The sequence below is a fragment of the Balaenoptera acutorostrata genome, chromosome 15 (genome assembly GCF_949987535.1).
Source record: "Balaenoptera acutorostrata chromosome 15, mBalAcu1.1, whole genome shotgun sequence".
Lineage (NCBI taxonomy): Eukaryota > Metazoa > Chordata > Mammalia > Artiodactyla > Balaenopteridae > Balaenoptera > Balaenoptera acutorostrata.
The window spans coordinates 64,835,060-65,096,727 of NC_080078.1; the positions used below are offsets into that span (position 1 = coordinate 64,835,060).

A 261,668-nucleotide genomic window follows, 5' to 3' on the forward strand; every position below is an offset into this window, starting at 1 on the left:
CTCGGTTTTTCTTTCTCAAGATTGCTTTGGCTATTCAGGGTCTTTTATGTTACCATACAGATTGTGCAATTTTTTGTTCTACTTCTGTGAAAAATGCCATTGATAGCTTGATAGGGATTGCATTGAATCTGTAGATTGCTTTGGGTAGTATAGTCATTTTCACAATGTTGATTCTTCCAGTCCAAGAACATGGTATATTTCTCCATTGTCTTTAATTTCTTTCATCAGAGTCTTTTAGTTTTCTGCATACAGGTCTTTTGTTTCCTTAGGTAGGTTTATTCCTAGGTATTTTATTCTTTTTGTTGCAATGGTAAATGGGAGTGTTAACTTAATTTCTCTCTCAGATTTTTCATCATTAGTTTATAGGAATGCAAGAGATTTCTGTGCATTAATTTTGTATCCTGCTACTTTACCACATTCATTGATTAGCTCTAGTAGCTTTCTGGTAGCATCTTTAGGATTCTCTATGTATAGTATCATGTCCTCTGCAAAGAGTGACAGCTTTACTTCTTCTTTTCCGATTTGGATTCCTTTATTTCTTTTTCTTCTCTGATTGCCGTAGCTAAAACTTCCAAAACTATGTTGAATAATAGTGGTGAGAGTGGGCAACCTTGTCTTGTTCCTGATCTTAGAGGAAATGGTTTCAGTTTTTCACTATTGAGAACGATGTTGGCTGTGGGTTTGTCATATATGGCCTTTTTTATGTTAAGGTAGGTTCCCTCTATGCCTACTTTCTGGAGAGTTTTTATCATAAATGGGTGTTGAATTTTGTTGAAAACTTTTTCTGCATCTATTGAGATTGTCATATGGTTTTTATCCTTCAATTTATTAATATGGTGTATCAGATTGATTGATTTGCGTATATTGAAGAATCCTTGCATTCCTGGGGTAAACCCCACTTCATCATGGTGTATGATCCTTTTAATGTGCTGTTGGATTCTGTTTGCTAGTATTTGGTTGAGGATTTTTGCATCTATGTTCATCAGTGGTGTTGGCTTGTAGTTTTCTTTTTCTGTGACATCTTTATCTGGTTTTGGTATCAGGGTGATGGTGGCCTCGTAGAATGAGTTGGGGAGTGTTCCTCCCTCTGCTATATTTTGGAAGAGTTTGAGAAGGATAGGTGTTAGCTCTTCTCTAAATGTCTGATAGAATTCGCCTGTGAAGGCATCTGGTCCTGGGCTTTTGTTTGTTGGAAGATTTTTTTTTAATTTTATTTATTTATTTATTTATTTATTTATTTATTTATGGCTGTGTTGGGTCTTCGTTTCTGTGTGAGGGCTTTCTCCAGTTGCGGCAAGCGGGGGCCGCTCTTCATTGCGGTGCGCAGGCCTCTCACTATCGTGGCCTCTCTTGTTGCGGAGCACAGGCTCCAAACGTGCAGGCTCAGTAATTGTGGCTCACGGGCCCAGCTGCTCCGCGGCATGTGGGATCTTCCCAGACCAGGGCTTGAACCCGTGTCCCCTGCATTGGTAGGCAGATTCTCAACCACTGCGCCACCAGGGAAGCCCTTGTTGGAAGATTTTAATCACAGTTTCAATTTCAGTGCTTGTGATTGGTCTGTTTATATTTTCTATTTCTTCCTTGTTCAGTCTTGGCAGGTTGTGCTTTTCTAAGAATTTGTCCATTTCTTCCAGGTTGTCCATTTTATTGGCATATAGTTGCTTGCAGTAATCTCTCATGATCCTTTCTATTTCTGCAGTGTCAGTTGTTACTTCTCCTTTTTCATTTCTAATTCTGTTGATCTGAGTCTTCTCCCTTTTTTTCTTGATGAGTCTGGCTAATGGTTTATCAATTTTGTTTATCTTCTCAAAACACCACCTTTTAGTTTTATTGATCTTTGCTATTGTTTTCTTCATTTCTTTTTCATTTTTTCTGATCTGATCTTTATGATTTCTTTCCTTCTGCTAACTTTGGGGTTTTTTGGTTCTTCTTTCTCTAATTGTTTTAGGTGTAAGGTTAGGTTGTTTATGTCAGATTTTTCCTGTTTCTTGAGGTAGGATTCTATTGCTATAAAATTCCCTCTTAGAACTGCTTTTGCTGCATCCCATAGGTCTTGGGTCATCGTGTTTTCATTGTCATTTGTTTCTAGGTATTTGTTCATTTCCTTTTTGATTTCTTCAGTGATCTCTTGGTTATTTAGTAGTGTATTGTTTAGCCTCCATGTGTTTGTATTTTTTACAGTTTTTTTCTCCTGTAATTGATATCTAGTCTCATAGCGCTGTGGTTGGAAAAGATACTTGCTACGATTTCAGTTTTCTTAAATTTACCAAGGCTTGATTTGTGACCCATGAAATGATCTATCCTGGAGAATGTTCTATGAGCACTTGAGAAGAAAGTGTATTCTGTTGTTTTTGGATGGAATGTCCTATAAATATCAATGAAGTCCATCTTGTCTAATGTGTCATTTAAGGTTTGTGTTTCCTTATTTATTTTCATTTTGGATGATCTGTCCATTGGTGAAAGTGGGGTGTTAAAGTCCTTTACTATTATTGTGTTACTGTCGATTTCCCTTTTATGGCTGTTAGCATTTCCCTTATGTATTGAGGTGCTCCTATGTTGGGTGCATAAATATTTACAATTGTTATATCTTCTTCTTGGATTGATCTCTTGATCATTATGTAGTGTCCTTCTTTGTCTCTTGTAATAGTCTTTATTTTAAAGTCTATTTTGTCTGATATAAGAATTGCTACTCCAGCTTTCTTTTGATTTCCATTTGCATGGAATATCTTTTTCCATCCCCTCACTTTCAGTCTGTATGTGTCCCTAGGTCTGAAGTGGGTCTCTTGTAGACAGCATACATACGGGTCTTGTTTTGGTATCCATTCAACCAGTCTATGTCTTTTGGTTGGAGCATTGAATCCATTTACATTTAAGGTAATTATCTATATGTATGTTCCTATTACCATTTTTTTAAATTGTTTTGGGTTTGTTTTTGTAGGTCTTTCCTTCTCTTGTGTATCCTGCCTAGAGATGTTCCTTTAGCATTTGTTGTAGAGCTGGTTTGGTGATGCTGAATTCTCTTAACTTTTGCTTATCTGTAAAGGTTTTAATTTCTCCATCGAATCTGAATGAGGTCCTTGCTGGGTAGAGTAATCTTGGTTGTAGGTTTTTCCCTTTCATCACTTTAAATATGTCTGGCCACTCCCTTCTGGCTTGCAGAGTTTCTGCTGAAAGATCAGCTGTTAACCTTATGGGGATTCCCTTGTGTGTTATTTCTTGCTTTTCCCTTGCTGCTTTTAATATTTTTTCTTTGTATTTAATTTTTGATAGTTTGAATAATATGTGTCTTGGCGTGTTTCTCCTTAGATTTATCCCGTATGGGATTCTCTGTGCTCCTTGGACTTGACTGACAATTTCCTTTCCCATGTTAGGGAAGTTTTCAACTAAAATCTCCTCAAATATTTTCTCAGACCCTTTCTTTTTCTCTTCTTCTTCTGGGACCCCTCTAATTCGAATGTTGGTGCATTTAATGCTGTCCCAGAGGTCTCTGAGACTGTCCTCAATTCTTTTCATTCTTTTTTCTTTATTCTGCTCTGCAGCAGTTATTTCCACTATTTTATCTTCCAGGTCATTTATCTGTTCTTCTGCCTCAGTTATTCTGCTATTGATTCTCCTCTAGAGAATTTTTAATTTCATTTATTGTATTGTTCATCATTGTTTGTTTGCTCTTTAGTTTTTCTAGGTCCTTGTTAAACGTTTCTTGTATTTTCTCCATTCTATTTCCAAGATTTTGGATCATCTTTACTATCATTTCTCTGAATTCTTTTTCAGGTAGAATGCCTATTTCCTCTTCATTTGTTTGGTCTGGTGGGTTTTTATCTTGCTCCTTCATCTGCTGCATATTTCTCTGTCTTCTCATTTTGTTTAACTTACTGTGTTTGGGGGTCTCCTTTTCGCAGGCTGCACGTTCATTGTTCCTGTTGTTTTTGGTGTCTGCCCCCAGTGGGTGAGTTTGGTTCAGTGGCTTGTGTAGACTTACTGGTGGAGGGAGCTGGTGCCTGTGTTCTGGTGGGTGGGACTGGATATTATCTTTCTGGTGGGCAGGGCCACATCCTGTGGTGTGTTTTGGGGTGTCTGTGAACTTGTTATGATTTTAGGCAGCCTTTCTGCTAATGGGTGGGGTTGTGTTCTTGTCTTGCTAGTTGTTTGGCATGGGGCATCCAGCAATGGAGCTTGCTGGCCATTGGGTGCAGCTGGGTCTTAGTGTTGAGATGGAGATCCTGGGAGAGCTTTCACTGATTGATATTATGTGGGGCTGAGACGTCTCTGGTGGTCCAATGTCGTGGAGTTGGCTCCTTCACCTCGGAGGCCAAGGCCTGACACCTGGCTGGAGCACCAAGAACCTCTGACATGTTGACCTCCAAATGGAAAAATCCTTTCTTTGTGTGAATATAGGTGGCCTTCGAGTTCCAGGTTTCAGGGAACTGGCCCATGGTCCCAAGGATGGTCGCGGCTTTAGCCGGTGGGGTCCCTCCAGAGCCAGCAGCCTCAGTGAGGCCACCCTCCCATTGGGCTCCAGGGCAGCTCAGTGACAGTGGAGGGAAGAGACCCCAAGCCTGGAGTTCCAGCTCTGTGGAAACCTGGCTTCAACTTTTTCTTACTACTCTGATATTCATTTCTAGCACCTGGGGATGTCTTGTTCTTGTTTTAGAAATCAACCATGTGTTTTAAATGTATTTTTGTATTTTATCCATTAATTCTTTGTGCTTAGAAATGTCAAGGAGACTTCCTGCCTCAGTCTAGACTGCCAAAATGGCCAAAATTTACATATACGCTAAGTCCCTGTGTATTCCTCCAATCTCATCTTTTACTACTCCTTTACTCTCTCAGTACGTTTTAGTCACACTGACCTCTCTCCTGCGTTAGGGCCTTTCAAATAGCTCTTTTCTCTGCCCCTAAATCTTCACTTGGCAGTCAACTTCTTATCATCAAGTCAAATATCATTTAGCCCTCTCCAGATACTCAATCTAATTTGTTCCTCCTCACCCCCAAAGTCTATCTCACTACCTTATTCTTTTTTCTTCATAAGAGAGTCATTAGGCAGGTGACTTTGTCTCTGCCCAAGCTCTGAGTGGGTACTTTTCTTTTGGGATTCTGTTCATGAGTGAGCAGTGCTAACTGGGCCTCCAGCTTTCATCACTGCGTGTTCTGCTTTTGCTCCTATCTGCCCATGGCTTGTGTTCAGTCCTGGTTCCTATGGGTTCTGAGGCTTTGGCTTCTACTTGTTACTGTGGATTCTTGGGTATTTGTTTTTATTGTTTGAGGGAAATCTCCCCATTTTTGCTTCTTGAATATTTTCCATCTTCTTGTTTTTGAGTACAGCCCAAAATTTTAAAAATATATACATTACATATATAAAATTACATAAAAATTAGCACGATACATAGAAATATATATATATATTTAAAATTTTATCTACTATTTAATGGGTTTGTAGCAGAAGAGAGGAGATTGCAATATGTAAAAATTTTTAACAACTTGACACAGAAGTCACAGATAGCCATTCTTTAAAAACAATGCCATTGCTGCCATTGATCTTTTTCAACAAGTAACATGATTCCCTTGATGAAATACAGGACTCAGTCCTGTCTGGAACAACAGTGGGGTTTCTCTCTCTTCTAGTAAGCTCATTGGGCCTCACTAAAATAGATAGTCTAAAATAGATACTAAAATAGACAGTCTGTTTTACGGCCTCCTACCCTGTTTTCCCCTTTGCTACTTACTGAAGTGTTACAGACTGATTGATTGATAGCTGCTCCTAGCTGTACTCTACCACTGTTTGACCAATCTCCATTCCTCTAATTGTGAACATTCACCGTCTTTTCTTTGTCTCCACTCCCCACCTCACCACCCTCCAACACACACACACACACACACCATAACACTAGATTCCCTGCTTCGATTGCCTTCCTCTTGAGCCTGGAGTTGATAAGCAAAGTTTGATGCATTGTGCCCAAGTGAAGTAAGCAGTCCATTTTAATGCGGCCACCTATGCAAACTACTGCTCTAATTTGCTTTATATACGTTCTCCAAAAGTAAATTGCTTTCCCTGCACAAAATGCAGTTATAAGCGCATATACTTTTATTATATAAATATAGCCTATCACTTTTTAGTCTATAAAATGCAAATATAGCATGAATACTTTGGCTAGATGAGGAGCAGAGTGGTTCTGAATAGTGGGTCTGCATTGATCTGTTTCTTAGTTAATGGTCACACTTAGTTCAATAAATATTTTTGAGCACTTACTGTGACCAGCTTATAGTGGAAGGTCTAAGCTGCTAATACAGAAGGACTCCAGAAACAGTTATTTAAACAAGATATATGTGTATTTCTCCCTCATGCAACAACCTAGGAGGCAAACATTCCAGCAAGGAAAATGGAGATTGAGAGACAAAGCAACCTTTGTTGTACCAACCTTGTGCCAGGCTTTGTAGTAAGCCCAGGGACAGATCCAGGTTTTGTAGATCCTGAAGCTTATACAAAATTGGAGGCCCTCTTTAAGTAAGAGAATATAAAATAATGAATACAAAATTAAGTACAGGAACCTGAGCAAACGAAGGTCCCTAAAGGGAAAGCTTAATTAGCTTTTCAGTAAATCCAGCCATGAGTAGGCTCCTGCTGTCCAGAGCAAGATTTAGATTGTCTAAACAAGTCAATTAGAGACCTATATAAGTTGTAGTATAGTATTGTAATTGACTAAATGGTCTGAAATAATTTCAGAATATTTTGCCTTACTAAGTGCTATGGATAGTCATGAAGGATTGAGTAAAGGGAAAGAGGAATGTTTGTTGGAGTTATCCATAAAGGCTTCTTAAAGAAGGTGTAGCTAGACCCTAAAGGATGGGGCAGACTTGGAAAGGCATAATAAAGGGCAGAAGCTATTCCTGGTAGGGATCCACATATGCAAAGTTCTGAAGGCAGAATGAGCAGAGCATTTGGGAAATGTGGGGACACTTGGACTTATCAACTGAAAAAAAAATGCACAACATAAAAACTGTGAGTTAAGTCTTATTCTGAGGACTATAGCCCAGGATATCTCTCAGCCACTCAGATAGCTCTGAGGAAATTCTCCAAAGAGATAAGGGAGGAGCCAGGATATACGTGAACTTTTTTTGCTGGGAAAAGCATGTAGTCGAGCATAAAAAGATTCCTGCCAATCACAAAGAACAGACATCCCAAATTAATAATTTTAGTGCTTTTCTATATACAGGAAGATGCAAGAATCTGGGGGTCACTGAAATTTCTCCTTAGAGAATTATCTTAATTATCTAGGGGTCAGTATATCCAAAGCACAGAATGCTTCCTGTTTTTCTCCATCCTGAATTCCCCTCAGGGTACACTGTGGGTGACTGCAGTGGCTAATGACTTGATCCTAGAACTGGAATGGCAGGCAACATTTTTTTCTTTATAGACTGGAACTAGACTTAATATTGAGGAACAATAGGAAGATTAGGCAAAGACAAATGATGAAGTGTCCTGCTGAGATGCCAGAGTGAGGCTTCTGGATTTGATTAGACTAAGAGTGGGCAAACTGTGGTCAGCAAAAGGCCAAATCTGTCTTACCTCCTGTTTTTGTAAATAAAGTTTTATTGTAACACAGCCATGCCCACTTCTTTACATATTTCTGTGGCTGTTTTCCAGTAAAGGCAGAGTTGAGTGATTGCCACAGAAACCTTATAGCCCACAAGACCTTTATAGAAAGTTTGCTGGTCCCTGAGATAAAGCACTTGATGCAAGTGGGATTTTAGGGAAAGACTTTGATTATTAGTTTAATCTAAGACTGTATGCTAAGACCGATCTAAGACTTAAGGCATTTTCAGAAGCTTTCAACCATAAATGATGAGAATCTTAGGTCAAAGAACAGGGAAATACAAAATCCTCTAATAAAGAAGAGAATTAAGGTTTTACTGGAGACCATTTTTAAAAATCTGATATATTTACAGCTTCTTAACTAAATCTCCAAGGCAGGTTTAGAAAACGTTAATTGAAATTTAATTTCCTACTTTGCAGAAAATGTGCCTTAAGGGGTAATTTAGGTTGAAATGAAATCTCATTGTCTTGCTTTAAAACAGTTCTTGAACCATTATTTGTTTTTTCTTGCTGTTCTTTTGTTTCTGAATCTTTCACAAAACAATTGGGGCCAATTATCTTCCATGCAATTAAAATCAAGTAGTTTGTGCCAAGCAGCTCTTTAATGCAGCTGCTTCCCCTTAATCTTGGGCATTTTTTATGACACTGTTTTCCCTCCTGAAGCTCTCTCATTCTATGGTGGGGGTATTTGCAAATTAACATTCCCAGCAAACGTTTTATAGGCTTCACATTTTTCTGAACAATATCTTCTTCCCTATGGTGACGCCCAGGAGCACACACAGGTTCAATGAAGTGTTTTTATATTCACAAACATGCAGCAGAAAACAGTTTAAGGTTACCATAGCTTGGGAATTACACCTAGGAAATAAAAATGTAACATTTAATATGATGACAAAATGTTCTCCCTAAAAAATTACTTTCACTTATTGACATCTGTGCCCCAAATTTCCACTCTTTCAAAATCAATTAACATTTATTGAAATCTTAAAATGTGCATGGCAATGGATACACCAAGAGATATGACACCTGCTTCCTGATCTCTTATAATCTAGAGCAGCAACTCCTAAACTTTTGGTTTCAGGACCTCTTTCCACTTTGTAAAATTTGAGCATCCCAAAGCTTTTGTTTATGTGAGTTTTATCTATTAATACTTACCATATTAGAAATAAAGAATGAGAAAATATTTAAATATTTCTTTATTCATTTTAAAATAACAATATTATGCCTATTACAACTTAACAAAAATACCATATTTTTATGGAAACTATATTGTCTAAGACAAAAAAGTAAAAGGCCTAAATCAGCCAAGAAAACCATATTTCTCAGGTTTTTAAAAACCAATGTCTCTTTCAATATACTGAATATCTTTCTTAAACTACACATGATCTCTTTTTAAATTCCCCTATCTTGAGAAACCCTACAGCAGAAGAACAAACTGCACCAGGGATGCATTCACACTCAGCATAGGCTGTGGAGATGGTCTTAAGGAAGCATTTTCATCACGTATATAAACAGGGAAACATCAACGTGATGATTTTACATTCTACACACTTGACTATATTGTAAAACTTGGAATGTGAATTTTAGGATCAATTTAGAAGGCAGAATTTGTAAATATACTTAGTTTACCGATAAGAAGATTTCTCTTCCAGTAATATATATTACGGTTGTATAGCTTAATGAGAAGACCAAGTTTATCAGTGCCATTCAATGCAAATATTGCAGTTTCATTCATAATTGCAAAATCTTGGAAGCAACCCAGATGTCCAAAAAAAGTAATGAAAAGATTGGAATTATTTTACATTTATGTGAATCTCTTTAATGTCTGACCTAATAAAAGACAACTGGATTCTCATATCTACTTTTGCATTTAGTCTGTCAGGATATCATATGTCATATAGCATCAAGAAAATTCCACTTGTGAGAGAATCAGAGTTAAAAAGGCAAATAATGTCTTAATATTATTTTGAAAATAGTTTTGACCTCATGTACCGACTGAAAGGTTCTCAGGGTCCCCAAAGGGTCCTTGGAGCTCACTTTGAAAATCCATGTTCTACAGTGAGAAAGGGGATCTATATATGAAAAAGAAAAATGACAAAATAGGCAGCATATTTCAAGTGACAAAGAAAAGGGATTTCAGATTTTCAAGGGAGCTGTAATAACACTGGTAAAGGGAAAGGTAGAGATAAGGAAGGAGGAAAATGTTCTAGAAAATAAGTAGGATTAGACCTTGGCCTTAAAGGAATCATAGGGCTAATAAGTGGAGCTCTTAGAAGAGGGACTTCCAAAGGAGTAATTGAATAAAAGTACCAGCAGAAATAGCAGCCATATGCAGGAGGCAGTAAGGAAGGAAGCCAATCAGTTGAAAAGGAGGATTTTCATGTATCAATGGGTGAGCATTCTAGCTCTTTTAAGCAAAAGGGAGAATGTTTTCATGCAGAAAAATTAGATCAAGAAGAGCTATCAAGAAGAGCAGGATCCCACCTCTCAACAAGTCACCACAGCCTGACAGGAAATCTGTTAGGAAGGGTGCTGGGTAGATGGAACTAAAAACCACTACCATATGGTTGGAGGAGCAATAGATGATAGTGATGGAAAAAAAGTTAGGGTCAGCCTATAAAAGGCCTTGAATATCATACCAAAGAGTTTGGACTTTATCCTATGAGCAACAGGGAGCCACTGAAAATTTTGACCAGAGAAAGAATATGATCCTTGAACTTATATAACCCTTGTCACTTTGTTCAGGTCGGACCTCGTCTTCTTCATCCCTGTGTCTTTCAGTGCATCACAAATGTAGCCTTGCTAACAGCAGGCTGTCAATAACAGTTGAATTGTTGAGTGATCAGAGTCATATAAATAGACTTTGGGGAGGTGGTACACAGGACAAAGATAAGAGACTATTGTGGTATTTATTATATTATTATTCACTTATTCAATAAATATTTGTTGAATATGAAATATGTACCAAGCACTCTGCTGGGAATTTGCTGGGAAATAAAGTTATCGTTTCTGCTCTTGAGGAGTTTATAGTGTAGTGGAAAGGAGGCAGTCAACAAATCAAACACTATCTTCTATTTGGTAAATGCCCTGAGGGAACACAGAAGCAGACTGCCTAATACAATCATGGAAGGTTGTGGAAGATTCCCTGTTGTGAAAAAAACCCTCTCTCGTATATGCATAAATGCTTTACCTGGCCAAAACATTGCTAGCAATTTTAGAAATGAGAGAAATAAAGAACTGTGTCATTTCAGTTGTGAGGGATAGAAGCAAGAAGTATGATTTAACTCAGAGCTTAATACGAATAAAACAGTGAGTCCCGAAAAGAAGTAAACTGATTCCAGTTATGTGTCACTCTTCTCCACTGCCCATCCATCCCACTGAAAGTACTGAGGGCAATTATAATCACACTTTTATTCATGTTCACAAAATGAAAGAACAAAAAAACAGGTGAGTACTAACTGTGTGCAAGGCAGCGTGGTAAACACTCTACATATATTATTTCCTCTAACTCTTATTGCAGCATTGAGATCATCACTATTATTATAGCTCCCTAAGAACTTTACTTAAAGTCCCAAGACCAGTCCAGAAGGCCAGGCAAGACTGAAGCCCAGATCTGATGACTGTGTCATGCTGCAGTATTTATGATCAGAAAAGATTTTGATTCTCCATATGTGAAAGAAAGAAAAAACGGCCTCAGCAAAGGGATGGGAGGGTAGGAAGAAAATGAACAGAAGTGAAATCCATCGACTCCACAATTTTGCCTACAGCATGCCTTGGTTTTTGATCACATGGGGGAATAATATAAAACAATAATCAAAAGAATGTTAATCATTGAGTTACAAGAGGACAATGAGAAATAGGAGGGAAAACTTAGGGTATGAAATTGTAAGTCTGTTATAATGGACTTTTAAACATTTTAATAATTAAAATAATCTCTCATCTGTAGAGCTGTGGTTACTATAGAAGCATTATGCTTTGGGGGACAGGATCCATTTTCCCAGGAACTACTATAAGTCATTTGAAGAAAGGCCCATCAAGATAAAATAAGTTTAGTTCTTTCAAGGACAGTAATGAGCCCAATTTTAGGTATGAAGGGTACATTCAGTTTCAACACAAAGACTTCCTGAAGGGAGACTTTCTTCTCCATAAGTAGAAGCTTCTAAAGACTTTAAAGACTCCTATGTCATCTGGCGTGACAGTTCCAGTCAGTTTGAAAGCAGCACTTATGGAGCTTTTAGTAGTCTGGGGGCCTGGGATCTAGTACTGTTTCCTTGGAACATGGGGTGAGTGATTCCACCATTCAAGTATTAGTTTATTCATCTGAAAAGTGAAATAATTCTCTCTCTCTCTCCCATACTAGGAGTGTATAAGGGCAAACAGAAGAAAAGAACACTAGTAAAAGTAGAAAGCAAAATAAGAGGTTATTTTCATTTCAAATAAATTATTTAAAACATTTGTTTAAACCTATTGAACTTCTAATAAGTATTAGCTCATTCATTCACTTACCTATATTTCCAAAATAGTCCAAAGCCACCATCATCTCTTTCCTGGACCCTGGAATAGACTCCCAACAGGTCTATCTGCTTGTATTCTTACACCTCACCCAATCCATTCTCCAGCAGCCAAACTTGTCTTTTCAAAACATAAAAGAGCATTTCCACAATGACCATAATGGAGTAATAGTATTCAATTAGCCCTTCCACAATTAAAAAAAATTCTGAAACTGGACAAAATGTATGAAATAAATGTCTTCATATGTTGGACATATATAGCACAGGACTGTGATCCTCAAGAGAAGGGAAACAAACAAGGTGAACCACATGATTGTTCTTGCCTTTTTCTTGGAAGTAATTTTCAGCTACAGCACAGGTAGGGGGACCAAACAGAGTTCAATGATTTCAACAAGCTAAGGAAACAGAGATTGGAATTCAAAGTTATAAGGCAGCTGGGTTTTGTGGGACAGTGTACCATAGAAAAGAGATTTGTTCATAGAAGGAACACTAGAAGTCTATACAGGGATCCCCTTGAATCTTTGCTACTTTTACTACTAGTGCTAAACTACTTAGCTGCACACTAATTGGATGAGATTCCGTGAGACTGAATAAAGAATAACTACTAAGGAAATAACAATTACCAGAGATCACACTGGGCTGGGAAATGTTCAAGCTCCCATAAGCCAGAGTGAAGAGACATTGCCAAACATTCAGTAGAGACTCCAGAAAGATCCTGGAGACTGGGCATTCAGTAGAGACTCCAGAAAGATCCTGCTTTAGGAATTACAATAACCTAGTAATAGCAAAAAAGTTATTTTAGAATCTCTTTAACAAAACTTGAAAACATGCCTCAAAAGTATCAAGATGATCCTAAGTAAATTAACAACTGCTTAAAAAAGAAGAGAAAAAGAAAAACGAAAGAAACTACTTGCTTGAACAAAACTCAACACTATTAAAGAAGACAACAAAATCGACTCAACAACATAGCTTCATAGTCTTCATAATATCCAGTGTACAATAAAAAATGACTAGATAGGGGGCTTCCCTGGTGGCGCAGTGGTTGAGAATCTGCCTGCCAATGCAGGGGACACGGGTTTGAGCCCTGGTCTGGGAAGATCCCACATGCCATGGAGCAAATGGGCCCGTGAGCCACAATTACTGAGCCTGCGCGTCTGGAGCCTGTGCTCCGCAACAAGAGAGGCCACGGTAGTGAGAGGCCTGCGCACCGCGATGAAGAGTGGCCCCCGCTTGCCACAACTAGAGAAAGTCCTCGCACAGAAATGAAGATCCAACACAGCCATAAATAAATAAATAAAATTAAAAAAATAAATAAAATAAAATGCGCTTTATAAAAAAAAAATTACTAGATAGGCAAAGAAGCAGGAAAATGTAACCCATAACTAGGAGAAAACAAATCAATAGAAACAGACCCAAAACTGACAAGATGATGAAAACAGTAGACAAGGATTTTAAACAAGCTTTTATAAATATGTTCAAGGACATAAAGGAAGATGTGAATAAAATAAAAGAGACAGAAATTCAAGAACTGAAAAATAAAGTATCTGAGGATTTCCACTTTCTGGAAGATGGAGTAGATGTACTTTTTTCTATTCCTCTCACTAAGTACAACTAAAAACACTGGGTGTTATGTATAAAACAAACATAAGAAGACTCTGAAAGATGGAGAGAAAAAAGCAAACTGACTGGGGACCTTGGGACCTGGGGACCTGAGGAAGGACACAGTGATGAATCCCCTTGGTTTTATTTTTACCTCACATATCCCAAACAATGCCTATGAATGGGGGGGGGGGCGGGGGAATGGATGTAAAGGGAGGTAAGTTATTATAGCTCACCAGAACTGGTAAAATGAAGGTACGATAGATTGTGATGTTATGTATACATAATAAAATACCTAGAGTGACCACTAAAACTTACCCTCCAAGATAAGGAACAACGCAAGGATGTTCTCTCTCACCACTCCTGTTCAACATAGTGCTAGAAGTTCTAATCAGTGCAATAAGGCAAGAAAAGGAAATAAAAGACATACAGATCAGAAAGGAAGAAATAAAACTGTTCTTATTTGCATATGATGAAATTGTCTATGTATAAAATACCAAGGAATCCACAAAAAATTTCATAAAACTATTAAACTATAGTTAATAGTTAAACTATAGTTAAACTATAGTTAATAGTTAAACTATTAACTATTTTAACTATTAAAATTTCATAAAACTATTAAATGAATTCAGCAACATTACAAGATACAAGACATAAATCGATTGTATTTCCATATACTGACTTTAGACATATGGACACCAAAATCAAAACTACAGTACCATTTATAAATTCTCAAACAACAACAACAAAAAGGAACTAGTTAGATGTAAATCTGTAACAAACCATGTGCAGAATTTGTATGCTGAAAACTACAAAACCGTTAAAAGAAATCAAAGATCTAAAAAAAAAACAACGAATGTATGGGGAGAGAGAGGATCATAATATCTGGAAGGTACTTTCAAATGGTTAAAAAAAGAGAGAGTGAGAGCAAATAATAAAGCAAATGGAGCAAAATATTAACAATTGGTGAATCTGGATAAAGGGAATACAGATGTTTCTTAGACTATTCTTTTGACTTTTGTGAAAGTTTGAAATTGTATTAAATAAAAACATTTAAATATCATATTAAAAATAAATGTATGGAGAGACATACTATATTCAAGGATTAGAAAACAGCCTAGTAAAGAGGTCAATTCTCCTCAAATTAATATACAGTTTAATTCAATTCCTATCAAAATATCATAAGTTTTGATATTGACAGACAAGATTATTCTAAAATTTATATAGAAAGGCAAAGGAACTAGAATAGCTAAAACAATTTTGAAAAAAGAATAAAGTAGGAGAATCAGTCTACCTAATTTCTACACTTACTGTATAGCTAAAGTAGTCAAGACTGTGATAATCAAATTTCTGAAAACTAAAAATAACAAGAAAATCTGAGGATACATTATATACAGGGAAATAATAAGATTTACTGACTTTTCATCACAAACAATACAAGCCATAAAACAATGGAATGACATTTTTAAAGTGCAGAAAGAACAAAATGTTAACTCAGAATTCTATATCCAATAAAAATATTCTTCAAAATTAAGGTGAAATAAAGACATTTAAAGACAAAAGCTGAGAGAACTTGTTGCCAATAGACCCATACTATAAAAAAATTTTAAAGGAGCTTCTTTGGGCAGAAGAACTTTGTTCTATAATATGAATGAAGAGCATCAGAAATGATAACTGTGGGGAATGGTTTTCCCTATCTTAATTTCTTAAAAAATAATTGACTACTTAAAGAAAAAATAATAACAGTGTTTTGTGGGATTTATAACACATTTAGAAGTAAAAGTATGACAAAACTACCAAAAGGCAGGAGGAAGGAAGTAGATACTTTCTATTGTAAGGCTCTTAAGTTATACATAAAATGGTAAAAAAGAAAAAAAAATTGAAAGTCTAGAAATAAACCCATACATCTATGGTCAAAATCAGTTGATTTTTGATGAGAGTGCCAAAACCATTCAACAAATGGTACTGGGACAACTGGATATCCACATGTAAAAGAATGAAATTGGGCCCATAATTCACACCATATATAAAAATGAACTCAAAGGCCCAAAGGTAAGAGCTAAAACTATAAAACTCTTGGAATGATACAGATGAAAATCTGTATGACCTTGCATTAGATAATAGTTTCTTAGATATGACATCCAAAGCACAAGCAATCAAAGAAAAAATAGGTAAATTAGACTTCATCAAAAATAAAAATTTTTTATGCCTCAAAGGACACATAAAGTAAAATGACAACAGAATGGGAGAAGAATTTTCCAAATTATATATCTGGTAAGGATCTAGTATCCAGAATATATAAAGAACAATTCAACAGTAAAAAGGAAAATATCTCAATTTTAAAATGGGTGAAGGATTTGAATAGACATTCCGCCAAAGAAGATATATAAAGGGGCAATAAGCACATGAAAAGATGCTCAACATCATTCATCATTAGGGAAATACAAATCAAAATTACAACGAAATACAACTTCACACCCACAAAAAATGGTTACAATTTTTTAAAAGGATGGCCATTGGCAAGGATATGGAGAAATTGGAACCCTCATACATTGCTGGTGGGAATGTAAAATTATGCAGCTACTGTACAAAATAGTTTGGCAGTTCCTCAAAAAGTTAAGCATAGAATTACCATATGACTCAGCAATTCCACTCATAGGTATACACCCAAGAAAATTGAAAACATGTCTACACAAAAACATGTACATGAATGTTCATAGCAGTATTATGCGTAATAGCTTAAAAATGGAGACAACTATCCATCAACTGATGAACTGATAAACAAAATGTGGTATATTTCATACTATTTAGCCATAAAAAAGAATGTGAAGTGCTGATACATGCTACAACATGGATGAACCTTGAAAGCATTATGTTAGGTGGAAGAATCCAGACACAAGAGACCACAGGTTTTAAGATTCCATTTATATGAAATGTCCAGAATTGTTCAACCCATAGAGACAGAAAGTAAATTAGTGGTTGCCAGGGATGGAATGAGGAGGAAATGGGGGCTAACTGCTAATAGGTAGTGTACTTCTTTTGGGGTGATGGAAACGTTCTGGAATTAGTGGTGATAGTTGTACAACATAGTGGATATACTAAAAACTACTGAAGTGTACACTTAAAAACAGTGAAATTTATGTTATATGAATTATATGTCAATCAAAAATGAAAAACAAATAACAAGTGTTATACTTTAATCATATCAATAATTACATAAAATATAAATGGTCTGAGATAGCTGAAGATAGTGATGGCCACTTGGCTACCTGTCTCACACTATTTCTTCCAAAAACAATACAAAAACAAAAAATAAATAAATCTATGCCTTCAGGAAATTAAAGACAGAGAATTCTGAAATTTCAAAATAACTGTAAGAGGAGAAAAATCTCCAAATTCCAGCATGTAGTTTCTCTTGCTCCTGCCACACTCCTGCCCTACTGTCAGGCTTCATGGTGAGCAGACACATGGAGAAAAACTGGGGAAGAGAGAAGAGATGGCTTAATGATGGGGCCAAAGTCTGGTCTACAACCACTCACTAAGTCTGAAAATTCCAAGAAATATCCAGATAGATTGGAATAGGGGAGGAAATTAAAAGTATAGGTAATTTAAAGAGGAAGTCTTCAAAATACATAGTTTTGGGGGTGGGGGGAAGGCAAAGAATGAGTCAAGGATGACTGAGTCAAGGATGACTGCGTCAAGGATGGACTTTTTAATACATGGTATTGGGACAGCTGGATAGGCATTTGGAAAAACATAAAATTAGATCCATACCTAATGTCATACATAAGAATAAACTCCAAGTGGATTAGAGATCTAAATGTAAAGAATGAAATCATGTACTAGCAGAAAACATGGTAAGTTCCTCTTTAACCTCAAAATAGCAAAAAGTTTCCTATGACAAAAGCCAAAGCAATAAACAAAAAGATTGATAAATTTTACTACATAAAATTTTTAAAGTTTTGCATAGCCAGAAAAAAATATTCCATAAAGTCATAATGAAACTTATATACAGGGTAAAAATATTTGCAACATATACCACAAAGGACTAATATCCCTAGTATATAAAGAATTATTAAAAATTGAGTGGCAGGGACTTCCCTGGTGGTCCAGTGGGTAAGACTCCACGCTTCCAATGCAGGGGGCCTGGGTTCATGCCACAACTAAGAGTCCGCATGCCGCAACTAAGAGTCTGCATGCCGCAACTAAGAAGACTGCAAGCCACAACAAAGATCCCGCATGCCGCAACTGAGACCCGGCACAGCCAAAAATAATAAATAAATAAGTGGCAAAGGAAAAAAACCTGAAAATAAGAAAAAGAAAAATGGGAAACAACTTAACAGACTTTACACACACACACAAAAGATGTAAAAATGGCCTTCAAACATATGAAAAAATGCTAGCGGGTCTAAATTATTTCAGAATAGAAAAGATTTTAAATATATGAATGTTGTGGTAGGTAGGATTCAAAGATGGCCCCCGTGACCTTTTTCCCTTAGGGATTTTGCAGATGCAATTAAGATTACTAATCAATGACCTTAAAATGTTGATATTATCCAGGGGCTTCCCTGGTGACGCAGTGGTTGAGAGTCTGCCTGCTAATGCAGGGGACACGGGTTTGAGCCCTGGTCTGGGAGGATCCCACATGCCGCAGAGCAACTGGGCCCGTGAGCCACAACTACTGAGCCTGCGTATCTGGAGCCCATGCTCCACAACAAGAGAGGCCGCGATAGTGAGAGGCCCACGCACTGCGATGAAGAGTGACCCCCGCTTGCCGCAACTAGGGGAAGCCCTTGCACAGAAACGAAGACCCAACACAGCCATAAATAAATAAATAAATAAATAAATAAATAATTTTTTAAAAAAATGTTGATATTATCCAGGTGAGCCTAACGTAATCACGGGAGCTCTTTAAAAGAACAGAATTTTGGGGACTTCCCTGGCGGTCCAGTGGTAAAGAATCTGCCTTCCAATGCAGGGAATGCCCGCTTGATCCCTGGTCAGGGAACTAAGATCCCACATGCCGTGGGGCAACTAAGCCAGCGTGCTGCAGCTACTAAGCTTATGCGCCTCAACTAGAGAGCCTGCATGCCACAAACTACAGAGCCCACACCCTCTGGAGCCCTTACCCCACAACTAGAGAGAGAAAACTCGCCACAACTAGAGAGAAGCCCGCGCACCACAGTGGAAGATCCCATGTGCCACAACAAAGACCTGCAGCCAAAAATAATAAATTAATTAATAAATTTTAAAAAGGACACCTTTAAAAGAACAGAATTTTCTCCCTCTGGTGACAGAAGGAATCAGTGAGATTTGAAATGTGAGGGGGATTCTGCAGCTGGACTTGAAGGATTCTGTTGCTTACCACAGTGTGAGAGGTCCACAAGAGACATAATACATGCGATCTCCAGGAGGTGAGAGGACCCACCAGCTAAGAGCCAGCAAGGAAGTGGGAAACTCACTCCTATATTTGTAAGAAACTAAATTCTGCTAATAACCTGAATGAGCTTGGAAGCAAACTTCCTTCATCAAGCCTCCAGATGAGAATGCAAGCAGCCAAAACCTTAATTTCAATCCTGTGAAACCTTTACAGTGAATCCAGTTATGTTGTGCCAGACTTCTAACGTAAGAACTGTGAGCTGCTAAATTTGTGGTAATTTATTATATAGCAGTAGAAAACTAGTACAAGTGGACTAAACATTCCAATGTCAGATTGGATGAAAAAGCAAAACCAAACTATATGTTGTTTACAAGAGATACACATATGTAAGAACGCAGAGTAAAAAAGAGGCACAGTACTAACAGTAACCACAAAAAAAGCTGAAGTGGCTATATTAATATCTGATAAAGTAGACTTCAGGATTAAGGAGCATTACCAGAGGTGAAGAAGAACATTTCTTAATGATAAAATGGTCTATTCCTCAAAAAGACATACAGTTCTAAATATGTATTCATATAATAAGAAAGTTTCCAAATATATGAAATAAAAACTGGTGAATGGAAGGAAAAAGTAAACAAATATACAATTATAGTTGGAGTTCTCAACACCCTTCTCTTAGTTGATAAAGCAAGTAGTCATAAAATAAGTAAGGAAAACATGAATAACACAATGTAAACCAACTGGACCCAATTGCCATTTATTGAACTCTCCATCCAAAACTGAAGAATACACATTCTTTTCAAGTACATCTGGAATATTCATTAATATAGACCATATGTTAAGCAATAAATAAGTATTAATACATTTTAAAATTCAAAATAATAACAGAATAGGCTGTCTTATCTATTATATAGCCACAACAGAATTACATTAAAAATCAATAATGAAAAGTTATCTGGGAAAATCTCCAAATATTTTGATATTAAGCAAACATGCCACTTCCTAATCTATGGGGCAAAGAGAAAATCTAATGAAATCAAAACATTTTGAAGGGAATGATAGTTAAAAGCACATATCAAAAGTTATGGGACACAGTTATGCAGTCTTCAGAGAGAAATTTATACCTCTAAGTGCTTATATTAAAAACAAAGGGGCTTCCCTGGTGGCGCAGTGGTTGAGAATCTGCCTGCTAATGCAGGGGACACGGGTTCGAGCCCTGGTCTGGGAAGATCCCACATGCCGCGGAGCAGCTGGGCCCGTGAGCCACAATTGCTGAGCCTGCGCGTCTGGAGCCTGTGCCCCGCGACGGGGGGGGCCGCGATGGAGAAAGGCCCGCGCACCGCGATGAAGGGCGGTCCCCGCACCGCGATGAAGAGTGGCCCCCGCTTGCCGCAACTGGAGAAAGCCCTCGCACGAACCGAAGACCCAACACAGCCAAAAATAAATAAATAAATAAAAACAAAGAAAGATTTAAAAGCAAATGACCTAAACTTCCACATTTAGAAGCTAGGAAAAAGGAGAGCAAATTAAACCCAGAATAAGCAAAAGGAAGGACATTATGAATGTAAGACTGGAAATCAGTGCAATAGAATATAGACAAAAATTTGAGAAACTTAGTGATATAAGACATTGGTTCTTTGAAAAGATTAACAAAATTGATAACCTCTAGCAAAACTGATTAAGAAAAAAAGAAGATACTTAAATTACTAATATTATGAATGAAAGAGAGGATATTCAGACCCCACTGAAAAATATAATAACCAAAATAAAAAATTCATTTTGGGGCTCAATAGTAGAATAAAGATAACAGAGAAGGGAGCCTGCTGAGCTCCCAGGCCGATCCACTGCCCTCCAAATCCCCCTCCAGGCCACATGGGTCCTTGGGGGCATAGGAGGGAGGCCGGGGAGATCAGGAGAGGCAGATGGGAGGGGCCCACCCAGACCCCAGACTGGAGGAGCAGGAGAGGAGAGGAGGGTGGTTGCCCCACTCACTTAAGCCCAGGAAGCCTGCTGGGCTCCCAGGTGAGCTCCCCTGCCCTCTGAGACCAGGGGTTGGAGGCAGCCTTGGCCCCTTCTGTTCCTTGAGCCTAAGTCCCACCCCCCACAGCCCCCAGGGCCTTTTCCAGCCCTGTGGGTCCTGAGAATTGGCCCTGCCCACTGTCCAAACCTCACCCTTGCTTAGGCCCTACTCTCCACAGCCAAGGCCTCCCCCCTCCTTTTTTTTCCTATTGTGGTACTGAAGTACCTTCCAGGTGTTGATTCATCTATATTTTTATTTTTATATTCTTTCTAACATATCTGTTTACTAGTCTAATTTTATTTTTTCCTCTGTTATTGTTCTCTCTCTCTTTTTTTTTTTTTTTTTTTTGCCACCCCACATGGCTTGCGGGATCTTGGTTTGCAAGTCTGGGGTCAGGCGGAGGCTCCTGTGGTGGGAACTCTGAGTCTGCACCACTAAACTAACAGAGAACCTTAGACTCCAGGGAATATTCATCGGAGTGAGGTCTCACAGAGGTCCTCATCTCAGCACCAAGACCCAGCTCTACCCAATAGCCTACAAACTCCAGTGTTGGAAGCCTCAGGCCAAACAACCAGTAAAACAGAAACACAATCCCACTCATAAGAAAAAAAAATGAGACAGCAAAAAAATATGTCACAGATGAAGGAGCAAGGTAAAAACCTACAAGACCAAATAAATGAAGAGGAAATAGGCAATCTACCTGAGAAAGAATTCAGAGTAATGATAGGAAAGATGATCCAAAATCTCAGAAATAGGATGGAAGCACAGATTGAGAAAATACAAGAAATATTTAACAAAGATCTAGAAGAACTAAAGAAAAAACAAACAGAGATGAACAACACAATAACTGAAATGAAAAACACACTAGAAGGAATCAATAACAGAAAAACTGAGGCAGAAGAACGAATAAGTGAGCTGGAAGACAAAATGGTGGAAATAACTGCCAAGGAGCAGAATAAAGAAAAAAGAATTGAAGACAATTTCAGAGACCTCTGGGACAACACTAAACTCGCCAACATTCGAATTATAGGGGTCCCAGAAGAAGAAGAGAAAAAGAAAGGGTCTGAGAAAATATTTGAAGAGATTATAGTTGAAAACTTCCCTAACATGGAAAAGGAAATAGTCACCCAAGTCCAGGAAGCACAGAGAATCCCATACAGGATAAACCCTAGGAAAGACACACCAAGACACATATTAATCAAACTAACAAAAATTAAATTAAAAAAAATTAAAAGCAACAAGGGAAAAACAAAAAATAACATACAAAGGAATCCCCATAAGGTTATCAGCTGATTTTTCGGTGGAAACTCTGCAGGCCAGAGGGAGTGGCAGGGTATACTTAAAGTGATGAAAGAGAAAAACCTACAAGCAAGATTACTGTACCCAGCAAGTATCTCATTCAGATTCGATGGAGAAGTCAAAAGCTTTTCAGACAAGCAAAAGTTAAGAGAATTCAGCACCACCAAACCAGCTTTACAACAAATGTTAAAGAAAATTCTCTAAGCAGGAAACACAAGAGAAGAAAAAGACCTACAAAAACAAACCCAAAACAATTAAGAAAATAGTAATAGGAACATATGTATTGATAATAACCTTGAATGTAAATGGATTCCCAACCAAAAGACACAGACTGGCTGAATGGATACAAAAACAAGACCCATATATATGCTGTCTACAAGAGACCCATTTCAGACCTAGGGACACATACAGACTGAAAGTGAAGGGATGGAAAAAAATATTCCATGCAAATGGAAATCAAAAGAAAGCTGGAGTAGCAATACTTGTATAAGATAAAATAGACTTTAAAATAAAGACTGTTAAAAGAGATAAGGAGGAACACTACATAATGATCAAAGGATCAATCCAAGAAGAAGATATAACAATTATAAATGTTTATGCACCCAACATAGGAGCACCTCAATACATAAAGCAAATGCTAACAACCACGAAAGGAGAAATTGACAGTAACACAATAATAGTAGGGGACTTTAACACCCCACTTACACCAATGGACAGATCATCCAACAGAAAATAAATAAGGAAACACAAGCTTTAAATGACACAATAGCCCAGATAGGTTTAATTGATATTTATAGAACATTCCACCCAAAAGTGGCAGAATACACTTTCTTCTCAAGGGCACATGGAACACTCTCCAGGTTAGATCTCATCCTGGGTCACAAATCAAGCCTCGGAAAATTTAAGAAAATTGAAATCGTATCAAGCATCTTTTCTGACCACAACGCTATGATATTGGAAATCAATTACAGGAAAAAAACTGTAAAAAACACAAATACATGGAGGCTAAACAGTGCGCTACTAAATAACCAAGAGATCACTGAAGAAATCAAAGAAGAAATTAAAAAATACATGGAAACAAATGACAACATAAACACGATGACCCAAAACCTATGGGATACAGCAAAAACAGTTCTAAGAGGAAAGTTTATAGCAATTCAATCTCACCTCAAGAAACAAGAAAAATCTCAAATAAACAATCTAACCCTACACTTAAAACAACTAGAGAAAGAAGAACAAAGAAAACCCAAAGTCAGTAGAAGGAAAGAAATCATAAAGATCAGAGCAGAAATAAATGAAATAGAAATAAACAAAACAATAGCAAAGATCAATAAAACTAAAAGCTTGTTCTTTGAGAAGATAAACAAAATTGATAAACCCTTAACGAGACTCATCAAAAAAAAAAAGGGAGAGGACGCAAATCAATAAAATTAGAAATGCAAAAGGAGAAATCACAACTGACACTGCAGAAATACAAAGGATTATAAGAGACTACTACAAACAACTATATGCCAACAATATGTCCACAAAGAAATGGACAAATTCTTGGAAAGGTACAATTTTCCAAGACTGAACCAGGAAGAATTAGAAAATATAAACAGACCTATCACAAGAAATGAAATTGAAACCATAATTAAAAATCTTCCAAAAAGCAAAAGTCCAGGACCAGATGGTTTCATAGGCAAATTCTATCAAATATTTAGAGAAGAGCTAACACCGATCCTTCTCAAACTCTTCCAAAAATTGCAGAGGGAGAAACACTCCCAAATTCATTCTACAAAGCCACCATCACCCTGATACCAAAACCAGAAAAATATATCACAAAAAAAGAAAATTTAGACCAATATCACTGATGAACATAGATGCAAAACCCTGAACAAAATACTAGCAAACAGAATCCAACAGCACATTAAAAGGATCATACACCAATGTCAAGTGGGATTTATCCCAGGGATGCAAGGATTCTTCAATATACGTACACCAATCAATATGATACACCACATTAACAAATTAAGGAATAAAAACCATATGATCATCTCAATAGATGCAGAAAAAGCTTTTGACAAAATTCAACACCTATTTATAATAAAAACTCTCCAGAAAATGGGCATAGAGGGAACCTACCTCAACATAATAAAGGCCATATATGACAAACCCACAGCCAACATCATTCTCAATAGTGAAAAACTGAAACCATTTCCTCTAAGATCAGGAACAAGACAAGGTTGCCCACTCTCACCACTATTATTCAACATAGTTTTGGAAGTTTTAGCCACAGCAATCAGAGGAGAAAAAGAAATAAAGGAATCCAAATCAGAAAGAAGAAGTAAATCTGTCACTCTTTGCAGATGACATGATACTATACATAGAGAATCCTAAAGATGCTACCAGAAAACTGCTAGAGCTAATCAACGAATTTGGTAAAGTAGCAGGATATAAAATTAATGCACAGAAATCTCTTGCATTCCTTTACACTAATGATGAAAAATCTGAGAGAGAAATTAAGGAAACACTCCCATTTACCACTGCAACAAAAAGAATAAAATACCTAGGAATAAACCTACCTAAGGAAGTAAAAAACCTGTACTGAGAAAACTATCTGACACTGATGAAAGAAATCAAAGATGACACAAACGGATGGAGAGATATACCATGTTCTTGGATTGGAAGAATCAATATTTGAAAATGACTATACTACCCAAAGCAGTCTACAGCTTCAATGCAAACCCTATCAAATTACCAGTGGCATTTTGTACAGATCTAGAACAAAAATTCTTAAAATTTGTATGGAGACACAAAAGACCCCGAATAGCCAAAGCAATCTTGAGGGAAAAAAACAGAGCTGGAGGAATCAGACTCCCTGACTTCAGACTATACTATAAAGCTACAGTAATCAAGACAATATGGTACTGGCACAAAAACAGAAATAGAGATCAATAAAACAGGATAGAAAGCCCAGAGATAAACCCACACACCTATGGTCAACTGATCTATGACAAAGGAGGCAAGGATATACGATGGAGAAAAGACAGTCTCTTCAATAAGTGGTGCTGGGAAAACTGGACAGCTACATGTAAAAGAATGAAATTAGAACACTCCCTAACACCATACACAAAAATAAACTCAAAATGGATTAAAGACTTAAATGTAAGACCAGACACTATAAAACTTTTAGAGGAAAACATAGGCAGAACAATACTCTTTGACATAAACCACAGCAAAATGTTTTTTGACTCACCTCCTAGAGTAACGGAAATAAAAACCAAAATAAACAAATGGGACTTAATTAAACTTGAAACTTTTGCACAGCAAAGGAAGCCATAAACAAGACACAAAGACAACCCTCAGAATGGGAGGAGATATTTGCAAATGAAACAACAAACAAAGGATTAGTCTCCAAAATATACAAACAGCTCATGGAGCTCAATATCAAACAAAGAAACAATCCAGTTAAAAAATGGGTGGAAGACCTAAATAGACATTTCACCAAGGAAGACATACAGATGGCCAAGTGGCACAAGAAAAGATGCTCAACATCACTATTAGAGAAATGCAAATCAAAACTACAATGAGGTATCACCTCACGCTGGTCAGAATGGCCTTTATCAAAAAAGCTACAAACAATAAATGCTGGAAAGGGTGTGGTGAAAAGGGAACTCTCCTACACTGTTGGTGGGAATGTAAATTGATACAACCACTATGGAGAACAGTATGGAGTTTCCTTCAAAAACTAAAAATAGAACTACCATATGACCCAGCAATCCCACTACTGGGCATATACCCTGAGAAAACAGTAATTCAAAAAGAGACATGCATCGTAATGTTCATTGCAGCACTATTTACAATAGCCAGGACATGGAACCAACCTAAGTGTCCATCGACAAAAGAATGGATAAAGAAGATGTGGCACATATATACAATGGAATATTACTCAGCCATAAAAAGAAACAAAATTGAGTTATTTGTAGTGAGGTGGATGGACATAGAGACTGTCATGCAGAGTGAAGTAAGTCAGAAAGAGAAAAACAAATACAGTATGCTAACACATATATATGGAATCTTAAAAAAAAAATGGCTCTGAAGAACCTAGGGGCCAGACACAGGGAGGGGGAAGGGTAAGCTGGGATGAAGTGAGAGAGTGGCACTGACATATATACACTACCAAATGTAAAATAGATAGCTAGTGGGAAGCAGCCGCATAGCACAGGGAGATCAGCTCGGTGCTTTGTGACCACCTAGAGGGGTGGGATAGGGAGGGTGGGAGGGAGATGCAAGAGGGAGGAGATATGGGGATGTCAGTATATGTATAGCTGATTCACTTTGTTGTAAAGTAGAAATTAACACACCATTGTAAAGCTATTATACTCCAATAAAGATGTTAAAATATAAAAATAAAAATAAAATAAAATACATCTGGAATAAAAAAACAACAACCAACATAAGCCAACTCTTAGAAAAAGAGATGAGATTTGCCGTTATCAGAGGTGGGGGGAAAGAATGAGAATTGGATGAAGGCAGTCAAAAGGTACAACTTCCAGTTATAAGATAAATAAGTACTAGGGATGTAATGTACAACGTGATTAAATATAATCAACACTGCTGTATATTATATATGAAAGTTTGTTAAGAGAGTAAATCCTAAGAGTTCTCATCACAAGAAAAAAAAATTAAACAGACAGCAAGTAAGAATAAAAATAAATGAAATGACTAAGTACTGACTTAAATAAGCTTTTTGGCATAAACTCATCTTTGTTATATTTTTAAAATTGACTAGGGTAATATTTTGTTCAAACACTACCATTGTTTTCATGGGCCAAGGACAGATAATTTGTAATGTCTATTATTGATAATTTTTGGGTTCTTGGCATGATGCAAATAAAATGCACTTGGATAAAAGATTTTTGATGTTGGTAAACAGTGCTAGAATATTACCTCCTAATGTGTACACACCTAGGTAAATCTATAATGGTTTCTCCTCAAATTGAGTTCAACATAATGTAATATAAAACCAGTTGTGATAAATTCTTCAGTCACAATGAAATAAAGAATAAAGCTTAACCATGTGCCCCAAACCTTGAAAAGCAACACCAAAGTAAAGAAAGAAATGATATGTGGAATTTTCGTGTAGCACAGCTTCTGACCCCCACCCAAAGAGAGAATACTGAGAAAAAAATATAAATTATTTGCTTTTAAATCCTGAGTATTCCTACTAATAGCCTTCAATGCTGAGATATGCTAGCTGATACTTTGAGTGAGCAGACCTGGAAATTACAAATGTAAAGCCACTGTGAGTAGAAGTTCTTGGGGTTCAACTTGAGACCTCAGCTTAGATAGAAAGATCATACACAGCTCTTCATCTTTCAGGGCATGAAGCTGAGTGGATGATGAAATTTTGCTATCATAAGAATAGAAAAGATCTCTAACTGTGATAGCTCAGACTGGTGAAATTTGGGGATGATATGTATTTCATTATTTATACTTTTCTTTCAATGTTTATATTTTTGAATAATGAGTTTGTATTATTTTTATTATAACAATACTTATTTTTTAAGAAGCCAGAAATATAAAAAGTATAATGGGATAATCAAAGATATTCACAAAATACATGCAGAAGAAGGTTTATCATAATATTAGCGGTTATCAACTCATGTGGTCATTACTATCTTGGCATGTTCTTTTTTTTATTTTTATTTTATATTGGAGTGTGGTTGATTAACAATGATGTGTTAGTTACAGGTGTACAGCAAAGTGATTCAGTTATACCCATACAAGTATCCATTCTTTTTCCAATTCTTTTCTAATTTAGGTTATTACAGAATATTGAGCCAAGTTCCCTGTGCTATACAGTAGGTCCTTGTTGGTTATCTATTTTAAATATAGTTCTCGGCATGTTCTTACAGGCTGTCAAAATCATAAAGCACTTCATCTCTTTAATGTTTACCCTTGCTTCATTATGAAAATAATCCTTTGAAAGTGCTTGGCTGGTCATTCTCTCAAAATGACCCCTTCATTCTCAAAGGTCTTATTTGGACTAATTTTTAGCTGTGAAGCACTTCTTAGTTAATTGAAAAGGTAATTGAAAGTAAAAACCAAGTTTGAAGCCTACTTGTGAGGATATCTCATAATTACAACATTAAATCAACACGATTTTGAAAATTACCATCACAAAGACAATTCCTATGTCCATATATTACATTTTCTCAGAAGAAAAAGAATTATTACTTGAAAATGAAAACCATAAGAAATCTCAAAAAAAGATTTTAAACATGAAGGCAATGCTATTAGATATTGTAAATTGTATCTTAAAAAGGAGAAACAGGTATTCCTTCTTCTAAATTGATAGCAAATAACTTTATGACTTGAAATAAAATGTGATACTTGAAGTATATTTAAAAATATTTGAAATATAAAGATATTTACCAACTCTACAGGGAAATCAAACATAGCACCATAAGATATTCTACATCAATATTACCCAAGTCAGAAAAATTTTATAAATAATTTTATATGCAAATACTATCATTGAGCCTGAATCATTAGTATTAGTATCTTGTAACACAATGGGGAATAAAGCTCAACTTTTGGGCAGTAAAAAAAAAAAAAAAAGATGCAGACATAGAGAATGGACTTGAGGACACAGGGAGGGGGAAGGGTAAGCTGGGATGAAGTGAAAGAGTGGCACTGACATATATACACTACCAAATGTAAAATAGATAGCTAGTGGGAAGCAGCCGCATAGCACAGGGAGATCAGCTTGGTGCTTTGTAACCACCTAGAGGGGTGGGATAGGGTGAGTGGGAGGGAGATGCAAAAGGGAGGGGATATGGGGATATATGTATATGTATAGCTGATTCACTTTGTTATACAGCAGAAACTAACACAACAATGTAAAGCAATTATACTCCAATAAAGATGTTTAAAAAAATGTTTGATGGTTGAAAGCAAAAATTATGATATTGTCTGATAGGGTTTTTTTCTGTATGTATATGTAATATAGAAAACAAACACATCATAAAGGGGAGAGAGTAAAGGGACTAATATAGTGGTGAGGTTTCTATGCTGAACTGGTAAAACTCCAGTTGTAAATGCACTGTGAAAGTTAAGTACTTATACTGTAATCCCTATAGCAACCATACACATACACAAAAACTATAAAGAAAAAAAATAAGCCCACAATAGATAAAATGGATACTAGAAAAAAATTCAAATTACCCAAAAGAAGGCAGGGAAGGGGAAAGAGAGGGACAAAAAGAGAGGAAACATGTAGTAAACAAATATTAAATGGTAGACCTAAGTCCAAACATATTAATTATTACATTAAGTGTAGAAAGTTCAAATGTATCGATTAAAACAGAGCTTCTCAGAATGGAATTTTTTAAATGGCCCAACTATATGCTGTCTACAAAAAAAGCTCATTTCAAATATAATGATGTAGCTAAATTTAAAGTAAAAGGATAAAAAAAAGATATAAAGGCAAACAGTACTCAAAAGAAAGCCCAGTGGCTATATAAATATCAGACAAATTATTTTTTTTGAATTTTATTTAATTTATTTTTTTATACAGCAGGTTCTTATTAGTTATCCATTTTATACATATTAGTGTATATATGTCAATCCCAATCTCCCAATTCATTCCACCACCACCACCACCCCCCACTGACTTTCCCCCTTGGTGTCCATACGTTTGTTCTCTACATCTGTGTCTCTATTTCTGCCTTGCAAACCGGTTCATCTGTACCATTTTCCTAGATTCTACATACATGCGTTAATATACGATAATTGTTTTTCTCCTTCTGACTTACTTCACTCTGTATGACAGTCTCTAGATCCATCCACATCTCTACAAATGACCCAATTTCATTCCTTTTTATGGCTGAGTAATATTCCATTATGTATATGTACCACATCTTCTTTATCCATTCATCTGTCGATGGGCATTTAGGTTGTTTCCATGTCCTAGCTATTGTAAATAGTGCTGCAATGAACATTGGGGTGCATGTGTCTTTTTGAATTATGGTTTTCTCAGGGTATATGCCCAGTAGTGGGATTGCTGGGTAATATGGTAATTCTATTTTTAGTTTTTTAAGGGAACCTCCATACTGTTCTCCATAGTGGCTGTATCAAGTTACATTCCCACCAACAGAGCAAGAGCGTTCCCATTTCTCCACACCCTCTCCAGCATTTGTTGTTTGTAGATTTTCTGATGATGCCATTCTAACCAGTGTGAGGAAATACCTCATTGTACTTTTGATTTGCATTTCTCTAATAAGTAGTGATGTTGACAAGCTTTTCATGTGCCTCTTGGCCATCTGTATGTCTTCTTTGGAGAAATGTCTATTTAGGGCTTCTGCCCATTTTTTGATTGGGTTGTTTGGTTTTTTGATATTGAGCTGCATGAGCTGTTTATATATTTTGGAGATTAATCCTTTGTCAGTTGCTTCATATGCAAATATTTTCTCCCATTCTGAGGGTTGTCTTCTCATCTTGTTTATAGTTTCCTTTGCTGTGAAAAAGCTTTTAAGTTTCATTAGGTCCCATTTGTTTATTTTTGTTTTTATTTCCATTACTCTAGGAGGTGGGTCAAAAGGATCTTGCTGTGATTTATGTCAAAGAGTGTCCTGCCAATGTTTTCCTCTAAGAGTTTTATAATAAAAGTGTCTGGTCTTACATTTAGGTCTTTAATCCATTTTGAGTTTATTTTTGTGTATGGTGTTAGGGAGTGTTCTAATTTCATTCTTTTACATGTAGCTGTCCAGTTTTCCCAGCACCACTTATTGAAGAGACTGTCTTTTCTCCATCGTATATCCTTGCCTCCTTTGTCATAGATCAGTTGACCATAGGTGTGTGGGTTTATCTCTGGGCTTTCTATCCTGTTTCATTGATCTCTATTTCTGTTTTTGTGCCAGTACCATATTGTCTTGATTACTGTAGCTTTATAGTATAGTCTGAAGTCAGGGAGTCTGATTCCTCCAGCTCTGTTTTTTTCCCTCAAGATTGCTTTGGCTATTCGGGGTCTTTTGTGTCTCCATACAAATTTTAAGAATTTTTGTTCTAGATCTGTACAAAATGCCACTGGTAATTTGATAGGGTTTGCATTGAAGCTGTAGACTGCTTTGGGTAGTATAGTCATTTTCAAATATTGATTCTTCCAATCCAAGAACATGGTATATCTCTCCATCCGTTTGTGTCATCTTTGATTTCTTTCATCAGTGTCAGATAGTTTTCTCAGTACAGGTTTTTTACTTCCTTAGGTAGGTTTATTCCTAGGTATTTTATTCTTTTTGTTGCAGTGGTAAATGGGAGTGTTTCCTTAATTTCTCTTTTCAGATCATTAGTGTATAGGAATGCAAGGGATTTCTGTGCGTTAATTTTGTATCCTGCAACTTTACCAGATTCATTGATTAGCTCTAGTAGTTTTCTGGTAGCATCTTTAGGATTGTCTATGTATGGCATCATGTCATCTGCAAACAGTGACGGTTTTACTTCTTCTTTTCCAATTTGTATTCCTTTTATTTATTTTTCTCCTCTGACTGCCATGGCTAGGACTTCCAAAACTATGTTGAATAATAGTGGTGAGAGTGGACATCCTTGTCTTGTTCCTGATCTTAGAGGAAATGCTTTCAGTGTTTCACCATTGAGAATGATGTTTGCAGTGGGTTTGTCATATATGGCCTTTATTATGTTGAGGTAGGTTCCCTCTATGCCCACTTTCTGGAGAGTTTTTATCATAAATGGATGTTGAATTTTGTCAAAAGCTTTTTTTCTGCATCTATTGAGTTAAACATATGGTTTTTATTCTTCAGTTTGTTAATATGATGTATCACATTGATTGATTTGCATATATTGAAGATCTTGCATCCCTGGGATAAATCCCACTTGATCATGGTGTATGATCCTTTTAATGTATTGTTGGATTCTGTTTGCTAGTATTTTGTTGAGGATTTTTGCATCTATATTTATCAGTGATATTGGCCTATAATTTTCTTTTTTTGTAGTATCTTTGTCTGGTTTTGGTATCAGGGTGATGGTGGCCTCATAGAATGAGTTTGGGAGTGTTCCTCCCTCTGCTATATTTTGGAAGAGTTTGAGAAGGATAGGTGTTAGCTCTTCTCTAAATGTTTGATAGAATTCGCCTGTGAAGCCATCTGGTCCTGGGCTTTTGTTTGTTGGAAGATTTTAATCACAGTTTCAATTTCAGTGCTTGTGATTTGTCTGTTCATATTTTCTATTTCTTCCTGGTTCAGTCTTGGAAGGTTACACCTTCCTATGAATTTGTCCATTTCTTCCAGGTTGTCCGTTTTATTGGCATAGAGTTGTTTGTAGTAGTCTCTTAGGATGCTTTGTATTTCTGCAGTGTCCATTGGAACTTCTCGTTTTTCATTTCTAATTTTATTGATTTGAGTCTTCTCCCTCTTTTTCTTGATGAATCTCACTAAAGGTTTATCCGTTTTATTTTTCTTCTCAAAGAACCAGCTTTTAGTTTTATTGATCTTTGCTATTGTTTTCTTTGTTTCTATTTCATTTATTACTGCTCTGATCTTTATGATTTCTTTTCTTCTACTAACTTTGGGTTTTGTTTGTTCTTCTTTCTCTAGTTCCTTTAGGTGTGAGGTTAGATTGTTTATTTGAGATTTGTCTTGTTTCTTGAGGTGAGATTGAATTGCTGTAAACTTCCCTCTTAGAACTGCTTTTGCTGCATCCCATAGGTTTTGGATCGTCATGTTTTCATTGTCATTTGTGTCTAAGTATGTTTTGATTTCCTCTTTGATTTCTTCAGTGATCTCCTGGTTATTTAGTAACGTATTGTTTAGCCTCCATGTGTTTGTGTTTTTCACGTTTTTTTCCCCTGTAATTGATTTCTAATCTCATAGTGTTGTGGTCTGAAAAGGTGCTTGATATGATTTCAATTTTCTTAAATTTTCCAAGGTTTGATTTGTGACCCAAGATGTGATCTATCCTGGAGAATGTTCCATGTGCACTTGAGAAGAAAGTGTAATCTACTGTTTTCGGATGGAATGTCCTATAAATATCAATTAAATCTATCTGGTCTATTGTGTCATTTAAAGCTTGTGTTTCCTTATTAATTTTCTGTCTGGATGTTCTGTCCATTGGTATAAGTGAGGTGTTAAAGTCCCCCACTATTATTGTGTTGCTGTCGATTTCCTCTCTTATAGCTGTTAGCATATGCCTTATGTTTTGAGGTGCTCCTATGTTGGGTGCATATATATTTATAATTGTTACATCTTTTTCTTGGATTAATCCTTTGATCATTTTGTAGTGCCCTTCCTTGTCTCTTGTAACTTTCTTTATTTTAAAGTCTATTTTATCTGCTACTCCACCTTTCTTTTGATTTCCATTTGCATGGAATATCTTTTTCCATCCCCACACTTTCAGTCTGTATGTGTCCCTAGGTCTGAAGTGGGTCTCTTGTAGACAGCATATATATCGGTCTTGTTTTTGTATCCATTCAGTGAGCCTGTGTCTTTGTTTTTTTTTTTTTCACACACACACACACACACACTGTATTTTATTTTTACAAGAGATAAATAGACTGACACCAAGCATTGTACATGGATGACCACAACAAAAGCAACAATGATTGCAATTACCAAACATGAAACACACTCATACTATGTCATAATATTGACATTCAGTCCAGTAATCCTCCACTGTAACAGCTCCTTTACTTTGCAGTGAAAATTGATTTGTATATTCTTTGCCTCTGAGTCCTTGTGGGATTTTTTTTTTAATTCAGACAGAAAGTCACAAAAATTATACTCATCCTAATCAGTTCACTCAGTCCCATGTAATTAATTTTTTTTTTCATCTTGATCTTTTGTTAGCACTTTTATGAGTTCATCAGTTTTTCATTAGAGTTCTGAAAATGCTTATTCATTCAGTTCAGCAGTACAGTCACTTACCAGAAACCTGTACTTGTCAGAGTCTTTTCCATGAATTTCTTGAAGATGAAACCCTTTTATAGGAACATATTTGGAAAATCATCAGAGTACACCCAGAACTGTCTGTAAATGACAAAAGACTTAAAAATGACCACGGTTAAAGATTTGATGAAAGTTCATAATAATGCAGTTGACAAGAAAATTAGTTATTTCTGAGATATACATTTTAAAGTAATAACTAGGATTATTACTTATAACATTATACCAGAACATATAAGATTTTTAGAAATTTCATGTAATGTCTGAAACATTTATATTAACATATTTCATACATATTTCCATACAAATACAAATACAAGATTTTTAGAAATTTCATGTAATGTCTGAAACATTTATATTAACATATTTCCATACAAATAACCCAATGAAAGTTTAGTATTAATTGTTTTGTTTGTTTTTTTATACTGCAGGTTCTTATTAGGCATCAATTTTATACACATCAGTGTATACATGTCAATCCCAATCGCCCAATTCAGCACACCACCATCCCCACCCCACCGCAGTTTTCCCCGCTTGGTGTCCATATTTCCATTCTCTACATCTGTGTCTCAACTTCTGCCCTGGAAACTGGCTCATCTGTACCATTTTTCTAGGTTCCACATACATGCATTAATATACGATATTTGTTTTTCTCTTTCTGACTTACTTCACTCTGTATGACAGTCTCTAGATCCATCCACGTCTCAACAAATGACTCAATTTCGTTCCTTTTTATGGCTGAGTAATATTCCATTGTATATATGTACCACAACTTCTTTATCCATTCGTCTGTTGATGGGCATTTAGGTTGCTTCCATGACCTGGCTATTGTAAATAGTGCTGCAATGAACATTCGGGTGCATGTGTCTTTTTGAATTACGGTTTTCTCTGGGTATATGCCCAGTAGTTGGATTGCTGGGTCATATGGTAATTCTATTTTTAGTTTTTTAAGGAACCTCCATATTGTTCTCCATAGTGGCTGTATCAGTTTACATTCCCACCAACAGTGCAAGAGGTTTCCCTTTTCTCCACACCCTCTCCAGCATTTGTTGTTTGTAGATTTTCTGATGATGCCCATTCTAACAGGAGTGAGGTGATACCTCATTGTAGTTTTGATTTGCATTTCTCTAATAATTAGTGATATTGAGCATCTTTTCATGTGCTTCATGGGCATCTGTATGTCTTCTTTGGAGAAATGTCTATTTAGGTCTTCTGCCCATTTTTGGATTGGGGTGTTTGTTTCTTTAATATTGAGCTGAATGAGCTGTTTATATATTTTGGAGATTAATCCTTTGTCCGTTGATTCATTTGCAAATATTTCCCCCCATTCTGAGGGTTGTCTTTTCGTCTTGTTTATGGTTTCCTTTGCTGTGCAAAAGCTTTGAAGTTTCATTAGGTCCCACTTGTTTATTTTTGTTTTTATTTCCATTACTCTAGGAGGTGGATCAAAAAAGATCTTGCTGTGATTTATGTCAAAGAGTGTTCTTCCTAGGTTTTCCTCTAAGAGTTTTATAGTGTCCAGTCTTATATTTAGGTCTCTAATCCATTTTGAGTTTATTTTTGTGTATGGTGTTAGGGAGTATTCTAATTTCATTCTTTTACATGTAGCTGTCCAGTTTTCCCAGCACCACTTATTGAAGAGACTGTCTTTTCTCCATTGTATATCTTTGCCTCCTTTGTCATAGATTAGTTGACCATAGGTGCGTGGGTTTATCTCTGGGCTTTCTATCCTGTTCCATTGATCTATGTTTCTGTTTTTGTGCCAGTACCATATTGTCTTGATTACTGTAGCTTTGTAGTATAGTCTGAAGTCAGGGAGTCTGATTCTTCCAGCTCCATTTTTTTCCCTCAAGACTGCTTTGGCTATTCGGTGTCTTTTGTGTCTCCATACAAATTTTAAGATGATTTGTTCTAGCTCCGTAAAAAATGCCATTGGTAATTTGATAGGGATTGCATTGAATCTGTAGATTGCTTTGGGTAGTATACTCATTTTCACAATGTTGATTCTTCCAATCCAAGAACATGGTATATCTCTCCATCTGTTGGTATCATCTTTAATTTCTTTCATCAGTGTCTTATAGTTTTCTGCACAGGTCTTTTGTCTCCCTAGGTGGGTTTATTCCTAGGTATTTTATTCTTTTTGTTGCAATGGTAAATGGGAGTGTTTCCATAATTTCTCTTTCAGATTTTTCATCACTAGTGTATAGGAATGCAAGAGATTTCTGTGCATTAATTTTGTATCCTGCAACTTTACCATATTCATTGATTAGCTCTAGCAGTTTTCTGGTGGCAGTTTTAGGATTCTCTATGTATAGTATCATGTCATCCGCAAACAGTGACAGTTTTACTTCTTCTTTTCCAATTTGTATTCCTTTTATTTCTTTTTCTTCTCTGATTGCTGTGGCTAGGACTTCCAGAACTATGTTGAATAATAGTGGTGAGAGTGGACATCCTTGTCTCGTTCCTGATCTTAGAGGAAATGCTTTCAGTTTTTCACCATTGAGAATGATGTTTGCTGTGGGTTTGTCATATATGGCCTTTATTATGTGGAGGTAGGTTCCCTCTATGCCCACTTTCTGGAGAGTTTTTATCAGAAATGGGTGTTGAATTTTGTCAAAAGCTTTTTCTGCATCTATTGAGGTGATCATATGGTTTTTCTTCTTCAATTTGTTAATATGGTGTATCACATTGATTGATTTGCGTATATTGAAGAATCCTTGCATCCCTGGGATAAATCCCACTTGATCGTGGTGTATGATCCTTTTAATGTGTTGTTGGATTCTGTTTGCTAGTATTTTGTTGAGGATTTTTGCATCTATATTCATCAGTGATATTGGTCTGTAATTTTCTTTTTTTGTAGTGTCTTTGTCTGGTTTTGGTATCAGGGTGATGGTGGCCTCATAGAATGAGTTTGGGAGTGTTCCTTCCTCTGCAATTTTTTGGAAGAGTTTGAGAAGGATGGGTGTTAGCTCTTCTCTAAATGTTTGATAGAATTCACCTGTGAAGCCATCTGGTCCTGGACTTTTGTTTGTTGGAAGATTTTTAATCACAGTTTCAATTTCATTACTTGTGATTGGTCTGTTCATATTTTCTGTTTCTTCCTGGTTCAGTCTTGGAAGGTTATACCTTTCTAAGAATTTGTCCATTTCTTCCAGGTTGTCCATTTTATTGGCATAAAGTTGCTTGTAGTAGTCTCTTAGGATGCTTTGTATTTCTGCGGTGTCTGTTGTAACTTCTCCTTTTTCATTTCTGATTTTATTGATTTGAGTCCTCTCCCTCTTTTTCTTGATGAGTCTGGCTAATGGCTTATCAATTTTGTTTATCTTCTCAAAGAACCAACTTTTAGTTTTATTGATCTTTGCTATTGTTTTCTTTGTTTCTATTTCATTTATTTCTGCTCTGATCTTTATGATTTCTTTCCTTCTGCTAACTTTGGATTTTGTTTGTTCTTCTTTCTCTAGTTTCTTTAGGTGTAAGGTAAGATTGTTTACTTGAGATTTTTCTTGTTTCTTTAGGTAGGCTTGTATAGCTATAAACTTCCCTCTTAGAACTGCTTTTGCTGCATCCCATAGGTTTTGGGTCGTCGTGTTTTCATTGTCATTTGTCTCTAGGTATTTTTTGATTTCCTCTTTGATTTCTTCAGTGATCTCTTGGTTATTTAGTAACGTATTGTTTAGCCTCCATGTACTTGTCTTTTTTACGTTTTTTTCCCTGTAATTCATTTCTAATCTCATAGCGTTGTGGTCAGAAAAGATGCTTGATAAGATTTCAATTTTCTTAAATTTACTGAGGCTTGATTTGTGACCCAAGATGTGATCTATCCTGGAGAATGTTCCGTGTGCACTTGAGAAGAACGTGTAATCTGCTGTTTTTGGATGGAATGTCCTATATATATCAATTAAATCTATCTGGTCTATTGTGTCATTTAAAGCTTCTGTTTCCTTATTTATTTTCATTTTGGATGATCTGTCCATTGGTGTAAGTGAGGTGTTAAAGTCCCCCACTATTATTGTGTTACTGTCGATTTCCTCTTTTATAGCTGTTAGCAGTTGCCTTATGTATTGAGGTGCTCCTATGTTGGGTGCATATATATTTATAATTGTTATATCTTCTTCTTGGATTGATCCCTGGATCATTATGTAGTGTCCTTCCTTGTCTCTTGTAACATTCTTTATTTTAAAGTCTATGTTATCTGATATGAGTATAGCTACTCCAGCTTTCTTTTGATTTCCATTTGCATGGAATATCTTTTTCCATCCCCTCACTTTCAGTCTGTATGTGTCCCTAGGTCTAAAGTGGGTCTCTTGTAGACAGCATATATATGGGTCTTGTTTTTGTATCCATTCAGCCAGTCTATGTCTTTTGGTTGGGGCATTTAATCCATTCACGTTTAAGGTAATTATCGATATGTATGTTCCTATGACCATTTTCTTAATTGTTTTGGGTTTGTTTTTGTAGGTCCTTTTCTTCTCTTGTGTTTCCCACTTAGAGAAGTTCCTTTAGCATTGTTGTAGAGCTGGTTTGGTGGTGCTGAATTCTCTTAGCTTTTGCTTGTCTGTAAAGCTTTTGATTTCTCCATCGAATCTGAATGAGATCCTTGCCGGGTAGAGTAATCTTGGTTGTAGGTTCTTCCCTTTCATCACTTTAAATATATCATGCCACTCCCTTCTGGCTTGTAGCATTTCTGCTGAGAAATCAGCTGTTAACCTTATGGGAGTTCCCTTGTATGTTATTTGTCGTTTTTCCCTTGTTGCTTTCAATAATTTTTCTTTGTCTTTAATTTTTGTCAATTTGATTACTATGTGTTTCGGCATGTTTCTCCTTGGGTTTATCCTGCCAGGGACTCTCTGCGCTTCCTGGACTTGGGTGCCCATCTCCTTTCCCATGTTAGGGAAGTTTTTGTCTATAATCTCTTCAAATATTTTATTGGGTTCTTTCTCTCTCTCTTCTCCTTCGGGGACCCCTATAATGCGAATGTTGGTGCATTTAATGTTATCCCAGAGGTCTCTTAGGCTGTCTTCATTTCTTTTGATTCTTTTTTCTTTAGTCTGTTCCACAGCAGTGAATTCCACCATTCTGTCTTCCAGGTCACTTATCCGTTCTTCTGCCTCAGTTATTCTGCTATTGATTCCTTCTAGTGTAGTTTTCATTTCAGTTATTGTATTGGTCATCTCTGTTTGTTTGTTCTTTAATTCTTCTAGGTCTTTGTTAATCATTTCTTGCATCTTCTCAATCTTTGCCTCCATTCTTATTCCGAGGTCCTGGATCATCTTCACTATCATTATTCTGAATTCTTTTTCTGGAAGGTTGCCTATCTCCACTTCATTTAGTTGTTTTTCTGGGTTTTTTTCTTGTTCCTTCATCTGGTACATAGCCCTCTGCCTTTTCATCTTCTCTATCTTTCTGTAACTGTGGTTTTTGGTCCACAGGCTGCAGGATTGTAGTTTTTCTTGCTTCTGCTGTCTGCCCTCTGGTGGTTGAGGCTATCTAAGAGGCTTGATGGGAGGCTCTGGTGGTGGGTAGAGCTGACTGTTGCTGTGGTGGTCAGAGCTCAGTAAAACCTTAATCCGCTTGACTGTTGATGGGTGGGGCTGGGTTCCCTCCCTGTTGCTGTGGCAGTCAGAGCTCAGTAAAACCTTAATCCACTTGACTGTTGATGGGTGGAGCTGTGTTCCCTCCCTGTTGGTTGTTTTGCCTGAGGCAACCCAACACTGGAGCCTACCCGTGCTCTTTGGTGGGGTTAGTGGCAGACTCTGGGAGGGCTCATGCCAAGGAGAACTTCCCAGAACCTGTGCTGCCAGTGTCCTTATCCCCACGGTGAAACAGAGCCACCACCCGCCTCTGCAGGAGACCCCCCAACACCAGCAGGTAGGTCTGGTTCAGTCTCCCCCAGGGTCACTGCTCCTTCCCCTGGGTCCGGATGCACACATTACTTTGTGTGTGCCCTCCAAGAGTGGGGTCTCTGTTTCCCCCAGTCCTGTCAAAGTCCTGCAATCAATTCCCACTAGGCTTCAAAGTCTGATTCTCTAGGAATTCCTCCTCCTGTTGCCGGACCCCCAGGTTGGGAAGCCTGACGTGGGGCTCAGAACCTTCACTCCAGTGGGTGGGCTTCTGTGGTATAAGTGTTCGCCAGTCTGTGAGTCACCCACCCAGCAGTTATGGGATTTGATTTTACTCTGATTGTGCCCCTCCTACCGTCTCACTGTGGCTTCTCCTCTGTCCTTGGACGTGGGGTATCCTCCTTGGTGAAGTCCAGGGTCTTCCTGGCAATGATTGTCCAGCAGCCAGTTGTGATTCTGGTGCTCTCGCAAGAGGGAGTGAGAGCATGTCCTTCTACTCCGCCATCTTGGTTAATCAACCGAGCCTGTGTCTTTTGGTTGGAGCATTTAATCCATTCACATTTAAGGTGATTAATGATACATATGTTCCTATTACCATTTTATTAATTGTTTGGGGTTTGTTTTTGTAGGTCCTTTTCTTCTCTTGTGTTTCCCACTTAGAGAACTTCCTTTAGCATTTGTCATAGAGCTGGTTTGGTGATGCTGAATTCTTTTATCTTTTGCTTGTCTTTAAAGCTTTTGATTTCTTCTTTGAATCTGAATGAGATCCTTGCCAGGTAGAGTAATCTTGGCTGTAGGTTCTTCCCTTTCATCACTTTCAGTATATGGTGCCACTCCCTTCTGGCTTGTAGAGTTTCTGCTGAGAAATCAGCTGTTAACCTTATGGGAGTTCCCTTGTATGTTATTTGTCATTTTTCCCTTGTTGCTTTTAATAATTTTTGTCAATTTGATTACTATGTGTCTCGGTGTGTTTCTCCTTGGGTTTATCCTGCCTGGGACTCTCTGAGCTTCCTGGACTTCGGTGGGTATTTCCTTTCCCATGTTAGGGAATTTTTCACCTATAGTCTCTTCAAATATTCTCTCGGGTCCTTTCTCTCTCTCTTCTCCTTCTGAGACCCCTATAACGCAAATGTTGGTGTGTTTAATGTTGTCTCAGAGGTCTCATTGGTTGTCTTCATTTCTTTTCATTCTTTTTTCTTTATTCTGTTCCACAGCAGTGAATTCCACCTTTCTGTCTTCCAGGTCACTTATCCGTTCTTCTGCCTCAGTTATTCTGCTATTGATTCCTTCTAGTGCATTTTTCATTTCAGTTATTGTATTGTTCATCTCTGTTTATTTGTTCTTTAATTCTTCTAGGTCTTTGTTAAACATTTCTTGCATCTTCTTGATCTTTGCCTCCATTCTTTTTCCAATGGCCTAGATCATCTTCACTATCATTATTCTGAACTCTTTTTCTGGAAGGCTGCCTATCTCCACTTCATTTCATTGTTTTTCTGGGGTTTTATCTTGTTCCTTCATCTGGTACATAGTTCTCTGCCTTTTCATTTTGTCTATCTTTCTGTGAATGTGGTTTTTGTTCCACAGGCTGCAGAATTGTAATTCTTCTTGCTTCTGCTGTCTGCCCTCTGGTGGGTGAGGCTATCTAAGAGGCTTGTGCAAGCTTCATGATGGGAGGGACTGGTGGTGGGTAGAGCTGGGTGTTGCTCTGGTGGGCAGAGCTCAGTAAAACTTTAATCCACTTCTCTGCTGATGGGTGGGGCTGGGTTCCCTCCCTGTTGGTTGTTTGGCCTGAGGTGACCCAGCACAGGAGCCTACTTGGCTCTTTGGTGGGGCTAATGGTGGACTCCGGGAGGATTCACGCCAAAGAGTACTTCCCAGAACTTCTGCTGCCAGTGTCCTTGTCCCCACAGTGGACCATAGCCACCCCCTGCCTCTACAGGAGACCCTCCAACACTAGCAGGTAGGTCTGGTTCTGTCTCCTATGGGGTCACTGCTCCTTGCCCTGGGTCCTGATGCACATGCTACTTTGTGTGTTCCCTCCAAGAGTGGAGTCCATGTTTTCCCCAGTCCTGTCGAAGTCCTGCAATCAAATCCCGCTAGCCTTCAAAGTCTGATTCTCTGGGAATTCCTCCTCCCATTGCCGGACCCCCAGGTTGGGAAGCCTGACGTGGGGCTCAGAACCTTCACTCCAGTAGGTGGACTTCTGTGGTATAATTGTTCTCCAGTTTGTGAGTCACCCACCCAGTGGTTATGGGATTTGATTTTATTGTGATTGTGCCCCTCCTACCATCTCATTGCAGCTTCTCCTTTGTCTTTGGATGTGGGGTATCTTTTTTGGTGAGTTCCAGTGCCTTACTGTCAATGATTGCCCACCAGTTAGTTGTGATTCAGTGCTCTCGCAAGAGAGAGTGAGACAAATTATTATGTGAAGAAATAATAACTAAGAACTACAAAGTCTCAGAACAAAGAAGATTACCAGGGATTAAGAAGGTCATTACATAATGATAAAAGGGTAAATTCACCAAGAATATATAATAATCCTAAATGTGTATATATCTAACAGAAGTGTTTCAAAATACATGAAGCAAAACTGATAGAATTGAAAGGAAAAATGGGGGACTCCACAATTATAGTTGGAGTATCAACACTCCTTTCTTAGTAATTGATAGAACTACTAGACAAAAATTAGTAAGCATATAGAAGAACTCAACCAAATGGATCTAACTGACATTTATAGACTACTCCATCTAACAACAGCAAAATAAATATTTTTTTCAAGTGTACATGGAAAAACTAATCAGGTGTACATGGAAAGTATAATCAAGATAGGCCATATGCTGGGCTATAAAATTAACCTTAACAAATTTAAAAGAGTTTAAATCATGCAAAGTATGTTTTCGGACCATAATGGAATTAGACTAGAAATCAAAACCAGAAAGATAACAGGAAAATCTCCAAATATGTGGATAGTAAACAACATGTTTCTAAGTAATCAAAAAGTCAAAGTATAAAAATTAATAAAAACAAACAAACAACAATAGCAAAAAAATCAAAGAGTCTCAGGTGAAATTATAAAAAATTTTTACTGAACAAAAATAATACAACAAATCAAAAATTTTAGAATGCAATGCTTAGAGGGAAATTTATAGCATCAAATGCTTGTATTAGAAAAGAAGAAAAGTCTCAAATGAATAAACTAAGCTTTCACTTTAAGAAATCAGAGATGAACAAACTAAATCCAAGGCAAGTAGAAGGAAGGAAATAATAAACATAAGAGCAGGAATCAATGAAACTGAAAACAGAAAAAACAACAACAAAAAAAAGGAAAAAAAGCAGTTCTTTGAAAAGATCAGTAAAATTGATATACTTCTAGCAAGACCGACAAAGAAAAAAGATACAAATTACCATTAGCAGTAATGAAAGTGATTATATACTCTTAAAAGATAATAAGAGGGACTTCCCTGGTGGCACAGTGGTTAAGAATCCGCCTGCCAATGTAAGGGACACAGGTTCGATCCCTGGTCCAGGAAGATCCCACATGCCACGGAGCAACTAATCCCATGAGCCACAACTACTGAAGCCCATGCATCTAGAGCCCATGCTCTGCAACAAGAGAAACCACCACAATGAGAAGCCCGCACACCGCAATGAAGAGTAGCCCCCACTTGCCACAACTAGAGAAAGCCTGTGCATAGCAATGAAGACCCAACACAGCCAAAATAAAAATAAAATTTAAAAAAAAGATAATAAGGGAAGACTGTGAACAACTATGCACATACATTCAGCAACTTAGATGAAACGGACTAATTCCTTGAAAATGACAAAAATCACTCAAGATGAAATAGATAACCTCAATATTTCTATAACTATTAAAGACATTGCATTCATAGTCAAAAACCAGAAAGGAATCTCCTGTCCCAGATGTTTCAGCTTACATACTGTACTATTCCATTTTTATCACATTTTCAAAAAGACAAAAAACTATAGTGATAGAGAAAAAAAGAGTGGTTGCCAGGGGTTAGTTAGTGATGAGGGCAGGGTGGGGAGTAGGACTACAAAGGAACAGCATGAGGGAACTTTCTGGGGTTATGGAACTGTTCTGTATTCTGTTCGTGAATCTATACATGTGTTAAAATGAACTGTACACACAAAAAAGTCAATTTTACTGTATGTTCACTTAAAAAATTTTTTTTGTATAACCAGGACTCCTTGGGCAAATGGTTGATTCCAGACCTGGGGCACAGGAGGTACAAGATGAGCCTGGAACATCTTGTTATGCTATAAAGTAAGGAATTACTCAAAATAAGAATGGGCACATGTCTTGAGGGCAAAAGGGACAGCTTGAAGGAATTCATAATGACAATATCTTGAAATTTTAGCACCAAAATAATTAAGGACAGTAATAAATTATACACAATTAAAAATAGAAATCTATGAATCCCAACTTATAGCAAATAGATACATACATACATTTATACATACATACACACTGTTGCTTACAATAGAATGTCTAGTGCTTACTGCTAAATACAGAGGCAATACTGAGGTTGTGAAGTCATATTTTGCAGCCATCATAACAAAGATTAGCTCAGGCAAGAATATCAATGAATATTAAATCTAGTAGCAAATTTTTATGAGGTGCAGGATATTTGCATGATCTTAAAGTGTGTCCCCATAGATGGTTTATTGGTTATCAGGGAAAAATTAGTAACTCTACAGTAGAGAAATCAAACAACTTGACCAGGTGATCACAACATCACAAATAAGGGGTAGATGGATATTGTATGCCTTAATGGATATTAAACCCTGAGGAGAACAGAGCTTTTATGTAGTATTCTGATCAGAAATGCATAACCTGAATCTAATTATAAGGAAACATCAGACAAACCAAAACTGTTTCTATTTTTTGGAATGTTCTATTTTTTAAAATGTCAATGTCATAAAAGACAACAAAAGGCTGTGAAAATGTTCAAGATTAAAGGAGACTAAAGAGACTTGACAACAAAATGCAGTGCCTGACTTTAGACTGGATCTTGTGTGAGAGGAGGGGAAAATTCCATAACTGACATAATTGGGTCAGTTAACAAAATTAGAGTATGGGGACTTCCCTGGTGGCACAGTGGTTAAGAATCCACCTGCCAATGCAGGGGACACGGGTTCGATTCCTGGTCCTGGAAGATCCCACATGCTGCAAAGCAACTAAGCCCATGTGCCACAACTACTGAGCCTGCACTCTAGAGCCCGCAAGCCAGAACTACTGAGCCTGCATGCCTCAACTACTGAAGTCTGCGTGCCTAGAGCCCCTGCTCTGCAACAAGAGACGCCCCTGCAATGAGAAGCCTGCGCACTGCAGCGAAGAGTAGCCCCCGCTCGCTGTAACTAGAGAAAGCCCATGCGCAGCAACAAAGACCCAACACAGCCAAAAATAAATCAAAAAAAAAAAATTGGAGTATGGACAATCGACTAAAGTTTCATATCAATGCTAAATTTGCTGAAGTTGATCAACATTGGGTGGTTAAGTCATAGGATATCCTTATTCTTAGGAAACATACTCTGAAGTATTTGGAGGTAAAGGACCATGATGCTTCCAACTTATTCTCAGACTGTTCAGAAAAAAACTGAGTGTATGTGTGTGTGTGTGTGGCAAGATGTGTGTGTGAGTGTGTAGAGAGACACAGACAGTGAAAATGATAAAGCAAATGGATAAAAATGTTAACAGGTAAACATAGGTAAAGGAAATACAGGCAATTTCTGTACTATTTTTATTTTTCCCAATTTTTTCATAAATTTAAAATTATTCCTCCCTCAAATTTTTAAAATTTTGTTCTTCAAAAGACACTGATAAGAAAACAAATAGGCAAACCTTAGCCTAGGAAATATTCACAATACACATACAGGACAAAGGATTTGTATATAAATAACTCCTACTCAATAATAAAAAGGCAAACAAGCCCAATTGAAAAAGGGGTAAAAACTGAGACAAGCAGTTCATAAAGGAAAATGTACAGGTGGACAATTAACATATGAAAAAATCCTTAACAACATTATGTATCAAGAAAACACAGGGCTTCCCTGGTGGCGCAGTGGTTGAGAATCTGCCTGCCAATGCAGAGGACACGGGTTCGAGCCCTGGTCTGGGAAGATCCCACATGCCGCGGAGCAACTGGGCCCGTGAGCCACAATTACTGAGCCTGCGTGTCTGGAGCCTGTGCCCCGCAACAAGAGAGGCCGCGATAGTGAGAGGCCCGTGCACCGCGATGAAGAGTGGCCCCCGCTTGCCACAACTAGAGAAAGCCCTCGCACAGAGATGAAGACCCAACACAGCCATAAATAAATTAATTAATTAATTTAAAAAAAAAAAAAGAAAACACAAATTAGGGACTTCCCTGGTGTCACAGTGGTTAAGACTCCACGCTCCCAATGCAGGGGGCCTGGGTTCAATCCCTGGTCAGGGAACTAGATCCCACATTCATGTCACAACAAAAGAGCTCTCGAGCGCAACTAAGGAGCCCACCTTCCGCAACCAAGGCCCGGTGCAAGCAAAATAAATAAATTGAAAAAAAAAAAGAATCCACTATGATAGGAAAAATTTCATTAAAACACACACACACACACACACACACACACACACACAAATTAAACCACAATGAGATACCATTTTACACCCACTAGAATAACAACAACAAAAAAAGAAAAACTGTCACTGCCAAATGTTGGTAAGGATGGATGTGCAGCAAACAGAACTCTCACACATTGCTGATGGGAGTGTAAAAATGATTTAACCACTTTGGTAATGTCTGTCAGTTTCTCATTAAATTAAACACACACCTAACCCTACACACATGCAATTCTACTTCCAGTTATTTACCCAAGAGAAATGAAGCCATATGTATACAAAAAGACTTGTACAAGGACATTCATAGCTGCTTTATTTATAGTGGACAACTCAAATGTTCATCAACAAGTGAATGGAGAAACAAATTGTGGTATATCCATTAAATGGAATTCTACTCAGAATTAAAAAGGAAGAAGTTTCTGATACAAACTGTGGATGAACCTCAAAAACATTATGCTAAATGACAGAAGCCAGACACAGAAGAGTACATATTGTATGATTCCAATTATATAAAGTTCTAGAATAGGTGAAGCTAATCTGTGTGAAAGAAATCTAACAGTTGTTATGAAGGAGGGTGGGGAATGATTGGGGAGGGGCTTAAGGAATCATTCTAGGCTGATAGAAATGTTCTGTATCTGATAAGGTGTGAGCTATACTGGCATATGCAGTTTTCAAAACCACACTTTACACATGCAGATTGCATGTGTATATTGTGTATGGTATGGTTATTGTGTATTTCATTGTATGTTAATCATATCTCCACTTTTTTAAAAAGGAAAAAAATAGATTATGTCACTACCCTGTTTAAAACTTTGCTTCCTGTTGCTAAGATCCAAACTCTTTACTGTGGCTGACAAGGCCCTGCATGATCTGGTCTCTACCTGTCTTTGCAGCCTCATCTCCCATTCTCTCCTGCTTGTTCACTATGCTCTAGCCAGATTGGTCTCCCTCCTGCTCTTCAAACATGTCAAGCCCTTTCCTGCCTCAAGATCTTAGTACTTGCAGTTTCCTCTGTTTAGAACACTCTTTTCCCAGCTCTTTGCATAACTGGTTCATTCTCATTCTTCAAGTCTTTATCTCAACATCACCCCCTTAGAGAACCCTTTCCTGACCACCCTGTCTAATGTAAGCCCCTTCCAGTTACTCTTTGGTATTATCCTAATCATTTTCTTTTTAGCACTCTCATTATTTGCTATGATTTTGTTTTTCATTTTTCAGTTGTTCATTCTTTGTTCTTCATCTCCCTCCACTTTCATTGTTTTCATTGTTCAATACTGTATTCCCATTGCCTAGCAAGGAGTCTGGCACATAGCAGGTACTTAATAAATATTTGTTGAATGAATGAGTAAATTGTCCTCTAAGGGTAGAAAAAAGGAGAAGATAATTCTTCAGTAAATACAGAAAACAAAATTGAGGAACATGTGTTTCCATCCAATTTGCCTAAAGAAGTATTCAAGAATTTCTTGGAATAATCTGGTACATCCACTGGGAAAAATTATTAAGGGAAATAAACATGGTTTTAAACGGTTAAAGTTTAATTAATTTTATAACACACTGATAAACTAAATTCAGATAAAATGTAATTGAAATTTGGAATATAAAATTAGAAGATGTTAACAATGTGTTCAAACTTGAAAAAAGTGAATATCTTGGGAAATAACAAAATGTCATCTTGCAGGACCAAGAAGTCATCTAGAATAACCAATACTGCAGAAGTCAGGAATCATGAATTTATCAGGAATATCTTATCTTTGTATTAATCACTTGATCCTCCTAGTCTTTTGATAGACAAGCCAGAGCTCACATATAGGATGTCTCTGAAACCCCTCGCCCCAAAAAAAACAAGTTGCCAGCGTTGATGAAAATGTGAAATAGCCTGATATGTTGTAAAGATCACTGGGTAAGAAGTCAAAAGCCCCCAAGTATAGTTCACAATTCTTCCACTAACTAGCTGAGTAAATCACTTAATTGCTCTGGGCTGAGGGGTTTTTAATATGTAAAATAAAAGAGATGTACTAAACTATCTCCAAGAGCTCTTCCCATAATAAAGTTCTTTGAGGTGGAAATGGAAATAAAATTGGAGATGCATTGCCTAGTAAAGGTGTCCCATGTCCAACATGGTCATATGAGCTCAAGGTTTGAAAATAGAAAGTATTTAGCATGCTTATTTATCTCATTTTTTCTTAGAGAAGGAACAAAGCCTCTCTGAAGTATCTTCCACCAGGAGAATATCTCTACTGATGTCTAGAAAGCTGTTTGGTTGGTGAAGGAAATGACACCATGGACTCCAGAATACTGTCAGGACAGCTTTCAAATCCAATGGGATGACTATACAGGCTAGTAAAAGAAAGGTAACTTACAAAGGGAAGAAAATTCTTTTGTGTGCATCACACTCTGTACTAATTACTTTATAGAGCTATCTCATTTACTCTTTACTTATGTTATGTACTATTCCTATTTTTTAAATATAAATGTTTAGATAGAGGAGAAATTGGGGTTCACAGAGTGTAAGTGATTTGGAAGCCCATATCCCTTCCACATTCTATCCCATCTCTGTCCAGAGAGTTAAATTCTTCCATGGAACCTTCTTATTCCTTCTGCAGAAGTTTCCTTGACCATCCTGGCCCAAGGTGATTTCTTCTTCTTCAGAGATCCTCTGGTGCATATTACCTATACTACCAATTTCACACCTATAACTTTATGCAATGTTGGTTATATTTGACTCATTTATTAATCAGTAAGTATTTATTAAACAGCCACCATGGAACTTCACTAGGCAGGGGGATACACAAATGAATAAGATACAGTCCCTGCCCTCAGGAGTTAAACTTTAGTGGCGGAGACAACCTCATCTGCAGTCTATTAACACCCCGATCCATTCTAAGATTAAACCACTTTCTCTACTCCTCTCTCCTCCAGTTCAGAACACTTCCATTTCAGCTCTCAGGCAAAAACAAAACAAAACAAACAAACAAACATACCAATGATGAGCTGGAAAGTAGCAAAACTATGCCTTAAGGGAAAGGGGAATTTTAATTAATGAATTAACAGTAGCAAATACTCTATAAACATCGAGGACAAAACAAAGAGGAGGTAATAATTGACTGAGAAAGTTAAATTCTAAGCAATAGCACTCTTCCCAGGCAGCACAGAATGACTGGTAACACACGGCTGTCTTCCTAACACATCCCGGGGGGTGGTGGGGGTGGGGGGGGTGGTTATCTCTTGCTGGTAGCTAGGCATGGCTTCAGGAACAAGACTATCTATTCCAGTCACTGTTCTAGCCAGTTACACTACTAACAACATATTTCTAAGATAGTCTTCTTGAGTGCAATGACTGTTTTGTAACAGATGGTGAAAGTCCACAGACGAAAGTTATGTGGTACATAGAGCAAAGTCTGGTACATAGAAAAGGTTCTGCTCAGCTTTGGTTTCTTCTTGGTTCTTTTAGTCAGTCTAGATCTTGTGCTCTAGCAGTGTTAAGTTACTTTTTTTTCCTTCAGTGTCATACTCCGGGATACTGAGTTAATTTAATCCAATTTAATGAGCACTTTCAATATGCAATATGGTTGGTACTTAAGAGAAATAAACATGAATAAGAGGATTCCTGCTGCAAAGAGTTGGGAGTTGTGCAAATAATTATCTAGACTATGGACCTGGTAATGTCATGTTCTGTGACAAGTACTTCTGTTCTTGAGAGCCATATATAAAATCCAGATATATGGCCTAGCACATTCTACCCCATAGTGTAAGATTAAATTACTGTCATCTCCAAGGTTCTGGGCTGTGGTATGTTAATGAGGAGTCCTGGTCATGCTTACTAATAGGCTTTTCCCAGAAATGAACTTGCAAGCATTCTCTGAAGTGGAGCTGAATTCAGACAGAGGATCTATTGGTCTTACCAGTGTAACCTAGGATCTGAGAAAGAGAGACCAATCCCTGTGACTTCCTATTACCCAACATCTTTCCTAGAGGTACCCTTGAGGTACCAACCCAAGCCTCACCCCGCCTACTAAGCAAGAGGTGAGGCAGGTGAATAGATTCCCTTTAAAATGTAAAGGGTAGGGTTAAGGGGCTGAAATTCATTGAGCATCTACCATGTGTTACACAAAAATCTCATTTAAAGTTTACATTAACACTCTGGAGTATCATTGCCCCCATTTTACATCTGAGGAAACTGAGGCCCAAAGAGGTTAAATAACTTGCCCAAGGTCACATAGCTTGTAAGTGGTGTTGATTCAACTTCGAGAATGGCACTGGATGGAGACCTAGTTCAGAAATCTGCTGGATCCTGCCTCTACCAGGGACCTATCATGGCTAAGTGATATTTCAAATTATCAAACTGCTCCAAAGCCATGGACAGGAGGCCCCCACACAGCACAATCAACTCCAGGAAGACCTAGACAATACCTGAAATTCAATTTCACCAAATCCCTTTGGTCTCCAAAATTCAGTTTTTGCACCTTAATTTCAGGGTGCTTCCAGATTAGAAACGTGAGAGCTCAGTTGCCATAAAACAAAAGAACTCACACCAGGGAAACTCCTGCTGAGTTGGCAACACTCTGGGAGGTGGAGATCCTTGAGGCAGAGGAAGCCAGGGAGCAGGAGAATATAGAAGCCCCGTAGCCCTGAAAGAACTGAAGATCCGGGAGGCCAGGCAAAGCGATCAGAAGGGTGGCCCCACAGCTGGTGGTCATTAACAGCTCAGGGCTGCATAAAAAGCAATGGGAAGGCAGGGGATGGTTTTGGTCAGGCTGCCAAAGTCACTGAACCAAATCCTGGAGCCCCAGTTCACTGACCCTTCCCACTCAGCAATTTCCACAGGTAAGTCCAAAGGGGAAGTGCTTCAGGAATCTGACAATTTAATTCTGCTTTGCTGATATAAGGATATCATCACCAAAACTAGAAAGAAAATGGGCCAGTGATTATGACATGATTTTTTAATGAGGTCAACTCTCATTTTTCTGTAGGGAGCTTGCCAGGAATTCTCTAAAACAATAGACAACCCCCAAATCATTTATATTTAACTTTGGGATTTGAGGTGGCACTTGGCAGCAGGTTCCTGAGTATGTTTAACCTGGGTTGAAAATAAAAATTAGTAGTCTTTGGGAATGCACAGATTGATGAATGAGGCACAAAGGGGAACCAACTGTTCATTTAGACGTTGTCATTGATAATCCACAAATGGGGAGGGGAGTTATAAATGAATAATTCTAGCCACCATCAGAAGCTGGTTCTTTGTTAGAATTTGGGCACAGGCCTCAGCATGAAACTAGGCTGGGGAGAAATATTTATTAGCCGGAAGACTTCTGAAATCTTTTCCACAGCAAGTTTATAGCCTTTCAGAGAGGAATTTATTTTCAATCTTTGTTTTCCTTTGGCCGCTAAAGTTCCTTCTCAGAGAAAAAGTCAATTCCCTGCTCTGGGCTAGGGCAAAGTACTTGAGGTTTGTCCGTTTCATCCCTGTCCACAGGCCTAGTAACTTTAAGATGGACTTCCTCAGGGTTGCAGGTCTACTGATGGTGTTTTCATTTATCTCTTAGGAGGGCCCTGAATTTTCCAAACTGCCTTTGAGAGACTCAGATATTTTATTTTATAAATAGTAGTTAGTACAGACTTTATGTATCCATCACTCATATCATCTGTGCAAAATCAAGAAAATATACTCTAGTGGGTACAAACTTAGAGTACCAGGCTCTTAGATATGAGAGGTAATGGAAGTCCCTTGATGGTTTGTTTTCAGTGCAAGACGTACCTGGAGCACATCACTTACTGTAAATGACCTTTACAAGGGGAAGTTACTTTGGAGTGGTTTCACCACGTGAAAATGAGACAGGACCATCACAAGAATAAATAAAATCGTTTATCAAAAGCCAGATCTCAAGTCTAAAAGAGGAGAAAGAACTATTCTCTGCAAGGTTCAAACCTCAGAACAGATTCTTCTCTGCTGGTGTGTGGCATTTCCGCATCCTGCTTAGACTATCCATCTGCCTCTGCTATACAGACCTCCTTATAGGCCCAGGCCAGCCTTAATGCCTCCTGCTGACCACAGGCATTCAGGGAGAAGAAAATTCTGTTGCTGCCTTATTTCTGTCTCTGGAAAGGATGCCTCTCCTCCTAGCCTGCGGCCCTTGGTCAGGCGGGACTGATGGACTGTTGCCTTCAGGACCCACAGAGGCAGGCAGGCAGGCTCCCGTCAGCTCTGCCACTGCTCCTCCACAGCCCTTCCAACACAGGCCACAGGCCGGCCATGCTCTTAAGCAGAAGTCTAGGCAAGGATTTCAAGTCCTTTTAAGGATTCACACTGGGTAACGCTAACCTAGGGCTCTGAGTCAACAGCTGGGAATATCCTCTGTGAAGGATATAATGGGGGAAACTGCTGGCTCCCACCTCCTGCTCATCCAGTGGATTGGATCTGTTGCAGTCTTGGCATCAGCGCAATCACACCTGACTTTACCAGTTAGTTTACAGAACACCTCAGATGAGAACTGAGTAAGATAAGAGATATAAAAGCAATTGGTAAACTCCAAAGTCCCAGAAGGATGTACAAGACAATATGACCAAAGATTTCCTAACCCATTCCAGAGTTTAGTCCTTGGATTTCTGTCCTTTTCTCTCTTCCCATTCTCCCTGGGTGATCTCATCTGTTCCCCTGGTTTTAATTATAACCTATACGCCTGTAACACCCAAGTCTGCATGTCTGGCTTAAATCTCTCCACAGAACTTTAGTTTTTATTTCTAATAGATTCCTAGATAACTCTATTTCAGTGTATCCCACAGATATGGTAGAGTAAACAGAACTCACCCGTTTCTTCACTCAGCCCTTCTCTTCCTTCGGAATTTAGCATTTAATTGGTGATACCATCAGCCACATAGTCACCTGAGCTAGACACTAGAGAGCCTTCCTTGATTTTTGCTTTGCCCTCATCCCCTTGCATCCAAGGCCCTTAGGTCTGTTGCTTCTATCCCAAACTTACTAATTCAGGTGCTCATTTGTCTTTCCCCTGTATTATTCTGCTTTAACCTTGATTATTTTCTCTGGTCTTGTCTCCAGATATGTCACATCAATCTACTCTCCACACCTCTGCTAGCACAATATTTGCAAATTAGGTCTGACCATATGTCTCTCCTGCTTAAAATGTTTCAGCAGCATCACAGGATATGGTCCAGGCTCCTTAATCTGATATATATAAGGCTCTCCCTGTCTGTTTCTCCTCACCTTTGGGCCCTTCCTGCCCCCATCTTTATTTCCCTCCACATATTTGCTATCACTGACTGGTCTTTCTGTCTGAAATGTGGTCTCCTTCTGTTGTCAACACCCCGACCCCACATAGCTAAATCCTATTCATCATTTAAGGTTCAGCTCAGATATCACTTCTTCTGAGAAGTCTTCCCTGACTAGCCCCATCCCCTGGTCCATAAGGTGCTGGCATATCTTATATAAACCTCTAACAATGCACAAGGCTCATTTATTATTATTATTTATTTTTATAATTATATTATACTTATCTCTTCTTCTGGACCGTAAGCTCTTTGTAGGCAGAGACAATGTCTTTATATCCACCATTTCTAGTAGAGTGCATGGCATAAACTAAGCCCCAATAATTGTTTGAATGACTGAATGTCAGAAAATTAATCTTAGCTTTTTAAAAAAGTCTTCAATGGTAAAAACTGAAAAATTATTTAGCTAACCTCAGTTACCTAGCATCCTCTTGCCCTAAGTCCCTGAACATTTTAGGTAGTGAACTGAATTGATTTCTCTGAATATATTTTAAGTTTATGCCAAAAATTACATAGTGATATTGAAGAAGGGCATTCCTTAAACATTCCAGTACCCAATTTGATGATCGAATGTCTTGGTTTCTCCCCTTGTCTCCCCACTACTGGGTCTCCATAGAGTTCTGCTGAGACACACACACACACCGCTCAGATATTCTTCTTCCCAAACCAGAGCTCTGATGTGACCACCTGGGGGCAGTGCAGACTTGTGGATGGACTTCACAGTAAGGCTTAGGGAGTCCCAGCCCTGAGCAGTCCCAGTCTGTGTGCCACTCCGCCCAGTTCCCTTTCCTCCCACTTTGACTCAGGCTCCTATTGAGTTGACATGAGGCTGACAGGAATAGGTGCTCAGGTGTGAGGCACACTCACAGAGCAGCATGCATACCCATACCCATATCCTGGAACACTTCTAGCCTCCAACTCCTGAGAGGCAGGGTTAAACAAATCAAGCTGGGGGTTTCTTTGAGCCAGGTTGTGAATATGTCATATTTCTGTAGTTCTCTAAATTAAATATCCTTGGCTCCCATCCACCAGTGGGTGGAAATCCAATCTTGGTCCTTTTTTCAGGATCTCACGGGTATTTCAGAAATGTCTCTCAGTCAGTGCCTGACGCCTTTGGAGCTCTTTGCCCGTGACAGTTGTCTGTTCTAGGACCCTTTCTCTAGACCTAACTGGGGCATAGAGACCTCTGTTGAGGCTCCAAAATAGCAGTGCCTTTGGTCACCTCTTTGAGCACAAAGTCATCCCCATTCAAGGTCCTACTGTGCCAGGGGTCTGTAGGAGAGTGGGAGCAGGACCTGGCTGCTCAAGGAGACTGCAGTGCTCCTTAGCACCATCCCTTTCAGAGCCAGGCTCAGGAAATTCTCTCTCCTCTGCCCTCCTCTACTCCTAAGAGCCCTTCTTTGTCTCAGACAAAACAGCTGTATCCCCTCTGAGACCTGGGCTGATTTCAAAAACAAAAGCCTGTTGATTTCTTTTATTTTTCTTTTCTGAGGCAAATGAAGCCCTGATCTCCAGAACAAAAGGCCCTCAGTTACTCTTTTGGGATGGCGAGTGTAGAAGATAGGAATAGTTCATTCTTTCACAAAGAACAGAAATGGCTGACACCACAGAAGATAAGACAGTTAATTCCTCAAGCAGGTTAGCCTGTTAAACACTAAAGCACTGCTTATCTCATACTTTGTTCCCAGAGTATGGTGCCTGTCCAGGAAGAGGCAGTAGGCCATACTGCAGGTAGAGATCCACACTGATAATGTTCCAGCCTCAGACTGGGGAGTGCTTCAGGTTGAAAGTAAGCAGCAAACTTAGGCTCCCCCATCGTCTGTGTAGGTCCCAGGTTGACTAGGGAGGATGGAGCTGGTACTCCCACATTCCAATTCCCTGGGGCTGGCCTCATTTAGGCCTGATCTCTGGAAGAAGTTTGAAGAACCTATGGGAGAATTACCCCAAGACCACATCTAACCCTTGAATAATGAACTGGATAATGAAATAACAGAAGAGAGCAATCTTGATTACTGATTTTTTTTGTATAAATTTTTATTTTTTAATATTTAATTAAAATATCCTTATTTTGATTACTGAGATTTTTGACACCCCCTTAAATTTTGCACCTTAGACGCATACCTTGCTTGTCTCACCCTAGCCTGTCCATTGGCATCTGCCCCTTGCAGAGCTACCTAGAGTCCTTGTAGTTCATTCACAGGATATAGCCTGAGCCTAGCTATATGAGACCCTTGGTGGGGCACCAGCATCTCAGCCTGACCTTGGGTCAGAGTCAGGGGGCCCAGCATCCTGGGCTAGCACTTCTCCCACACCCTCAGCTAGACTGTATTGAGGTCACACCTGTAAGGTATTGTACAATGAGACATCTGGGCATCAATCCAAGAGTCCTTTGATTGATTTTTTTAATAGATGGAGAGAATTTGCTAACATACCACTATTCATCAGGGGTCATATGAGGATCCAAGAATTTCACAAATTCTAGGTTGTTCTGATTTGATTAAGACCACATTCTCTTTTTTTTTTAATTTATTTATTTTATTTATTGTTTTTTTGGGCTGCGTTGGGTCTTTGGCTACACACGGGCTTTCTCTAGTTGCAGTGAGTGAGGGCTACTCTTCATTGCAGTGCACAGGCTTCTCATTGTGGTGGCTTCTCTTGTTGCAGAGCATGGGCTCTAGGCACACAGGCTTCAGTAGTTGTGGCACATGGGCTCAGTAGTTGTGGCTCACGGGCTCTAGAGCTCAGGCTCACTAGTTGTGGTGCACGGGCTTAGTTGCTCCCCGGCACGTGGGATCTTCCTGGACCAGGGCTCGAACCCGTGTCCCCTGCATTGGCAGGCGGATTCTTAACCACTGCACCACCAGGGAAGTCCCAAGACCACATTCTTTAGTGTGGCCCATAATAAGGCCAGCCCTTCACCACTTCATTTCATCTGTTTCTAGCCTCATGTCTAGCCATTCCCCCATGTACACTATACTCTTGTCACGGGGAACAATTTGGTCTGCTTGCTGCTTTTCGAAGCATAAGAAGTACTTTCACGCCTCCGTGCCTTTGCTCATGTTGTTTCCTTGCCTGGAATACCTTTTTTCTTCCTCTCTGACTGATGAACTCTTTACTTATCTTCAGGCCCAAATAAAATATCATCTCCTCTGTAGTTTCCACTAATATGTTCCCCTTATTGAAGTTCACTAACACTCCTGATAGTCTCTGTCCCGTTTTCATGTAGCTGTTTTTTACTTGTCTCTTTATCGGTGAACTCAGTGAATGGCTTGAAAGAGCAACTCCTGAGGTTACTTCCTCTCTCCCTCCTCTTCATTCATTCTCCCCATCCTATGACTTCATTCATCTTTGTATCCGCAGCTCTTAGCATAATGCTTGCCACGGAGGAGTAGGAGTACTTAACAAACATTTGCTGCATTTGATGAAAACTGCAAGGCATCAGGCAAAATGTGGTTCTTTTATTTTCACTTTCTATTTCCACTTCTCAGGAGATTTTGATTACTGGTCTCAATTTCCTCTCCTGATCATTTCTGTTCTTTCTGACCATATGCATCTCATCCCAGTTTTACCTAGCTTTTCTTGGCTAGCTCTCCCAACCCACTCCACTCATTCAGCACATATTTATTGAATACCTGTGGTTCCGCATGCACTATTCTAGGCATTGAGGATACAGCAGTGAACAAGATAGATGGGATACTTTCATTGAGCTTACATTATGGTTGAATAACTGGACCAAAACAAGTAAATGAACAAGATAATTTCAAATAATGATGAGTTATAGAAAGGAAATAAAGTGATGTGATAGGGAGTGAAGAGACATTAGTCAGGTAAGCCCTCTCTGACAAGGAAACATTGAAATCTGGAGGATAAGAAGGAGAAAGCCATATGGGGATCTGCAGAAAAAAATTTCAAGTGGAAAGGTCAGCAAGAGCACAGGCCTAGAGACAAGATCAAATGACTGAAAATTATAAAGCATTATATAAATAAACAAAATGATTGCTTCAAGACTTTCATTAGCCTGTCAGTATACCGTCAGCCCTTACACAATAGAGTAGCTTCAATCCCTTCTGAGAAGTGACTGATTTCCCTTAACCTCCAATGTCCCTACCACTCAAATCACAGAATTTTCTTCCAGTAAATCCCATTGAAACTCACCAGAAGTTCATCTGACTGAAGCACCAATCCATGGGATTAGATGCGTTGTGTGGTCCCTTTTAAGGGACTTCCCTCCCTCCCCTATCACTTCCAGAAGGACTAGGCGCTGCTCTCCCTTCTCCAGGAACACTCAAATGGAAATCCAGGGGCAGCGTTAAGGGGAAAAAGTCAATTCTCTGGACAGATACACACAAGTGGGAGAGCCTGGAGTCTACTTCTGTGAATCCCAGGAGTGTCTCCTCACCCCTACAGCCATTCTTGTTATCCTTTCTCCACACTGTGTGTTGCCCTCCACTGGGCTGCCATGCCCGGCTGGTGAGGGAGTCCAAAAGAGCTGGCCTCCTCTCTTAGATACCAGAGCAGCTGCTTGAAGAGGCTGGAGGGCTTCCTGCCGCTGGAGACATGAAACACTCTCAGTAAGCCAGGAGCCAGAATCAAAACCATATGGTTTGCTTTGCAGTAAAGATCACAGGGCCTGAAAAACTAGAGGAAGGAGGGCCAGCCAGGGAACACGTTTTGGGAGTAAGAGAGTTGTGCCTATCCCAATCCTGGCAGCCCTGTACTCACAAGTATAGTCCCCCTACCTAAGGGCCCTCCTTTTCTTGGACTCATAGCCCATTTCGACTCTCTTCAGACCCAGATTGGTAGAAATTCAAACAATAAAGCCCAGAGAATGAGATTATCCACTCCCTGGAACATCCTGGTCCCCTAAAGGCCTCCTGACCAGATGCCCCCCAAAAGAAAACTGTCCCTATTTATTCTTATCTCTAATGAACTGACATACCCCACACCTTAAAAATATTAAACGAGCAGCCCTTTATCTAGTTGTTTACTGTGAATCTAACTAGATACAGGTTCTCTAAGATTTTTCTTAGATTTTTAGATTTATCTTAGATTTTTCCAAGGTGCTCCTGAGGTAGATAGAATCCATAAGCATTAAAACGAAATTCATGCTAATGACTCCTTCTAAAAGGATAAACTGCATGATTCTAATGTGGACGCCTGGATTTGGATCTGCTTTAGGACTTTAAACGCCAGGGCTTCTCTTAGTTCCAGTGGGTTCCTGTTCTTACTGCTACGTGAGCGGGGATTGTTTAAGGACACTAAACAAGTTTTGGGGAGGAGGTGCTGCATGCCTGGAACTGGGATAGCTCCCAGTGTCTTCTGCTTTGCAGACCAAGGCCAAGGCACTCAAGGAAAAATTGAATCCTAATTCTCACTGTCCACCTGCTGCCTCCCTGCTCCCCAATCCCAGCCCATCACTTCAGTGGCTTCCTCTAAAAGGCAGCATTAGTGGGGAAAGCTCTATGTCCACAAGTCTCCATGTCCATGCAGAAGAGTTTGGGGCAGCTGGCTTTGTTTCAGGGCCCAGGCTGACCCATAAATGGGAGGAACATTCCAGGTAACCTTTTACTATAAGAAAGGGGTAGAGCCTCAGTACCTCAGAGTTGAGAGCCTGCTCCATAAACCTCTCCCATAATCTGTTCACCCAGGGCAGATCTGCAATATGCTGGGTCGTGGAAGAAAAAGCAAAAGCAAAAAATAAAACAAAAACAAATAAACATAAGTTTTCCTAACTTTCTTCTGCAGGTATTTTCTTGGATGGGAAGGGAAATGAAAGATCTGATAGAGAGAATGGTTCTCCTTCTTGGCTACTGTGGAAAGTAAGTGTTTACAAGGTTGCGTGATCAGGGATTTAAGGGTGGGAATTTGTCTTAAGCTTCAAAAAGTTGCAAAGATGATACTGTGCCTGCCTCCCAGACCCCCTGACCTGCTCCACTATATGTTTAAGTCAAAACAGGGAGCAATCACCTGAAGCCCTTTGGCTCCAAACAGGACCCTCAATTCTAGCCATCAAAGACATGGCCCTCGTTCTAGAAGCTCCAACCATGCATTCGCAGGAAATTTAGAAAAGCTGGAGTTGAGCCTTTGCTCCTCTCCTGATGTTATTTCTCATTGCCCCTCAAGGGCTATACACAGAATGCAAGGGACTGGCTATTTGGGTGAATTCAGTGAGGACATTGCCAGTTATAATTCATTCTTATCAGCCACAGAAACAGGATTAAGTATCAGACACATGTGCCAGAATGTGTTAAGCACTGATAGGTTGACAGGATTGTTTTGAAGCTTTTGACCAAAATTAATTATATTTTAACATGTTCTATATATTTTTGTATAGACTCTATCTTATTTAAGCATCACAATAATGCTAAACTTTGGAAAGGGAAAGTATGACTCTCACTATTATATATACAAACACAAAGAGATTAAATGACTTGCCCAAACTCATCTAGCTTTGTTGTTACTAGAGTCAAGACTAGAACACTGATTGCCTAACTTCCAGTTCAGTGCCTTTTCCGCCATTTCAACTTAAGAACAAATATCCTCCAAAAAGTTGCAGTAAATCAAGGTATTAGCAGTCACTGAAGCCCTTCCCTGGGCTCCCATTATAATTATGGAGTCTTCCTCTTTCAAGGCTGAGTCGTCGTTTGCCACAATGTGCTCCCCCAGATTCACTCACAGTTCACGTGCACGGAACACCATCAGGCACTTTGCATATCATTATTTCAGTTCATTCCCCAGTACCTCCATTGAGGATATTATTTACCCATGGTACTGATAAACTGAAGCTCAGAGAAAGCAGATACATTAGTTTAAAATCCTAGAGCTTGTAAGCTGCAGTCGGAGCAGAAACCAGGTCTTCTGATACTCTGATCCTCTTTCTTGATACCCAAGGACCCCAGAAACATTAGCCATAATAGGAATCAAACATAGATCTCCTCAAGACATGAGTAAGTTTGTGGACTTTACCTGCATGAGGCAGATTTTCGGGCTGGAATATCATGTAATACAGGAGAGAACCTTCAGTTTCTCCAGAAGTGGCAACTATCCTTCCCACTGGGTGTCCACACAGAAACACGGGAGCATGCTTACGTGGCACGTGCTGCCCCGCCTCCCCCTGCCAGGGGTTTGGTCACAGCTACAGCATCTTGACAGCATATTTAAACCAACTTGCAGTAACTGGCAACAAAGTATCACTCCCGGACAGGCTGCGGGTCCTTGAGCTTCTGCAGACTTTGGAAGAGGGAATCCTTAGCTGAAAAATTCAAGAACCAGGGGGTCCCAGAGAGGTAAGTAATAAATTCCATTCAGATGTTGGGACTGGTTTTTTCCTCTTTCTTTCTTTCTTTCTTTTTTTTTTCAATCACATTCGAAGAGCAAACAAGTTCTTTTCACCTTATCAAGCAAGGTGAGAAGAACATTGCTTCCTTTATTCTTGAGTGGGTCTGCACCAAAGGATTGAGAGGGCTAACAGCATCTGAGTAATTAAGGGTGACATCTGAGTTATCTGAGAGCACTTTGTACATGTGACAGAATTATCCGAATAGGTAAATGGTGTTGCAAATACTTCAGCAAAATCCAATTACAGGCCTCTGAGTCCATTCTAATTTACGGCTCCCACACTGTTTACCTGCAGTATAGGCAGCGCATCCGTTCTGAAATTCTTCTAAGAAACCATCACTGTGCAAATTGGTCCAACAAATAGCTGAATGTACACATTGCTCCGTTAGAGAGGGAAAGGCAGACGTAGACATAAGTACTAAATTTTATCTCATGGCATCTGGGCAGCCTAGATGGCCTGACAGCTTTGTTGTGCTACAATATATGGGTAACAATTGGGTCATTAGGTAGCTCACAAAACTCCCCTCCAGCAGCCCAGGCTCTCCTGGGGTTAACTCTTGCTGTGGGGCTGGGATGAGGAAAAACAGACATTCCCAAGCTGCAGCTGCAATTGACATCTCCTTCACCCCACACCTGAGCTCCTGCTCCCTGGAAGAGAAACCTGAGTAAAGACAGCCATGGCAGCAGAGAAGGGTTCTTCTTGGCAGTGGCTGCTTCTGACTTCAGAGCTGTGGGCACTGAGCTAGAAAGCAGTACAGAGAGAGAGGACCAGGAACTAAATGACACCGGAAAATGGGAAACTCAGGGGAGAAAGGACCTGACTTTCTTCCCCTCAAAGACGTGTGCTTTGCAAGGTTCGTCTTTTCATCTGGACTGGTGAGTCTCAAAATTTTTAGTCCTTAGACTATTTGAGCAAAACAAGAGTGTCTCACCTATTTACTAGACTAAATAAACAAACCAGCAAACAAACAAACAAACAAAAAACCACTTTTGAGCTGTTTTTGCTGAATCCCTGTGATTATTTGTAGCTCCCTTTAAACATGTTTGTTTTGATGCATTTAAGTTTTGATCGAAATCCACAGTGGAAAATATTGTTTCAAAGGGAAAAAAAACAAACCACCCAACATACTTCTGTGCTTTGCATACTGACCCAGCCCACAGAACGATTGGAAGAATCTTTGCCGACCCACCAGAGATCCCTGGATTCCACTTTGAGAACCATCGATCTAAAAAACGACATCTTGATTTCAGAACCCTTCTTTTGATCTGGAATTATCTATTATTGACCACAGAAAGCTGCTACTGACGATTACCGGAACAGTGCCCTGTACAGCGAGAGGTGAGCTCAGTGTGGGAAGAAGAAATCTCTTTCTCTTTCTCAGCGGGTGTTTCGGTACAGTGCGTTATCTATGCTTAGTATGATATCTATGAGCTCAATTTCTTCTTCTTCTCTTTTTCTTCCTCTTCTTTTTCCTTTCTCTCCCCTCCTTCCTCTTCCTCATTTTCTTCTACTTTGTTTGTTTCTTCTATAGTAAAAATTTCCCCAAGCCCTGGGTGCCTAAATGATTTTTGCCTGGTACATTCCACTAATTGAAGTTTCGTAATCACAGTTTCTTATTCGGGTGTGAATTTTCCTATATCTGAGCACCCAAATTATTGTAAACGCAGCTGGCCCCTGCCCATGCCTTGTGTACAGTTACCTGAGATAGTACCAGAGAAGAGAAGGCTGCAGGTTTGTGCCTTTCACTGTACCAAAATGCAGAGCTCTATTGAGATAAGTGTAGGAAAGGAGAACCTTCGTGGAGTGAGCAGCCATGTTGCAATGAACCGACAACACAGATAATATGAAGAACAAATCCAGGGAGAAATGGAACCATACGCTGGAAGCATGAAGTTACAATAGTTCCTTTGGTCAAACTGCTCTGAAAATGCAGGAAAAGACTCTCACTCGTGTTGAAGGTAGGGCATGTGTCTGCATCTGCTCTGCTTAAACCACAGGGATCTCATTAAGGATCGGGGCACTGACACTGATGGTTTCATTCTGGGCACAACCCTCAGCAGGATGGCCCCATGCAAAGGTAATTGCCAGGAATGGAGGGCTCATTATAGCCTTTTGATTTGGTCACCCAAACATCCTGTCAGACAGATGTAGAAAGGAGACCAATCTTTACCTCAAAAGAAGTAAATTGTGGGTTGAAGTGTTTGGTTTCAGTCTCTGTCAGGTTGAGGCTTTGAAAAACAGACCTGTGGGTCTAGGAAACCACATACCGGATTCAATTGCTTTGGAGTCCTGAGAATATTCAAGGATATAAGGAAATATATAACCCAATTCAAGACAATTATTTTAATTGGCGGTTTTACTGTCTAGTGCAGTAACCCTCATTTTGTGTAAGTGGCTCGGGGTTGGAATGCAATCTGGGAAAGGGCTGTTTCTGGTTCTTCAAGTCAGTCTGAAGGAATATCAAAAGTTAAAATAACATAAAACTTGCCATCTTTTGGTTACACCATGAATCTTTCTCTCTTCCGAGCACTTCTACATATGGGTAAGCGTTCTAGCAAAGATGCAGTTACAATCCAGCATGGGGAAGCAAAGGAGCCCAAGTGTTCAAAGTTGGACATAAGAGCCAGGACACTAGTCAAAAAGAGAGAAGAGCTATTATAGAAAAGAAATAGAAAATAGAAACCAAAAAGATCAGATGTCGGTGTGTGTGTTGGGGTTGGGGGGATGGTGGGTGGTAGCAGAGGGTCATCTTTGATTGACATAAGAAAGAATATATAGTTCAGGGAGAATGCGCACAAAGAAATAGATCGTGGCTTGAGAAAAAACTGACTTCAGTTGGGTAGGGAACATTTATTCAGATTTTGGGGAGAAAATTGGAAAGAACTGTAAAGCTAAAGTCTGTATCCAATTTGAATACCTATGCAGCTGGGTCTGGGGGCCAAAGTAGTCCCTAGAGCCCCTAGAGGTCTGCATTTTGCTCAAAAGGCAGCTCTCTTGAGGAAAAAGAAGAAGAATGGGGGCATTGCAGCGGGGGAGAGGTCCATAAGCCCTTCTGATGGCCCCCACACAGGTAGGACACAGCCATGAATTGCCTGCTAGACAGCCACCAGTTCTGTCTCCATCCGTTCCCGAAACCCGTGCTTACAGATTCTTTCTTTATATTCAGGTGTTTTTAAGAAGAATCAGCTTGGAGCAAAAGTACTAAATTCAAAACATTCTAAACCACAATTTAAATCTTATTTAAAAGATGAAAAGATGAGAAGTGTGACTCTTTTCATTTGTTTAGAAATAGTCACTGCACACAGTATCCCATCCGGTATGTGTTTCACTCTTTCCTTGGTTTGTTCTGCTCTCAAGTGCCATCAGGCCTCATTCAATACAGTCAGTAATTGGACTTTTAGAAGGGGGAAAAGTGGTTATTTAAAATTGCCTCCTTATGTCCTGTAGTTGCACCCTTTGACATTTGCTTCCAGAGAAGTGTATACAGTGATGACTGACTAGGTATCTGCTTTAAGTTAGTTCAACTGTGAAATAAATTAGGAGGCCATCCCCATCCTTAGCATCACTGTAAGTTAGGGACACAGAGAAAAATTCACTGGACCCTAGTGAAGGCATACACGGATTGGAGCTTCGGTGTGGTCAGGTGACCTGATTCACAGGAGCAGCAGGCCTTGGTGCACAAAGCTCAGGAATAGGAATTAGGAGACCAGTTTCTAGTACTGCATCTACTTCTAACAGCCTGTGAGGCCTTAATCTAGTCATTGACCCGCTCAGGGCAGCCATCTTCCCGTGCATCAAATGGGAAGACAAAGACTAGCTTCCCCTACTTGTGGATAAGATGACAGCTGAAAGTATCTGCCTTAGCTAGGGGAGAGGGAGTGGGGTCAGAGAGAGACAGTTGTGACAGCTGACTTTGTCACTTGATTGCTTAATTTTTAAAATCTTGATCTCCCTCTTCACTGGGATCCTGAACAGTCTGGACACACTTTTATTTTCTTTTAAGTAAAGTTGTTATTGAAAGTTTTTCTGTTTCTATTAGACAAAAAAGCCTTCAGCTTGATGAATTTTCACCACATAAACACACCCAGGAAACCTAAACCTAGATTTAGAAATAGGACATTACCAGTACCCAGAACCCCCTCATGCCCTCTTTAAGTCCCTTTCTTCCCAAGGGCAACCACTAACCTGACTTCTAACAACATAATTAAGTTTTGCCTGTTTGAGGGTTTATGTATGTGTGTATATACTTTGATGTGTGACTTCTTTTGCTTAATATTACGTTTGTAAGATTCAGTTATGTTATTGCATGTAGTAATATTTTGGGGTTTTTTGGGGGTTTTTTGGTTTTATTTTGTTTGTTTGTTTGTTTCGTTGTTGTTTTTTGGCCACACCACGCGGCTTGTGGGATCTTAGCTCCCCGACCAGTGATTGAACTCTTTGCCCCCTGCAGTGGAAGGGTGGAGTGCTAACCACTGGACTGCCAGGGAATTCCTACATATAGTAATATTTTATTTTCATTGCTCTATAATATTTCATGAATTTATATACCACAATTTATTTATCCATTACCTTATTGATGGACATTTGGGTTGTTTCCAGTTGGAGACTATTATGAACAGTTCTATTAGGAACATTTATGAACAGTTTTTTGCTGAACATATGAATGCATTTCTATTGGGTATATCTAGAAATGGAATTGCTGAATTATAGGACGTGTGAGTTCTGCTTTAAGAGATACTGCCAGTTTTCCAAATTAGTTGCATCATTTTACACTCCCACCAGCCATGTCTGAGATTTCTGTTTTTTTCTACATCCTCATCAACACTTGGTGTTGTCTGTCTTTTACATTTAGCCATTTTGGTGGGAGAGTAGTGGAATGCTTTTTTATTTTAATTTATATTTCCTTGATGACTAATGAAGTTGAGCACCTTTTAATATATTTATTGGCCATTTGGATACACTGTTTTGTGAAATAACTTTCAGGTCTTGAACCTATTCTTCTGTCGGGTTGTCTGACATTTTTATTGGTCTATAAGTGTTCTTTAAATATTATGGACATTGTTGTGTACATGTTGCAAATATCATTTCCCACAATGCTGTCAAATCATATTGGAGCCTGAGGCAAAGGAAAATTCAGAAATACTGATACCTATCTTTATTTAAAATTATGGCATTTTGCTCATCATGGATTTTTAAAAATTAACTCTGCTTTTTAAAAATATTGCATAACGTCTTATTTGTTTTGATTACTGAGGGGTTTTTTTGGTGCCCCTTTAAAAATTGTGTCCAAGCTTAACACCTCACTTGCCTCACCCTAAATCTGTCTCTTATTCCATTCTGTGGCTTCCATTATAGTCTTTAGAGTGTTATTTGTTGAAAAGGAGTTCCTAATTTAAATTAATTAAATTGAATTTTTCAAGCTTTTCTTTTACGGTTAGCATCTTTTTAAAAAATTCTGTTTAAGAAATTTTTTCCTACTTAAGTCATAAAGATATTCTCCTATAATTTCTTTTAGAATAGTGCTATCCAATAGAACTTTCTGCAATGATAGAACTATTCTCTATCTGTGCTGTCCAATATGACAGCCAATATGATGCAGCTGTTGAGCACTTGAAATGTAGCCAGTATGTCTGTTGCACTGAATTTTAAATTTTATTTCCTTTAATTAATTTAATTAAATATAGCTAGTGGCAATGTAGTCTGACAACGTTGTCCACCTGGAATTGATTTTAGGATATGCTATAAGGTCATGTCTCCTTTTTTTCTTCCATATGGATATCCAGTTGACCCAGGATCATGTACTGAAAAGACCATTAATTCCTTTTATAATTTACCAATGTTCTATATGTGAATCTGGTTCTGGGATGTCCATTTTTTTCTATTTATCTATTAGTTCGTCTTTGTGCCAATTCCATGCTGTGTCAAATACTGTAGCTACTATAATGAGACTTAATACATAATAGAATAAGTTTTTCATGTTTCTGGTCTTCCCCAGGAGGTCTTGGCTATTCTTGAACTTCTGCATTTCCACATAAATTTTATTTATTTATTTATTGAAGTATAGTTGACATACAATATTATGTTAGTTTCAGGTGTACAACATAGTGATTTGACATTTAAATACATTACGAAATGATCACCATGATAGGTCTAATAACCATCTGTCACCGTACAAAGATATTACAGTATTACTGACTATATTTCTTATGCTGTATATTACATCTTGTGACTTATTTATTTTATAACTGGAAGTTTGTCCCTCTTAATCTCCTTCACCTATTTCACCCAACCCCCTACAGCTGTCCCCTCTGGCAATCAGTTTGTTCTCTGTTCTCTGATACAGTTTGTTCTCTGTATCTATGTCTATTTCTGTTTTGTTTTGTTTGTTTTGTTTTTTTAGATTCCACACATAAGTGAAAACATATGGTATTTGTCTGTCCAACTTATTTCACTTAGCATAAGTTGTGGCATGTTGTGGCAAATGGCAAGATTTCATTCTTGTTTATAGTTGATGATATTCCATTGTGTATATATACCACATATTCTTTATCCATTCATATATCAGTGGATATTTAGATTGCTTCCATAGCTTGGCTGTCGTAAATAATGCTGCAATGAACATTATTGTTCACTGAACATATATTGTTCATATATGTTTTAAATTAGTGGGTTCATTTCCTTTTGTTTTCCACCCAGAAATGGAATTGCTAGATCATATGGTAGTTCTATTTTTAATTTTTTGAGGAACCTCCATACTATTTCCCATGGTGGCTGTACCAATTTATATTCACACTAACAGTCCACAAAGGTTCAGTTTTCTCCACATCCTCACCAATCATTGTTATCTGTTGTCTTCTTTTGTTTTATTTTTTTTTTAACATCTTTATTGGAGTATAATTGCTTTACAATGTTGTGTTAGTTTCTTCTGTATAACAAAGTGAATCAGCTAAATGCATACATATATCCCCATATCCCCTTCCTCTTGCATCTCCCTCCCACCCTCCCTATCCCACCCCTCTAGGTGGTCACAGAGCACCGAGCTGATCTCCTGGTGCTATGCAGCTGCTTACCACTAGCTATTTTACATTTGGTAGTGTATATATATCAATGCTACTCTCTCACTTTGTCCCAGTTTACTCTTCCCCCTCCCCACGTCCTCAAGTCCATTCTCTAGGTCTGCGTCTTTATTCCTGTCCTACCACTAGGTTCATCAGAAACATTTGTTTTTTAGATTCCATATATATGTGTTAGCATACGGTATTTGTTTTTCTCCTTCTGATTTACTTCACTCTGTATGACAGACTCTAGGTCCATCCACCTCACTACAAATAGTTCAATTTCGTTTCTTTTTATGGCTGAGTAATATTCCATTGTATATATGTGACACATCTTCTTTATCCATTCATCTGTCAATGGACACTTAGGTTGCTTCCATGTCCTGACTCTTGTAAACAGTGCTGCACTAACCACTGTGGTACATGTCTCTTTTTGAATTATGGTTTTCTCAGAGTATATGTCCATATGGTAGTTCTATTTTTAGTTTTTTAAGGAACCTCCATACTGTTCTCCATAGTGGCTGTATCAATTTACATTCCCACCAACAGTGCAAGAGGGTTCCCTTTTCTTCACAACCTCTCCAGCATTTATTGTTTGTAGATTTTTTGATGATGGCCATTCTGACCGGTGTGAGGTGATACCTCATTGCAGTTTTGATTTGCATTTCTCTAATGATTAGTGATGTTGAGCATCCTTTCAGGTCTTTGTTGGCAATCTGTATATCTTCTTTGGAGAAATGTGTATTTAGGTCTTCCACCCATTTTTTGATTGGGTTGTTTGTTTTTTTGATATTGAGCTGCATGAGCTGCTTGTATATTTTGGAGATTAATCCTTTGTCAGTTGCTTTGTTTGCAAATATTTTCTCCCATTCTGAGGGTTGTCTTTTCCTCTTGTTTATGGTTTCCTTTGATCTGCAAAAGGTTTTAAGTTTCATTAGATCCCATTTGTTTATTTTTGTTTTTATTTCCATTTCTCTAGGAGGTGGGTCAGAAAGGATCTTGCTGTGATTTATGTCAGAGAGTGTTCTGCCTATGTTTTCCTCTAAGAGTTTGATAGTGTCTGACCTTACATTTAGGTCTCTAATCCATTTTGAGTTTATTTTTGTATACAGTGTTAGGAAGTGTTCTAATTTCATTCTTTTACATGTAGCTGTCCAATTTTCCCAGCACCACTTATTGAAGAGGCTGTCTTTTCTCCACTGTATATTCTTGCCTCCTTTATCAAAGATAAGGTGACCATATGTGCATGGGTTTATCTCTGGGCTTTCTATCCTGTTCCATTGATCTATATTTCTATTTTTGTGCCAGTACCATACTGTCTTGATTACTGTAGCTTTGTAGTAGAGTCTAAAGTCAGGGAGCCTGATTCCTCCAGCTCCGTTTTTCTTTGTCAAGATTGCTTTGCCTTTTCGGGGTCTTTTGTGTTTCCATACAAATTGTGAAATTTTTTGTTCTAATTCTGTGAAAAATGCCATTGATAGTTTGATAGGGATTGCATTGAATCTGTAGATTGCTTTGGGTGTATAGTCATTTTCACAATGTTGATTCTTCCAATCCAAGAACATGGTATATCTCTCCATCTGTGTGTATCATCTTTAATTTCTTTCATCAGTGTCTTATAGTTTTCTGTATACAGGTCTTTTGTTTCCTTAGGTAGGTTTATTCCTAGGTATTTCATTCTTTTTGTTGCAGTGGTAAATGGGAGTGTTTCCTTAATTTCTCTCTCAGATTTTTCATCATTAGTGTATAGGAATGCAAGAGATTTCTGTGCATTAATTTTGTATCCTGCTACTTTACCACATTCATTGATTAGCTCTAGTAGTTTTCTGGTAGCATCTTTAGGATTCTCTATGTATAGTATCATGTCATCTGCAAAGAGTGACAGCTTTACTTCTTCTTTTCCAATTTGGATTCCTTTTATTTCTTTTCCTTCTCTGATTGCCGTGGCTAAAACTTCCAAAACTATGTTGAATAATAGTGGTGAGAGTGGGCAACCTTGTCTTGTTCCTGATCTTAGAGGAAATGGTTTCAGTTTTTCACTATTGAGAACGATGTTGGCTGTGGGTTTGTCATATATGGCCTTTATTGTGTTGAGGTAGGTTCCCTCTTTGCCTACTTTCTGGAGAGTGTTTATCATAAATGGGTGTTGAATTTTGTTGAAAGCTTTTTCTGCATCTATTGAGATTGTCATATGGCTTTTATCCTTCAGTTTGTTAATATGGTGTATCACATTGATTGATTTGTGTATATTGAAGAATCCTTGCATTCCTGGGATAAACCCCACTTGATCATGGTGTATGATCCTTTTAATGTGCTGTTGGATTCTGTTTGCTAGTATTTTATTGAGGATTTTTGCATCTATGTCCATCAGTGATATTGGCTTGTAATTTTCTTTTTTTGTGACATCTTTGTCTGGTTTTGGTATCAGGGTGATGGTGGCCTCGTAGAATGAGTTGGGGAGTGTTCCTCCCTCTGCTATATTTTGGAAGAGTTTGAGAAGGATAGATGTTAGCTGTTCTCTAAATGTTTGATAGAATTCGCCTGTGAAGCCATCTGGTCCTGGGCTTTTGTTTGTTGGAAGATTTTAATCACAGTTTCAATTTCAGTGCTTGTGATTGGTCTCTTTATATTTTCTATTTCTTCCTTGTTCAGTCTTGGCAGGTTGTGCTTTTCTAAGAATTTGTCCATTTCTTCCAGGTTGTCCATTTTATTGGCATGTAGTTGCTTGCAGTAATCTCTCATGATCCTTTTATTTCTGCAGTGTCAGTTGTTACTTCCTTTTCTTTTCTAATTCTGTTGATTTGAGTCTTCTCCCTTTTTTTCTTGAGGAGTCTGGCTAATGGTTTATCAATTTGTTTATCTTCTCAAAGCACCACCTTTTAGTTTTATTGATCTTTGCTATTGCTTCCTTCATTTCTTTTTCACTTCTTTCTGATCTGATTTTTATAATTTCTTTCCTTCTGCTAACTTTGGGGTTTTTTGGTTCTTCTTTCTCTAATTGTTTTAGCTGTAAGGTTAGGCTGTTTATTTGAGATTTTTCCTGTTTCTTGAGGTAGGCTTGTATAGCTATAAACTTCCCTCTTAGAACTGCTTTTGCTGCATTCCATAGGTTTTGAGTCGTCGTTTTTTCTTTGTCCTTTGTTTCTAGGTATTTTTTGATTTCCTTTTTAATTTCTTCAGTGATCTCTTTGTTATTTAGTAGTGTATTGTTTAGCCTCCATGTGTTTGTATTTTTTACAGTTTTTTCTCCAGTAATTGATATCTAGTCTCATAGCGTTGTGGTTGGAAAAGATACTTCATACAATTTCAGTTTTCTTAAATTTACCAAGGCTTGATTTGTGACCCATGATATGATCTATCCTGGAGAATGTTCCATGAGCACTTGAGAAAAATGTGTATTCTGTTGTTTTTGGATGGAATGTCCTATAAATATCAATGAAGTCCATCTTGTCTAATGTGTCATTTAAGGTTTGTGTTTCCTTATTTATTTTCATTTTGGATGATCTGTCCATTGGTGAAAGTGTGGTGTTAAAGTCCCCTACTATTATTGTGTTACTGTCGATTTCCCCTTTTATGGCTGTTAGCATTTGCCTTATGTATTGAGGTGCTCCTATGTTGGGTGCCTAAATATTTACAATTGTTATATCTTCTTCTTGGATTGATCCCTTGATCATTATGTAGTGTCCTTCTTTGTCTCTTATAATAGCCTTTATTTTAAAGTCTATTTTGTCTGATATAAGAATTGCTACTCCAGGTTTCTTTTGATTTCCATTTGCATGGAATATCTTTTTCCATCCCTTCACTTTCAGTCTCTATGTGTCCCTAGGTCTGAAGTGGGTCTCTTGTAGGCAACATATATACAGGTCTTACTTTTGTATCCATTCAGCCAGTCTATGTCTTTTGGTTGGAGCATTTAATCCATTTACATTTAGGTAATTATTGATATGTGTGTTGTTATTACCATTTTGGGTTTGTTTTTGTAGGTCTTTTCTTTCTCTTGTGTTTCTGCCTAGAGAAGTTCCTTTAGTATTTGTTGTAAAGCTGGTTTGATGGTGCTGAATTCTCTTAACTTTTTCTTGTCTGTAAAGGTTTTAATTTCTCTGTCAAATCTGAATGAGATCCTTGCTGAGTAGAGTAATCTTGGTTGTAAGTTCTTCCCTTTCATCACTTTAAATATGTCCTGCCACTCCCTTCTGGCTTGCAGAGTTTCTGCTGAAAAATCAGCTGTTATCCTTATGGGGATTCCCTTGTATGTTATTTGTTGCTTTTCCCTTGCTGCTTTTAATACTTTTTCTTTGTATTTAATTTTTGATAGTTTGATTAATGTGTGTCTTGGCATGCTTCTCCTTGGATTTATCCTGTATGGTACTCTCTGTGCTTCCTGGACTTGATTGACTATTTCCTTTCCCGTGTTAGGAAAGTTTTCAACTATAATCTCCTCAAATATTTTCTCAGACCCTTTCTTTTTCTCTTCTTCTTCTGGGACCCCTATAATCGAGTGTTGGTGCATTTAATGTTGTCCCAGAGGTCTCCGAGACTATCCTCAATTCTTTTCATTCTTTTTTCTTTATTCTGCTCTGCAGCAGTTATTTCCACTATTTTATCTTCCAGGTCACTTATCCGTTCTTCTGCCTCAGTTATTCTGCTATTGATTCCTTCTAGAGAATTTTTAATTTCATTTATTGTTTTGTTCATCATTGTTTGTTTGCTCTTTAGTTCTTCTAGGTCCTTGTTAAACGTTTCTTGTGTTTTCTCCATTCTATTTCCAAGATTTTGGATCATCTTTACTATTATTACTCCGAATTCTTTTTCAGGTAGGCTGCCTATTTCCTCTTCATTTGTTTGGTCTGGTGGGTTTTTACCTTGCTCCTTCATCTGCTGAATATTTCTCTGTTGTCTCATTTTGTTTAACTTACTGTGTTTGGGGTCTCCTTTTTGCAGGCTGCAGGTTTGCCATTCCCGTTGTTTTTGGTGTCTGCCCTCAGTGGGTGAGGTTGGTCCAGTGAGTTGTGTAGGCTTCTTGGTGGAGGGGACTGGTGCCTGTGTTCTAGTGGGTGGGGCTGGATTTTGTCTTTTTGGTGGGCAGGGACACGTCTGGTGATGTGTTTTGGGGTGTCTGTGAACTTAGTATGATTTTAGACAGCCTCTCTGCTAATTGGTGGGGTCGTGCTCCTGTCTTGCTAGTTGAGTGGCATTGGGCGTCCAGCACTGGAGATTGCTGGACGTTGGGTGGAGCTGGGTCTTAGCTTTGGGATAGAGATCTCTGGGAGAGCTCTCACAGAGTGATATTATGTGGGGCCGGGAAGTCTCTGGTGGTCCAATGTCCTGAACTCAGCTCTCCCACCTCAGGCCTAACACTAGCTGGAGCACCAAGACCCTGTCAGCCACACGGCTCAGAAGGAAAGGGAGAAAAAAAAGAAAGAAAAGAAATTATTAAAATAAAAAATAGGGGCTTCCCTGGTGGCGCAGTTGTTGAGAATCTGCCTGCTAATGCAGGGGACACGGGTTCGAGCCCTGGTCTGGGAGGATCCCACATGCCGCGGAGCAACTAGGCCCGTGAGCCACAACTACTGAGCCTGCGCTTCTGGAGCCTGTGCTCCCCAACAAGAGAGGCCGCGATAGTGAGAGGCCCGCGCACCGCGATGAAGAGTGGCCCCCGCTCGCCACAACTAGAGAAAGCCCTCGCACAGAAACGAAGACCCAACACAGCCAAAAATAAATAAATAAATAAATAAATAATAAAAAAAAATAAAGGAATTCCTTTAAAAAAAATAATAATAATAATAATAAAAGAAGAGAGCAACCAAAGCAATAAACAAATCCACCAATGATAACAAGTGCTAAAAACTATATTAAGATAAACATAAAAGTCAGAAACAAATCAGTCATAGACAGCAGACCCCAAGACTACAGTTGCTCCCAAAGTCCACCGCCTCAATTTTGCAGTGATTCATTGTCTATTCAGGTATTCCACAAATGCAGGGTACATCAAGTTGATTGTGGGGATTTAATCTGCTGCTCCTGAGGCTGCATGGAGAAATTTCCCTTTCTCTTCTTTGTTCGCACAGCTCCTGGGGTTCAGCTTTGGTTTTGGCCCCACCTCTTTGTGTAGGTCACCTTCAGGCATCTGTTCCCACCCAGACAGGACAGGGTTAAAGGAGCAGCTGACTAGGGGGCTCTGGCTCACTCAGGCCAGGGAGAGGGAGGGGTACAGTAGTTATAATTGGAATGCAGGGCAAGCCTGCAGTGGCAGAGGCCAGCGTGATGTTGCAACAACCTAAGGTGCACCGTGTGTTCTCCCGGGGAACTTGTCCCTGGATCACGGGACCCTGGCAGTGGTGTGCTGCACAGGCTCCTGGTGGGGTGTGGATAGTGACCTGTGCTTGCACGCAGGATTCTTGGTGGCTGCAGCAGCAGCATTAGCATTTCATGCCCATCTCTGGGGTCCAAGCTGATAACCATGGCTTGCGCCCATCTCTGGAGCTCGTTTAGGCGGTGCTCTGCCTTCTGTGGGCAGATAGGGAAGGAATCCCCTCTCCTCGTGCACCCCAAAACAATGGTCGTTTGCCTCTTAGGCAGGTCCAGACGTTTTCCCGGACTCCCTCCCAGCTAGCTGTGGCGCACTAGCCCCCTTCAGGCTGTGTTCACACGACCAATCCCAGTCCTCTCCCTGAGATATGACCTCTGAAGCCCGAGCCTCAGCTCCTAGCCCCCAGCCGCCCTGGCAGGTGAGCAGATAAGCCTCTCAGGCTGGTGAGTGCTGGTCCACACCAATCCTCTGTGGGGGAATCTCTTCGCTTTGCCCTCTGCACCTCTGTTGCTGTGCTCTCGTCTGTGGCTCCGAAGCTTCCCCTCCCGCCCACGCCCTGTCTCCGCCAGTGAAGGGTCTTCCTAGTGTGTGAAAACTTTTCCTTCTTCACAGCTCCCTCCCAGAGGTGCAGGTCCCACCCCTATTCTTTTGTCTCTGTTTTTTCTTTTTTCTTTTGCCCTACCCAAGTACATGGGGATTTTCTTGCCTTTTGTGAAGTCTGATGTCTTCTGCCAGCGTTCAGTAGGTGTTCTGTAGGAGTTGTTCCACATGTAGATGTATTTTTGATGTATTTGTGGGGAGGAAAGTGATCTCCACGTCTTACTCCTCTGTCATCTTGAAGGTCCCCCCTGTTGTCTTTTTGATGATAGTGATTCTGACATGTGGGAGGTATTTCATCACGGTTTTGATTTCCATTTCCTTGATGATTAGTGACGTTGAGCATCTTTTCATGTATCTGCTGGCCATCTGTATGTCTTCTTTGGAAAAATGTCTATTCAGGTCCTCTGACCATATTTTAATTGGGTTTTTTTTTTCCAGTGGTATGAGTCTTCTGTATATTTTGAATATTAACCCCTTATCAGATATACTGTTTGCAAATATCTTCTCCCATTCAGTTGGCTGCCTTTTTGCTTTGTTGATAGTTTCCTTTGCAGTGCAAAAGCTTATTAGTTTGATGTAGTCTCATTTGTTTATTTTTGCTTTTGTTCTCCTTGCCTGAGGAAACAGATCCAAGAAAAGTATTGCTAAGACCAGTGTCAAAGAGTTCACTACCTGTGTTTTCTTCTAGGAGTTTTATGATTTCAGGTAAGTCTTTAATCCGTTTTCAATTTATTTTTGTATATGGTGTAAGAAAATGGTCCAGTTTGATTCTTTTGCATGTAGCTGTCCAGTTTTCCAACACCATTTATTGTAGAAGCTGTCTTTTCCCCATTATATATTCTTGCCTCCTTTGTCATAGATTAATTGACCATATAAGTGTGGATTTATTTCTGGGCTCTCTATTCTGTACCATTGATATATGTGTCTGTTTTTGTGCCAGTACCATAGTGTTTTGATTGCTATAGCTTTGTAGTATAGTCTGAAATCAGGGCCCTTGATACCTCCAGATTTGTTCTTTTTTCTCAGATTGCTTTGGCTATTCAGGATTTTTCGTGGTTCATACAAATTTTAGAATTATTTGTTCTAGTTCTATGAAAAATGCCATTGGTAGTTTGATAGGGATTGCATTGAATCTGTAGATCACTTTGGGTAGTATGGATATTTTAACAATTAATTCTTCAAATTCATGAGCATGGTGTATCTTTCCATTAATTTGTGTTGTCTTCAATTTCCTCTCTCAATGTCTTATAGATTTCAGAATACAGGTCTTTCACCTGCTTGGTTAAATTTATTCCTAAGTATTTTATTCTTTTTGATGACACTATAAATGGGATTGTTTTCTTAATTTCTCTTTCTGTTAGATAGTTATTAGTGTGTAGAAACTCAAGAGATCTCTGTGTATTAATTTTGTATCCTGCAACTTTACTGAATTTATTTATTAGTTCTAGTAATTTTTGGTGGAGTCTTTAGGGTTTCCTATATATAGTATCGTGTCATCTGCAAACAGTGACAGTTTTACTTCTTCCTTTCAAATTTGGATGTCCTTTATTCCTTATTCTTGTCTGATTGCTGTGGCTAGAACTTCCATTAGTATGGCTGAATAAAAGTGACAAGAGTGGGCATCTTTGTCTTGTTCCTCATCTTAGAGGAAACGATTTCTGCTTTTCACCATTGAGTATCATGGTAGCTATGGGTTTGTCATATATGGCCTTTATTATGTTGAGGTATGTTCCCTTTATATCCACTTTGTTGAGAATTTTTATAATATATGGATGTTGAATTTTGTCAGAAGTTTTTCTCCATTTTTAAGAAGATCATATGATTTTTATCTTTTGTTTTGTTAATGTGGTATCACATTGATTGATTTGCAGATATCAAACCATCCTTGCTCTTCTGGGATAAATTCCACTAGATAATGATGTATGATCCTTTTAATGTATTGTTGAATTCAGTTTTCCTGCATTTTGTTGAGTTTTTTTGCACCTATATTCATCAGGGATATGGCCTGTAATTTCCTTTTTTGTGATGTTTTGTCTGGTTTTGGTATCAGGGTAATGCTGGCCTCATAGGATGAGTTTAGCAGCATTCCTTCCTCATCAATTTTGGAATAGTTTGAGAAAGATAGGTATTAACTCTTCTTTAAATGCTTGGTAGAATTCACCTGTGAAGCTGTGTGTTAGTTTGTTGGAAGTTTTTTGATTACTGAATCAATTTAATTGCTAGTAATGTTTGTTCAGATTTTCTGTTTCTTCTGATTCAATATTGGAAAGATATGTTTCTAGGAATTTATCCATTACTTCTAGGTTGTCCAATTTGTTGTCATATAATTGTTCGTAGTAATCTCTTATGATCCTTTGTATTTCTGTGATGTCAGTTGTAAATTATCCTTTCATTTCTGATTTATTTATTTATTTGAGCCCATTCTCTTTTTTTTTTCTTGATGATTCTGGCGAAAGATTTATCAATTTTGTTTAACTTTTCAAAGAACTAGCTCTTAGTCTCATTAATCTTTTCTAGTTTTTGCCTCTATTTCATTTATTTCCACTATGATCTTTACTGTTTCCTTCCTTCTACTAACTTTGGTGGGGGGGTTGTTCTTTTTATTGTTCTTTTAGGTGTAAGGTTAGATTGTTTATTTGAGATTTTTCTTGTTTCCTGACATGGGCATGTATCACTATAAACTTCCCACTTAGAACTGCCTTTGCTGTGTTCCATAGATTTTGCAGTATTGTGTTTCCATTATTATTTGTCTCCAGCATTTTTGTTCTCTTTGATTTCTTCAGTGATCCATTGGTTGTTTAGTACCATGTTGTTTAGACTCCATGTGTTTGTGTTTCTTCTAGTTTTTTTCTTGTAGTTGATTTCTAGTCACATACTGTTGTGGTCAGAAATGAGGGTTGATAGGATTTCAGTCTTCCTTAATTTATTGAGACTTGTTTTGTGCCCTAACATGTGATCTATCCTGGAGTATGTTTCATGTGCATTTGAAAAGAATGTGTGTTCTGCAGTTTTTGGATGGAATATTCTTTATATATCTACTAAATTCATTGGTCTAAAGTGTAGTTTAAGGCCAATGTTTCCTTACTGTTTTTCTTTCTGGATGATCTATCCACTGATGTAAGTGGGGTGTTAAAGTCCCCTACCATGGGCTTCCCTGGTGGCGCAGTGGTTGAGAATCTGCCTGCTAATGCAGGGGACACGGGTACGAGCCCTTGTCTGGGAAGATCCCACATGCCGCGGAGCAACTAGGCCCGTGAGCCACAACTACTGAGCCTGCGCGTCTGGAGCCTGTGCTCCGCAACAAGAGAGGCTGCGATAGTGAAAGGCCCCCGCACACCGCGATGAAGAGTGGCCCCCACTTGCCGCAACTAGAGAAAGCCCTCACGCAGAAACGAAGACCCAACACAGCCAAAAATTAATTAATTAATTAAAATAAAAAAAAAAGTCCCCTACCATTTTTGAATTCCTGTCAATTCCTTCCTTTATGTCTGCTAATATTTGCTTTATGTATTTAGATGCTCCTATGTTGGTGCATATATATTTATAAGTATTATATCTTCTTTTTGGAGTGATCCCATTATCATTATGTAACACCCTTCTTTATCTCTTGTTACAGTCTTTGTTTTAAAGTCTATTTTGCCTCTTATAAATATTGCTACCCAAGCTTTCTTTTTTGTTCCCATTTGCATGGAATATATTTTTCTGTCCCCTCACTTTTAGTGTGTGTGTCTTTAGGTCTGAAGTGAGTCTCTTCTAGGCAGCATATATGTTGGGGGTTGTTTTTTAATCCATTCAGCCACCCTGTGTCTTTTGATTGGAATGTATAGTCCATTTACATTTAAAGTAATTATTGATAGGTATATACTTATTGCCATTTTGTTAATTGTTTTCTGGTAATTTTTATTGATCTCTATTCCTTTCTTTTTCTCTTGCTCTCTCCCCTTGTGATTTGATTCCTTTCTTTAGTGTTACATTTATATTTCTTTCTCTTTATATTGTGTGTGTCTTTTATTGGTTTTTGGCTCATGGTTACCATGAGGTTCTTATATAACAACCTATGTATTTAGCAGTCTATTTTAGGTTGATGGTCACTTAAATTTGAGTGCATTCTAAAAACACTATATTTTAACATCTCCCCCTGACATTTTATGTTTTTAACTTCATATTTTACATCTTTTTGTGTGTATACCTTTACTAATTATCGTAGATATATATGATTTTACTAGTTTTGTCTTTTAGCCTTCATACTAGCTATGCAGGTTGTTGATCCATGACATTTACTATATGTTTGCCTTTCTTGGTGAGATTTTTTTTCTTCATAATTTTCGTATTTCTAGTTATAACCTTTCTTTTCTGTTTAAAGAAGTCCCTTTAATATTTCTTATAAGTTCAGTTTAGTGGTGATGAACTCCTTTAGCTTTTGCTTGTCTGGGAAGCTCTTTGTCTCTCCATCAATTCTGAATGATAACCTTGCCAAGTAGAGTATTCTTGGTTATAAGTTTTTCCTTTCAGCACTTTGAATATGTTTGCTACTCCCTCTGGCCTGTAAAGTTTCTGCTGAAAAGTCACCTTTTAGTCTTATGGGGGCACCCATGTATTTAACTAGTTGTTTTTCTCTTGCTGCTTTTAATTCTCTCTTTATCTTTTACTTTTGACATTTTAGTTATAATGTGTCTTGGTGTGTTTCTCTTTGGGGGTCATTGTTTGGGACTCTCTGTGATTCCTGGAGTTGGGTGTTTGTTTTCTTTGCAATGTCAGGAAGTTTTCAGCCATTATCTCTTCAAATAGGTTTCCTGTCCCTTTCTCTCTTGCTTTTCCTCCTGTGACCCCTATAATGTGAATATTACTATGCTCGATGTTGTCCTAGAGGTCCCTTAAACCATCCTCATTTTTTGTTGTTGCTGTTTCTTTTTTCTTTCTGCTGGTTTGATTGGGTGATTTCCACTACCCTGTCATCCAGATCATTGATCCATTCTTCTGCATAATCTAATCTGCTGTTGGTTCCCTGTAGTGTGATTTTCATTTCAGTTATTGTATTCTTCAGCTCTGATTGGTTCTTCTTTATATTTTCTCTTTCTGTTGAAGCTCTCATTGTGTTCCTCCATTCTTTTTCCTGAGTTCAATGAGCATCTTTATATCGTTACTTTGAATTATTTATCTGGAAGGTCACTTTATCTCCATTTTACTCCATTTTTTTCTGAGGTTTGTCTTGTTCTTTTGTTTGGAAAATATTCTTTTGTCTTCTCATTTTGCCTAATTCTCTGTGTTTGTTTCTACGTATTAGGTAAATCAGCTACATCTTGTGGTCTTAATGGAGTGTCTTTATGTAGGAAGTGTCCTGTGGGGCCCAGTAGTATGGACCACCACCCCACCCTGGCAGGTTTTTATTCTTTTTTTAAATGGGTACCCTACAGATTACACATCATGAATCAAATAGGAACTTTTCTATTTCCCAGACAATGTAAGGACCTAAAAACACTTTAAGTTCAATTATCCAACACACACACACGCGCACACACACACACACACACACACACACACACACACACCTTTTGTGTTCTCAGTGCCATATATTTTAATTATATATTTTAAAATTTATATTTTAAATATAGTTTTATATAAATTTTATTTGTATTGTTGTTATTGTCATTGCCATTGTTTTATACAATCAGTATTTATTAAATTTACCCATTGTCTTTAACTTTATGTTGCTCCGTATTTTTCCTTTCAGTTTTGTGCTTTTCCTTTTTCCTTCCACCTGAAAAAATACCTTTTTAGCATTTCTTTTAGTGTGAGTCTACTGGTGACAAATTTTGCAATTTTTCTTTTCCTGAAACTGTATTTCCACCTTCATTTCTCAAAACTCATTTTGCTGAGTGTAGAATTCTAACTTGGCAGTCATTTTATTTCATTTTGAAGATATCTTTGCATTGTTTTCTGGCTTCTGTTTCCTTGAGAAGTCAGCTGTCAGTCTTATTTTTGGTCTTTTGCAAGTAAATTGAGTTTTTTCTCATTCTAATTTTAAGATTTTTCTCTTGGTCTTTGCTTTTTAACAGATTTACTATAATTAGCCTTGGTGTAAATTTATTCTGCTTAGGCCTTGGGATATTTCTTGAATCTGTGACTGGATAAAGATATCAAAAATATAAAGATAAAAACTTTAGAAAATACTCAATATTCTCAAATAGTGCTTTTGCCCCATTATCTCACTTCTAACCTACTAGGATTACAACTTTTTACCATGTCCCATATGTCTCTTACACTCTTTTCTATATATTTCATCATCTTGTATCTCCACTTAATTCTTTTTTTAAATTGAGATATAATTTACATACTATAGAATTCACCAATTATAAGTGATTCAATGATTTTCACCAAATTTAAATAATTGTGCAACCATTAGAACTTTTCTATCACCAAAAAGTTTCCTCATGTCCATTTGCAGTTATTCCTACTTCTGCTACTTCCAGCCCTAGGCAACCACTAATTTGCTTTTATCCCCCTAATTTTTTTTTTTTTTTTTTTTTTGGCTGCATTGGGTCTTCATTGCTGTACACAGGCTTTCTCTAGTTGTGGCAAGTGGGGGCTACTCTTTGTTACCGTGCACGGGCTTCTCATTGCAGTGGCTTCTCTTGTTGCAGAGCACGGGCTCTAGGTGAGCAGGCTTCAGTAGTTGTGGCGCATGGGCTTAGTTGCTCCATGGCCTGTGGGATCTTCCAGGAACAGGGATTGAACCCGTGTCCCCTGCATTGGCAGGAGGATTCTTAACCACTGAGCCACCAGGGAAGTCCCTCCCCCTAATTTTTTTGTGGTAAAGTACATGTAACACAAGATTTACCAGCTTGGGACTTCCCCGGTGATCCAGTGGTAAAGAATCTGCCTTCCAATGCACGGGGCGCAGGTTTGATCCTTGGTCGGGGAACTAAGATCCCACATGCTGCGGGACAACTAAGCCCACACGCCACAACTAATGAGCTCACATGTCTTGAGAGAGCCTGCATGCTACAAACTACAGAGCCCATACGCCCTGGAGCCCACACACCACAACTACAGAACCCACGTGCCCTGGAGTCTGCGTGCCACAACTAAAGAGAGAAAAACCTGCATGCCACAACTAGAGAGAAGCCCGTGTGCCGCAACAAAGAGCCCACATGCCACACTGAAAGGATCCCACATGCCTCAACAAAGATCCCACGTGCTGCAACTAAGACCCAACACAGCCAAAAAAATAAAGAAAATAAATAAATAAAATTAATAAATATTTTTTTAAAAAAGATTTACCAGCTTATCCATTTTTAAGTATACAGTTCAATGATGTTAAATACATTCATAATGCTGTGAAACCATTTCCAATATCCATCTCCATAAATCTTTTCGTCTTGTAAACACTGAAACTCTATACCCATTAAATGATAACTCCACATTCCACCTCATCGAAGCCCCTGGCAACCATCATTCTACTTCTCTCTCTGTGGTTTTGAATACTCTCAGTACCTCATATACGTGGAATTATACAATATTTCCTTTTTGTGACTGGCTTATTTCACTGAACATAATGTCCTCAAGGTTCATCCATGTTGTAGCTTAGGTCAGAATTTCCTTCCTTTTAAAGGTCAAATAATTCATTTTTATGTATATATCACCTTTAACTTATCCATTAATCTGTTGACGAACACTTGGGTTGCCTCCATAATTTAGCTGTTGTGAATAATGCTGCTATGGGGTACAAATACCTGTTTGAGACTCTACCTTCAATTCTTTTGGGTACATGTTCACAAGTGAAATTGTTGAATCCTATGGAAATTCTATTTTTAATTTTTTGAGGAACCACCATACTGTTTTACACAGTGGCTGTACCATTTTACATTCCCACCAATAGTGCACAAGTGTTCCAATTTACCCACATTCTTTCCAGCACTTGTTATTTTCTGTTTTTAATAGTAGCCATCCTAATGGGTGTGAACTATCTCACTATAGTTTTGATTTTTATTTCCCTAATGATTAGTGGTGAGCATCTTTTCATGTGCTTATTGCCCATTTATATATCTTCTTTGAGGAAATGACTATTCAAATCCGTTGCCCATTTTTTCATTTGTTGTTGTTGAGTTTTAGGAGTTCTCCCTATATTCTAGATATTAATCTTTTATCAGATGTATGATTTGCAAATATTTTCTCCCATTCTGCAGGTTGCCTTATTACTCTGTTGATATTGGCTTTTGATGCACAAAATTTTTTAATTTTATGAAGCCCAGTTTGTCTAATTTTTCTCTTCTTGCCTATATTTTTCATGTCATATCCAAGAAATCATTACCAAATGCAATACCATGAAGCTTTTTTCCCTGTTTTCTTCTAAGAGTTTTATAGTTTTAGGTCTTCACAGTTAGTCTTTGATTCAGTTTAAGTTAATTTTTGTATATGGTGTTCGGAAAGGTCCAACCTCATTCTTGTGCATGTGGATATCCAGTTTTCCCAGCACCATTTGTTGAAAAGACTATTTCCCTATGGAATGGTCTTGACACCATTGTCAAAACTCAGATATCATATATGTGAAGGTATATTTCTGAGCTCTCTATTCTATCAATCATTGTTTTATATGTCCATCTTTGTGCCAGTACCACACTGTTTTGATTACTGTATCTCTGTCGTAAGTTTTGAAGTTAGCAAGTATGGGTCCTCCAGCTTTGTTCTTCTTTTTCAAGATTTTTTTGGCTATTTGAGTCTCTTGATAATCCATATGAATTTTAGGATGCTTTTTTCTATTTCTGCAAAAAATGTTTTTGGGATTTTGATAGGGACTGCATTGAATCAGTAGATTGCTTTGGGTAGTATTGACATCTTAGCAATATAAAGTCTTCCAATCCATGAACATGGGATGTGTTGCCATTTATTTAATTTCTTTCAGCAATGTTTTGTAGTTTTTGTTGCACAAGTGTGTATTCTTTTTGATGCTATTTATTCTTTTTGATGCTATTGTAAATGGAATTATTTTTGTAATTTCTTTTTCAGATTATTCATTTTTAGTGTCTAGAAATGCAACTTAGTTTTGTGTGTTGATTTTTTATCTTTCTACTTTGCTGAATTCATGTATTAGTACTAACAGTTCTTTTTTTTAATATTTATTTTCCCTTTTTTTTTTTGGCTGCGTCAGGTCTTTAGTTATGGCACACGGGAATCCTCTTCATTGAGGTATGTGGGATCTTTTCTCGTTACAGTGCGCAGTCTCTTCATTGTGGCACTCAGGCTTCTCTCTAGTTGCAGCGCATGGGCTTCTCTCGAGTTGTGGCGTGTGGGTTTTCTCTCTCTAGTTGTGGCGTGAGGGCTCCAGCACATGTGGGTTCTGTAGTTTGCAACACCTGGGTTCTCTCATTGAGGCATGTGAGCTCAATAGTTGTGGCACATGGGCTTAGTTGCCCCGCGGCATGTGGGATCTTAGTTCCCCGACCAAGGATTGAACCCACATCCCCTGCCTGGAAGGTGGATTCTTTACCACTGGACCACCAGGGAAGTCCCCCTAACAGTTCTTTTGTGTAGAATCCTTAGGATGTTCTACATATAAGATTATTTCTTCTGCAGGTAGAGATAATTTAACTTCGTCCTTTCCACTTTGGATAATTATTTCTTTTTCTTGCCTTATGGTTCTAGCTAGAATTTCCAGTACTACATTCAATAGAAGTGGTGAAAGTGGGCATCCTTATCTTGTTCCTGATCTTAGAGGAATAGCTTTCATTGTTTCACCATTGAGTATGATGTTTGCTGTGGGTTTTCATACATGGCTGTTATTGTGTTGAGGTAGTCTCCTTCTAGTCCTAGCTTTTTGAGTATTTTTATCATAAAAATGTGTTGAGTTTTATCAAATGCTTTTTCTGTATCAATTGAGGTGATCATGTGTTTTGGTTTTTTCCCCTTCATTCTGTTAATATGGTGTAAAACATTGATTTTTGTATATTGAACCATCCTTGCATTCCAGAAATAACTCCCACTTTGTCATGGCATATAATCCTTTTAATATACTGCTGAATTCAGTTGCTAGTATTTTGGTGAGGATTTTTGCATCAGTGTTCATAAGATATATTGGTCTGTAATTTTCTTTTCTTGTAGGGTCTTTGTCTGGCACTATGAGTTAGGACGTATTTCCTCCTCTTCGATGTTTTGGAAAGGTTTGAGAAGGATTGGTATTTTTAAATGTTTAGTAGATTTCACCAGTGAAGCTGTCAGGTCCAGGGCTTTTGTTTCTGGGAGACTTCTTATTACTGATTCAATCTACTTACTAGTTATAGGTCTATTCAGATTTACTATTTCTTTGTGATTTTCTCTTTGTAGATTTTATGTTTCTAGGAGTTTGTCCATTTCATCTAGGTTATTCAATTTGTTGGTGTAAAATTGTTCATAGTACTCTCTTAAAATCTTTTTATTTCTGTAGGATTGATAGTAATAGCCCCACTTTCATTTCTGATTTTAATAAGTTGAGTCTTTTCTTCTATTTTCTTAGTCTCTCTAGCTAAAGGTTTGTCAATTTTGTTGATATTTTGGAAGAACTAACTTTTGTTTTCACTGATTATCTCTATCTTGTCTATTTTCTATTTCATTTATCTCTGCTATACTCTTTACTATCTATTTCCTCCTGCTAGCTTTGAGTTTACTTTGTTCTTCTTTTTCTAGTTTTTTAACATGTAAAGTTAAATTGTGATTTGAGATCTTTTTTGGTTTTTGATGTAAGTGTTTATAGCTATAAATTTCCCCATCATCCCTGCTTTCATTGCATCCCATAAGTTTTTGTATGTTGCGTTTTTGTTTTCATTCATCTCTAAATAGTTTATAATTTCCCTGGTGATTTCTTCTTTGATCCATTGATTGTTTAAGTGTGTTGTTTAATTTCCAAAAATTTGTTAATTTTCCAGTTTTACTTGTGTTATTATTTCTAACTTTATACTGTTGTGGTTGAGAAGATACTTTGTAAGATATCTATCTTTTTAAATCTCTTGAGACTTAATTTGTGACCTAACATATGGACTCTCCTGGAAAATGTCCCATGTGCACTTGAGAAGAATATCTATGCTCTTGTTTTTGGATAGAGTATTCTGTATATGTCTGTTAGATCTAATTGGCTTATTGCATTGTCTTCTATTTCCTTATTTATCTCCTGTCTGGTTGTTTTGTCCATTATTGAGTGTGGTAATTAAAGTCTTCAGCTATTATTATTATTTTTTTTTCTTCAGCTATTATTTTTATGTCCATTTCTCCCTTCAATTCTGTCAGGTTTTGCTTCATATATTTTGATGATCTGTTATTAGGTGAGTAAATGCTTATAATTGTTGTATCTTCTTGCTGTACTAAAGCTTTTATTAATATATAATGTCCTCCTTGTCTCTTGTAACTTTTTTGCTTTAAAGCCTATTTTGTCTAATATTAGTATAGCCACTCCTGCTCTTTTTTGGTTACTGTTTGCATGGAATACCTTTTTTTTTTTTGGCCACACCGTGTGGCATGTGGGATCTTAGTTCCCTGACCAGGGATCAAACCCACTCCCCCTGCAATGGAAGCACAGAGTCTTAACCACTGGATGACCAGGGAAGTCCCTGTGCATGGAATACCTTTTCTCATCTTTTCACCTTCAATCTTTTTGTCTATTTGGATCTAACATGAGTCTCTTGTACATAGCATATAGTTGGATCATATGATTTTATCCATTCTACCAGTCTCTGTATTTTTATTGGAGAGTTTAATTCATTTACATTTCAAGTACTTACTGATAAGGAAGGACTTAATGCTGTCATTTTGCTATTTTTTTTCTGTATGGCTTGTTGCTTTTTTGTCCCTCATTTCCTGTCTCTATTACTGTCTCCTTTTGTATTTAGTTGATATTTTTATAGTGAAATATTTACATTCCTTTCTCATTATTTTTGGGTATATTCTATAGCTGGTTTTTTGTAGCTATCATGGAGATTACATTTAACATCCTAAAGTTATAACTCTCTAATTTAAATTTGTACCAGCTTAATTTCAATAACATACAAACACTCTGCCCCTTTACACCTCCATCCCACCCCTCTTGGTTGTTGATGTCACAAAATTATGTCTTTATACATTGTGTACCCAAAAGCATAAACTAGTAATTCTTTTAAATTAATCAGTATCTGAAATTATGTAGAAAACAAAAAATGAAGTTACAGTGCAAAGTTACAATAATACTATCTTTAGACTAACAATTATTTTTTAAATGTCTCAAATAATCTAGAAAACAAAAACTAGAATTACAAACTGTTTTCCATTATTGTACTTTTCAGCTCCAGAATTTCTTTTTGATTTTATCTTAGGTTTTCTGTCTCTGTATGGACATTTCTATTTTGCTCATACATCATTTTTTTCACTTTACCCACATTTTCCTTTAGTTCTTCAAGCATCTTTAAGATGGTTGTTTTAAAGTCTTTGCCTAGTATATCTGCCATCAGGTCATTTTCAGGAACAGTTTCTGTTGAAATTTTTTCTTTTGAATAGTCATATTTTCGTATTTCTTTGTGTGCCTTGTGATTTTTCTTAAACCAGACATTTGCATTTAATAATGTGGTATCTCTGGAAATCTGATTCTTCCCCTACCGCAGGGTTTGCTGTTTTTGTTATCGTTACTATTTTGTTTTGTTTTTAATTGTTGTAGGCTGTCTCTTTGCCCAGGATCAGCCTGAGATGTAAACTTAAGATCTTCTCAGTCCTTTTCTAAGCCTTTCTGTGGGCATGCATGGTCAATTTCTAATTTTTCCTTATGCAGTTGTTTTTGAATGTCCTACTCTTTAATGTCCGGCTCCCAAAAAGGGAAAAAGAAAAATTAAGGGAGAAAAGGATGCTAACTCCTTAAATTGCATGGAAGTTGCTTTAACTGGAGAGAGAGGGGCTTGCAACAATGTGGGGAGGTGCAACAACATTGGCCACCTGCCTCTTTGTCTGCACCTCTGTGACCAGAAGCAACAATCAGCAATCAGAGCACACATCCCAATATTTGGAGGATGGGATACTTTTTGCCCAGCCTCATTCCTGAAAGCTGTGTGCAAGCTCCCTCCACAAACACGCACACAGCTGCCTGCCACAGGTAGCTATACTATGCTAAAAGCCAGATTAACCACAATTTACTGTCTAAGCCTTCCCCTAGAAGTTGGAAGCCTTCAATGGACTCTAAAGTTCCTAAATAGTTGCATTAGACAGATTCTGTCAGCACAATTGTTGTCTAGGTGGGGAGGTAGATTCCTTATGCTCCTTCACCATCTTCCCAGAATTCTTCTGTAGGAGTTCTTCATGTGTTATAGACACAAGTCTTTGCCACATATGTATATTGGAACATTTTTTCTCAGTCTGTTGCTTGCTTATTAATTTTCAAAATGCTTCCTTTTGATGGGCAAATATTTTAATTTTCTTGAAGTCCAGTATTTCAATTTTTACTTTTATGGTTAGTATATTTAATGTTATGCCTAAAAAAGCTTTGCCTATTCCATGGTTGCAAAGATTTTCTTCTAGAAGCTTTATGATTCTAGCTTTTACATTTAGGTCTGTGATCCATCTTGAATTAATTTTTGTGTATGGAGTGCAGTAGGGATCAGAATTATTATTCTACAGAGATATCCAGTTTCAGCATAATTTGTTAAATAGACTTTCCTTTCCCCATTGATCTTATTTGGTGTCTTAGTTGATAATCAATTGACTGTATAAGCCTGGGTCTATTTCTGGACTCGATTCTGGTTATTAATCTACTTCTATGTATGTCTATTGTAAGTTTGATGTAGCTTTATGGTAAATCTGGAACTCAGGAATGTAAGTACTCTAACATTGTTATTCTGTTTTCAAAATTGTTTTGGTTATTCTAGGTCCTGGATCCTTTGAATTTCCATACAAATCTTACAACCACCTTGTCAATTTCTTCAAAAAAGCCTGCCTAACTCTAGAGATAATTTGAGGTTCCATATATTTTCTCCCTCCAGAGAAGACTTACTTTTTGTTTTTGTCAAGCAGATGGCCTATGGGATGAATACCTTTATCTAATAAATGTCTGAGAAATTCAAAGCTGGGCTGCAATCTTTCTGAGGACTGGTCTATTTCCAGTTCATCCTTATTCCAAGGGTGAAGTGCTTCTTGGTCCCAGTCTGAAGCCTGGGTGTTTACCAGGGCCCTTCCTCCTTTTCAGGCTCTTTACTACAATTTTTTTCTTGCCATTCCTGACTGGGAAATTGCTGAAAGCTCTTTTCAGCTTTTCCGTGCTGTTTTTGTTTTCAGAGTCAGCAATTATCTTCAGGGTAAAGTTTCCCCAAACACCAGGCTCACCTCTTTTGGCTTTTCTTTTCTTTCAGATCTTGGATCAGCAAATTCTCACTGCTTTGGTAACTCTTCTATGCCTTCAAATTGGTGTTTTAAAAATAATAATTTGTCCAACTTTTCTAATTGTTCTCAGCAAGAGGTGTGTCTGTAAAGCTTAATTAGTCAGCCTTTGCCAGAACAGAAACTCTGATGTATTTTTTAAAAATACAAGTTAATTAAAGTTAACTTGGTTTTGGAAAATATTTTCAGACTTTCCTAACGATTATGGAGATAATTGGCAATTACCTAGAGTGGTGGAAATTGTTAGCATGGGGGTTTGCTTCAGCATTTTAGGCAGGAAAATACCATAGGCCCTCAGACCAGAATGAGAGAGGCCACAAACAGAATGTGATGTTTGGAGCTGCTCACCAAGGCTACTTGGTGTGTCTTATAAATTTTCCACTCCCCTATTTCCACCCATAATTGGGAGGTTAGAGATAATATACCTTTGCTTATTACCTTCATCCAGCCCCACTGAAGCAAAGTGGTATTACATTTTTCCATTACTGAGCTATAGCAACATGTGAGTTTTACAGCTGTATAATACTAGTGAGCATTCCTCCTATTTGCTTTTAGATGCTGATAGTGGAATCTGCTCACTCTAGCTTAATCCCAGGTACTTCTCACTATGCTGTCACTTAACAGGGGAAATCAGGTTGGTAGAGGTGAAAGCAGCAAAAGGAAAGGAGAATGTGCCCTATTCAAAAATTTTAATTTAAGCCTCTGAAGTTTCCCAAATCAAATGTGAGGATAGCTAGAAGCCTATGGCTCTTGTACACAGATGTACACACATTGGCAGCTATATAGACTTCTATACACATGCTCCCAAGTACATGCATTTTACACACTCAAAGGTATATAGACATAGACTGATAGCTCCTGTAGAACAGGTATTGTGAGAACAGGAAGCTTAACCTCAGGCTAAACTAGATAATACCATATAATCCACTGGATACTATGTGGAAAGAGGTGACTCAGGTGACCCTCTTGCCCTCTTTTTTTTTATAGTTATTAGAAAATATTGGCTATATTCCATATGTTGTACAATATATCCTTGTAGCTTATTTATTTTATACATAGTAGTTTGTACCTCTTAGCCCCCTACCCCTATAGTGCCCCTACCCCCCTTCCTTCCACTTACATCACTAATTTGTTCTCTATCAACAAGTCTGTTTCTTTTTTGTTATATTCACTAGTTTATTTTTTAGATTCCACATATAAGTGATATCATACAGTATTTATTTGTCTTTCTTTGTCTGACTTATTTCACTTAGCATAATACCCTCCAAATCCATCCATGTTGTTGCAAATGACGAAATTTAATTCTTTTTTATGGCTGGGTAGTATTCCATTGTATACATATACCACGTCTTACTTATCCATTCTTCTGCTGATGGACTCTTAGGTTGCTTCCATATCTTGGCAATTGTAAACAATGCTGTTATGAACACTGGGGGGGCAAATTAGTGTTTTGGGGGTTTTTTCAGATATATACCCAGAAGTAGAATTGATAAGTCATATGGTAGTTCTATTTTCAGTTTTTTGAGAAATCTCCATACTGTTTTCCACAGTGGCTGCACCAAGTTACATTCCCACCAACAGTTTACAAGGGTTCCCTTTTCTCCACATCCTCTCCAACATTTGTTATTTGTGGGTTTTTTTCTTTTCCATTATGTTTTATTACAAGATATTGAATATAGTTCCCTGTGCTATACAGTACCTCTTGCCCTCTTGAGGAAGGACAGGATCAAGAAGCAAGAGCTGACTTTAGCTGATGCCTATTATGTGCCAAGTTTTGTGCTAGGACATCTTACATATATTATCACATTCAATCCTCATATGATCCTACAGAATAGGTATGTTACCCCCATTTTTAATTTAAGGCCCCAAAAGTCCCTAATAAATGTCAAATAGTCAGTGTACTTGCAGAGCCAAGATTCAAATCTAATTTTGCCTGGCTCCAAAGCCTATTCTCTGAAAGTATAAAAAAGAGGCAGAATTTCTTATTTAAACAATTAGAGTCTGCAATAGAGTTTCTAAATAGAAGCATAATTTATGACTTTGTTTATTATTTCTCTCACAGTGACCATCAGCATCAGTTTCAGTGAATAAGAGTCTATTGAGCACTTACTAAATGCTCAGTTACTAGGATTTTATGGACAAGGGTAAGGTTATGTGTGAACAGTGAGAGGAACAGAGCACAGAACTATTAGCATTAACAAGCCTTTTCTGAACACCTAAGCACTGAACTGGTTATTCAGAACATAAAGGCAGGAAGTATAACACATGGTCCTCACTCTCCAAAGCTTACAGCCTAGTTACTTCAGATGTCATTTATGCTGCATTTACATGTACAGAATCTACACATACCTATAAAAGGCACAGAGAATACAAAGACAAGTAAGCCTGGACCTTCTCTCATGTAACTCACAGTCTAAGGGTGAGTCAGACTCACAAACAGGCATTTTCAATATAAGATATTGAGTTAAAAGTAAGCACAGGATGTCACAGGAGCATGGAAAGGGGACATTTAGCTCAATATAGTGGTTCAGGGAAGCAGGAAGAAATGACTCTTGAACTAACATGGGGGAGGCAGAATTAATGCATCTGAAACACTTAGCATGCAACACTGACAGTATATGTGTTCTGAACAGAATGATACTGATGATATGGCACTACAGAAAGTCAATGAATATTCCATGACTGAGCTATTCCCTGAATAACTTCAGAGTGGGAACTATCAGACTACAAACTTTTCCTTCTCTTCCCTTTGCTTTTGCAACTCCTATAGCCCACTCTTGTTATGGGGAGTTTTTCTTCCTCCCTCCCTTCCTCCCTCTTTCCTTTCCTTCCTTCCTACCTTCCTTCCCATCTTTTCTTTGATTTTTTTTCCCAAAAAATAAGGAGGTCATAAGAGCTGGAGAAACTGGGGAAGTCTTCAAGCAGAGTGTGAGACTTGAAGGATTTATGGGATTTAAATATAAAAAGGGAGGACACTGAAAGGGAAACAAATGCCAACTATTGAGTCCATCGACTCACATTTTGTGAATCCCTACCCTGCCTTCTATACCACGTTCTGGGAACACTGAGATGAATGTGCCACGAGTTGAAATGAGCAGTACATGTTCGTGGGCAGTAAGTGGAAAGCATGTCTAGAATAGTGGGAAATAAAGTCTAATAAGCAAAATGGGATAGGTTGTAAAGGGCCTAGAAAACAAACAGAGGAGTTTAGACTTGATACGTTTTGATATCAAGAGTCCTTTTAGGCTTTTGAGCAGGTGAGGGGGGAAAAAGTGGGTGGGAGAGATTTGAGAGAGGGAAGACTGGTATTATACAGACTAACAAGAGGCTGTGTGTGAGCCTAATTCTGGTAATAAGGGTCTCTAGGGTATGGCAGAAAGAATGGGAGGAAAGGAGCAGGGCACATTTTAAAGAAAGAATGGACAGAGCTTGAGGATATAGAGAATCCATACCTCCAGAATATGAGTTTTTAAACCTTAGGAAATGCCTAGTTACAGGCTACAAATCCTAAAAGAAGTTGGGTTGGGAATGGTAGGCTACAGAGAAGAAAAGAAATGAACAAAAAGGCTGCAGACTGGCGATGAGGTTATAACTGCTATGATCTGTGGCTAGTAAGTAGCCCAGGCCTTAGGTGTCTTCCAGTGAGGTTTAGGACTCCGGGTTTGTGAAGTACCTCTTTTTGAGGGAGAGGCTACCACACCTCTCGGCTTGTGGGATCTTAGTTCCCCACCCAGGGACTGAACCTGAACCCACGCACTCGGCAGTGAAAGCCCACTGGACCGCCAGGGAATTCCCTGAAGTACCTTTTTAAAAACAGGTGAAGTCTCTGAGAACCATTGTTTTGAGGGCACTATTTATCAGATTGAGCAACTCCAAAGCTAGAGACAGAGCAGGGGTCATTTTAGAAGGCTTCGCACACAGAGAAGCTTGTGAAAAACAAGTTTTAAGGAACTAGATCATGAGGTCCTGACTTGTGGGTCTGAAGTGGGGCTCAGGAATCTTTACCAAGCTTCTTAAGGTGATGCTAATAAAAAAGGTGCTCAGGAGACCCTTTGAGAAACATTTAGAGAAAGATAAGCTAACTGCTCAGGGAGGACTGGGCTGGTATCTGCAGGTATGCCTTCTCCAGATCCATGTGACTTCACCACACAGAGCCTCAGGAGTGCTAGACCATTCTATCCCATCAAAGTTATTCTGCTCCACTGGCTGTGAAGGAGAAGGAGATATTCATGTTCCAGGACACTGGCTCAGACAGGCTTATTGAGTGAGTCTAAAGACTTGTAGACGTCAAAAGGTTTTTAAGAATAATCATCATAACGTAGTAATGAATCAAAAACATGCAGACATTTGCTTAAATGACCCTGTAGAGACTGGAGTTTTAAAAAAGGAAGGGGCTGCCCAGATTCAGGGATCTAGCAGAATGGACTTGCTTGAGAAAAATCAAGCAAGACAACCAAAGAGGACTCTTGGGATTGCCCCACCAGGACTTCTGAGGCCACTCTAATGAAATGACTTACAAATGTGGTAGAATAGCCTCTATGGCACCCACATGGGCCTAATTCTGGTTGAAATTGCACAACCAGGGTGGGCTGACAATCTTTGGGACACAAAGCAAGGTCCAACATTCAAGACTTGGCAGACCTGACCAAGACTTTTCTCCTGCCTTTGAATTTATATAGTTCCTTAATTATATGTCCCTCATGCCCCCTTAACACTTTTTCTTTTGTATTAAAAGTTGTGCTCTTGTCTCAACCTTCCTTTTAGATTGGAAACTGCATCTTTTCCATCTTTATACCCCCCACAGCACTTCCACTAGGCTTCGTGAAATACAGTCATCTTTGTTACATAGAAAATTCTTATATGAGTTTATTTTCTCAGACTTTATTTGGTCCTACTGGCCTTTCTGGTTCTAGCACCCCACAATTAAAATTAATATAGCTTTATAATACTTTTTAATATCTCATAGGATGTGTTCCCCTTATTATTCTTCTTTTTCAATATTTTCTTATTTTTTGGCCATGCCACGTGGCTTGCGGGATCTTAGTTCCCCAACCAGGGATCGAACCCAGGCGCCTGGCAGTGAGAGGGCCGAGTCCTAACCACTGGACCTCCAGAGAATTCCGTTTCAATATTTTCTTGGTTATTCTCGCGGTTTTTCTCAAATGAACTTCAGAGGCAATTTACAAAAAAATAAAACAAAATTGCATTGGGATTCAGATGGAGATTATGTTCAACTTATACATTAATCTGGGGGAAATTTTTTTAACCATAATAATTCTTACCTCAAGGAAAATAGCTTGTTTTTCCACTTATTCAAGTTTTTTCTCATATCTCTCAGTAGAGTTTATAGCTTTTTTCATATACATCCTTATAATTGCTTAAATGCCTAATTGCATAATTGCCTAATTATTTTTGTAATTCTTTCTGCCGTGAATTAGATATTTTTATTTTGCCATTATAATAGTTTTTAAGTCATTATTGTTGGCATATACAAACACCACTGGTTTTTTGTTTTTTTAATTTATTTATTTTATTTATTTATTTTTGGCCACGTTGGGTCTTCATTGCTGTGCGTGGGCTTTCTCTAGTTGCAGCAAGCAGGGGCTACTCTTCGTTGCGGTGTGCAGGCTTCTCATTGCGGTGGCTTCTCTTGTTGCAGAGCATGGGCTCTAGGTGCAGGCTCAGTAGTTGTGGTGCACGGGCTTAGTTGCTCCGCAGCATGTGGGATCTTCCCAGACCAGGGATCGAAGCTGTGTCCCCTGCATTGGCAGGCGGATTCTTAAACACTACGCTACCAGGGAAGCCCACCACTGGTTTTTAAATCTTTATTTAGTAACTAGATCTACAACTATTTTAGAACATGTGTCTCATAAGTCAGCTGATCATATTGGCAAAAACACTTTACCTGTCTGTTATGTACGTAATTTACATTAATTAGCTAGTGCATTTTCTTGGGCCATTATGAATGTAAATTAGGTTTAATCAGGAAGTGCTATTAAAAACTTAATCATACATTGTCTGCAAGACATCCATCCAAGAAACCCACAAAATTTAATTTTAAAAAAATTTTTATTGGAGTATAGTTGATTTATAATGTTGTATTAATTTCTGCTGTGCAGTAAAGTGAATCAGTTGTACATATATATATATCCACTCTTTTTTAGATTCTTTTCCCATATAGGTCATTGCAGAGTATTGCGTAGAGTTCCCTGTGCTATACAGTAGCACAAAATTTAATTCTAAAACAAGTGACAGCTTTGCAATAAAAGAGCAATGTCCTCACTTGGCTTATAGTTTACTAAATTTGAATACCCATGCGGAAACTAATGGTACTAGTAAGTAAGTTTGGTAATAACAGCTACCATTTATTGAGATTTTACTATGTACCAGCCATTAGGATAGACATTTTGTATTAGTTATTTCAATTAATGCTTACAACAACTCTAGTATATAGGTATTAATATTCTCATTTTACAGATAAGAAAACTGAAGCTCAAAGAGCTAAAATTGCCTATCTATGGTTACATAGCTAGTTAATGATAAAGATAGAATTTAGACCCAAGTTGTCTGACTTTAACTCCAAAGGCATGCTTTTGACACTTGATTACTTACCCTGAGGTATAATACTGTAAATTTACTACAGTAAATACTGTAAGTTTACTATAGTATATACTTGACTCTCACAGATGGTTAAGACCACAGCGTAATTCTGCTCAGTGCCTTAATTTTGTTACCTCAAATAGAATGAACACAACCAACCAAGATGGGATAACTGGGACTGAATTTACACTTAAAACAACTTAAAAAAGGAATAAAATATTTGAAAAAAATGGTTTCAATGGATACCAGGTTATGAAAGTCAGTGATCCCTGAAAGATGGAAAACAGATGATCCTTACAATTTTCTTAGCTAAACGACTGGAAATTTTCCAGGCCATGCTGCAATGAGGGGGAAACCAGGCAAACTGGCAATCTCCTTGAGTTGAGGAGAGACAATGCTGGGAATCTTTAGAGGTCAAAGCATATACAGCTTTTGGAGCAGAGTTTCAGAGAGGAAATTGCTGCACAGAGAAAGAACTCCAGAAATCTTCAGAAGATCCCTCCTAGAGTATATAGCAGAATATGAAGAAACTACCCAAGGCTGGGGAGAGAACCACTGAAAAAGATTAGTGGGGAAAAAAACCAAGATCACACAGGGCTGGAATGAGTACCTATTCCTACCATTCACCATGGAAAAAACTCATAATTCACATGGCATCAGGACGAGTACTCAGAAGGGTTTTGCATTAATACTGGGAAAAAATTAGTCCCAGACTAAAGATTGCTGTGGTCCAGCCTAACAAAGCTTAATATCAAGACCAGAAAGAATAAAAATGTTTCCAAGTACCCAAAACAAAGCTCAAGAATATTTACAGGAATACAAAAATATACATCACCCAACAAGGTAAAATTTGCAATGTCTGGCCATCCAAACAAAATTTAGCACACATTCAAAGAAGCAGGAAAATATGAACCTATAATTTGGACAAAAATCAATCAATAGAAACCAACCCAGAAATGATACATATGATAGAATTAGTAGCAAGGACATTAAAATAGTTGTTGTTACCATATGCCTTATGTACAAGAAGCTAAAGAAAGGATTGACCATGTTAAGTGGAGACATGGAAGATATAAAAAAAGACCCAACTCAAATTTATAGAGATGAAAAAGATACTGGATGAGATTAATGGCATATTAGTTGTTGCAGAAGAGATCAGTGAACTTGAAGACACAGAAATAAAAAATGAAACAGAGAAAAATGACTGAAAAAATATACATACAGGCATACTTCATTTTACTGCACTTGCTGTTTTTTACAAATTGCATTTTTTACAAATTGAAGGTTTGTGGCAACCCTGCATTGAGCAAGTCAATTGGCGCCATTTTTCCAACAGCATTATTTTTAAATTAAGGTGTGTACATTTTTTTAGACATAATACTATTGCATACTTTATAGACTACAGCATAGTGTAAACATATATGCACTGAGAAACCAAAAAATTTGTGTGAATCACTTTATAGCGATATTCACTTTATTTCAGTGGTCTGGAACTGAACCTTCAGTATCTCCAAGTTATGCCTGTATACAGATTATCAGTGAACTCTGGGACAATTTTAAGCAACCTTATATATGTGTAATTGGAATTCCTGAAAATGGAAGGAAGGGAGAATCAGAAAAAAATATTTGAAAAAATAATGGATGAATCTTTTCTAATTGTGATGAAAACTATAAACACATAGAGCCAAGAAATTCAACAAACCTAAACACAAGAAACATGAAGAAAACTATACCAAGGCACATCATAACCAAATTTCTTAAAACCCATGATAAAAAGAAAATCTTAACAGTATTTATAGGAAAAAGGCACATTATATACAGAAGAACAAAGATAAGAACAATACCAGATTTCTTGTTGGATATAATGAAAATCAGAAGACAGTGGAGAAGACATGTTTAAAGTGCTGAAAGAAAAAAAGGCCCCTGACAACCTAGAATTCTATACCCAACAAAAATATCTTTCAAAAATGAAGGTGGGGCTTCCCTGGTGGCGCAGTGGTTGAGAGTCTGCCTGCCAATGCAGGGGACGCGGGTTCGGGCCCTGGTCTGGGAGGATCCCACATGCCGCGGAGCGGCTGGGCCCGTGAACCGCAACTGCTGAGCCTGCGCGTCTGGAGCCTGTGCTCCGCAACAAGAGGTCCTGACGGTGAGGGGCCTGCGCACCGCGATGAAGAGTGGCCCCCACTTGCCACAACTGGAGAGAGCCCTCGCACAGAAACGAAGACCCAACACAGCCATAAAATGAATAAATAAATAAATTTTAAAAAAAAATGAAGGTGAAAGAAAGATTTTTTTCAGATTAAAAAGTTGAGAGAATCACCAACAGAACTATACCACAAGAACTCTTAAAGAAATTCTTTAGGCAGAAGAAAAATAACACCAAATGGAAACTTTGTACATTCTATACACAAAGAAAGGAGAGTATCAGAAATGGCAACTACATGGGTAGATAGAAAAAAATTATTTTTTATTATTTAAATCCTTTAAAAACAGTTCAACTTTTTTCCCATTTTTTTGTTGTAGTAAAATACACATAACAGTTCAACATTTTAAAGCAAATATAATAACAATGTTTTGTGTGCTTTAGAACATTTGTAGAAGTAAAATGTATGACTCAATAGCACAAAGTCCAGAAAGGAGAAATGGAAGTATACAGATTTAAGGTCCTTTTTTTAAAAAAATAAATTTATTATTTTTTTAAATCTTTTTTTTTTAATTTTAATTTTAATTTTTTTTGGCTGTGTTGGGTCTTTGTTGCTGCGCGTGGGCTTTCTCTAGTTGCAGCGAGTGGGGGCTACTCTTCATTGCAGTGCACAGGCTTCTCATTGCAGTGGCTTCTCTTGTTGCAGAGCATGGGTTTTAGGCTCACAGGCTTCAGTAGTTGTGGCACATGGGCTCAGTAGTTGTGGCTCACGGACTCTAGAGCGCAGGCTCAGTAGTTGTGGTGCACAGGCTTAGTTGCTCCACAGCATGTGGGATCTTCCCGGACCAGGGCTAGAACCCATGTCCCTGCATTGGCAGGTGGATTCTTAACCACTGTGCCACCAGGGAAGTCCTTAAGTTTCTTATACGATATGTGAAGTGGTATAATATCACTTCAAGGTAGATTGTGATAATTAAAGATGTATATACTCTTAACTCTAAAGCAACTACTAAAATAACATAATAAAGTTATAACTAATAAGCCAATAAAGGAGATAAAATAAAAAATACTCAATCCAAAAGAAAACAGAAAAGGGAAACAAAGAACACATGAGATAAATAGAAAACAAAAAACAAGATGGTAGATTTAAACTCAGTCATATCAGTAATCACATTAAATGATTATTAAATGGTCTAAATATCAGTATTAAGGTAGACATTGTCAGACTGGATAGAAAAGCAAGACCCAAGTGCAAACTGCCTCCAGGAAGCTCACTATAAATACAAAACCACAAATAAGTTAAAAGTAAAGGAATGGGAAAACGTTATACTAGCACTAATCAAAAGAAAGCTGAAATGGCTCTATTAATGTCAAATAAAGTAGATTACAAGGCAAAGAATATTACTAAGGATAATGATAAAGAGATCAATTCACCAAGAGGATATAACAATCCTAAACGTTTATACACCTAACAACAGAGTTCCCAAATACATGAAATAAAAAACTGATAGACTTGCAAGGAGAAAGAGGCAAATCCACAATTATAGTAAGAGATTTCAACATCCCTATATTAATAATCCATAAAACAAACAGAAAAACATCAGTAAGAATATAGAAGACTTGAATAATGCTAACAACTGGTATTTGACCTAACTGGTAATTATAGACGAATCCATCCAAAAATAGCAGAATACACATTCTTTTTAAGAAGAGAATGTTTGTCATGATTGACAATATTCCAGAACATAAAATAAGTCTCAATAAATTTTAAGTAACTTAAGTTACACAAGATATGCCCTTTGACCACAGTGTAATTAAATCAGAAATAAATAGCAGAAAGATCTCTGAAAAATGCCCAAGTATTTGGAAACTAAATAACACACTTATAGATAATCCATAAGTCAAAGAAGAAATCAAAAGAAATGTTGTAAAATATTTGAATTGAATAAAATTTATGAGATGCCAATAGAGCAGTACTTGGAAACTTATACTGCTAAATTCCTGTATTAGAAAAGGAGAAAATTCTTAAATCACCTTAAAGAACTAGAAAAAAAAAAAAAAAGCAAATGAAACCCAAAGAAAGGAAATAATAAAATTGAGGTAAAGAGGAAATAATAAAGATTTAAAACATAAACTAATGGAACAGAAAAGAGAAAAAACAGTAGAGAAAATAAATGAAAATAAAAGTTGGTTATTTGAAAAGTTCAGTAAAATTGATAAACCTGTAGCCAGACTGATCAGGAAAAAAAGAAGGAAGACCTAAATTACCAAGTTAGAAATTAGAGAGAGAGATCACTAGAGAGTCTACAGATATTGAAAGGATGAGGGAATACCAATAAATCAACAATTTATTTTTTTAATAAATCAGCAATTTAGATGAAATAGACAAATTCCTTGGAAGACAAAAACTATGAAAGTTCACTCAAGAAAAAAATCATATAACAATATTCCTAAATCTATTAAAGACACTGAATTTATAGTTAAAACTCTTCCCACAAAGAAAATTTCAGGCCCAAATGACTTCACTGATAAATTCTACTAAAGATATAAGGAAGAAATAATACCAATTCCACACTAACTCTTCCAGAAAATTGAAAAAGAAGAGAATGTATGCCAACTCATTCTATGAAGCTAGAATTACTCTCAAACCAAAATCAAAGACATTACAAAGAAAGAAAACTGAAGACCAATATACCTAATGAATATAGCTGTAAAATTCTTTACAAAAATTTTAGCCATTCAAATCCAACAATGCATTAAAAAGGATAATACATTATGACCCAAGTGAGATTTATCTCAGGAATGCAAGGTTTGCTTAAACATTCAAAACTCAATGTAATTTACCATTTTTACAGACTAAAAAAAAAGAACCTATATGATTGTTTCAATAAATGCATAAAAAGCATCTGAAAAAATCCAAAATCCATTTCTGATTTTTTTTAAATCTTAGCAATCTAGAATAGAAAAGAACTTCATCAATCTGATAAAGGGCATATACAAAAACCTACAGCTCATGTTATATTTAATGATTAAAGACTGAATGTCTCTTTCTATGATAAGGAACAAGGCAAGGGAATCTGTTCTTACATCTTTTATTCAACATTGTATTGGTGGTTTTAGCCAATGCAGTAAGGCGAGGAAAAGAAATAAAATTCACCCAGTTTGGAAATGAAATATTAAAACTGTATTTATTTGAAGAAGACATGATTGTTTATGTAGAAAGTCCAATGAAATCCTCCAAAAGTCTGCTAGAACTACTAAGTAAGTTTAGCAAGGTTGAAGCATTCAAGATCAATATACAAAAATCAATTGAATTTTTATATAATAGCAGAGACAATAGAAATTGAAATGTAAAAAAAATCATTTATAATAGCATCAAAAATATTAAATTCTTTGTGATAAATCTATACAAGACCTATATGCTGAAACTATAAGACATTACTGAGAGAAATTAAAGAAATTCTAAATAAGTAGAGATATACCATGTTCATGGATTGGAAGACTCAGTACTGTTAAATATCAATTATCTTCATATTGATCCAACACAACCTCAATCAGAATCCCAGGAGGTTTTTTAGAAGTTGACAAGCTTATTTTAAAATTCATGTGGAAATACAAAGAACATAGAATAGAATAGCCAACACACTTTGAAAAAGAGGAACAAAGTTTGAGGACTTACTCTCCCTGACTTCAAGACTTGGAAAGTAATTAACAAAGTGTAGTATTAGAATAAGACAAATAAGTCAATAGTTCAAAATAGAGAGTCCAGGAATAGATTCACACATATATGGTCAATTGATTTCCAACAGTTACAAAGTATAGTCTTTTCAGTAAATGGTGCTAGTGCTGGAACAATTAGATAACCATAAGCAAATGGTTATGAACCATTTGGAGTTCATTTTATGAACTCCAACCCATAACTTCACACCATATACAAAAATTAATTTGAAATGGATTGTAGACATAAGTGTAAAATCTTGCTGTATGGTGAGATAACAATAGAACGTTTAAAATAAAACATAGGAGAAAGTTTTGTGACCTGAAGTTAAGCAAAGATTTCTTAAATATAACATGAAAAGCACAACATATAAAAGAAAAAATTAGTAAATTGGACTTTATCAAAATTAAGAACTTCTACTCTTCAAAAGACACTGTTAGAGACAATGAAACTCCAAACCTCTGACTGGAAGAAATTATTTACAAATAACTTACCTGTCAAAGGACTGGTTTCCAGAATATAATAGGATACATAAGAAAACAAACAGCTCAACTTTTAAATAGGCAAAATAGTTTAACAGACACTTTATCAAAGGAAATAAATAGATGGAAATAAGCTAATTAGAGAAACACAAATTAAAACCAAAGTGAGATACCACTATACACACCTATTAGGATTTCTAAAATTGAAAAGACTGATCATATCAAGTGTTGGTGAGGACATGGAGCAAATGGAACTCTCATGCATGTCAGATCTAGGATTTGACTTTAACCTACTTATAAGTTGATAAGTTAGCTTATTGTTGTTTTGTGGGTGCCAATAGAGACATGAGACTCTTGGGTCAAAGTACTCTATTACTCACCAAACAGCAAGCAGCATAAGCATCAGCCTTTTGCATCAGTTCCCCTTGCCCTCAGATTCAACAGGGGCAACACAGAGGACCCAGATGCCTGTCTGCAAACATGGTGAAATGTTTTACATGAGAGGAATGCTGAGCTTGGGGAGCCCACTGTTTTTTGTTTGTTTGTGTTGTGTTGTTTTATTGTAACGCCTATAGTTCATTTTATTTACATATCGTAATATTTTTATAGAGGTATAATTGACATACATTATACTAGTTTCAGGTGTACAATATAATTACTCAATATTTGTATGTATTGCAAAATGATCACCATAATAAATCTAGTTAATTGTCACCATCCATATTTAGAGAATTTTTTTTCTTGTGAGGAGAATTTTTAAGATTTACTATTAGTAACTTCAAATATGCAATACAGTATAGTATCCATGCTGTACAATACATCCTCATGGCTTATTTATTTTATAACTAGAAGTTTGTACCTTTTGATCCCCTTCACCCATTTTACCCACTGACACCTACCCCCTGCCTCTGGCAACCACCAGTCTGTTTTCTGTATCTATGAGCTTTGGAAACCCATTGTTTTATAGCAAGCAGTAAGCAAGCCTGATTTTTTGTCCTAGGGAGATATTACCGCATAGTTTAATGTTGCTTGCTACACAGACAATTCTGAGAAATGACCTGGGTAAAGAGCTGTCAATGCCTTGCATTCTTGGAATACTCTGTAATATGAAAGGGAGCATAAGAGATCCATGGCAGAGTGTCTCTCAACAACATACCCCCTCAGTTTACATCATCTTGGCTTATGATGAATTTTCACATGAGTAAGTCATTCTGTTGGCCACTCTGATTAATCTGTCTGGAACATAGGGACTGGAACCAAATCCATTCAATTTATCTCATACAGTATAGGCCACTGTCAACAGGTCTCCAAGCAGCGGGATGAGGCCAACTTGCAGTATTGACCTCAACCATGTTCCCCAGAGCTCCAGACTCAGTCAACTGTGAGGGAGATTTATAGGGCAGTAAGATCAACAGGTCTTATTTCAGAGAGCCAGGATGTAGTCTAAGACAAGTCTCAATCACCATATAGTACAACCAAGGCTACTCAGGCATTAGGAGATGCATACGATTTTGTACCAGTAAGATTGAAACATGGTTATGCCACTCTGTGTGTTTGCATATATATAGGGGGAGGGGTCCACCTTTGGGAGCTGACATTGATAGCATCAGGCACAGAAGGTACAGTATCTTGACCATATGAGTTCTTCTGTTTTCATAGCACATGGGCAGGGATGACAAACCCAGCAGCAGGTGAGATTTTCAGCCTGAAAGCAGTCTGCCTCAAACAAATCATACAATTGTTTTGCCAGGTTGTAGTGCTAAATCTAAAGGACAAAGAGAACATTAATTGTTCCCTACCTCTCCACAGTTCTTAGGGCATAGGATGTTCCTTTCCCAGGTGCTGGGGTTGTTGCTCTCCTTCCATAGCCACAAAATCAGTGTGTCCTATCCCAGTAGCTATAACTTCACCTTTTCTCCAATTCTTCCCTACCCACACCAGACTTTTTATCTGAAAGTGTCAAATGCGAGTGACACAAGGATATTTTTTTAAGAATCGATGGAGACACATCATATCCCCCACCTTAGCCTGCTTGGGCAACTGTAGGAAGACTTAGTGAGTAGTATACTCAACCAAGTAGTCATTGTTCTCATGATTTAGGACCATGTCAATCTAACAAAAGAATCCAGGTGGCTGAACCAGAATTAAGTTTGAATACCTGAGACGTCCTTTTGGCTAAGCAGTCCATTAGAGGGTGCAACAACCAGGCTGACCTGGAGTTGCTGTTAGGGTAAAGAAAGGCACGTTATGCCCAGGAATGGTCAGGCAGAATCCTGAATTTCCAAAATAGGTCTATGTAACTCTTCACCCCATTCACCCTGATCATTAGCCAGTAAGCAATTAAGAGGAGATGATTCCTTTCTAGAGACAGCCACATTCCATAACCAAACTTCCTTTCTAAGATACGTGGACCAGAAGAGCTGAGAGAGATGTCAGAAATTATTTTGAGTTGATTTTTTAAAAGACAATTCCATGACTACTACTATTCAACATTGTACTGGAGGTTCTAGCCAGGGAAATTAGGCGAGAAAAAGAATAAAATGCATCCAGATTTGAGAGAAAGAAGTAAAACTATCTCTATTGACATTATCTATCTCTACATGATATGATTTTGTACATAATAAATCTTAAGGAATTCACACACACACAAAAACTTTAGAACTAATAAGCAAGTTCAGCAAGGTTGCAGGATACAAGATCAAAATACAACATCAATTACTTTTCTATACACCAACAGTTAGCAATATAAAAATGAAATTAATAAAACAATTCCATTTACAATAGCCTCAAAAAGAGTAAAATGTTTAAGAATAAAGTTTAAAAACTGCAAGATTTGTACACTGAAGACCAGAAAAGCACTGTTGAAAGAAATTAAAGAAGATCTAAACAAATGGAAAGACATCCTGAGTTCATGGATTGGAAGACTTAATATTGTTAAAGTGGCAGTAATCCCCAAATTGAGCTATAGATTCAACTCAACCCCTTTTAAAATACCAGCTGCCTTTTCTTTGTAGAAATTGTCAAACTGATCCAAAGATTCGTGTAGAAATGCAAGGGACCTAGAATGGCCAGAACAGTCCTAAAAAAGAAGCACAAAGTTGCAGGATTCACACTTCCAATTTCAGAATTTACTACAAAGCTATAGTAATCAAAACAGCATGATACTTATATTAGTCATGGCTCCCCAGAGAAACAGAACCAACAGGAGATACACACACACACAGGGTGGAGTAGTAGTATAATATTATGGTGGAGTAGTAGCCCAATTTCCTCCTGGTAGTCAGGATCAATCGCACCAGCCAGTACAGTAACTCCCTTCTTTACTTGTTGATTCAGAGATATGAAGAACCCAAGGTGGCTTGGTAGTAGTCTTAACTTGCAGTTCAGTGTAATCATTGTTGTGTTTCCCGGTGGAAGCATTTCTCCCTCTGGAACTAAGACATTTAGACCAGAAGAACATAAAGTTGTGGGAACATGAAGCAAAAATTTTGCTAGTGGGTAAAAGTAAGTGTTGCCACTCCCATTTTCACCACTCCATCCCTGGATCTATGAATCCTGGCTATCAGAGAAACAGCACCATATACAGGCATAGCTTGGAGATATTGCAGGATCAGTTCCAGACCACTGCAACAAAGCAAATATTGCAATAAAGCAAGTCACACAGATTTTTTTGGTTTCCCAGTGCATATAAAAGTTATGTTTACACTACACTGTAGTCTGTTAAGTGTGCAATAGCATAATGTCTAAAAACACAATGTACATAACTTAACTAAAAATTATGCTGTTGGGAAAATGGTGCCAGTAGACTTGCTCCATGCAGTGTTGCCACAAACCTTCAATTTGTAGAAAAAATGCAGTGTCTTACAGAGCAGTAAAATGAGACACAATAAATCGAGGTATAGCCTGTACTGGATGCTGATTCAGAACCTATACAGTTGACCCTTGAACAACATGGATTTGAACTGTGCAGGTCCACTTATACGCAGATTTTTTTCAATAAACAGGCACTACAATACTACACAATCCGTGGAACTGTGGATTTGGAGGGCCAACTGTAAAGTTACATGAAGATTTTCAACTGCTCAGAGGGTAGGCACCCCTAACCCCCAAGTTGTTCAAGGGTCAACTGTACAGTCGTCTTTCGGTATCTGCAGAGGATTGGTTCCAGGACACCCCTCCCCCTCGTGGATACCAAAATCTACAGATGCTCAAGTCCCTTACATAAAATGGTGTGTTTGCATATAATGTACTCACATCCTCCTGTATACTTTAAATCATCTCTAGATTACTTATAATACCTAATACAATGTAAATGCTATGTAAATAGTTGTAAATACAGTGTGAATGCTATGTAAATAGTTGCCAGTGCATGGCAAATTCAAGTTTTGCTTTTTGGAAATTTCTGCAATTTTTAAAAAATATTTTTGATCCCCAGTGGTGGAATCCACGGATGCAGAACCTGTGGATAAGGGGGCTGACTACAGCCTTCTGGAGAACCTTGCCCCACCCCTGCAAGATATTGCCACCTAGCTGGCCCTGTAATTGAGTCTTCAAAAGCCCATTCTGGGACTTCCTTGGTGGTCCAGTGGCTAAGGCTCTGTGCTCCCAGTGCAGGGGGCCCGGGTTCAATCCCTGGTCAGGGAACTAGATCCCACATGCTGCAACAAAGAGTTAGCATGCTGCAACTAAAGATCCCATGTGCTGCAACTAAAAGATCCCACGTGCCGCAACTAAGACCCAGTGCAGACAAATAAATAAATATTAAAAAAAAAAAAAAGCCCATTCCACCATTCTATCAATCCAGCTGCTTCAGGATGGTGGGGAACATGATAAGACCAATGAATTCCATGAGTGTGGGCTCTTTTCTGTGCTTTTTTTTCCTGTGAAACAAGTTCCCTGATCAGAAGTAATGCTGTGTGGAATACTGCATTGGAAATGGCATTCTGTAAGTCCATGGATGGTAGTTTTGTCAGAAGCATTGTGTGCAGGGAAGGCAAATCCATATCCAGATTAAGTGCCTATTCCGGTAAGAACAAAATGCTGCCCCTTCCATGGTGGCCCAAAGCAGTCAACCTGCCACCAGGTAGCTGGTTGATCACCCCAGGCTATGGTGCTATATTGGGAACTCAATATTGGTCTCTGCTGTTGGCAGATCAGGGACCCAGTGGTGGCCATAGCCATGTTGGCCTCAGTGAGTGGAAGTCCATGTTCCTGAGCCCATGCATAACCTAAAACACTCACAGACACACCCAGAAATAATGTTTAGCCAAATTTCTGGGCACCTGTGGTCCAGTCAAGTTGACAAATAAAATTAACAATTATAACATTGGCATGCAGATAGACATATAGATCAATGGAATAGAATTAAGTGTTTGTAAATAAACCCATCCATCTATGGTCAACTGGTTCTTGACATGCATACCAAGATCATTCAATGGGGGAAAGAACAGTCTTTTCAACAAATAGTGCTGGGATAACTGAACAGCCACAGGCAAAAGACTGAAGTCAGACCCTTACCTCACCCCACACACAAAAGTTAATTCATAGTGGATCACAGACCTAAATGTAAGACCTAAAATTGTAAAACTCTTTAAAAAATATATACAGGAATAAATCTTTGTGACATTAGTTTAGGCAATGTTTTGTAAATATGACACTAAAACAACAAATGAAGAGAAAAATAGATAAATTAGGCTTCATCAAAATTTTAAATGCTTGTGCTTCAAAGGACACCATCAAGAAAGTGAAAAGCTAACCCACAGAATGGGAGAAAATATTTGCAAATCATGTATCTGGTAAGGATTTTGTCTCCAGAATATATAAATAACTCTTACAACTCAACAACAAAGACACAAATGACCCTATTTAAAAATGAGCAAAGGATTTGAATAGACATTTCTCCAAAGAAGATGTACTAACGGACAGTAAGCATATGAAAATATGCTCAGCGCCACTGGTCATTACAGAAATGCAAATCAAAACCACAAGGTAGCATTTCACACCCATTAGGATGGCTATAATCAAAAAGAAAGATAATAGCAAATGTTGGCAAGGATGTGGAGAAGTTGGAACCCTTGTGCATTGCTGATGTGATTGTAAAATGGTACAGCCACTTTGGAAAACAATTTTGACAGTGCCTGAAAATGTTAACAGAGTTATTATATGACCCAACAATTCCACTCCTAGGTGTATACCCAAAATAAATGAACATGTATCTACACAAAACTTTTACATAAATGTTCATAGCAGCATTATTCAAACTAGCCCAAAAATGGAAACAACCCAAATTCCTGTCAACAAATGAATATGTAAGTGAAAATATAGTATATCCATAAAATGGAATATTATTCAGCCTTGAAAAAGAATGTACTGATGCATGCTACAACATGGATTAACTTTGAAAACATTATGCTAAATGAAAGAAGCCAGTCACAAAAAAATACATATTGTATGATGGTTGCACAATTCTGTGAATATGCTAAAACTGCTGAAATTGTACATTTCAAAAGGGTGAATTTTATATGTGAATTATATCTCTATAAAGCTGTTACTTTTTTAAATGTTTATTCCATCCCTCAGTGATTCCAGCAGTTTGAGTATGATAAGGGGACTGAAAGGTCTATCAAATACTTTGACTATCAGTCCATTGTTGAATGAGCTTTTGCAATAAAAGGTACATTATTATCATCATCCAGAAAGCCAAAATCATGTTAGTTTTAAGGGCACAGTGGTGTGGCCAGAATTGGCTGATCAGACTAGAACAGCAAAACCATAATTTAAGAATGAATCGACAGCAATGAGAAGCCCTCAGAAGGGCTCAAAGTTCTGATTCATCAATTCCCCAGGAGCCAGTAGGATCAATACCCAGTGCAATATGGCCTCTTTTCACCATGAGACAAATAAGGCAACTTTTGACAGAAGTCACAAGTCTGGCATGAGTGGTAGCTTCTGCATCAGAAACATAGAGTTCCTTTGTTGTGTGCCCAGTCCATGATGTGCTACCATGTCCAATGTGATGATGGATCTAGGTAGCAGGTGTGGCAGTCTGGATGGTGCAAGCTTGATCAGCAGCTTGATTCCAGGTGGTCTTATCAGAAAGTGAGCCCTGGACTTCCCTGGTGGCGCAGTGATTAAGAATCCGCCTGCCAATGCAGGGAACACGGTTCGATCTCTGATCCAGGAAGATCCCACATGCCACGGAGCAACTAAACCCGTGTGCCACAACTACTGAGCCTGTGCTCTACAGCCTGCGAGCCACAGCTACTGAGCCCGCGCACCTAGAGCCCGTGCTCCACAAGAGGAACCACCACAATGAGAAGCCCGTGCACCGCAACGAAGAGTAGCCCCCGCTCACTGCAACTAGAGAAAGCCAGTGCGCAGCAATGAAGACCCAACACAGCCAAAAATAAATAATTTATTAAAAAAAAAAAAAAAAGAAAGTGAGCCCTTATTTTGTATATCACATGAGTGATCCAGACTGTTTGATTGGCATCTGCAGTTTGTTTCCACAGTTCATGACCCAAAGAGAGGTGCCTTTAATCTGCCAGTCTGTAGTCTTCTAAGCAGCAAACCAGACAGCTAGGCCATTGGCAACAGCCCAAGAGTCAGTTAAAATATATAGCATGCCTAGTCCTAAGGTAAAGGTGATGGCTTTCATTTCAGCCCATTGTGCTAATTGGCCCTTACTGCAATTGGTCTTCCAGAATTGTCATTGGAGCCAGCCAGACAGTGGACACCATCAGCTTTCATTTTAACAAAACCATCAGTGAACCAGGCTTAGGCATTTAGGATAACCTCTGTGAATCAAGAGCCCAAGTGAGTCAGTGAGGGGAGAAAGTTTTCACATAAAGTGGACTTGTCACTAGGGCCAGCCCAGCTATGCACTTGAATATACCATTTCCATTTGACTAGTGAGGCCTTTTGAACCTTTCCCTGGTTAGGTGTAGAGTTCTTGTTCACCCACCCAAAATGGGACTATCAGGCTGGAGAGTCACACAGCCTCATGGGTCAGCATTTGACTTCAACATGGGCTTAGTAGCAGGTTAACAGTTGCCTTTTTTTTTTAAGGGTTGTACTTGGTGGCTGCATCAGGCAGGTGGTGCTGCTATCCTAGGAAATGGCCTCTAACCTCTAACTCATGCTCTGATTTCCCTTTTTCCTCCTAGGAATCCGTATTGTTTCTGCTGGACCACTTGTTCCCTGTTCAACCAAACAAACATCTAATGTTTTTACTCCCCACAAAACTCAAGGTCCTTATTGTTGATATCATTTATTTCAGCTTTGGGAACTCCTGACTCATTGCCACATGGCCTTTTTACTGGGTCCCTGGGCTTGCTGTCCATTGTCATCCCTTCCTCCTCCCACCCTGAGGAGAATGAGTAACAACAATTCAGGCACCATTTTTAGATGGTTGGTTTCAATCCTTCCTCTCAAACCGCTCAGCTTCATTAATAGGTAGGGTACTGGGAGACCTTTTCTCCCCATCTCCCACCCACCACTTGTGCAAGCATATTCACTACCAGATCCCAAAGAGTGTCTTCATAATCCCAGTCCTTGCCTGAGGGGCCCAGATCCTTTGTCTTTCAAAGAGTCATGTCTCTGTCAGCAACCCATCCTCAGAATTCTCAAGTCTGGGATTTGATTTTATCCTACTTACAAGCTGTGTAAGACAAACCTACTAGTCTTCCTGAGTAGAGAAAAACTGAGTTCTTTGCTCCTGCCTTTCTCTCCTATGTGCCTCCTTTACTCTCACACTTCTACCACATTCACAACGCTTCTGACACCATATATGTGGCGGTCTTTCCCCACACCAAGCAGTTCTCGGCACCACCAGCTCATTGTTCTGCAATTCAACTCAATTCTGACATTATCTACCCAAAAATAGCAACATATTCCACAAGTTAAGGAGTCAGTTCCACAAAGTACACCCCAGCCCCACTTCAGACGCCAGTCACAAGCTCAGGTTATCACCTGTGCTTCTGACCAACGAGGTATAGAATGGAAGTTCCAACAACACCCTCCTTGGGTTCAACTGATTTGCTAGGGCGACTCACAAAACTCAGGGAAAACTTACTTAAGTTTACCAGTTTATAAAATCATATGATAAAGGATACAGATGAACAGCCAAATGAAGAGCTACACAGGGGCAAGGCTGGATCTGAGCACAGGAGCTCCAGTCCCTGTGGAGTTGGGATGCTTCACCCTCCTGGTATGTGGATGTGTTCACCACCCAGAAGCTTCCAAAAACCCATGCTATGGGGATTTTTATGGAGGCTTCTTTATGTAAGCGTGATCAATTAACTACCTTTCTAGCCCCTCTCCCCTCTCTGGAGAAGTGGGGGATGGGGGAAGCTGAACATTCCAAGCTTCTAATCATGACCTGGTCTTTCTGGTGACTAGCCTCCATCCAGGGGCTAACCAGGAGCCTGCCCAGAGTCACCTCATTAGAAAATAGATGTTTCTAAAGGTCTTATCACTTAGGAATTTACAAGGGTTTTAGGAGCCCTGTGTCAGGGACAGGGTCAAAGACCATATATTAGAAGAAGAGAGGCTACTAGTATTCTTATCACTTAGGAAATTACAAGGGTTTTAAGAACTCTGTGCCAGGAAGTGGAGAGGGGGCGGTGCAGAGACCAATATAGATATTTTCTTTTATCTTACACAAACTAATAAGTTAGCATGTTACTGTTTTGTAAATGCTGGCAGGACACACAAGAGTCCTGAGTCATAAACGAAGTACTTTGTTGCTCACTGCATAGCGAACAACATGAAGCATGTTTACATTGATTCCCACAGTACTATGGGGGTAACAAGGGGGGCCCAGAGGGATGCCTAATGCTTCCAGTGGCTTGCATTACGGGAGAGGAATCCTGAGCTTGGGGAAACTGCTGTTTTATAGCAAGTAGTAAATAAGCCTGGTTTTTGTCACAGAGGGTGACATTATATCATCCCTCAAGATTGCTCACTGTAAGTGCAATCCTGAGAAATAGCCTAGGTAAGGGACTGTCAGGGCCTTGCACTCTTGGCGTACCCAGCAAGATATATAGGATTGCCAGGGACACATGGAGGGGTGTCTCTCAATTAATACACTGCTGGCAGGAATGTAAAATGGTGCAACCACTTTGAAAAATAGTTTGGCTGTTTCCTAAAACGATAAACATACATGTAGTATATGACCCAGACATTCCACTTCTATGTATTTAACCAAGAGAAATGAAAGCATGTATCCATACAAAGACTTATACATGAATGTTCATGCAGCTTAATTTGTAATAGCCCAAAGTTGGAAACAACTGAAATTTCTATCAACAGGTGAATGGATGAGCAACTTGTAGTATAATCATACAAGGGATTACTACTCGGCAATAAAAAAAGAAATGAACTATTGATACAGGCAACAACATGGATGTATCTCAAAATAATTTTGATTTGTGAAAGTGGCCATAAAATAAAAGAGTACCTTATAGTTCCATTTATATAAAATTCTAGGAAATGAAAACAAATCTATAGTGACAGAAATCAAATCAGTAGTCACCTGGGGACTGGGTTGAGTATAGGGGAAGGTGGGGCGTGAGCAAATAGAGGGATTAAAAGAGGCAGGAGAAAATTTTTCATGGTTATGGATATGTTTATTATCTTGATTGTAGCTATGGTTTCACCAGTATTTACAGATATCAAAATGTATCACATTACGAACTTTAAATATGTGCAGTTTATTGGCTATCAATTATATTTTAATAAGGCTGTTAAAAACAGAATGAACAATGTTGTTAATCACAGTATATTTTGTAATAACAAAAAACTAGAAACAAAATTTTTATTAATAGGGAATATTACATAGCAACTGAAATTGCAGTTGTATATGTACATTCACTGAAATGAAAAAATGTCCACAACATGTTAAGTGAAAAAGCAGGCTACACAGCTTGCGTATTGTCATTATAGCTACCCTCTATTGAGCATTAACTCTGTGCCAGGCACTGTATTAAGAACTTGCGTTATCTTGTTCATGCCCATAACTACCCTGTGAGGTAGGTGCTACTATTATCTGCATTTGACAGATGAGGAATCTGAGGCACAGAAACTTGGTTCAAGATTCGAAGCTCATAAACTGAAATTGTAACAGAATATTGCTGATTCCACAGCCTAAATTCTGAACCTCTCACTATATTACACTATTTTTTCTATCCGGGATTAGGATGATCCTCCCTCCCTTTTTTTTTTTTTTTTTTTAAGGGTGTGTGTGGTATATACACATAGAAAGAGAATTGGAAGTAAATTCAAATGAATATATGTCTAGTTATGGGGACTAGATTTCTAGTGATTCTTACTTTTCCCTAGACTTTTATGTATTGTCTGATTTTTGTAATGAGCACATATAAACATATCAACTTTTCTAAACAAAAAAAAAAAAAGCAAATTTCAGTTGAGGTAATAGAAATGATAGCATGGAGCTTCTCTTCTTGTGGTACACTGTTTAAGGGAAAAGTCTCTGGAATAAGATTACCTAATCCATCAATTTTATAGCTGTATAACTCTGAATGTGTTTCTTAATCTTGCTAAACTCCAGTTTCCTCATCTATAAAATAATAGAACCTGGAATTGTTGTGAGGATTAAATGAGATAAAGCATATGAAGTGCCTAGTACAAAACCTGGCACAGAGTAAGCTGTCAATCTATTTTTAGTTAATAAGTTGTTATTATCTTGAGTTCAACAAGCAAGTTGCCTGACATTTTAGGCATTCAATCTAGATGTCAATAGATGTCAAGAGATGTCAATCTATTTTTTAGTTAATAAGTTGTTATTATCTTGAGTTCAACAAGCAAGTTGCCTGACATTTATGCCTTCAGTCTAAAACTTTTAACTACCCATAAGTACAATAAGGTAGAGAAAGGGCAATTAAGAGGCCCAGTTTTAGTCTTGACTCTGCCGTGCAACAATATGTAACAATGGGCAAATCTCTTTATTTCTCTGGAACTCAGTTTTCTATTCCATAAACTGAGGGGGTTGGACTAAACAACTCCTAAAGTCCCACTCTGTTCTTAAATTCTGTGATTCTCAGATCATGAATTCATTCACTTCTCACTGGATATTAATTGAGCATCTCTGGGGCCAGGCCCTGCAGGAGGACCAAGGGATACAGTGGCAAACAATGTATTTAAATGCCTTCCCTCTGGAGCTTACATGATAGAAGAGAAATACAGGCACTGAACACATCACACAAATATTTATAATTTTATTCACTCTAAGAAAGAAAAGTACAGGTTGCTGTGAGAATGTATACTGGGGAGTCCTAACACAGTTTAGGGGGTCAGAAGGTGTGTTAAATAGGTAACAAAAAAGGTAACAACCAGGCAAAACTACTTGAGGCTAATTCCATCTCATTGTGCAACAACTACTATAGGAATTCAAATAGTAAACAGTAGATTTAAACCACAGTGCCTTTTGGCATCTCCAATAAGTTCATAATACCCATGCAGTGGTAGTATTTGTTCCTATTATTCGTTATACAGCATTGAATCTTTCAACAGTTCATGAGCCAGTTAGTTCTGTAAAAACAAGGAAATGTCTGTGGTGGAAGTCTGTCAAATGGGCTGTGCCTCATATAGATGGCCCCTCATTCCAGTTGTCCCTGAGATGTCATAAAACATTTCCCTAAAGATTTTCTTTCATAACTGGAAATGGAATTTTTCTCTTGTTCCCACTTTCAACCCAAACTCTCCTAAACCTAAGATTACAGAGGCTCCAAGGCAAGTTCCATAAACTCTGTCCCATTGTTTCCTGGAGAAAATCAGACTGGGGTCTCTGTGGTGCCTCTGGAGTTCATAGAATGGCTATGGGGGCATTGGGTAGAAATGAAGAGATGGGAAATTGGGGCAGAATTGGGGTCCTCTGAGAGGGAGAGAAGAGTGACTGCCACTTCAGCACTGGGAGGCTTGAGTCTCAGACCTGACTCTGGCCCTGACTTGCAGTCTGACCCCAGGGTGACACTGAACCCCTCTATTCCTATTTCTTTTTTTTTTTTTTTTTTTTTTAATTTTATTTATTTATTTATTTATTTATTTTTGGCTGTGCTGGGTCTTCGGTTCGTGCGAGGGCTTTCTCCAGCTGCGGCAAGTGGGGGCCACTCTTCATCGCGGTGCGCGGGCCCCCCACCATCGCGGCCCCCCCCCCGCTGCGGGGCACAGGCTCCAGACGCGCAGGCTCAGCAGCTGTGGCTCACGGGCCCAGCTGCTCCGTGGCATGTGGGACCCTCCCAGACCAGGGCTCGAACCCGTGTCTCCTGCATTAGCAGGCAGACTCTCAACCACTGCGCCACCAGGGAAGCCCTATTCCTATTTCTTCATTGAAATATTTCCTTGACTCATCTTAGGAGGATGGGAGATGAGCTCCCTGAAATCAGGAAAAAATCTTCTAAAATCTGTAATGTTCTATATTCTTATTTTATCCTCTATAACTTATTTTGCCTATTTTTCCCTGGGCTGCACACCTATAATGCATTTAACAACTATCTTTTCCTCTGTGTGGTATAAGGGAAATTTGAGAGGCAGTATATTGAAATAGTTCAAAACAAGTCACTTAACTGCTCTGTGCCTCTGTCTTCTCAACTATTAAATGAGAATAATTCCTAGTTTATAAGGTCATTGTGAGAGTTAATTGAGATAAGATATATAAAGTACTTAGCACAGTGGCTGGCACATGGTAAGAAATCACTATTTGGTAGCTGTTATTATTATTACTGCTGGGCTAGGCCATATCCAGATCTTTCTAGAGGGTAAAAAAGCTAATAATTAAGGATTATAAGATGGTAACCTGAGTCTTGGACTGCTATTTATATCACTTACACTGCCATTAACTCATTTTCCCTTCACTTTGAGCAATGTAAGAAAGGAGGGGTTTACAGAGTAGTAAAGGATTAAGCAGAAATTGCCGAAAGGATTGAACAATCACCTCAGTGGTCAATTGTCTGAATTGTTTACTATAGTATCTTGAGTGCCCATGAGGCTTGACACAAAATAGATGCTCAAAAAATATTTTAATTTGTTGAAATTGAATGAACTAATATACTGAAACTCACTGAGAACCTAGATGTTTGCTTTGTGTGATTTTAGACCTTCAGGAAAGTCAACCCAGTCCAAAAATTGCTTAGTTCATTACCTGCACTAGTGTCAGACATGCCGTCACTCAAGATCCATTCTTTTGAGTTAAGACTTTGTATCATAAAAAGGCTGTTAAAGATGCCTGAAGATGCCTCTTTACAGAGAACCTAAAAACTCCTTCATACTGCAAGCAAAAAGGAAGGAAAGCAGGAAGAGAGGGAGGGACTTAAATAGTGCTGGGGATTTCTCCATTGTTCCACTCAATACTGTTATTATGAGTGTTAAATGGGAAGGAGGAATTTGCTCTCTCCTCATTTTGCTGAAATATTGGCTTCCCTGTGCACCGATGCCGAACAAAAGTATGGAGACAGAGATTTTGGAGGAAGAGAGATGGCTTTATTTTTCTGCCAGGCAGAAGGGAAGACACAGCAGGCTAGCGCCTCAAGAACTGTGTTCCCCCCCCTCCTTTGGGAATCGGAGAAGATTTTATATGCGGGGCTCGCAGTCCGGGGTATATGATAAGGATCAAAGTAGTGAAGGTCTTGCATTCTTCTTCTTCCTGCATTATTTCAAAACAGTCACAGCTGGCGTCAGGCAGCCGGGTAATTGGGTCCGTTTGTCTCTGGTTATTAGCCTGCGACCTTTTTTCTTAAATGCAAATGCTACAAGGGGTGATTTGCTGCAAGGGAGCGCAGGATGTAATTCACATAGTGTTAAAGAGCAATAGGTTATTCCTGTCCTGCCCCTAGACGCAGACTTAAGAGAATGGACTTGAGGACACGGGGAGGGGGAAGGGTAAACTGGGACGAAGTGAGAGAGTAGCATTGACATATATACACTACCAAATGTAAAATAGCTAGTGGGAAGCAACTGCATAGCACAGGGAGATCAGCTCGGTGCTTTGTGACCATCTAGAGGGTGGGATAGGGAGGGTGGGAGTGAGGTGCAAGAGGGAGGGGATAGGGAGATATATGCATACATATAGCTGATTCACTTTGTTATACAGCAGAAACGAGCACAACATTGTAAAGCAATTATACTCCAATAAAGACGTTTAAAAAAAAAAGAGTACTAGGTCAGCTTCGTGAAGTACAAATCTAGTTACAGACACTATAGATTAGTAACAGTTAAAAAAAAAACAAAAACTAGGAGTGATTAACTCTTTCAGGCCAGGTTATGTTTCTTCTCTAGCCTGTTTACTGTTCCCTTTATTTTCCTTGTTCTCAGGAGAGGGAAAACTTCATTTCTATTTTTGCTGCAACAAATTCCCCACTGCTAGTTCATCCCCTCCATATCAACGGAGGAAGGGAAACAGGCGTCATTCGTATCTGGCTGAGGACAAAACTTCAGTTTTGCTCCACTTGACAAACACCAGCTGTCCGGCCCAGGGGCCCATCTATCTCATATTTCAAATCCCCCCTGAGAGACATGAACCCCAAGAAATCTTTATTGGGAGGATGAGGGACGACAGTCTGTCTTCTGTAGCTTCTTTAAGCTGGCAAGGGACTCGGAGACCGTACCTAGTTGGGGTCACGGAGCTTTCACCCTGTCTGATAAAGGGCCCCAGGGTGCCTTCTGTTGTTGTTTTGGCAGGATCTGTTCGGAGAAACGGCTGGAATCTTTGCATCATCATTACCTTGATGTGAACCTATTGTAATCTGGAAGAGACAGAATTTAACAAATAGTTTAAAAAAACAGAAGCCAAAGATTAGTAAAAGAATTACTGTAGCCCGGGTCCCAAGCAGGATTAAAAGCCATGTTCCCTTTGGTAGTAATTTTGATCCTGATCTAGATAGAGTCAGCGCTTGGGTTACCCTGTCTAAAGGAATTAAAGCCATTTGGTATGTTCGTATATATAATTTTATGTCCTCTTCTATTAGCCCAGTGTGATTGATGTAGGTTTAACAGATCCTGTTGGAAGTATTTGGGGGAGTGACAACCTAAATGTTAACAGACAAAATAGATCTCATTTCTTTTTAGGAGAATAAGCCTGAAACCCAGTCTAGGCCTGGCACTTTGGGGAGAATTGTAGCCAGGTAGCTGGTTATCTAGTTTCATCAAAGTAGGTTTTAACCTTTGATGTGGTATTAACATATAAGTAATGGGAGCTATTGGTCACTACATATGTGTTTTCTCTTTTTGTTAATATAAGATCTAAAGCAATTTTATCATCTAAAAGTGTAATAGTTACAAGAGGAGACCTTTAAGAAGTAAGGTTGCTGTTACCAGCTGCCAGCAGACATTGTTTTGAGAATGGCTGGTGGCATCCCAAATCTAACACAGTTCAGAAAACTCAAGTTCTTAGCAATAAAAGAACTTGCCTAAAATCACACCACAGTGTCACCATTAATGATGTCAGTGTTTCTCTAGGTATAAGATGCAAGAACTGGGGCTCGTAAAATCTTCTCCTGAAAGTATTTAACTATCTGAAGGCCTGTCCTGTCAATTTTTCCCAGAGCATAGAGTGCCTCATTTCAGATCTCCACCCTGAACTCCTTGTAGCAGGTGTTGAAGGTCACCAGCTACAGCAGTTCATGATTTAATCCTTGTAGAAGTAGATGGCAAGTGTCAGTTTTCAGTCAGCAGGACCCCTTTTTGGTCATAATTTCAACCATGGTTTGGGGCATTTCATGACCATTTTGTCCCATGGTGCTAGGAATGCTCATTCCCAGGTCTGGCAAAGATTTTGCTGATAGGCCACTCCATGTGCTGTTACTGGACTAGGCCTTTACTAGTATCCAAAAGTCTCTGGACACCTGTCTTCCTAGTCTCTTATGGTCCAGGACAATATTCCCCCTTGTTGCTTCTTCTCATATCTAGAGTTAAGACTATTGCAATCATTGATCTCATATGGAACTATATATCATCATTTTATCAGAGGCTCAGTCACACTTTTGGTAACGTAAGAAACAATAATTTTTTTTGAAATAGGCAAAATACAAATAGCATAGCTGGCAGTATTAATAAAATCATAAGTAAGAATTAAGCCAAGAAGTTCCATTAGGTGCCGCCCAGTATATCCCAGGTCGTGTTAGTCTGTTCTGTACCAATCCCTATTCTTCAGGGAAATTATATATTGGCATTGTCCGTAAGGTACTCAGCCCAGTTTCCTAGTGTTACTAGACTGATTATCCTTAGTATGATTTAATTGTTCCCAGCACAGAGGAGCCTTTAACCTTAAGTTACCATAGCATGGTGTTAATTACATAAATCCATCCCATAATTGTGGGAGGTTTTATTCCTTGGCTGAAATGTTGCTTGTTGCTCTGATTGAACTTTGAGTAATAGAGGAAAATTCATACTTATGGTAAGGGTCAGAGCAGGTGTTATTAATTGGTCAGGTGAGGGGATCTCATCCAGTAATATCAATAGTGGCCTGAACATGAGTATAATTTTCCTTTTAAGATAAATTTCCTAAGAGTCAACCAATTAGAGCCTTGGAGTGGATAAATCCACTCAGGTAACCCAGAAGTACTAGACATAGGTAATTGGCCACAAACCCAACAATTGGATTGATTTTTAAAACTAGCATAGGATCATGCCTATGATAGAAAAACATTTGATACATATGCAAAGGTCCAAGAAGTCAAGAAAACATTATAAATGGGCAGATGAGTCAGGTCCAGGATCTTGGGTAAGCTGTTTACTTCTGATGTTGTCTTTTTCTCATCCTGGTGTGAGTGTAGTTTCTCCTGTGTTTGAGCGTTGTTTTAAGGTGATTTTGAGGTCAGCAGTCCTCCCTACAGGCCAGTCCAGTGCAGGGGCCCTTTGTGAGTGGAAATTAATCCAAGAGTTAATTCCCTTTAGTTTTACTGTGTATGAGCTAGTTAAGAGTACCTGATAAGGGTCCTTCCATCCAGTTTGGAGATAGTCCTTTAAATTACGTCTTTTCCAGTATGTATAATCCCCTGGTTGTAGGTCAGGGGGCATCTGATCTTCATCCAAAAATAGATTACTGAGATAAGCTTTAGAAACAAACTTAGAGTGTCCTTTAATAATTCAATTAAACTTTTTAGCAATATAACATAACAGCAAGGAACTATCTGGGAAGTGAGTCTTAGTAAACACCTTAATTAACAAAACTAGAATTTAATATTCAGTAAAACATAATTTTTTTTCTTCATTGTGAGGGCATTAACCCTGCAAGACCCGGAAGGCTTTATCCCATCAAATAAAAAATGAGGTTTGTCAGGGAGCACAAAAAGCCAAGCAGCTATCTTGTATTTTCCATAGCCCTGACTGTTTGATTTACAGCTATTGTTTACCCATTTTAAATTCCCTGATTTAGGAGTAGACTGTTATCATGTTTTAAGGACATCAGGATGGGAAAAATCTGACAATGAGGGGTTAATTTTTGTAAGACATAATGAACTTTATCTACATGTGCCATAATCTTCACAGATCACTGTGAAATCATACTTATTTACTTTACCAAAGTAACAAAAGATGTTAAAAGTAAGTGTAAATCACTTAAAGGCAAATAAATTTACATAGTCTGTTATTAAAGCAGCATTCCAAGAAAACTTTGTTCTCTTAACAGAGGGAGAGAACCAAATTTCAGTCTGGTCTCAATAAACTTGGCCTGATGATTTATATAACTGTAATTAATCATATAGGCTTTTTGCTTGCTGAAACTGTAAGGAGTTTCAGACTGAAATTTTAAAAGACCTCTCAGGAAAGTCACACCAACGGCTTGTCACAGATTTCGCTTACCAAATCTAGGTGAATTCCTCCTTTTTCATGGTCCCAAAAATACCTTGAGATTTCTGTACCTGTTAGTGAGGTAGCCTTCCTAATTTATCTGATAAAGGTGCTGGGGACCTAAGAGTTTCCAGTCTCTGGAGGGAGCAGATAGAGAGAAAAGATAAATGTTTTAATTTTACCCATAGGTGTAAATTACCAAATTGGTGTAAACCATAAGTAGCTTGAGGAGAAGAGCTTCTTTTTATCCAGTTTAGCATTATGGTCTGAAAGTCAGAAACTGGTATTTATCCAAAAGTCCTTTTTATAAATCTTTTTGAAGAGGAAGCATTTTTGCAAAGGCATCAGAGTGAAGCCCTTAAGTGTCTATAATGACAAAAGACTTAAGGCGAGTTTAAAATCTGATTACAATGTAATTAACAAGGTAACTTGGTTACTGTGGTGACATGACACAAGATAATAACTAGAATTATAACTGATAACATTTTACCAGGACATATCAGAATTTTTTTGAAACTCCATATAAGTTCTGGACTATCTATATAAGTAACAATTACCATACAATATAACCTAAGAAGATTTATTACACACTTGACAATACTTCCCATGTACTTTTAACATACCACATGAACCTAATTAGTGTAATATCTCTCTTTGGGATGTTTCAGGGGCCCTTTGAAGCACCCCAAAGTTAGCTAGAGGTCAAAGAAACTTCATTACAATTTGATTTGGGATGTTTTATCAAAAAAATCAAAAGAGTTTAGAACACTCAGTCAGATAAGATCATATGTCACTGTGAAACAATAGTTATTCACTTAGCCAAAGTAAAGATATAAAAGATTTTAAAGGCAAATATCGAACTGATCACTTAAGAGGTAAAGAAGATTAAAATCTGTCATCCAAGGCAGTTCAACATCTTAAGAAAACTTGTACCATGCATAAAACTCTTTTCTCAGGGTCCACTTTCCACAAACCTTTTTTATCACTTTCTGTATCCATCACTTTATTTTCCCATTCAGAAACAGCCACCTGTAAGTCAGATCTACTTCCTTTTCCCTTAATAAAATGCGATTCCATTCCTCATACCTTCTTTACTAAAAACACACATCCTACTTTCCTTAAGCAACCATGAACTGTCCTTTATATCAGCACTCTGTAGACTGGTAAACATACATCCAAATAATAATTTTTGAAGAATGTGCTTTCTTATAGAAAATATCTCAGTGTGGCACTAAACACATTTTTTTTTTTTTAATTTGAGGCTTCTGTCTTCCTCCAGAGAGGATTTACCTTTGCTTTTTTTTTTAAAGTTAAAGATTTTATTTATTTATTTATTTATTTATTTATTTATGGCTGTGTTGGGTCTTCGCTTCTGCGTGGGGGCTTTCTCCAGCTGCGGCAAGCGGGGGCCAATCTTCATCGCGGTGCGCGGCCTCTCACCATCGCGGCCTCTCCTGTTGCGGAGCACAGGCTCCAGACGCGCAGGCTCAGTAGTTGTGGCTCACGGGCCCAGTTGCTCCGCGGCATGCGGGATCCTCCCAGACCAGGGCTCGAACCCGCGTCCCCTGCATTGGCAGGCAGACTCTCAACCACTGCGCCACCAGGGAAGCCCTAAACACATTTTTAATAGTTCTAAACCTTTTGTTTCTCTGTAAAAGGAAGCCAATGTTCAGTAATTAATGTTTTAGTATCTTATTTTATTTGGAAATGGCCTGGTTATTTAATAAACTTCCATCCTTTAACTTAATTTAGCACAACTCTAAATTTTCAAGTTTTCAAACATCTGGAAAGATCATTCTTAAGTAAATATTCCTAAAACAGAATTATTCCTAAGAATTTCACCCAAAACTCTTATCTCATTTGCAATTTTTTTCCTTAAAAGTTTCTTCACATCGAGTTATTTTCATTGCTGACAAATTTGTAACAGATATAATAAGATCTTATTTATTTTATATTAAACCTAGGCACAATAAAAGTAATATACTTAAGGTTGATGGCTCTAAAGACATGTCTATATTAATTAGATCAACAAACATTAATACCACGTATTAATTTAATATTGACTATTTCCCAGTTCACATGAATGTGAAATTTATTTAATTTTTCTTGTATTTAGAATTGTTTGATTTGTAAGCGCTGACTTTTAAGCCAGTTAAATAGAGCTCATCTACAAATTAACCTCAGCAATATTATCCAAAGACAAAAGCACATACTGAAACATACACATATATCCAGACAGAGAGAGATCTCAGAGTTTCCACTTGAGATTTAAAATATCTCTTTGTCTCTCTTTTTTTTTTTTTTTTTCTCTTGGCTTGAAGTTCTACTAATTAACCCAAGGCTGAAGTCTCAGGCAGAGTGGCCTATGTTTGTAGCTCAAGGACATGATAAGAGTTAACTTCAAAGTTTGTCCTAGGCATATTTTTGTTCTCTCAGGGTCAGAATTTTGAAGAAAAGTATTTTAACCAGCTAGCTTTTTCTAACTGCACATGCAAAAAGAACTGGTTTTGCAATTTTAAGAAAAGTTTTATTTTAACCAGTTTTCTCCAGTCTAAAGAATATTGTGGCCATACTGTCAAAAATCATCTTTCGCTTTCTGTGGTCATGATTTCATAGCTAAAATTTAAACCAGATAGTGCTCAAATTGGCTCTGATAACAGGGGTAGAGTGGCTGATAAAATGTTGTCCCATCAGGGATTGTCCCTCTGGGGAGGTGGGGTCTTAGTTTGATCAGAAGAATCTGAAGGAGTCAGGGAACTTGCAAGAGTGGGGGAAGCTTGGTTTCCCCCCTCCCCGAGAGTTGGGAGAAGTTAGAAGAGGATCATTTAGAATGTCAGGAGAGGTAGTTTTTTTTGCTGATTTTTTTTGTTTGTTTGTTTTCTGATTGCTCAGGCTTTTGATTATGGAGCCACCTAGAACAGGATTATAATAAAAGAGACATAAATTCCTGAACATAAGGGAACCTCAGTTCATTTTTCCCATCCTGTGGCAATAAAGATGTAATTGTAGGAGACCCATTTTCAGTCCATTTTTCTTTGTCACTGGATCATAGCTATAGGTCGACCAGTCGTTTAAAATTTTGCCTGCGGGTTCCCGGGTGGGGGTGGAACCTTAGAGGAATCGCTTCCCATTTAGGCTCGAGCATTGGTAACAGACGTTAGAGGTTAGCGCGCTCAAATCAAAACATAAACCTTCGGGCTTCCCTGGTGGTGCAGTGGTTGAGAGTCTGCCTGCTAATGCAGGGGACACGGGTTCGAGCCCTGGTCTGGGAAGATCCCACATGCCGCGGAGCGGCTGGGCCCGTGAGCCACAACTACTGAGCCTGCGCGTCTGGAGCCTGTGCTCCGCAACGGGAGGGGCCGCGACAGTGAGAGGCCCGCGCAGGGCGATGAAGAGTGGCCCCCACTTGCCGCAACTAGAGAAAGCCCTCGCACAGAAACGAAGACCCAACACAGCCAAAAAAAAAAAAAAAAAAAAAAAAAAAAAAAAAACACATAAACCTTCACCTTGTCAGCTGGAAGTCACACATAAAACATAAACCGTAAAAGGAAACAGCAAAGGGATGTTCAAAAAGAAAAAGGAGAAACATATGGCGGAGACCCGCTCAAACGTGACTTCCAAATCTCACTCGACCTGGACCGTTGCCCCAAAGCAGCGCCTTACATCAGAATCTCTCTTTGCAGGGAGAATTCCACATCAGGATTTTCCCTTTGCAGGGAAATCCCAAAATTGGAACCGAAGTTCCGTAAGGGGACGGTCAAAAGTCACGAAGTGCGCTCGGGGAGACTCACGTAGGTGCTGACGGGTGTGTCGCGACTTCCCTACGCCCTCTTTCTGATCCTCCAATATTTAGTGTTTCCTCAGAGTGGAAGTCCAGGCCGGCGCGGGCAAGAGAAGAGAAGTTGTCCTCAAGGCAAAAGAAGCCTGGCAGCTGCTAGGTCAGCCTCTCCCCGGTTCTCCGCCGCAGCCTCCGAGTTCCGCAGCCCAGTCTGGTGGGCCGGGTGAGATCAGGGCACAGCTCTGCAGCAAGGAGTCCCTGGCGATCTGGCCTCAGAGATATCCTCCAACCCTCCGCTCTCCCAAAGGAGGCTGGCGTGGAGAGAGATCCCCGAGTTTCCGATCAAGCCGAGGGGCCCTGCGGGCCGCCTGCCCCAGAGCAGATCCCTGACGACCCCCCATTTTCTTGCGGAAATATTGGCTTCCCTGTGCACCGATGCCGAACAGAAATACGGAGACAGAGATTTTGGAGGAAGAGAGAGATGGCTTTAATTTTCTTCCAGACAGAAGGGAAGACACAGCAGGCTAGCGCCTCAAGAACTGTATCCCCCCCCCCCCTCCTTTGGGAATCGGAGAAGATTTTATATGCGGGGCTCGCAGTCCGGGGTATATGATAAGGATCAAAGTAGTGAAGGTCTTGCATTCTTCTTCTTCCTGCATTATTTCAAAACAGTCACAGCTGGCGTCAGGCAGCCGGGTAATTGGGTCCGTTTGTCTCTGGTTATTAGCCTGCGACCTTTTTTCTTAAATGCAAATGCTACAAGGGGTGATTTGCTGCAAGGGAGTGCAGGATGTAATTCACATAGTGTTGAAGAGTAATAGGTTAGCTTTGTGAAGTACAAATCTAGTTACAGACACTGCAGATTAGTAACAGTTGAAAAAGAAAAAAAACTAGGAGTGATTAACTCTTTCAGGGCAGGTTATGTTTCTTCTCTAGCCTGTTCACTGTTCCCTTTATTTTCCTTGTTCTCAGGAGAGGGAAAACCTCATTTCTATTTTTGCTGCACTCAGGCTGTCTCCATTCTTTCTGATGAGCTTCTTACCAAGCTAACTATGAGTTTAATGATTAAAGGATCATGGCCCCTAAATGCAAACCAACTCTTCAATCTGGTGCTTAACTGAAGTAACAGCAATCTGTTCGAACATTGGAGGAAAAACTGGCTGTATAAAATATGTGAAGACAACATGGCATCCTCTTAAGGGGTTTCAAGGGCATTTTGACTATACGCAATTTTCACTATATATACTGACTTTATTTATTTATTTTAAAATATTTATTTATTTAGCTGTGCCGGGTCTTAGTTGCAGCACGCAGGATCTTTGTTGTGGCGTGCGGGATCTTTTAGTTGCAGTGTGCGGGATCTAGTTCCCTGACCAGGGATCGAACCTGGGCCCCCTGCATTGGGAGCACAGAGTCTTAACCACTGGACCACCAGGGAAGTCCCTATACTGACTTTAGAATCTAACCCCAGGTCACGATATGCCTTCACTATATTCATTTTAATCTGCCGTCACTCATTAGTCCTGTGTCTGTGTGTCACACATGTGTGCATTCTATGACTAAAGATGGAATGATAGCTAGTCTATATTCTCAGTGGAAAAAGAATAATTAACCAATTTGTGAATTATGTTCTAAATTTGTATTAATTTATATTCTAATTATTAAGCATTTAAATGAGATCTTCTGCCTTGATTACAATTTTTAGTAAACGAGATTCAGTTTTGACATTGTATTGTAGTTTTAGTTTTTCCATTCAACAAATATTATTGTGCACCTACTAATACTAGGCACAGTGCCAGTTATCACATGTTGTTTCCTTGAAAAACAATAACCACAAAAGTTTTTGTGAAAATCTGCTTCCTCCAAAGCCACTGAGGAGTGATGAAAGGACTAGACTATGATTGAGGCAAGGTAGAGTCTGAAATCTGTAACATAGAAAGGAAAATGGTGTAAATATGTGCTAAGGCAGAAAATGTGAGGTCTGAATGAGACTTTATTGACTCTGTAACATGTCTGGTAAAAGGGTGCTTGTTGCCATCTTTGGGAAATATTCTGTCTAGAGTTAAGTGCCAAAGAGTGCCTGGCATCAGGAAAAACAGCCTCTCCATTGTTGTGATTTAAATGATCCCTAAGCTGCTGGAGATCAAGGGGACACTCTTTGGAACTGAGAAAAAAAGAACATGGCACCTAACGACTACAGAAAACATTTTTAAAGTACCCTTGGAATATTTATGAAAACTGAACAAATGCTAGGCCATAAGGTGAGCCTAGACACATTTTTAAAGGATTAGTATCAAACAGACCATATTCTGAAGCCACAGTGCAATTAGGTTAGAAACCAATAATAGGAGTTCCCTGGTGGCACAGTGGTTAAGAATCCACCTGCCAATGCAGGGGACATGGGTTCAAGCCCTGGTCCAGGGAGATCCCACATGCCACAGAGCAACTAAGCCCGTGCACCACAACTACTGAGCCTTTAATCTAGATCCCGCGAGCCACAACTACTGAGCCCCCACACCACAACTACTGAAGCCCGCGTGCCCTAGAGCCTGTGCACCCCAACTACTGAAGCCTGTGTGCCGCAACTACTGAGCCCGCATGCTGCAACTACTGAAGCCCACACACCTAGACCCCGTGCTCCACAACAAGAGAAGCCACCACAATGAGAAGCCCACACACAGCAACAAAGAGTAGCCCCACTCCCCACAACAAGAGAAAGCCCACACACAGCAACAAAGACCCAAAGCAATGCAATCCCTATCAAACTACCAATGGCATTTTTCACAGAACCAGAACAAAAAGTTTCACAATTTGTATGGAAACACAAAAGACCCCAAAAAGTCAAAGCAATCTTGAGAAAGAAAAATGGAGCTGGAGGAATCAGGCTCCCTGACTTTAGACTATACTACAAAGCTACAGTAATCAAGACAGTATGGTACTGGCGCAAAAACAGAAATGTAGATCAATGGAACAGGATAGAAAGCCCAGGGTTAAACCCACACACATATGGTCAGTTTATCTTTGATAAAGGAGGCAAGAATATACAATAGAGAAAAGACAGCCTCTTCAATAAGTGGTGCTGGGAAAACTGGACAGCTACATGTAGAAGAATGAAATTAGAACACTTCCTAACACCACACACAAAAATAAACTCAAAATGGATTAAAAACCTAAATGTAAGACCAGACACTGTAAAACTCCTAGCGGAAAACATAGACAGAACACTCTCTGACATAAATCACAGCAAGATCCTTTCTGACCCACCTCCTAGAGAAATGGAAATAAAAACAAAAATAAACAAAAGGAACCTAATGAAACTTAAAAGCTTTTGCACAGCAAAGGAAACCATAAACAAGACGAAAAGACAACCCTCAGAATAGGAGAAAATATTTGCAAATGAAGCACCTGAGAAAGGATTAACCTCCAAAATTTACAAGCAGCTCATGCAGCTCAATATCAAAAAAACAAACAACCCACTCCAAAAATGGGCAGAAGACCTAAATAGACATTTCTCCAAAGAAGATAAACAGATTGCCAACAAACACATGAAAGGATGCTCAACATCACTAATCATTAGAGAAATACAAATCAAAACCACAATGAGGTATCACCTCACACCTGTCAGAATGGCCATCATCAAAAAAATCTAGAAACAATAAATGCTGGAGAGGTTGTGAAGAAAAGGGAACCCTCTTGCACTGTTGGTGGGAATGTAAATTGATACAGCCACTGTGGAGAACAATATGGAGGTTCCTTAAAAAACTAAAAATAGAACTACCATACGACCCAGCAATCCCACTACTGGGCATATACCCTGAGAAAACCATAATTCAAAAAGAGTCATGTACCACAGTGTTCATTGCAGCACTATTTACAATAGCCAGGACATGGAAGCAACCTAAGTGTCCATTGACAGATGAATGGATAAAGAAGATGTGGCACATATATACAATGGAATATTACTCAGCCATAAAAAGAAACGAAATTGAGTTATTTGTAGTGAGGTGGATGGACCTAGAGTGTGTCATTCAGAGTGAAGTAAGTCAGAAAGAAAAAACAAATACCATATACTAACACATATATATGGAATCTAAAAAAAAAAAAGGTTCTGATGAACCTAGTGGCAGGACAGGAATAAAGATGCAGACATAGAGAATGGACTTGAGGACACGGGGAGGGGGAAGGATAAGCTGGGACAAAGTGAGGGAGTAGCACTGACATATATACATTACCAAATGTAAAATAGATAGCTAGTGGGAAGCAGCTGCATAGCACAGGGAGATCAGCTCAGTGCTTTGTGACCACCTAAAGGGGTGGGATAGGGAGGGTGGGTGGGAGGCGCAAGAGGGAGGGGTTAGGGGGATACATGTATACATATAGCTTATTCACTTTGTTATACAGCAGAAACTAACACAACATTGTAAAACATTTATACTCCAATAAAGATATTTAAAAAAAGAAGACCCAATGCAGCCAAAAAATAAATAAATAAATTTTAAAAAAGAAACCAATAATAAAAAGAAAAACTGAAAAACCTCACATATTTATGAACTTTAAAACTTAATTTCTTAATTCACAGTCTAAAAGAAAAATTATAATGGAAATGAGAAAATACTTATAACTGAACAGTAGTAAAACTACTATGTATCTAAATGGTTGAGATGTAACCAAGCACTGTTTAGAGGGAAATTCATAGCCTTAAAGGAAAAAAAGGAAGAAAGTGTTAAAATTAAAGAATTAAGCATCCAGTGTATGACGTTAAAGGAAAAATAGCAGAATAAACTCAAAGAAAGCAAAAGAAAATAAAAAGCAGAAATTGGGCTTCCCTGGTGGCGCAGTGGTTGAGAATCTGCCTGCTAATGCAGGGGACACGGGTTCGAGCCCTGGTCTGGGAAGATCCCACATGCCACGGAGCGGCTGGGCCCGTGAGCCACAATTGCTGAGCCTGCGCGTCTGGAGCCTGTGCCCCGCGACGGGAGGGGCCGCGATAGAGAAAGGCCCGCGCACCGCGATGAAGAGCAGTCCCCGCACCGCGATGAAGAGTGGCCCCCGCTTGCCGCAACTGGAGAAAGCCCTCGCACGAACCGAAGACCCAACACAGCCAAAAATAAATAAATAAATAAATAAATAAATAAGAAAATCCTTTAAAAAAAAAAAAAAAAAAGCAGAAATTAATGAAAAAGAAAGCAAACATCCACCGAAGAAGATCAACAAAGCCAAAATTTGGTGGTTTGGAAATACCACTGGTAAAATTAATTAAGTAAACAAGAGAAAATGTAAAAATAAACAACATTATAAATGATAAAAGGTGATATGACAGGTGGTGAAGAGATTAAATAGATACAAACAATAGTATAAACAATTTTAGGCAACAAATTTGAAAACATATGAAATAGATAAATTCCAACTGATTGATGAAGAAATAGAAAATCTGAATTGTCCCATGACCATTAAAGAAATTGGACCATAATTTTAAAATCTTACCATAATCTGTATGATGCACTCTGATAAGCCTGGAAAGTAAGTTCTACCAAAATTTCAAAGAATAGACAATCTTACACAAAGTTTCCAATTTTTTTTTTAATTTTTAAGGAGGGACACTTCCCATTTCATCTTATGAAGGTAGAATAACTTTGATACCAAAACCAAACAAGCATAGTGAAAGAAAACAAGACAGGAAAAAACAGTACTGTATGACCAAGTTGGGTTTATACTAGGAATGCAAAGTTGATTTAATAATGAAAAATAAATTAATTTAATTCACCACATTAACAGATTAAAGGAGAAAAACAATATGATTGTACCAATTGATGAGGAAAATCCAAGATCTGTTCATGATTCAAAAATAAAAAAGGCATGGGAATTCCTTGGTGGTCCAGTGGTAAAGAATCTGCCTTACAATGCAGGGGATACAGGTTTGATCCCTGGACAGGGAACTAAGAACCCACATGCCACAGGGCAACTAAGCCCGCGTGCCACAACTGCTAAGCTTGCGTGCCTCGAGAGAGCCCATGTGCCCAAACTACAGAGCCCACGTGCTCTGGAACCTGCGCACCACAACTACAGAGCCCACGCGCCCTGGAGCCCACACGCCACAACTACAGAAGAGAAAACCTCCACGCCACAGCTAGAGAGAAGCCTGCGTCCCACAACAAAAGATCCCGCATGCCTCAACGAAGATCCCCCATGCCACAACTAAGACCCGACACAGCCAAAAATAAATAAATATAAATGAATAATAAATTATTTAAATTAAAATAAAATAAAATTAAAAAGGCATGGGACTTCCCTGGCCGTCCAGTGGTTAAGACCCTGTGCTTCCACTGCACGGGGCATGGGTTTGGTCCCTGGTCCCAGAACTAAGATCCTGCGTGCCGAACTGCACAGCCAAAAAAATAAAATAAAAGGCAACAGAAAGGAAACTCTTAATCTAATGAAGGGCATCTCTATTACCACAAGTAATTGTGAAATGTTAAAGTATCCCCTTTGTTGAAAGATTAGCAAGAATGCTTCATGTTATTCAACATTATACTGAAGACCCTAGCCAATACAATAATATAAGAATAAGAAATAAAAAGTATACAGATTGGAAAGACACAGATGTAGAGAATGGACCTGAGGACATGGGGAGGGGGAAGGGTAAGCTGAGACGAAGTGAGAGAGTGGCATTGACATATATACACTACCAAATGTAAAATTGATAGCTAGTGGGAAACACTTGCATAGCACAGGGAGATCAGCTCGTGCTTTGTGACCACCTAGAGGGGTGGGTAGGGAGGGTGGGAGGGAGATGCAAGAGGGAGGTGATACGGGGATATATGTATATGTATAGCTGATTCACTGTTATACAGCAGCAACTAACACAACAATGTAAAGCAATTATACTCCAATAAAGATGTTTAAAAAAAAAAGTATAAGGATTGGAAAGGGAGAAAGCAAATGGTGTTTATTTGTGGGTATATGTTCAACTCTGCAGAAAATCCAGAAGAATCTCTAGGTGAATTATTAGAATTAAAAGAATTTAGCAAGAGTTATGGGTAAAAATCATGTTATAAAAGTCAATTGCAACAATTAGTAAATAAATTTATATAAAGAGACCATTTACAATCATAACAAAAATTTAAAATACCTAGGAATAAATCTAACAAAAGTTGTGGAAGCCCTATGGAGAAAATTTTAAAACTGTATTGAAATACAGTGAAGAGTACCTAAATATATGGAGAGATAGGTTCACATAAAAAGATACTGTAAAGGTGACATCTCCTCATATTGACTTATACATTTAATGCAATTTTGATAAAAATCCTAACAGTTTTTCTGTGTGTAAAATTTGACAAGATGTTTCTATAATTTTTATATGGAAGAGCAAAGGACCAGGAATAGCCAAGACATTCCTGATAAAGAAAAAGTCAAAGAACTTCCCCTACCAAATATCAAGATTTATAATGCTATAATAATTAAGACAGTATCTTAAAACAAATACACCAATGAAACAGAAAAGAAATCCCAGAAACAAACTCAAGCATATGTGGAAACTTTATTTATGACAGAGGTAGCATTACAGAAAGGAAGGAAAAAGATAAACTTTTTAATAAATTGTGCTGGGACAGTTGTTATGTATAGGAAAAAATTATATTGGATTCCTACTTTATGTCATATACAAAAATGAATTCTAGGTTTACTAAAGATTTAAATATGAGGAACTCAATAGATATTTGATGATATTAAGAAATTTTTAATATTTTAGGTATGATATTAGTATCATAGTTACGTTTTAAAGTAATTCTTATAGTTTAGAAATATATTCTACAATATTAATAGGTGAAATATTATGTTCTAGAGGCTGTAGTGGATGGGAGTATAGATAAAACAAGATTGGCCCTGATATGAACTTTTTAATTTAATATTTATTTATTTATTTATTTATTTGGCTGTACTGGGTCTTAGTTGCGGCATGCGGGATCTTTTTTTTAGTTGCAGTATGTGGGATCTTTAGTTGCGGCATGTGGAATCTTTTGTTGCAGCATGCGGTATCTTTTGTTATGGCATGCGGGAATCTTAGTTGCAGCATGCAGGCTCTTAGTTGCGGTATGCAGGATATAATTCCCTGACTAGGGATCGAGCCTGGGCCCCCTGCATTGGGAGCATGGAGTCTTAGCCACTGGACCACCAGGGAACTCCCTGATTTGAACATTTTTGATGCTGGGTAAAGGGAATAAAGGGGTTTAATATACTATTTTCTCTATTTTATATATATTTGAAATTATACACTATAAAAAGTTAAAGAGATTTTAATGTGAAAGGTAAACCTATAAAACTTTTAGAAAACAATATAGAAATATATCTTTATGACCATGGGATAGGAAAAGATTTCTTAAACATACAGAAAGAAAAATAAATTTGACTACATTAAAATTAAGAATTTTGATTCATCCAAAATACCATAAAAAGAGTACAAGGGCAAGCCACAAACTGGGAGAAAATATTTGCAATACATATAACCAACAAAGGATTAGTACACAAGATATTTATGAATCAATAAGAAAAAAGACAATCAATGGGAAAATGGGGAGGAGACATGAACTGGAATTTCACAAAAAAGAAAATTCAAATGCCCATAAAAATATGAAGGGAATGCTCCATCTCTTGGTAATCAAGAAAATGCAAGTTAACACCATAATGAAATACTGTTTTATACACGATGGGCAAAATTTTTTAAAGTCAAAAAGTAAACAAATATTGGTGACATAATGGGGCAAGAACAATTCATATCTACTCCTGACAGAAGTGTTAAATTGGTAAAATGAAGGTGGAAAACAGTTTGGCACTACCTAATTAAGTTGAACATGCATATAACTTTAATGCCATCAATTCCATTCCTAAGTAAGCATATGGAGTAACCACTGTATGTATGCCCAGGAGAATATTCAGAGCAAAAAAGAAAAAAAAAAAAAGAATATACAGAGCAGCACTGTTATTAATCGCCCACACTGGGAGCAACTCACCTGATCATCCTACTAAAATATGGATAAATAAATTGTGGGATATTCACACAATTGAATACCATACAGCAGTAAAAGTAACTAAACCACAAATTCACATATCAACAGGTAAAACAAAAGAAACAAGTCCCATAAGATAAAGTTATGGGACTCCATTTAGATAAAGTTCAAAAACAGGCTAAATTAAACTGTTTATTGTTTAGAGATTCATACTGATGTGGTAAACCATGAAAGCAAGCAAGGGCATTATTCAGCTGAAATTCAAGGTAATAATTTTACAGTCTCTGGAAGACCCTTAAAGAGTGGTGCTAATTCCAGATAGAAGTAAAATTTCATTAAGGAAGATATTTTGGGATAGAAGTGTTTGGGGCCTCTTAAATAGCACCAGAGGGAGCTAGGCTCTTGTCTCTGAAAGGATGGTTCAGGCCTCACCTCTCAAAGCCACTTTCTTCCAATCAGCAGAGATGAGTACGGCCCTTAGAGGCAGTTCTGCCCCAGAAAAACTATTCCAATAAGTTCCAGATATGGTGCAGAAAGGGCGCCATCACCACTGCAGGCAGGCCACATGGCCCATGCCTAGCTCACCCCACACAGGGAACTGCAACCTGAATGAGGCAGCCCAGTGGCCTATTCAGATTCTTTCCTGGAAATACCATGTACTAGGTCAGCATTTCAGAGTTTTTAGAAAGAGTTCACAAGCACCTTCTCACCAGATCATGTCAACCCTGTGACATGCCCCTTGACCTTGGAGAACTTCCCAAATCCCACACTTATTAGAAGTCATCTGGTCACCTATATTATAGCCCTTCTGTGAAAACCAGCCAATGGGCTCTTGAGAGATGCCCAACTCAACTCTACTCAATGTGGGAAAACCATGAGGGTCTTCAAAACTAACAGAAATGTCAATTTTCTTGGAAAGAGAGCTTAATTATCTACACTTGGAATGCATTAGAAGATATTTATAAGACCTTGACAATTCAAACGCAAACAGAACAGTACTAAGGAAATTAGCTATTTATTCTTCTCTTGGTTTTCAGCTAAAATAAGTAAATGATGGATAATTAGTTGATAAATGACCATATCCAGGAGGTCTAGAAAGATAGAAATGAGTCTGATCCTATTAGATCATAACAGGGTCTCATTTGATCATAACATTTTAGAGCTGGATCAGACCTAAATGAGATCATCTAAGTCCCCTTGAGAAATGCTCACACCTGTGCACAAGGAGATTATAATCCAGGATAGCCCCTGACCTACCTGCCCCCTCTAGGAAATACTATTTTAGAGTTAAAACTGTAGTATAGTAGTTAATTATCTATACTTATAAAGATTTAATTATTTACATAGATAAATCTCAAACTAAATCTTTAAGTATCCACATAGATAAATCTCAAATAATAGTAGCAAGCATATAGTGGTTACTATGTGCAGGCATTATTCTAAGGGCTTTACATGTTTTAACTTATTTAATTCTCACAGAAGCTCTATGTTACTATCCCTATTTAACATATGGGGAAACTGAGGTTCAGAGAGGTTAAGCAATTTACCCAAGATCATGCAGTTAGTAATGGTAGAGATAGGATATGAGCCCAGGCTATCTGCCCTGGAATCTTAGAGCTTGACTACCAGGCTATACTACTTCTCCATAGTATGATATTGCTGAAAAACAAGATGTAGCAGGAAACATATAGTATGTAACCATTTACATAAATGTTTAAAACTCTCAAAACATTTCTATGTTGTTTTTACAAAATCATATACCTAGAAGCATAAAAATATTCATGGGAGTGGTACTTGCCAACTCAGGATAGTGTTTACCTCTGGGAGAAGGAGGAGAAATGAGTGGGGAGCTATATTTATAGCATTCTATTTCTTTGTTTAAAACTTTGAAGCAAATATGGGGACAACATTAACATCTGTGGTGAGCACATGGGTGAATATCACAGTTTATGTGACTTGTCCAAAGTCACATAAAAGTAACAAAGATGGAATTTTTTTAATAGATCACTTAGTCTAATTCTCTCATTTAGGATTTGAGGTCAGTCTGTATAGATTAGGGAACCAGCCAGATAGTAATTTGTTCAAGGGCCTACTGTGAGTCAGTGGCAGGAACCAAGTCCCCAGACTTCAGAGCACTTTTCACCCACACCACCATCCTTTCCCACATCCTGCCATTCTCAAACAATCTGTTTTACCTCCTGATTTACCCCCAAAGGCTCATGATTTTGCCTGCTGGACAACTTGTATTTGTCCTTTTGGCTAATTACTTTTAAGGAAATAATAATGTTCATTACTCATTTATATTCCATTGCTCCATACTTGAATAGGATTATATTTTAGAGTCATAAGGCCCAATCAGCATCAGAGCCAAGCCTTTCTCAGGAATTTTATGTCTTTTCTACTTTCTTTCCCTCCTTTTTCTTCTTTTTTTTCCCACTTAGCTCTATCTTTCATAGCCTTCTATTCCCATCACCTAAAATCCATCAGATTCAGGATGTTGCCTCCTCCCAATTCCATATTCGAACTCTTGATTTATCTGAAGAGCTTACTTGGTGGGTCATACGATGAATTAAAATTTAGAAAACATTCACATTTGTGGAGTGCTTCACAGTTTTCAAGGTGCCTACATGATTTCATTTGATCTTCTTTTCAGCCCAGGATGGTAGGTAGGTGAGATAGTGGGTTTAGACAGTTTATGTGACTTGCCAAGATCACAGAAAGAAAGAAACAAAACCTGAACAGGAATCCAGATCTTCTGACTTCTTATTCACTTCTCTTTCCAATTGCCCCGTCTCCATAAACCACCAGAAATAAGTTTGTCCCTAGAAATAAGGATAAATCAATGTAGGACCATGCCACTACCTATCACATTCTTCCACCACCATCCCCACTAAAACAAACAATGCTTGCTGCATAGCCCTGTATTAAGTTGCTCCGCTCTAAAGAGTCTCAAAGCTTCACATCACCCAGGGGTCATAAATTGTGATCTTGTAAATTCTACTTTATTCAAATAAAACCCAAGTGAGTGAGAAGAGGAGCGCCACAGCCTAATAACTTACTGTGTCAGCAGAAGGGCAGCCCTTCAACTGTTGAAAATTTACGTAGAAATTTGAAAATCATGAGACCAATATTGAAAGTTCCCAGAGAGATTTTACTAATAAGGCAGGCTGGGCCTCAGCAATCTGCCCACCTAGAGTTTAGCTTCTCCACCGAGTACTCCTTAGTCCACCCAGAACTTCTGAAAGAAGCTGAATTAAACCCTTCTTTGGCAGGATTTGTTTTTCCAGGTTAACTCATTAGGGCAAAGTTTCATTCTCTCTCCTGGGATCCATTCTGAACTAAAGTCTCATTAAATCCTGTTCATGAGTATCCTCAGTGCACCCACTTCCTTTCCAACCCCTTGCAACCTCAGTGTCAACACCAATTCTAATTCCAAAGACTGGGGAGAAGAATAGGGAGACTAGACCACAAGGCTTGTGGCCACCAGAATGAGTATGAAGGCAGTCTTTGCTTGGCTGAAAGCAAAGAGATGAGATGGGGAAGCCAGCTACTGGGAGTTCCCGGGGTCTTTTAAAAATCTCACAGCAACACATCTTGCCTCTGCTGTGTAAGGACAGGGAAGACGCTCAGCTCTGGCTTCCCTTAGAGAGGCTGATAAAGGGCACTGTAAGTAGGAGAAAATTTTTTTCTTTTCTTCTGCTGCCTACAGAAATCCTATCTCCTCCTCTGGGTTCTTCAAATAACCTGGGTTGCTAGACATCCCCTACGTAAAATAAATGCTACCCTTTACTTTCACTTCTTTTGTAAAACCTGCTCTGTTTACTACTACTTTTCTGATGATGAAACACTTCTTCTTTTCATTGTGGATCAGTGAGAATCTTCCTGCCAATGAGATGGAGTGAAGTTTAAAATTATTTTTGTAGTATGGTTGTCTGTTTTCTTATTCTTGTCCTTGAAATTACAGACAAGCAAGCCCCAAGCCTCCTCTGTTGCAAGGTGAGAAAGTTCCTTTGGCCTTCATTTTTTGAGGGGAAGCATGTGAGTCTAGTTGGCAGCTTAAATATGCTTTCAGAGTGAGCGAAGCCACTGCGACTTTGGAAAGTATAAAGAACTTGTTGGTCATCCCTCATTTCTTCATTTTCAGGAAAGCTAAACAGATTTATTTGTTTCACTTTTGTGGGTCAGAGTAGTTAGGAGTTTAGCATAAAGAAAGCAATCTACCTTTCGCTAACTAGTAGCTTCTTATTTCTCTTTACCCTGCTTTTTCTATTTTCTAGCAGTAAAAGAAAAAAATTCCATAGAAAGAGATACTTTAAAATCTCAGCACTGACTCTGGAATCATATTTTAGCACTTCTTTAAATGTCTTCAGAAAGTCACTTGTAGGGACTTCCCTAGTGGTGCAGTGGTTAAGAATCCGCCAGCCAATGCAGGGGACACGGATCCAAGCCCTGGTCTGGGAAGATCCCACATGCCGTGGACCAACTAAGCCCATGTGCCACAACTACTGAGCCTGCACTCTAGAGCCCACGCACCACAACTACTGAAGCCTGCGCGCCTAGAGCCCGTGCTCCGCAACATAAGAAGCCACCGCAATGAGAAGCCTGCGCACCGCAATGAAGAGTAGCCCCTGCTCACCTCAACTAGAGAAAGCCCTTGCGCAGCAACAAAGACCCAATGCATAAATAAACAAATAAAAGTCACTTGTAGTATCAGATTTCTAATGACTCTCATAGAGTAGAATTTGGGATTTAGGATCAGCCTGCATGTGAAGAATTGGTTCATTTCATATTTATTAGAGCAAAAAACAGACAACCAAACTTCCATTTATTGCAAATTTCCTTTTCCTTTCTAAGTGTTTGGTTTTTCAGAGTGGATGCCCATTTCAGCACATTTTAATGCCCCTTAGAGGAAAGCTTGGGTTAATATTTTCAATTGTGGATTCGTTTGTTCTGCTTCAGCAACACTGGACATTTGTTCTGCCATTTCCATTGGAGAGGCTCTAGGAGGCTTAAGAGATGCAACATTGGAGTCACTTTGGGTTTTCTTTGGCTATTTTGGGAGCCTTTGTGGGATCAAGAGATCTTGACCCATGGACTTCCCTTGTGGTCCAGTGGTTAAGAATCTGCCTTCTAAAAAAAAAAAAGAATCCGCCTTCCAATGCAGAGGATGCAGGTTCGATTCCTGGTTGGGGAACTAAGATCCCATGTGCCACAGGGCAACTAAGCCCATGCGTGCTGCAGCTAGAGAGCCTGCGCACCACAACTACTGAGTCCGCGCACTCTGGAACCTGCATGCCACAACTAGAGAAGCCTACATGCCACAACAAAGACCCAGCGCAGCCAAAAAAAAAAGAGATCATCACCCATTCCATAAAACACTTTCACATGTGTCTGTCTCAAAACCTTTTCTACTTTGTCTAAACACAAAGTTTGTCTAATTCATACATCGTTTTAAGGTTTGCTCAGCTGTATTTCCTTTGGTCTGCCTTGATCCTTTTCTGCAGAAAATTTCTCTGACATCAAAGCCTCTTCCCTTCCTTCTGCTGGAAAGTTGTTGAGAGCTGTAGCAGACCATCCACCCAGCTTCAGGCCATGCTTAATAAGTTCAGAATACATCCCAAGTAAAAGGAATTCAGAAAACCATAAGACAGCATGATGACTGGGGCAAAGAAAAGTGAGAGAAGTAATTTCTGAAGAGTAAAACCAAAATCAATAAAGTCCCCACTAAGGTCTTTGTTGAGTGATAAGCACTAAATCAGTCCGAAGGGAATGATGTCAGGAGGTTAATCATTTTAGCAGCTCCTACCAGCATTGTATTCCTTATATACTTTGGGAAGGCATATCTGGGAAGCCAGGACTCTTGACACCTGTTTCAGTAGAACAGGGAGACAGATTTCACACTGACATGCAGCTACCTGGATGATTTGTGTCCTTTTGCTTCTTGAGGAAGAACACAGCATCAGGCCTTCTCTCGAATACTAACTCAGAGCCCCTTAGGCAGAGCCTGGGCCTACCACATGGTTCTTGGTCTCAGAAGAAGAGTCCTGAAGCAGGCTGTCCATATAAGACCCAAACCACCCATTAGAATATTATTCAATTTGTCATCTGTTAGGCATAAGAATTACACTAGTCAATTCAGTCACAACAGTCAAATCAGTCTGTGTGTATAGATATAGCCCAAGAGATCAAATTGTTTTGGTATCGTATAAAAAAGTTATTCTGATATTTGTTAAAATGGTAAGGAAGACTTTATTCAAGACTACTGCGATAGGGATATTGCAATAGGAAAGGAAGATCAGGCTCAACTCAGAATACAACAAAGACAGTTGGGAATTTTTAGCCAATGATTAGAGTAAGAGGGTCAGAGGATGGAAAATTACTAAGAGGAGACATCAAGGGTAAGGAGATCCTTGCTAAACTGACCTAACAGGATTCTCCCTAAAGTCAGGTTTATACGTCAAAGGTGGGGGATGAGAAACTTGATTAGATATTGAGTGATCAGATATCAAGGGTGGGAGGATTCTCACTAAATTGACAGCATTCTTGCTAAACCTGAGCTATGCAAGCCAAAGACAGAATGGAGGGCCAAAGTCAAGGCCTAGTTAAGAAGAGGACTCAGAGGAGCCTAACTAAAGTTTGGTCAGGGAGAGAGTCTTTGTCAGTATCCACAAGCTTTCTTCTCTTCCTCCCATCCATTCCCATCCTACTTCCCCCAACCCCACCAGCCACAAAAGAGAGGTCTCCACTTTCCTCAGCCAGCCATCCCTTACACTTCCCAGATTTCCTCATTATCAAAAAACAGAGTGTGCCAGACTTCCCTGGTGGCACAGTGGTTAAGAATCCACCTGCCAGTGCAGGGGACACAGGTTCGATCCCTGGTCCGGGAAGATCCCACATGCTGTGGAGCAACTAAGCCTGTGTGCCACAACTACTGAGCCTGTGCTCTAGAGCCCGTGAGCCACAACTACTGAGCCCACATGCCTAGAGCCTGTGCTGCACAAAAAGAGAAGCCACCACAATGAGAAGCCTGCGCACCACAATGAAGAGTAGCCCCCGCTCACCACAGCTAGAGAAAGCCTGTGCGCAGCAACGAAGACCCAATGCAGCCAAAAATAAATAATTAATTAATTAATTTAAATTAAAAAAAACCCAAAACCGAGCGTGCCAGACTCTCAGGACTCCAGATTCAGCATCTCAACTAGCAGATGTATCTCTGACTCATTCCAGTCTCTGCTTGCTAGGGTCTGTTTACTCTCTGATGAAAGAGTCAAGGCCCTCTCCACTTTGGGAAACTTACTTTCCAGTTGTGGACAATATCCCTGACAGACCCACTGGCAGCATTTGCAATCCCCATCCCTAGGGACAGTAGAGGAGGAAGAGCTAGTGATTAAGCAAACACATCACCCTTCCTTTAGCTGGCACATTTTTAGTCCATCTGACAGTCAACAACTCTCACTGATAGACACTGAGTGTGTAGAACTGAAGGAATTCTAAAACCAGGGTTTGAGAAATGGGGTAAATACTGTTTTGTTTTTATTTCTACTGTAGCAAGCTGGACTGGGCCAGGATGGCAGACCACCAAACCAAGAAGTTTGCAATTTTCCTCCTTTTTCTACTTCAGGCAAAGGTACCAACCTTCTTGTGTGGCTCTGGAGTCCGGAAGACTTGGGATTGACTGCTCTCTCTGTCACTTACTACCTCTGTCCCTTGGGCTGCTCTGGGTTTCAGTTTCCTCAGCTGTGATATATAGATTATTAAAAGGATTAAATGTACATAATGTGCCTAGAGCAGAGCCTGGCATATAGCAGGTACTCAATAAATAGAAGCTATTATGATTCATGTCTCTGCCCTTGTCAGTAATTAGCAGTTTGAGTTGTCTTACAATGAAAAGAGTAGCACAGTGGAAGAGATTCTAGTCTTGACTCTTACTGATTCAAGTGTCTCCTTGGGAAACCCCTTTCCTCCTTGGAGCCTCAGTTTCCTTATCTGTAGAACCAGAGTGAATGGACAAAATCAGTGTTTCTCACACATGGCTGTATATCACAATTGCCTGGAAGCTTATTGAAAGTATGTCTCCCAGGCTCCATCCCTGGAAATTCAGATTCAGTGGGCCTAGGGCAGGCTTTGGGGTTTATATTTGGTAAAACTCCGCAAGAAAAGGGATGAACAAATGTGGTATGTTTACAGTGGAATACTAATCAGCTATTAAAAAAAGAACAAACTACTTATGCATGCAACAAGATGGATGAAACCTCAAAAACATCATGTTGAGCAAAGGAAGTCAGATGCAAATGATTTCATTCAGTATGATTCCATTTATATGAGTACAGAAACCAGCAAAATTGATCTACGGTGGTAGGAGTCAGAATAGACGTCACCTCTGACAGGTAAAAATGGGTATTGCCTGGAAAGAGGCACAAGGGAACTTTCAGGAGTGGAAGAAATGTTCTATACCTTGAGCTGAGTGGTGGTTACACAGGTTTGTAAAGTTAAAATTCATCAAGCTGGATACTTAAAATTGGTGCATTTTACTGTATGTAAATGATATCTTAACAAAGTACTGTTAGCATAAGGGCAAAATGTTCCCCTGACGACTCTAATGCATAGCCAGGTTTAAGTTTCCTGGATAAGATGATCCATAAGTTCTCTTCCAGTTCTAAAACCCTATGGTTCTTATATCCCCGTCTCAGGCCCCCTTACCAGTCCCTTTTATCCACAAATTAGGTTATATCTTTTACCTTTCTCGATCAAATACAAGATAAAAGATATTAAGAAAAGCCAGAGTCCTGAGCATATCCTAGCACTCAGATAAGGGATGCTAATGAAATTTCAGGGTTGTCCAAGCCCCAGTATGACAGAACAAAGGCCAAGGAAAAGACATTAAGTCACCATCAAATCTGACTTGTCACCTGTCCTGTTGTCCCAAAGGGACCAACAAATCTGAGGATTTTCTGTTGCTGGTTTTCTTTTCTATTCATTCATTCATTCATTCACCAAATATTTATTGAGTGCCTTGCTTTGTGCCAGGTACCTCTGGGTAGTGGGAGTAGCAAAATGAATATGATAGCAAGGTCCCTGCCCTCAGAAAGTTTAAATTCTACAAGAGAAGGAAAGCCAATACAAAGATAAACACAGATAATTGTTAACTGTGATAAGAGCTATGAAAGAAATAGGATGATGGGATAGATAAATACTGGGGGAGGACGTTTCTATGGAGGAGGTAATATTTGTACAAAGATCCAGAGGTTGCCAATGATCCAGCCATGGGAAGAACTAAAAGAATCAAGTTCAAGGCCAGGGAATGAACATTAGGGGCAAGGTAGAAAAGAGTTAGCATATTTTAGGAACAGAAAGGAGTACAATATGTCTAGAATCTAGTGATTGAGAGGGAGAGTCTATCAGATGAGGTCAGAGAGAGTAACAACAGGGCCTTACAAGAAATCGTGATCTTATTTCAAGAACAATGGGAAACTATTAAAGTTTTTAAGCAGGGGGTGATATGTGATTTTAATTCCACCTCCCCCCGCAAGAAAATCACTCTACTATTTTGGAAATGGATGGAACAGGACAAGAGTGGAGACAGGATATCAATTAAGAGATATTTATAGTTGTCCAAGCAACAGTCCCAGAGGTTCAGAATCCGGGCTGAACTGCTATGCAAAGCTATCCTAGTTTGGTAACTCGGTTAACCAAAGACAGAGAGCAAGAAAAAACAGCTTCAGAAGTTAGTGAATTCCTCATGCTCAGTTGGCCTTGTCTTTCTAATGTTTTCCCCACATGTCATAGATGAGGCTGAATAAAGGATCCCTCAGAATGTTGAGCTCAGTCCCTGAAGTGCCTTTCTTCAGACCCAATCTTGAGAAGCGAGCCAAATTTATGACCGGGGCTTCTCCAGGTCCTTTTCATCAGTTTCTTTCTCTCTTTTGGGGTCTCATGCCCACCCTCAGCAGAATCTGCCCTCCTAACACAGTGCCTCAAAGCTCTCTGGACCTTTCTTTCTTTTTTTTTTTTTTTTTTTTTTTTTTTTTTTTTTTTTTTGAGTCTGACATTTTATTTGGCTTTTCTCTTTGAGTCATTTGCCAATTTGTAAAAATGGTAACTGTAAGAAGCCAAACAGAGAGCAGTGGCTAAAAGGCACTGCAGACTTTTTTTTTTTTTTTTTTTTTTGTATTTATTTATATATTTATTTTTGGCTGCGTTGGGTCTTCGTTGCTACACGTGGGCTTTCTCTAGTTGCGGCGAGCGGGAGCTACTGTCGTTGCGGTGCGCGGGCTTCTCATTGCAGTAGCTTCTCTTGTTGCGGAGCACGGGCTCTAGGCACGCAGGCTTCAGTAGTTGTGGCACTCGGGCTCGTAGTTGTGGCCCGTGGGCTCTAGAGCACAGGCTCAGTAGTTGCGGCGCACAAGCTTAGCTGCTCCACGGCATGTGGAATCTTCCTGGACCAGGGTTCAAACCCATGTCCCCTCCATTGGCAGGTGGATTCTTTTTTTTTTTTTTTTTTTTTTGTTCCACACACACACACACTGTATTTTATTTTTACAAGAGATAGACTGACACCAAGCATTGTACATGGATGACCACAACAAAAGCAACAATGATTGCAATTACCAAACATGAAACACACTTATACTATGTCATAATATTGACATTCAGTCCAGTAATCCTCCACTGTAACAGCTCCTTTACTTTGCAGTGAAAATTGATTTGTATATTCTTTGCCTCTGAGTCCTTGTGGGATTTTTTTTTTTTAATTCAGACAGAAAGTCACAAAAATTATACTCATCCTCATCAGTTCACTCAGTCCCATGTAATTAATTTCTTTTTTTTCATCTTGATCTTTTGTTAGCACTTTTATGAGTTCATCAGTTTTTCATTAGAGTTCTGAAAATGCTTATTCATTCAGTTCAGCAGTACAGTCAGTTACCAGAAACCTGTACTTGTCAGAGTCTTTTCCATGAATTTCTTGAAGATGAAACTCTTTTATAGGAACATATTTGCAAAATCATCAGAGTACACCCAGAACTGTCTGTAAATGACAAAAGACTTAAAAATGACCATGGTTAAAGATTTGATGAAAGTTCATAATAATGCAGTTGACAAGAAAATTAGTTATTTCTGAGATATACATTTTAAAGTAATAACTAGGATTATTACTTATAACATTATACCAGAACATATAAGATTTTTAGACGTTTCCTGTAATGTCTGAAACATTTATATTAACATATTTCCATACATATTTCCATACAAATACAAATATAAGATTTTTAGAAATTTCATGTAATGTCTGAAACATTTATATTAACATATTTCCATACATATTTCCATACAAATACAAATATAAGATTTTTAGAAATTTCATGTAATGTCTGAAACATTTATATTAACATATTTCCATACATATTTCCATACAAATACAAGATTTTTAGAAATTTCATGTAATGTCTGAAACATTTATATTAACATATTTCCATACATATTTCCATACAAATACAAATATAAGATTTTTAGAAATTTCATGTAATGTCTGAAACATTTATATTAACATATTTCCATACATATTTCCATACAAATGCAAATATAAGATTTTTAGAAATTTCATGTAATGTCTGAAACATTTATATTAACATATTTCCATACAAATAACCCAATGAAAGTTTAGTATTAGTTGTTTTGTTTGTTTTTTTATACTGCAGGTTCTTATTAGGCATCAGTTTTATACACATCAGTGTATACATGTCAATCCCAATCGCCCAATTCAGCACATCACCATCCCCACCTCATCGCAGTTTTCCCCCCTTGGTGTCCATATGTCCATTCTCTACATCTGTGTCTCAACTTCTGCCCTGCAAACTGGCTCATCTGTACCATTTTTCTACGTTCCACATACATGCATTAACATACGATATTTGTTTTTCTCTTTCTGACTTACTTCACTCTGTATGACAGTCTCTAGATCCATCCACTTCTCAACAAATGACTCAATTTCGTTCCTTTTTATGGCTGAATAATATTCCATCGTATATATGTACCACAACTTCTTTATCCATTCGTCTGTTGATGGGCATTTAGGTTGCTTCCATGACCTGGCTATTGTAAATAGTGCTGCAATGAACATTCGGGTGCACGTGTCTTTTTGAATTACGGTTTTCTCTGGGTATATGCCCAGTAGTGGGATTGCTGGGTCATATGGTAATTCTATTTTTAGTTTTTTAAGGAACCTCCATATTGTTCTCCATAGTGGCTGTATCAATTTACATTCCCACCAACAGTGCAAGAGGGTTCCCTTTTCTCCACACCCTCTCCAGCATTTGTTGTTTGTAGATTTTCTGATGATGCCCATTCTAACAGGAGTGAGGTGATACCTCATTGTAGTTTTGATTTGCATTTCTCTAATAATTAGTGATGTTGAGCATCTTTTCATGTGCTTCGTGGCCGTCTGTATGTCTTCTTTGGAGAAATGTCTATGTAGGTCTTCTGCCCATTTTTGGATTGGGGTGTTTGTTTCTTTGATATTGAGCTGAATGAGCTGTTTATATATTTTGGAGATTAATCCTTTGTCCGTTGATTCATTTGCAAATATTTTCTCCCATTCTGAGGGTTGTCTTTTCGTCTTGTTTATGGTTTCCTTTGCTGTGCAAAAGCTTTGAAGTTTCATTAGGTCCCACTTGTTTATTTTTGTTTTTATTTCCATTACTCTAGGAGGTGGATCGAAAAAGATCTTGCTGTGATTTATGTCAAAGAGTGTTCTTCCTATGTTTTCCTCTAAGAGTTTTATAGTGTCCAGTCTTATATTTAGGTCTCTAATCCATTTTGAGTTTATTTTTGTGCATGGTGTTAGGGAGTATTCTAATTTCATTCTTTTACATGTGGCTGTCCAGTTTTCCCAGCACCACTTATTGAAGAGACTGTCTTTTCTCCATTGTATATCTTTGCCTCCTTTGTCATAGATTAGTTGACCATAGGTGCGTGGGTTAATCTCTGGGCTTTCGATCTTGTTCCATTGATCTATGTTTCTGTTTTTGTGCCAGTACCATATTGTCTTGATTACTGTAGCTTTGTAGTATAGTCTGAAGTCAGGGAGTCTGATTCCTCCAGCTCCATTTTTTTGCCTCAAGACTGCTTTGGCTATTCGGGGTCTTTTGTGTCTCCATACAAATTTTAAGATGATTTGTTCTAGCTCCGTAAAAAATGCCATTGGTAATTTGATAGGGATTGCATTGAATCTGTAGATTGCTTTGGGTAGTATACTCATTTTCACAATGTTGATTCTTCCAATCCAAGAACATGGTATATCTCTCCATCTGTTGGTATCATCTTTAATTTCTTTCATCAGTGTCTTATAGTTTTCTGCATACAGGTCTTTTGTCTCCCTAGGTAGGTTTATTCCTAGGTATTTTATTCTTTTTGTTGCAATGGTAAATGGGAGTGTTTCCATAATTTCTCTTTCAGATTTTTCATCATTAGTGTATAGGAATGCAAGAGATTTCTGTGCATTAATTTTGTAACCTGCAACTTTACCATATTCATTAATTAGCTCTAGCAGTTTTCTGATGGCAGTTTTAGGATTCTCTATGTATAGTATCATGTCATCCGCAAACAGTGACAGTTTTACTTCTTCTTTTCCAATTTGGATTCCTTTTATTTCTTTTTCTTCTCTGATTGCCGTGGCTAGGACTTCCAGAACTATGTTGAATAATAGTGGTGAGAGTGGACATCCTTGTCTCGTTCCTGATCTTAGAGGAAATGCTTTCAGTTTTTCACCATTGAGAATGATGCTTGCTGTGGGTTTGTCATATATGGCCTTTATTATGTTGAGGTAGGTTCCCTCTATGCCCACTTTCTGGAGAGTTTTTATCAGAAATGGGTGTTGAATTTTGTCAAAAGCTTTTTCTGCATCTATTGAGATGATCATATGGTTTTTCTTCTTCAATTTGTTAATATGGTGTATCACATTGATTGATTTGCGTATATTGAAGAATCCTTGCATCCCTGGGATAAATCCCACTTGATCGTGGTGTATGATCCTTTTAATGTGTTGTTGGATTCTGTTTGCTAGTATTTTGTTGAGGATTTTTGCATCTATATTCATCAGTGATATTGGTCTGTAATTTTCTTTTTTTGTAGTGTCTTTGTCTGGTTTTGGTATCAGGGTGATGGTGGCCTCATAGAATGAGTTTGGGAGAGTTCCTTCCTCTGCAATTTTTTGGAAGAGTTTGAGAAGGATGGGTGTTAGCTCTTCTCTAAATGTTTGATAGAATTCACCTGTGAAGCCATCTGGTCCTGGACTTTTGTTTGTTGGAAGGTTTTTAATCACAGTTTCAATTTCATTACTTGTGATTGGTCTGTTGATATTTTCTGTTTCTTCCTGATTCAGTCTTGGAAGGTTATACCTTTCTAAGAATTTGTCCATTTCTTCCAGGTTGTCCATTTTATTGGCATAAAGTTGCTTGTAGTAGTCTCTTAGGATGTTTTGTATTTCTGCGGTGTCTGTTGTAACTTCTCCTTTTTCATTTCTGATTTTATTGATTTGAGTCCTCTCCCTCTTTTTCTTGATGAGTCTGGCTAATGACTTATCAATTTTGTTTATCTTCCTAAAGAACCAACTTTTAGTTTTATTGATCTTTGCTATTGTTTTCTTTGTTTCTATTTCATTTATTTCTGCTCTGATCTTTATGATTTCTTTCCTTCTGCTAACTTTGGGTTTTGTTTGTTCTTCTTTCTCTAGTTTCTTTAGGTGTAAAGTTAGATTGTTTACTTGAGATTTTTCTTGTTTCTTTAGGTAGGCTTGTATAGCTATAAACTTCCCTCTTAGAACCGCTTTTGCTGCATCCCATAGGTTTTGGGTCGTCGTGTTTTCATTGTCATTTGTCTCTAGGTATTTTTTTATTTCCTGTTTGATTTCTTCAGTGATCTCTTGGTTATTTAGTAACGTATTGTTTAGCCTCCATGTGTTTGTCTTTTTTACGTTTTTTTCCCTGTAATTCATTTCTAATCTCATAGCGTTGTGGTCAGAAAAGATGCTTGATATGATTTCAATTTTCTTAAATTTACTGAGGCTTGATTTGTGACCCAAGATGTGATCTATCCTGGAGAATGTTCCGTGTGCACTTGAGAAGAACGTGTAATCTGCCGTTTTTGGATGGAATGTCCTATATATATCAATTAAATCTATCTGGTCTATTGTGTCATTTAAAGCTTGTGTTTCCTTATTTATTTTCATTTTGGATGATCTGTCCATTGGTGTAAGTGAGGTGTTAAAGTCCCCCACTATTATTGTGTTACTGTCGATTTCCTCTTTTATAGCTGTTAGCAGTTGCCTTATGTATTGAGGTGCTCCTATGTTGGGTGCATATATATTTATAATTGTTATATCTTCTTCTTGGATTGATCCCTGGATCATTATGTAGTGTCCTTCCTTGTCTCTTGTAACATTCTTTATTTTAAAGTCTATTTTATCTGATATGAGTATAGCTACTCCAGCTTTCTTTTGATTTCCATTTGCATGGAATATCTTTTTCCATCCCCTCACTTTCAGTCTGTATGTGTCCCTAGGTCTGAAGTGGGTCTCTTGTAGACAGCATATATATGGGTCTTGTTTTTGTATCCATTCAGCCAGTCTATGTCTTTTGGTTGGGGCATTTAATCCATTCACGTTTAAGGTAATTATCGATATGTATGTTCCTATGACCATTTTCTTAATTGTTTTGGGTTTGTTTTTGTAGGTCCTTTTCTTCTCTTGTGTTTCCCACTTAGAGAAGTTCCTTTAGCATTTGTTGTAGAGCTGGTTTGGTGGTGCTGAATTCTCTTAGCTTTTGCTTGTCTGTAAAGCTTTTGATTTCTCCATCAAATCTAAATGAGATCCTTGCTGGGTAGAGTAATCTTGGTTGTAGGTTCTTCCCTTTCATCACTTTAAGTATTTCATGCCACTCCCTTCTGGCTTGCAGAGTTTCTGCTGAGAAATCAGCTGTTAACCTTATGGGGGTTCCCTTGTATGTTATTTGTCGTTTTTCCCTTGCTGCTTTCAATAATTTTTCTTTGTCTTTAATTTTTGCCACTTTGATTACTATGTGTCTCGGCGTGTTTCTCCTTGGGTTTATTCTGTATGGGACTCTCTGCGCTTCCTGGACTTGGGTGGCTATTTCCTTTCCCATGTTAGGGAAGTTTTCGACTATAATCTCTTCAAATATTTTCTCTGGTCCTTTCTCTCTCTCTTCTCCTTCTGGGACCCCTATAATGCGAATGTTGTTGCGTTTAATGTTGTCCCAGAGGTCTCTTAGGCTGTCTTCATTTCTTTTTATTCTTTTTTCTTTAGTCTGTTCCGCAGCAGTGAATTCCACCATTCTGTCTTCCAGGTCACTTATCCGTTCTTCTGCCTCAGTTATTCTGCTATTGATTCCTTCTAGTGTAGTTTTCATTTCAGTTATTGTATTGGTCATCTCTGTTTGTTTGTTCTTTAATTCTTCTAGGTCTTTGTTAATCATTTCTTGCATCTTCTCAATCTTTGCCTCCATTCTTATTCCGAGGTCCTGGATCATCTTCACTATCATTATTCTGAATTCTTTTTCTGGAAGGTTGCCTATCTCCACTTCATTTAGTTGTTTTTCTGGGGTTTTTTCTTGTTCCTTCATCTGGTACATAGCCCTCTGCCTTTTCATCTTCTCTGTCTTTCTGTAACTGTGGGTTTTGGTCCACAGGCTGCAGGATTGTAGTTTTTCTTGCTTCTGTTGTCTGCCCTCTGGTGGTTGAGGCTATCTAAGAGGCTTGATGGGAGGCTCTGGTGGTGGGTAGAGCTGACTGTTGCTGTGGCGGTCAGAGCTCAGTAAAACCTTAATCCACTTGACTGTTGATGGGTGGGGCTGGGTTCCCTCCCTGTTGCTGTGGCGATCAGAGCCCAGTAAAACCTTAATCCACTTGACTGTTGATGGGTGGGGCTGGGTTCCCTCCCTGTTGGTTGTTTTGCCTGAGGCAACCCAACACTGGAGCCTACCCGTGCTCTTTGGTGGGGTTAATGGCAGACTCTGGGAGGGCTCACGCCAAGGAGAACTTCCCAGGACCTCTGCTGCCAGTGTCCTTATCCCCACGGTGAAACAGAGCCACCACTCGCCTCTGCAGGAGACCCCCCAACACCAGCAGGTACGTCTGGTTCAGTCTCCCCCAGGGTCACTGCTCCTTCCCCTGGGTCCCGATGCACACATTACTTTGTGTGTGCCCTCCAAGAGTGGGGTCTCTGTTTCCCCCAGTCCTGTCACAGTCCTGCAATCAATTCCCACTAGACTTCAAAGTCTGATTCTCTAGGAATTCCTCCTCCCTTTGCCGGACCCCCAGGTTGGGAAGCCTGAGGTGGGGCTCAGAACCTTCACTCCAGTGGGTGGACTTCTGTGGTATAAGTGTTCGCCAGTCTGTGAGTCACCCACCCAGCAGTTATGGGATTTGATTTTACTCTGATTGCGCCCCTCCTACCGTCTCACTGTGGCTTCTCCTCTGTCCTTGGACGTGGGGTGTCCTCCTTGGTGAAGTCCAGGGTCTTCCTGTCAATGATTGTCCAGCAGCCAGTTGTGATTCTGGTGCTCTCGCAAGAGGGAGTGAGAGCACGTCCTTCTACTCCGCCATCTTGGTTAATCTCGGCACTGCAGACTTTGAATCCTGGAGAACAACAGCTGGAGTTCATAACTTATCAAGGAGGAAAGTCGACCTTTCTTTCTTTACTTCTCCTTCTTTTCCTCTCCTCAGAGGTCTGCCCTTAGGTAGGAAAACAGAAAACTAATCCAATAACACTAATTGCTACCAACTTAACCATGACTGAGAGCATTTGCACTTGATCCTTATATCCCATAAGACATGCTATGGAATCTGGCTAGTTAAGAGAAGATATTTTGAGGCAGAATGTGGCTTAAATTCTATTTTGTGAGTTATCCCACTCTGTCTTCCCAAAGAACTCAGACTAGCCAACAGAGGTTGTCTGAAGAAAAACATTAACTGGAGACACTGTTGATCTTGGACCCTGTGGCTTGGATCAACAGGTAGAGGGATCTGGAGCAACAAAGGGTGGGACTGGCTTTCCATAGAAATCTTAAGAGATGACAGTCCAGGCAGTCCCCAAGTAGAGGGCCCCCTCTTGTCTGGCAGAAGACAAGAGTCCAGAAATAGGCCAGAACAATGGGCCTGGAGGAGGCAAGACTTAAATAGGCTTTTGAAGGGAAGTGTAGGATTTGGAGAAGGAGATGATGAATGGCCATGGCGTTCTAAACAAGGTGAATGGGGAATTCCCTGATGATCCAGTGGTTAGAACTCTGTGCTCTGACTGCCAAGGGCCTGGGTTCAATCCCTGGTCGGGGAACTAAAAATCCCACAAGCCATGTGGCATGGCCAAAAATGAAAAAAAATAAAAGGTAAACAAGGTGACTGATGCTCTCTCACTTGCAAACTAGAAAGCACAAGTCCACAATTCTGCCCCTAACTTGCTCCCTATTTCCCACCCATGGTTGTAGAGAGAAAAGCTGGAGGTCAAGCATAAACCCATGTCTGACAACAGCTGATTCTGACTGATGCTGATGGTGCTACCTTCTCCTTCCTTCTCTCCTCTCCTGACCTAGGCAAGCTGGAGTCCGCTTAGGGATGAGCAACACTAAGTCACAACCCTGGTCTTGTGCGTTGGATGAGCCATGCTTTACTCTGGTTAAAGGGAAACATCCCATTCAGAGAGAAACGGAACCAACATCTTGGCTTGGCTATAAATAATTGCCTCACTCTTAGAAAGTCTAAAGACCTAAGAGCTCTGAACCCTAATCAACATCTCAAAGGGCCATGATCTAACAGATACAGAGACCAGACCACAGTACAATTTACCTTTTCTTTTTTTTCCCCATTATTATATTGTGAGAATGTTTTTAAATATGGAAAATTTCGTGTTACCTCCACCCAGAATCATCCATATTTATTACCATATTTGCTTCAAGTCTTTTTTATTTAAAAAAAAATTACAGAGAGAATTCCCTGGCGGTCCAGTGGTTAGGATTCTGCGCTTCCACTGCAGGGGGCACGGGTTCCATCCCTGGTCAGGGAACTAAGATCCTGTAAGGCACCTCAGGTGTGGCCAAAAAAAACCCCACAAAAACAAACAATTACAAAGTTGGAGTTTCCCTTACCCCTAGCTCCAATTCTCATAATTCTTCTATTTCTTTGTCTTTTCCTCCCTACTTATCTTTCTCCTCTCTACTTTCCTTTTCTGCCTGTTTTATTCTCTTGTCATTAATTCTTTTAGTTTTTTCTGTTTTGGTTGTGGCTCTCAGCTTGCAGGATCTTAATTCCCCCAGCAGGGATCGAACCTGCACCCTCAGCAGTGACAGCGCGGAGTCCTAACCACTGAACTGCCAGGGAATTCCCCTCTTCTCATTAATTCTAAAATCTAGTGAGTTTAATATTTTACGTTCTCCTCTTCTAAATATGTTTTTTAAAAAAGAAGACTAATTTAAAAGGAGGCTTCTTTAAGTCTCTTGATTACTTTTTGGGTGCATATCTGGTCCTCAATGAAACAGGTTTCCATCCCAATATAAAAGTTGTGATTATTAAGTTATATGGTGTTTTTCTTGTATGACTTTTATTTTTTTTTAATGTATTTCTTTTTTTAAAAATTTATTTATTTAATTTATTTATTTTTGGCTGCGTTGGGTCTTTGTTGCTGCGTGTGGGCTTTCTCTAGTTGCAGCGAGCAGGGGCTACTCCTTGGTGCGGTGTGCGGGCTTCTCATTGCAGTGGCTTCTGTTGTTGAGGAGCACGGGCTCTAGGCGTGCGGGCTTCAGTAGTTGTGGCACACGGGCTTAGTTGTTCCACAGCATGTGGGATCTTCCCGGACCAGGGCTCGAACCCATGTCCCCTGCATTGGCAGGCGGATTCTTAACCACTGCGCCACCAGGGAAGTCCTTGTATGACTTTTAAATTGCCTTTAGAATGTCTAGAATTCTAAAGATATTTAAAGCAACTTGCAGCATTAGAATGAATTTTTGGCCTCTCAATGTTACAGCTTTGAGGAAAAACACTCAACAGGCTATCTCAGTTCTGGTTGTGTCAGCTTAAAATTAAAATCATTTTTAAATTATAAAATCTCATGACTTAGGCCATATATTACTATCCTTACCAGACTTGGCTGTAAATCATTGTCTATTTCCAGAAATCAGATTTATTCTCAGAGGACAAATTCTTACCATCAAAAGGAACATTCAACAGAATGTGTTACAGCCTCTCTGAAGGGGATGCTGCTCATTTGGAATCACCGCAAGTCATGTTACTGAACTCAAGTCCAGCTGCTTGCTGCTCAAAAATTAATACTCGAGAGGCAAGTGTTGGTAGAAACAGAAAATGTTGCTTTTAATCAGAAAGCCAGCATTCTGGGGAGAAGGTGGAATCAACTCCGAAGATTCTGCTCAGCCATGAAAGTTTTTAAAGGAAAAGGGGAAATAATCTGAGTTAATCATTGAGATAGGGAATCAGACTCGTCACCATCTCCCCCTGTGTGCAGGCTTGTCAACTACTTGTGATCTTTCTTTAGATGATATATTGTTCACACAATTTGTGAGATTACTGAAGGGGAAGCTGAGGAAGAGATTTGGTCATCTGTTAATTACTTATTCTTCATTTCTACTTCTTTGATCTACAGAAAGAACTAACAGATTAGGCAAGGTATTGTGTGATCAAAAGATTTGAAAGGTGTGCTTGGGCCGGAGGTGAGTAGAGCATGGGGGTGTCTGGCTTAAGGTTAGTTACATTCTAGCTCTGCTAAAGTGACAAGACAAAACGGGCCTCCTCCAGAGAGCTCTTTCCTGCCAAAAGCTGCTTACAGTCAGAGTTAGAAGAGACCTTAAACATCTAATCCAAATCCTTTTTTGTACAAGTGAAGAAAAAGATGCCCACAGAGAGAAAGTAACTTGCCAGAAGCCCCGCAGTGAATTCCTGGCAAGGCTGGGTCTAGAACCCCGGTCCTTTCTTTGGTGTCTGCTCCACTGAGATGTCTGATGCCTGGAGCACTAGTAAGGCAGCTGCAGGGGATGTCTAGAAGCAGTCTCATCATTATATAACTTACTGCTGAAACTACTGAGTGTAATTTAATGTTTCCCCCAATCCACAAACTTCTTTATGTTCTCACAAACTTCTTTACAGCCACCATGTCATACAATCAGTGTCAGCTTTCTCAATCTTGTAACCAGAAATGACTTCATGGGTGTGCACTTGAGCAGTTGCATAGGCCCTCGTACTTAGAGGGCCTCATGCTTGCTTAGTTTAATGCTCTCCTTGAAATTCTTAATTTTTTAGCACATGGTCCCACATTTTCACTTTGCACAGAGCCCCACAAATTAAGTAGCCTACCTGTAACTTACATCCTGGGAGAAAGGAATGAGAAGGAAAATGGTCTCCCTGTTTTATTAGGAGATTGTAATGAAATACCTAGAACTATCCCCTGGGAGAGGATCAGGAACTTGGCACCTGTACTCCTGACTCAGGCCACTGACTATTTCCCACAACCCCAGGCCACAAGCCTGGTTTGGATGTACAGGACCTAATGATCTTCCCAGTATGAGATTTGGCTTCTTAAGAAAAACTCTAGCCAAATAATTGATTAAAATAGGATAGAAATCTCAGTAATTGGCTTTGGCTATGCACATCTGGCTCCCGGTGGCCTGATGGCTGTAAAAGGAAGCCACTCTCTAGGGCAGGAAATTCAAGGAGACTGCCAAAGGGGAAAGGCAGCAGAGGCTGTCTGCTGCATAGAACCATATGAAAGAGGGAGGAACTGGCAAGAGCAGCACAGAATGTTTGAGCACTCCAGGAGCTGCAGCCCAAAACTGGAAGGAGGCTGAGGAAATTAGAGAGGTCCTTGTTCAACAATAACTCACAAAATCATCCAAGACCCTGTGCAGTTTAACCACCCTCTTTTTTCTGCCTACCCAAGGCATTTATTTCACTTGTACCTCAACTCTAGCACTTCTCTCCTCATTTTTTTTTTTAGAAATTCACGTTCTTTTTTTATTTATTTATTTATGACTGTGTTGAGTCTTCGTTTCTGTGCGAGGGCTTTCTCTAGTTGCGGCAAGTGGGGACCACTCTTCATCGCGGTGCGCGGGCCTCTCACCATCGCGGCCTCTCACCATCGCGGCCTCTCTTGTTGCGGAGCACAGGCTCCAGACGCGCAGGCTCAGTAGTTGTGGCTCACGGGCCCAGTTGCTCCGTGGCATGTGGGATCTTCCCAGACCAGGACTCGAACCCGTGTCCCCTGCATTGGGAGGCAGATTCTCAACCACTGCGCCACCAGGGAAGCCCTCCTCATTTTTTTTGTTAGTTATTTGTTTGTCTTCCCTGCAGGACTGAAAGCCATCTAAAGGCAGGGACTCTTTAATCATCTTTTTTTTTTTCTTTTGGCCGCACCATGGTGGCTTGTGGGATCCTAGTTCCCCAACCAGGGATGGAACCCACACCTGCAACAATGCAAGCGTGGGGTCCTAACCACTGGACTGCCAGGGAATTCCCATATTCATTTATATTGAGCATATAGTAAATTAATTCAATTGAGAGAAACATTTATTGAGGCCTTATTTTGTACTGAGCTTAGGCACTGGGGCTAGGGGTAGTAGGGAGGGGATGAGCATGGAGATGAATAAGGCAGAGGCTCTGCCCTTAATGAGTCTTCAATCTAGAAGAGACAGGCAAATGAACAAATCATTACAACACAGTGTGTCTAGGGAGGAGAGAATAATTTTCTCCCCTGGAGGGGACAGTCAGGGAAGGCTTCCCACAGCATTCAAAAATTTTTTGTTGCTTGATTGGCTGTTCTAGGACAAAACTAAGTAGATAAAACATATTGCACTCTCCTGCTACCCCAGAAATTATTATCACTAATAAGCCTGGGTGAACATTAAGGAATGGGCCGGTAGCCCCAGTGGAGCCTCCGAAGCTCAGCCCGGCCAGGCACTTGTAGTGGATGCGTATCACCAGCTGCCCAGGTGGATGAAAGAGGTGTAAGGCAGTGGGATCCTTATGCAGCTGCTGAACATCTGGTGTGGGGAATCTAGGTAACTATGAATGAGAGATATTTCTTCTCTGGCCCTGACCCTCAGTATTTGATACAGCTAGTTTGGCTAAGAAACTAAACCACAACAAAAATTGTGTGTTACTTCTCCCAGGTTTTGGCATATCAGAAACTGTGGCTGATGAGCCAGAAGAGTTATAGGCTTTGAGAGTGTTCCAGGGCAGAGAAAAAAATTGACGATATCCTCTGCTCTCACGTGCCTGTGATTCAGGATGAGGCCGTCAAGTTGCAGGAACATAATATACCAAGAAGGGGTTTCCATTTTAGCTCCTAGAAGCTGAGTGGTTCTGAGCTTTGTAGGGGCCAGAGACACACTTTTAGATCCAGAGAAAGCTATGAACCTTCTCCCCAGAAAAATGCGCATATGCACAAAATTTTGCAGACAATTTTAGGTTAAGATTCTCTCCTGCTATAATTTCCCTTTCCTCCCAAGTGTATGTTTTGTTCCAAAAGACTGGTCAGAGGAAAATCTGCCTCTGTCACCACTAGCCTATATGAGTTGCTCCTCCATGTTGGACGCATACCCAACACTGCTTTGCTTCTAGCAACTTCTTTCTTCACAGGGATGAGTTTCACCAGATCCCTAGCCATGGGTGCTTGGCAGGACTGATGGAAGCCACTATTACAATCAACTGAGCCCCGTCTCCTCCCCTGCAGTGCCAGCTTGCTGGCTGCCCAGACACCCTGGTTCCCCTCACAGGTGCCACCAGCACAGCCCAGGGCAGGCTGTCAGGACTGCACCACATTACACCTAGTTTGGTCAGCAGCTAATATTGTTCACTGTCTTCAAGAAGACTGCTGCCTTCACCTCTTCTTCCATTCTCATCTCTTACTATACCTCTGTCCCAATAGGTGGTTAGCCATCCCCCATCACTGGAACATTATAATCCTTTCCTTTGCTTCTGGGATCAAGGCCTTGACCCTAAAGGATTAAGATATCAGGCTATCCCAGTGCCATAGCTAAGGGGATGTATGCAGTGTACACTCGGTGTACGCTGCATACTGATACACCGTCTCCTCACCTTACCATACTCAGAGATGCTCTGCACACTGCTGTCTCCCATATTCCCTCAATCAGAGCCCTTATTACACATTAGTACTCATGTGCGCGCACACGCGCATGCACACACACACATCAACAGCACTCCTGAGGTATATAAACCACTTACATTTAGCCATGACTTTCCATGCCCTCTTTTCCAGAGTTTAATCAGATTCAGTCACACTCATGCATTTGTAAATCCCTCAGCTCTTAAGGATACACAACAATTGGCTTTTACAAAATCCTCCTCTGTGCAACTGCTTAATCTCCCTAAAGTCCAGGAAGCAGGAATCAGAAATTATGGATTCATAGAATTTAAGAATAGAAAGGTCTTTAGATTCTTTAATTCATTAGACAAATCTTTATTAAATTTCTACTCTGTGCCTCATAATGTGTACTGAGTCGTGTAGTCCTATCCTCTCATTTTGCAGATGAGAAAGCAGAGGCCCAAATGGGCCAAGGGTCACACAGCCACTTAACTGGCAGGTATGTCCATGTAACCTGATTCCCCTTTCTGGATTCTTTATATCCACATGCTGAAGAGAAACTCATCTTAAGTCCTAAGCAGTAACTTAAAGCAGATGATGAGTTTAAGAGGAAGAATTGTCGTCAGTGATACCACAGATCAAAGAACAGTCTTTACCACCACAGAGTGGAAGGACAAATTACTCTTGAGGAAAGCAATTGCACAGGTAGTCTTTGTTGTCAGCATTATGATCCTGCATTAATAGGTGGAGTGTGTGTCCCATGTTGAGGGTTTGTATAGGTCCATAATCCATTACCTGAAATTGCAAAATCCCAAAACTCTGCTGTAAGTTTTTTTTTTCCTTTGGTAACTCATTTGGCAAAAAAATCTGTCCTGAATTGATGCGAATCAATTCACGGTCTTTGTTTATCCTTTGTTTATCCATACCTTTTTGCTACAGAAGCATCAGTACATTTTTAATGGGTGCTTCTAGAGCCCTTATACGTGGTTTAATATAGAAGATATTGTTTTTCTAAAATTCTGAATCCTAAAAAAAAATCTGACCCCAAGCATCATAATACACCTAGGTATTATGGACATATATTACATTTAGAATATACATATCTCCCCAGGATTTGTGTAAGCAATGTTGGTTCTTACCTTCTCCCAATACACAAATAAGATTAATTCCACTGAGACTTCACCTTTCCCAGACTCAGTCTAGTTTTATAATTCCACTAAGTTACTTAGGTTCTAAGAAATTGTATTTTAAGTTTATTTCTTAAGAGTTACTTGCACAGCAAAGGAAACTTTTTTAAAAAATTAAGTCCTGTAGGAACTCCCATAAGGTTAACAGCTGATTTCTCAGCAGAAACTCTACAAGCCAGAAGGGAGTGGCATGATATATTTAAAGTGATGAAAGGGAAGAACCTACAACCAAGATTACTCTACCCGGCAAGGATCTCATTCAGATTCGAAGGAGAAATCAAAAGCTTTACAGACAAGCAAAAGCTAAGAGAATTCAGCACCACCAAACCAGCTCTACAACAAATGCTAAAGGAACTTCTCTAAGAGGGAGACACAAGAGAAGAAAAGGACCTACAAAAACAAACCCAAAACAATTAAGAAAATGGTCATAGGAACATACATATTGATAATTACCTTAAATGTGAATGGATTAAATGCTCCAACCAAAAGACACAGGCTCACTGAATGGATACAAAAACAAGACCAATACATATGCTGTCTACAAGAGACCCACTTCAGACCTAGGGACACATACAGACTGAAAGTGAGGGGATGGAAAAAGATATTCCATGCAAATGGAAATCAAAAGAAAGCTGGAGTAGCAATACTCATATCAGATAAAATAGACTTTAAAATAAAGAATGTTACAAGAGACAAGGAAGGACACTACATAACGATCAAAGGATCAATCCAAGAAGAAGATATAACAATTATAAATATATATGCACCCAACATAGGAGCACCTCAATACATAAGGCAACTGCTAACAACTATAAAAGAGGAAATCGACAGTAACACGGTAATAGTGGGGGACTTTAACACTTCACTTACACCAACGGACAGATCATCCAAAATGAAAATAAATAAAGAACAGAAGCTTTAAATGACACAATAGACCAGATAGATTTAATTAATATTTATAGGACATTCCATCCAAAAACAGCAGATTACACTTTCTTCTCAAGTGCACAGGGAGCATTCTCCAGGATAGATCACATCTTGGGTCATAAATCAAGCCTCAGTAAATTTAAGAAAATTGAAATCCTATCAAGCATCTTTTCTGACCACAATGCTATGAGACTAGAAATCAATTACAGGGGAAAAAACGTAAAAAACACAAACACATGGAGGCTTAACAATACGTTACTAAATAACCAAGAGATCACTGAAGGAATCAAAGAGGAAATCAAAAAATACCTAGAAACAAATTACAACGAAAACACGATGATCCAAAACCCATGGGATGCAGCAAAAGCAGTTACAAGAGGGAAGTTTATAGTAATACAAGCCTACCTCAAGAAACAAGAAAAATCTCAAATAAACAATCTAATCTTACACCTAAAGGAACTAGAGAAAGAAGAACAAACAAAACCCAAAGTTAGTAGAAGGAAAGAAATCATAAAGATCAGAGCAGAAATAAATGAAATAGAAGCAAAGAAAACAATAACAAAGATCAATAAAACTAAAAGCTGGTTCTTTGAGGAGATAAACGAAATTGATAAACCATTAGCCAGACTAATCAACAAAAAGAGGGAGAGGACTCAAATCAATAAAAGTAGAAATGAAAAAGGAGAAGTTACAACAGACACCACAGAAATACAAAGCATCCTAAGAGACAACTACAAGCAACTCTATGCCAATAAAATGGACAACCTGGAAGAAATGGACAAATTCTTAGAAAGGCATAAGCTTCCAAGACTGAACCAGGAAGAAATAGAAAACATGAACAAACCAATCACAAGTAATGAAATTGAAACTGTAATTAAAAATCTTCCAACAAACAAAAGTCCAGGACCAGATGGCTTCACAGGTGAATTCTATCAAACATTTAGAGAAGAGATAACACCCATCCTTCTCAAACTCTTCCAAAAAATGGAGAGGAAAGAACACTTCCAAACTCATTCTATGAGGCCACCATCACCCTGATACCAAAACCAGGCAAAGATACTACAAAAAAAGAAAATTACAGACCAATATCACTGATGAATATAGATGCAAAAATCCTCAACAAAATACTAGCAAACAGAATCCAACAACACTTTAAAAGGATCATACACCATGATCAAGTGGGATTTATCCCAGGGATGCAAGGATTCTTCAATAAATGCAAATCAATCAATGTGATACACCATATTAACAAATTGAAGAAGAAAAACCATATGATCATCTCAATAGATGCAGAAAAAGCTTTTGACAAAATTCAACACCGATTTATGATAAAAACTCTCCAGAAAGTGGGCATAGAGGGAACCTAACTCAACATAATAAAGTCCATATACGACAAACCCACAGCAAGCATCATTCTCAATGGTGAAACACTGAAAGCATTTCCTCTAAGATCAGGAACAAGACAAGGATGTCCACTCTCACCACTATTATTCAACATAGTTTTGGAATTCCTAGCCATGGCAATCAGAGAAGAAAAAGAAATAAAAGGAATACAAATTGGAAAAGAAGAAGTAAAACTGTCACTGTTTGCAGATGACATGATACTATACATAGAGAATCCTAAAAATGCCACCAGAAAACTACTAGAGCTAATCAATAAATTTGGTACAAAATTAATGCACAGACATCTCTTGCATTCCTATACACTAATGATGAAAAATCTGAAAGAGAAATTAAGGAAACACTCCCATTTACCATTGCAACAAAAAGAATAAAATACCTAGGAATAAACCTACCTAGGGAGACAAAAGACCTGTACTCAGAAAACTATAAGACACTGATGAAAGAAATCAAAGATGACACAAACAGATGGAGAGATATACCATGTTCCTGGATTGGAAGACTCAATATTGTGAAAATGACTATACTACCCAAAAAAATCTACAGATTCAATGCAATCCCTATCAAATTACCAGTGGCATTTTTTACAGATCTAGAACAAAAAATCTTAAAATTTGTATGGAGACACAAAAGACCCCAAATAGCCAAAGCAGTCTTGAGGGAAAAAAACAGAGCTGGAGGAATCAGACTCCCTGACTTCAGACTATACTACAAAACTACAGTAATCAAGACAATATGGTACTGGCACAAAAACAGAAATAGAGATCAATGAAAAAGGATAGAAAGCCCAGAGATAAACCCACACACCTATGGTCAACTGATCTATGACAAAGGAGGCAAGGATATACGATGGAGAAAAGACAGTCTCTTCAATAAGTGATGACGGGAAAACTGGACAGCTACATGTAAAAGAATGAAATTAGAACACTCCCTAACACCATACACAAAAATAAACTCAAAATGGATTAGAGACCTAAATGTAAGACTGGACACTATAAAACTCTTAGAGGAAAACATAGGAAGAACACTCTCTGACATAAATCACAGCAAGATCTTTTTTTGATCCACCTCCTAGAGTAATGGAAATAAAAACAAATGGGACCTAATGAAACTTAAAATCTTTTGCAAAGCAAAGGAAACTACAAACAAGACGAAAAGACAACCCTCAGAATGGGAGAAAATATTTGTAAATGAATCAATGGACAAAGGATTAATCTCCAAAATACATAAACATCTCATGCAGCTCAATATTAAAGAAACAAACAACCCAATCCAAAAATGGGCAGAAGACCTAAATAGACATTTCTCCAAAGAAGACATACAGGTGGCCAAGAAGCACATGAAAAGCTGCTCAACATCACTAATTATTAGAGAAATGCAAATCAAAACTACAATGAGGTATCATCTCACACCAGTTAGAATGGGCATCATCAGAAAATCTACAAACAACAAATGCTGGAGAGGGTGTGGAGAAAAGGGAACCCTCTTGCACTGTTGGTGGGAATGTAAATTGATACAGCCACTACGGAGAACAGTATGGAGGTTCCTTAAAAAACTAAAAATAGAATTACCATATGACCCAGCAATTCCACTACTGGGCACATACCCAGAGAAAACCATAATTCAAAAAGACACATGCACCTTAATGTTCATTGCAGCACTATTTACAATAGCCAGGTCATGGAAGCAACCTAAATGCCCATCGACAGACAAATGGATAAAGAAGTGTGGTACATATATACAATGGAATATTACTCAGCCATAAAAAGGAACGAAATTGGTCATTTGTAGAGACATGGATGGATCTAGAGACTGTCATACAGAGTGAAGTAAGTCAGAAAGAGAAAAACAAATATCGTATATTAACACATATATGTGGAACCCAGAAAAATGGTACAGATGAACCAGTTTGCAGGGCAGAAATAGAGACACAGATGTAGAGAACAAGTGTATGGACACCAAGGGGGGAAAGTGGTGGTAGGGGGAGTGTGATGAATTGGGAGATTGGGATTGACATATACACTAATACGTATAAAATGGATAACTAATAAGAACATGCTGTATAAAAAATAAATAAAATTAAATTTAAAAATTAAAAAAAAAATTAAGCCCTGTAATTCACTATATCCTTAATTAGTCTAGAGATGTTACCTAGTGACATCTCCTCCCTGCCCATTGTGCAGTGGCTACTATTTATATTAAGCCTGCTGGTTGCTGTGATGGTGATAATTCCTGCATTATCAGGTGTTCAGAGGAAGTGATGAATGTCGACTTTGGATCTCAGTTCATCCACCCTGAACTCCAGACACTCCTTTTGTAACTCACATTTCCCAATTACCCTTTCACTTCTTTGCAGGAATTCGCAGCATGTTTTTTGGTCAGTTTTATATCACTCGTGATAAGGAAAACCCAAAGAAATAGAATAACTACGTATAATGCCTCTCAATCAATGACATGATTTTTGTGACTTGCCTTAATCAGAGCTTTTCCTTAATCAGAGCTTCTCCCCAACCCATTCCACAATATCTCCATTCTTTCCTTTCTTTTTTTTTTCTCTTTTCAAGTTGAATTTATTTCTGATTTGTCCTTCTAATTAATACCCATTGATACCAGAGCTCTGCTGCTTGAAAAAAAAATGGTCTCTTGGGACTTCCCTGGTGGTCCAGTGTTAAAGAATCCGCCTTCCAATGCAGGGGACGCGGGTTCGATCCCTGGTCGGGGAATTAAGATCCCACATGCCACAGGGCAACTAAGCCCACGCGCCTCAAGGAGAGAGCCTGAGTGTCCCAAACGACGGAGTCCACGCACTCTGGAACCCGCGCACCACAACGAGAGAGAGAAAACCTGCACTCCACAACTAGAGAGAAGCCCGCATGCCTCAGCGAAGATCCCGCGTGCCGTAACCAAGACCCGACGCAGCCAAAAAATAAATTAATTAATTAAAAACAAGAAAAAAGTTTTTTTAAAAATTGCTTTTGGAAGAGATTGAGGATACAAAATAAAATCTTAAAATACACATTTAATTTTATGCAACTAATCAAAATATTATCTTGCAATTTCCAATGATTATATTTCTTATTTGTATTCCAGGGGTTATTGCACTGCATCTTTATGAATTCTAGGCAGCATGGTGTAATAGAAAGTTTCAAAACATTATGATAACTACTCAGAATGGATATTTTCCCTCTGCCTCTAATAATCAAAACTTACCAAACCTAACTTTTGTCTCATTAGGACCCAGCCCTGTCCTAAAGCGAATCTGAAACCTGATAAATTAATGACAAGTGTTATTGGTTGGTAATGGCACAAGTTAACTTTCCCAAGTCACATTGGTCTTTTAATAAGGATCATCAATACCTTTACCCAAAGAAGCAGTTAATTACTTCAATCAGTTAGTAGATATTGAGAGAGCAGACGAGACGTGCTTGCTTGCCTAACAGCCCCTCACGATTCTCACAATCTAGACAGGGTCAGCAGACTTTTTCTGTGAAAGGCCAGAGAGTAAATATTTTATGCTTTGTGGACCACATAGGGTCTCTGTTGGGTTGTTTTTTTTTTAATAGAACACTTTACAAACGTGAAAACCATTTTTAGCTTGAAGACTGTACAAATGCTACACGAAATATGGAAAGGGCAAATGAATACTGCAGTCACTAACAGCTACAGATTCAGCCTCAGTGGTAAGTAAATAAATGCTTGTATAACAAGCTAAGTACTGTGCTTAGGTCAGAAGTGGTCAGGCTTAAGAAGTGGTAAAGGAGGAGCTTTGTATGGGGACCAGGAAGTAGCCAAGCTTGGCTAGGATATATACTTCCTATAGGAAAAGATAAAGCTGGAAAGGAATGTGGAAGGCAGGTTGGGAGGGCTCTGGTGCCTTTTTGAGGCTATGGATTATGTATTTCATTTGGTAGTCAGGGTAACCCCTGCAGAGGAATAGAATGCTTGGAATCCAGCAGCAGCCTCTTAATTGGTTTTCCTTCCTTTCAATCTTGTCCCCTCCATCTCCACACCCCAGTCAGAGGGATCTTTCTACAATGCAAATCTGAACAAGTCCCTCCCCCTATTCAAAACTTTTCATTCATTTTCCATAGACCTTAAGATATTGTTCAAACTCCTTACCATGGTTTACAAGTCCCATCATGATCTGGCCCCTGCTTCCATCTCCTGTTATGTTTATTTGCCAGCCTTACTGATCTTTTCTAGTTCCTCAAATGCACCATCCTCTCTTGCCTTTGGATCTTCATGTATATGGTTCTCAGTGTCTGCAACACTGCCACCACCACCTCCACTCTCCTCTCCAACATGGATAAGTCCAAATCAGCCCTCTGTTTTCAGCTTCAATACAACATGCTTCAAGAGACCTTCCCTAGTCCATGCACTAGTTGAGGTCTCCCATAGCACAAGCTTTATTAGAATAACTTATTTAACTTGTCAGTCATCCCTGATAGAGTGTAAGCTCTGTAAGGACAGGCATCATTGTGTATCTTGATCACTATTTTTACCCAAGAATCTAGCATAGCACTGGTTCATAGTTGGTACTTAACAAATATTTTTTAACTAGCCGAATGAATGTATGTATGAATGAATGAATGAATGAAAGGAAATGGGGCTTTATTTAAAAGGAAGCTTAGTCTGGTTATATGTTCTAGAGTCAAGGAGGCCAGTAAGGAGGCTCTTATGGAAGACCAAGCGGGAGGAACTAGGCTGCTAGGGACAGAAGGAATGGAAAGGGAGGGAGGGTTGTGAGAATTGGGGGGAGTGAAAATCACTAGAACTTAATGACTGATTGACTGGGTGTGGGGAACAAGAGAGAAGGAGAAATTGCTCTCCAAGCTGAGAGCCCAGCAGCATCATTAGAGAGAGAGAGAGGGAGTCCTGCTAGGAAGAGAGGTCCAAGTTACTGCTTGGGGTTCGTCACTGTGCCAGGTTCATGGTCATAGAAATGAGTAAAACATGACCTTTTTTTTTATCAAGTGGGAGAGACAAACACATAAACAATGTGATAAAGGATTTGACAGAGAACAGTACAAAGTTCTGAGAAGCAGAGAATGGAGCAAATTACTATGCCTCAGTCCCCAGACTTTCCTGATAAAGGTTTGTTTGGGTTAACTATTGCTGATAGGGACTAGAAACCTCAGAGATCGAACTGCATGGAGCTGGGAAACTTAGGGCCTCAAAAAATGTTTTGGGCTCTAGGGCCTGAGGAGGTGTATTGTCCCACCACACAAAAAAGATGTGAGCTGCTTGAAAAACCTCTGTATTGCCTCTTTCTGTTTTATAGATTGGGGTTCTTCAAGTCATTGTTTATTTGAAAAAAGAGTTCCCCTGCTAAATGAATGCAAACCACTCACCTAGCCCACTCCCCTCATTTTACCAAAAAGAAAATTAGAGTCCATTAAAAAAAAAAAGAAGAATGGATTTGTCCAAATTCACGCATTTACTAATGCTTAAGCTAAGACAAGAACTCAGAGGTCCTGACTCCGAGCCCAGGGCTCATTCTATTGACTCACTACCAGGCTTTGTGAAAGAAAATTGGTGGCCAGTTCATGATAGGCAAATAAATGCCCATTGATGAAAGGATCTGAAGGAATCAGAAGAAATGGAGTTAGGGCTGAGAGAGGTAGAGGATGGACTTCAAAAGGAAGGGACTGTCCCCTCTACCTTTAAGAAGTTTAGAATGAGGTTGGGGGCTGGCTATTTGGGTCCTCCTTCTCCTGGAATGTAACAGAAATGGAGAAAATTTTACTCTAAGCAATCTGAGGGCTGGGAGGGATAGGCTAGAAATTGCCAGTCTGAGCCCAGGAATGGGCAGGACCAGCACGAGCAGATTGTTTTATTCTCTTCTTGCCCACTATGCCTTATGGCAGGGCCAGAGAACCTTGGGAAAGCAGTCTCAGCTTTTTCCCAGACCAGAAAGAACACACACAGGGTGGGTGAGGAGTAGGGATTCCACACTCAGAGAAGATGAAGATGCTGTTGAAGCTGTGAGCCCTCACTAAGCCAAACCTAGACATTCATGGGAAGAAATCCACTCTGGGATCTGTCTGGTTCATCAAAATCCAGCTAGCAATAAATCAATAAATATAGTTAGCCTATTTGAACAGGTCCATCCTATCCTCCTGACGCAAACCATATCTGCATTTATTTCCTCTGAATGTCGGAATATAGCATATGCAATGACTTACACACTTGTCCAAAAAAGCCATTTATCCCTACACCTTCTCATTCAGTCTTAACTCATGAGCCTTATTCTCTGCACTTCAGTAAGACCTCTGCCAGTATGAGGCATTACTGGGGACCTTTCAACAACTCTGCCCAAGCCTAGGGTCTCCTGGGGCCACTGACTTAAAAAACCCCAGCACCCCACCCTCTGGAAGGCAGAGACCAATTGCAATGCATTCCTTTTCTCTTTGCTTCAATCTCCCTCCCTTTTTTTAAAAAATAAATAAATTTATTTATTTATTTATTTATTTATGTATGGCTGTGTTGGGTCTTCGTTGCTGCGTGCGGGCTTTCTCTAGTTGGGGTGAGTGGGAGCTACTCTTCATTGCTGTGCGTGGGCTTCTCATTGTGGTGGCTTCTCTTGTTGCGGAGCACGGGCTCTAGGCGTGCGGCTTCAGTAGTTGTGGCTCGCAGGCTCAGTAGTTGTGGTGCATGGGCTTAGTTGCTCCACAGCATGTGGAATGTTCCCGGACCAGGGCTCGAACCCGTGTCGCCTGCACTGGCAGGCAGATTCTTAACCACTGCGCCACCAGGGAAGTCCCTCCCTCCCTTTCTTGTCTTTCTTTCTTCCTCTCCCATCTCTCCTTTTCTCTCTTCTTCCTTTATCAGTTCCCCTTCCCTGTCCTAAGCCTTGCTGGTCCTCCAGCTCCCCTGGGACACCGGGGTGTGGAATGGGATCAGAGCACCAGCCCAAAGAAAGCAGGAGGGCACATCCATTTGCCAGGACCCCTGGCCCACCTGACTGCCTTCTCTGTCCCACTCAGGCCTCCCGGAATGGATGTCATCCGCCTCCTCCTGGCTACCCTGCTGGTCTGCCTGTGCTCCCTCACTGCCTACAGCCACCTGGCACCTGAGGAAAAGCCCAGAGATGAAAGGAGCCTGAGGAGCAACTCTTCCATGAACCTGTTGGATTTCCCTTCTGTCTCTATTGTGGGTAGGTAGCCTGGCCTGGGGCCCAGCCTCCAGGCTCTGGCCCAAGAGAACTGCAGGATGGCAAACACACTCCCCAAGCTGATACCAGGATCCACTGCCATAGGTCAGAGCTCCTTCGTGCTCATTCCTCAAAACAATCCTGGAGGAATAAAGTGCCCCTTAACTCATTTGGTTTAGGAAAGCCCTGCCTGCCACCAATCGAATACGCAGCTTAGCATGTTAGAAGCTCTGAGAAACCTTAAAGTCATGACACTTGGTGAATTTGGTTTAACTTACCATTTCTGAAACTTAATGAGTCATGGAACTCCTATCAATGGTAAAAATTTTAGGAAATGCTGCAGAATATAACCAAGTCTGGGATGAACTAGTCCTTTCATGCCAGGGTTGAGAATTGAAAATGACTGCTTGGGAGAAAATATCAGGGGCATTAGAGCCTGGCATGGAGATCTTCTGGTTTGACTTCATCTGACAATAATAATAATAACATATATACTTATTTTGTGCTAGGCACTGTGAAGTGAGTATTATTTTTATTCCTATTTTATTTCACAGCTAAGTAAATTAAGTCTTAGAAAAGTTAAGTAACTAACACACAGTTCTTAACTGGCAAAGCCAGAATTCAAACCCAAGTGTTTAACCCCAGAACCTAAGCTCAAAACTAATATTCCTTGCTGACTTGTCTCTCACTTCAAAAAGAGGATATTCTAGATATATCAGGGAAGGGACTGGGGCACATTAACATTGATTGATCACCTTCGATGTGTCAGACTTTCCACTTTATAAACATACCTCATTTACCCTCAAAACAACTCTTCAAGGTAGGTATTACAGTATCCTACTTGCAGATGACAAAACTGAGTCTTAAGGAGATTAAGTAGGTTGCTCAAGGCCACAAAGCTGTTATATGGCAGAGTCGGGATTCAAATCAGGTATGCCTGGCTCCAAAGCTCTGAGAAATGGAAAATAGGGATACAGGAAAAACAAGTCCATCCATGTACAAGACACTGAGTCCATTTTCCAGGGCCGCCTTTGCTTTCCCTCAGAGGACTCTTTGCTCTCAGTCTCTGGCTCCAGGTCTGCAGCCAGGCTAACAAGAACCTGCTGGCCTAAGTCCCAAGATGTGATCTATCCAGCCAACCCTTCATCCTCTCCCCTACCCTGGGGCTTCCTGGAGCCCCCTCTGTTCCTCCCACTTCATTGCAGCTCAGGGCCCTCAGAGACTGGCTTTGCTCCTTCTCTCCTTGAAGCACAGAACAAGAAATCCAAAAAGATCAGCAGAAAAGAAGCGGAAAAAAAGAAAAGATCTTCCAAGGTAGGTCTGGGAGCTCACATTGTTGGGGTGGGACTGGACTTAAAGGGAGAGGATCCCCAAGCTCTGGCTAGGAACTAAATAAAAGATTTCCCAGGCCTGCATGCCCAAAAGAAACTGAAAGCTACCAAAACTTCCTGGCCTCAAGCCCTGAACCATACCCCTGGGAGCTGAGGCCCAGAAAGCTAAGGTTCACTGAGCAAAATAGCTTACCTGCTAAAAAGCGTCTTCCTATACTAGCTCACTCCCTGCCTGAAATTTCACCATCACTCATTCTTTTGGATGAATGCAATGTTTCCCAAACCTCAGTCATTTCAGAACCATTTCCACAACTTTTACCATATCTGAGTTTCACCTATTTAATATATTTGTTTAAAATTAAAACTTTAGTTTTAAAACTTTTCTATCATGGTTATATAGTTATTTAAAAACCTATATAACCATGATAGAAAACCAGTATCACTTGACATAAATAGAAAGTAACCCTAAAAATAAGTAAAATGAAAATAAAACCTTGTTTTTTGAAAACTCAGTTCCTCAGTTGCACTAGACACATTTCAAGTACTCAGCAGCCACATATGGCTGACTGGCGGCTGCCTGTATTGGACAGCACAGCAAAGAATGTCCCCAGGAAAGGGAGTAGCAAACCCAAAGCTCCTGCAGTAGGAACTCATTTCTTGTGTTCGGTGCACAGAAGGCAGTGTGCTAAAGACCCGTGGGAGAGGTGGGCGGGCCAAACCACAGAGGGCCTCAAGGACCAAAGTAAGGGGGAGGAGGGTGTGCTTTAAGCCCGAGTGTGATGCCATCATAGGTCTTCTGAGCGGTCCCTTTTGTGCACTGGAGGTTGGACTGTAAGGGGGCAAGAGCAGCAGACAGGGGCCTATCCCAGGGTAGCAGCGGTAGTGAAGCAGTGGGTAGACCCTGGATCTATTGTGAAGGCAGAACTGACAGGGACTGTGGCTACACCGGAAGGGGAAGGCAACAGAGACGGTAGTTAAAAACGTGGAGCTGAGTGGGATGCCCTAGGGAGAGAAGAGGCCAGGCCGGAGCCAGTTAAGTTCTGATGAAGTGGGGCATTGTTGGGGGGAGCAGGTGGGGACCCGCTGGGGTGCCCTGTGGGCATCAGTCGAGCGGGCGGTGGGCAGCAGGTGGGGATGTCTGGTCGGGGGCCTCCATAGTCCAAGGAGTTCCCAGGCAGAGGTGAGGACGAGTGGGGCGGACGTGGACTGCTCGGGCAGCCCCGGCGTTTCCCCGCAGAAAAAGGCTTCGATGAAGAAGGTGGCACGGCCCCGGCCCCCGCCGCCTGGCCCCTGCGTGGCCACCCGCGACAGCTGCAAGCCGCCGGCGCCCGCCTGCTGCGACCCGTGCGCCTTCTGCCAGTGCCGCTTCTTCCGCAGCGCCTGTTCCTGCCGCGTGCTCAACCCCACCTGCTGAGCGCGCCTCTGGGTGGTGGGCGGGGTGGGGCGGGGCTTCTAGGGGCGGGGCTCCCCGGACGGGCCCCTCTGGGGCGGGCGATCTCTAGTAGGTGTGGCTTCCTAGAACAGGGAGTGGGGGTGGCTACTGACGTTGGGGCGGAGCTTTCAGGAGGCGGGGCTTCAAGGAGACTTGGCTTGGGCTGGGCTAAAATCCAAATATATGTAGGCTAATCAAAGGTGTGCGGCTGTTTCTTTAAAGAACCCAAAAGATCCTTTTCTCTTCGCCGAGTCCCCTTCACCGCAGAAGTTCTGCGGGCTGCGCACTTGCTTTCTCCTGGGCCTGGGGAAACCTGGTTACCTGGCCCTGAGGCTGCGCTCCTGATAGGCCCATCTCTGGGTGTGGCCGCCAGAGACAATGCTGCCCCCTTCCTTTAAGCCTGGGAACACCCGAAGCTGCCTCCAAACCAGGGAGGCAGAAAGGAACCATTAAGGAACTGCCTTTCAGTGTTTCACCCTTTCCCCCTTCTAAGGAGCTCCCCTCAGCACCCCCCAAAACAAGAAAGGCTACACTCCATACACAGTCTCACTGGGCTGTCTGTCCTAAGGGGTCTGCGGATACAAACTGGGGTGGCTGATTATGACTGGGCATTGCTCTGGCCTGAGGACCGTAGAGCCTTAGGAGACTCCCCCAAAATGGCTAGCCTAAGAGACAAATAAAGGAGGGCGGTAGTCTACTGGAGAGGTCTGAGGACCTCAAAGAATCAAAGGAAAAGCCATACAACAAGCCTCAGAAAGGGTAGGACTCTGAGGGATGTGAAAGGAGCCAGGTCAAAGTAAACAATGGGCAATGTTTTCAGGGCAAGACTATGGGATAAGTCACCTCCAACAGCTTCAGTTCTTGCATGGGACCATTCATAATTCAAATGCCCTAGAAAGAGAATCTGATTGAGTTTTCCCACTCCCACGCTAAATGCACACTGATCATTGGTCCCCAGCCATTTTTAATTCTGAAAGCCTAGAGTTTGGGCTCTCCCAAGTAGGAAACAGGTGTTCAGGAATCCTTCCTCACTCCCTGCCCCAGCTCTGTCAGCCAGGAAGGAGGCAGTGGGCCTGGGTGTGGTGAGTAGGCAGCAACTTTTGTCCTGGATTATCAGGGGCCTGTCTCCTAGTGTCCCAAACTGTTGCCTGAGATTCTATCCTTAGAGATTCTGAGTCTGTGGGAAACTGAAATGCAGCATTTTATCTCTGGAAGGACCCTGGGAGGTGCTGTTTTGGGGAGAGAGGTGGTAAAGGTAGGAACAGGGTCTGTGTGGGCACAGTCACATGAAAACTCCCAGCACCTTGAGAGGAAAGGGTTCTAAATGACATCACCTACTTGCCCTGCTTGGCTGAGGGCATCCCTGCCAGTGAATAGGTAGAAAAGCTGAGGTTTCACCTGTCAGCGTCTTCCAGAGCTGGAGCTCTTCCCCAGGGAATCACTATAAGCAAGAAAGAAGAAACTGCAAACGATGGTGGTGTAAGAAGATAATTGTTTTGTTAAAAAATAATAACAAGGCCTGTCTGTACATGAGAAAGAGTCTAGAAAGAGGCTATGTGACAGAATAATGTGGAGCAGTTGCCTCAGCCCTGGAAACCACCATGTATCTCGGTCCTTGGAGGTGAGGACAGTTGGGCTCCGGGGTCAGCACAGATGGGGCCACCTCCCCTGACGCACTTGTCAACTTACAATCTTCCCTCTTTAAAATGTTTTAAAACTCCCTCCTTTCCAAGGACCTTTCTCAACTGGAAACCCATGTTGTGCCTGCAGTGACATAACCAGTATGGAATGGAGGAGGCAAACATCAGACCCTGGACTGGACCGAGCTCGAGCCACCTAGACAGAGCACACACACAAAAAGATGGGTGCTCCAGGCTAGGCTGGGGACACGATTCTGCACATTGGGAAAGTCTGTGTTTCTCTGGGCTTCCATTTACTTGTCTGTAAAATGGGATATAATCACTCTTGCTGTTCTTGTTATAAATCTGAGATAGTGTTGCTTCTTATACCTTAACACAACAAGCAACATACACACACAGACAGAGAAAAGCTACCAGTTGCTTGTTTTTGTTTTCTGTCATTTAGGCTGCAAGCCCACAGGGCAAGAACCTTTTGTTCCTTGTACCACAGCTGCTGCTGAGTAAATGTCATCAGTAATTAGAATATTGGGAATATACTGCAGCGGCTGCTCCAGTGTTTTCCAGACATTGCTCACCCACCAGGCACCATTTGACCCCTATGAGTGAGGCCAGAGATGCAAAGCCAAAGACCCAGTCCATTAGTGACAAAACCACTAGGCTGCTGGGTCCAGACAACCGCATGGAAGCCCAACCCATTCACTCATTCAGCAAATGTGTATTGAGCACGTACTAGGTGCCAGGCATTGTGCCAGGTGCTGTGAATACTGTGGTGAACAAGTCTAATCCTCTCCTTACAGAGCTCATGGCCCAGTGGACCATGACCACCAGCCCTTGTTAAAGGTTAGAACCATTGTTAGCATGTTTGGTCTGTTCCCTCAGACTCTCAGTTCTTACTTCTGTTGACTCAGATCCCTGGTTAGGTATTTATCTGCCCAAGTTCCCCTTCAGCTTGAGAGCCTAAGATTCATCCACCTTTTCAGAATTCCTCCTCAAGCCTTAGGGTCCTGAGAGAATGGTTCTGGGTCTCTGCAAAATCCTGCCTGAGTGACCAGAATTGGAATACATCTGTGACTCAGAGTTGTGAAGATGTGGGACACACATACCCTATTTCCCACATCATTATTCATATTTCTCTCCCCCCTGCCCCATACACACACAAAGTGCAAAGGTGAATTCTGTCCTAGATATATTCTACTTTTGTGGCTATTGATTTAGGATTAGGATCATTTCTTCCTGTAGAGCATGGCCTTACACTTGTGCCAAAGTTCTCACAGTGTGGCCTTGAATAAGTCACTGACCTCTTGATGCTACTACCATTTCCCCATTTGCAAAATTCAGAGTAAATCAGTCAGAATGTTTTGGTTGCAAACAACAGAAACGATTCTGGCTAGCCTAAGAAACAAATAAAGGGGGGTGGTAGTCTACTGGAGAGGTCTGGAGACCTCAAAGAATCGAAGGAAAAGCCATACAACAGGCCTCAGAAAGGATAGGTCCCTGAGGGATGTGAAAGGAGCCAGGCCAAAGAAACCAATGGACAGCGTTTTCAGGGCAAAGCTATGGGATAAGTCACCTCCAACCACTTCAGTTCTTGCATGGGACCATTCATAATTCAAATTCCCAAGAGCGGGAATCTGATTGACCTGAAGTGGTACCCAGGAAAGGGTGGCCCATCTTGATAGACAGTCCCACAAAGTCTGTTCGAAATGTGGGAGGGATAATTCTCCAATAAAAAAACCCCAAAGATACAGTTACTGGAGGGCAAAATCCACAACTGGCCACTATGAGAGAGCTGGTCTCTGGATTTATTCTGAGGACACTTTTGGCACCAGAAATTCTGCAACATAATCTGAAGCAATGGTTTTCTTTTTTTTTTTAGGAGAGGTACCCTTTCCTCAGTTGAATTCTTAAGGGGGAACCCCATTATATAATACACATTAAAATAGTTTTAAGTTACTATAAGGTTGTAATGATGCACACAAAAATTTGAAATCAGAGATTAGTGATTAACGGTTGCCCTCCCATATCAGCCTCAGCAACCGGTTTGTTTCCATCTTTTGTTTTGGTTGCACAGTACCGACAAAGGTCTACTTCACACAGAGAAGTTGTTGCAAAAGGTTTTAACAGCTCACCCTGTGACCTCAGAACAGTCTCCTGTTAGAAACAGCAAGAGGTTTATTTCAAAATCTAGTCCAGGTGGTCTCCAACGTGTTAAAATTTGGTACCTAGCACATTTAAACATGAATGTTTTTATTACTTTTAAATGGCTTCAAAGTTTTTCAAAGTAGAAGTTGAAGCTTATGGGTCTACAGAAGCAATATACTTCAAAAACCACTACCCTGATGGGTAGCAGGTCCTCAGGACCTCAAATCCCTTCCTGGCTTGTGGACCACAGGCCAACCTAATTGGCAATCTTTGGATCCTTACTCTAAGTGCCTCCACCTGTTTGAACAACCACAGATCTAGCATCTTCACCCACTGTCAAGAAATTACTGCCAGTCATACAACAGGAACTTTATAAAGGAATTTAACTCCAAAAACCAATTCCCATGTGTGAAGGGGACAGGATATGTAAAGAAAAGAATTTAATTTTAACTGAAGTAGCCAAACCATCTGTAGTGAACTTCAGATTAGTCTAGGATAAACGTGTTCCTCCCTTTCTTCTTCCATGCACGAAGTATATTTATTGTGAGGCAAAGGGTGTGTGTGTTGTGGGACTGGGGGTAGGGCAGGAATGTCTTCTGTTTTCTCAGTAAAATCATCAAATGTTTATGTTCACTCCAGAAAAGAGTTTTATACTGATGGCTCGCAGAGAGACGGTAGCTATTGTCAGCTCTCCCAGCTGGCTATGGGAGTTGTAGAGCCTGGGAGGTGGCACCACCTAATGGTGATGATGATGATGATGGCGATGATGATCGTGCCTTCTTGTTATCTGCGGAGCCCAGCAAATAGCTTCATTCCTTTGACTCTTGAAGATTTTCACATCTTTCAGAGCTCCTCTTTGGAATTCCTGGACCCAGTGGCTGCATAGACTACCAGAGCAATAATAAAATCACGACTACTAAAGAAAAATTAATATAATGATGATGATGATAAAAACCTTCCTAAATTACCTAATTTTATAAGATCATATTTACAAGCCATTGAGTGAGCTGATTCCTCCCCAAATCAAAAACTAGAGCCTTGGGCTTCCCTGGTGGCGCAGCGGTTGAGAGTCTGCCTGCCAATGCAGGGGATGCGGGTTCGAGCCCTGGTCTGGGAAGATCCCACATGCCGCGGAGCAACTGGGCCCGTGAGCCACAATTACTGAGCCTGTGCGTCTGGAGCCTGTGCTCTGCAACAAGAGAGGCCGCGATGGTGAGAGGCCCGCGCACCGCGATGAAGAGTGGTCCCCACTTGCCACAACTGGAGAAAGCCCTCGCATGGAAACAAAGACTCAACACACTCATAAATAAATAAATAAATAGATAGATAGATAGATAGATAGAACGTGAATTTAAAAAAAAAAAAAAAAAAAAAAAAAAAAACTAGAGCCTTATGACTTTGGGGAAAAGTTTAGTTTTTTGGGGTTTTTTTTCTTTTTTTCTCTCATTATTTATCCCAATGTCTATCAACATCTGGAATGCTGCATAATGTATACGTGTCAGAGGTTGCAAAAGAAAAGTAGAGAAGGGGCCTGGGGGGGAAGGGAGGGCAGTGCAGCCCCTGAGGAGCTGGGAAATAAAGAGGGTTATTTGATAAGGGGAAGGGGACATTGAATTCAGTGATCAGCCAAGGGCTACCCCTTTAAAATCCCAAAGCAGCCTTGGTTTCCCAGTCTTAAATGATCTGGAAATTAATTGATCTTTGTCTACCAGAACCTCCCCACCCCCCTACCCAGGAAGGCCCAACTGTACTGGAGCACCTCAAGTAATCCTCAGTAATTTCACCCAAACCAGAATCGTGGAGCCCCCTGCACTGGCTCTGAGATGAGTGCAGAGCCTCTGGAGGGTCCTGAGATGCTCGCCCTCTCCCCAGGATGACTCTGAGGTTGTTTCCTGACGTTTGCCAGGGACCCAGGGCTGCTGCTAACAGCCTGGGGCCTATGTGATTTGTAACTATCATAATATCATACTAATAATGTCTATTGATTGAGGCCTGTGGGATCTGCATTTATCATATCATACTAATAATGTCTATTGATTGAGCAGCTACTTCATGCCAGAATGATACCCAAGCTCCCAAATTTGCTTCTTGAGGTAAGAATTATAGTAAATAAGGGAACTTGGGGCTCAGAGAGGCTAGGTATTGTGCCTGGATCTCACACCTCAGCGCTGGGATTCATGCCCAGCCCACCTCATTCCAAAGCCTATGCCCTTAACCACCAGGCCACTGAAAGCCAGGCAAACGAGATTCTGTCTGCCTAGAGCCGACACCTTGCAGGAGCCTCAGCCCCAAGGTTTTCTCCCATTTTCTCTCCTGGTGCCATTTCTGTCTTCTCCACCTCAGCAGGACACTTGAAATTGCCAGAGACGGCAACCCTGTTCAAATGGGCTAAAGGAAAAAAAAGGGAACTTTGTTGTTGTCACAGCACTAAACAGTCCAGTGGGTAGATCTAGTTAGCATAAAGCATGGCTAGATTCAGGTCCTCTGGAATGTGTCACTCTGTCTCTCAATTCTATGTTGGTGTCACCCTTAGGCAGACTTCCCCTCATGGGGGCAAAGAAGCAACTCTAGGCTCACATTCCTGCCAAGCCTGGCAGCCCTACTGAAGAGAGCGCCTTTTCTCCATTTTCAGGACAGGTGGGTCTTTTACAGTTGCCACCTGCTGTGCAACAGGCACTGGGTGGGAGGGGTCGAAAGGGAACTTGTTAGAAATGCAAATTATAGGGCCCCATCTCAGGCCTACTGAATCAGAAGCTCTGGGGGTGAGCCCAGCAATCTGTGTTTTAACAAGCCCTCCAGGTGGTCCTGACACACTCAGGTTTAAGAACCACTGGGTTAGTGGGGATCCGTACAAGCCAGCAGTTAGAAGAGCCAGCAAGTTCCCCACAAAGAGACATGCTGAGGCAGGGCATTCTGTTGGACATACCCTGGGTGTATGTTCCCAGCTACTTCTGTTTCTCTCCCTTGTAATAAGGCAAGTATGAGAAGAACTGTGAGTGGGGGCAATCAGACTATCAGGGTACTTAGCAGTGTGAATGTAGGTACCAACTATTTATGGAGTTGTCAGGAAAAGCCCACTGCCCAGCACCTGGGGTCTTTTGGGACCCCTCGGAGGTTGTAACTCCTCCAGCCAGGGAGAGAAGCCAGCAGACCGGAGGGAATCTGGCCCCAAGCACAGCCCGCACGGGGTGCAGGCAGCCCAGGGTAAGCTCCTGGGATCACTGTTGGACAGTTCTCTGTATTGCATCACACCAGATTTCTAGTAAAAATCCTGAAATCCTGGGGTTGAATCTGGACCAACTATGTGAGCTATGTGCCTATCCTTGAGCCAGTTTGGAGAGTGTATCCATGAGTAACTTACTGAAGCTGATTGACAAGGCCTGATCACATAAGCACCCCTGGCTGCCTCCATCACTTCAAGCAGATTTCCTAGCCTTGTCCTCTGGGGTAGTCCTGAGTGGGTCTCAGGGATGAGAATCTGGATTCCTGAGGTTTCCTGAAACCTCAGCTCCCCAAAGCAGAGCCGACCCCTGCCTGCTGCCTCTTGTAGTTCTCCCGGCATAAGCAGGCCCTCCCAACCCCTCCTGGGTTTTACTCCATGCTACCTCAAACCCTCCAACCTCCTCATTACTTGTCTCCAACAAGACTTGAAAAGGGATTCCAGCACATCTAGCCTAGCAAGGCCCTCCCACCTTAACCTGCCACGTGGAGGTGGGCAGAGGGCCTTGGTATGCAGGAAAGAGCTCTTGCCTAGAGGCAAGCAGGACACCTAGATCTTCAGGGTGACTTTGGACTTCACTTAAACTCTCTGGGCCCCCATTTCTCCATATACACATGCTGGATTTGGCTCTATAGATGCTCTAAGTTCCTTCCAAGTTCTAAGATCCTAAGATTTTTCTAAAGTACTGTTTAATTTTCTAAATATCCTAAATTTCCTGCCTTCAAAACAGCTCCTTCCCACCCAGTGGTGCCTGACACAGCCCTGAAAACTTGACATAAAACTCTTTATATATTTACAATAGCCAGGACATGGAAGCAACCTAAGTGTCCATCAACAGATGAATGGATAAAGATGTGGCACATATATACAATGGAATATTACTCAGCCATAAAAAGAAACGAAATTGAGTTATTTGTAGTGAGGTGGATGGACCTAGAGTCTGTCATACAGAGTGAAGTAAGTCAGAAAGAGAAAAACAAATACAGTATGCTAACACATATATATGGAATTTAAAAAAAAAAAAGGTCATGAAGAACCTTTTCTTCAAGGTTCTTGAAGAAAAGACAGGAATAAAGACGCAGACCTACTAGAGAATGGACTTGAGGACACGGGGAGGGGGAAGGGTAAGCTGGGACGAAGTGAGAGAGTGGCATAGACATATATACACTACCAAATGTAAAATAGCTACTGGGAAGCAGCGCATAGCACAGGGAGATTAGCATAGCACAGGGAGATTAGCTCGGTACTTTGTGACCACCTAGAGGGGTGGGATAGGGAGGGTGGGAGGGAGGGAGACGCAAGAGGGAAGAGATATGGGGATATATGTATATGTATAGCTGATTCACTTTGTTATAAAGCAGAAACTAACACACCATTGTAAGGCAATTATACTCCAATAAAGATGTTTAAAAAAACCCCTAAAAACTCTTTATATACACGTTATATCACTGACCCTCAAAACAACCATCTGAGGTAGGTACTTCTGTCCTTGCCCAAAGTCACATGGTGAGTTAACAGCAGACCCAGGTCTCCTCCCTTCAAAGCCCAGTCCACTGTTCCACAAAATCCCCCAGGTCTTAACCTCCCTTCTCACTTTCCTGGAAAAAAAAAATCCAGTCAGACCAGATACTATAGGACCCTTGGCCAATTCCTTCTTTCCCCATGATGCCCAGGCATCAGGAGTGGAGTTGCGGGGAACAGGAGACGCATCAACTTTCACTGTGGATACCTGGTCAGTGTCAAACATGTGACAGATTAGCAGATCTGAGATCAGAGGTAAGGCTGAGACCAGATGTGAAAGGAGAGGGTGTTTTTTTTTTAAAAAAGAAAGGTTCTGAGAACTGGCAGGACACCTCCAAAGAGGAAAGGAAAAGGCCAGGATAACAGAAACCAGAACCCCTAGGGGACCAGATGTGGGGGACTACATTGGATCTCACAGAGGGAACATCTGGAAAGGTATTTCTTGAGTCTGGGAGCAGACAGGTTTGAGGGAAGGGAGCGTGGCTGCCATGAAGGATAAGGCGTTAAACCTCTCTGGCTCAGATGAACAGCAGCCCTCCCCCTTTTCTACTGAGAAGAGCTGGGATTCTGGTCTCAGAGTCCTACCGAGTACAAAAACCAGCTCACTCCCTCAAAGCCTGTTTTCTGAACTGTAAAACAGGGATTCAAGTCTCTACAAGGTTATCAGGAGGAATAAGTAAGCGCTTACTTAGAGCAATGGCTGGTACACAATTAGCTGTAAAAGAAATGGCAGTGGGCAGCAGTGGATCTTGGTCTGTTTTGACCATTGGTGTCATGATTGGTTGAGAGGTGGTTCCTGTGTCGTTTGTTGCTAATAATAGTTGAAGTACCAAAGTTTTAAAATTATTTACAGCAGAGTCATAGCATACATTCATGTAACCTAATGCAACAGCAACTATATGCATGGAGAAAAAAAGGCTGAGAATTAACTGGGCAGGACACCTTGATGAGCATCCAAGCCCGAGAAAGCATGGGGAGGGGCTATTGATCCTCTAGTTTTCAGCCCTTCACGCCTGTCAGACCGCAGGCCATCGACAAGGGTTTTGCTTGACACCATATACTTTTAAAAGTTAGACTAAACAAGCCCTTCTTTCTATCACTCAGATGCATTTGCACTCAAATAGTAGAAGAGGTGGAGTTACAATGCCAGATACAGCCAAGGGCATGCCAAGCATGATGCTGTGGACTCGTGGTTGGGAAAGCTGATCTGAGAGGCAGGATTGGCCTCAACCTCCATCTCCTCATGTTCTCCTGTGTACTCAACTCTCACTCAACTCTGGAGGAAGAAATACGAAAGAGAGCCCCAACGGCAATCCACTACCTTCTGTCAAAACGTCATGCCTTGAGTAGAGCAACCTTCACTTAAACGCTCGCCATTTGTCTCACACAAGTGCGTGGCCCAGGACTCAGACCAACCTGAGGTGGAGTCCAGGCAGCACCACTTACCGTGTGATCTTGGGTCAGGCCATTTGGCCTCTCTGAATCTCTCCACTAATTAATACCAGGTAATAGCCAGAGGCTGAGAATACAAAAACAAGCCACAAGTATGAATGTTCAGTCAAGTAGGGTCGTTTCAGGGATCTGTGCAGCTCAAGGATTAAAACTAAGGTCTCATCCTAGTGTTCAAGGGCTCTCTTTCCTGTCTCCCAGGCCACCTTTCTAGCCCTCTACCTCACAGCTCCCCCTATATTACAGTTAAACTCCCTGCCCCCTAACTCACTCCTGCTTAAGTTGTTCTGCTGCCCAAAATGCTCTTGCCTTCAATTCCTATTAAAAATCTTTAGTTCTTTCAAAATCCATTTCAAGGGACTTCCCTTGTGGTCCAGTGGTAGAGAATCCGCCTTCCAATGCAGGGGATGCAGGTTCAATCCCCGATCGGGAAACTTAAGATCCCACATGCCACGGGGCAACTAAGCCCATGCGCTGCAACTACTGAGCTCGTGTGCCTCAGCTAGAGAGCCCACATGCTGCAAACTACAGAGCCCATGTGCTCTGGAGCCCGCGTGCCACAGCTAGATAGAGAAAACCCGTGTACCACAACTAGAGAGAAGCCCGAGCGATGCAACTGGAGAGAAGCCCATGTGCTGCAACGAAAGATCCCAAATGCTGCACATAAGACCTGACGCAGCCAAAAAAATAAAAAGAAAATAAAATATTAAAAAACAAAACAAAACAACAAAATCCAATTCAAGCATCACCTTTTCCCTCCTGCCTTTCAGTGCTGCCAGGCACACTGAACTCTAAAGCTGAGCAGAGAAAGGGAAGTGCCAAGAGATGGCAAAGCTGTTTGCATGCCTGCCTTCTCCTTCTAGCTTGAGATTCCCAGCAGGCTGGGGTTAGGTCTCAAACATCCCAGCATCCCCATCAGGCCTTCCATGCAGTGGATGACCCTTAGAATAGTCTCTAGTTACCCTTCCCAGGCGGGTTCTTGTTTTTCTCTGACTTCCAAGACCAGAACAGGGGTTCAGTAAATGACGATTTAGGCAAATAGAGAGCCCCATTTCCCACCCACCTTCCTGTGATTTAAATCATGATGAGGCCACTTGTAACTGTGGACTTTAGGAAAGACGCTTAACTTCTATAAGTCTCCATTCTCATCCATAAAATTAGGATAATAATATTACTAAGCTTGTTGCGAGATTAATGAAACTACAAAGCACCTAGCACTCAGTAGGTGCTCAATAAACAACAGTCCCCCAAGGAGCACTGGATCAAGCCAAAGTGGAAATGGGGAGAAAACGAAATTATAAATTGGAACAGAAAAAAATAAGGTAGAGGAAATAAATACAAACAGAGATTACAATAAATATAAATAGGTTAATCTCACCTATTAAATGACTCTTAGGTTGGGTAAAAAACAGGCTGTTTACAAAAGACACACCTGGACACTAGAGTTCTCTCTTCATTTTACCCATTCTTCCAAGCCCAAGGGTGTGCCTGCAGCCCTTGTCACCCCACACCGCAACACAGCAGACTATTACAGCACATCAGACTATTACCCCTTGGCTTACACCATACATTGTTGGCAGTGTATTATCTATAAAATAAAGGCTCAAAATACTTTTAGGCACCAAAATTTTTATTAACACACCTTCTTGCTCTCTTTTAACATTATAAACCAAATTAATCTCTTTTTGACCCAGAGTTGTGATGGGAACATCAAGTTACAATGCACATTTACGTTTCTCTGGCCCCTCTCAACCTCTGGCTGTCACTTCTCTCGTCCTTTCTTGGCTATCCCTTAACAATATATTCCAACCCCTGTAAAATAGGGACTAAAAGTACCAACCTCATCGTTCTGAGGTTTAAGAGAATGCCAAGCACTAAGCCGGGCTCTCAGGAGCATTCGAACTCCAACAGTTCCTCCACACCCTTTGACATAGCTCCTTCTCATCTGTCATGGGCTGAGGAACCAATGAACCTGTAAACCAAGAATGTGGGTATAAAGTCCATAGGCCAAGTGAGGGCCTGGATGGTAAAGTGCATGGGCTTTGTGAACACCACTGCCAACTTCCAGCCTAAGGAAGGACTGACTGAGTGAGCAGTTCCAAAACCCCTGAGCTCATGGCTCCCTGTGGGTAACTCCCGTGTACCTTTATCATGACCAGGGCTTGAGGAGGGACTTCTCAATTCCCCCTGCCACACTTGGAACAGTATGAGGGATGCAGCAGAGGCCAAAGACTGAATGACTAGCCCCAGGGAGTTGATGGGGAACATTATCAAACCAATCTCAAAGGTGGTGCCATTTGCTCTTGGGGAGGAGAGGCGGGACCCAGGCAAGGACAGCAGCTGGAAGGCAAAGGGCAGGCCTGGTTCTCAGTAGCGGTAGTGATCAGGTTTGAAGGGGCCGTCACAGGGCATGCCCAAGTACTGGGCCTGCTTCTCAGTCAGCTTGGTCAGCTTCACATTCAGCTTGCCCAGGTGGGCTTCAGCCACTGCTTCGTCCAGCTGGGGAGAAACACAGAAAAAGCTGGAATCAGTGCCATGCTCTGGGATCCCTTACTTGCATCTAGCTGCCAAAGAGAGGCAGGAACTGTTCTGTTGTGACATCTGCGGAGTGTTATGCATATCACTTCATTCTATCCTCACAGCCAGCCTCCAGTGTGGCTTTTGGCTGCTCAGTTCCCCTTCTTCAAGGGGGAACCAAGCTACATCCTCCCCTCCAAGCAGCCCTAATGGGACAATCAATTACATCTCCTTCCTTACCCTCCATCAACCTAAGCAGCCAACCAAAATGCTTCTCTGGAATTTATCTATGGACAAGACATATTTTCATGACAGGGGCTTTCAGGATTCCTAAACAGGGAGGCTATCAGTCTCTGCTCACCAGGGGCAAGTCTATTTGACAAGTGAAGTGAATGTAGGAGGAAAAAAGAGCCAAGAGACAGAGAAAGAGCTCTAATGCCAATGGATCCCTGGATCCAGTGTCTGAATCTTAGACTCCTCCATTACAGAACCAATAGAGTTCCTTTTTAGATTACACTGGTTGTGTTTGTTTCAAAATACATCCTTAGCACTGGTGGTATAGTGGTGAGCATAGCTGCCTTCCAAAATACATCCTTAAAATCTCTGTCTATAAATTCATAAAACTCCTTCCTTCAAGAGGGGGAGCCTAATTCCTCACCCCTTGAGTGACTCAATTCTAATGAATAGAATAAAGCAGAAGTGGTGGTGTGTGACTTGGAGACTGGGTCCTAAAAGGCACTTCAGCTTCCTCCTTTGCTCTCCCCCTGGATCTGGGGGAGGCCAGCTGCCATCTCATGAGGAAACTTAAGCAGCCCTATGGAGATACGCATGTGGCAAGGAACCACCTGCCAACAGTGATGTGAAGTGGATCTTCCAGCTCCAGTCAAGCCTTCAGATGACTGCAGCCCTGGCTGACATCTCGACTACAACCTCATGAATTACGCTGCTCTCAAACTCTCAACCCACAGAAACTGAAATAATAAATGTTTATTGTTTTAAGCCAGTAAGTTTTGGATTTAAATTGCTATACAGTAACAGATAACTAATACACCAGTTTGAACAGGGTTTCTAAAGGATCCTGACTAATAAAAAAATTGCCATCTCCTTTCACAAATGTGGAAATCAAGGCTCAGAAAGGTGGAATGACTTGCCCAAGGTCACAAAGGTAGTTAATGACAGAGCTAGGTTTTGAATCCAGGGTCCACCTGGCTCCAAAGTCCCATAACTTGTCTCAAGTTATGGTCTCCAAGGCAGCTTTGAAGAGACAGAACAGAAACCAAGGAGGATAGAGGCTGGGGTTAGATAAGGCCTATTTCTAAGTCTGACCAGTGCTGAAATGCATAAAGGGGGCCTGAGAAGAAGGGCAAGTGGCTGTACTTAGAGAAGGATCAACCCTGAGCGGGGCTCTCACTTTCTCAGCGTCCAGCTCCAGGTAGGGCCTCTTTCTACCCCCAAGTCCCATCCCATAATGGCGGAATAGCCTTTAACCACAGCCCAGCCCAGAGAGCTTTACATTCCCAAGTGGTTTCACACTCACGGTCTCATTAGAGGCTCACAAACACCCTTAAGAAGGAGGCCAGGGTTTATTCTTCTATTTAACAAATGAAGAAACTGGGGAGAGGCAGGCAAAGGCAGGAGCAGAGCCCACCCCTAAGTCCTAAGTCCATGTCAGCTCTGGAGGCAGAATGAAGGTCTCCAGTGCCCAGAGGACACAATGAATTCTCCCTTCTATTGGCCTGGCTTAGCCGAGAACACCCTTCCTTCTCCCTGCTCCCCGTACCCAGGAGGCAGTGTGTCATAACGGTTAACAACTTGGACAGGCAGGGGTGGGATGCACTCCTGGCCCAATACTTTGCAGCTGTGGAGGCAAGTCACCCTCTGAAGCTTAGTTTCTTCATCTGTAGGCTGGGTCTCTCAGAGCTGGTATAGAGATCAGTGATATTCAAGAGCGCTTGGTGCAAGTACCTTAAGAAATGGTGGCTGCTCTCTCTTTCCTTGTTAACCAAGGTACATAATCCCTTGCCCACATCTCGCATGTGAGATGTGAAGCCTGTCCCCAACCCGTATCTTGGCAGTGATGAACGAAGAAGATAGGATGGGGCCAGGTGCTGGGGTAGGAGGTGAGCTCTTTGCCTTCTCACTTCCAACCCCGGCCTCATTTTAAAGGCCTGCCCAATCTCTCACTATATTCACAGCCGTATTTCCTCCAACTGAGATCAGATGAGGGGTCAAATGAGACTTTTTTAACCGCACAACCAGCATGGGAACCTGGCAGGCTGCCCAGGACAGGACAGCCCCCTGAGGCCCTGACAGGTAAAACATCTGGTCAGGCAAGACAGTGCCTGAGGAAGACTAGGGGGAAAGGAGTTGGCTGGCTCGGGGGCAGACAACCCAGCCTCTTCCTACTTCTCGTCAGTTGGCAGACCAGCTTTTCAAAGGGTGGGAGGAGTGGTATGAAGACTCCACCGCAGCCTCTCCAGCAGCCAAGGGCTGGAAGCAAGAGCTACTCTTACCATTTAGCTGAGAAGGAAACTGAGGCCCAGTCAGGCAAAGTAGCAAAGCCAAGTTCACCCATGACACTGGCAAAAAAAAAAGCCAGGACTAAAACATAGTGTTCTGACCTGTGGGAGAGGGCAGTTGCAGGGGGTGTTAGAACAAGCACTGGATTTGACGTCAGACGACCTCATTGTCATGGTTAATCTGACCACACGCGCACAACACGTCAGGTGCCATGCTCAGTGTGTTAGTGGCATCATCCCATTCCAAGGCCACAATCACGCAGCCTGTAGGCTGCATTCGGCTTACAAACACTTCCAAGTTAACCAACCTGGTTATATTTAAAAACTGAATATTTCACACAAATATACTGATATCTGGCTTCCTTTGAAACGTCAGGAGCCCTGGTCCAGTGGGTCCAGGTTGATGACAGGCAGCCAACCTCTTCAACTGGGGCACGTGCTCTTTGGTCAGTTCCCACCCAGCCCATTTACCTGCCCAATCCCTGTAGGCATGTGGGTTTGTGACCTGTGATCTAAGGAAATCCTCACAGTCCTTAAAGAGGTAATATCACCTTCATTTTACAGATAAGGAAATGGAGGCACAATTACACAGCCTCTAAGTGGTAAGGGTGAGATTCAAACCTGGGTGTGTCTCACTCCAAAGCCCATGCTCCTCTCACCACCCAGCCCTGCCACTCTGGGAGTTATTCCCTGCTTTGGGCCCCAATTTCCTCCTCTGTTAAAAGGAGAGAATGATTTCTGCCCTGTGGAGGACCCTGTGAAGATCTTCAAGAGAGTGGAGAGCCGAGTGCTGTATGAACTCTGGCAAGGCCTGCATGGAGAGCCCAGGGCTGGACACATGACCCTTGGCCAGGGGTGGAGGTAGGAACCCACCTTCTTGGGCAGGAAGTGGACCCCGACGGGATACTTGTCTGGGTGGGTCCACAGCTCAATCTGCGCCAGCACCTGGTTGGTGAAGGAGTTGCTCATCACGAAGCTGGGGTGGCCCATGGCGCAGCCCAGGTTGACCAGCCGGCCCTCGGCCAGAATGATGACGCGGCGCCCGTTCTTCAACAAGTAGCGGTCCACCTGCAAGTGGGCAGCACAGTGGTAAGGGCTGGTGGGCACAGCTCCCAGTGTCCACCCCTATCCTCATCCTACCCTCCTGTCCAGCAGGCCTCCCGACCTCCAGCAGGGCCCACAAAGGGCCTGGACTGCCCCAGAACAACCTCCAGCACAGGGCCTGGCACACGCAATTAATAAGAGCCAGTATTTGTTATGCAACTCTGAGCAGCAGACCTCATAGGTCTGCTGTGAGAATTTAAAGAGCTGACATGTACAAGGCACTTAGTTTAAGTACTACATATTAGCTAATGTTATTATTATTACTGGCATGTGCCCTGGGCTAAGAACATACATATAACCATATATACATATATACACAATATATATATAAAATTATCACATTTAATCCTACTAACAACCCTGTAAATTAAGTACTGCTATTATCCCCATTCCACAGATAAAGAAACTGAAGTTTAAAGGGTTAAGTTCTTTGTCCAGAGCCACACATTACAAAGCGGCTGCAACATGAGCCTGGACAGTCTGAGGACAGATCCCATGTTCTCAATCACCATGCCTAGTAACAAGTTGAATGCGGTGGTACTCAACCTTGGCTGCACATCGGAATCATCTTGGGACCTTTAAAAATGGGGATGCCTTGGCCTCACTCCAAGATTCCAATTTAAGCAGCCCTGAAACCAGTCCCTCTTGCACCCATCCCACTGCCCAGGTTGCCAGACCCTCGTCATCTGACTTGCTTGACGGCCAGCCTACGAGCACGCCCCCCTCGGCACTCCATCCACCAAGCCTGCTGGCAGGGCTGGGGCTTCTCACCTGGGGCTTGATGTTCACCTTCTCCACAGCGTTCTCGTTCAGCCACTTGACATCAATCTCCACGTCAAAGTGTCCGATGTTACACACAATGGCGTCATCTTTCATCTGTTCAAAGTGCCTGTGGAGGAGCCCCAGCCTGTGACAGACTGTCAGGGACCAAGAGTAGCTGCAAGCCTGCCCCCTCCTTCACTCCCTGGGACCCCCCCACCTGGCGCCTACCTGCCGAGGATGATGTCGATACAGCCCGTGGTGGTGACAAAGATGTTGCCCTCCTGACAGGCCTCATCCATGATGGTCACCTCATAGCCTGTGTAGGGACAGCGTCTGTGCGTCATCCAGGGTGGCCTGGCCCCCCCTCTGGCCCCAGTGGCTGACAACCAACCTTCACCCTATCATACCCTCCATGGCAGCCTGAAGCGCGTTGATGGGGTCGATCTCCGTGATGATGACGCGGGCCCCGAAGCCCCTCAGGGCCTGGGCACAGCCCTTGCCCACGTCACCATAGCCCGCTACCACCGCCACCTTGCCCGCAATCATCACGTCCGTGGCCCGCTTGATGCCATCTATGAGGGACTCCCGGCAGCCATAGAGGTTGTCAAACTTGCTCTGAAAGGAGAGGGGGCAAGGCGGCTACGGGGGCAGGCAAGGCCCTGGGGCCTCAAACCCACTCTCAACATCTCAGCCTGGCGGGCCTTGGGCTGAACACCTCCTGGGACTTCTCCCCACCAGCTAATGTGCTCATGTGCCCCTTGCCCTGCTCAGTCCCACGACTTTCTCCCTGGCCTATCTCTGCCAGTCCAGAAGGCTTCCTGCGGATCAACTATGAGAGATTGCCCAGTCAAAGAATCTGCTTCATGTTAAACCTCTTGATGCCCAGCTCTGAGGCTCACTGCACAGTTCTTTGCCTCTTTAATGCCTTTAATGCTTTGCCTCATTACCCTAAGTCTACAACCCCTTTTCCCCCTCAAATGAGGGCTAAGCCCCTAGCCTGCAGCCTTCCCAGGGGACTTTCTGCAAGGCCTACTCCTGAGCTGCTCTGGGAACCAACAACTGGAGCCATCACTGCCCCACAGGCTCACCTTGGTGACAGAGTCGTTGACATTGATGGCAGGCACCTTCAGGATCCCGTTGGCCATCATCTTGTACAGGTTGTGGACCCCCGTTGTGGTCTCTTCGGAGATGCCTCGGATGCCTGAACAAGAGAGGAGGGGATGAATTTCAGGCCAGGAAGGAGTGGCCCAAGGGACAGGGTGGCATCTGGGATGAAACTCCAAGAGCCTCAGAGATCCCACAACTGAACTCACCCAAATTCCTCATCTTTGCCTCCTAAAGCCGCTCCTCCTTCTGGGTTCCTATCTCTGTAACGGACACCACAGTCCACCTAATCACCTAGGCCAGCATGAGGGAGGAGCCACTACCATCACCAGGCCTAATGATTCTACCTCCCAACAACTCCCCAACTCTCCACTTGCACTGTCACTGCCCTAGTCCCTGCCACCATCGTCGCTTGCCTGTCCCAGCCACAACTCATCCTCTACACAGTAGCCATTTTTAACATATACATTTGCAGGGAAGTCTTTTCAGTACCATCCAATTACTTCCCTTTACTCTCAGGATCAAACCAAACTCTTTTCTCAGTCTATTCTATTAAGTCTTTACAGATCTGATCTTCACTAAAGCTCCAGCCACAACCTGCAATTCTCCCCAGTGAAGGAAGCTGCCATGCTGGCTAACTTTCTGTTTTATGAATGGTCTGTCCTTTCCTGCCTCAGGGCCTTTGCACTCACTACACTACCCCACTTTCCTCCCCACCCGCTTTTAACAAAGCTGACGCATTCCCAGCTGTTCTCAGCCCTTGCCTTGGCTTGCCCTTGGGTCATCAGCTCAGCCAGGCCTCCCCTAGCCGCCCAGCCCCGAAGCCGGGCCCTAGCACGCCTACAGGAGCCTGCTGTTCTCCCATCTTCCACAGAATCTGCTGCTCGAGGCACTGGGAGTCCTGCCAGGCCTGCTGCTTTCATGTGGGCAAGCAGGCCCCGTTTAAACCACTAGCGCCCAGCCCATCCACCCGTCCTACTCACCTGACAGGAGCTGTGGGTACTTGGTGTGGATGAGGTTGGTGAGGTCACCACCATCGTCCAGAATCATGTTGAGGGGCCCGTCCTTGAAGTACAGCGTCTGCTCAATGCACCACAGATATTCCTCGTCCGTTTCACCCTTCCAGGCGTACACTGGAGAGTGAGTGGCGTATCAGGGCCTGGCCCTCCCCACTGGCACCTGCCCCAGGGACCCACCTGGATAGAGCCAATACTATCTCCTTCCTAATTCCCATCCCCTGCCACCTCTAGCCCCTCTGAGGACTCAGCAATGGTAAGAACACAACTTGGAGCCAGAGAAATCTGAGTGCAAATCCTGGTTCTGCACTCACCAGCTGTGTGACTTTGGGAAAATCACTTCACCTCTCTGAGCCTCAGTTTCCTCATCTATAATAGTATGGATTATGTGAGACAGAGGCCAAGTACAGACCCCCCCCCCATATATAGGTATCTGGAAATAATTATTTCCTTTCCTACCTCTTCTGTCTGGGCCTCCAACCCAGTGACCAGGGCTCCTACCCACAATGCCTACTGCTAGGATGGAGGCGCACAGGGGCAGGAAGCCACTCTCAGGTGGACCCAAGTGAGACAAGATCCAAGATTCATTATGCACTGAAAGGACTTGATGGGCCAGCAGTCTCTGTGGTAGGTTATCCTAGGCAAAGTCTGGCCGAAAACTACTAACAGCAGCTACCATGTATGGAGCACTTTCTCTGTGCCAGACATCACTCTAACTGCTTCATGCCCCATCTCATTTTTCCTCACAGAAACCCTGTGAGGCAGCCATTACCATCATCACCATTTACAGATGCCCAGAGAGGGGCTAAGATGTGCCCAGGTCACTCAGTATGGCATTCCTGAGCAGGCATCAGAACCCAGGCAGGGCTCCTGGGAATTCGAGGGCAGACCAGTGGTTAGGACTCTGCGCTTCCACGGCTAGGCGCCCAGGTTTGATCCCTGGTCGGGGAACTAAGATCTCGCAAGCCACATGGCGCAGCCAAAAAAAAAGAACCCAGGGCTCCTGACTGCCAGCCCAGGCTCCTCCCATCATATGGTACAACTGAGACACAGGTGTGGGGCTCCCATGAACCTCCCGTGAGCAAAGGACACCTGCCAAAGCAGGGCCAGCTTCCCCTCCCCCAAATTGGGGCAGACAATGGCATTAAAAACAAAACCTTTCCCAGAAAAGGGCCATGGAGCCCAAACTAGGCTGAGGAGTTGGAGACAGGCCAATCCAGCCTTGGTCAGTCTCTGGAGAGGTCCTCCCCCACTCTTTACCCTCTACCTGTGGCTGGTTAGAAGGAACTGTGAATGTCCTATTTCATCATCATCAGAGCTAACCACTGCCCTCCTCAAGCCCAGGCAGACTTGTGCCTATTTCTCCAGCAGCTTGTGAGAAAGTCTTTCCTCTTTGGTCCTGGTACTTCCCCAGCGCCCAAACCATCAGATACTATGCAACGGACCTCTGAGACTTTTTTTCTGCCCAGTATCCCTCCCTGATTCTTTCGGAAACAGACCCACATCATTCCTTTAAAGAATTTCCCCTCTTCAACATCGTGTGGCTCCCAATCATTAGATCCCACCCTTCCTGATCACATGACTTGAACTGGGCAAGTAAGTGCCTTCAATAGGATTTTAGATGACAGTTGGACAAAACAGTTCTTTCCAATGGGTCACTAGGCTAGGATTCTGTGGCCATGACTCCTCTCCTCTACCGCCGGGAAGTCTGTAGCAGTAAAAGTCAGTGAAGCAAACAGGAAAAAGCAGAGCCACTTCATGCATTCCTGCATCCCTCAGAAGCAAGCTGGCCTCACCTGGAATGCCAGCCTTGGCAATGGCAGCTGCTGCATGGTCCTGGGTGGAGAAGATATTGCAGCTGGACCACCGCACCTGAAAGAGCCAGCAAAACAGGGCTGGTCACAGACAATTCAGAAGACCAAGGTCACTGGACAGGGATAAGAAAAAGCCCTGGAGCTAGGGCCGAGAGGCTCGGGATCTACATCCAGCCAGTTCTGCAACCTCAGGCTGGGTTGCAAATGGCAACCAGTGGATGGGAGTGGATGGGAGCCAGAGCACTGACAAGACCCAACTTATGTTAAAACATGGCTCTGCTGTGTGGAAGGGAAAAGGCTCCACGCAGAAGCAAGGAGACAGGGCAGAAGCTGTTGTCAGAGTTCAGACAAGAAATGCACCTCTAGCAGTGGAGGTGATGATGCGTGTACTTTGAGGGCTGAGCTGACAGGATTTGCTGCAGGGTTCGTTGTTGGAGTAAGAGAGCAAGAGGAGTCAGGGACGACCCCAGGTTCTTGAACTGAGAGGGCCTGTAAGGCTGAAGTCTGCATCTGCCTACACGGGGAAGCCTCCAAGAAGAGAAGGAAATCATGAGTTCCTTTGGACATGCTGAGGCTGAGATGTCAATCAGATCTCCAAGTGGAGGTGATACATCAGTTGCTGGGTATCCAAGTCTGGAGTTCCAGGGAGAAGTCCAGGCTCGTACATATAACTGGGAGTCATCACCATACAGACAGTATTTAAAGCCATAAAATCAGATTGCCAAGAGTGTGAGTGTATAAAAGAAAGAAGAGGTGCAAGGACTGAACCCTGGTGTATTCTGTGGCTGGCTTTTGCTGCTCTGCCCTGCCCCCTGCTTTGGGAAACATCTTGCCCCCAGAGAAGTTGGAAGAGCTGCAATCATTGGTACATATAACCCAGGCTGAACCAATCAGAGCGCGCCATCCTTCCAGCAGCCATGATTGGCCAAGGGCAGGCACATGACCCCAGGAGGGCCTAGGAGAGCCAGTCCTTAGGTGACTCAGTAAAACGCCGGGCTTGAGTTTTTCCTATCAGAGCTCCCCAGTCAGGAGAATGTGAACTGAGGGCAGTCAGACGCCGTCTTCCCAGCGAGAGAAAATCTGCAGAACAGTCACGACAAATGGAGGTGGGGGGCACTGTGACAAGGCTGTAGCTGGAGCCCCTGCTGGGCCTGAGGGGGCACAAGACTGGAGTTCCCCACTGCACAAGAACTGCTGCTGCGGGCCTCACCTCAGCACCCAGGGCAACGAGGGTCTCAATGAGGACAGCCGTCTCCACGGTCATGTGCAGGCAGCCGGCAATGCGGGCGCCCTTCAGTGGTTTGGAGGCCGAGTACATCTCCCGCATGCGCATCAGGCCCGGCATCTCATTCTCTGCGAGGTCCAGGGCCTTGCGTCCCCAGGCGGCCAGGCTGATGTCAGCTGTGGGGGCAGGATGGATGGGAGTTCGTGAACCACCGCATCCCGCCAACCACAAAGCACTGCCACTCAGCACTCATCCACTTGCAGGCAAGAAACACTAGACTGGGTAATCCGGTCACTGCACTCTCTCACTCATTCAACAAGGATTTATGGAGCCAGGGCAGTCAAAAAAGAAAGACATGGTCCCTGCCAGTAACCACAGCTTACTTATAGCCTTGTGGGAGAAGACATTTAATCAAAGAATCACACAGGACCATGAATATTACAACACAGGTAAGTGCCCCCCTGAAAAATAGCTATCAGCCTATATATACCTCCTGCTACCCTTTCTGCTGCCACCTACCAACGTCCTCATTCCCTAAAGATTTTAGCTCTTGGCTCGCCACATTCCTAGTCATCACTCTTGGTGACTTCAGCACTCATAAATGATATAATCTAACACCTTGGACTCGGCACAGCTCCTTTATCTCCTTGAAGATATAAAAATGCTTCTCCACTCCTCATGTTTCTCTCCACATGGAGGGAACTCATCTGTGTAACTAACACTCTTGGCCTCTCTCTGCCCCAGGGGAGGTGGAGTGACTTGTCTAACTAGTAAACTTAGGAGGAATAAACTGGGCATGCGCAGTTCAGGTCTCCCGTCTTTTGCAAGCAAGCAGCAGCCAACCTACCTGCAGGAAGTGTGTTCTTCCACATAGAGACCTACCCAGGCCCGCCCTGCCTGTAACTCGTGGGTTAACTGCTGAATTTTGGGGTTCAGTTAGCATGATCATTGGGACTTTGACACTAATCTGCATTCTCTGGCTTCGATGTTATTAGTCATCCCTTGGTAACTGCAGCGGATTGGTTCCGGGAACGCCTGTGGATACCAAAATTCTCGGACGCTCAAGTCCCTTACATAAAATGGCATAGTACAATGAATACTACTCCTGTCCCTTATAATCTCACCCTCCCTCCCCTGCCACACTAGCCCATTCTCAAGGTCAGTCCCTAGGTCAGTGTTTGCAAACTTCCCGGATAAGGGTCATCTGGCATGCTTACAAATCTCCCCTGCGGAATCAGATTCAGTAGGTATAGGATGGGGCCCGGAACTCGTCGTGATTTTTATCTTTAGGGGAGCTTAGATCCTGCCAATCACCCAAAAGGGGTGGTGGGTGGGAGGGAAAGGACTATAGAGAATTTAGTAATAAATAATAAAACCAACTAAGTCACTCTGCTTCCTACTGTACATCTAAACAACTTCACAGATGAAATATACCCCCCCATGGGAGGGACTACTCCCACTGTGCCTCAACACACACCCCCTCCAACCCCTGCCCACTTTGGCAGGCCATCACCCATGATACTCTCCCTTGGAAATCTTGATTTCAAGCGACCGACTCTGGCCATGTCCCATCTTTCCAATACTCTCTGTCTAGGGCCCAAACTCCAATAAAGCTGCAACGGGTCAGGTCAGAACCTTTAATCCATTTATCCTACGATTATCACTGTACCTCACTGCACCCTTCATGTTCTCAACATCTTCCACAATTTAGATTCCACTGTCCCTTCTACCCTCTTGTTCTCTGAGAACTCCTCAGCAAAACTCCCACCCTGGTTAAACCCAGCCCTCCACTGCACCCAAGTCATTGAGCCCAGCAGGAGGAAAATGATGACCACACCAAGAGTTTCATTTATTAAGACCACAAATCTCAAGGGACACTCCAGCAATCCTATTACATCTTCTTAGTAAATTTACCACCTTTTCCACTCCAAACTTCTAACCTTTCCTCATCAACTGATGACCTCACTTCACAATTCATCGAGAAGAATTCAGAACTATGCCACTTTTCCTCCAGGGAATCCACTAGTCCTCCTCACATGTAGTTACAGACCAGGCATTCCTTTGTTACAACAGACAGGGCTGTCTCTGCTCTGTGGGGCCTGATCCCATATCGTTTTACCTCCTTGATGACTTCACTACTCCACTAAAACTGCTCTTCTCAAGGTCTCTGTAAGGCCTAATCCCCATAACTAATGGTCAATTACCTATGTTCATGGTTCTCCCTGCAGCACGAATAGCACTAAGTACTCTCTCCTTCTGAAACCCTTTCTTTGCTTGGCTTCTATGCCTGTCTTTCTGTGGCTTCCCTACCACCTTCCTGGCTCCTCTTCCTGTTACAGACTCTAAAGTTTGGAAGCTCTCAGGGCTTCATCATCTCCCTCTTCTCTCCTACCAGATGAGCTCATCCCATTTTATGGCTTGAAATACCTTTTCTATGGAAATGTCTCCCACACATTCATCTCCAGCCCAATCTTCTCCCCTGAACTTGAGACTCATATAATCCAACTGCCTATTCAGCATCTCAATTTGGATGCCCAAATGGATTATGTGTCAAGTTTGAGCCCTCGTGACTCCTTGCCCTCACCCCCCAAACTTGTCACTCCCCAAATCTTCCCATTTTAGGAAATGAAACCACCATTCGACCAGCTGCTCCAGCCAAAAACTTAACGATTTCTTGCTTTCTCTTTCTCCCTTGCACCCCCTTTCAACCCATCAGCACACTGTTGGCTCAACATCCCCAATACAAGCAATCCAACAGCATCTCACCGCCTTGGATCACTGAAGCCACCTCCTCACTGGTCTCCCTGCTCCCACGTACTATTCTCCCCACAGAAGTCAGAGAAAAAAACTTTTCAATTTTAAAATATATCACCTCCATTCTTCTGCTCAAGTAAAAAACAAGCCAACATCCAATGGCTTCCCCTTAACCATGAATAAAATCCTAACTCATCACATGGCTTTAGGGTCCTACCCAGGTGACTGCCCACCCTTCTCCCCCACCTCTCTACCCTCTTCTCCCCCTCTCTAGTTGCTTAACCACACGAACCTCCGGGTGAGCTAAACTCATTCCCACCTCAGGGCTTTAACCAAGCAGCTCTCTTACCCTGGAAGGTTCCTCCCCAGCACCTGATACAGTACCTGGCACACAGGAGGGGCTCAACAAAAACCTGGAAACAGGAAAGAACTTGGTATTTTGTTGCTGGAGGAACAGAGTGTGCCAGGGTGACTCTAGTAGAGGGAGTAAGATGATGAATCAGGACTTTATTCCTATAGAGTTTTAAGGGGAGTATCATGACCAGACTTGTCTTCCGAAAAGCCCTCTTTGGTTGCTGCATGTATCTGTGGAGCAACAGACCTGGGGAGACCTGTGAGGAGGGAGACCAGGACTGAGGTGGTGGCCACGGAGACAGAGAATTGGGCAGATCTCCTCACTTATAAAATGGAGACAATACTACTGTATTATCCGTATGCATGTCTGTCCCACCCTCATCCTTGAGTCACCCTTGTATCTCTAGTGCCCAGCTGGGCCTGGCACAGAGAAGGGGTCCGCAAATGTTGGCCAACCACACCTGTTGTTAGGACTGAATGAGAGAAGGTCCACGAAAGGGGCTGGCACGAGACAGGGTTAGCAAACAAGAAACAAATCTGAACCTAGTCCAACTCCCAGCATTTACGAATGAGGAAAGGCTCAGAGAAGGGTTTGCCCCAGGTTCCACAGCCAGTCAATGGCAGAGGCAGGACTGGTGGCCAGGGAGGGCTAGAGCCAGAGGCTCCTGGGAGGGGCACAGCAGTAGTGGACAATGGTTCCTGTCCTATCCTAAGCTTCACCCCCTCTGCCACCACCTGTCCCTCTAGCCAAAAAGAACTCTTTCACTGCCCTCAGGACAGCTGTGTCAGCCCTGGTGTTTTCATGGGTCCCTCAACTCCAAGGGTACAGGAGGGTCTGGCACTCTAAGCTCTGGGGGTTTTGGTGCCCAGGAGAGCTGAGGACTTGCAGAGGTTGCAGTAACACCTGTCCCAGGAAAAGCTAAGAGGCATAATAGCAAAACCCTCTCTGAGCCTCAGTTTCTTTGTCTGTAAAGTGGGAATAATCATCCCTAACCTTCTATGAGCCCTGAGGATTAAAGAAGATGCCATATGGGCAAGGTCGGGCACACTGTGCCCTCCCTGATGGAAGCGTCCTTCCTCCAACCCTACCTAGCCAAGCTCCTCCACTTCCAAATGCAGCCTTATCTGCTGCCACACAACCCGAGCCCTCAACCCTAACCCATCCAACTCTCCACAGTGTAACATGTCCCCATTCCACTTCTGCCACTGGACCTTGGCTTAATCTTTCTGGGCTTCAGTTTCATCCACACAAGAGGGACAATACCTACTCTGGCCTGCTACTTGATAAACTACTATTGGTAGGTTGTTATTTTCCACAGTCTTTGCAAGTCACTTCCTGTTAGGGCTTCAGTTTCTTCCTCTGTATCATGAGATAAAGTCCACCTCTAAAGATCATTCTGTAAACAAATGCAAATCCCCAGATACATAGCAAGTGCTCCATGAATGATGCTTTTCTCCAGGTTGAATGGCATCTTGAATTTACTTTAAAAATTGCTAGCCAGGCTGAACTGGTTTTTGCTGAAAGGTCATTAGGGTTATTCCAAATGTGTTCACTTATATACAGTGGTGAAAAGGTGGGCACGGCCTGGGTTCATATCCTGCTCCACCACCTCCCAGCTGTAAAAATGTGGGCAAGTTACCTTTTTTCCTGGGTTTCAGTAAACCCATCATAAAATGAGAAAGTCATAGTCCCTACCCTAAAAAGCCATTAGAATAAAATGAATTAATCTATAATAAACGTAGAAGGCAATGCCCATTCCACAGTAAACGCCCAATAAACGTTAACTATCAGTGTATCAGCTTCAATCCATAGAACACCAGGAAGAAGTTTTCTAACCACTCCAAAATTTCTTCGAGATTCTCTGTATGACTGTACCTTCTGGCCAGGTGGGTGACCCCAAGAGGTTGAGTAACAAGCCCAAAGTCCCTGGTAAGTGGACTAGCTCGGCCTTGGGCTCAGTCTCCAGGCCTCTCCCCACGTGCCCTTCGGGGCCCCAGTGCCCTAGCCTTCCCTGTAGGAGGCCCAGAGAGGGTGGGCACTTGCCCGGGACCACCAAGTTAGCCAAAGAGCCGGTCCAGGCCCAGGAGGCAGGATCCAGGCCCCCTAGTGTAGGTCCCGGCAGGTGCCACTGGTCCCAGGCCGCGGCCAGGTGCGCGCTGCCCGCCTGCCCCAGGCGGCTCTGGCGGAACACGCCGCCAGTTCGCCGCTCCGCGGGCCTCGCCGCTGCACCGGCCTCGCGGGGCACGCCGGGACGCATAGTCCGCGGCCGCCTCCGAAGACCCGCTCGCGGCGGCGGGAGAACTCCAACCCCCAGACGGCCTCGCGCGGCCAAGACCGCGCTGTGCCGGCGATTCAAGGGGGGTCTTTCAGAGCGCCCCGGGTCGGCTCCGCGGCAGCCGCCTCAACAGGCCCCCAGCGGAGGCGGAGCAGACGCGGCCGGCTGCACGTCCTGGAACTCACCGACTTTGTAAGGCAGCTTGTCCGACATGCCGGCGGCGTTTCCGCACGGAGTGATGGACACAGGCGAAGGGTGCCGAGCCGCGGACTGGAGGCAGGAGCGGGTCAGGCGGCGCCGGGTAGGGACCTGCGCGTGGCGCCGGCGCCTTTAAATATCTTCCCCTGGCTTGCATATTCATGAGTCCCGCTGGAGCTGAGCCATAGGGGCGGGGCAAACGCACGGGGGCGGGGCCGGAGTGGACTTCGGTCCCTGCTGAGCGCAGTTTTTTTCCCATGCGGTCCTTCCACCTCCCGCCCTGGGCAGCGAAGGGAGATCGGGTATAGGCCTGAGAACTAACTCGAGGCCGTTCTTTCATTCGTTCAACCAGTGAAACCGATGTCAAAACCGGGTGAAACTGAAATTCCAACCAGTTCACTTCCCCGAACCTCAGTTTCTTCTTCAGTAAAGCGGGCAGAATGATACCTACCATACAGATTCTAACTTGCAATATGTCAAGTTCCTAGCACATCCTAGACCTTCCACCCTCCTCCCACTGTCCTGAGTTTAGTTAAATTTGTATGCGTTTTTATACTTTTACTACATATGTATAAGTCATTAAATGCTTCATAGAATTCTTTCTGTGTTTAAACCCTTCATATAAATGGTACCATACTGTACTTATCCTTCTGCAGTTTGCTTTTTCTGTTAAGAGACATGCATAGACTTTGAATGTATTCATTTTTGCTGCTGTATAGAATTTCATTGTCTACATCCCATGATTAATTTATCTGTTCTCCTGTTTGCTGGCATTTGGGTTGTATAGTCAGTCTGCCATTATTGCATACATGGAAAAATGAACGTTGTCTCTTAGTGCCCATGAGTAGGTGTCTCTGGGCCATAAGTGTACTTAAGGGTGCAGTTTCTGAGCTGAAGGCACATTTTTTTTTTTTAAAGAGGTAATTCTTTTTTTTTTTTTTTTTTAAACTTTGGGTTTACTTATTTATTTATTTACTTATGGCTGTGTTGGGTCTTCGTTTCTGTGCGAGGGCTTTCTCTAGTTGCGTCAAGTGGGGGCCACTCTTCATCGCGGTGCGCGGGCCTCTCACTATCGCGGCCTCTCTTGTTGCGGAGCACAGGCTCCAGACGCGCAGGCTCAGTAATTGTGGCTCACAGGCCTAGTTGCTCCGCGGCATGTGGGATCTTCCCAGACCAGGGTTCGAACCCGTGTCCCCTGCATTGGCAGGCAGATTCTCAACCACTGCGCCACCAGGGAAGCTCCCTGCAGCAGTTTTTAAAAGTAGGTAGTGTTACATAAAATAATGGCACATATTACAATGATGCATCTTAACACATTTTTAACTCTCCTAGATATTGCCAAATTGTTTTCCAAAATAGTTTATCCTCTCACCAGCAGTGTCTGAGAGAGCTTGTTGTTCCACATCCCTGTCAGCACTTGTCAGTCTGACATAAATTTTTGTTAAACTGATGGGTGTGCAAATCTCCTTGTGGTTTTTAATCGGCCACCTGAAGACTCTTCAACGTCTCTCTAGGAACCCTCTGCCCCAGCATCCACCCAGCTGCTATCTCCTTCCTCTCCTTCTCATACTTTTTCAGAGTTGACCCATTCTGTGTCTGTGCTTTCTCACCACCCACTCAGTCCTCAGCTGTGTGATCTCCACCCCCAGGTCTCTGCTGAAACTGCTCCAGCCAAAGTCAGCAGGGAACCTGGCTGAATCCAAAGGATGTGCCTCAGCCTGCATCCCAACCGACCTCACTGCTGCACACAATGTGCCCTTGGCCTCCACTTTCCTGACTCTCCTCCCACTCTCCACAGGGTAACTTCTCTGGCCTAAGCAACTTCCTATCCTTCACTAGCGACTTCAAGTGTTGATGTTCCTTTTTTCTCTTACTCTGCTCCATCTTCCAGGCCCATCTCACCCACACTTATGGCTATTGTGACCACTTATATCCAGGTAATCCCACTGTTCATGGAATAAAACACTGCCTTACCCCAGACACTGCCTGTTTCACTTCTCAATTACATGCCCCTTCTCCCTGGAGTTAGCACTACAGTGATTAAGGTTTAATGTCTTTATCGTTCCCTTGCTTTTTAAAAATGGATGTTACTACCTATATGACTATCCTAAATAATACATTGTTTAGTTTTGACTGTGTTTTGCCCTTGTATAAATGAAATCATACTGTATATATTCTTCTGCAACTTGCTTTCAACATTGCTTTTGAGAGTCATTCATGTATATACTGTAGGTATGGTTCATTTATTTTCATTTCTGTTTAATCCACTTATTTATTCATTCTGTTGTTGATGGACATTGGGTTGTTTCAGGGTTTTTTTGTTTTTTGTTTTTTATTTATTTTTGGCTGCGCTGGGTCTTCGTTGCTGCACGCGGGCTTTCTCTAGTTGCGGCGAGTGGGGGCTACTCTTTGTTGCAGTGCGCAGACTTTTCATTGTGGTTGCTTTTTTTGTTGCGGAGCACGGGCTCTAGGTGCGCGGGCTTCAGTAGTTGCTGCACGCAGGTTCAGTAGTTGCGGCACGCGGGCCCTGGAGCACGCAGGCTTCAGTAGTTGTGGCGCACGGGCTTAGTTGCTCCGCGGCATGTGGGATCTTCCCGGACCAGGGATCGAACCCGTGTCCCCTGCATTGGCAGGTGAATTCTTAACCACCGCGCCAGCAGGGAAGTCCCTGTTTCAGTTTTTTGCTACTACAAAGAATACTGCTCTAACATTCTTATGTGTGTGTATAGATCAATACAGGCATAGATATAGATAGATAGATAGAATTTGGGAGTTGAATTACTTGAACAGATATGCTCGTGTCCAACTTAACTAGGTAATATGAAACTGTTTCCTAAACTGGTTGCATCAGTCTATACTCTGACCAGCAGTGGATAAAAACTCTTGTTTTATGCCCTTATCAGCATACCAATTTTTTTTTTTCTCCAGTCTGGCAGGTATGAAATGATTTCTCATTGTGGTTTTAATTTGCATTTCTTTGACTACTGTGACTAATGAGGTAGAGCATCTGTTCATATGTTATAACCCTTCTGGGAGTCTTTGTCTGTAAAAGTTCCATTCATGTCTTTGCCTGTTTAAAACTAGGTGGTTTGTTTTTCTTTTCAGCTAATAGGAATTCTTTACATATTCTGGATACTAGTCCTTTGCTAATTATATGTGATGCAAATATCTTCTCCAGGTTTGTGGTTTGTGTTCTCACCCTCTCTGTTGTTTTTTGATAAATAAAAATTCTTAGTTTTAATATAGTCAGATTTATCAATCTTTTCCCGCAGTGTTAGTGGCAGTTTTTGTCTTGTTTTAGAAAACCTATATACCCCAAAGTCATAAAGAATTTCTCCTATATTGTTATCCCAAAGTTTTATAGTTCAAATATGTATGTGGTGTGAGGTAGGAATTCTATTTCTTTTTTTTTTTTTTTTTTTTAAATTTATTTATTTATTTATTTTTGGCTGTGTTGGGTCTTTGTTTCTGTGTGAGGGCTTTCTCCAGGTGCGGCGAGCGGGGGCCACTCTTCATCGCGGTGCGTGGGCCTATCACTGTCGCGGCCTCTCTTGTTGCGGAGCACAGGTTCCAGACTCGCAAGCTCAGTAGTTGTGGCTCACGGGCTTAGTTGCTCCGCGGCATGTGGGATCTTCCCAGACCAGGGTTCGAACCCGTGTCCCCTGCATTGGCAGGCGGATTCTTAACCACTGCGCCACCAGGGAAGCCCTCTATTTCATTTTTTTCCCATAAGGATAAGCAGTTGTCCCAGCACCACTTATGGGATAGTGCATCCTTCTCCCAGTGACCTATAGGGCCATCTCTGTCATACATTAAGTGTCCATAAATCCACGGGTTATTCCTATCTCTCTATTTTGACACATTGATCTGTATATGCACTGTTAAATTACTAAAGATTTATAATAAATCTTGATTTGGTAGGGGAAGTTCTCACACCTTGTTCTTCTTCAAGGGTATCTTGTGAGAGTTTCCTGGTGGCTTAGTGGTTAGGATTCTGGCTTTTCACTGCTGTGGCCTGGGTTCAATCCCTGACCAGGGAACTGAGATTCCGCAAGCCACGCAGTATAGCCAAAAAAAAAAAAAAAGAGCATCTTGCACTGTCTTAGACATTTTAGAGTCACCTTGTCAAGTTTTAGGGGAAAAAAAGCTTTTTTGAATTTTTACTAAAATTGTGTTAATCTGTAAATTACTTAGGGGGAGAGTTAACATCTTTATGTCATTGAGTATATCAACATTAACATGGTACATATTGATGTATATATTGATATATATTTTTATATATGTATTATATATTTATATGTATTTCTGCACTTATTTATTTTATTTTGTGTTTTTGGGTTTTTTTTCTCTCTCCATTTATTTAGATCTTCTTTAGTGTATTTCAATAAAGTTATTTATTTTTCTCGGGACTTCCCTGGTGGCGCAGTGGTTAAGAATTGCCTGCCAATGCAGGGGACACGGGTTCGAGCCCTCGTCTGGGAAGATCCCACACTCTATGGAGCAACTAAGCCCGTGCACCACAACTACTGAGCCTGCGTGCCACAACTATGAAGCCCATGTGCCTAGCCCCTGCTCTCTGCAACTAGAGAAAACCCATGCAGCAATGAAGACCCAATGTAGCCAAAAATAAATAAAAAATAAATAAATTTTTAAAACAAAGTTATTTATTTTTCTCTATAAAGATCCTGAATATATTTTGTTAGGTTGATTTCTAGGTGTTTTTTATGTTATTTAAAATTTTTTTTATTTTTTAGATGTTTGTGGCAGGTGTTTACAAATGGATTGCTTTTGGTAGATTGATCTTCTGTTCAGCAGCCTTGAACTCTTACTTGCTTTTAAATACTCGTGTTGGGCTTCCCTGGTGAGAGTCTGCCTGCCAATGCAGGGGACACGGGTTCAAGCCCTGGTCTGGGAAGATCCCACATGCCGCAGAGCAACTGGGCCCATGAGCCACAATTACTGAGCCTGCGCGTCTGGAGCCTGTGCTCCGCCACAAGAGAGGCCGCGATAGTGAGAGGCCCGTGCACCGCGATGAAGAGTGGCCCCCGCTTGCCACAACTAGAGAAAGCCCTCGCACAGAAACGAAGACCCAACACAGCCATAAATAAATAAATTAATTAATTAATTAATTTAAAAAAAAAGATGTGTATAAATACTCGTGTTGACTATGTACACAATCATATCCTCTGTAAGCAAGGATAATTTTGGTTTTTTTTTTTCCAATCCTGACACTGTTTTGTCTTTTTTTTCTTGCCTTACTGCACTGGCTGGACTTCTAGTACAATGGTAAATGGAAGAGGTGGACATTGGCCCCCTTATCTTGTTCTACTACCTCTTGTGTCCTTCATCTGATTGACTGACTGGCACCTCCCTCCACCAAGTAATTGCACATTTTATCATCATCAATAGAGCTATAGGGAATTCCCTAGCAGTCCAGTGGTTAGGACTCCAAACTCTCACTGCCAAGGGCCAGGGTACAATCCCTGGTGGAGGAACTAAAATCCCATAAGCCTCGTGGTGCGACCAAAAAAAAAAAAACAGAGAGAGAGAGCTATAAAATCCATTCCCCCCTCTCTACCCCATGACCAACAGCCTGATTCCATCCTTCATCACCTCCCAGCTGGATCAGTGCACCAGCCTCCTCACTGGTCTTCAAGCATCCAGCCTAGCTGTGTCCCATTCATCCTCAACCCTATAGCCAGAGTGATAATATATATACACACACACACATATATATATTTTGGCCACACCACGTGGCTTTCAGGATCTTAGGTGCCAGACCAGGGATCGAACCCGGTCCATAGCAGTGACAGCACCGAGCCCTAATCACTGCACCGCCAGGGAATTCCCCAGAGTGATATTTTGAAAACACAAATACGCCTATATCTTCCTCCTGCTTAAAACTGTTCATTGGCTTCCGGTTGCCTAAAGCAGTGGTCTCTAAAGTGTCTTTTTGATCAATTTTTTTTCTCAAATATTATTACATTCCTTACAACATGACTGACAAGGACAGGAGTTCACATGAAGAGGAGGAGAACTGTCAGCTTCACCCTTTTCTATTTGTTCGCTGTTGTAACTTTAGCATTATCTGGAACTTGCCATTGCTTTGCAGGAATATTTTGAAGCCAATTGTCCATTTTGTGGGGCTAATATAGGAAAACTGGTAACATGATATTTATGTTTGCTTAGCCTGATAGAGGCACACACTACACACAACAGTGTATTGCAGAATTCTGAAAGGTGGGGGTAAGGACCCCACTGCCCACCCCTCCCAGGTGTGGACCCCCTTCCCTCAGGAAGTCTCTGCTACCTCACATGACACTGACCTCAGACAAAGGTCAGACATGCAGACCAAGTGAGAGTAATGGTGTCAGTTAATGACAAAAATCCATCCTAAGTGTATATCGTGCTTTGGGAGATATCAGCTAAGGACATATTTGCTAATGTATGTATTTTAAGTTCATTTGAACAAAACTTTCGGAGATTGCTGGCCTCAGGAGAAGGTCCAAGCACCTTCAAGGCCCCCCTTGGTGTGGTCCCTGCTATGCACCTCACCTTGTCTCTTTGCCCCCAACAGCATCACAGTTCACATTATAGCAACTCAACACTTATGGATGGTTCTCCCACACCATGTTATTTCCTGCCTTGATATTCTCCCCTTTCTCCCTGGATGCTCCCTGACCCCAGACTTCCTGTCAAAGTCCCACTTGTCCTTTAAAGCCCGGCCCTTCCTTGACACCCCCACCCAGGCCAGAATAGATATCTCCTCTGTGCTCGCACAAAATCCCTAATGCAACTCTAGCACTGTACTTTCCACATTGTTTCATACCATCTTTGTAGGGGGGGCAGGGCTCTTCCTCTTTAGCCCCAGGATCCAGCACAGAGCCTGGTTAACTTTTAAAAGTGGTTTTTTGTTGTTGTTTGTTTGTTTTTAATTAATTAATTAATTTATTTATGGCTGTGTTGGGTCTTCGTTTCTGTGTGAGGGCTTTCTCTGGTTGCAGCAAGTGGGGGCCACTCTTCATCACGGTGCGCGGGCCTCTCATTATTGCGGCCTCTCTTGTTGCGGAGCACAGGCTCCAGACGCGCAGGCTCAGTAATTGTGGCTCACAGGCCTAGTTGCTCCGCGGCATGTGGGATCTTCCCAGACCAGGGTTCGAACCCGTGTCCCCTGCATTGGCAGGCAGATTCTCAACCACTGCGCCACCAGGGAAGCCCCAACCCTGGTTAACTTTTAAAAATAATAATATAAATATTAAAAAAGCCAGAAGTTGAGGTCCTTCATTTATTCATTCATTAAGTATTGATCAAGTTCTACTAACTGCCAGGCACTGAGCTAGCTTCTGAGAATGCAGCTGTGTTCAAGCCAGACACAGCCCCTGCCCTCATGGAGTTTGCATTCTAGTGGGCAAGGGGTGGAAAATAACAAAGAAATGAACAAGCAATTTCAGATAAGGATTTTTTTGTCCTGCCCAAAGGCCTTTGCACATGCTATTCCTTCTGCTTAGAAAGTTCTTCCTGACCCTTTGCATGATAAGCCACTGATCTTCCTATAAATCAGGTGTGCCAAAATGTAGCTTTATTATTCTTTTTCCGTGACTCAGTGGAGAGAGAGAAGCCCTTCCAACCTGAGACTTCTGAAGTCCCTTCCAACCTGAGACACTGTGTTTCCCATTGCAGCAGTGTTGTCAGCCCTACTTTGGTCCCTTGGGTTCCTAGGAAGATCATCCTGGGGAATTCCCTGGAGGTCCAGTGGTTAAGACTCCCGTCTTCCACTGCAGGGGGCACAGTTTCAATCTCTGGTCAGGAAACTAAGATCCTGCATGCCGTGCCTTGTGGCCAAAAAAAAAAAAAAGAAAAACAAAAACAAAAAAATCATCCTGGCACATAGTAGATGCTTAATTTGTTGTCTGGTTGACTGGTTGAATGAATGAATGTAGTTACATTTTACCTTTTGGACAATAAATCAAATTTATTTTTCATTCTAACAGAGAGAAGTTGAAAAATAGAGAACAGGGGGAAAAAAGCATCTGTCTTAGCCTGAGTTTCATAGAAAGTAGAACTCACGACATAGGTTTAAGTTTGGACCTTTAGGGTGTGTGATCCAGGGGTGCAGACTGAGGGAGGATGAGGGAGCAGAGCAGAGAATGACCAAGTGGGCAGCTGTGTCACTTGGCTAGCCACCGCTCTGGGCTGCTCCATCTCACCGTGGAACCGCCTGAGGAACTGAATGAAATGTGTTGCTATACCCACAGCTAGCTACATAATTTGCGATGCCTAGTGTAGAGTGAAAATGCAAGGCCCTTGTTCAAAAAGCGTTGTGGGGGGGCGCAGAATTCCCCAGCCGTCCAGTGGTGAGGACTCCGAGCTCTCACTGCCAAGGGCCCAGGTTCAATCACTGGTTGGGGAACTAAGATCCCACAAGCCCAAGGCTCAGCCAAAAAAAACAAAAAAGCACTAGGGGGAGGGGAGAGTGCCATCAAAGTACTAAGATACAGATATAGAGCTTTCCTTCTCTTCCGCAGTTTCTCTCCTGACTTATCATGTTTTTTATTTGCTATTTAATGTCACAATAAGTAAAGAAAAAATTTTAATTTAAATTTCACCATTCATATTTACATTGTACAATGCAGTTTTAAAGGTAAATATAAGAGCATTTAGTTCATATGTAGAATCACCAAAATTACAGAATTTGTATTTCATAGCTTGTATATGCATATGTGTTTTGTTCTAACCAGAAAGAGTAAACAGTGCACACAAAAAAACTTCCTTTGGGACTTCCCTGGCGGTCCAGAAGTTAGGACTTGGTGCTTCCCCCGGTGGGGGAACTAAGACCCTGCAAGCCGCACTGTGCCAAGGAAAAAAAAAAAACAACTTCATTTTACTTTTTGATATGTGCACATTATATGTGCACATTTTATCAGCACTCTGCCCTCAGCTTACTGGTGAGTAAGGAAGGACCAAAAGGAAAAGGAGCTATGGATTTCCCCATCTTTCCTTTCCTTCTGCATTTTCAGTGTGTTTGGCTAATACAGAGTAACATGAGAAAGACAGGGCAGAGTCCCTTGGTTGTTAAGGTTTTTCTGTGTTCAAATCAAGCTCTGGTTTGTACTGGTTTGTGCTCTCTTTGAGTCTTGCTGAAATCCATACATCGTGCTCTGCTGGAATTTTGCGTCCATGGGACTTCGAGACCGTGACATTCACGCAGATATACATTGTTTGTACCATTCATTTGAGAGAAAAAAGGGGGAATTATTGATCCACCAGCTTCCGACCCCAACAGGTCCTAGTGTCTCCCCACAGGTCATTAACCTGCCTGAGCTTCCAGGAGATGCATGCAAATGCCCTGAGCAAGAAACCTTGGGAGGGGAGCTAAAGCTATGGGCCAGGCCTGGGGCAGGCACAGCCGGGGATGACCTGCAGAAAACTAGTAGGAGCCTGTGCAGAATTGGTTTCCCCAGCAGGTCTGGGATGAGAGGCAGGTGAGGTGGAGAGAATCCGAAGTGGGGCACAGGAGGGTCTGACAGAGCCACACAATCCTGCACCCAACACCCAACAGTGCCATCACTGCTTACTGTATTTTTTATATTTTTCCTTGTCGTCTTTACCTTTAACATATATATTTTATATACATAAATATACTCATATAATTTTTATGTCACTATATGAGGATAATTTTCCTCCACTGTTTTGAGATATAATTCACAGAGCATAAAATTCACCCCATTTTTAAATGTACAGTTCAGTCGTTTTGGTATAGTCACCGAGATTGTGCAACCATCACCATGATCTAATTCCAGAACATTTCATCACCCCATAAAGAAACCTTCTACCCATTAGCAATCCATTCCTATTCTTCCCTCCCACCAGCCTCTGGCAACCACTAACCAATGTATTTTCGGTTTTGATAGGTTTACCTATTCTGAACATGTCATATAAGTGCAATCATATAATATGTGACCTTCTTCTCATTTTTAGTTGAGGGGTATTTTATATACAGTGATATGCACAGAACTTAAGTATTATCTGGATGAATTTTGACAAATGCATACACATGTAACCTATACTCCAACAAGAAAAGTGAATATGTTTGAGGATAATTCTTTTTTTTTAATGTTCATTTATTTATTTGGCTGAGCCAGGTCTTAGTTGCCACATGTGGGATCTTTTAGTTGTGGCATGCAGGATCTAGTTCCCCCACCAGGGATCGAACCCGGGACCCCTGCATTGGGAGCGTGGAGTCCTAACTGCTGGACTACCAGGGAAGTCCAGAGGATAATCTTTTAAAAGTGCACATAGAAGGGGGCTTTCCTGGTGGCGCAGTGGTTAAGAATCCGCCTGCCAATGCAGGGGAGACGGGTTCAAGCCCTGGCTCAGGAAGATCCCACATGCCGCGGAGCAACTAAGCCTGTGCACCACAACTACTGAAGCCTGTGCGCCTAGAGCCCGTGCTCTGCAACAAGAGAAACCACGAGAAGCCCATGCACCGCAATGAAGAGTAGCCCCCGCTCACCACAGCTAGAGAAAGCCTGCGGGCAGCAACGAAGACCCAACACAGCCAAAAGTAAATAATAAATTAACTCATTCATTAATTTTTTTTTTAAAGTGCACTTAGAGTGGATATGTCACACCACTCTCATGGAGTAATAGGGGTTTTCCATTTTTTCACTATTAGAAGTACAATGAGTTGTTCATTCATGCAGAATTTCCCATATATTTTGGATAATTTCCTTGGGAAAAAAAATCCTAGAATTTGGAGTAATTTGACCAAAGGACAGAAGCATTTTTTTTAATTTATTTTTTTTAAATTTATTTTTATTTATTTATGGCTATGTTGGGTCTTCGTTTCCGTGCGAGGGCTTACTCTAGTTGTGGCAAGCGGGGGCCACTCTTCATCACGGTGCGTGGGCTTCTCACTATCGCGGCCTCTCGTTGTGGAGCACAGGCTCCAGACGCGCAGGCTCAGTAATTGAGGCTCACAGGCCCAGTTGCTCCACGGCATGTGGGATCTTCCCACACCAGGGCACGAACCCGTGTCCCCTGCATTGGCAGGCAGATTCTCAACCACTGCGCCACCAGGGAAGCCCTGGACAGAAGCATTTTTAAAGATTCTCCTGATTTTATGGCCATGTTGTTTTCTAAGTCATCTGTTTGTCACTGCATGTTCATCATCATTTATATTATCCTTGTTTTCTTTCTTTTTTAAAATACATTTATTTATTTATTTTTGTCTGCGTTGGGTCTTCATTGCTGCATGTGGGGTTTCTCTAGTTGTGGTGAGCGGGGGCTACTCTTCCTTGCGGTGTGTGGGCTTCTCATTGCGGTGGCTTCTCTTGTTGCGGAGCATGGGCTCTAGCTGTGCAGGCTTCAGTAGTTGTGGCTCATGGGCTCTAGAGCACAGGCTCAGTAGTTGTGGCGCACAGGCTTAGTTGCTCTGCGGCATGTGGGATCTTCCCAGACCAGGGCTCGAACCCATGTCCCCTGCATTGGCAGGCAGATTCTTAACCACTGCACTACCAGGGAAGCCCATCTTTTTTTAAAATTTATTTTTGGTTGTGTGGGGTCTTAGTTGCAGCTGGCGGGCTCCTTAGTTGTGGCATTCGAACTCTTAGTTGCAGCATGCATGTGAGATCTAGTTCCCTGACCAGGGATCAAACCTGGACCCCCGTATTGGGAGCAAGGAGTCTTAACCGCTGCGCCACCAGGGAAGTCCTGGTGGACTTCTTTTGTTTTCTTTTTCACTAATTTAGTAAGTGAAAATGATACATAATTTAAATATACATTTCTTTATCATCAGAACAAAAGTGTCCTGCTCCAGAATAAACCTAGTGAGAACCTCCCACTGAAAATTTAAGACTCCGCGCTCCCGGGCTTCCCTGGTGGCGCAGTGGTTGGGAGTCTGCCTGCTAATGCAGGGGACACGGGTTCGAGCCCTGGTCTGGGAAGATCCCACATGCCGCGGAGCGGCTGGGCCCGTGAGCCACAGCTGCTGAGCCTGCGCGTCTGGAGCCTGTGCCCCGCAACGGGAGGGGCCGCGATGGTGAAAGGCCCGCGCACCGCGATGAAGAGCGGTCCCCGTACCGCGATGAAGAGTGGCCCCCACTTGCCGTAACCAGAGAAAGCCCTCGCACGAACTGAAGACCCAACACAGCCAAAAATAAATAAATAAATAAATAAAGTAGCTATAAACTATTTAAAAAAAAAAAAAAAAAAAAAAAAAGACTCCGCGCTCCCAATGCAGGGGGCCCAGGATCGATCCCTGGTCAGGGAACTAGATCCCATATGCATGCCACAACTAAGAATCTGCATGCCACAACTAAAGAGCCCGCATGCCGCAACTAAAAGATCCTGCGTACCGCAACGAAGATCCTGCACGCAGCAATGAAGATCCCACGTGCCACAACTAAGACCCAGCACAGCCAAATTGATTCATTAATTAATTAATTTTTAAAATACTTAAAAAAAAAGAAATAGTAGAGATTCCATGGCCCCTTTACCTGGTTTCCTCCAGTGGTAACATCTTGCAAAACAATGTACAAAATCACAACCAGGATATTGACAATGATACAGTCAAGATACAGAACATTTCCATTACCACAAGAATCCCTCATGTCACACCCACTTCTCTCCTATTCCTACCCCCTTCTGAGCCCCTGGCAACCACTAATCTGTGGTCCATTTCTATAATTTTGTCATTTCAAGAATGTTATATAAATGGAATCATATACTGTGTAACCTGTTGGGATTGGCTTTTTCCACTCAGCATAATTCTCTGGAGATTCATCTGGGTTACTGCATCTGTCAATAGTTCATTCCTTTTTACCCCTGAGTAGTATTCCTTAATGTGGATGCACTACTTTGTTTAACCAGTCATCTACTGAAAGACATCTGGTTTGTTTCCAGTTTTTGACTATTACAAATAAAGCAGTTATGAATATTTGTGTACAGATTTTCATGTAAATATAAGTGTTCATTTTTTAGGGATAAATGCTCAGAAGTGAGTGCAATTGCTGGGTTGTATGGTAATTGCATGTTCAGTTTCATGAGAATAAGTTGCCAAACTGTTTTCCAGAGAGGCTGTACCACTTTACTTGCGCACCAGCCATGAAGGAGTGATTCAGTTTCTCCACAACCTTGCCACCGTTTGGTGTTGTCACTATTTTTTATTTTAGCCATTCTGATAGACGTATCGTAATACTCATGTGGTTTTAATTTGCATTTCCCTATGGCTAATGATGTTGAACATTTTTTTCATATGTATATTTGCCATTTGTATATCCTCTTTGGTGAAATATCTCTTTCATGTCTTTTGCCCATCTTCTAATTGAACTGTTTGGAGTTTTTTTTACTGTTGAGTTTTCAGAGTTCTTTATATATTTTAGATACCAGCCCCGTGCTGTATGTATAGTTTGCAAATATTTTCTCCTATTCTATAGCTTGTCTTTTTATTCTCTTTCTCTCTCTCTCTCCCTACTTTTTATTTTTTACCATGCTGCGTGGTTTGCGGGATCTTAGTTCCCCAACCAGGGATTAAACCCAGGCCTATGGCAGTGACAGCGCCAAGTCCTAACCCCTGGACCACCAGGGAATTCCCTTTTATTCTCTTAACAAGGACTTAATGCAAAGCAAAAGTTTTCGATTTTGATGTAATCCAATTATCAATTTTTTGTTTTATGGACCATGCTTTTGTTTTTAAGCTAAGAATTCTTTGCCTAGCCCTAGATCCCAAAGATTTTTTCCTATGATGCTTTCTAGAAGTTTTATAATTTGCATTTTACATTTAAGTCCATGATTCATTTTGGGTTAATTCTGGTATAAGGCATGAGGTTTAGTTTGAGGGGTTCTTTTGTCGTTGCTTTTTGTTTGTTCATTTGCTTGTTTTGCCCACGAGTGTTCAATTGTTTCAGCACCATTTGTTGGTTATCTTTCCTCCACTGAATTATTTTTGCACCTTTGTCAAAAATCAGTTGGGCACATTTATTTCCATCTATTTCTGAGTTCTCTATTCTGTTCCACTGATCTATGTGTCTGTCCCTACAGTCTTGATTACTGTAGCTATTAAGTCTTGAAAGCAAGTTAACTGATTTCTCCCATTTTATTCTTCTTTTTCAAACTTGTTTTAGCTGTTCTACTTCCTTTGCCTTTCCATATAAATTTTAGCATAATCTTGTCTATATCTACTAAAAAAAAATCTTACAGGAATTTTGGTAGGAATTATATTAAATCATATATCAGTTTGAGGATATTGATTCTTCCAACCCAAGAACATTGTATGTTTCTCCATTTATTTAGATCTTCTTTTTCTCCCTTATCAGTGTCTTGTAGTTTTCAGCATACAATTCCTGTCCATATTCTGTTAGATTTATACCTAAGTATTTCTTCTTCTTTTTCTCCTCTTCCTCCTTCTGAATGATATTGCATTTTTAGTTTTGGTGTCCATGGGTTCGTTGCTAATGTATAGAAATACAATTGATATTTGTGTGGTTCTTTTATATCCTGCTGATATAAGATTACCCTTGCTGAACTTACATATTATGGAAGCTTTGTTTTGTTTTTTGTAGATTCTTGGAATTTTCTATGTAATCAATCATGTCACCTACAAATAGGGACATTTTATTTTTCCTTTCTGATCTGTATGCCTTTTTTTCCTTTTGCCTTACTGCACTGACTAGAATGTTCAGCACTGTATTGAATAAGAATGATGAGAATAGACATCCTTGCCTTGTTCCCGATTTTAGGTGGAAAGTATTATCTTTCACCATTAAGTACATTAGCCATAGATTTTTTGTAGATGCTCTTTATCAAGTTGAGAAAGTTCTTCTCTATTCCTATTTTTCTAGTGTTTTTTTAAAAAATCATGAACAGAGTTGAATTTTGTCATGTGCTTTTTCTGATATCAATTGATCTCATGACGTTTTTCTTCTTTAGACTGTTAAAATAGTGGATTACATTGATTGGTTTTGAAATATGCAGCCAACTTTCCATCCTTAGAATAAGTCCCACAGTTATTTTTATTATTACTGAATTCTATTTGCTAAAACTTTGTTAAGGAATTTTGCATCTATATTCAGGAGGAATATTGGGCTGTAGTTTTCTTTCTTTGTATGCCTTTGTCTGGTTTTGGTATCAGGATAATATAGCTTCTTAAAATGAATTGGGAGGTGTTCCCTCCTCTTCTATTTTATGGAAGAGATTGTGTAGAATTGGTGTTAATTCTTCTTTAAACCTTTGGTAGAGGGAATTCCCTCTCAGTACAGTGGTTAGGACTCTGCCCTTCCACTGCAGGTGGCACAGGTTCCACCCCTGGTCAGAGAACTAAGATCCCACAAGCCATGTGGCGTGGCCAAAAAAAAAAACAAAACAAAAAAACCACTTTTGTAGAATTCTCCAATGAAACTATCTGGGCCTGGAAATTTCTTGAGAGTTTTTAAATTATGAATTCAGTTTCCCTAATAGTGTTAAAAAACAAAATTCAACTGAATTAATTTTAAAGATCTTATTGGGGACTTCCCTGGTGGCACAGTGGTTAAGAATCTGCCTGCCAATGCAGGAGACACGGGTTCGAGCCCTGGTCCGGGAAGATCCCACATGCCGCGGGGGTAACTAAGCCCGTGTGCCACAACTACTGAGCCTGTGCTTCAGAGCCCACGAGCCACAACTACTGAGCCCACGTGCCACAAATACTGAAGCCCGTGTGCCTAGAGCCCATGCTCCACAACAAGAGAAGTCACCGCAATGAGAAGCCCATGCACCACAACAAAGAGTAGCCCCCGCTCGCCACAACTAGTGCACAGCAATGAAGACCCAACACAGCCAAAATTAAAAATTAAAATTAAAAAAAAGAAAGTTCTGTTTTAAAAAAATAAAGATCTTATTGTCTTTACTCAGTGATTCATGAATCAGGCAGCATCCCATCTGGCAGACAGAAAGGAGCTCCAAGGAGCTGTACAAAATGAAAGACTTTTATAGGCATAAGGGAGAAGGATAAGGAAATTAAATTTTCCTTTAAGGGATGGTAGGTTCTATCAGGCATATTACCTCACTAGTGCTGACCTGGTGATTCCTGATTAACCTGTTTAAGATTCCATTTCTGGAAGAGGCCGAAATTGTAATTAAGTTTCGGTTTGATGATGTGGGACTTAGCATAAGTGACTCCATTTGGGGCCTGTTGTCTTGATTTTAACAATAGTTATAGGGCTATTCAAATTATCTATTTCACGTTAAATGAGTTGTGGTAGTTTGTGGTTTTTGAGGAGTGGACCATCTTGTTGAAGATGTCAAATTTATGTGTGTAGAATTATTTGTGCTCTTATTATGCTCTTTTTTTCTTCCAGTTTTATTGAAATATAATTGACAGACAGCCCTGTGAAGGTTTAAGGTGTACAGCATAATGATTTGACTTACATACATCATGAAATGATTACCACAATAAGTTGAGAGAACATCCATCATCTCATATAGATACAAACTTAAAGAAATAGAAAAAATATGTTTCCTTGTGATGAGAGTTCTTAGGATTTACTCTCAACAACTTTCATGTATAACATGAAGCCATGTTAATTGTATTTATCGTGTTGTACATTACACCCCTAGTACTAATTTATCTTATAACTGGAAGGTTGAACCTTTTGACTGCCTTCATTCTATTCCCCCTCATGCACCCCCTCCTTATTATGCTCTTGATGTCTATGTGGTCTGTAGTGATACCCCTGTTTCATTACCGATATTGGTAATTTGTATCTTTTCTCTCTTTTTTCTTTGTCAGCCTTCCTAGAGGTTTGTCAATTTTATCAACCTTTTCAAAGGGCTGGCTTTTGGTTTCACTGAATTTCTCTATTGTTTTTCTGTTTTCAACTCATGGGTTTCTGGTCTTATCTTTACTGTTTCCTTTTTTCTGCTTGCTTTAAGTTTATTTCGCTCTGCTTTTTCTATGTTCTTGAGGTAGGAGCTTAGATGATTGATTTGAGACTTTTCTTCTTTTCTAATGTATGCATTTAGTGCCATAAATTTCCCTCCCAGCAATGCTTCCACACAAAGGTTAATATGTTATACTTCTATTTTCATTCAATGTATTTTTAAAATTTTTATTTATTATTTTTTGGCCGTGTTGGGTCTTCATTGCTGTGCGTGGGCTTTCTCTCTAGTTGTGGTGAGTGAGGGGGCTACTCTTCGTTGCAGTGCGCAGGCTTCTCATTGCGGAGGCTTCTCTTGTTGTGGAGCATGGGCTCTAGGCGCACAGGCTTCAGTAGTTGCAGCGTGCGGGCTTAGTTGCTCCATGGCATGTGGGATCTTCCCGGACCAGGGGTCGAACCCATGTCCCCTGCATTGGCAGGCAGATTCTTAACCACTGCGCCACCAGAGAAGTCCTCAATGTATTTTTAAGTTTCCCTTGAGACTTTCTCTTTGACCTAGGGACTACAGATATCCTCCATTTTCTATGAAAAAGTTTGCTATATGCTGCTTCACTTTTATGAAAGACCAACTAGTACCTATTTTCACTAATTAAAGAAATCCCAAAAAGTATTTTCACTTTTACAAAATAAGGAAAAGAGCAAAAATAGCATTCAGCCTTTGTTTTGCAGCAAACTATTATAGAGGCGGTGCGCACACCAAGCAGCAAGAATGGCACTGCCAAGCTCCTTGCCCAGGAACTATACTCAGCATCTCAGCATCAAGCCGCCATAGCTTTGACCTGTGTCTGTAAGCATCTGTGCTTTATCTTGACTTATTTTGTGCATCTACTAGTAAAATGTGTCCTAAGGTAATTGCTTGTTTGCTTTACACCATTTAGGCTTAGGAAAAGTTTCATAGGAATGCTCTACTTTCAGACAGCAGGGAAAACCTGTATTTAAGAAGTGTATTGTTGAGTTTTCAAGTGTTTGATATTTTCCCGTTATCTTTCTGTAATTTGATTTGTAAGTTTGATTCCATTGTGATCAGAGGACACACTGTATGATTTCAATTCTTTTAAATGTGTTAAGACTTGTTTCATGACCCAGGATGTGGTCAATCACAGTATACGTTCTTTGGGCACCTGAAATGAATGTGTATTCTTATGTTGTTGGGTGGATTATTCTATATGTGTCAGTTAGCTACTTTGGTTGATGATGTTGTTTAGGTCTTCTATATTCTTGCTGATTTTCTGTCTAGTTGTTCTATCAGTTGTTCTATAATTATAGATGTGTCTATTTCTCTTTTCAGTTCTATCAGTTTTGCTTCACATGGTTTGCAGCTCTATTGTTCCCTGCATATGCATTTAGGATTGCTTTGTCTTCTTGGTTGATTGACCCTTTTATTATTATATAATGAAAAAGAAACAAACAAACAAACAAAATCAGGGAGGGGAAGAGATTCCTTATTAGTGCCAGATGGGGGTGGAATCCATGTGGTTTGGGGGGGGGTTGATTCATTTTCTTTTTAAGTTTACTAGCAGATTGATAAAAATAAAGTGTGATAATTGTTAGTTATCTGTTGGTAATGCCGTGGGGAAGCAGGCCCCCTCATACATTGCTTTTTGTGTTGTACATTGGTCCAACTTTCATGGGCAATACTCTGGTAATAGCTAACAAGATTACAAACTCATATACCCTTTGACCAAGCAGTTCCACTTCTAGGAATATTTCCCAAAGTGTAAGCACACGTGAGTGAAATGACGTTAAGAGCAAAAGATTGGAAATACTCTAAACGTCATTCAGTAGGATACTTGTTAAATAAATGATGGTACAGTCCACGTGGTGGAATACTTTGGCAGCCACTTTTTTTTTAAAAGGAGATGTTTATCTATAGATATAGAACGATCAATTGTCAAGATAAAATGTTAAGTGAAGAAAAAAGAAGGCAACTTGCAGAACAGTGTGCCTAGTATGTTAGTGTGTAAGTGGAAAAAAACACACAAACAGGTTTTTGCCTATATATGAAATATATAGAGATAGATAGATACATACCTACATATATATCAGGCTGGGTACACAGACAACAGCTACCAGTGCTTGGAGGGGGGTGGTGAGGAGACCTGTCCCCGCCCACTCTGCTGAAGGCCAGAGTGGACAAATAATTGTCAGACCCCCTTCCCCTAGGCCAGGCGGGGGTGGCGGGCTCTGGGGAGGCCATGGGGCACCGGAAACAATAGGCAGAGACAGGCCAGGCCCTGTGGCCTCACCCAGCCCCCTCCCCCCCGCCCTTTGAACCTGCCCTTTCAGTGTTTGCTTTTGCAGACACTTAGGTCCCCAGCTTGGAGGGTGGAGAGGGGCGGAGAGGGAGGGAGCCTGCCCATTGGCCAAGGGGTCCTCTAGACTGCCTTGCTCAGACTCTGAATTAATTGGGAGGCTGTGAGATGGGGGAGTGGATTCCACATGCTGAGGACACCCGCTGATGGGGGTGAGATAGAATAATTCAGTTCTCTGGAGACCTCCCCCACCGCTGCACCCCTATCAGGGTGTCTCCCCCGCTCCCTAACTCCTTCCACGCCGCTAATTCCAGGCTCCCTCATGTTTGTAAATGCCCCTCGGATCTGCCTTGATGTCACTGCTGGGCGGCAGAGTACAAAAATGGGGGGATTTCTTAGAGAGCTTGGAACAGTCCCTCCCCTACCCCGCCCCCCAGTTCTTCTTATCCCAGACTGTTCTGCGTGGTGAGGGGGCCCATGACAGTCCCAGGAGCTGGCTGCGCCCACCCACCGACATGCTTCTCCCCTTGGAAGAGCCCTCCAGATTCAAAGAATACAAGAGAATGTTCCTCACTAGCAGAGTGCCCTGAGTCTCAGTCTTTCCACCTGTAAAAAGGGGGTGGGGCGGGAAGGAGGTACGACTATATTGTCGAAATTGTCTGATTATGTGTCTGTCCCACTACTTGCAGGAGGGTCAGGAACGTGTTTGGTTTTGCCCACTGCTGTATTCCCAATGCCTCGCTCAGTGCCTGCCACACAGAAGGCACCCAATATTTGTGGAATGAATTATTGCTCTCAGATGTCTGCTTAGGAGCCCACCTTTTGGTGTCTCTTCAGCCCACAGACCTGGCTGTCCTTGGCGGTGGGAGGGGGGGGTGTGGTCAGGAGCTCCCTGAATCCAGGTCTCTCATGTCCTGGACAGAGGCTGGAGCCTTCCCCAAGGGGGCTGAATGTCCTCTTGGGTCAGTGCCCACTCCAGTCCGAGCTTGCACAATCCTTTTATTCTAACATTTGCTGGAACCCTAGTCCAGGGACCCTAGGAATCCAGCGGCCTGGGATGCTCCTACTCCTTTTCATTTCTCAGATGATCCTTTCCCTCGTGGAGAGATAGACATTGCCTAAGGAATTCCACAGAGGAATACAAACTGAACACAGGATGCTCTGAGAGCTTGAATCAGGGCTGCCTGGCTCAGTGTGGCCAAGGGTCAGGGAGGACGTCCTGAAGCAAGATCTGAGGCAGGAAGAGTTCAGCAGGCAAAGAGGGAGGAGGAAGTTCCCCAGGCCGCTGCCCTCCACGCTGGGCTCCTTTGGCTGGGAGTCCTGACAGCACCCCGCCTCTGCGGTCCGCCTCTCTCTGGCGGGAGCCAACCTTTACCCCGCAATGCCAGGAGAGGGCACCCTGCTCCTAGCTTTGGCTTCAGCCTGCCGCAGTCCTGTGATCTCACACAAACCTCCCAGCTTCCCTGGAACACAGGCAAAATGCACTTTATGCTGCGTCTCACAGAAGAAACTAAGACTCAGAGAAGTTTGATGGACATAGCTAGTGAGTAGCCTTTTGACTTGTTTCATGTGCCTTTAGCCGGTGGAAGTATCTGCTCTGAGTGTTGATAGTGACACCCTATATAACGATACTAGTCAACATTCGAGTACTTCCTATGCACCACCCTATACGTAGGTGCTGTAGTTATACCCATCTTATAGATGAAAACCTGAGGCTTATAGTGGTTGATCTGCCCAAAGTTAGGAAGCACCAATGATGTCTGATCAAGAACCTCTGCTGATAAGCACTGCGCTACTCTGCTTTCCCATCATGCTCTCCCCTACACCCCACCACCCCGCATTCATTTGAGAGTGCTAGAATACAAGAAGGAACAAGAAAAGACCCTGCTCCCTGGAGTGCCATCTTAGTGAACATGTGTGTGTTTATGCGTGAATACAGTACAAACCCTCACGCACATGTCCATTCACACCTGTATACTTTCCTCACCATCACACGCAAATCCACACACACACACACATTCACTCATACATATTCACACTCTCCCATACTCACTCACACATATTCAGCCACTTGCCCACACTCTGTTAGGTGTTAGATAGGATGTGCTTTAACTGCCAGGGCTCTGGGGTCTGAGGAATGTTGAGCCAGCGATCTGTGAGCTGTTTGTGAAGCCCTTCCCTTCCTCTTCCCTTGCGTTCATTCCACAAACGTTGCTGGCACCCACTCAGGGGCAGGCTACTGCGGAACACAGATGACTCAGACCTGGCCCCTGCCTTCAAGAAACTTCCTTCCTGTTGGGGAGGAATACTCACCAAGCACTTCCATACAGATCACTGATGCCAGGGCAGGTCTGACCAGAGGGTCCAGAGTGGATGGAGAAGATAACGCATCAGCCTTGGGCTGCAGGGTTTTCTCAGAGGAAGAGGCACCCATCTGGGTCTTCAGAAAAAGCCAGGCAGAGAAAGCAGAAAGAAACCTGCCCAGGCGTGGGAATATTTACATAGTCGTGGCAGAGTAAAAAGAGAGGGGGGAAAATAGCAGCTAGCATCATGAACTGTTTCAGACCCTTATTGCAGATAATCCTGTTTAACCCCCTCAACAAGCCGATGAGATAAAAATCATTATTAACTGTATTTTTTTTTTTTTTTCCACACCACGCAGCTTGCGGGGATTCCAGTTCCCCGACCAGGGACTGAACCTGTGCCCTCAGCAGTGAAAGCACAGAGTCCTAACCACTGGACCACAAGGGAATCCCCTTAACTGCATTTTATAGATAAGGAAACTGAGGGAAGGAAAACCCAGCTGGTAAGCTGCAGAGTAAGGGTCTGAACCCAGCTCTGCCTTGCTCAGGGTGTAGGCTCTTGGCCCCATAGCTCTGCTGCTTTGGCCTTGATCACTTCTGCTTCCCACACATATACACCCTCCCTCTCTGTCCCTTTGGCCCTGAAGGGGACACTCACACGTGCACCAACATAGTGTCACCCTCCCTAATCCCTCCAAAACTCATCTCAGTACCCTGGTGATTCCTTTACCCAATGTGCAGCGCTGTTCTGCCCAAGAAGAACTTCCAGTGTGCCCTCAGGCATCACACGGTTTTGTTTTGCTTTTGGCCCCCAGCTTTGTAAAATGTGTTATATGTGCCCCTAAATTCCTCGCAGATGACTGAAAGCTCAGAAGGCTGTGACCTCCTTCAGGGCAGCCACTAAACCTTGGGCATCTCTGCATCCCAGCGTCCAGCTCCAGGCCTGGCCCAGGGCAGCTACCTGGTTAAGGTTTGTGGACTGGAATGGATGATACATAAATTTGAGCAGAGATTAGAACATGGTAGTCTTCGGGATGTTTGCCTCCTAAACTGGTGTTTTCTAATGTTTTGAATTAGTTGCCAATTTTTTTTTTTAATTAAGGGAATTCACATGGCAATCCATATTTCTACCTTCTCTTTTAAAAATTATCAGATCTGGCCACTGCGACTATGTTGTCATATAGCAATGGGTACGTGAGCTATATATTAGTTGTCTTCTTTAGATGGTGTATAAGCCCTCCAGGCCAATATATATCCCCGCCCCTGGCCCACTTCAGTTGTTCTACCAGTCTGATCTCTGACTTGAAGTTTTCTCAATGGTCCGGGATCATCCTAATGAACATTGGTTGTCATTCTCATTTGCAGAGCACCCACTGAGTTCTTTGCCCCTATGCTAGATGTCCCCATGTTGCACAACTTCCTGAATTCATGAGTTGGTTGTAATTTACCTATCTTCTGGTTGCCAACCTGGATCCTAAAATGCAAGCATTAGTAGTAACCCCTTAAACTCAAGCTTCTGGGGTGTATCCTCACAGCCTCCCTGTGAGGTCGGCAGAGCTGAGATCCTTACACATATTACAGAACAGGAAACTCAGGGATGAGCATTTGCCTGAATCATCACAGAGTCAGCCGTGGATGAGAGCGAGCCTAGAGCTCAGGAGCCCACACCCAGATAAGGAGATTGATGAGCCAGTGGTCTTGTGGTGTGAGGATCAGATGATGAGGGTTGTGCTCTGAGATCCTTGATCTTGCGGGTAGAGGAGCAGGGTCCAGAAGGAGGACAAAGAGCTTGGCGTCACCTTCCCATGGTACTCTGAGGCTAATTGTGGGTAATTCTCTGCCCTGGCATCTGGTTATCTATTGCTGTGTAGCAAACCACCCATGTTTAGTGGCATAAAACAACAACAATCATTTTTTATTATTATCTTTTGGATTAGGGAGTTGATTGGGCTCAGCTGGGCAGTTCTTTTTCAGGGTCTCTTGTGTGGTTGCAAGCAGACAGTGGCTGGGCTGGTGTCACTTGAAGGCCTCCTCACTCATGTGACTGCCAGTTCATGCGGACTGTCAGCTGGGATCTCGGTGGGGCTGTCAGCAGGAAACCTGTGCATGGTCTCTTCATGTGGCCTGGGTTTCCTCATGGCATGGTAGCTGGGTTACAAGGTTGAACGTGCCAAGAGAGAGCCAGGCAGAAGTTGTATCACCTTTTTTTAAAAAAAACTATTTTTTTAACTGCACTTTATTTTTCTGTTACAGTATTTTTATTTTTTTATTTTGAGTTGTTTTTATTTTTTTAATTTTTTTATTAATTTTTATTGGAGTATAGTTAATTTACAATGTTGTGTTAGTTTCTGCTGTACAGCAAAGTGAATCAGTTATACATATACCTATATCCACTCTTTTTTAGATTCTTTTCCCATATAGGTCATTACAGAGTATTGAGTAGAGCTCCCTGTGCTATACAGTAGGTCCTTATTAGTCATCTATTTTATATATAGTAGTGTATATATGTCAATCCCAATCTCCCAATTTATCTCTTCCCCCTAAAACTATTCTTAAAAAAATTTTTATCTAGATTTATTGAGATGTAATTGACATATAACATTGTCTAAGTTTAGGGTGCTCAATGTGATTTTTTTTTTTTTACATCTTTATTGGAGTATAATTGCTTTACAATGTTGTGTTAGTTTCTGCTGTATAACAAAGTGAATCAGCTATATGTATGCATATATCCCCATATCCCCTCCCTGTTGAGCCTCCCTCCCACCCTCCCCATCTCACCCCTCTAGGTGGTCACAAAGCACCAAGCTGATCTCCCTGTGCTATGCAGCAGCTTCCCACTAGTTATCTATTTTACATTTGGTAGTGTATATATGTCAATGCTACTCTCTCCAATGTGATGATTTGATACAGGATATATTGTGGAATGATTACCACAATAAGGTTTGTTAATACATCATTCACTTCACATAACTAACAATAATTTTGGGGGTTGTGGTGATAGTAGTGGTGAGAACATTTAAGATCTATTCTCTTAGCAACTTTCAAGTATACGATACAGTATTGTTAACTGTAGTCACCCTGCTGCACATTAGATCCCCAGAACTTATTCATCTTAAAACTGGAAGTTTATACTCTTTGACCAACATCTCCCCATTTCCTCCAACCCCAGCCTTCCAGAAAGGCGACCACCATTCTATCTTGTTTCTATAAGTTTGACATTTTTAGATTCCACATATAAGTGAGACTATACAGTATTTGTCTTTCTCTTTCCAACTTATTTCACTTAACATAATACCTTCAGGATTCATCTATGTTGTCCCAAATGGCAGGATTTCCTTCTCTTTTATGGCTGAATAATATTCTATATATATATAATATATAAAATATTATATATATACAATAATACACACATATATATTACATTTACTTTATCCATGCATTCATCGATGGACACAGGTTGTTTTTTTGTCTTGGATGTTGTATGTAACACCTTTTATGATCTAGCCTTGGAATTCATATGGCATTATTTCCACCACGCTGTTAGTTGAGGTAGTCACAAAGACCCACCCAAGATCAAGGGAAGGGGCCACAGACTCTACCTCTTGATTGGGGAATGGCAAGGTTCTAGAAGAGCATGAGGGATGGGAAATATCGTCAGATGCCTGGATTAGAATCCTAACTCTACTATTTATGGTCCTGAGTCTCAGTTTTCTGATCTATAAAATGGGGCTAATAATAGCACCTACTTCATGTGATTGTTGTGAGGATTGAAAGAGATAAGGACCCGACGTGCAGGGTACCTGGCACATGGCCGGTGCTCAGTGCATGTCACTGCTGCTGGGGCAGCTCATCTCACTAAGCTCTGACCAGCGTAGTTTACCACCCCCAGGCCATTGCCTGTTTGTTTGTGTGTGAAGAAGCCTGGAAGTGTGTTCAAAGATGTGTGTGCAAGTGGTTCCAAGTGCACATGCCCACAGGAGCTGAATGAACGAGTGTGTATGTGTGTCAGTGTGAGTGGGTTTACAGGTGGAACCTGGGTAGAGGGCTGCCTGTGTACACGAGGCACATGCAGAACCATGGCAGGAGTGCGTGAAACGGGGAGTGAGAATGACTCAGGCCAAGTGTGCGTGTGTGTCGCAGGTGTGTGTAATTAGTACTGGGGGTGGGTAGATTGAGCCATGAGGGCGTACAAGAGTGTGAGATAGGCCAAGCATATGTGTTAGATTGTGTGGCTATGTGTGCATGAGAGTGTGTTTTCCAGAAGGTGCCTGTCCATGCTTGATGCTTGCAAAAAATGAGAAAATGTAGAAGCAAAGAAAGCTTTCAGAACTTTCCAGGGATGTTCAAATCAAATGAACCCCTGGGGACTATACCAGCTGGAAAGGTGAGGCAAGCCAGGTGGAGGGGCGTGGAGAAAGGCTTTTCTGAGGTTCGTAATCACGCTTGGGCTGGGATCCAGGGGTCTCTTAGGGCTGCTTCCCACACACTCTTGCCTCTTCAGCTTGGATGACAGCTATGTATCTGGGCCTGCCTCCTCCTCAGCCCCATTGCTATTAGTAGATAATTTGTTCATTCAGTCAACAGATATTTATTGAGAACCTACCGTGGGCCAGGCACTGTGCTAGAGCAGCAATCCCCAACCATTTCGGCACCAGGGACCAGTTTCGTGGAAGACAATTTTTCCATGGATGGGGGGTGGGATGGGGGGTGGGGCGGGGGGAGGGCAGTGGTTCAAGGCAGTAATGCGAACGATGGGGAGTGGCAAATGAAGCTTTCCTTGCTCGCCTGCCGCTCACATCCTGCTGTGCAGCCCGGTTCCTAACAGGCCGCGGACCGGTACGGGTTCGTGGCCCAGGTATTGAGGACCCCTGTGCTAGAGGCTGGGGATATAGCAGTGAACAAAGCCCCTGTCCTAGAGGGGCTATGTCCTACTGGGGGGACGTTATACACATAAACACATGTATCATGCACAAGTATAACTTCAAGTGGGGGTGACTGCCATAAAGAAAAATAAAAGGAATGGGGTGACTTGGGAGGTGGGAGATACTCTAGAGCAGAGGTCCCCAAGCCCTGGGCCATGGCCCGGTAGCAGTCCGTGTCCTGTTAGGAATCCGGCCGCACAGCAGGAGGTGAGTGGCGGGCGAGTGAGGGAAGCTTCATCTGCCGCTCCCCATCGCTCCCCATTGCTCCCATCACCGCCTGAACCATCGCACCAGCCCACCCCCCGCCATCTGTGGAAAAATTGTCTTCCACGAAACTGGTCCCTGGTGCCAAAAAGGTTGGGGACCGCTGCTCTAGAGGATGTCATAGCCTCTCTGAGGGGCAGAGAGCTGAGGGTGTCTGGGGGAAGATGTTTTAGGCAGAGGGAACAGCAAGCACAAAGACCTTTAGGTGAGAATGTGCTGGCACACTCCAGGAATGACGAGGCAGCCGTTGAGGTTGCAGTGCAGTGAACGAGGGGCAGAAGGAAGGAAATTGGGTCATACAGCTGCCAGGAGATGGAGGAACATGAACTTTTGCAAGAGAGGGCAACTCTCCTTCTTCTCCTTTCCCTTCTCCACTACCCTCATGTGGTAGCTTCCTGGGGCTGCTGTAACACATTACCATGGACTTGGGTTGCAAAACAACAGAAATTTATTCTCTCACAGTTATGAAATCTAAATCACGGAAGTTCAAAATCAAGGTGTCAGCAGGGCCACACTCCCTCTGAAGACTTGGGAAGAATTCTTTCTTGCCTCTTCCAGCTTCTGATGGCTCTAGGAGTTCACTGGCTTGTGGCTCTATCACTCCAGTCTCTGCCTCAGTCTTTTTTTTTTTTTTTAATAAATTTATTTATTTATTTTTGGCTGCATTGGGTCTTTGTTGCTGTGCGCGTCTTTAGTTGCGGTGAACGGAGGCTACTCTTCGTTGCGGTGCATGGGCTTCTCATTGCAGTGGCTTCTCTTGTTGCGGAGCTCAGGCTCTAGCCTCGTGAGCTTCAGTAGTTGTGGCACGTGGGCTCAGTAGTTGTGGTGCACGAGCTTAGTTGCTCCACAGCATGTGGGATCTTCCTGGACCAGGGCTCGAACCCAGGTCGCCTGCATTGGCAGGCGGATTCTTAACCACTGCACCACCAGGGAAGCCCTCTGCCTCAGTCTTTACATGGTCTTCTCTTCTCTCTCTGTCTCTTTCCTCTTTTTGTCTCTTCAATACTTCTTATTGGATTTAGGATTTAGAGCCCACCTGGGTAAACTTATCTCCTTAACTTAATTGCATCTGCAAAGACCCTTTTTCCAAATAAGGTCACAATTACAGGTTCTGGGATTAAGATGTGGCTACGTCTTTTGGGGGCCTCCATTGAACCCACAGTACTTCATTTTCCCGGGATCTAATGCAGGGTCACATGGGCTTCTCTGAGTTTCAGTTTCCACCTTTGTCTTTTTTTTTTGGCCATGTCACACAGCTTGCAGGATCTTAGCTCCCCGAACAGGGATTGAATCCACGCCCTCGGCAGTGAAAGCACGGAATCCTAACCACTGGACTGCCAGGGAATTCCCTTCAATTTCCACCTTTGTAAAAGAGGACAATAGCATAGATTCCTAGGGTTGTCAAGAGGGAGAGATGAAATCATGAATGTAAAATGCTTTCTATAGTTCCTCACATATAGTAGGTGCTCAACCTTGAATTTTTATTATTTGGTAGATGTTTCATGAAATTAATCACTTTATCAAGCTTCTTTTCTTTTTTTTTAAAATAAATTTATTTATTTTATTTATTTATTTCTGGCTATGTTGGGTCTCTGTTGCTGCGCGCTGGTTTCTCTAGTTGTGGCGAGCAGGGGCTACTCTTTGTTGCAGTGCGCGGACTTCTCATTGTGGTGGCTTCTCTTGTTGCGGAGCACAGGCTCTAGGTACGCGGGCTTCCATAATTGTGGCTCACAGGCTCAGTAGTCGTGGCTCGCAGTCTCAGTAGTTGTGGCTCACAGGCTCAGTAGTTGTGGCTCGTGGGCTCAGTAGTTGTGGCTCATGGGATCTAGAGTGCAGGCTCAGTAGTTGTGACGCACAGGCTTAGTTGCTCCGTGGCACGTGGGATCTTCCCGGACCAGGTCTCAAACCCATGTCCCCTGCATTGGCAGGTGGATTCTTAACCACTGTGCTACCAGGGAAGCCCTATCAAGTTTCTTGATTCTTTTGAGTACAGAGCCTATACTAGGCACAATGGCAGTCAAAACGGAAGGGGTAGGCCCAGCATTGGATACCCCTTCTGAGTCTTCTCTGGTTGGCAAAGTGTAACCACCACCTTCACCCTTTGTGATGGTTAATTTTATGTGTCAGTTTGACTGGGCCATGGGTGCCCAAATTAAACTTTATTTCTGGGTGTGTCTGTGAGTATTTCCAGATGAGATTACATTTGAATCAGTGGACTCAGTAAAATAGATTGCCCTCCCAATGTGGGTGGGCATCACCCAATCCACTGAGGCCCTGAATAGAATGAAAAGTGGAGGAAGAGAGGATTCATTCCCTTCCTGATTTCCCGCTTGAGCTGGACATTGATGTTCTCATGCCCTTGGACTAAATTACACCACCAGCTTTCCAGGGTCTCCAGCTTGCCGACAACAGATCACAGGACTTCTTAGCCTCCATAACTGCACGAGCCAATTCCTTATCTCTCAATTTACTGATACTGGCTTGTGGTGAAGGAAACTACCGGCGTTTATTGCAGAACCCAGCAGGAGTACAGGCAGCTCATGCTCAAAAGACCCGAACTCCATGACGGCTTTCAGGGAAGTGTTTTTAAAGGCAATATATAGGGGTGAGGGCTACAGGATTCATGCGTGTCTTCTTTTTTTTAATTTAATTTAATTTATTAATTAATTTATTTGGCTGTGTTGGGTCTTAGCTGCAGCATGCGGGATCTTTAATTGTGGCGCATAGGCTCTTTGTGGCGGCAAGCAGACTTCTCTAGTTGCGCTGCATGGGCTTCTCTCTAGTTGTGGTGCACGGGCTCCAGAGCACACGGCTAAGTAGTTGTGGTGCGTGGGCTTAGTTGCCTCACGACACGTGGGATCTTAGTTCCCTGACCAGGGTTCGAACCCGTGTCCCCTGCATTGGGAGGAGGATTCTTAACCACTGGACCACCAGAGAAGTCCCTCATGACTTTCTTCTGATTGGTTGGTGGTGAGGTAACAGGGCGGTGTTTCAGGAATCTCAATCATCAACCTTCTGGTTCCAGCCAGTCTGGGGTCTAATGCTTGTGTTCAGTGCGTAGTCACCATCTCGCACCTGGGGAAGGGGAGGGGAGGCTTAGTTCCTGAAGAACAGCTCAAAGATATCCTTCAGATTGTTATGTATATCCCTTGAGGAGGAACTGGAACTCTGTTTTATTGCTGAACTACTGTCATTACTTTTCTTGGTTTTCTGCTTTTCCTTTGTTTCTGCATTCCCTCCCTTCCCTGATAAGTAGCTACTTATGCCTGCTCTTTGGAACTCTGGGAAGGTTTAGGAGACTAAAGCCTTTTTCTACAAAAAAGAAATGGTGACGCAAAGGGGCTTTTGTACCCAGGAAGGCCCTGCTTGGTTCCTCTCTCTCTCTCTCTGTCTCATATACCCTATTGCTTCTATTTCTCTGGAGAACCCCAATACAGATTTTGATACTGGGAGTAGTTTTAGAGGAACAAACCATTAAGGATGAGTTTTCTGAATTGGTTCTGGGGTTCCTGAAATTGGCTCTCTAATCTCTTATTACTCTATTTTCTGTAGTAAAGAGAGCAGATCATCTATGGTGTGATTTGGCAATGGAGATACACAAATTACCTGTATTGGATACTCCTAATCAACCACTTATAAGAAGCAGGGAGCTGGGTGATTATGTATATAAGAGTTTCAAACTTTTTTGGAAAACTAATTATTACAGTTACCTTGTCTGGTTGCTTCTGATGTCACTGGACAAAGTGGTGCCAGAAAAGAAAGAGTTCATAGGTTCAAATTCCCAGCTTCAAGCGTTGCATAAATGACCTAAGAGTTTCTCTCTTTTTTTTAATTAATTAATTAATTTATTTATTTATTTATTTATTTATTTTTTGGCTGCGTTGGGTCTTTGTTGCTGCGCGCGGGCTTTCTCTAGTTGTGGAGAGTGGGGGCTACTCTTCGTTGCAGTGTGTGGGCTTCTCATTGCGGTGGCTTCTCTTGTTGCAGAGCACGGGCTCTAAGTGCGCAGGCATCAGTAGTTATGGCTCGTGGGCTCTAGAGCTCAGGCTCAGTAGTTGTGGCTCACGGTCTTAGTTGCTCCGCAGCATGTGGGATCTTCCCGGACCAGGGCTCAAACCCGTGTCCCCTGCATTAGCAGGCGGATTCTTAACCACTGTACCACCAGGGAAGTCCCCGACCTAAGAGTTTCTATGTGTGGCCTGAAGGAAGGAATCTCTTATCTTCTGTTGCCAAAGGGCTGAAACTGTTGAAAAATCAAAGGCAGAATCTCCTCCTGAGAGGGGCTGAGTTACAATGTAAGCTGAACTCCCAGCCTCAAAGTGTGTCTACTATTAATAGTAAAGTAGTAAAATAGTAAAGTGAGGGCATTGATTGGGAAAAAATGGGATCCTGTAAGTTAGAATGGAGATGTGTAAAGGACCCTGATGAAGCTGAAGACATTGAACTGCTAAATTCTAACGAGTCTTCTCTGCCAGTGGAAGAGATGTCCCCACCCCACAATGGTATCTGCCTTTACAAATCCATCTGAGGGGATTAACACTGCACAGATTGAGGAAACTCTCTCTAATGGCCTCCCCTGAGGCAGTTGCCATGAAAGATAATGCTGATTCTCTTCAGAACGCATCCCACCATCCTTTGCTTCTAGACCTATAACTAGATTCAAGTCCCAGCAGACCTCTGAAGGTGAAGTACAATATGTAAACCATGGACTTAATCAGCTACCCCAGGAGGAAAGCTGCCAGTCTGAGCCAAATAAGAAGGAGATGGAAAGGAATGAAGGAAAGTGGTTGGACTTCTTGATTTTATAGGAAGGGACCATAAAGCTATTCAGCTGCAAATGTGCTCTATTCTTGAAAGAATCCATTACCCTACAGGCGATTCAGAGACCACCAGGGCTGCCTCCTCAATTTCCAAAGGAGGGAAGGGTCATTGCCTCACTTTCAGAGGCCAGATGACCTCTGGAGTTAAGTGGGGGCTCGACTCCTGCTGGGCAGAACCCTGGGGGCAGGCCCCCACAGGCCCCGCAGAACTGAGGGGTAGGATGTCTACCCCAGTGGGCTTGGAGGGCAGAGTACGGAGCCAAAGAGGATTATTCTCGAGACTTAGGGTCTCCTGGAGATTACCTTGCCGGATTTTGGACTCACTTGACACCCTTCAGGCCTTTCTTATTCCCTACTCCTCCCTTTTGGAGGGGGAATATCTATCCTGTCCCTGTCCCACCAATGTATTTTAGAAGCACATATCTTTTTGGTTTTACAGGTTCATATCTGGAGAGCAATTTGCCTCCTCAGGATGAATCATACCTGGAGTCTCACCCATATCTGATTTTAGATGATATTTAGATGATACTTTGGATTTTAGACTTTGGAGTTGATGCTGGGACAAGTTAGGACTCTTGGGGCTATGGACAAAGAATGCTGCCTGCCATTTCAATAAACAAAGGATGTTGCGGCCAAAAAGCCATTGGCCACTGAAACAGCCCCCAGTGGTGTACCCTGAGGGGAATTCAGGATGGAGAAAAACAGGATACTGGCCCTAGATAGTTAAGATGCATATCGAAGGATTAATTTCAATGAGCCCAGACTCTTGCATCTTGATTTTAGGGCTTTAGAAAAGCACTAAAATCATTAGTTTGAGATATCTGGGGTTTTTTTTTTGTGATTAGCAGTAATCTTTTGATGTTCCACTACATGTTTTTTTGTTTGTTTGTTTGTTTTTGTTTTTTGGGGTTTTTTTTTCTCAGCAAAAACTATATATCCTGGCTCCTCCCTTACCTCTTTGGAAGAGTCCCTCAGAGCCATCTGAGAAGCTGTATCCTGGGCTTAAGTCCTCAGTAAGTTCTCCTAATAAAACATAATTCTCGGGGCTTCCCTGGTGGCGCAGTGGTTGAGAGTCTGCCTGCTAATGCAGGGGACACGGGTTCGAGCCCTGGTCTGGGAAGATCCCACATGCCGCGGAGCGGCTGGGCCCGTGAGCCACGGCTGCTGAGCCTGCGCGTCTGGAGCCTGTGCCCCGCAACGGGAGGGGCCGCGATAGTGAAAGGCCCGCGCACCGCGATGAAGAGCGGTCCCCGCACCGCGATGAAGAGTGGCCCCCACTTGCCGCAACTAGAGAAAGCCCTTGCACGAACCGAAGACCCAGCACAGCCAAAAATAAATAAATAAATAAATAAATAAAATAAATTAAAAAAAAAAAACATAATTCTCAGCTTTTAGGTTGTGCATTTTTTTCCCAGTGGACAGGCTGTTGAGATGGAATGAATATTTTGCATGTGAGAAGGACATGAATTTGGGGGGGAGGGAGGGGCAGAATGTTTGTGTCTCCCCCAAATTCATAGGTTGAAATCTAAACCCAATGTTATGGTATTTAGAGGTGGGGGTCTTTGGGATGTAATTAGGTCATGAGGGTGGAGCCCTCATGAATGGGATTAGTACCCTTATAACAAGAGGCCAAAGAGCTAGCTTGCTCTTTCTGCCATGTGAGACCTGGAAGAGGGCCCTCTCCATAACCTCACCATGCTGATCTCAGACTTCCAGCCTCCAGAACTGTGAGAAATAAATTTCTGCTTTTTTAAGCCACCTTGTCTATGGTACTTAGTTATGGCAGCTCAAACTGATGAAGACACACTTAATCAGGAAAACACAAATTAAAACTACAACGAAAACTAATTTTACACCTATAAGATTGGTAAAAAAGTGAACAGGTGCTCATTTAAAAGTGTGGTGACGAAAAATCAATTAACAATCAAGCTAAGAAGAAAAAAAGAGAATTTTATTCAAGCCAAACTGAGGATTATAACCCAGGAGACAGACTCTGAGAGGCTCTGAAGACTGTTCAACCTGTCAAGAGCTAGAGATACAGTTTTATACATTTTTGAGACAAAGAATTATCTATCATATTGACAGGTTGACATTATACATAAAGTTCATCAGAGATGTTTAGGTCAGGTATGCATGTAAAGAGCAAGACTTTAGGTCAGTGTGACCCCTGTACAGGATGAGAAAGAAATATTAATCTTAAAAATTATAGCGGGCTTCCCTGGTGGTGCAGTGGTTAAGAATCCACCTGCCAATGCAGGGGACTCAGGTTCGAGCCCTGGTCCAGGAAGATCCCACATGCTGTGGAGCAACTAAGCCCATGCACCACAACTACTGAGCCTGCACTCTAGAGCCCGCAAACCACAACTACTGAAACCCATGCACCTAGAGCCCGGGCTCCGCAACGAGAAGCCACCTCAATGAGAAGCCCGCGCACCACAAGGAAGAGTAGCCCCCACTCACCGCAACTAAAGAAAGCGCGCACGCAGCAACGAAGACCCAACGCAGCCAAAAATAAATAAAAATTAAAAAAATAAAATAATAAACTGAATAGTAAAAAAAAAAAAATTATGCTGGTGTCAGAAGAAAAGGACCATGTTTCTCAAAGTTTGATTACATCCTCCCGCCTTGAGGAGGTCTGGTTAACGTATAATGCAGATGCACATTGCACATTGGGAAAAGCCTGTCGCAAATGGGAGCATGTTATGTGTGTGTGTGTTTTTTTCTTTTGCTCAGGCATGTTTACTAAGGTTGTGTGTGTTTCAATTCTGGCTTAGTTTGATTGTCCTGCCATTGAGAAATTTATGATTTTTCCTCATTAAGTGAAAAACAAGCACAGACTGAGAAAAGATATTTACAATACAGATATCTGACCAAGGACTCATATACAGAAAACATAAAGAACTTCTATAAGTTAATGAGAATAAGACAAATCCAGCTAAAAGAATAAAATGAAGAAAGAATGAGCAGAAGCCTTGAACAGGCACATCACATAATTAAATATCTCAATGGCCAATAAGTGTATAAGGATGACTCAACATTATCACTCGTCAGGGAAATATATATAAAACCAAGAGATACACTAATCAGAATGGCTAAAATTAGGAAGATTGATAATGTCATTGTTGGCAAGGATGTGGAGCAACAAGAACTCTCCTACACTGCTGGTGGGAGTGAATATGAGTACAACCACTTTGGAAAATTGGCAGAATCTATTAAAGCTGAACATATGCATACCCTATGACCCAATACTTCCACTTTTAGGTCTATACCTAAAAGAGAGAAATGAGTTCCTATTTTCACAAAAAGATTAGTTCACAGATGTCTGTAGTAACTTTATTCATAATAGACCAAAACTGAAAACAATTCACCAACTAGAGAATGAATAAACTAATTGTGGTATATCATACAATAGAATTCTATACAGTAATAAAAAGAACAAACTACAGGTACACCTGAAACATGGATGAATCTCAGATACTATTTTGAGTGAAAGAAGCCAAACAAAAAAGATCACATACCGTGTAGTTCCACTTGTATGAAGTTCAAGAACAGGCAAAACTAATTTATGTTTACGAAAGTTAGAATAGTAGTTACTTTGGTAAGCGGGTGGGGGACTCTGAACTAGGTAGGGGAGCCTTCTAGTGGTCTAGAAATATCTTAATCTGGGTAGTGGTTGTATGGGGTTTTCTTTGTTTGTTATTTTTAAAATTATTTGGCTGCACCATGCAGCTTGTGGGATCTTAGTTCCCCAACCAGGGATGGAATCTGGACCCTCGGCAGTGAAAGCGCCAAGTCCTAACTGCTGGACCACCAGGGAATTCCCAGTTATATGGGTTTAACAAATGTAATAATGCTGAACACTTAGGACAAGTACATTTTATTTACTTAACTGTATGATCTATTTTAATCAAAACACTAACAAGTCTGTCGGTACCAAGTGTTGACAAGGATGGGGAGCACTAGGACTTCTCATGCTTCACTGGTAGGGGAGGAGTAAATAGGTGTAACCACTTGGAGAGCCATTTAGCAATAACTTGCAAAGTTGAAGGTGTGCATTCCCTTTGACTCACCAATTCCATTCCCAAGTCTATAACTGAGAGAAACTCACACATTTGCACAAGAAGATGTGTACAGTGCCATTCATTGCATCATTGTTTGTAAATGCAAAGTATTAGAAGCAACCTGATATCCATCAACAGGATAATAAAATATGATGTACTCATACAATGTAATTATATATACCAGCTAGGTTAGAAAGAAGAGGTAAGAGAATCATAGGTAGTAAATCTAGGAGGGCCTCAGAGATCAAGGTTTTAGACATAATGAAATTGAGGCTCAGAGAGGTTGACTGATTTGTCTAAAGTCACACAGCAAATTAACAGACAAGTCAGGTTAGGCCTAGTTTTTTCCAACTCCCAATCCAGTACTCATCCCTGGGGATAGAAAAGGAAATTAGTTATAATCCCTGCTTGGGAAACTTCCTTGGGGGCAACAGGCACAAATATGGGGAGGTAAGCACAGTCTTGTTTGGATGTAGTGACACTCTGCCCACAGGGACATACAATGCCATGCTCAGGGCCAGGTTGCCCCATCACAAATTTCATGACACCTTCACTACCTCTCTGAGACCATGCCAGGATTGCTCAGGGACCCTCCGCAGGTACTCCCACCAGAGGGGGTTGGGGCAGAATGAGGACATTGGCTCCAGCCTCTTGCACTAAGATTCTCACCCTATCAGGATCTGAATTCAGTTCCCGCTATGGCCATACTCTTGTCCTGCCTCCAGCACTCCCACCCTCAACCATACCATCACTGCTTGCTGCTCCAGGCTCCCCTACCCCTAGCCCCTCTCATATCAGTCCCTATCTAGATCTTTCCTCTATAGCCTCTGAACCTCTATTTTCCATACAAAATATACTTCTTGACCTTCCCAGAATTCCCCTTTCTTCAGGGCCTCTGTACAAGGGTATATGGGGGGACCTGACTCAGGTTGACTTCATTTGGAGGAAGGGTGCTTTATAAAATTTGTCTGGGGAGATATCCTAATCTTCACAAAGGGCTTTATGGTCTCCCCTCCAAAGCCTTCAGAAAGGATACCGCTTCTCCTAGTGCCCTCTCAAACACAGGCCCCTAGTATCCTGACAACCACGTGCAACTCAGAACCTTCTTCATTCCCCAGGGCTCCTTCTTCATTGTTGCTTCTAATGATGGATATTAATCATCCTTTTTAGCCACCCATCATCTGAACTCCTATCTTCTGTTTGGGGAAAATCCCCTGCCTCTGAAACAGAGCCCTGCTACCACACTAGGAACTAGAAATTCCACGTTTGCTGCTAGGGTATAGTCATGTGCCCTAGGCTCCACCAGTCAGACACTCACGGGTCCACAGAGACTATGCGGCAGCCATGTCTGGGCTGCTGCTGGCAACAGTGCTGTCTTCATAGGGCCAATTCTGCCCCATGTTGTAGGGCACTGACCTTAGCTAGGTAGTCTCCAAGCCTGGCTCTCCCTACATCCAGGAGATTCTGTGAGTTTGATTTTGGAGAGACAGCAGTGAGCAGCAGCTGGAATTGAGACAGGGATCAAACCCTGGCCGTGGCAGTGAGAGCGCCAAATCTTAACCACTAGACCGTGAGGGCCAGCAGCTGAAGTCTGGGCCCCAGTTCTTGTCTGCCTTGAAAAAAATTTTTGACAAGGAGACAGAAGGTAGAGAGGAAAGTAAAGCGTTTATTAGAAAAGCAGAGTACATGCCTACAGACTCAGGGGCTGGCTCAGGAAAAAGTCGCGCCTTTGGGAAGTTTAAATCATTTATAAGGGGCAGCCTTCCAGATCTTTGTTTTCCTCTGGCCAATTGTCTTGTTTTGTTTTTACCCCATCGCTGATTTGTCTCAGGGCCCTCCCTTATGTATGTGCACATCCTTTAACCAAGATGGATTTTAGCACAAGGGCCTTTGGGGGAGTTAGCACAACTTATTATGGTCTGATGTCCCCTCCCCTTTTGACCCCCAAGGAGCCTTTCTGTGCATGTGCAGTCAAGGCCTCCCAGACCCCAAGGGTGAGGAATATGTGACCTCTTGATCTTTTACTCAAGCAGTGCTTAGCCCCTCTCTGCCCCTGCCATTACTGCTATCTTAAAGTGTCCACAGGAGACAAAGTCCAGCTATTTTCCGAGGGCCCCCACTTAGCTGGAAGGTAACTAGAGAGGAGGATGTTGATGAAGTTAGTCACTAAGCAACAGTGTCTACACACACATCTACCTCTCAGGGATAATATGAGGATTCAAAGAGCGTAGTGCCGCCAGAATAGCAAAAATTTAAAAGACTAACAATATCAAGTGTTGATGGGGAGGTGGAGCAACTAGAACTCTCATACATTGCTGGTAGGAGAATGAATTGGTACAATCCCTTTGGAAAACCATTTGGCAATACATACTAAAGCTAAATATACACCTCCTTTATCTTTCAGCAACACTCCGACGTTTTTATACCCAAGAGGAGTAAATACAGATGTCTACCAAAAGACATGTTCATGAGTGTTCATAGCAGCCTTCTCCACTGAAAACAACCCAAATGCCCATCAACAGCAGAATAGATCAATTGTGAAATATGCATACAATGGAATACTACATCAAAAGAGAGAAGGAGAAAGAAGAAGAGAGGAAGAAACTGCAAGTACACATAACATGATTTGTCCAAAGTCATGTTGCAAAGGCAGGATTCAAACCCAGGTGCAGTGACTCCAAATCCTGTGCTTCGTGGAGGAAACAGGATGTCCAATTGGTGGGAGTGTTAACTGGAAAGGTCTTTTTGAGGGGGGTTTGGCAGTGTTACTATTAAAAATATGATGGAGACTTCCCTGGTGGTCCAGTGGCTTAGACTCCGCACTCCCAATGCAGGGAGCCCGAGTTTGATTCCTGGTCAGGGAACTAGATCTTACATGCCGCAATTAAGAGTTCACATGCTGCAACTAAAGATCCTGCATGCTGCAACAAAGATCCCACACTAGCAAGGAAGATCCGTGCTGCAACTAAGACCTGGTGCAGCCAAATAAATAAATAAATATTTTTTTAAAAGAATGTGATGGCCTTTGACTCAGCCAGTCACCATCACAACCCACCCCAGGAAACATATCCATGTGGACATAAAGAGGCATGAGCGAGGATGTTCACTTCATCATTGTTTGTAATGGGCAAAAATTGGAAAGAACCCAAATATCTACCAGTAGGGTAATGAATTAAATAACCTATTCTGTTTAGGATGGCACTGAGAAATGAAGTGTTTAAAGTGTGGACTCTCAGTTCTAAATCCTGCTTCCTTCACTCAGTTAAGGTATTTAACCTCTCCAGGTATCACTTTCTTCACTTTTTCTCAATATTTTTTTTAAATTGAAGTATAGTTGATTTACAGTGTTGTGTTAATTTCTGCTGTACAGCAAAGTGATTCAGTTATACACACACACACATATATATATATACAGTCTTTTTTAAAATATTCTTTTCTATTATGGTTTATCATAGGATATTGAATATAGTTCCCTGTGCTATATTGTAGGACCTTGTTGTTTCTTCATCTTTAAAATGGAAAGAATGTTGTCAAAAAAACTTTGGCTCCCTGTGCACCAATGCCGAATAGAAATATGGAGACAGAGATTTGGAGGAAAAGAAAGAGAGAGGCTTTTTATTTCTCTGCCAGGCAAAGGGGAAGACACAGCAGGCTAGCGCCTCAAGAACTGTGACCTGCTTCTCCTGGGGAATTACAGGGGGTCTTATAGGTGGAACTTACAGTCCAGGGTAAGTGATAAGGATCAAAGGGTGAAGGTCTTGCATTCTTCTTCTTGCAATATTTTAAAACAGTCACGGCTGGCGTCAGGCAACCCGGTAATTGGGTCTGTTCGTCTCTGGGTTATCAGCCTGCGACCTTCTTTCTGAAATGCAGCTACGTGAGGTGATTTAATACAAGAGAGTGCAGGGAGAGTAAATACCAGGTGCATGGTGTAAATTACACAGAATTAGGGGGTGATAGGTGCAGGATGTAATTTACACCGAGTTAGGGGGTGACAGGTTAACTTTGTGAAGGACAAATCTAGTTACAGACACCACAGATTAGTAACAGTTAAAATAAAACTAGGATTGATTAACTCTTTCAGGCCAGTTTATGTTTCTTCTCTAGCCTGTTCACTGTTCCCTTTATTTTCCTTGCTATCAGGAGAGGAAAAAAACCTCACTTCTATTTTTGTTGCAACAAGAATGCTAGTGATCACAATCTGTAGGGCTGAAATGAGATACACATGTGAAGCATGGAGGATGGGGCCTGGTACCTCGTAGGTACTTGGGTGTATTTTCACAGTATTTACTCTCTGGAATACTGGGCAGCAGTTAAAAAGAACTAATAAATCTGTATATACTTGTATAGAAAAGAAATCTCTAAGTCATGGAGTGAAGTAGGAAAAGTTAATTGCAGAAGAACATGACCTCCTTGGAAAGCAAAATGATGTGTTTCTTTTCTTTTCTTTTTTTTTTTTGGCCGTGCTGTGCTGCTTGTGGGATCTTAGTTGCCTGACCAGGGATTGAACCTGGGCTATGGCAGTGAAAGTGCCGAGTCCTAACCACTGGACCGCCAGGGAATTCCCCAAAATGATATATTTCTATATGTTTATGCCACAAATACATAAAAACAAGATCTGGGAGGATATGTACCACATTTCTGATGGTGTTACCTCTGGGGAAAAGGAAAATCTTTGTTTTTTTACCCCTGTGTTCTGCCACTTACTAGTGGGGTGATTTGGGGCAAGTTATATTGCCTCTTTGTGCCTCAGTTTCCCCATTTTTAAAATGGGGATACACTAGTAGCTACCTGATAAGTAGGTGTAAGGATTAAATGAGTTAACACACATGAAACACTAAGAATAGTGCCTGTTACACAGTATAAGATAACTGTTGCAGGAAGGGGGACCCCTTCCAGGGTCCAAGAGTGGGCTCTTGTCTAACACTTGGAAATGAATTGTCCGAGGAGACACACGTGCTGACAAAGCAAGAGACTTTTTTGGGAAGGGGCACCTGGGCAGAGAGCAGCAGGGTAAGGAAACCCAGGAGGACTGCTGTGCCACGTGGCTTGCAATCTCGGGTTTCACGGTGATGGGATTAGTTTCCGGGTTGTCTCTGGCCAATCATTCTGACGCAGGGTCCTTCCTGGTAGCGCATGGGTTGCTCAGCCAAGATGGATTCCAGTGAGGAGGATTCTGGGAGGTTGGTGGGACATATGGACTGGTGTCTCCTTTTGACCTTTCCCGAATTCTTCCAGTTGGTGGTGGCTTGTTTGTTCTGTGTTCCTTACCAGGACCTCCTGTCGCAAAACAACTCATGCAAATGGTTACCTGGCCAGGGTGGGCATTTTCAGCCAGTGTTTCCCCAACATAACTGTTAGCTATAGCTCATGGAATTAAATTTCTTTTCACTCTTCTGTGCCCTTTCACTGTACTAAATAACCTCTCTGTCTTGGTCAGAAGTGGGGGACAGCCTCCCCCTCACAATTCCCTCAGCGTCTCAAGCAGAGAAAAAGCTTTAAAAAGTTTGAAGGATTGTATTGGAGACACAGGGTTAAGACAAGGAATCCAGCGTAAGGACAAGGAGTCGGCCGTGAGGAGGTGGGTGTGGGTGTGAGGGAGGGATAGCAATAGGGCCCAGGCTCCAAGAACAGGGCCTAATTACCATATTTCACCAAATTTAAGATGCATCATTGTAATATGTGCCATTATTTTATGTAACACTACCTACTTTTAAAAACTGCCGCAATTAGTTTGACTTGTCATCAACTGTTCTAGATATTCAAAGATACTAAAAGGCAAACAAATATGCATTGTAGAATCATTAAAATATGGGTCCCTAAAGCACTGAATGATTATAATGCCCTCACCTCAATTTTTTAAATAACCCACTAAACTATAAAATAAGTGTAAGAGGATTTTTTCCCAGTGATGATTACTTTGAAGTTTTTTGGGGGAAATGGTAAATGTCAAGTTCTTTCCCTAAACCATATCTCATCTCCTTTGTTCCCCTGCATGGGCTGAGTCAGCCGGTTGGGTGACCCAGGCCTGCCCTGGGGGAGGGGGAAAGTCACACAACTGAGTCCTTTGAGCCTCTCCCCTGCCCCGAGGGCAGCAGCAGCTGGAAAGGGGCCCGGCTTTATGGGGGAACAATGGTGCCAGCCAGCTGCGGGTGAAGCTGGGCTGAGCAGCCTGGCCTGGCTTGGCCTGGTTCCAGAAAAGTGACCCTTGCACCTGAGAGTTCCATTCCACTTGGGCAAAGGTCTGAGAGATCAAGGGAGAGTGGAGAGGGAATTCCCTCAGCATTCCTGGTGAACAGCTGTATGCATGGAATCCCAGAACCTCTCAGCCAGAGCTCACTCAGGGCCCATGGAACTGAATCGCCCCCATTATAAAGATAAGAAAAAAAAAAGGCTTCAAAGGGGCTGGAACTTGCCCTTAGGTCACACAGTAAATCAGTGCCAGAATCCAGGTTCCCTTTGATTCATCAAGTCCACTATCAAGTGATGATTTATGCAATCTTTTATAAACATGCCCAGGTCATGTTGCTTTGACAAAGTATCTGTCTGACACATCAGATTAAGCAGCTGACCTACCTGATCACTGGAATGAGATGAACAGGACTTGAGGTATGAATACCTCCAGGACAGGGGAGATCTGTGAGTACCTGCCCGGCTCCACTCCTTCAAACCAATATTTACTGTGACGTAGTGACTTCCTTGGTTCGAAGGCTACCTCTAACACTTCCCATGTGCATGATCTTGGGTAAATTACTTTGTCACTGTGGTAACAAGCCTCCAGGATGGCCTTCTGTGATTTTTACCTCCTGGTATTCATACCCCTGTATAGTCAGTCCCCTTCCACAGTGATTAGGGCTGACCTGTGTAACCACTAAGATATTGCAGAAATGACAGTGACTTCTGAGGCTAAGTCAAAAGAGACATTTCAGCTTCCACTTTGCTCTCTTGGGTCAGTTGCTCTGGGGGAAGTCAGCTGCCATGTTGTAAGGACACTCAAGCAGCCCAATGGAGAGATCCACATGGCAAGTAACTGGAATCCCGTGCCAACTACCGACTGATTTGCCAGTCATGTGCATGGGCCACCTTGGAGCTGGATCCTCTAGCTCTAGCTGAGCTTTAAGATGACTGCAGCCCTGGTTGATCTTGGCTGGAACCTCATGAGGTGCTCCAGGCCAGAATCACCCAGTTTTAAAATTCCTGCTCTTAAATTCCTGACCCACAGAAATGTGTGAGATAATAAATGTTTATTGTAGGTGTAAACTGTTGAGTTTTGGGGTAACTTGTTATGCAGCAATAGATAATGAGTAGAGTCACTTTTTGCCTCCCTTTCCTCATCTTTAAAATGGAGATGATGATCATACCTGCTTCATAGAATCATAGGGAGGATCCATGGAATGATGCGTGTGAAGGTTCTGACTCATAGCAAACACTAGCAGATGGGAGCCAATATTGCTGTGTTATTTTATGGTCTTCATTAATTGAGAGCAGAGGCTAAGTACCATGTGAGGAAGGCCCAGGAGGGAGGATGAAATAGAAGCACCAGTTTCTTACTTATTTTCCAGGCAATTCAGCTCTGATTCTACACTTGCATATCCTCTCCCAAGACAGAAGTCCTTCAGGGAACCTCGATCCCACGTCCTTAGAAGGCAGTGCGGAGACTATTTACTGCTCCTGGAGCATTCCCCTTGAAGGTCTTAGTCTCTACCTACTCCTGCCACCAACATCCCCCCACCCCCACCCCGGAGCTTATTTCTTGTTCATCTGCCAGGAAGCCCTATCAACAGACTTTGCTTCATCTCAGCACTTTCCAGGGATGTTCCCTTACCCCCAGCAGCTCCCCAGCTAAGGACTGCTTTGCTCCTTAATCTATCTCTGAGAACTGAGTTAAAATTTTAGCTCTGCTACTGATTTGCCTTTTGTCCAGTCACTCAACCTCTTGAGCCCCATTTCCTTATCTGCCAAACAGAGACAGTGAATTTTGCCTTAGGATTGTTGAGGGGAGAAATGAAGCCAGGCAACACTGAGGTATGAATGCCTTGTTAAATGGAAAATAAACTGTTAAAGCCTCCAGTCTGTCAGGTGCAGCCCAGCTCCCAGCTCTGCCCCCTTGGGCTTCTCCCCGCAGCTGGAGCCACTTAATTCTTACAAGCAGGCTCTGCCCTGCTCTGGGCTTGAGACCAACTTTGTTTGTTTTTTTTAATTTATTTATTTTATTTTTGGCTGTGTTGTGTCTTGTTTGCTGCAAGTGGGCTTTCTCTAGTTGCAGAGAGCGGGCTTCTCACTGTGGTGGCTTCTCTCGTTGCAGAGCACGGGCCCTAGGCATGTGGGCTTCAGTAGTTGTGGCGCGCAGGCTCCAGACGCGCAGGCTCAGTAGTTGTGGCTCACGGGCCCAGTTGCTCCGCGGCATGTGGGATCTTCCCAGACCAGGGCTCGAACCCGTGTCCCCTGCATTGGCAGGCAGACTCTCAACCACTGCGCCACCAGGGAAACCCCCAACTTTGTTTTTTAATCAAGGGATTTTAAAGCGATTTTATCTCTTTAATCAGGGGCTCAGCTATAAGTTGAAAATGTGCCCTAGTACCTTCTTCTTACGTCCAAGCCCAGTTTAAAATAAATTACTTTTAAATCGCCAAATTAATAAAAATCACAGTATAGAATATTGATCTTTAAATTTGCGTATACATTGGAATCAGCTGGAGGGGTTAATGTTGATGCCTGGACCCCACCTCCAGAGATTTGGATTTAATTATCTAGGATGTGGCTTGGGTGTTAAGGATTTTTAAAAGCTGTCCTTCTGGGACTTCCCTGGTGGTCCAGTGGTTAAGAATCTGCCTTCCAATGTAGGGGAGACAGGTTTGATCCCTGGTTGGGGAACTAAGATCCCACATGCCGAGGGGAAACTAAGCCTATGTGCCGCAACTACTGAGCCTGTGCACCACAGCTAGAGAGAAGCCTGCCAGCCACGACGAAGAGCCTGCTCACTTCAGTGGAGGATCCCGCATGCGGCAACGAAGACCTGATGCAGCCAAATAAATAAATCTTAAAAAAAAAAAATTTTGCAAACACAAGAAGCTATAGTACGTTCCTTCTGCTTGCTGTGTATTGTTATGTGAAAGTTTGTCTAATGGAGGTGACAAATACATTAGAAACATATATTGCAGGGTAATAAAGTGGGAGGATTATTCTAAGCTAGACAGATATAAACATATATCAATTAAACATGATTCTTCCTCACACACACACACAAAAAAGCTCCTGCTTTACTCCCCTGAATGAAACAACTGTTTTCAAGACACTCGTCATCAGATAATGAAGCACTGTTATCCCTAAGAGACTAGAAACAAATGACGTGAGACCTATGATTTCCCAAAATTACTGTCTGGAAAGAGAGTTTTCAGGCCATGGTACAGGGAGAGGGAACCCAGGTGAGCCCAGCAAACACTCTGACTTGGGGGGACAGAGCTGAGAGTCTGGGGAGACCAAGAGGCTAGAGTTTGTGGAGTACCAGAGAGGAGAGGATTACATAGAGAGAGAACTCTGGAGAACTACTGAAGTATTCAGCTGAGTACTCTCTAGCATATGCATGTGAAGAAATATCCAAGGACAGGGAAAGAAGCACCCAAAAGGATTAGAAGTACCAGTATTCAGTGTTGCATGAACAGCGGGAATAGTGCAAGTTCTCATCAGCCAGACTGGGAAACCTCATGATTCACAGGGCATTTTCATTAGGTGGAGTACACAGTAATGGAGAAAAATTAGCCCTAGACTAAACACTGTTCTGGTCCCACCTAATCTTAAAAGCAAGACCCCAAAGGATCAAACTTTAAATAATTTAACTGCATCCCAGAACAAAGTTCAAGAATACTTAAAGAATTACAAAAATATCCAGCAGCTGACAGTTAACATTCACAATATCTGGCAACCAATAGAAAAAGGTACATTATTTCATATAAAGCAAGAAATGACGAAAAAAAAATTGAAACTGACCCAGTACTGACATAGATATTAGAATTAGCAGACAAGGGCATTAAAACAATTATTAAAACTGTATGATGCATGTCCAAAAAGTTAAGCAGAGACATGGAAGATATAAAAAAGAAATTGTCTAGAGATGAGTGAAATTAAAAAATACACTGAACGGCATTACCAGCATATTAGACATTGCAGAAGAAAAGATTAGTAAACTTAAAGATATAGCAATAGAAAATATCTATAACAAAACATGGAGAGAAAAGAGAATTTTAAAATAATGAACAGAGGGACTTCCCTGGTGGTGCAGCGGTTAAGAATCCACCTGCCAATGCAGGGGACACGGGTTCAAGCCCTGGTCTGGGAATAACCCACATGCCGTGGAGCAACTAAGCCTGTGCGCCACAACTACTGAACCTATGTGCCACAACTACTGAAGCCTGTGCACCTAGAGCCCATGCTCCGCAACAAGAGAAGCCACCGCAATGAGAAGCCCGCACACCACAAAGAAGAGTAGTCCCCCCGCTCGCCGCAACTTGAGAAAGCCTGAGCGCAGCAACGAAGACCCAACGGAGCCAATAAATAAATAAATAAATAAATAAATAAATAAATAATTTAAAAATGTACTGGAAAAGCTTTAAAAAAATAGAGTCAAAGTTTAATGAAAATTGAAATTATTTTTAAAAAAAGAAACCACTACACACGTATTAGAATGGCTAAAATTAATAAGACTGACCATACCAAGTGCTAGAGGAGCTGGAGCTTTTATACACTGCTAGTTGCGAATATAAATGGTACAATCACTTTAGAAAATAATTGGGCAGTTTCTTACTGTAGAGTTCATATACACAAAGCTTCTTTTTTCCCTTATTCTTATTTTGGTTAATCATCATAAGACCAGTGTAATAGTGCTCAGGGCTTGGCATGAAACTACCCCTTCCAATATGAGAATACACAAGGCTGGATGATCTCAAAACAACCAAAAGAAAAAAATCACTGAAGTGATTACTTAAATTTTGCATTTCAAAGAGCTGAAGAGTGTTTCTCATCCAAAATAACAGCTTTTCTTTTGTTGTAACTTTTCTTGGGAGACAGCATAATGTAATGTAGGTTAAAGTGGGCTGGGAATAAGATCTGGATTCTAGTTCTAGCTGTGTAATTTGATTGTAAGTCAATTCACTTCCTTGGGACTTGTAAATGTATTCAACTCCCAGTTTTCTCATCTGTATGTGAAATGAATTGATTAGAACTAATGGCTCACCTACTTGTCTTCCACCCTAAGTTGGAAACCAATGAATAAAATTAACATATAACACAGTGGGGCTAAATGCATCACCACATTGCTGGTGCTGGGGGGTAATCAGTCTTGGAACCATTGCTTACTTCCCCAGTTAGTCTCTCTTCCCTGCTACAAGCAATTCTCTGGTAGCCCTGCCAGGCTGTATTCTGATTTTGACCTGATAGTTGCTCCTCAAGAAGTGGTTTTTATGTTTGTTTGTGCTTTTTGTTTTGTTTTCTTTTTACATGAGGCCTCTTCGCAATCCGTCTTATGCATGTGCTTGACAACTTTAATTTTTTGACATAATATTGGAAACAACTGACTAGATTATCTCTAAGGACCTATGTAGCTTTAAAATTGGTATAATTGATTGATACTACTTTCAGACTGCAAGCATCTTTCTTTTGTCCACTAGATTATTTGATTATTTGGTTTTCTGGAAGTTAAACTAAGGTACATGTCATGTTCTATTCTTCATGTGGATAGCAACTGACTTTGGTTCTTATGTTTGCCATTTTATTTAAAAGGCTGTGTTTATGATTTTCTCAAATAAATGCAATATCCATACCAAAAAAAAAGAATAAAGAAAATAATTGGGCAGTTTCTTAAAAGTACATATACCACATGATATAGAAATTCCACTCCTAGGCATTTTCCAGGAGAAATGAAAGCATATGTCCTCACAAAGGTTTGTATATGAATGTTCATAGCAGCTTTATTCCAATGAGTATGTATTCCAAAAGCTGGAAACAATCCAAATGTCCATCAACTGGTGAATAGATAAAAAAATGATGGTATGTCCATACAATGGTATACTGCTCATCAGTAAAAATAAATGAACTATTGATACATACTACAGTATGGATGAATCTCAGAATAATGATGCTGAGTGAAAGAAACCAGGCACAAAAGAGTACATACTATATGATTCTATTTACATAAAATTCTAAAAAAATATGAACTAACCTATAGGGATACAAAGCAGATCAGTGGTTGCCTAGGGAGGGGCATAAAGAGGGGATGACCAAAGGATATGAGGAAATCTGGGAGAGTGATGGATATTTTTGGTTTCATGGGTCTTTACATAAGTCAAAATTTATCAAATTTCATACTTAATTTGTTTTTCTTTTTTAAAAAATTTTATTGGAGTATAGTTGATTTATAATGTTGTATTAGTTTCATGTGTACAGCAAAGTGAAGCAGTTATACATATACATATATCCACTTTTTTTTTTTTTTGGCCATACCACATGGCTTGTGGGATCTTAGTTCCCCGACCAGGGATCGAACCCAGGCCCCCTGCAGTGGAAGCACAGAGTCCTAACTACTGGACCGCCAGGGAATTCCCGATCCACTCTTTTTCAGATTCTTTTCCCATATAGGTCATTACAGAGTATTGAGTAGAGTTCCCTGTGCTATACAGTAGGTCCTTATTAGTTATCTATTTTATATATAGTAGTGTGTATATGTCAATCCCTATCTCCCAATTTATCCCTCCCCCCAACAAATGTCACACTTTAAATGTGAACAGTTTACATTATGTTAATTATACCTTAATAAAGTTGTTTTTAAAAGTTCCCCAAGTGATTTTAAGGCCCTGTGAACTTTTAGAATACTGTTACAGAACATTTGAAGCTTCAAAGAAACCCTAAATCCCATACAATCCCAACAAATCTACTGTTGGCATTCTGGTGGATCATCTAAGCTTGTCTTCAAATCATGTATATTTATTTACGTCAAGTTTTTTGTTTTGTTTTGTTTTTAATTTTACCCGGAAGAGTAACATATGTTCAATAAAATCTGGAAAAATATATAAAAAGAGATGAAGAAAAAAGATCACCCAGGGGCTTCCCTGGTGGCGCAGTGGTTGAGAGTCTGCCTGCCAATGCAGGGGACACGGGTTCGGGCCCTGGTCTGGGAGGATCCCATATGCCGTAGAGCAACTAGGCCCGTGAGCCACAATTGCTGAGCCTGCGCGTCTGGAGCCTGTGCTCCGCAACGGGAGGGGCCGCGATGGTGAGAGGCCCGCGCTTCCCGCGGCTGGGGAAAGCCCTCGCACAGAAACGAAGACCCAACACAGCCATAAATAAATAAATAAATAAATATAAATTGTATAACTTAAAAAAAAAAAAAAAAAAGATCACCCACCATCACACTACCCAAATATAACCACTATTGACATTTTTAGGATATTACCCTCCAGGCTCAAAGGAAGGGTCTGAGCTGTAGAAATAAAATTGGAGTCACTGGCACAGGGTATGGTAATTTTACTTTTTTAAAATACATTTTAATTTTGAAAATATTCAAATATACAGAAAAGTTGAGAAAATAGTACGATGATCACCCATACACTCAACATCCAGAGGTAATAATTGTTAACATTTTGCCATATTTGCTTTATCTACACATAGGTGTGTGTGTGTGAGTGTGTGGGTTTTTTTATTGTTCGTTCATTTGTTTGTTTGTTTTGCTAAACTTTTTGATAATGAGTGTTAGACATCATGAAACTTCAGCCCTGTGTACCTCAGTGTACATGCCCTAAAAAGAAGGACGTTTTCCTTCATAACCATATCATTATCACACACAGGAAAATGAATAATTCCCTAATATCTAATTTCCAGTCCATAATCAGATATTCTTAATTGCCCATTTTATAGCTTTTTTTTTGAACCAGAATCCACTGAAGGTTGACAAAGTATTTTGGTTTTATGTCTCTTTAGTTCCTCTAGTCTAGAACAGCAGTCACCCTCCTCTTCTTACTTTCCATGGCTTTGATATTTTTGAAAAGACAAGGCCAGTTGTCTTGAGGAATGTCTTACATTGTGTCATTAATTGTGGTGTTATTTAATTTATCCCTCTGCCTTTTATGATTCCTATATGTTGGAAACTAGTTCTAAAGGTCTCATGATATTTGGGATAAGCAGTTTGGGCCAAAATACAGTGCTTCATAAGTCATGTCAGGTACTTCATATTGTATCACTTCTGTTGGCACATCATGTCAGGCTGTCCCTCTATAAGTGATGCTAATGTTGATCAATTGGTTAAGGTGGTGACTGACTGCCAGATCTCTCTTTCAGAAAAAGGATCTACTTCCCCTTTGCAATTATCATCTGTGGGGTGATACGTTGTGATGGTGGAAACATCCTATTGTACAACAGCCTTTCACCAATGGTTTTGTTACTGAACCAAACTGGGTCCACTCACCTGCCATGCAGTAAAGCCGATCTACGGACACCGGGTTGTGGTGAAGGAAAGTCCAGTGTTTACTGTAGGGCACCAAGCAAGGAGAACTGGCAGCCTGAGCTCAAAAGACCTGAACTTCCTGATTGCTTTCAGGGAAGGGTTTTTAAAGACAACATTTAGAGTGAAGGTTGCAGCTTGTGGACTCTGATTGGTTGGTGGTGAGGTAACAGGGTGGTGTTTCAGGAATCTTAATCATCAGCTTTCTGATTCCAACCAGTCTGAGGTCTAGTGCTTGCGGTCAGCACGTAGTCACCATCCTCCACCTGGGTGGGGGTCTTAGTTTCTGCAGAACAGCTCAAAGACATGTCAGATTTTTACGTATATTCCTTGAGGAGGATCTAGGACTCTGTTTTATTGCTGCATTGTTGTCATTACTTTTCTTGCTTAACTGCTTTTCCTTTGCTTCTGCATTCCCTCCCTCACTTCTTTCATTAGTAACTGCTTGGGTCTGCTCTTTGGAACTCGGGGAAGGCCAAGGAGACTAAAGCCTTTACTCTATAAACAAGAAATGGGGGCACACAAAGGGGCTTTTGTACCCAGGAAGGCCCTGCAGGGTCCTGCTTGGTTTTAATCCCCACTTTTCTTTGATACTCTTCAATCCTGAGGGGAACAGGGACAAGAGAGGTAATAAAGTTTTGGATACAGAGGTTGATCATAAACTCAATAAGGGAACTCAGTTTAAGGGGACTCAGTTTCAGTTTTAGCAGCCACTGATTATCATTCATCAATCATTTCAGTGGGGGATGCAAAATGGTAATCAAATTTTTTTGATTCTATCATTCTTTCTACATTTATTAGCATCACTTTTTTTTTAACATCTTTATTGGAGTATAATTGTTTTACAGTGTTGTGCTAGTTTCTGCTGTACAACAAAGTGAATCAGCTATATGCATACGTATATCCTCATATCCCCTCCCTCTTGCATCTCCCTCCCACCCTCCCTATCCCACCCCTCGTGGTCACAAAGCACGGAGCTGATCTCCCTGTGCTATGCAGCTGCTGCCCACTAGCTATCTATTTTACATTTGGTAGTGTATATATGTCCATGGCACTCTCTCACTTCCTCCCAGCTTACCCTTCCCCCTCCCCATGTCCTCAAGTCCATTCTCTACGTCTGTGTCTTTATTCCTGTCCTGCCCCTAGGTTCATCATTTTTTTTTTTTTTTAGATTCCATATATATGTGTTAGCGTACGGTATTGGTTTTTCTCTGTTTGACTTACTTCACTCTGTATGACAGGCTCTAGGTCCATCCACCTCACTCAATTTCGTTTCTTTTTATGGCTGAGTAATATTCCATTGTATATATGTGCCACATCTTTATCCATTCATCTGTCAATCTGTCACTTTGGTTGCTTCCATGTCCTGGCTATTGTAAATAGTGCTGCAGGAAACATTGTGGTACATGACTCTCTTTGAATTATGGTTTTCTCAGGGTATATGCCCAGTAGTGGGATTGCTGAGTCATATGGTAGTTCTATTTTTAGTGTTTTAAGGAACCTCCATACTGTTCTCCACAGTGGCTGTATCAATTTACATTCGCACCAACAGTGCAAGAGGGTTCCCTTTTCTCCATACCCTCTCCAGCATTTATTGTTTGTAGATTTTTTGATGATGGCCATTCTGAGCAGTGTGAGGTGATACCTCATTGCAGTTTGGATTTGCATTTCTCTAATGATTAGTGATGTTGAGCATCTTTTCATGTGTTTGTTGGCAAACTGTATATCTTCTTTGGAGAAATGTCTATTTAGGTCTTCTGCCCATTTTTGGATTGGGGTGTTTGTTTTTTTGATACTGAGCTGCATGAGCTGCTTGTATATTTTGGAGATTAATCCTTTGTCAGTTGCTTCCTTTGCAAATATTTTCTCCCATTCTGAGGGTTGTCTTTTCGTCTTGTTTATGGTTTCCGTTGCTGGGCAAAAGCTTTTAAGTTTCATTAGGTCCCCTTTGTTTATTTATTTATTTTAAAATTTTATTTATTTATTTATTTTTGGCTGTATTAGGTCTTTGTTGCTGGGCAGCAGCTTTCTCTAGTTGTGCCGAGCCGGGGCTACTCTTCATGGTGGTGCGCGGGCTTCTCGTTGCAGTGGCTTTTCTTGTTGCGGAGCACAGGCTCTAGGTGCGCAGGCTTCAGTAGTTGTGGCACGCAGGCTCAGTAGCTGTGGTGCACAGACTTAGTTGCTCTGCAGCATGTGGGATCTTCCTGGACCAAGGCTCAAACCCACATCCCCTGCATTGGCAGGCGGATTCTTAACCACTGCACCACCAGGGAAGCCCCCCTTTTTTTATTTTTGTTTTTATTTCCATTCCTCTAGGAGGTGGGTCAAAACGGATCTTGCTGTGATTTATGTTATAGAGTGTTCTGCCTATGTTTTCCTCTAAGAGTTTTATAGTGTCTGGCCTTACATTTAGGTTTTTAATCCATTTTGAGTTTATTTTTGTTTACAGTGTTAGGGAGTGTTTTAATTTCATTCTTTTACTTGTAGCTGTCCAATTTTCCCAGCACCACTTATTGTAGAGGCTGTCTTTTCTCTATTGTATATTCTTGCCTCCTTTATCAAAGATAAGGTGACCATAGGTGTGTGGGTTTATCTCTGGGCTTTCTATCCTGTTCCAAGTATCATTCTTCTGCAAGGAAGAGTTTTCCTTTCTCCTAAGAATGAATTACAGGTCCTACTAAGAACACAGGTGAAATGCTTAACTCTTTCCTCTTAATAACCAATAATTAGAGTAAAGAGCCAACATAATAGTCATCTCCGGGACTTCCCTGGTGGTGCAGTGGTTAAGACTTCGCTCTCCCAACGCAGGGCCCCGTGTTTGCTCCCTGGTCAGGGAACTAGATCCCACCTGCATGCCTCAACTGAGTTTGCATGCCGCAACTAAGACCTGCTGCAACCAAATAAATAAATTAAATAAATATTTTAAAAACAATAATAAATAAAAACTTAACTGCAATTACTGATTTTAAAAAAAGTCATTTCCAACAGTGGCAAATGAGTTCTATGTCTCTCTGCGTTTTTTTATAAACTCATAGATTTTTATTTATTCAATGTTTTATAATTAATTACATTCATTTTTTGTTGTTAATACTCACATTGTCCAAAATTTAGTCAGTAAAAGCCTCTTCGAGCTGTTTTTTGTTTCCTATTGACACACTCTTATTAATCCTGAGTGCATTCATATTTTTTGGCATAACAATATGTTCCAGACTCTGCTTATATTTTTCTTCTGCAAGCTCTAGAATCAGCCATTTCTCCAAAGAGCCCAGGCCAATTTTAAAGAATAAGATTTGGGCTCAAGTTATGCTCATCGCTACTAACTTATAATTACTTCCAGGCCCTCCCGTTCATTGGGTAAATCTAGGAATGAATATATATGTAATCATGAGGTTATATATTTTTTCCAACTCATAAATGTTTTTTCTGAACTTGTTTGACTTTATATTCAGATCTCTTTTCCCTTTTATGAAAACTTTTGATTCCTAATAGTAACATATTTACTTATTTGCTTTATCTTACATGATACACGCAATAGTTCCAAAATTACCATACCAATATTAATAGTAACAATATAAACAACAAGGTCCTACTGTATAGCACCAGGAACTATGTATATTCAACATCCTGCAATAAACCATAATGGAAAAGAATATGAAAAAGAATGTAACTGAATCACCTTGCTGTACAGCAGAAATTAACAACATTGTAAATCAACCATACTTCTGAAAAAAAAAAAGAATGAAAAAGAGGGAAGACTTCAGATCCTATAGATTTGAGAAAAGAAAGAAACATAGTAACAATGGAAATACTAGGTGAAGTTTTGGTCCTCAGAATTTGTGGTCTCAGAGAGTTCAAGGATGGAAGGGAGGAGGTGGTAAAGGAAAATTGAGGGTTCAGACTTGGTGTGCAGGTATGACCCCGGGAGACCAAGGTCACTGGAAATGAGGAGACCAAGGAAGGCTCTCATGTTGAACCAATCATTCTAGAAGGATGACAGGAGTGGAAGTGAGAAGTAAGACAATCAGTCTTCCCACAGGGGAGGAAACAGAAGTCAGAGATGATGAGGAACATTCTCAAGGTCATATAGTGATCTTGGCATTGAGGCTGGGATCTGAAGCCAGCTCTACCTAACCTCAGAGCCTGGGTTAAACTATTATTCTACTGTTGAATCAGTGGGTTCAGCCTCTGGGGCTGGGTCTCTTGAGTTGCTTCTGTCTCTTCTCCTGTACCAGGCCACCTCATGCCAATGACTGAATGGGTTACCCCAGTCACCTGCCCCCATCATCTCTGAATCCTGCATTCTGCCCTCTGTAGTGGACTTCTTCTCCTCACCTTTAGCTGGCTGTCTCCAGAATTTGTTCTACCCTGGTAGCTGAGTCTATAGTTCCAGATCCTGCTGTTCATGGCCTAGTCTGTCTCATGGCTACACCTTCTTCTTACATGGACTGTAGGAGAAATGATAGTGATAATGAAAATAACAACACCTGTTTCTATTACCTTTATCAAGCACCCACTCTATGCCAAGCTTGGCATATATCTTCTCTCATTTGGTCCTCACGACATCTCATTATTGTCCCCATTTTACAGATGAGAGCACTGGGACTCAGAGAGATTACATCACTTGTCCAGGACCACACAGCTGGGATGTTGCAGAGCTGGAGTCAATCCAGAATATTTCTGGCTCTCACAGTCCTTGCCCTTTGCAGATCATGAAAATTAAATAAGATAATGGACAAGACAGCCTTTGTACCAGTATAGCACAGTCTCATTAAAATAACTTTTCAAAATAATTCCGTGTTTCCTGGCCTCCATCTGCCAATGCAAGCTGGCATCCCCTATCAAGTCTCCTCCAAGAATTGCTTGGAATCTCTGGGGGTGTCTTACCTGCATTCCAGAACTAGTCCTGCCAGCTGCCATGTGACCTTATCATTGCTAACCCTAAGTGAGTAGGCGCTTACAGTGTTCCTGGCATCTGGACTAGCCCTTTACACACATGATTTCACATACATGTCCACACACCCCTAAATAAATAAACATATGTATAAAAATAGAAATATAAAATATTGTTTCTATTTCACAAACGAGGCACAGAGAAGTGAGGGTAGTAGCTGCTGGTAGAACCCAGAGCTCAGGGTTGGCAGAGAAAGCTGTAGTGTCTGTTCCCTGCAACAGTGACCCTGGCATCTCTCCTGGCTGGAATCCTCAGGGTGATTTTGAGAGTTGTTCCTAACTGTACACAGCCCCCAAGCCTGGTGCTCAGGCTCTCATGGAGATTCTACGAGCCACCCAACATCTTTTAATAAATTTCTTTTCTGCTCAAACTGAGGAGAGTTGGTTTTTGTTTTTTTTTTATTGGAGTTAAGAATCCCGATTGATACACCCTACAACCCTATCAGGTATCTGTATCATTGGTATTTTTTTAAAATTATTTTTGAGTTATTTAATTTTTTAAAGTAATGATATAGGCACTTGTGAATCCACCACCCCACAACAAAATGCAGAGCCTTGACAATAACCTGCATCTAACACTATACCCTCCTCCCCACCCAACTCTTTCCCTGACCAAGGTAACCATCCTCTTGAATATTATGCTCATCATTCCCTCTTTTTTATTTTTAAAAATGCCTATTGAATTATAACATGTATATGTAGTAAAATCACAAATATTAAGTGTACAATTCAAACTTATATGTGTGTATGTACAGATTTTTGTGTAACCAGATCAACATATAGAACATTTCCCATGCCTCAGAAGGCTCCCTCATGAGGGAGGCTCCCCTCCCAGCTAATTCTTCCTGCTCTAGAGTAACCAGTATTCTTATCTCTATCACCTTATGTTTGTTTTGCCTGTTCTTAAACATTAAAAAAAGTACCCTTCTCATGATGGGTACTCTTTTTTGTCTGGCTTCTGTCACTCATTGTTATGTTTGTGCAATTCATCTATGCTTTTGCCTGTGGTAATGGTTTGTTCTTTTTATTGCTATATGTATAAACATAGCATAATTAATTTTATTAATTCTCCTATTGATAACATTGGGGTTGTTCCCTTACTTCTCTTGGTATATTGCTTCATTTCATCTATATGTATTTCTAAAAGTATCATTTGCATGTTTACAACTGAGGGAATGGAAGCTCAGAGAAGTTAGGTGACTTGCCTGAGGTCACACAGCAAATAAGCAGCAAAATCAGGTTGACTCCACATCCTGAGCTCTACACCTCAACTGCAGAGGAGTGGGAGAAAGCTCTTCCTCTTTCCACTCTCTGGGACTGAGATGGCCCTGGGTGTCCAAAAGACCCAGGTGGCCTGACCATCCCTGGAAGCAGCAGGATTGTATGCAGCCTGCTGGCTGGGAACTCTGTGCTTGTGACATGAGCCCATTCTGACCCTCCTAGGCAGCAGTCACAAATACCAGACAACTTTCATGACCACTGTGCGGCACAGTGTCTGGAAGGCTCAGGGATCAGGGCTCAGTCTCTGTCCCTCTCCAGCCTCAGGCCAGGCTGAGTGAGGTGTGGAGCCACCAGATAGGCAGGCCCAGGCTGGCAGCCCTGATGGATGGCCCTGGGCTGGCTCCCAGCCACACTTGTCCACACGCTACCTTAGTAGTTTGTCCTTGTCTGTATACACTCTGTGATGAGACTTACTCATATTTTTCTTTAAATCAACCCACTTTTAAAAAAACTTAATGATTTTAGTTAAGTTCTTTAAAAATTTTTTAATTTAAAAATTTAAAAAATTTTCAAACAGCTAATATAGGTATCTGACACATTATTTAAAAAGTATGAAAATGTTTTCCTCTTACTTTGTCCTCCAGCCACTCAATTTCTTTAAGAGATATACAATCTTATTCTCTTCCTTTGTGTCATCCGGAGATGTGCTATGCATATACAAGCGAATGAATATGTAATCTATTCATTTTTATTTTTGACCAAATGCTTAGACCTTATTTCCTAAATAAATTGGAGATGGTTTCATATCAGTACACGTAGATCTGCCTTGCTCTTTTTTTTTTTTTTTTTAAAGCTGGCATAGTTTTCTAGTACCATAATTTATCTTATCCCCTACTGATGGACTTTGTCCTTATTTCCAATCTTTTCCTATTACAAACAATGTTATGATGGATCACATGTTCATCTGCTATTTTGCTCATTGCCTATTTATCTAAAGGATAAATTCTTAGAAATGGAACTGCTGGAACAACTGACATATGTGTTTTATAAAACAACTTTATAAAAAGTATAATTGACATACCAAAAATCTACAATTCAATGATTTGTAGTAAATTTATTGAGTTTTTCAATCATTATCATAAACAATTTTTAGAACATTTTCATCACTCTAATAAGACCCCTCATGGTCATTTACATGGGTTAATTCCCATTCCTACCTCCTGTTCCAGGCAACCACTCATCTATCTTCTGTTTCTATAAATTTGCCTTTTTTGGACCTTTCAAATACATGGAATTAAATATACAATATGTGACCTTTTGTGTCTGGATTCTTTCCTTTAGCTTAATGGTTTTCAGGTTCATTCATGACATAGGTTGTATCAATAGCTCATTCCTTTTTATTACTGAATAGTATTCCATTGTATGGATATGGCACGTTTTTAAAATTCATTCATCAATTGATTGACATTTAATTTTCTTCCCCCCACTTTTTCGGCTATTATGAATAATGCTGCTGTGAACAGTCACATGCAAGTCATTGGCATTCATTTTTTTCATTTTTCTTGGGCAGATACATAGAAGTGGAATTGTTGGGTCATATATGTAGAAGTGGAATTGTTGGGCCATATGATAAATTTATGCTTAGCTTTTTAAGAAGCCAACAGACTGTTTTCCAAAGTGGCTGTACCATTTTACACTTCTACCAGCAAAGTATGAGACTTCCTGTTTCTCCACATTCTTGCCAACTTTGTTATTGTCTGTTTTTTTTTTTTTTTTTTTAAATAACCACTCTAGTGGGTATAAAATGGCATCTTATTTTGTTTTTCACTAATGGCTAATGATGTCGGGCATCTTTTCATGTGCTTATTCCTGTACTTTTTTTTTTTTTTTTAATGCTTTCCTTTTTTAAAAAATTTATTTATTTATTTATTTTTAATTTATGGCTATGTTGGGTCTTCGTTTCTGTGCGAGGGCTTTCTCTAGTTGTGGCAAGTGGGAGCCACTCTTCGTCGCTGTGCGCGGGCCTCTCACTATCGCGGCCTCTCTTGTTGCGGAGCACAGGCTCCAGACACGCAGGCTCAGTAATTGTGGCTCACGGGCCCAGCTGCTCCGCGGCATGTGGGATCTTCCCAGACCAGGGCTCGAACTCGTGTCCCCTGCATTAGCAGGCAGATTCTCAACCACTGCGCCACCAGGGAAGCCCTCCTGTACTTTCTTTAGTGAAATGTGTTCATATCTATTGCCCCTTTTTATTTTTTAATTAAAAAAAATTTTTTTTAATTAATTAATTTATTTATTTATTTTTGGCTGTGTTGGGTCTTTGTTGCTGCACGGGGGCTTTCTCTAGTTGCGGTGAGCAGGGGCTACTCTTCATTGTGGTGCACAGGCTTCTGTTTGTGGTGGCTTCTCTTGTTGTGGAGCACGGGCTCTAGGCACACGGGACTCAGTAGTTGTGGCCTGCAGGCTCAGTAGTTGTGGCTCACTGGCCTAGTTGCTCCGCGGCATGTGGTATCTTCCCAGACCAGGGCTCGAACCCGTGTCCCCTGCATTGGCAGGCAGATTCTCAACCACTGCGCCACCAGGGAAGCCCAGATGCTTGCCTCTTGATTCCATTTTTGCTTGAGGACTTTGCAGGCATGACTTTTTAAAAAAAATTTTTTTTAAAGACAGGTATATTTCAGTTTAGGATAGACATTTCCAGTGAGAACTGTGGGCAAGAAATGATTCTGATCTGCAATCTGTAGCTATGGGCCAACGGGGCTTTCCTAGGAGAGGGACAAATTCATGTTTGAGAGCAAGAAAAGAGGTAACTGAGGATAATGAGCAGGACTAGGAGAAGCTCTGGCATGCGGTTTATTATCTCAGGGAGTTCTTCAGTCCTGCAAATGCTCCTCTGAATCTAAGTCCTCCCAGAAACTGCAGGAGGTGCTGAGCGCTCTTTATGGCTATTTATTACTGGTCCTTGGAGGCATTTAATTTCACTACCCCAATGGAGAAAGTGTATAAAGCCCTGGAAGTAGGGTTGCCAAATAAAATACATGATGCCCAATTCAATCTGAATTTTAGATAAACAATAAAAAAAATTAGTGTAAGAATGTTACATGCAGCATTTGTCACATATTTATACTAAAAAAATTATTAATTTTTTACTTGCAATTCAAATTTAACTGAGCATCCTACATTTTTATTTTCTAAATCTGGCAACCCTACCTGGGAGGGAGGGACTGACGTGACTAGGGACAGAACTTGTGTATCTCATTTTGCAGATGACAAAACAGTCTTTTTTTAAAAATAAATTTATTTATTTATTTAATTTTTGCCTGCATTGGGTCTTCACTGCTGCACGTGAGCTTTCTCTAGTTGCGGCGAACAGGCGCTTCCTTGCAGTGCACGGGCTTCTCATTGCGGTGGCTTCTCTTGTTGCAGAGCACAAGCTCTAGGCGCTTGGGCTTCAGTAGTTGGGCCACGTGGGCTCAGTAGTTGTGGCTCAGAGGTTCTAGAGCACACGTTCAGTAGTTGTGGCACATGGGCTTAGCTGCTCCGTGGCATGTGGGATCTTCCCAGACCAGGGCTCGAACCTGTGTCCCCTGCATTGGCAGGTGGATTCTTAACCACTGTGCCACCTGGGAAGTCCCTTTTTAAAAAAATTTTTTTTAAATTTATTTATTTAGGCTGCGCCGGTCTTAGTTGCGGCATGCGGGATCTTTTAGTTGTGGCATGCGGGATCTTTTAGTTGTGGCATGTGGACTCTTAGTTGCATGCCACAACTGAGAGTCCGCATGTCTAGTTCCCCGACCAGGGATCAAACCCAGGCCCCCTGCATTGGGAGCGTGGACTCTTACCCACTGGACAACCAGGGAAGTCCCAACAAAACAATCTTAAAGAGGGAAAATAATGAGCCACAACCTCAGGTCTTCAGTGGTTTCTTTGGATCCAGATCTGAGGCTCCCAGAAGCCCCATCCAGTGTCTTCTCTCCATCAACACACAGTTCTGCCACTTTTCAAGTGTTTCCCTGCCTCTGGCATTGAATGCAGAATGGCTCCAGGGAAGTGGGGGACAGCAGCGTGACTAGCAGCGTGACTAAGTGTTCTGCAGGGAAAGCCAGTAAGTGACAGGTGGCATGTGGGCTGCTGGGGTTTCTCTCCCCACTCCTTCCAGCTCTGCATCCCTGCTTCCTTCTCTCTCCAAAGGCCTGGGAAACTCCTTCCCTTGCTGGTGGGGGCCTCTTCCAGCCTTCCTGCCCCTGCTGTAGCAGGGCTGGGTCCTGTCCAAGGTTGACCTGGCTGTCCAAGGCAGAAGGAGGGTGTAGGTGGCTCAAGGCTTTATTAGCCACCAGTCCTACATTCTGACCAGGCCAAGACTAGACTGGCTTTTGGATCAGGGAACTTGGGAGCCAGAGCCACATAGCATGGGAGATGAGGAAATGCCCAGGCTGGGATTCTCTGCCCTCACCAACCCAGCTTCTCCTTGGAGAACCACCAACTACCTACTTACCCTGGATGTCCTAGAATCTTCACAGCATCCTAGGAGGTAGTAGCTATTATTCCTATTTAGAGATTTGGCCACTGAGGTTCAGGGGATTTCCCTAAAACCCCTGAAGTAAGATGTTGATAGTCAGAACTAGCTCCTTGATCTATGTGCCTCTGAAGAAGCCTCACATTAATTCTGGTAGGTTCTACCTCCCAGATCACAGCTAATCTACCCTGTTGGTATGAGCAAGAAGGTTAGGATACCATAGTCCACCCAGCATAGTGGTTCTCAAAATGTGATCCCTAGGCATCAACATCACCTGGGAATTGTTAGAAATGCAAATTCTTGGGCCTGATTCCAGAACTTCCTGACTTAAGAAATTCTGGGTGTGTTAATTGGCAATGTGGGTTTTAATAAGCCCTCCAGCTGATTCTGATGCACTCTAAAGTTTGAGAAGCTGGCATGTAGTAGAAAGAGATGCATTTTTGGAATAAAACGAATAAACATTTAAAACATACATTTGTTTTATATATACTTTTCTTGACATATAATATACAGAAAAATACACATATAAATATGCAGCTTGATGAATTTTCACAAAGTGAACATGCCTGTGTACCAGCAGCCAGATCAAGACACAGAACATTTTTACCAGCCCCAAGAACCCCCTTTTTTGTCTCCTTCCTGGTATTACCTTCCCTCAAAGGTAATCACTATCCTGACTTCAAACACCATACATTAGTTTTGCCTAACATTAGATAGTTTAAAAATTGTATATGAAGACAGAATCTGGAGCGGACTTCGGTTGGATCCCTGGTTCCTGGCTGAGTGATCTTGGACCATTCATCTAATTTCCTTGAGTCTCATTTCCCTCTCTGTATAATGGGCATAAAAATACCTCATACCTTAAAGGCACAGTGTTCCCCAATCTTGCCTAGTGATAAGAATCACCTGGGGCACTAGTTAAAAAATCCACATTCCCCCATTCTTAATAGGACAAAAATTGGTTGGGGGTGCAGAGATTTTTTTTTTTTTAAATTCTTTTTTTCTAAATTTATTCTTTTTTTTGTCATGCGGCACTGCGCAGCTTGCAGGATCTTAGTTCCCCAACCAGGGACTATACCCGCGCCCTCCACAGTGAAAGCGTGGAGCCTAACCACTGGACCGCCAGGGAATCCCCTCTGCCCCCCAATTTTTTTGTAAAAGCACAGATATATGGCACATAAATTGATAAACAGTATGTTTGTGATATTAAAATTTCATGAGGGAATTTAGGAAAAAATGTCTAGGACTTCCCTGGCGGTCCAGTGGTTAAACCTCCGTGCTTCCACTGCAGGGGGCACGGGCCTGGACTGGGAACTAAGATCTCGCATGCTGCGTGGGGCAGCCAGAAAGAAAAAAAAAAAGTGTAAAAATGTTCCTTACAGAGATGATAATTTCAAAAAAAGGTGAGAAACACTGCCTACTACAGTGATTCTCCAAGTGTGGTCTGTGGTTAAAAACGCAAAATCTGAGGCCTGACCTCAGAGTTACCAAATTGGAAATCCTGGGGGTGAGGCCCAGCAAACTATGGTTTAAGTCCTCCA

General features: G+C 41.0%; 2 protein-coding genes and 1 non-coding gene across 3 annotated transcripts; 1 reads left to right on the top strand and 2 right to left on the bottom strand.

The window, feature by feature from the left end:
• The first annotated feature begins 61,334 nt into the window (after positions 1-61,334).
• On the top strand, positions 61,335-171,784 carry ASIP (agouti signaling protein). The gene is made up of 5 exons (XM_057529940.1): positions 61,335-61,362; positions 62,707-62,753; positions 168,873-169,042; positions 170,289-170,353; positions 171,608-171,784. The coding sequence occupies exons 3-5, from the start codon at positions 168,883-168,885 to the stop codon at positions 171,782-171,784; spliced, it is 402 nt and encodes a 133-aa protein (XP_057385923.1). The 5' UTR covers positions 61,335-61,362; positions 62,707-62,753; positions 168,873-168,882.
• Positions 126,626-126,698, bottom strand: TRNAG-CCC (transfer RNA glycine (anticodon CCC)). The gene has a single exon. It is a non-coding gene; the product is annotated as a tRNA-Gly (tRNA).
• Positions 171,785-183,383: 11,599 nt separating the features above from the next.
• Positions 183,384-199,548, bottom strand: AHCY (adenosylhomocysteinase). Its single transcript, XM_057529846.1, has 10 exons — positions 199,405-199,548; positions 193,821-194,011; positions 192,593-192,668; positions 190,764-190,913; positions 189,765-189,877; positions 189,084-189,291; positions 188,905-188,992; positions 188,686-188,803; positions 187,684-187,878; positions 183,384-184,273 (listed from the first exon to the last, which is right to left on the bottom strand). Exons 1-10 carry the CDS (start codon positions 199,430-199,432, stop codon positions 184,142-184,144), a joined length of 1,299 nt encoding a protein of 432 aa, XP_057385829.1. The 5' UTR covers positions 199,433-199,548; the 3' UTR covers positions 183,384-184,141.
• Between the last annotated feature and the right edge of the window lie 62,120 nt (positions 199,549-261,668).

Coding starts and splice junctions, on each gene's coding strand:
- ASIP (XM_057529940.1), top strand. CDS start 168,883: ATGGATGTCATCCGCCTCCTCCTGGCTACCCTGCTGGTCTGCCTGTGC. Junction 169,043..170,288: donor CCCTTCTGTCTCTATTGTGG/GTAGGTAGCCTG, acceptor CTCTCCTTGAAG/CACAGAACAAGAAATCCAAA. Junction 170,354..171,607: donor AAAAGAAAAGATCTTCCAAG/GTAGGTCTGGGA, acceptor GTTTCCCCGCAG/AAAAAGGCTTCGATGAAGAA.
- AHCY (XM_057529846.1), bottom strand. CDS start 199,432: ATGTCGGACAAGCTGCCTTACAAAGTCG. Junction 187,879..188,685: donor AGGTGAACATCAAGCCCCAG/GTGAGAAGCCCC, acceptor GCCCACTTGCAG/GTGGACCGCTACTTGTTGAA. Junction 184,274..187,683: donor TCCACTTCCTGCCCAAGAAG/GTGGGTTCCTAC, acceptor GTTTCTCCCCAG/CTGGACGAAGCAGTGGCTGA.